This window comes from Rhodnius prolixus, unplaced genomic scaffold (genome assembly GCF_049639745.1).
Source record: "Rhodnius prolixus isolate KJV_2025 unplaced genomic scaffold, Rpr scaffold_35, whole genome shotgun sequence".
Lineage (NCBI taxonomy): Eukaryota > Metazoa > Arthropoda > Insecta > Hemiptera > Reduviidae > Rhodnius > Rhodnius prolixus.
This window is the reverse complement of record NW_027411629.1, coordinates 698,146-955,095: the sequence shown is the minus strand read 5'-3', so window position 1 is coordinate 955,095 and position 256,950 is coordinate 698,146. Positions and strand designations below refer to the sequence as shown.

Below are 256,950 nucleotides of genomic sequence, written 5' to 3'. Positions count from 1 at the left end.
GGATTCCCACGCGGAGGTCCCGGGTTCGTATCCAGCTGCTGACACTTAGATTTTCCCTTCCTAGGAGCTCCGGGCGCCGATAACCTCAGATGTTGACGCACCTTAAATCATTAAAAAATAATAATAATTTTCATGAATAAATTATCATTCTAGTCGAAATTTTATGTAGATGTGGTTGTTTAGTTTAATACCTTTTATTACAATCAATAAGTTAAATGGCTCCTACATTTTACTAAACAAATATTTTGTATATGTAAATTGTATTATGTAATTTTTTTTTAAAAGTATTGATGAAGGAATAATTATAAGAAAGTAAGTGTTATTTTATGAACACTTTTAATTGTACATATTCATTGTATATAGCTGGCAAAATAGGACATTTTGAAAATTAAGATTTGTTTATTTATTTTTTTTATCCAGGATGGCGAAAGTTTTGGACAGTGGGGTGCATAGCATGATCCTGACCAGCGGTACGCTGGCCCCACTGGCAGCCACCATCCGCGAATTAAATATTGGTAACCCAATAATTCTGGAATCTCCACATATCATCAGTCCTGATCAGGTCTCTATTTCAAGTGTTTTGTTGTTTAGTAATTCAGTTGAGTCCTTTCTATACGTTGAATCAGTAATCATTACTAATCTCTATGCGGGTCGACAGCACTCCGTAAAATTTTACCACTTTATTCTTGTTGTTAAAAATGTGTATAATTTTTAAATAATGTCTAGTTGAAAATTGAAAGCCTTCTATTTCAGCCTTGAAAAGTTATATTTTATTTTCTTCTTTCTCAAGACATTTCAACTCTTCAAAACTTATGTTCATCTACATTAGGGGTAGTCAACCTTTTTATACCTACCGCCTACTTTTGTATATCTCTGGTAGTACTAAAATTTTCTAACCTCCCCGGTTTCACAGTAAAAGTGAGTTATAAAGTAGAAAAACTTTACTTTATAAAATTTATAAAGCAGAGTTGCAGCAAGTTAAGACATATAATAATAATTACTTAAATACTTTATGTTGGACTTCCGCGAAGTTTGGCAGAATAAATTTTTATAAAACAACTTACTGTAGTTAAATCTATCTTTTTATTTACACTATGCACACATAAAAGCATGAAGACTGATGAAAATATATTTAGTTGTTTTAATTATTAATGAGATCCCTAACGCTGTGGCTGCGGAACAATGGATATCTGGCTCAATTTACGGAGGAAGGTCCCCTCTTTCGGAAATATTCAGAAGGTTACTTTTTTTTGTTATAATGTGATTAACAGCACTTAAATCTGATTCCACAAGATATGCGTTAAGGAAAGGCGTCAATAAACTATCACTTTCCACATATTTGATATAAGATAGGCATTTTTTATTTTGGTTTTCATATCCAATTTATGATTACTTTCTTCCTCATATTTAATTTCCAACAGTTCTTCTTGACTATTTGTATCAGCCTGTTCAAAGGATTTTTCATTCAGTCATACACTTCAATTTCAAAATATTTTCAAATTGTTTTTCATTCTATTGATGTCTCCTTTCTATTCTATTCATGTCCAATTTAAGTTAGTTGAGGTGGCTACTGAATCTGCCAATATCCTCTCGAGTTAAATTTTTTATGGATGGTAATTCAAGAAACTGATGAAATCCTCTCTTCAATAGATTATAACGAAGTAGTTCAAGTTTATCAATAAATTGTGATACAATACTTTGTCAACTTATAAGAGTTTTTTTAGCTGCAAATTGACTTATAAAATCTGTTGAAAATATCTGCCAAATAAAAGACATCATTCTTTACTGTTCTTAACTGTTGACACAGATCGGTCTCATTATTACTTTCAAAAATTTGTATGACATCAGCATGTAATTCATTACAAAGCCAAAGATGTATCCTTTGGCACCCACCGAACTTCTGTGTTCAAAAGTAACGTATTAATAATCTTCTAATAATAACTAAAAGTAATAATCTTCATTATTGCCCTGTCACAGCTGTAATAGAACATACTATTCTTCTTTGTGATGGATTTAATCTTGTTTACGGTTCGAATTATTATTATAGTTAATGATGAATGGAGACTTATTCTTCGTTGTTTTGCTACAAGATTAAGCAACAAATCTTCGATAACGACTTACCGTTGATGGTGCTGCAATTGTAGCGCAAGCAACAATATTATTCAAAGGAATATTGTTTTTTTGTTAAGTATGATTTCAAAGTATTAAATACTTCCAATTACAAGGAAAATTAAAGAGTGTGGGACATTACTTGTAAGTTTTTTTTCCCCCCAACATTAACTGCCATTTCTACAATTCGTCGCTTTATTGTGGTATCGCTTAGGGGCAACGTTTTTAAAATTTGAGGTATTTCTTGATGTATGAGATGTTTCCTGATAAGATAAATTCTTCTATAGAGGCTTATTTATGTTGGAGGATTATTTAAAAGCTTTAATATTTTAAAGCTTTTATACTTTTTTGCAATTAATTGTGAAATGCGATAAGCAGCAATTAATCTATCTTCGTTCGCTGCATGTTAAAATGATGCAATGATTGTTGAACGATTTTGAAATTTTTTATATATTTCCTGAAAATATTCAATGGGCTTGCACTTATCATTTGGATGCTTTTAGAAAGATGTTCTCGCAATCGTCTTTGTTTCATTGCTTCATCGGATAATGTTTTATGATGTAATAAACGCATTGGTTGTAGTTTATTTACAACAGATTCTATGAAACCCATCTTTAAATACTCAGGCAAATATTTCTTTGTTTGAGACATGGGCTCACATATTTTGTTTGAAGCTGTAGGCAAGTGCCTTCAGATTTAACTACATATTGACCAGAGATAAATTACCGACTATGGCCAGTCTAATGTTAAGCGGTGGTAGCGCCATTTAGTTTCATTTACATAACGTGAACTAAACTTTGCGCGGGCGTTACAAATAGTATATTTTCAGAAATTTAAATATAAACTGTAAATAATGTTATAAAAACCTAATGGAAATGTTTTTAAATAATGCTATGAAAATTTTTTAAGCAATACTTTTAAAAGAAACCATTTCAATGTTTTTTAAAAGTCAATTATATTTTAATAAAAAAGGAATACGGATAAAACCCCTTGCGTCCACCATGAAAGCTGGAACTCTAGTGGGTGGTAGAGACCAGGTTGACTGCCACTGACTACATCCTACAAATTTTTTAGACTCACATTATTATATATTATCTTCTAAAAAATTTTAATTGGGATATTTTGCTCATCATTATGAATGGGTTGAATATAAAACCATTATAAGATTCTTTAAGTATAACATTCTTCCCAAACATTTGTTTTAAGCAATTTTTTAAATATAATTTGTACTAATTATCTAGTTTGTCCAAATTATTTTATAATATGGAATTTCTTTCTAATTCCACGACACTATCATAAGTGAGATTTGTGACCACGCTTTCTGCTTTAATCAAAAATATCTTGGTAACTTTCATTTGATGGCATTCTCTTCTTAAAACACGTTTCGTCCATAATTTTTCTCAGTTCCCATAATCAAGAACTCCGCTTTTATGTTTCGTGAACAAACATTTTCACGCTCATTTTGCTAATCAAAAAAAATAAATTTACTAGCTTAGGAAACTTACATGTAAAACAAAATCCGTACGTAATAAACATGGGATTAAAAATCGATCGCATGTGAAAAATTTCTGTTTTAAGTAACTTTAGGTAATATTATCTGTTGATATAAATTTTTCAGGTTAGAATTATTAAGGTGCCAGAACAGTAACGCAAGCGCAGTAAAAAAAATGTGTTTGGATTGGACCTCAACTTCAACTTTGTGGGTATAAATTAATAAAAATTTGGTTACCTGTCAGAATAAGAATAAAATGAAGCGGCTGGAGGAGTAGGATTAACAGGCGACCATGAGCTCTGTAATACTCCGGTTAGACCCAGTGGGCTCATATGTTTCCTAAGTCCACAGTGTTCAGCAATCCTTCTCTGACGAAGGACCTCACTGCCTGATTTGTTTCATGATTCAAAAATTTGAGTTTAAAATGAGTTTCGTTTCTAGGTGCTAGTGAATGTCGTTTGCAAAGGGCCAACCGGAGTGGAACTTAGGTCCTGCTACATGAACCGGTATATCTTCAGTTTGCAATACTTGTGCTACTTAGTTCCTTATAATATCTCACTAATAATTTGTTTGCTAACTGTTTTTAGAGACAATGATCAATACTGGAAAGAGATAGGATTATGTTTACAAAATTATTTGCGGATTATACCAGATGGTGTGTTAGCATTTTTTCCTTCGTATAGCGCTTTAAATAAGGCTGTGGAACATTGGAAATCGACAGGCTTGTGGGCCAAGCTACTCAATATTAAGGTAATTTTTACCGGGTGCAGTTAAGCCGGCCAGTTTGCTAGGAATTAGAAAATACATCTTTTATTGAAATTAGGTATTTCTTTCTGATCGGTTAGTTTCTTTTTTGGCATTGCAGTCCATCTACGTAGAGCCCACTCGCAAGCATGAGTTCAATGAAGTAATGGCCGACTACTGCCGTGCAGTGTCCGAGCGAAACGGACGTGGCGCTGTGCTCCTAGGCGTTTGTCGCGGCAAAGTGTCGGAAGGGCTTGACTTCATTAATGAGTATGGAAGAGCAGTATTGATATGCGGCCTGCCGTATCCGCCGTTGCTTGATCCCAAAGTCAAACTAAAGAAAATTTATCTTGATCAGACGAACAGAACCATAAAGGTTTGCACTATTTACTCACTGCAAGTGAACAATACAAACATGGAGAAAGTAACCCATGCATTCACGTCAGATTGTTGCTTTTGAAAGTTTTGCTGAACTTAATTTTGCTTTTCAGCTGATGTCCGGAGATTTGTGGTACCAACTGGAAGCTACAAGAGCTGTCAATCAGGCGATTGGCCGAGTAATCAGGCATGCCAAAGACTTCGGTGTCATCTTGCTTTGTGATGTTAAGTTTAATCAGAAATCAATATTAGATAATTTATCTAAGTGGCTGCAACCATTGATAACTAACAAATCGTTTGGTGCATCAGTAGCTAGTATTAAAAAATTTTTCAACGAAAACAATGACAGGGTAAGTAGTCTTGCTGTCCGAATATGCGTAATATTTAACAAACGATTGTTATATAATCGCTCTTGCCATATACTACGAGGCGGCTTGCTCACTGCCGCACTATTCAATATATCATACATCAACAATATAAGTCATATATCTTGAACTAAACATATACAAAGATGTAAATGATCCGAAAGAAAGTTACCTGCCATTTTACCGAAATTAAATTGGTATTAAATTAAATTAATTAAATTAAATTGTGACAAAAATTATAAAAATTTCTTGTCGAACTCTTACAACCTATCACCTAATGATTAGGCTATAAGTCGATTAAAGGTCATATTTGGATATGATTGAGAACGTATGAAAACATCAGGCCGTAACACTAAATTTATTCTATATTTTTTTAAACATGAAAAAATTGTAGGCTTACTATATATTTAAAAAAATATTGATAATTATAAAAGCAATTAAAACATCAAATCAATATCAAAACTAAAAATAATAAGCATAAATATAAATTTTATCGTAAATTATCACAAATAAAGTTTTATTGTAAATTTAGAAAACCGTAAAAAATGTTACGTATTAAAATCGTTTAATTATTTTTAATGAGAAGTATGTGCTTGTTTACCTTCACACAATAAATTAAATCTGGGATAAATATTTGTTTTTATTGACGTTAAAGTTGAAGATGATGATTCTCATATGTGGTGCAACTGTCAAAAAAACATTCAATGCTTCGTCAGAGATTATTGGATATTATTTTTTAACTCTATTATTTAATATGATAAAAACATTACTTCATTTTTCAAATCAACCAATCGTTTTAAAGTTCGCCCTCTTGAGTGCCATCTTACTTCTGTGTGATATAATAAACCTTTCATAATCAGATCCCATATTATGGCATAAGTTTGCAAAAAGACGACTATTATTATTTAAATTAATTGATTATTGATTGAATCGCATTTTGTAATACTGAGTTTAGGTCTACTGAGATTTGTTTTATTGCAAGAGTTCTCTATGAATAATACAATGGGTGAATGCAATTTGGTTATTACCTTCTGCTTTAAGTCTCCCTACAAATGCAACATTTTTTCCTGTCATGGCTGCACCACCATCAGTACAAACACCAACGCAGTTACCCCATCCCAATCCCCCTGGTTTAAAAAACTTATCCACTTTTAGGAATATGTCTTTCCCAGTTGTATGACCTTCCAATGCCCAGCAAAGTAGCAAGTCTTCATATACATTATCATCGTGACAATATCCTACAAATACTGACAATTGAGCTGAATCTTGAATGTCTTTGGACTCATCAAGCTGTATGGCAAATTTTGAGCCTTGTTTAATCCTTTCCATTAAATGTTGAAACAAGTCCTCAGCAATTTCTGTAATCCGTTTACAAACTGTATCATTTGATAATGGAATTTTACGTAGTTCATCTGCACACTTTTTTCCATGAATCAACTCAGTAACTTTAACTGCTACGGGCAATACAAGTTCCTCACCAATTGTAAAAGGTTTTTTCGCTTTCGTTGTTAAAAACGATACTTCATAGGATGCTAATAAGTACTGGACCGTTTTTTTTTTTTGGATCTCTCAAAAGCCTTTCAAAATATTCGGCTGTTTTATTGAGTGGGTAGGATGCTTCGTTTTAAAATGCCTTTTTAATTTTGTGGGCTTCATGCTGTCATCAGCCAAAGTTTTGTTGCAGATTAAACTAAGCGGTTGCTGTTTATTGTGATAATTATTAAAAGTAAACCCGTATCGCAGAAATAATTCATTGTATGTTCTTTTTTATTATAATCTGGCTCTTTTCTTTTATTTTCGACTTATTTTTCGATGTACTCGAAGTCGCTTTGGTTTCTTCTTTTTCAGATTCAGTTTCTTAGCTTGATTTAGCCACTTATCCATTTTAGAGTACAAATTCAAACTAAAATAAATCGTGAATAAGTAAGGATGTTTTTAATTTGTATGAAACGTAGAACTTTATAGCCATTAACATTTACCGTGTATTTAAAAGAGTAATGGACACTGTGCAATTGGGCTAAACCTAAACTTCATTAAAAAGTGTACAGTCACAGAACAACAAACTTATACTTCATTTGCACGGTATCTTTGAAAGGATCACTACAACATATATCCCCACTACTTCGTGAACGTTCGTGACTTAATAAAGTAAACCAAATAAACTTGTTTTTTCTATTTACTTGTTATTAAAATGTTAATAATTGAATTAATTTATCAGTTCACAATGTAACCCAGCGAACTGCTGTTTCCGCTTTCTCGCTTTCGCAGCGCGTCTGCATTCTCCGTGATTTCTCCCTAAAGCTAGGCTATTGTTCTCTCGCTCTCGCACACTCACACATGCACACTTTCTCTCTTTCACCCAAACCAGGAAGGGCATGGTTAAATAATAAATGGAGACAATTAATAGATAAAATGAACAAAACTTTATTCCGTAACTAAAAGATTACCAAATATAACAGAAACGCATTATCTTCTCTTTTGTCAACCTACCAGTACTATTAACGAACTATTTACAATAACATCAACCTATAAGACAGTAGCATTAATATACCTAGAGGTAACCCCACTAACCAGATCGTGTGAATGAGGTACTGACACACAGACATGCAAGCTCACCTTTACTTGACAATTTAGCTCTCTGCTTGCGACTGCACTAGACTATGGCTGCCCTACGTCTGTCCAGTCCGTCACTCACAGGCCAGCACCTCCACTACCACTCTTATTTTTTTTTTATTATTATTTATTATTTATGGGACATACCCCATACAAATGAAGACTGGTCAAATATAGTGAACAACATGGTAAGAAAAAAGAGACCAGAATATATAAATAATACAATAACAGTAAAACATAAAATCTAGAGTAATAACAGTAAATATACAGCACACTGCATTGTATCCATATTTTAAGTAGCAGATGTATAAATTATGAATACAAGAATATAAACGGACAAAAAGTGGCGATATAAGTATGTAATCAATCTCTCACACTGTAAACTATTCATTTAGTATAAATGATCGTGTTTTGAGGCAATTAATTGTAAAGAGGTATAATTGTTTAATTTCATTTTTCGCACCTAAAAACAAACACATTGTGGAACTGCTCCATTGATACATTCTTAACCTGCAGTATGTACTGATTACGAAGAGATTCGTAAACCGGACAAACTACTATTAAGTGGTACAAATCTTCCGCATCATTACGCCCGCATATTGTGCATATTTCCTTAGGTTTTATTAGGTGTGTGACATTTTTCACTGACAATTTGATCTGGTAATTGCCCGAAAGCCTCAATTGTGTGACTAGTTTCACTATACCAAATGGCAAATTCAATTCGCTAGAATATTGGCAGACCGAACTTGTGGCAAGTATATCGTTGTAAATAGGGCTGTACTTTGCTGAGTGCATTAGATCTAGGTCTTTTGACTTTTGGAATTCCTTATATCTATTTAATGTTCCAGCGATAGAGTTTTTAAAGGCTGTGGGGTCTCTTTCAAGAAGGATGTCATTTGAGCCAATCAGACTCAATAAATAATTCATCTGCGAAAACCAGTTGTACTTTATCGAGGGTTTATGACTAAAATGGATATGTTTTAGCTTCAAAAAGCACAACTTAGGAAGTCTATGGTCTTGCATCTCAAGGAGCTTGCAGATCCAGAACAGCGCTGATTTGACCACATTATAACTGGAGTTAAGCAGATCAAACTCAGTTCGGATAAGCCAGGCAGGAGTACTTTTATTCAATGAAAAAAGCTTTTTGTAGAACTCCAGGTGCGCTTTTTCTATTTCAGATAGATATCTCAACCCCCAGATTTCAACCCCGTAAAAGAGAGTACTCATGGAGATAGCATCATTGACCCTACTTCTACATTCCATTGATCTAAATTTACCCTTGCGGCATACTTCTAACACTGAGCCAACAGCAGATGAGGCCCTAGATGCGGCTAATTTGGAAGCGAGGTGGAACAAACCAGAATTTGAGAATCTAATTCCCAAGTAGTCGAAAGCTGATACAACTTCCACCACCTCACCCAAATAATACAATTTTTTTATCTTTTTTGGTCGGCCTTTATGGAAGTGTATAATTTTTGTCTTAGCTGTATTTACTTCCAGATGATTAATACTGGCATAGCAGGCAAGGATTTCAAGCTTTTTCACTAAGTCAGGCATCGAATCAGCAAAAAACACGCTATCGTCCGCATATAGCGAAAGAAGTATATCTTTACCTGGGGAAATTGGGATGCCAGAGGCACCTCTCGCTCTAAAGAATTCCTCTATATCACTTGTAAAGAGGCTAAACAAGTACCCAGACAGGACTTCGCCCTGCAGCACCCCTTTAGTGACAGGTACCTCATCGGATACAATCCCACCACTTTTAACTCGTAATGTTGCATTATCATAGATACTTTTAAGTATCCTTATTAACTTTCCACTTATGCCCATTTGACTCAACTTGTGCCATAGTCTGCTATGGTTCACAGAATCGAATGCCTTCCTATAATCTACAAAGATGACGAATAGATCAGATTTTCTGTAGTCCAATTTGAGTTGAATCATGGTATTTAAAACAAACAGGTTGTCTACACATGAGCGCCCTTTTCTAAAGCCACACTGGCTTTCAGGCAAAGCAAACACACTCTCATCCCATACAATCAATCTTTCCAATATTATCTGGGTGAATATTTTTAATATAACACACAGCAAAGAAATCGGTCTATAGTTATCCGGCATTGTTTTATCACCTTTCTTATATATCATAGAAACTATAGATTTCGCCCAAATATCAGGAACTTTTTCCTGTTCGAGAACTTTGTTAAAGAGGTGGACCAGATATAATTGCCAATTCTGAGGAAGGTTTTTAAAATATTCATTAGGTAGTCTGTCCTGGCCAGGCATCTTGCCACCCTTCAGTTTAAATAGTGAACGTTGTAATTCCTCTAATGAAATGGGTCCGTCAAGGACTGGACAGGACACACTAAAAACCAATTCATCACCTATGTTTGCCTCTCCATAATAATTCCCAAAGTAGATCATCCATTGTTCCAAACTAACGTAATTCGAATAGATTTTCTTAGATCTGAATTTGTTTACATTACTCCAAAATAATTTGCTATTTCTACAGTTACTAAGATTTATCATCAATTCTTTTTCATAGTTATCTTTTTTCATTTTAACTAAGTTTTTATATTGCTTTTTGGAACTCATGTAATCCACTTTAAGAACATCATCATAGCCACTCTTTTTAAATAATTTAAAGTTGATTTTCATAACAATTTTAGCATTTTTACACTCCAAATCATACCAGGGATGGTAATTATTATAAGTTTTATTTAAACTGATTTTCTTCTTCAATGAAAGGTTTAGAGAGTTCGCAGTTTCGTTAAATGCAGAAACTAAATTAGTGTATAAATCATTTATATTTTGGTTAATGTTGCCTACTTTAGGGGAATGCTTTAAACTGTCTGTGAATAGCGTGGCCCTCGCAGGATCCCACAGGAGTACATCCTTAGTTATTATTTCATTCGATTTATCTCTTTTGGCTTTTCTTAAACAATAGTTAAGGAATACAGTTACAGGAACACTACCACTCTTATGAACCTCTGTTTATGTTTACTGTCACTCCTCAGTTCACCTTTAAACCCCCTCATACTTCGCTATATTTTTTCCCTCTATTTTTAACCCTTTACAACAATATATTTCCGCGACCCCTCAAGGGGCCGCGACCCATAATTTAAGAAGCAATTAAGCAATTAATTCAATTAAGGGCACTTTTGGGGAGGGGTGATTGAACTTCCCTATAAAATGCCATTTTTGGTCCAGAAACTTATATTGCCAAAATTCCGACTATTTTTTGGTGATTTTCTTGAAAATTTTGTTTGCTTTTATTGTTGATGTAACAGTGCAGTGTAAATAGTTGCTATGTTTATGTTTGCAGCTGTGTATTTTATTTGTAAATGGATTTTGTTTATTATTTTGTCATTCTGAGTTGGGACTTGCTGGAAGTGAGACAAGGTTTAACTATTTTGAAAAGCTTGTGTTGCCTCTTGCTGACCTGCGAGTTTTCTCGTCTGCGGCCCTGCCGTAACTTATGTTTGGTAATACATTAAACAATTTATTAAAGAATTTGTATGGTGAATCTCTTCTGATTAATGGTAAGATTGGCTAGCGTTACTTTAGCTTAGTTCAAATAGTTTATTGGTCTTATCCCGCTGTGAGTGTGTGTGTGCGTGCGTGTATGATCATTGCTACAAGTAAGTGAGAATTAGGAAGAGTCAGCGGCTGGCCTACATTAACATAAATACTTACATACAAATAGATGTATAACCTTTACTTAATTAATTTTTCTAGGAAAATTCGTTTCAGTTCTCGGAGTTAGGTTAGGCTTCCCTTTGCAGTTGTTTTTTCAGTATAGTAATATAGTTTACAAACTGTACATTAAAACTGTCCGGTAGGACAGTTGTATAAGGGTTGATCATCAAAAACTGCAGGAAAAAGCGTAACGTTGAAAAACACCCAACTTTGACAATTTTTTTCTCTTTTTCTATAAAAGATAAAATTCCCAAATTTTCTTTATAATGTAGGGCAAATCCTCCTTTATAACTGTAATTTTTTTGCAACAATCTAGATCTGATAGATTTTGAGAAAAAAGTTGCCGAAAATGTGCAAAAACGGCATTTTCAAAAATTGTTGTTGTTCTTGTTCTTGTTGTTGTTGTTGTTGTTGTTACCTTTTTTGTAAACTGCGTAGCGCCTAAACGCGTGAACCGATTTTCATGAATGAGGTGTCATTCGATTCGGAATTTTATGTAGATGTGCCTTTTGGGGGTCTCGACTCTGTACATCGAATGGGAGAGGAGCTAGCCCCCTTTATGTAAGGCCCCCTCCAAAATTATTATTACTAATTACTCTGTAAATCTTGGCCCGATTTTGATAAAATTTAGTAGGATGATAGGGTTAGGGCTCCCCTACATAACATTAAAGCGACGATCTAATCTTACACTTGTTAAGGGGAAGTATAGCAGTCGTTTCAAATTATCGACACGTGAACTGATTTTCATGAATAAAGTGTCATTCGAATCGAAATTTTGTACAGATTTGCATTTTAAAAGTCTCGACGCTACGCCTCATAAGGAGGGGAGTTTGCCCCACCCAAGTAAAGCCCTTTCTAAAACTATTATTACCAATATTTCCATAACGCTTAGTCCGATTTTGATAAAATTTAGCACGAAGAAGTGATTAAAGGTCCTCTACGTGGCAGTGAAGTGCCATCATGCTCTTACACCTACTAAGAGGAAGTCTTGCAACTGTTAAAATTATCAATGGGTGAACCGATTTACATCAATGAATTGTCGTTCGATTCAAAATCTTTGCCTCTTTGCCTTTTTGGGAGAAGTACTGTATTCGCAGTTTGTTTTTCTTACTCCTCTTAAAAGGAAGTACTGAAATCGCAGTTTAATTTTGCTAGTTACGTACAAATACCTTCCTATTTTATTCAAAACGCTTTCTCAAAAAAATTGTTATTGAGGATGGCAACTATAATCATTCTTTATAAAGATCTCTCCAGTGGTAGTTACGGTTCCGACTTAACAACTTTTCAGGTTATAATGATAGAATTGCTTATTCCAAATTTTAAACAAATCTGTAAAGCAGATATGTAACTTCGCAAAATAGACAAAAATGAAAATCTATCCAAAAGGTACAAAAATCTCCTTAACAAAAACTTACAGTTTTAAAAGTTAAGTATAAGGGTTGATTAAACGCCAAAAGGTACACAAATCAGCTAGTACCCAACATTTCATTCATGCTTAGTTCATATAATTTAAGTAATTTTGCTGCATTAACTTTTCCTTCACATTTTTTAGAATTTATTAGATGTCACAGACCCTTATGCTGGCCAGTTCATTCATAATATTATTTTGTTATAATTATGATAAAATGTATATTATATCCGTTTTTAAATAGGTACTTTATTTTAACTCTATTCCGAATTATTCTTCGGATTTAGCTTTAATTTGCCCTTTATTCTGAGATGTCACATATATACGATATATGCAAAAGTAGAAAAAGACAAAGTTAGAGTCGGCTACTGTTTAAATTTGAATCACGGATTTAAAAGAATATTTCAGTGTTGAATTCGTTTTACCGAAATATTCGTGAGCACAAATAACACACAGTTAATAACAAGTAGATTATTCAACAATAATGATTCATTTCTCAATTGTAATTTAATTTAGACCCCCTAATTTTACTTATAGTAAAATACTGGAACAATTAGATGTCCTAAACGTATGCATATCTCATTTATTTCATATTACATGTATACAACATTGTGAGAAGAACAGCTCCATTTAGAATGTAATTGAAGAAAACCATATTATTTGCGATAAAGCCAGATAATTATTACCTTTAATTATAAACGTTTGGCTACTACATAAAATAACAATTACTTTAATCGAAGAATGAACTTAAACAGACGATTTAAAAAAATAAATAAAATAAAATAAATAAATAAAATAAACAAAATCATTGATGTATGTTGATGTAAGCATTTTTTCAAAAAGTTTTTGAATTTTTTAACCTGTAATTAAAAGTTTGATTATTATAGATTAATAGATATTAAAGTCAATCTACAGTGCTACTTGAACAAATATTTTGTAGATAAATATGGCCAGCATAAGGGTCTGTGACATCTAATAAATTCTAAAAAATGTGAAGGAAAAGTTAATGCAGCAAAATTACTTAAATTATATGAACTAAGCATGAATGAAATGTTGGGTACTAGCTGATTTGTGTACCTTTTGGCGTTTAATCAACCCTTATACTTAACTTTTAAAACTGTAAGTTTTTGTTAAGGAGATTATTAGTAAGAATTAAACATTATTCAATTATTCGGAGTTTGATAAAAATGTATGAGTTAGAATCTTGCTAAAAGAAATTCGTGTGAGTGTTCCCACCAGATTTATTTGTTTATATGTTTCTAATTTAATAACCATTTATTTTTTCCCTTTATATCTTTTGATTATTTAAAATTTAGTTTAAAAATTTGATACTTTCCTGGTACACCCACATTGAGCAAAGTTTTGGTCAACCGCAAATTTTACTTCTCTGCATCCTATTTGTATTAATATTACCACTGTATATAAATTTTAGAATCAGTATTGTTGAATTTAACTTGTGTTCTCTTACCGTTGAAGAAGTATCACTAATATAAGGGGAAGGGTAAAAAACAAGGATTTGAAACTTCCGAATTTTGAAATATTGATTGTTCTTGTCCTGAGTAATAACCAATGCAGCATTGTCATACTTATTCAATACATTCCGCAGTGTTTTTTCATATTTCATTCAATTTTTCACCAAATCAAAACCTAGTTCGTAAAGTAAAAAGAGAAAAAAACTTCCTACTTTTTTGGTCTTAAGCGGACATCTAAAGAGAACGCATTACCTTTCCAACTCCTTACTTTTCGGGAGAGCGTTCTCTCTGCAGTATCCTTTTAATTTTAGATCACTATAACATTAATAATTCCAATTTCGAAGATTGTAAGGTGAGGTGTAGTTAAAGAAAACAGCCTGAGTGTGTACTCACATTATTAAGTTTGCTTATGTACTAGTTGTTTTTATCAGTTAGCTAAAAAGTGAAAGTAAAAATTTCTTCTAAATCTAATGACCCTAAAATGTGTTAACCAGGTTCAAATGCCTTACTCTGGCCCAGATTTGGAAGAAGATAATTCGGCTTCGAGCTTGTGTCAGCCGTCTACCTCTAAACTAAAAGATGTAGAGATTGAAAGCGCCGAACCAGAACGCTTTCAGTCCCCGCGACCTCATGTTTCGTGCTTTACTTTTTTAGATGATGATGAAGATTGTGAGGTAAATATGGCCAAATAGAGTGAGATTATGCTGTATCTGCCCGAAATTGGTCATCATTCAGGCAGTGGTTCGTTTTAATCTGATTCTAGTTTGATCAGAATGTCGTGGCTGCTTGCAGTCAGTTCTTTTCTGCATTTTCATTAAGTTTTCTTATCAAAGTCATTTTTCATTTTAATTAGATGTGGCATCTTGTATTTGCTATTTGAAGTTACTATATTATTTCAGCGAGAAGAACCCACTGTGAATAAGGCTCGACATTGCTCCCTGCTGTCACAGCTAGCTGAACAGCCAATCATCCAGCCAGCAAAAAGGCGCAAATTAAAAATGAAACCTTTGGTATTCGAGGACTATTGCAGCGGCAGCGAAGATGCCATAGATATAGCACATGATAAAAGACTTAATGAAGCAAAAAATTTCTTATGTGAGGTATGATATTGTTATGTAAAGTCAAATGGTTAGTTTTTTTAATAGTGTAATAATTGATAATAATATTACCAAGAAAAAAAATATATATATAGTAACTTAGCTTTAATAAACATAAAAATAACTAACAATTACAGTGTGTGGTAAAAATGCTGTAAATCTAAAGCTTCCGTGCGCTCTTAACTGTGCTTTCACCACTTATGATTTGAATCAGGCCTGAGCAATCCTAGAACCTGAGCCCCAACACCTATTTCGTTTTTTCGAACATTCTTTGTTAAAGTAATGATGCAAAATCACCCGAATTTCTAGAGTCTACACGTGTAAACTACTAGACAGCCGTCATGTCAAGGGAGCTTTGGGAATGGATCCCCCCCATTCTCCAATCTAATCTATATTAAATCCACATAAAATTTACTCTTGTTATTGAAGTGAACTCAATTAAAATAGAGATCCATTTTGTTTGCAGATGAAAACAACTTTGGACGAGGAGAGTTATGGAATGTTTGCTAAAATCATGAGGACCTTTCACAAGGATTCTAACTTCGACGTGATGCTAAGCAAATTGACCACGCTGTTTCCCGTCACTGATACTTCATTCCGTAACGCTTTCCTTGGTGAGTACTTCGCAAAATTCTCTGTCAGTCTTTCTCGTAACGCTAAACTTACAGCAGGTTTTTGCCTGCAATTTTTTTAGAATGTGAATAAAATGATCGGGTTACAATCCTGCTAATATTGTGCCAGAGCAAAGGGCTGTTATGACAGAGTTCATACGCTGCCTCCACATTTTGTCCTGGAGCTTCTTATTAGGTTTCTTAGTATAGTTAAATAGGCAGGACTAAAAGAAGTGCTTTAACTAGGATGTCATATTAGTCTCTGGGAAGCAGTGGAATAGGCTTGTCAGTCAACACTCACGGTTGATTGGGTTCAGAATATTGGCTTCGCTTAGCAAAAAAAAAGGTCAAAATTTTAAACTTCCCATTGTTTTTAACATTCTTAATAAAAACTTTATTTCATTTGTCATATGTACAATTATTGTTTAAATATACAACGTTGTGCTGTGCTGGGCGTGCAGTAAGAGCGCTGGAGTAGAGCTTCTCTTCGTGTCCAACAGACCGCTCCTTATTCGCATTTCTGGCATTTTGAAAGCTGCTCTTCTCGCAGTTCATCTGATTGTTACGTTTATTCTGTAAGAACAGGAAATAATAATTATATAATTCAACGCCAATTGTCATTGGTCTCCTAACTGCAATTACATTTCTAATCTCTAAATTGTCAGTTGCAGTAACGTTAACTGTAATGACGTATACTCATACCGGGCAATGAGCCCAGGTGGTCCTACTACAGCTGCTCCATCTGAGGCTACCACTCAGCCTACTCATCACTAGCCCCTCAAAGATTTTGCTAAGAACTCACTTATTGGTACTAAGGATCTTCTCCAGAGATTTTAGAGAAGCAGTCTACTAATTTTATTTATCCTAATAATCACTATTGCATTGTAGTAATATTTACCAGCGAGTGGATAATTTGTAAATTTTTGCATGACTAAAATACCGAGTTTAAAGGAAATAGCGCGACTGGAAATGGGAATTTTCCGATGAGTTCTTTCATTTTCGGCGACTTTCTTGAAAATACATTATCTTGACTTTTTGATCTAAGGTACTAACAAATTACTTTAAAGGCTGCTACTATTTTGAAATAACTTCCAGGAATTCATTTTTTGGCAATTTCAGTGGAGAGGAAGAGTAACTTATCTCTAAAGACCATTTCACTGACCTCTAGGGTATTATCACCTGCTCCGTATTAGAATTAATTTAATTTTTTTTTTTAGAGGCAGTCCCCGAAACAGAACCCCACGGTATAGGGTACTCACTGCCCTCCTTTTCAATCCCCACTCCCTTTTTGTTACCGACCTCAACTGCCCGGCAAAAGAATTGACCTTCCTTCTTAGATCCCTGACAAGTGGCACAAAGATTAATTTCGCGCCCAAATCCACCCCCAAGTATATAATCTGTGACACCCAACACAGCCTATCGCCGCAGTATCTGACTACTGGCTGACGAGGAGGGGCAAGCGACCCCCTCACAACATTGCCACCGTCTTATTCGGAGCAACCCTTGCTTTATTGTGCTTACACCATGTGCGAACATAATTTAAGGCTGACGTCGCATTAGCCTCTATTGCGCCCTAATATTACCCCCTACCACGAGAACTAAATCGTCCGCGAACGCGACCTTACCCTGCAATCCCGGGACGTCACCAGCCAACAGATCGTCGAAAACGATATTCCACAGGATTGGTCCTGAAATAGAGCTCTGCGGACAACCCTGCGTATCGTTCCGAGAGACATTTTAATACTCCGATCGCACAAAAACTTCCCTATCCTGCAAAAATGAGATGTGTTATTTTCCTTCCTGACAAAATCTTTCCAACATCCAACCTTAGCACCATTCACCGCGGCGGTATACTTACTCCTTATCTGTCTATAGGTCTCCCAGACCAATCCTGAGGCCTCACACCGACACAGCCGACGCCGCAAACTCTGAAACCTTTTCCTCGCCCGAACAACCTTCCGACGGAGGGCAGTTATCTCAGTAGACCACCAGAGACCCCCCCCCCCGACGCCTATGCCCACTTGGCATCGAAACACTCGTTTGTAACCCTCAAAAGTAGTCCTACCCTAAAAAGCGGCCCTATTCTCAACCCCCAAGGACTCATCAGCCATTATTTAAATCCCAGAACCAAAGCTCTCCTCAAACCTATCCCAATTTGCACGTTTAAACTGGAAACGTTCAACGTCCTCATATTAGAATTAGAATTAAATTCTGAGTTTAAAGAGAATCGCTTGACTGGATGTGTGAATTTCTTGATCGATTACTTCTTAACTTTCGTAAACAGGCAGTAAATACTATAAATACTTACCGCTTTTGTATGAAATTATTTTCAATTAATTTTCTGATACTTCTTACATTTTGCAAAATATTTTATATTGTTGCCCATATTATAGGCAACTAACATTTAGAAAAAATTAAAATTTTGAAATAACTTGAAAATTCTAATTAATTTGTTCTTTGTTACAGATTGCAAAAAATTGTTGTCCGGTCCGCATTTGAAGAAGTTCGAAGAGTATTGCAGTATGATGAGCCTTGACTATACCTAATCGATGATCTTTGAATTATAGAGTTGCTAGATAATATATTTGTATATATATATATATATTTGTTGTTCAAAGCTTTAACGGTTTATTATTGTTTTAAGTTGGTAACATTGAAAGTCTATTGTTCCTATGATGCTGGCGTTTGTAAATAGAAAGAAATGGTGTTGTACCCACCACAGCACATGTGATGTTAATTTTTTTTATACCTTAATAAATAAAACATTTCAGATTTAGATTTCTCTCCTGTTCTTTGTAGTTTTTCCGTTGGCATTAGTAGTTGTTACAGACTCAGACATCTTGTTCGCGGGAGCTGAAGACCTCAGATGATGCGTCCACTCATATAGGAATCCAATGGAAGAGCCGAGTTTACTCTTCTCCAGGTGATTTTTACAGCTTAACACCTGCTCCCCTTCCACTTTATCAAACTCCACCTGCTGAGTGTGCAGCAGCTCTAGTTTCTTGCTCGTATGGCTGAAGGTTCGGTTTTTTAAAATTCGTTGGGCAACAAAAGTTTGCATAAAAAAAAATTTGTAATAGAAATTCCTACATTTTTTTAATTCTTTTGCAATCATATTCACGATGTAAAGCCTCCCGCAGGACGTCCGATCCTGCCTGGGCTTCTTTTTTTAATGATGTTACTTATTCTCCAAGGCAGAATTATTAGAAAAAAAGCTATGCTATTATTATATATTATTGTACTATATATTATTTGATAATATATCAAGTAAAGTGATCCCTATTTTGTCAGCCGGAACTTAACTACCAACTTCGAATTAGATATCGTGGACGGGGGCGGAAGCACATATTTGTTATTAACATACTTGTTCGTAAATATATATATATATATATATATAAGTTATGGACAGGATCCTGCTGACATCGGACTTCACACGCGATAGCCGTGAGAGGATCAATGTTATCACAGGCCGCACACAACAACAAAAGTATATAAGACTTGGCAGCCACACCCCGCTGCTCCACTTTGATTCTGCATCTCAATTAGGTCGCTTCCGGCAGTTCTCTGTCACATTTAGTACCCTTAAGTTGTATGTACTGTTTTGATACTTAACGTAGACCGATATATTCTTGTAATTCAATAAAGTTGCAATTTTTAAAAACGGTTTTTCCCCAAAGAAAAACATAACTGGCGCAGTCGGTAGGACTAGGCAAACGTCCTTAGGATACACATCAGTAGTACCTAGGACCAGGCAACCGTACTTAGGATACACAGTAGTAGTACCTAGTACAAACCATCGTAGTACATCGAGAAGGCATCAGCTTTTCCTGTACGTGAGTTTCAACTCTTTGACGACAAAGGAAGATCCTGTGGACCCCGAGCTGAGTACATCCGTACTAGTATCGATCGAGAGAAGGCGAGGGCAACCCACAACTTCAAAAGGCCTACATCCTGAAAGAGCAACCGAAGAACAAGGAGGCACTCTCAAAGCAGTCTACAACAAGGAAACCAACATCATAAGAAGCAAGACAACCAACATCTAGAGCCGTTTGGTCTTCGCCGAATGAAGTCCATCCTAGTAATTACGTGAGTTACTTAAAATTATATAATTGTAATAGTAACCAAACATTTATTTTTTACTCCTTAATTGTGCATGAGATACTAACCACGTATCCAAATTAAAATTAAAATTTAATCAAAGGTCCATCCTTATTCGTACAAATCAATCTTAAACAACTATAATAAAAAAATTAAATAAATAAAATGCCTAACCCACCAGCAACGTCAAACCCTCCAACCCAAGGAGCCAATTTGCCCAAAATTGACAAATTACATATCAATATAATCCCCGAGTTTAACGGAGATCCCCGAATGCTAAAAGAATTCATAGAAGTATGTGAAGAGATAATATCTCTATTCGCTACATCTACCCAACCAAATCACCCTCAAAATAAACTCTTAATGAGAATTATTTTAAACAAAATAAAATCCCCTGCAAAAGAGCAAATCAGTTCTTCAATTATACAGAACTGGGAAGAATTAAAATTAACACTAACAAACACCTTTACAACTGGTAAAGATGACTTAACTATCACCAGAGAATTATGTAATCTCAACCAAAATCATTTAACCCACCTAGAATTCTACTCTGCTATTAAAGAATTAACTAATCAATACTCTAGCCAAATCGTAGGATCGGTAATAGAAACTCCAAAAAGACAAATTTTAATCGAAAATTTCGAGAAATTGGCATTAAGACAATTTCTTTTAGGCATTAAGGAACCAATAGGCACTTCTATAAGAGCGCGAACCCCGCGTAATCTAAACGAAGCGTACCAGATATTAATAAATGAATACAATATAGAAAACAATAAACCACCAATTGTCACTCAACGCAAGTTAAATACACCCCAATTTAATCGAAATCAATTTTCAAAATTCATTCCTAACCAACAACCAAAATTTATTCCTAAACAATATACTCCTACAAGAACATTTAAGACAATTCACCCAAAAAATTATCACACCCAAGTTGTGCCCATGTCTATATCCACAGACAACACGGTCAAACCCCAGATCACTAAACAAACAAAATTTGTTAAAACAAAACCTAATCCATTACACAACATAGAACACGATACAGACACCTCTGAAAATAATTTTTTAGAGAATCCGTCGCCTCAACCATCTTCGAGCTGACTAACATAAATAACACTTCCAGTCGATTACCATATATAATTGATCGGGAAAATAAATTAAAATTATTAATAGACACAGGCAGCACGAAATCATTTATTAACCCCGATGTAGCAACTAAAATTTATAATAATTTAATTACTAAAGACAATTTCCAGGTTACCACCGCGCATGGTACCTCAACAGGAAATTCCAGCATTAATATTCCCCTAAACAAAATTTTTAATACGCCTATAAAGTCAAAATTCTATTTATTCAAATTTCATAACAGTTTCGACATCTTACTAGGACTAGAAACTCTTAAACAGTTAAACGCAACAATAGACTTAAGCAAACACATTTTAACTACACCTTCTATAAAATTAAAATTAAATTATAATGACTCTGAAGAAACTGAAACAGAGAAACCCTACTTTAACTTCTTAATAAAAAGTAGAACAATTCAAACAGTTAAAGTCCCAATAAAAAACATCGCTAATGGTGATGCTATTATTCCTTACAGGAAATTTAAAACATTGGAAATCCCCGAATCGTTAATTCATATTAAAAACCATGAAGCGTACTGTAAAATTTTAAATCCCAATGACATAGACATAGAATTAACCCTTAAAGAACCCCTTGTCGCGGAAAACTTAGAAATTATAGAACCCGAAAGTCTAAATTTAAATAATTTCAACTATAAAAAATTAAAATTCGACTCAACTAAACTCAGAACCGAACACATGAACTCAGAAGAGGAGAAAGCAATAAAATCCTTAGTGGAAGAATACTCCGACATCTTTCATATTGACGGAGACTTAACCTTTACAAATCAAATCAAACACAAAATCCGAACCACTGACGAAATACCAGTGTACACTAAAACATATCGTTATCCACAAACAGGAAGTACAAACCCAAGTTAGCGACATGCTAAAACAAAAAATTATTAAACATTCAATATCCCCATGGAACTCCCCCATATGGGTAGTCCCGAAAAAATTAGATGCATCCGGCAAACAAAAATGGCGAGTAGTCATCGACTATCGCAAACTAAATGAAAAGACTATTGACGACCGGTACCCATTACCTAATATTACTGACATACTAGACAAACTGGGAAAATGTCAATACTTCACAACCCTTGACCTAGCGTCCGGTTTCCACCAAATCGAAATGGAAACTTCCAGCACAGAAAAGACCGCATTCAGTGTAGACAACGGACATTACGAATTTTTACGTATGCCGTTTGGCCTGAAAAATTTCCCTTCAACATTCCAGCGCGTAATGGATAATATATTACGTGGACTCCAGAATGAATTGTGTTTAGTCTATTTGGACGACATTATTGTGTTTAGCACAAGCCTCCAAGAGCACATAGCCAGACTTAGACAAGTGTTCGACAGACTGAGACAGTCCAGATTTAAAATCCAACTAGATAAAACTGAATTCCTTAGGAAAGAAGTAAGTTATCTAGGCCATTCTATTACTCCTGAAGGCATTAAGCCCAAATCGGACAAAATTAATGCCATACAAAATTTTCCTCTGCCAACCTCCACCAAGCAAATCAAGTCCTTCCTTGGATTAATCGGTTATTACCGCAAATTTATCAAGGATTTCGCGAAAATTACAAAACCCATGACCAGCAAGCTTAAAAAAGGAGCATCTATAAATATAAAAGACCCAGAATATATAGAATGCTTTGAAACTTGCAAGACCCTACTGACTAACGAACCAGTCCTCCAATACCCAGATTTCACTAAACCTTTCATGTCGCACCCCTCTTGGGGCGGAGGAAGGATCCGGGGTAAGAACCAACGGCGTGTTGTGTTAACGTATATTTCGACTAATATATATATATATATATATGGGATTACAGATTATACATAAGCAATAATAGAATAATAATCTTAAATGGCTAGTTGGAGACAAACAACGTTTCCATGATACCAAATAATAACCGATTCGTATAAAAGCAAACCATTACCACAGGCATCATCAACGCATAAAAGCTTAACTTACGAGTACAATACATAAGACAAAAATGATTAGTGTAAAGTAAGTAAGTAAAGTAATCGCCTATTTTTTCAGACGGGGCTTAACGTCCAACTACCAATTAGGTGTCGTGGACGGAGGCGTCTAGCAAACATACTTTACTATTTCTCATTTTTAAACATTAAATAAAATCCAAGGCCTACGACCGGGAATCGAACCCAGTACCACAATACATATTAGCTTCGCAGGTCTCACCTCTAACCGCTCGGCTACCGTGGCGCCTTAAAAATGATTAGTGCTACGAATACCAAGGGAGAAATAGCAGTAAATTAGCTCGATAAAATAATACACTTGATAGAGAAGGATAATTAAGAATACGGTCAAGTAATTAAACAAAAAGGTAAATGCCACAATAACCTACACTAATCTACATGTATCTGATGATTAATTAAAGATCAATAAAAGCTTAAAATATAATCTAACTATGAAATACTACGTTCAACAAAAGTAAATGATATGAATATTCCTAGACGCTATCTAATTTATATAATATTATACACGGTAACAAGACCAGTAGGCCTGTTTGCTATCTCGACCGTAGCAACTAGCAACAGATAAGCCCGGCGCCCCGGCGGGAGTGAATCACACAAACATACATGTACTACTTACTCAGTGCAGAGATGACCAGCCACATACACCTCATAGCCGTACCATAGACATCCATACTCTGACTACCTTCTTTTCTCCACTCGCTATCTCGCTCTTACTTATCACTCTCCCCACCAGACCCTGCCGGGCTCACTCACACAGCAGCTCGTCCCCCGTCACACTCACCACCGATGCTAGTAACGTAGCCCTTGGTGCTGTATTAAGTCAGAAAACTGACAAAAACCTCGACCTCCCAATAGCCTATGCAAGTCGCACACTCTGTACATCAGAGACGAATCTCTCTACAATAGAGAAAGAATTACTAGCTACTGTCTGGGCGACTAAATATTTCCGTCCCTATCTTTTTGGAAGAAAATTCACCATTCACTGTGACCACAAGCCCCTTCAATGGCTCATGTCCCTTAAAGAGCCTAGCTCAAAACTCCTCCGATGGAGACTGAAGTTGGAAGAGTTTAACTTTGAGATCATTTATAAAAAGGGAAAGGATAACACCGTTGCAGACGCGTTATCCAGAATAGAACTACATACGAAAGACACACAAGTTGCCCCCTCAACAGAAATGGAAGTAGACGAAATAGTTCGACAAACAATACAAGACATGGAAATTCAATCAATAGTTAACGAAATCGAAGAACATCATGAACAAAATAATCCAATAACGGAATCAATCATAGCAAATCTAGATAATAGTGGCAGCAACAATACGGTACACACTAACCAGGAAGGTAATACATGTATTACAATCCCAATTATTCCAGGACCCGTAAATCATGGGAACCATCAAATAATAATTTCGAAAACTGAACACAGCCCCTCTGAACTCATTAATTTAAAACTCTTTAATTCTAAACAGCGATTAATCGTGCAATTCTCTGAAGACAATTTCGAAAACGAACTAATCAAATTTGTAAAAGAAAATATAATCCCAAAAATAAAATACTCCCTATATTTTGAAACAGACTGTTACGAAAAATTCTGTCAACTTCTATTCAAAAATTTCCGAAACTCTGAAATTGACTTCACCCGGTAACTAAAAAATTGTTAGACGTCACAGAACCAACAGAAATAAAAGACATAATAGAAAAATATCATATTAGTAAATCAAATCACCGCGGAACAAATGAAACTTACACCAGAATTAAAAGCATTTATTATTGGCCTAATCTAAAACAATCCATTTTACAATACATAAACCAATGCGAAATATGTCTCACCACAAAATACGAAAGAAGACCACTCAAACTACAATATAACATAACCCCTACACCAACAAAACCATTAGAAATTCTTCACATTGACACTATAACATTAGATAACACAAAATTTCTAACTCTTATTTGTCCCTTCAGTAAATACGCCCAAGCTTACAAACTAAAATCTAGCCAAGCTTTAGAAATAGTTAACAATCTCATAAAATATTTCAGTCATCATAATACTCCAGAACAAATCATTTCAGATAACGGTCTCGAGTTCAATAACTCACTAGTTAAAGAATTACTCAATTTACACAAAATTAAAATACACTTTACCTCGACACAACACCCCGAATCAAACGGACCCATAGAAAGATTTCATTCCACTCTCATTGAGCACATAAGATTGTTTAATAACCAAATCGAATATCAAAAAGAATCTATAGAAAATAAAGTTAAATACGCGATAATTGCATATAACAACACTATACACACAGTAACCAAATTAACACCATTTAACATACTACATGGAACATTAAGCGAAACGTCCCCATTCAATATAAATTTAGAGACACAATTAGTCAATAACTATATAGAATCTCATAAAGATAAACTAAAACTCCTCTATAAGACAGTAAATGAAAGTAACGCCAAACAAAAGGAAAAAATAATAACTAATAAAAATAAAAATAGACAAGATAAACCTATTACTAGCTCAGAATTACCAAAAAAAGTATATGTTAAAATTAAACAAAAACAAGGCAAATTAAAAAATAAATATAAACCGGAAACATTAACAAAAGTTAATGAAAATTTAAAAACAGGCAAAATAAATCCCCAACATTATAATACGAAGGAAAAAATCCACCTATCCAATATTAGGAAACCCGGTAAAATATACCATCCATTCGATCCAGGACCTACAGGATCTAAAGATTAGGATTGAATCTAAAAATATAATAAACGGACCGGATAAGGAATAAATAAACGGATAAAGAATAAATAATCGAATAAGGAATAATAATTAAAACTCGCTGATTACGAGTAAATTAATAAAATAAAATAAATTAATAAGACTCGCGGAATACGAGTAAATCAATAAAGATGGTTTAAAACTCGCTGAATACGAGTAAATTAATAAAATAAAATAAAAATCATAATCTCTCAAGGAAACGAGTATAAATATAAAATTCTTAAATGATTACACTTGCTGATCACAAGTGAATCGATATAAATAAATAATTACCCATAAGGTAAAAATAAGAATAATAATAATATAAAAATAAAAGAAATTATAATAATAATTATATATAAAATGAATTAATAATTATATTAATAACAAATATGTTAATTAAACAAGTAAATAAAGATATACAAATATTATGAATAATCAAATTATTCTATTATATTGTCATAATAAGTAGTAAATAAGAAATTGTAAAATAACAAGAATATAACCAATTATTAGCCCTAAAGGCAGAACAAAAAACCCAAAAACCCTAACAAAAAAAAATCCTAAAAAACATAACAAAAGCAAAATCCTATTAAAAAACCCTTAACTTATATAACAAGTAAGTTAATACACAAATGTATTATAAAACATTTAAATATATTTTCAGATTGCTACTATTGCAACTGAGTTTGCAAATAGAAGAAATCAGTAAAACTAGCGGAACACATGTCCTTAAATTAGGCAAAGCTAAAACCCAAATATCTAACTACCAAGCATATTATTATTACCCACTTGAGGAATTAAAAATCGAATATGTAAAGCTAAAGAATAATAAAGAACAATTAATAAAAAACGGAAACTTAACAAACCCCTCAATCAGATCCATAAGTAACCTATTAAAACTAATAGAGTATAACTCAATTAAACTAGAAAACAAATATAAATTGTTATTCCCAACTAGAACCAAAAGAGGACTGATAAATGGCCTGGGTTCTATTTTAAAACAAATCACTGGAAATCTTGGCTCCAATGATGGTGAAAGATTTGACAATCTATTCCACCAAATTGAGAATAACCAGAAAATCCTTAACGCCCAAAATAAAAATAATATCATTTTCATAGAAAAGTTTACTCAATAATTTAATAAACAAATATCCAATATTAAATCTAATGAACAAGTAATAAAAAGCGAAATTCTAAAATTCCAGCAATTCATAAATACGGAATTAGAAAAAGATTCGTATTATCAAACCACCATTTTATTGCAAACAATAATACAGAATATTCTGGCAATAACGTCCCTACTCGAGGAAATAGAAACCTCACTAACTTTCTGTAGCATAAACACGCTACACACATCTATTGTACACCCAGAAACCTTGTCTCATTTAATAAGTAAAGTAAATAAAGAATCTAACGTAAACTTGGAAAATGTTTGGAATCTAAACAAACTTATAAAACCTCATTGTAAACTTACTCCTAAGAAAATCATTTTTGTATTAGATATACCAATTTTTGAAAATGTTAATTATGACCTATTTCCAATATCTTTTGTACCAATCTTTAACCATAATCAATTCCTAATGGTAAATAAAAATCAAGAAAAAATTATAAGGATAAATAATAAAAATTATAAACTATTAAATTGTATCAACACAAAAGGTCAATATTACTGTAAAAATAAAATCGAGCTTGAAGACAAATGTCTAGATGATATCATTAATAACAAAGGTACACTAAATTGCGAGTACCATATAACTAATTTAAATTTTATGACATATCAAATAGAAAACAGTAATACTATTATTATTGTAAATACCGATGGAAGAAACGTAATAATTAAATGTAATAATGAAAATATTAATATAAAAAGTAAGGGTATATTTAAATTATATAACGATAATTGTTCTATTAACAATCAATTGTATGAAAGCAAATTATTGGGTAAAGAAATTGTAATGGAATATGATTACAATATTGAGAACATTAAAATCAATAACCGTAGTGAAATTCATTTAAATGAATTACAAAAAAATAAATGTTCTTCCAGCCAAATTTCAGAATATTGAAGACTTATCTTACACTTCATATAATAATAACTATTTAATAATAATACTGTATATTGTATTAATTATTATTGCAATTAAGTTGTGTTACTCCTCTAAATATGTTAAAAACTTATTATCCTATTGTAAATTAAAAAAGATAGATAATGATAAATCTAATCTAGAAACTCAGGAAGTAGATCCCCGAGTTTCATCTGAAGAAGGGAGGAGTTATGGACAGGATCCTGCTGACATCGGACTTCACACGCGATAGCCGTGAGAGGATCAATGTTATCACAGGCCGCACACAACAACAAAAGTATATAAGACTTGGCAGCCACACCCCGCTGCTCCACTTTGATTCTGCATCTCAATTAGGTCGCTTCCGGCAGTTCTCTGTCACATTTAGTACCCTTAAGTTGTATGTACTGTTTTGATACTTAACGTAGACCGATATATTCTTGTAATTCAATAAAGTTGCAATTTTTAAAAACGGTTTTTCCCCAAAGAAAAACATAACTTATATATATATTTTTCTTAGTAAAATTTAAGGCCCGTTTACATCTGAGATTATTAGCGGCCCGGGCGTTTTTTCAGTGCGTTGCCGGCCTCAGGGCAGTGATCTCTCGTTATAAACAACGCTGTCCACCACCAGACAGCGAGCTGTAAGATGCCCCTAGGAAGAGAAAATCTAAGGGCCAGCATCTGGATTCGAACCCGGTATCTCCGCTTAGGGATTATATATTTTTGGTATATTATATATTATTATTTTTATTTATTGTAATTGCTTAAGTGACCGGAATTGTTGCCGGCGCATATTTACCTTATAGTTCTCAATAAGTGTCATAGTTAGGGTGTTTGAGGAGGAACAGCTGGACAGTACTGAAGCAGCTGGTCAGCAAGTAGAGATCCTTGCCCGCGAACACCTTTTCACACACCTGCATACAATATTTCTTCAATAACATAAACGTGTTAAAGACACTGAATTATGATAGCCACACTGACCTGTTTGGCCTTGGTTTCAGCATGCACACCAGAGTATAGGAATCCAATGGAAGAGCCGAGTTTACTCTTCTCCAGGTGATTTTTACAGCTGAACACCTGCTCTCCTTCCACTTTATCAAACTCCACCTGCTGAGTGTGCAGCAGTCGCATTGGATGTACCTATTAGTGAGGCAAGACAATCTCGCTTGAACACTCCACTCTAGTTCTCTGCGCTCAATACCAATATTTTATAGTTAAACCGTAATAAAATGTCATTGTTGAGAGAATAGCCCAGAACTCACTAAAATCAAAATTTGGGCAACACATTTGATTCTTACACTCTGATGGAAAACATATTATCGGTCGTTTAACTTTTACTAATCTCCTTTCGTACATTCAGGTCTAGAATCACATTTCCGCAAAATCTGGTTTATTGTGGAAGGAGAAAAGAGATGATAAACTATTGAAAAAGTGTATTTAGCTCTTGAAAAATCCTTTTACATCAGAATTGCAAATCATGATTTGCTCTTATTCAGTGCGTTGACGGTGCAGTCCAAGTGATAGGCAAAACGACCCTGCATTTGGATCCATTGGATTTAAATCAATTCCGGTTCGAAATCGATTCCAAAAAGCTTTTTCACTGTTTCCAGTTTCGGAACCGTGCTAATGTCATGCAATTCATTTAAGTGTATTATTAGTAGTTAACTTATTCAGTTAGTAACAAAACTATATTTCTATCTTTAACAAAAACTTACAGTATATAAAGTCAAGTATAAGGGTTGATTAAACGCTAAAAGGTACCCAAATTAGCAGGTACCTAACATTTCTTAAATACATCATTGATATCATTTGAGTAATTTTACTGTATTAACTTTTCATTAATATTTTTTAGAATTTATTAGACGACACAGACCCTAATGCTGGCTATTTTCATATTCAAAAGCTTTGTTCAAGTAGCACACTATTTAACTTAATAACAACAAGAACAACAACAACAAGAAGAACAAGAACAAGAACATTTTTTGAAAAAGCCGTTTTTGCTCATTTTCGGCAACTTTTTTCTCGAAACCTATTAGATCTGGGTGGTTGCAAAAAAATTACAGTTATAAAGGAGGGTTTGGAGTAAGATTTAAAGAAAATTTGGGAATTTTATCTTTTATAGAAAAAGAGAAAAAAATTGTCAAAGTTGGGTGTTTTTCAACGTTACGCTTTTTCGTGCAGTTTTTGATGGTCAACCCTTATACAACTGTCCTACCGGACAGTTTTAATTTTACAAGTAGACATAATTTTTTTGATTATTATAGATTAACAGAGGCTCAAAAATTCAACAACTTTTTTAAACAAATGCCCTACACCAACATACATCAATGATTTTGTTTTATTTATTTATTCTTTAAATAAAAATCGTCGGTTAAGTTCATTCTTAGATTAAATTGATTGTTACTTAACTTTATGTAGTCGTCAAGCTTTAATAATAATAGGCAATAATTAATCTGGGTTAATATTAAATAATATAGTTTTCTTCAACTACATTCTTAACCTAGGTGTTTTTCCCACAATGTCGCATATTTATGTAATACTAAGTAAATAAAGATATGCATATTTTTAGGACAACCAATAATTTATTAAAGTATTTTTCTACAAGTACTCAATTAAAGGGACTGCAGCAAATTACAATAGAAAAATCAATAATTATTGTCGAATAATTTACTTGTTATTAACTATGTGTTATTTGTGCTCTTGAATTCTTCTGTTAAGACGAATTGAAGATTCAAATCTTGTTTTAATTCCATGATTCAAATTTAAATAGTAACCAACTCTAACTTTGTCTTTTCTTATTTTAACGTGCGTGTATACACAGAATAAAGGGCATAAAAGAGATCAATCAGAAAAATAATTTGGAATAGAGTTAAAATATATAGTTAAAATATATAGTACCTATTTATTTATGAAGATGTAATGTACGTTTCATTATTATCTTAACAAAAAATTATTATAAATGAAATGGCCAGCAAAAGGGTCTGCCACATATAATACATTCTAAAAAATATTAATGAAAAGTTAATACAGTAAAATTACTCAATGATATCAATAAACTATTAATGAAAAGTTAATACAGTAAAATTACTCAAATGATATCAATAAACTATTAATGAAATGTTAAATACGTGCTGATTTGTGTACCTTTTAGCGTTTAATCAACCCTTATACTTAACTTTATAAACTAGTAAGTTTTTGTTTAAGAGATTTTTGTACCTGTTGGATAGATTTTCCTTTTTGTCTTAATTGCAAAGTTACATATCTGCTTTAGAGATTTTTTTATTATTTAGAATAAGCAATACTTCCATTATATCCTGATATGGTTTTAAGTTGGAACCGTAACTACCACGAGTGAGATCTTCTAAAAGAATACTTGTAACTGCAGTTCTCCAAGAATCCACAAAAACAATTTTCTAGGGAAAATGTTTCAAACAAAATAGTAAGGTATTCGTACGGGAATAGCAAATTTAATCTGCGATTTCGGTGCTTCCTTTTAAGAGGAAAAAGAAAAACCAAACTTCGATTACAGTACTTCTTACTAAAAGGGCAAAAAGGAAACGAAATACAAACGATCGCAGTACTTCCCTTTAATAGCTGCAAAGGTAGGACTGCATTTTAATGTCACGCAGTAAAGCTCGATCCACTTCTAATCCTGCCAAATTTAATCAAAATCAGGCTTAGATTATTGATAAAAGTTTAAAAGTGGCCTTACTTAAGTGGGACAAACTAAATGTAGTTTGAAATGTCAAATGTTGTAAACATCAAGAAAAACAAAAGCTATATCCACATAGAATTCGAACCGAATATCAATTCATACATGCAAATCAATAATAAATTTGTAAGAAAATGATAATTTTAACGATTGCAGTACTTCACTTAGTAGGTAATATAGCAAGAAAACATTTCAATGCCACTCCGAGACGACTTAACTTCCACTCACACTTTATCAAAATCGGGAAAAGATTTACAGACTACTTAGTACTAATACTATTAAAAGCGGCCATACATACGTAAGGCAAACAACTTTCCATAACTGTGTTCAGCGTAGAAAACCGACAACCTCAAAACTTTTATTTAAAATTGAATCACATATATTACATTCCTATTATAACTAGAAAACTGATATTTCTATCAGTTCTACAGCTAACACTTCTCTACAACTGAGTAAAGAATTCATTAAAATCTGAACAATACGAAAAGAGATATAGAGGTTTGAAGGATTTACAAAACCTCCAAAATAAACCTTCCATAAATCATTAACTATTATTACTAAAACATTGCAACTTATACCTGTTATAGAGTTCGCTATACTTTACATTTCGGTACAGAATTCATTAAAATCGGTACTATACGAAAAGAGATATAGAGGATTGAAGTTTGAAATCTTTACAAAACCTCCAAAATTAAACCTCATTAACTGTGATCAGTAAAACATTGCAATTTATACCTGTTATAGAGTTCACTATTCTTTATATTTCGGTACAGAATTCATTAAAATCGGTACTATACGAAAAGAGATATAGACGTTTGAAGTTTGAAAGCTTTACAAAACCTCCAAAATAAACCTTCTATAAATCATTAACTATTATTACTAAAACATTGCAACTTATACCTGTTATAGAGTTCAATATTCTTTACATTTCGGTACAGAATTCATTAAAATCGTAACAATACGAAAAGAGATATAGACGTTTGAAATTTGAACGAATTGCAAAACCTCTAAAATTAAACCTTCCATAAATCATTAACTATTATTACTAAAACATTGCAACTTATACCTGTTATAGAGTTCGCTATACTTTACATTTGGGTACAGAATTCATTAAAATCGGTACTATACGAAAAGAGATATAGACGTTTGAAATTTGAACGATTTACAAAACCTTTAAAATTAAACCTTCCATAAATCACTAACTATTATTACTAAAACATTGCAACTTATACCTGTCATAGAGTTCACTATTCTTTACATTTCGGTACAGAATTCATTAAAATTGGAACAATACGAAAAGAGATGTAGAAGTTTGAAACTTGAACGATTTACAAAACCTCTAAAATTGAACCTTCCATAAATCATTACCTATTATTACTAAAACGTTGCAATCTATCCCTGTTATAGAATAAACTATTCTTTACATTTCGGTACAGAATTGATTAAAATCGGTACTATACGAAAAGAGATATAGAGGATTAAGTTTTGAAGGATTTACAATACCTCCAAAATTAAACCTTCTATATCTCATGAACTATTAACACTAAAACCTTGAAATTTACACCTGTTATAGAGTTAACTTTTCTCTACTTTTGGGTACAGAATTCATTAAAAACGGAACAATACGAAAAGAGATGTAGAAGTTTGAAATTTGAACGATTTACAAAACCTTTAAAATTAAACCTTCCATAAATCATTAACTATTATTACTAAAACATTGCAACTTATACCTGTCATAGAGTTCACTATTCTTTACATTTCGGTACAGAATTCATTAAAATCGGAACAATACCTAAAGAGATGTAGAAGTTTGAAATTTGAAAGATTTACAAAACCTCTAAAATTGAACCTTCCATAAATCATTACCTATTATTACTAAAACATTGCAATCTATACCTGTTATAGAATAAACTATTCTTTACATTTCGGTACAGAATTCATGGAAATCGGAACAATACGAAAAGAGATATAGACGTTTGAAGTTTGAAATCTTTACAAAACCTCCAAAATAAACCTTCTATAAATCATTAACTATTATTACTAAAATATTGCAATTTATACGTGTTATAGAGTTCACTACATTTCGGTACAGAATTCATTAAAATCGGAACAATACGAAAAGAGATGTAGAAGTTTGAAATTTCAACGGTTTACAAAACCTCCAAAATAAACCTTCTATAAATCATTAACTATTATTACTAAAATATTGCAATTTATACGTGTTATAGAGTTCACTATTCTTTATATTTAGGTACAGAATTCATTAAAATCGGTACTATACGAAAAGAGATATAGAGGATTAAGGTTTGAAGGATTTACAATACCTCCAAAATTAAACCTTCTATATCTCATGAACTATTAACACTAAAACCTTGAAATTTACATCTGTTATAGAGTTAACTTTTCTCTACATTTGGGTACAGAATTCATTAAAATCGGAACAATACGAAAAGAGATGTAGAAGTTTGAAGTTTGAACGAATTGCAAAACCTCTAAAATTAAACCTTCCATAAATCATTAACTATTATTACTAAAACATTGCAATTTATACGTGTTATAGAGTTCACTATTCTTTACATTTCGGTACAGAATTCATTAAAATCGGAACAATACGAAAAGAGATGTAGAAGTTTGAAATTTGAACGATTTACAAAACCTCTAAAATTAAACCTTCCATAAATCATTAACTATTATTTCTAAAACAATGCAATCTATACCTGTTATAGAGTAAACTATTCTTTACATTTCGGTACAGAATTCATGGAAATCAGAAGTATACGAAAAGAGATATAGACGTTTGAAGTTTGAAAGCTTTACAAAACCTCCAAAATAAACCTTCCATCAATCATTAACTTTTATTACTATAACATTGCAATTAATACCTGTTATAGAGTTAACTATTCTCTACATTTCGGTATAGAATTCATTAAAATCGGAACATTACTATAAGAGATATAGAGGTTTGAAATTTGGATGATTTACAAAAGAATTTAGCCCGAAGGAGTAACTAACTAAAGCTTCCTATTTAGATAAAAATCTAAATCGGACTATGCGTTATGGAAATGTTAGTACTAATAATTTTAAAAAGGGCTTTACTTGCGTGGGGCAAACTCCCCTCCTTAAGGGGCACAGTGTCCAGACCTCTAAAATGCAAATCTACACAAAATTTCTATTGGAATGACACTTCTTTCATTAAAATCGGTAAACGCGTCAATAATTTGAAACGATTGCCTCTCCCCTTAATCGGTTAAGAACAGAATGTCGCTTTTATGTTACGTAGGGAAGTCCTAATCCCTTCATTCTGCCAAGATGTATCCATATTGGGCTGAGATTTACAGAGTTATAAAGTTATAAGTTAAGCAATAATAATTTTCGAAAGGGCCTTACGTACATGAGGCTAACTGCTTTCTCATTCAATGTACAGCTTCGAGTCCCCGAAAATGCACATGCAAATGAAATTCCGAATCGAATGACACCTCATTCATGAAAATCGGTTCAGGCTTATACAGGGTGACCAGAGTTATATGCTCCACCCACTTTTTTTTTAAACGGCGGGAAATTTCGAAAAAATAAAAAACGGATTTAATCATTTTTAGTCTAGTTTATTTTTAGTGATTGACCCATTTTTTTAAACCTCTGTATCTCGAGATGCAGCATCCAACTTTTGTTTTTCAAATGGAACGTTATATTTTTTGTTGCGTATTTTTATAGTATTTGAGCTTCTAAAAAAAAAAAAAAAATTTTTGAAATCGGTTGGGTTTTTCAAAAGTTATGGTAATTTAAAATATGAAAAACAAATTTCAGTTTACTGTCAAAATTACGTTATTTTTTTAAAATAATCTGTTCAAACTTGGCACAATCAACGGATAGGCAAGCCCAAACTATGGACTCCCACGCTTTGCTTGTAGCAGCACTTATGGTGGCGAAGTCAAGATCTAGAAAGGCTAGAGTTATTCGACGTTCAGGTAGTTTTTTCTACAAACGTTTGGTGTGGAGTTTTACATTAATCAACTAATCGGCCCATACTTCTACAGAGAGAACTTAACTGGTGCAAGGTATCTAACTTTTTTTTAAGAGACATTTTGCCAGTTCTGCTTGAAGATGTTGCTCTATAACGTCGGCTAGATATGTATTTTCAACAAGATGGTTGCCCGGCACATAATGCGAGAGTGCTTCGAGGTTACCTGGACAGAAATTTCCATGAAAAGTGCTTAGGGTCTCATTGTCCCATCCAATGGCCACCTCGATCTCCGGAATTAACCCAAATGGACTATTTTTTGTGGGGATATCTAAAAAATAAAGTGTACAGTATCCTTAATCCCGTGGCTTCTGTCGATGATCTGAAACGTCGAATAACTCTAGCCTGCCCAGATCTTGACTTCGCCACCGTAAGTGCTGCTACAAGCAAAGCGTGGGAGTCCAGAGTTTTGGCTTGCCTATTCGTTGATGGTGCCCAGTTTGAATAGATTCTTTAAAAAACGTAATTTTGACAGTAAACTGAAATTTGTTTTTCATATTTTAAATTACCATAACTTTTGAAAAACCTAACCGATTTCAAATTTTTGTTTTTGTTTTTTTTAGGAGCTCAAATACTATAAAAATATGCAAGAAAAAATATAACGTTCCATTTGAAAAACAAAAGTTGGATGCTGTATCTCGAGATACAGGGGTTTAAAAAAATGGGTCAATCACTGAAAATAAACTAGACTAAAAATGATTAAATATGTGTTTTTTAATTTTTTCGAAATTTCCCGCCGTTAAAAAAAAAAAAGTGGGTGGAGCATATAACTTTGGTCACCCTGTATACGCTTCATTGTCTACTAAAAAAGGTAACAAGAACATTTTCTGAAAATGCCGTTTTTTTTTTGCCATTTTCGGCAACCTATTTCTCGAAATCAATAAGATCTGGGTTGTTGCAAAAAATTAGTTATAAAGGTAGATTTGCCTTATATTTTGAAGAAAACTTGGGAATTTTATCTTTTTTAGAAAAATGAAAATTTGTCAAAGTTGGTTGTTTTTCGATGTTACGCTTTTTCGTGCACATTTTGATGATCAAAACCCTTATACAACTGTCCTACCGGACAGTTTTGATTACTTAAAGAAATTAAAATCCTTAATTTGCAATTACTCTGTAATGGGAAGTAATCGCTATTTTTTCAAGTGGGGCTTAACGTCCATGTCCAGAATTAGGTATTGTGGACGGGGTGGAAGCACATACGTTGGATTAATATTTTTTTAACAAATAAAATGTTACACACAAGATCGAACTGAGAATCACCCACTTACAAATCCACGCTTCAAACTACTAATTATTCATTTGTACATATATACAGGGTGGACCAGTAAGTATTGTCCATAGGCCTACTGTGTGCAGTACATCTAAAGTGGAGTTCAATGACGTATTGGCCAACTTCATATTTTCCACTGTTCTTGAGTGACGTCACTTTTAATTTTTTTAAAAAAAACATTACTTTTTTGCAATAAAAATGTTATTACTACGAAAGTTTTAGTCCGAATTCGATTCTGATGACACGGTTAGAAAGACAGATAAATTTCCTAATAATTGACACCATTTTGAAGCATAAATTATTCTCCAAACAGCCTCAATCTTCCTCCGGAAGCTGGGAAAATAAAATTAATCGAAATTTTTAAGAAAACTCATTAGGCCCTTACATGAACTTTATCAGACCTAGGTGCTGGCACTTTTTATGAAAGTTTCCTTGTTTAATGGGCTTTCAAACGGTATATCATTTTCCAGGATTCCTTTTATCTTCGTATGAGAAATTACGTTTGTTTTGCAAGAAAACGTGTTGACGAGCACTCAAGAGTGTTAGTTATCAAGTTGTTTAATTCATTGATGTAAGGGTCCAGCTTTTCATAACATTTTGTAAAAAGTCATTGGGATACTTAGTTTTTAAACAAGAAAATAAATTTTATTTAATTTAGATAGTTACTCTCTGAATTGTTTTGTAATCGGGGTTATAAGAATTAGGACAAGGAGGAAAATCACTAATTAAATTACGAAAGGTGTAGGAACCGCTGAGTCGACACCGTATCATATATAAAAACTGGGCTACTGGCTGGCCAGGCTCTCACACACTTTCCGGAGGGGCCAGTTGTCCAGCGGAGGAGCCAGTTGTCCAGCGGAGGAGCCAGCCGCCTTGCGGAAGAGCCAGTGGTCTTGCTGTGGAAGAGGTTCGTCGGCTGGCTTGTGGCTGGTGAGTGTAGCCCAGTAGTAATTTAATAGCGGTATTTGTTTAGCCCCAGTATGGTCGACTCAGTGGTTGCAAAGATTGAATAGGTTACTTGTGATGTTGGGGATACGTATTAGAAGCGAGGTTTTGATAGATAATTGTATAGTATATTAGGTTACTTGTAGGTGAATGAATGAATTACTTAACTTATTGATGTGTGGGGATACGTATTAGAGTGTATTAGAAGCGAGGTTAGATAGAGAATTGTATAAGATATTCAATTGGGTGGGTTTATGTAAGGGATGAAGCGTAGGATCCGATTTACTTTGGGGTATTTGTTGATAATTTGTTTGTCCTTTTTATTTGTTATTGTAAATAAATTATTTTCAATTATTGTAAATAAATACTATGGCCGAAATCTGTAATTATATTGAATTGTGGTTGGAGTGACCAGTTCCCGTTTCCTCACCGTGCGGGTTGGCAAGCGCCCCTTACAATGATTAAACCCCTTTTAGTATTGTTCAGATTTTAATGTATTCTTTACGGTATTGTACAAACTGCAGTATTCTAGTGATAATAGGTAATGAGATATGGAAGGTAAAATTTTAGATGTTTTCGATGTAGTTTCAAATTCGTTCGAAATTCAAACGTTTATATCTCCTTTCGTATTAGCCAGATAGAGTTAAAATATAGTGCCTATTTATTTATGAAGATGTAATGTTCATTTTATCATTATTATAACAAAATGTTATAATGAATCTGGGTCTGTGACATCTAATAAATACTAAAAAATTATTAATGCACAGTAAAATTACTCAAATGATTAAATAAAGAAGAATGTAATTAAAGTGGCCAGCGCCCCTTACAATTGAAAACTCTTTTAGATGGACCAGTAGTCAATTTTTAGATTGTCTTAAAATAAGGAAGTCAAGGGTTACAAATTGCTCATAAAAACAAAAAAAAAAAAGGGTTGTTAAGGTTTATTCACCTTCTTTTCTTTTTCAACAGTGTAGTTGTGTGTGAAATTGTAATTTGGAGTAAATACAAACTATATGAATTTTCGTTTATAAAAATAGTACTTGTTTAAAATATTTCATAACATTTTCTCAAATATTTCAGAGATCAGATTTTTTTTTTTTTTTTTTTTTTTTTAATTTTTGTCCTTAGGTTTCTTTTAAATAAATCTACTTACCTCATCGTCAGTCGTTTTCTGCATTTCCACATAGACTTGTCGTGCCTGTTTGCTTTGGTTTTCATTGAACAGTACCAAGATAAGTAGGTAGTGTTCCTCTCTCGAGAGCAGAAAGTATGCCGAAGTCACGGGCACCACACTACCGACGGCTTCATATGAGAAAGACAGTCTGTAAGGAGTCAGTAACTTTAAGTTAGCCATCGGATTTCACCGCGCTAGACATTTTTCTACCTCCAGCAAGCCGACATGAATTGGCAAACTAAATGATCACTAAATAAACTAAATGTTGCTAACAGTCATCTTTTATTTCGAATGTAAGGCTGCTCTCTATTTATGTTTCAAAAAATTAAGGGGTGCAAAGGGGAAAGAAGATTAACCATATCTTCAGGAACGTAGCGTTTCTTCTGGCATCCCAGCCTAACTATTCACAATATCGCCCACCCCCTCACATTCTCACAATTTTCATAGGGTTTGCAGAAATAAGTGCAACTATTTGTGTTAAGCGAACCCATAACAAACTCTAGCTCAGCCAGATTCAAGGAGTCATGTGTTCTATGCTGAAGAATAGATGGCACAGAGGTGATAATATCAAAGTCCCCACAGAGAGTAAGTGGTCTTTCTTGATTAATGCATGGGATGACATTGACTGACTTCTTTAGGCTAATGGTAGAGGAGGATATACTCTCTCTTGGGAAGAGGCAGTTTATACACCAGGAACGGTTATCCCCAATTTGCCACCTCCCCTTTTTTCTTAGAGCTTTCCTAAAGTGTCCGCATAGTTACTAGGTGATGGAAGAAAATTTTCCTTACCTAGAATTCTCAGTTTTAAATTTGGGAGAGTTTTTTTAGGAATATTTAAGGAGGGCGTTGAAAAGAAGAGTGAGTTGGCAGCAGTTGTTCAAACTAGTTATTGATAACTGCCGGGTTCCATTTCTTTCTTTAGTACTTTGCCTTAGAGAACTTTGGGTTTTTAACCCCTAAGGGTGCTTAAGGGTGAAAGAGTGGTCTCACGCGGCACCCGGAAGGGGCACAATAGATTTATCTATTTGGTCGCAGTAAGGGATAACCCCGCCCATAAAAAATATTAGTTTACCTCAGCAGATCTTTTCCAGGAGAAGGGAAGAACTCATTGATTGAGGTGCTTGCAAGAATGTAGTTGCTATCACCTGCTACTGGAGTGAAGTCGTGCACCTTACTCCACTGGTTGTTGTAGATAGGCAGCTCCGCTTTTAAAAATTGTTCTGAAACAATTTTTATGCAAACTTATTTTTTCCTTTTCAAAGAATATTGTTGTCGCAAATTTTTTATTTGCATTTTTCACCGGAAATACATGTTTTTAGGTCATCTGAATGGACACAAGAGTACTTTTATAAATTAATCAATGCATGTGTGTGATCAGCCTTACTCAAAAATGTTTAAATTAATATTACTCAAAAAAACTCATGTTTAATGCAGTGAATAGAGCTATCATGTTTGGGGCACAGGTAACAGCGGAAACAGCTAGTATCAAGGCAAGAAATTATTTATTTAGTGTGACTTACAAGTTATTAAATTATAATTTAAAAGATGAAGCAGCTTATTTAATGACAATTTAATACAAATTATAAGTAGTAGTAATAAAGTTTATTTAAATGAAAAAAACAAAATAAAGGTACAATATTTTTGAAACAGAACAAAAAAACTTAACGGCATGGTTTCTACCGTCTGCCGGAGTTTGAAACATATATTATTTACACAATTAGGAAAAAAAAGTTGAAATTAATTATTTTACGTAAGTAGAAACATTTTAAATGCAGATTTGACTAAGAAAAACAGGAAAAGAGAGAAAATACATGAATTTTCAAAAGTTCATTCACTTTCATGAATGTACAAAAGCTCCTCTCAGATGATTACAAAATCAAGAAACAGGTTCATTGAAGAATTTCCCTCTAAACTTCCAAGAATGAGTTGCGCAATGGATGAGTTGAGGCCAATCTATACCATTCATCACGTTTAAAAATCTTTCTAGAGAGAGATATCTCTCTCCAAAAAGTGCCAAACGAATAGGTGACAGGGCAGTGCAGGTAGCAACAAAGTGGAAAGTATCCTCCTTCTCCTCAAGATTACATAGAGGGCATTCTACTCCAGGCTGTTGTTGGTCATAGGGCTTATAATTAAGTTTCATCAGTTCTCCTCTCAGCTTGAGAGCCCAACGAACAGAAGATAAACTATTGAGAGTGTCAATGAGTAAATTAGCACATCCCACGTCATGATCTAACAATTTATAAATTGTAAATCTATGAGTAGAGCTTGCTCTTTCTTTAAATTTATTTTTTGCGTTCTCCCTCACTTGGTTAATACAAATTATATAAACCTAATTATAAAGATGAGAGCCGAGCTATTAAATTTTTAAGTTATAAAAGATACAATAATGAGATTTCTCAAATGTGCTCAATGTGTAATATAAATGAATTGGAGTCTATATTTCATTTTATGGCGGACGTGCCCCATATAAAAAGAATTCAGAAGTTTTTATTTTAATAAGAATTTTTTGACAGTGACCCAATTAGTAGAATTCTTAAACGGTAAGAAGTGGGATTTAATACTGAAATATTGCTGGATGGCTCTTAAGTATAGGCAACAACTTGTTCTGTATTTAATTTTATTTGGGTTTTATTTAGTTTTTGCATTATTACAGTATAATTTTCACATTAGACCCGAAAATGATGTTCAGTTATTTTATGGGAAAAATTATATTTATATTTTTTCTATTTTCTAACTAATATCTTTATAAAAATACCCCTCACCCATGATGGTTTTGTACCAAGGGCACCTGTCTTTATTTTATATTTTTTATTATTATTACTAAAAAATGTGAAATGGCAGTTCGAATATATTTGAGAATGGTGCCATCGGTTAGATGAGATAAGGTAATCGTCAAAATCCGTCACTTAGAAATGCCATTTTCCTCAAATAATTTTTAATTTTATGCGCTTCGCTCTGGCTTCAACGATTTGCTTCTAACTTCTTGTACACACGGCGTGAACCACGGGGTGAAATATTTTTCCTCGAAAATTCCGACCCAATACAATGAAGTCAATAAGAGTTTAATTGATTTCTAGAATTCTATGTTTAAAGTGCTAAATTAACTTCTTTTTTTTTTCATCTGATCTTCTTGCCACCGTTGAAATAACTTTCAAACTATTTTAGAGTGCTCTGGGGCGACTGGTGCGACAGTAATACTGAAACTGTACGTCACCTAAACATTCTAAGTTTGGAAATAGGAACCTCAGCCCTGAAAAACAGCACAACATGGTTGTTGCGTTTGTGTCTACGATCTATCAATTTTAACAAAGTTATTAACGGAAAACAATGGCTAATAGAACTCGTTCAGATAATAACTTGTAAGTTAGACTTCACTCTTTTTGGTAAATAACTTTGTTAGCTTTGCTCAAAAATGCAACTAAAATGATAGGTAAAAAAACAATATCAAACAATCTGATTCAAATGGTTGGTCTGATTTGACAAGGACTGGCTACTTATTTTCTTAATAAATTTGGTCTATTTCATGGTACAAACGCTGAAATTTTCACAGAACATCGGCCTAGTGATATGAAAATAATCTAAAGATTTTGCACCACAAATGCAGAAATTTATGCCGGTATAAAACGCCGCACTAACCATCGCGAAAATAATAAATAAATGTACATACGAGGCGTGTTATTTTTAAAGTACCGATTTAAAATTCGGCCGCTGCGGTCGGCATTGGGAGCATGCACGCTGTGTACCTACATATTTCACGAAGAAATCAGACATTCAGGCGGCAGACGTCTGAGAAAATGGGATTCAAAAGCTAGCTGGTTGTACGATATGATGTGCCTTAATATAGTGGCAATGATGTAGAAAAGTAGATTAAGGTACAGGCTTTCATGTAAAAATAAAATTGTTAATAAAAGTATACTTGTTTTTATTTTATTTTAAAACGGTACTTACTTAAAAAACACAACCCGTATGTACATACATAAATTAATCAAATTTTTAATAGAAGTCAAGTTGTACTGGCCACTTTCTTTTTTAAAAACTTTGTTAATTTAACAATGTGGGCTAGCTCAATTTGTCGGAAGTATTTACAAGATACATACTAAAATAAGAGGTTCATAATAATTTTAAAAATATTTACCTTCAAGATTGAAATAATTTAACTGAAAACAGTTTAAGTAAATGCTAGCAGAGGATTCTAAAATTGGTGAGGTGGCCGTATAAATAAACAGATTCAGGTTCCTGCAGTCTCGCAATCTGAACTGGCCAGATGCTGACAGTATCACAGAGTTATGACAACTTCTCATGAAAATGCTGCCAAAAACAGTACACTGTATCATATCAAAGCGTAACCAACCAGTCTGTAACAAAAATCTGCATTTTTTCTTTTAGTCCCTCACTCACTTTCTCACTGAATGTTCTGTAACAAACTTATAAAGTTTACTTACACTTTGTACGGTTTACCAAGATTCTTTGTTAGCTACCCCATTTACTTCCAGTTCATCTTTTTGTATCAGCTTATAATAATAATAATACCCTTATTGATTGAACAAAAATATACTTAGAATAAAGGATTTAAGTGATCACGACATGGTTAAACTGTTTGCCAAAAAGTTTTTAAAATAAAAAAGGTCATGCTTGTAAAACAATTATGAATGAATAATGACAAGATTAATTTAATTAATACACGCCATAAATTGTTTCCACAATAAAATAATAACAACAATAAAAAAAGTACTCTTTACAGAAATGAGGAGGAGAAAAAGGTAGAAAACAAAACCAAAAGGTAAAGAAGAAGAACTGAATGGAAAAAGTAACAAGGGGAAAATAACTATACTACTCAAAAGTTGCTAAGGAATTTATAAATAACATCGAAAATAATTTACTTGCACAATGTTTTGATGTTTATCTCGTTATTTTGGCATTCAATATTTGTATACATTAAGGAATTAATGCACTTCTTAGTCGTACAAATTCATTTTGATAAACAACAAAAACAAACACTGCTAATTTTGTCTGATAAAATGATTCAGTATTCTAATGCATTTGAATTAAAATGATTCAGTATTCTAATCCATTTGAATTAAAATGATTCAGTATTCTAATGCATTTGAATTAAAATGATTCAGTATTCTAATGCATTTGAAGTAAAATGATTCAGTATTCTAATGCATTTGAAAGTGAATGAACATTTTTTTCTTCTCAATTCTTATTTTTTATCATACAAAGAAGACCTCTAAGTGATGAAAGGGCAAATTTAATTGTTCAGTTTCATTTCCAGGGCCTTTCTCAGCTTGAAATTGCTAATGCTTTGAACATTGCACCAAGAATTATTTGCCGAGCATTACAAAGAAACCGCGAGTTTGGAACTGTACAAAGACATGTTTATCAGGCGTAGTTGAGTCCTCTTGAATTCACCACCGAAGGCGCATTGAGGATAGCACCAAGGTCGTAAAAAAGTATCGTGGAAGCGCTCACAATAGCTTTTTAAAGGCGGAAAGACTACCACAAAATGGTAAATATTCCCCTTTACTGTTTCATGACAAAGCGAACAGTACATATGCACCCAAACATATCAGAGAGTATAATTCGAGAAGAGAAGTTTACATCTGATTATGAACAACCATCTCAGCATTCCCACAATGAGATCCAAATTATACCCATCCACTAAGGTAAGATCCGCCCAGCATGTATCTATATCAAATAGCTTTTAGATTCCAAACTCCTTCGCCAGCACCGCTCCCTGTGGTGCGAAACATCAACTGTTTCCCGAAACACTAACAGCATTGCCCAAAGAACTGTCAAATTAAAGAATATATTTCACATACTCGTAAATGTTACTAATGACTAAAGCTGAAACCACTTTTAACGCAACAATTATTGGTAGGTGGTGAAAGATCAACAACCTTAAACAGTATTTGAATGAAGATGGAAGATGAAGGGAATAAACCAGCAAGAGGTTAGTACAATTCTCAATGTAACTCAGTAATTAAACATGGAAAAAGGCAAACCGAATAACTTTATTATAACAAATGCTATAACCTTTCCAGTAATTATTATATCTGATGGCCACAAACCTGCGCAGCGCAGCTCACCACATAGCGAAAAAAGCTTCTAGTATCAGCTTATGAAAAATTAACCGAGGTAACTCTAAGAATTCGGATGATTTTGTGCCATTACTTTCAAAAAGGAGGTAATCCACAATCGCGGTTTCTTAACTTAATAAAGTATAGGGTGAGGTAACTCAGGTCTGGCTATAATATTGAAAGAAAGAGATATGAGCGAGGGAGCTAGTTCCGTTTAGAAAGTCCTTTATCCTTATAAACTTGCAAAGAACCTATAAACTTTCAGATGACTTAGGCATGACAACCTAAGCCATAAGACGCCACCTGCGAGCAACCAGTATGTTCCTAGAAGCAGCCCAAGCATTCCACAACAATTTCTGCCCCAGCAATGGATGTAAATACATATGCTGAGTATTTTTTTTTTTTAACATTTACCTTCCTTTTGTAGGTCCTACAGTGATCTTGCAGTGGCCACAATCCTCCAAGATGATAGAGTCGATGACATCAAGTAGGTAGATAATGCAATGGGAGCAGTCCCTGATGAGGAACTGCTCGCCGTCGATCTGTCCGGTTTCTCTGATTACCAGTTGTCCCTGCAAACCCTCCAACATGTATTTTCCGCGGTCCACAGCTTCCCTAGCGTCCCTGTCCCGAATTACACATTTACTCTATTACCGTCCAAAATATACCTTTGGATCCTACGATTAGTAAAGTATTATAATAAACAGGTATAGTAGGAATTATTTTAGCGGTGGGAAGTAGCTACTTTCTCCATGCTCTGTTTTGATCCGTTGATCTGTTTTGGTACTATCAGATCTGTTAATTTAAATTTTATTGTAAGTGTAATTCCTATTTCATTTTTGCTTCCTAATGTTGGGACACCAACCTAAACGTTTTTAATAAACCACAATGTTTATATTTCCGCCAGTCGGTTCTACCTTCGTCCCCGCTATAAATACAGCACCGAGCACTGGCCTGATATTGCAAGTTTAACTATAGGGTTCGCCTGAGATACTGGAACCATTGCTTCGCATAGAAGCTAGCAACAAAATATAATCACTTACTCTTAAAACACGACGAAGTTAAAGAAACGCTTCACTATTGTTATTGCCTATAGAGGTCTACTAGCCGTACAAAGATAGAAGAATAGCAAGCACGATGATTTTATTCTCCAAGGAGCTGCTTGCTGTTGACTTTCCGGTTATGGTCAGTATTGCCTAAAACCAGAGGACATTATGACCAGGAGCCGGTACTGAAACTTGCTCAGGGTGCCAATGACCTGAGATATTAACGCGTCTTAAATTAAAAAAATAATACATTCTAAAATTAGTAAAGGTACATACAGCTAGTTTATTGAGCTCCTTGATTATTCACCATCTTGCAAAGAGCGTACCTTGTGAGCATTATTATATTTTATTAATTTTCGCTGAAGTTAGTTCATATTCTTCTTCAAAAATTTTTAAACAATCTATTTCAGAACGTTTTTCTTCAAAAATATTCTCCACCTTAAAAATGCTCTGAATAATGAAGAAAGCTCGTGCGAGAAAATAAGCTGAATGACCACATTTCCATATTTAGTGCAGCAATAATTATTCTGGTGATAGCAGCAATAATGCAGCCGGTTACTTGTTTACCTCGTTCAAAATTAAGAATTAGTGGGTTTTCAAGACATTTTGTAGATTTTAAGAAAGTATTCCAATTGAATGGAAGTACTCGATTATCTCCTTTTGAATTACGTTTTCTCTGATCTTAGAGTGTTAATATGTGAATTGATGTAGTTTAGTTGGAGCATTATTTTCCAATATGGTGGTTTATTGGCACTTATTTTATTGCAATTGAACAGATTTGTAACAGCAATCAAGTCTGACTGTAAGAACATCCCTATCGCTATCGCTGTAACAGACAGCGGATTATTCCGAGGATAACACTAATCTACGAGGCATTTATGTCTCAAAATATACTTCACACATATGATCATATGAAACAAGTGACAGTGAGAATTTTAAGGAAATATCCTATAATTCGATAAGAACAGTTCTGTATAATTCGGTTTTTCTCTATTCTTCTTAAAATTTATTTTTATTTTATTGCTCTTAAGAGTAAATCTCTCTTAGCAGGGAGTGGACTTAATACAATTATTTTTACAAACATTGTGCATACTGTATTTGTACAAATTAAACTTCTATAGATAATAAAATAAGAAAGTAAAGTAATCTGTTCTTAAAATGTTGGGAGTGAATCAATTAAACTTTACATGTAGGTCACTGCTTTATTCCTTAATTGGAAATTATGGATTGAATATTAGTTACAATCAAAAATTTATTTGAGAAAAGTTTCCATACTGGTTTACATTTCCAAATATGTACCTTAGATGGAAACTACATCTGATGCAAAATAGATCGTTAATGACAAATTTTAATTCAGGTGGTTACTAGGTAGTAGATGGATTTGCATTTTACTTGTCTGTAGCTTAGGACGCTAGCTAAGTAGTTTTTCAGGTTAAGAAGAGCACAGTCAGGAAAATACATACATATATAAATGCATTAAATCCTAGGCATCTAATTGATGTAGTGAAAAACTGAGGAAGAGCTAGCTAGAACTTTGTAATCAAAACGTTTTCAAGAATATATGATTGAAAGTGCACTCTTGAGTAGAAACAATCAGGACTTGCCACCTTTGCAGGCTTTTAACAAATCGATTCTTAAGAGATTACAAGAGAAACTCTTAAAAACCTTAAGTGTTTAGGTAAGGTTGATTGGGGCCATGTGAACTGTTGTCTTAAACGATGCAGATTAATTGAATTGGCCATTAATCCAAATTCATCTGTTGTTTTTATGTTGTGTCTTAAGTGTACATTGAAATACAAGTGTTGATTATTGAAAGGAGAGCTTACCAGCTGTAGGCAGCAACGGTTTGCGGCCGTTCAGTGTCTGCGTTGGCAGCTTTATTCCAACAACATCCCATTGTTAAGGTTGATTCGATAGTTTGTTTAGTGAAGTGCGTTTTCATGGCAACGCTTACAACCTGTCAACCGCTTTTTACTTTTTTCTTATTCGTGATTAGACTTCGTTGAGGGAAGTGGTCTAGCTACTTCTTCAGGGATGTTGTCATAAATCTGGCTTGAAGTTCCTCCTAACTTTCTATCTTGATTATTTGACGTATGGTTTGTGAGATTGGATTTTACCTTGGACCAGTCAGATATATAATGAATGCAAGGAATAATCAAGTATAATTAATATCTTGGTTATATTTTTAAAATTTCATTCCAAAGGATTTGCCCTCTACACCACAAGGTAGATGAAGAGAAGTCTAAGTAAGATTTGCCACATCTCAAAAATATCGTATTATACATATATGATAAATGTTCGTTAAAACTTAACTTCTTTGTTAATTATACCACCATCTCTTCCACTATTCTCATAGTCTTCATCTTTACTACTTCTCTGCTGTGATGTATAAATAAATTATACTTCTTCGCAAGTGACAGGTTGTTAGTTTCTAATTTCTAATTCCTTGGTTATCATTGAACATTACAAATAAAAGGAGAGTGTTGGAGATAAAATTTATTTGGTATATGTGCATTCTTTATTAATAGCTTGCGTCCATTAGACATGCCTGCTCTACCATCTTTACTGTGGTTACGCTTTCCGATTAACTTGATTTAATATTTTGTTCTACTTGGTATCTTTGCCTAACACAACTGTTACAAGATAGAATAGAACATGGAGAACCGTCCGGAATCGCCTGTAGTATTCCTGAGAACAGGGAAAAACTCATAAATTGCGGGGCCCCCACCATTATTCCTGATTACTATCTCGAAAAAGAACCATGATTCTTTGGTTGCTAGTACAATAGTAGAAGATTACTGCCCACAAATCAGAAGTATTTTGTTACCAAAAATATTTTATCGTTTCCAGTGATTTTTGGTTCGATTTGGATCTATCGGATCGATTAAACGAAAATATATTTATAACCTTTGCAAGTAACATTTGTTGTCAACAGTAGTTGTTTTGATTACGAAATTTTTAATCGGTAAAAAGTAGTATTGCCGGCTGCAATTGTAAAATGATGAGGTGTCTAGAAATATTTAAATCGTGTAGTACCGTTGCTTTCTTGTCAACGTCATGTGGAACTGCATTCTCTTCAAAGAATTTAATTAAGCAGTCTGTTATTATGAATAAATTTTTTAACAGACAAAAAAAGCAAAAGTAAGTTTGTTATATTTTCACGTTAGTTGACTAGTGGAAGACAGTGGCGGAATTAGTTGGTTCCGTTCAAGCCGTTGATGGAATGCAACCTTTGGTTGAGATGTGTATGTACATGTAAATAAGTAAATGCCGTTTTATCATACACAATTTTTATACTGCTTGATAATATTTATGGTAGTTGTTCTTCTATGCACTGTCTTCTGCCAGTAGTTCGCAAAGTTGAATTCTAAGAGATAGTGGCGAAACCAGTTATTTGGTCTTTTTTTTTTTTGTGGCCCTCCTAGAAAAGCCATAGGCGAGAGTCCAAACCGTTGCTACAACCTGTTGTAGCCAATTTCATTCGTTGTTTTGTTTTAACTCATTGTTGGATAATATATACTGACTTACCCAAAATTAGATGATGCGTGTTAATAATGTGTATTTTTGTATCTTTTGGAACTTCCAACTGCCCTAAATAAAGAATAGATGGAATAATTTATTCAGATCAAATTTTTAATGTGGAGTTTTCATCGGAAAGAAGAGTTTTGAGAGCCACTTAAGAAATGTATACATATAAAATGTTATATACGTACATTTGTATTCTAAGTTGATTTGTTTTGGACACATCTTCAGTTCGTTGAGAGCTATAATTGACAAATCTGATATAAACAGTTACCCTATATTTTCTTATCCCACATTATATCACAATACTTTCACTTAAGGAGAAAAAAATCTCTTGCACCAAAATTTGAGATATTTCCTAATCTATCACTATCTTAGTGCTGTTTTAAGCAGTAACCTATCAAATCACTTAAAATATTAATGCGATTAATCCGTTTGAACGTTGTCCTTATTTTCAAAGGGTTGACTGAAGCAAGTGCAACTTTAATGTTTTGTGAAAATGAAGTGGTAACAGTTCTATTAATTTATGAAGAATAATACATTTTAATTTCTCCTAGCTGCCCAACATAAAAAATGAATCTTAACCGTACCATCACCACTGATGTTTTATACAGCGTCAAGCACTTCACTTGACCTAAGTAACCCTTCGGAAGAATGGAAATCTGAACGTTTCACTCTCCTAGTTTAGGAGGAAACTAAGTAAACTGCACCGATCAACACTACAAGAACCTACAAAACACAAGCCACCAGTGACCCACCACTTGGAATGGATCCAAGGTACTTGACACTAGAGCTACCCTTAATTTTCTCGCCGCCGTCTAACACCAAACTAGGTGTATGTGGGTGGCCTATCACAAGATATTCGCATTTATTTATTTCTAGGCCCCATTTTGGACATTCTTCCATAAGCTTGCTAGTCATATAACTGGCATCCTTCTCGTAAAATTCTTAAATAAAGAAATAATTACAAAATCTCGTTTCTCTTTATATCTTCAACTTTCTTTTTATATCATGATCTCGGTTAAGCAAATCTACCTAAAGCATCTCTTTCTGTGACTAGCGGTCGAAATAAAAAAAAATTAAAGCACATAAATTTTCGGAACAATATGGTAGAACGTTATAAGAACTTTGTAGGGCTTCTTATAAAAGAGCATAGTTTATGTCTTAAAAAAGAGATAGTGAGGGAGAAGTTACTTCATTTTTATGCTCCAAAATTATGCTATTTATTTTAATTATTGGTGAAAAAAATCATGGGAAATTTAATATTCTTACGATTAGTGTACTTAAATTTATTTTAGATGGTTTTAAAGTTTACCTTCTTCTGTTAAGACCGTTTTTAATAGGTATAAGTCGAGAAATATTAAAATTATGATCAATTGTCCAATTTCGGAAAAGTGATGACTGGAACCATGGTCCTTAATTTTAAATAAAAATTAGGAATTTCATCTTTTGTTGAAAATGATAAAACAAAAAATCAAGGTTGGGTGATTTTCCTTGTTCCTGTATTTTTTTGACGGTCGAACGTTATACAACTTTCCTACTGGACAGTTTTAATAAACATCTTCTTGATCAATATTAAAATTCAAAAAATGTGTATTATTTTTTTGTTTTTCTTTCAAAATTACCCACTGTTTTTTTGTTTTCTAAATTGTTAACATGTTTTAATAGGAAATTTACTCCAGGAAGCTGTAATGGTACAGTATCAGTAGACCTGGCTGGCACTGAGAGACCTACTAATCACGTATTAAAACGGAGGATCCACGTTCTAAATAAACTCTTTATGGAGCATATAACTGACATAATGGCCTCGAGCAGTGCATCCACCGACCTCTTAAATCTAAACATCGAAGTTACACAGGTGAATTTGTATATAGTTAACGAACTTAAAACGAATGATTTATTCACTGCGTCTAAACAAACCTCTTTATAGTTTAGCTTTGAAGCCAAGAACTGACTCTAGTCTTTCAACATATCACCTGTTCACTATATTCAATTACAGGTTCATAAAAACAATTTCCGAATTTTTATTAAATTAAAAAAATCCATTTTTTATTAAAGTTGGATTATCTGAGGTCAGGCTGTGGGATCATTCGGATCAATCAAAAAACTGATGCAACCCAGTTTTAGTTACAGTGAAGCATAAATTTATCTTCCGCAAAGTAAGTGACCTCAGACCAACACAAACGTCAGGTGCCAATAGGGTGTAATTATGTCTGGAATGTAATTGGGTTTAAAAGAAGTTTAACGCCTTAAAGTTCTTCAACTTATTATTTTTTTTAATGTGGTTCTACACCGACTGGAGATGTTTGGCTTACCATAAAAATTCTTTTAGCATTTTCTTGCTGTAAAACAGTATTCGGTTGATTAAAACACGTCCGTCAAGTTGGACTATTTCTAAGTTCATTTTATTTAGTTATTAGTGGTAAAGATAGGGGATTCATGAGAAATCTCTGGAGAACCAAGAGAAGTAGTGAAGTACGCCTTCATAACTCCAGATAGCTCGCAAAATTGATTTTTCTCCGTCATACCAACCTGAAATTCCTTTTGACTGCTATTTCCAACCATTTTTTTTTGCAACTCGCACTTTTATAATGCATGAGCATTAACACATCAATAATCATAAGTAGGGTATAACCAACGAATTTATTGTATTTTATAATAAATATTATAAACCAAAGTCATTCTAAACTATCAACTTTAAAATAAAATTTATGACTATTTGTTCTATTTACAATCTATCCTATTATTATTTATTTTATATCTGGCACTTTTGTTACAGGTTAAAAAAAGAAAATATTTCAAGATCGAAATATTAATTCGATATATAATCTTTGGTTTTTTAGTAATTTATTTAAATCAGTACATAGCTCATGGAATGGGCTAATATCAAAAGAATTCATATACTTAGGTCTGTTAATTTATATTTGGGAGGGAGGGCTCGTTCTAGCCTGTGAATAGAAAAAGAATCATGAGGAGATCATACTATTGAACCGTATAATTTAACGGCACGGGCAAATGTAGTATATGTACAGAGGCACCCAATTATGTCAACCTGATGGAAGTATTTGGAAATCCTAAATATGAAGCCTATCAACTTAGTTGCTCTGTTGCAAACTGAGTGAAGTGAGACCATAGGTTACAATGTCTCCAAAGTGTCTTTCCTTTTACAAAACATCATAGTTTTACTTTAATGTAGGAGAGAACTGACTGACTGGTTTCATGGGAGGTAACTAGATAGCATTTATTAATATTTAGTGCCATTTTATTTAGCACGCCCTTCGAGTAAAGTTCTTAGGATACCGTTGTAGCACTAAGCAACCAAATAAGGAGTCTATTCTCTCCGAAGGCCGATCTAGCACTGAAAAAGGCTCCGGTCGCCTATCACCTCGGATGTTGACGCGCCTTAAGAAAAAATCCGAGAATGGAGCTTAAAAATTCCTATAGTAATTTAGATAGGATTAAATATTTAATATTTTAATGATGTTCTAATCCTAACATGCTGAATACGTCCTGAAAAGTATCTAACAAACAATTCTGAAAAAGAATTATATGGTACTCAATATTACTTTAATGCTTTAATTTTGCTACTTGGTGAATGTAGGTGGCGTTGAAGAAGTGAATAAGAAAAATGTATAAATAGTGTCATCTTGAGTACAGATTCAAAGACTACAAAGATTTTCGGAAGTAGTCCTACATAAGGGTAAAGTGGTACAAAGTGGCAAAATTTTTATTCACGACTAATATTTTAAGTCATGATTGATATTATGATAAAAAACTTAATCGCGTTTTAATAGTTATGACTGATTCAAATGTCAGATTTAATCATGAACAACCATTAAATAAAAGAAAATAATAAAATAAATATGTAAATAATCATGATTAACATGATTAGTCGTGAGTTACGACTAATTTATCAGTCATTAGTCGTAATTAACTTTTTAATCTCAAATCTTTAGTCGTAACCTCAAAGATTATTTTTACAGCGAGCAGATTATATTTACTTTTAACCATCAAAAAATATCTTTGGACGTACGTTGGACAACATTTCACTCGCATTTAATAAAGTTGGTTCCCGATTACACATATGTAGGACTACTTTTAACCAACGTTTAACTAACGCGGTACGTCATTAACCTTATTTAGGACCATCTTACACTTACACTTTTAACCATGTTGGTATCTCTCTAGACCTGTCAGACAGGCGATATTATGAAGAGCCAACCGCTTAGGTGGCCTAATCTTAGACCCGGGCATGCTCTTTATACGCCTAAAAAGTCAAAGCTAAATTAATTTGTACTTTAGGTGGCCATGAGTAACGATTACAAAACACTTCGAGTGTTCTGGTTAAGTCATGAAATACCATCCATTGATGAACAGAAATTACTTGAAAATGCCAAAATACTGAGGCATGAACTTTCACAGCTGCGGATCATATCCAGCATTCCTCAGATATTATTTGTTAAAGGTTTGTAATTATGATAAAAAGAATAGATGGTTTGACATTAGAGAGTTAGCCTTTTTCTCTCAACCATAATAAATTCTTAGCTATTGACATTTCTGTTTTGAAGACAAGCGGCAGTTGTTAATGAATGAGGTGGAAGAGATTCTGAAAACTGCGGACATGGGCGTGGCAGATTGCGACCCACAAGCCGAACCGGAAGATGAGGTAGAGGCACTTTGTATGCTGTTGCTTGCAGCAGATATGTTACTGTAAGATTCTTTTTAACCCCGGTACTTCGAACTTTGGTCCGACCTGACTACCAGGCCCAAAATGAAACTACATTAAACGAGGTCATCTTTATGTTATCTTATATGTGTAGTAAAATAAGGCCATGAATAAATCATAAAGACCATTTTTACTCTTGCTTTTGGCAATAAAAAGTATTGTGATTGTGTCCAATTTTTGAAATTGAGTTTTACAGAAATTCTTGTTTTGATGTTCTCTGCACATGAAAAAATCCATTTGGCGATTAGTCCGTGTATATGTTCAAACTTGGTATTCGGTAACGGTTCTATTATCGCTTCCGATATAAAGACTTCGACGGAAATCCTTCTACCAAATGTGTGACTAAAATGTGCGATTTTTCAGCCTTTCGTAATTACTAAACTTTGTTTACTGTATCTCTACCTAGGGTGAAGGGACCAGTAATTGACTGCTTAAGAAAAAATTCGAGTTTAAGATAGAATAACTTCCGTTATTTTGGCTCCAGGTGTAGGCTGTAAAGTTGTACCGCTCCAGTAGGATGTATTCTATTTTATTAATATTTTAAAGGCAGTAAATTCGATCTTTATGTCAACCAAAAATGATTTTTTTTGGAAGTATGTCAATGACCCAGTAATTGACATACCGAATTTTCGGTGGAACCAGTGTTTGACATGTGGTGGGACCAGTAATTGACATACAAATATGTTCATGAAACGACATAAGATATGCATTCAAAATCACTTTTAAATCTAAATAAATCACCTAAATCACTTTTTCAATTGGATTTATAACAAAAATTAGTCTTATTCATAATTAATTACAATCAGTTTTTAAATAGGCAAACCTAAATAATCTAATATTTTTTCAACTTTACCCTTTTTTATGCAGTTTTTGACGATCAACCCTTACACAACTGTCCTACCAAGACAGGTAATTTGAAGAACAGCCCTTACTTTCAATAGTACCAAGGAGATATTAGCTAACATGCTTGTTAGATCGTACACAATGTCTGTCGGCTCGCTATTATCTCTTTCTCTTAACTCTTCCGCTCTCTTATCCTTTCAAGTTACCGCTAAATATTTTGTTACTTAAACCTTTTTTTGGGAACTTTTTTGGTTCTCACTTTACCAAACTACCCTCTCTACTTCCGATTAAACTATGTGGCCACATCCTTGTTTCATTCAATCCGCCTATAACGCTGCTACCGATGGCATCTACGCGTCTTTGGGTTCGAGTTGGTGCTTTCTAGTGAACCAAATTTCTCCTACACTTCCTTTCTTTTGGAGCGCTTCGCTAATATTTTCCACAATCTGTGCTGCCAGTGTCATTTGCTTCGAAACCAAACTATCTGAATGTAATTCATTCTTACTTTCTGCATCTATTCAGTATTTTATTGTTTATTATAACTGAGTTACCTCTTGGGCACATGTATATATACATTGTGTGCACGTTCATCGCGTACCGCCACAGGTTGTAAGCATTCGCACTTATAACCGTAATAAATAAATGAAACGTCAATGAAAAAAAAACTAGATTAAAAAATATATATCTGTTATTGACTCTTTAACTTGGAAAAGATAGGTATTAATATACACATACCTACAAATAAACCACTGATATTCACATAACTAGGTAACCAATTGACAAAAATATGTGTTATTAAAATAGGCACACCATAAAAGAAAAAATGAATGAAAAAACAAAATATTCTTTCGGAATACATAGGAAATGAACATCATAATATATCTTATGTAATTGATAATTAGCCACTTGAAATCACTAGCCATTTGAAAACCTCACACATCAACGGTTTTTTTAAATTGGTAACGTTCTCCATAAAGTAGTATAGGCGATCCAACCTTCACGTCTTTGGGAATTAAAAATGGTTTTCATACCGATTTCTTTTTTTTTAAATACAGATTAGCTTATTTAGCCTATGGGATGCTATATAATCGTCTTCCGTCAACATGTCTGTCAATTGGTAAATACAATAGATCTTACAATCTTTTTTATGTTATTAATGTGTAACATCACTAAGTCACCAACTCTCCACGTATGTTTGATTTCGCACCTTGTACTTCTCTTGAGGGAGCTTCATTTTTCCCCTGGCCGTTTTATTTGATGGAATTCTATGGTTCAGCCATTTCCTCCCTTTCTTCTTTGTCATGTGGCTAGGACCCAAAACTGAGGGAGAAAGAGAGATTTTCCAACTCCGATAAGTGGGCGTCGTTTTTATCAATCACGTAGGCCTCGGAAGCTGTTCGGCGATCACGATTATTCCAGTTTGTTGTTCATACATTGTTGTTCTGTACAAAATAATCATTCTGCATGCCCTCTTGAAATAAGGCGTACATTTGCTAATTCATTAATTTAAACATATTTTGTTGGAAGTTTTACTATTTATTTTATGTTGCCGATTTTTATCAATGATTTTATTTTACAATGTATTGATTTTTTAATTATAATAAAATTTATCAATCTATCTTATCATTTTCCCAGGAAGTCAATCACTGGTCTCAAACAAAAAAGCTGTAGGACTAGTAATTGACATACATGTCAATTACTGGGCAAATTGCCGTTTCAAGGACCAGTGATTGACAGCCCCATTTTAATCCTCAATGTTTCTTATAATTAAAACAAAAACTACATAAATGAAATCTACAAGTAATACTAATTATAACAGAACATTGATAACCACACGAATATATGAACAAATAAACGAAAAATAAGAAAAAAGAAAAATTATTTTCTTATCAATCCTCCTTAGCAACGGCTTGTTTTTTCCTTGATTTTGAACTTTTAACACAAATAACCTTCCACTGATACCAAGGAACCTTCCAATAATTAATATTTTTCTGGAACTGCTGCCCAAAGGCTTCTCAATAACGAAATTGAAAGAATCACCACTAAAAACGGCTCATATCCCTTATAATACCAGTTTATTTCTGGTATGTCAATTACTGGTGCCCAGTCAATTACTGGTCCCTTCACCCTAAATGCCTTTCTCTTTTTTTTGAAAGCAATTTTTTTTTCAAGTAACCATTGACTTTTATGCGCCCCTCTAAACTTCAAAATAATGTACGGTTTAAAACTATTAAGGGGAGGTAGAAACTCTGCTAAAATTTTAAATTTAAAAAAATCCGTTTATTGAATGTGCAGTATTGGTTTCTGGCTTTTTACTTTCTCATATTTGCATTTGCTTCAGGAATCCGAGCTACCGCCCAAGTCAACAAGTGTCTTCGGCTTACATCGAGCTAAAATTATGGAAAAGGTAATTACAACATGAAATTTCATTTTATACAAACTTATTTGTATTGAAACTAGTTACCTACATACATAAATGGACCTAAATTACTGTGGACCTGATTTTCGCAATTTGAAGGGTTTGTTTAATGTCAACATCTCCCCCCCCCCCAAAGTAAGGTTAGAACGATTATTTTGATTGTATCTCCATTAGTCTAAATTAGCTGTACATCGCAAACAGATGATGTGGGATCCAAAAAAATCCATGTGTTGGTGAGAGGTTTTAAAGCAAACAGCAGAGACTTGACCAAGTGCAGGCATGTATGCATGCTGTGTATTCTCTAATGATTTTTACTGTTGCAGGTCCGGCGTGACATGAGAAAGCACTGCTCCAGAAAGACTGATTGCCAGCCTAAAGATACCAGTCTCGTTCAATCGCACGCCAAGTACAAGCACTTAATAAAGAAGTTTGTAAATAAAGCTAGTTAAGAATACAGATGTCTGTAGCCATTTCAGCCTTAAACCATTCCTGCACCTACATACTTGGTTCGCTAAATCTCCGTTCTAACGACTTGGGTTATAGCAGAACTAGTTAAAAGAAGTTAAAAAGAAGTTCTTTTAGTTAAAAGAAGAAATATACAGAAATTAAAACTGGTTATGCGGTGGTTGGTGTTTTCATGTATGCCAAGAAAATATCGCTTGCCCTGTTGCAGTCCAGAGACTTCTACGCTTTCTCTAGCTCATTTGTAAAGGCACGGCACTATTTTATACAGAAGAATCATTACTCTAGAGTGAACTTTCTCTTACTTGCAATTTTTTCAAACAACAAACTTACACATTTCTTCAGTTTATTTGCGGTTGCATCGATTATCTTTGGACCACGTGTACTATTTATCTACCTAAATACTTTTAATAATAATATATAAGTTATATGCACGTAAATAGATGACGTCCGACCTACTTAGGACTGCTGAATACAGCAGCCTTCTTTAATTATAAAAGAGGTCAGGAAATCAGCACGGGCAGTTCCGTATCTCCAGTGTCAAGATCAATTACTCTAAACAGTGCTAGTGAGTGTCGCCGTGATCGCCCTAGCCTCGTATTCTGTCAAGGTATTGTGTTGTAAATTGTACTCTTAAGAATTTTAGACTTTTATTGACTTTTGCATTTTATATTATAGTTTGTCAGATATAGTCCGGTTTTTTGAGGGCGCTAACGTAAAAGGTGTAAATATTAGCTCAGTTAAAGATCTAATTATGATACTCTACGCGGACGACATTGTGATGCTATCTTCGACCTGGATAGACGCACAGAACAGTTTAAGAGCGTTAAATAATTATTGTTCCCGAAATTCATTAACTGTAAACGCCGAAAAATCCTTTGTGGTTGTTTTTCAAAAAGGTGGCCGTCGTTTGAATAAAAAATTGTATTATGATGGTAAAATTATTAAATTCGCTAATAAATTTAATTATTTGGGTTTACCCTTTAGTACGTCGGCAAAATTTTATCCCGCTACTGAGCACTTTTTGTCCAAATTCGTTGCTGCTAAATCGACCGTTTTAAATGTACTCAGAAGCTCTAAGTCGGACAATTGGAAGTCGAAGTGTTATCTTTATGAGTCTCTGGCTGAGTCGGTGCTTTTGTATTTATCTGAGGTCTGGGGTGGTCCATACACTGAACAAATTGAGAGAGGTCAGTTGTTGTTCTTCAAAAATCTCTTAAAATTGCCAAAAAATACGCCTAGTGCCTATGTTCGGATGGAGGTAGGTCGGATCCATTCAAGATTTACAGTATTTAAAAGGATGATTGGCTGGTGGCTGTCTCTGTTGGCGATGCCAGAGGACAGATTACCAAGAATGTGTTTATCGCGTCTTGTACAGGTTGAAAACAATTTCAATTTACCATTTAATTGGTACTCATACTTAAAATACAATTTATGTCTAACTGGACATCAGTATTTATTAATTGAGGATGTTGATACTATTAAAAATAACAAATTTAATGTCTTGTTTTCTTTCAGAAATTATTTATTCAGTAAAGATGTTGAGTTTATCTTAAATTCTTCATTTAACCCTCATTTTAGATGTTTATCTAGTTTTGACCCTCAAGGTGAGCTCTATTTGCATTTTAATTCTAATATCGAAAAAATACGAATTTTTTGTCAACTGCGTTTATGTAATTATAAAAAGAATTTTAGGATAATTCACGGTCATGACAGATATCAATTTTTTCCTTTAGCTTTTTGTAAATTGTGCAATAACGATAAAAAAGATGATCTTTTACATTTCCTATATGATTGTAAAGTTTTGGATAATTTAAGAGCTAAATTCTTGAGTAAATATTTATTAACTGCTTATCCACAAACAGACTTACTGATGTCTAATGATAATAAACAAATAAACGATATATTTTGTTATCTATCTGCAGGTTTAAAGTTACGTAGAAATTTGTATGATTGAGAGACATCACTTCTTTTTGTTTTATTTTTATTCTTCCTTTCTATCATTGTCGTTCTGTTTATTTACAAAAAGAAGAAAATAGGGAGGAAAGGGAGAAAAAAGGAATGTATTTACAAAAAGTTTATTTACAAAGAATAAGAAAAAGAGAGAGAAGGGAGGAAGAAAGGAGAAATTCTTCTCTCTCGTTATTAATCAATTTATTATTATTATTTTTTTTTTTATTTTTCTCAGCTGATTTTGTTTTCACCCACTTAATTGTCTTTAAGAGTATATATAGATATAAGAGCTCTTTTACTCAGTTTCACTCTTATTTTCACAGATGTTGTTTTGTTTGTTCTTAACTTTATGATCTTATTTTTATTTATATAATTATTTTGATTTTTGTAACCAACTCCTGCTACAGAATGTATTTTCTAAAGCAATAAAAATATTATTATTATTATAGTTTGTAAGTCCCATTGCATGTACGCAATAATTTTTATAACCTTTGATTACTCTATTGAATTCTTGTGCGAATAACTTGTAATTCTTTATTGTATTTCAAATAAAGTCATTTTTAAAAAGGCTCTCGGCGCTACACGTATTGTAACTGGCGCAGTCGGTAAGACTCTCTCCAGGGTAAAGCGCATATTTACTCGATTTGTATCTACAATTTGGGAGAGAGATCACAGCCATGTGTTTCCTTATTTTGTAAGTATAACTATAGTAATTACATGCTACTTCCAGTATTTTCTAATTAAATTGAATTAAAATATTCTAGTGCTAAACATAAATAGATTATTGAAGTATTAAATAAACGGAGTTATTAGAAGAGAATTAAAGTAACTAATAAGTGAATTATTAAAAATAAACGCTATAGAATTATTGAATTATTAAATAAGAATTATTAAACGGTATAGTTAATTTAAATAAATAAAATGGCACTACTCGCAGTACCCCAAGTACCCGTCCTTAAAAAGGAATATGTAGAAATGGTACCTGAATTTCATGGAGAACCCGAATTATTGGCACGATTCCTAGAAATAAGTGAGAAATTAGTAACTAAATTCTTAAATGTCGCAGACCCTAACGATTTTCAGAATGAGTATTTACAATCATCTATCCTTGCGAAAATAAAGGGCCCAGCAGCCACAATTGTACATAATGCACAATTCAGTACTTTTAATGACCTCAAGACGATACTGCTAAACGCTTATTCCGATAAAAGAGATGAGTTTACCCTCACTGCTGAACTCGTTAATTTAAAACAGGAGACACTGCTATAGACTATTACCAAAAAATACAAAAGATTTTAAATTTACTACTCAGTTATTACCGGAATTATAAAACACAGGTTGAATACGATGTACTTAGTGACCATGCTAGAGGCTTAGCCCTAAGAACATTACTTAAAGGACTACATGAACCAATAGGATCAATTTTAAAAGCAAAGAACCCAAGAGATTTGAATACAGCCCTATCAATGCTCACAAATGACTTTCAATACAACATAACGAACAAACAGTCGATATTCCAACCATGTAACCATACACAGAGACCAAAGACTTTCCAGTCCCAGCGACCAAGATTCCCTAACCAGCAATCATTCACACCAAAGCCAACCTATGTCAACCAGAGACCATTTACACCAAGGTTGCCACAAATTGAGGCGCCAAAAACAAGAATACAACAACAGATACCCCAATCAGCACAGTACACTGGTACACAGCTGAGGCAACAGTATGTCCCATACAGACAACCAGCATGTACACCAGTGACTTTCACGCTTAACCACCCGCTAACGGTAACACCCTTAGAACAATATGAAGTAAATTTAATTAACAAATACGAAAAATTTAAAAGGCTCAAAAGAAATACCGAACATTAGATGCGAGCATATGAACAACGAAGAAGCACAAGCAATAAAAAAGTTAGTAGCGGAATTTGCAGATGTATTCCATTCAACCACGGAACCACTAACGTTTACGAATAGAATAAAACATTCAATAAGAACAACGGACAATAATCCAGTATATACTAAGATATATAGGTATCCTGAAATACATACTGACGAGATTAACCGACAGGTAAAAGACATGTTGGACCCCTTGATCCCTTGATCATTAAACATTCACATTCACCATGGAACTCACCAGTTTGGATTGTGCCAAAGAAAATGGACGCCTCTGGAAAGAAGAAATGGAGAATTGTAATTGACTATCGAAAGGTGAACGAAAAAACCATCGACGATCCTTACCCAATACCAAACATCACCGAATTATTAGATAGATTAGGAAGATGTCAGTACTTTTCATTGATAGATCTAGCTTCAGGATTTCATCAAGTAGAGATGGAACAAGACAGCACGAAGAAAACCGCTTTTAGCACAGACCACGCACATTTTGAGTTTCTACGGATGCCATTCGGATTGAAAAACAGCCTACGCACATTCCAGCGTGTAATGGACAACGTCCTGATAGGCCTGAGAAACTGTCGCGTATATTTAGATGATATAATTATCTTTAGTACAAGTCTAGCTGAACATACAGCAGATTTGAGAGCATAGTTTAACAGACTGCGAGAAGCTAATTTAAAAATTCAAGCGGACAAAACCGAGTTTATAAAAAGAGAAATAGGCTACCTCGGACATAAGGTAACACCCAATGGAGTCACCCCAGATCCTAAGAAAATAGAAGCAATTCAAAAATTTCCACTACCTACAACTACGAAACAGATCAAAAGCTTCTTAGGTTTGCTAGGATACTATAGACGATTTATACCAAATTTCGCAGACCTTACAAAACCCTTAACAAAAAGATTAAAAAAAAGGCTCTATACTTAACACACAAGACGAAGACTACATAACAAGTTTTAATGCGAGTAAGGAAGTATTAACCAATGAACCCATATTCCAGCATCCTGACTTCACCAAAGAATTCACGCTAACCACTGACGCTAGCAGTGTAACATTAGGAGCTATTTTGAGTCAACAAACGAACAACGCAGACTTACCTGTAGCGTATGCGAGTCGTACCCTAAATGAGACCGAAACACGGTTATCAACCATTGAAAGAGAACTTTTAGCTATCGTCTGGGCGACGAAATATTTCAGACCATATCTCTATGGCCGGAAATTTAAGATTCAGTGTGATCATAAACCAATACAATGGCTAATGACACTAAAGGAGCCCAATTCATAACTCATGAGATGGCGTTTGAAGTTGGAAGAATACGACTACGAGATTGTATATAAGAAAGGTAAAGACAACAAAGTAGCGGATGCCCATTGAATTACATATAAAGGAAACAACAACCACAGAGACTGACGAGCTAATAGACGAATTAATCAAGAAAGCCCTGATCGAGCAAGGCTGCTCGACACCTGAAACTTCTCAGCAACCTGAAGATACCGAGTCTATAGCAGTGAATGTAGACACGACAGAAGATCCAGTTGATCCAGATCCGGAAGTACCAATTTTAGAAGACGTAGACAATACAATACATACAAATTATGACGGAAACACATCCTTAACAATTCCCATAATGGACGCACCCATTAATTTTAGTAATCACCAACTAATAGTAACCCTAGTAAAAACCAATCCAAACCCTCCGAAAGTAACTAAATTATTCGGAACGAAAACCCGCATTTATGCGGAATTTGCTGAACAAAACTTAGGGGCAGATATCATAAACTTTATCAAAGAATATTTACCACTCCGAACAAAATATGGCCTATACTTTGAGACAGATTTTTACAACCAGTTCGCGGCAATTGTAGCCACCCATTTTACTGATGACACAGTATCACGATCGACGGACAAAAGTTCTTAACAATCATAGATTCTTTCTCAAAATTTGCACAGGTATACCACCTAAAGACTGTACAAGCAACAGAAATTGTTAACAATCTAATCACATTTTTCTCACAATTCGACAACCGGGACAGATAATCTCGGACAATGGTCTCGAATTTAATAACTCCATAGTTAAAGAAATATTAGAACTACATAAAATCAAACTTCACCTAATCAGTACACAGCACCCCGAATCCAACGGCTTAGCTGAAAGATTTCACTCGACACTCATAGAACACATAAGAATTCTAAAGAACCGAGAAGAATTTAATAAAGACGACACAACCATGAAAATAGTTTATGCTGTTTAAGCATATAACAATAGTATTCACTCTGTAAATAAGCTAACTCCTGTTGAAGTACTCACCGGACACATCACGTCTAACCCCATTCTAGACATAAACTTGGAAACACAAATCACTAACAATTACACGATTAAGCACAAAGATAAAACCAAAATTCTGTACACGCACATAAGGGACATGAATGAAAAAGCTAAAATTAAAACACTTAAAACCCGCAACAAAACCCGAGAAGAACCCCCGGAAATACCCAAAGACGTATACATACGAAACAGACAGAAAATCAGTAAGACAAAAGACAAGTACAAAAGGGAAACAATATAAAGCACTGACCCCCAACGTAAAACCGCTAATATCATACCCCAACGCGCGAATACACAAACGAAAGTACATATAGCAAATTCAAACGACCCAGAAAACCACCTAAACATATAAAACGAAGTGTGCCTGTTGCAGGTCACTTGCAGCCACCGTCTACGGACTAATTATCCAAGACATCTCACAAAATCCAGGGATTCTACCCATTTACCTGGGAACAGCTAGATTACAAACTACAACCCATACGTTATTTCATTTTTATAATTTAGACAGTTTAATTGAACAGTTAAAGTTAGCTGACAACCTATACACCGCCACTTTACAAACCATGGAAAGTAATAACATTAGTACCCTACGGGCAGAGAATCTAGTAGGAGGTAATGCTTATAGAGTAAGAACCGTAGTAAACCATTGCAAATTTATAAACTTCACTAAGAATATTATTTACGAGAAGTTGGAAGTAGTAGGTGTAGATTATAGTAATTACACGAGAATAAAAAGAGGAATTGTAAACGGTTTAGGAACCATAATTAAAGGAATAACAGGCAATCTAGACGCTACCGACGGCGAAAGAATAAACGCCGTTATAGAAGAACTGAAGTTAGAATATAAAGCCCTAAGGAGGCAGATAAACGCACAAGTTAGTGTAAATAGGAATTTAATTAATGAATATAATAAAATAATTAATGTAATTATTGGTCCGCCAAACCAATATTGAGGTTGCGGACAATTTAAATAAGTTTAATAATCAACTAAATAATTTTCAAGAGTTATACCATTTATTGGATACATTAAACCAAATACGCATTTTATATGATATGATACTAAATACAGTAACGGAAATTGAGAACGCAATAGCTTTTTGCCAAGCCCAAGTACTACATCCTAGTACAATATCAATTGTACATGGAGCTAAGGCACATCGCTAATCAATATAATTATAGGACAATTTCCTTTAGAAATATCCAAGCTATATATGTTAAATATAATAAAGTTAGTAAGCGTATCTTGTAAATTTAGTAATAAGAATGAAATTGTGTATATACTAGATATACCTATAGTAACGAAAGCCAATTTTTCTTGGTATTATCTGAATCCAATCCCTAGTAAAACCCAGACAGAATATATTAGGGTTATACCCAAGGTTAAATACTTATTAAAAGAAAAGGAAACAAAAGGCCTACTGAGACCCTGCAGGCAAGTAACGGATACTCTACTTTTATGTAAAGCTGAGGACAGAGATCATCAAAACTTGGATTGTGAACGAGAGATTCTAATCAACGAAACCACGACGAAGTGCGAATACACCAAGCTTGAGATCCCAGCAAATCAAATCAAAGGTCTGTTAGACTCACTATTCTTAAAAGACTGGCAAACAATTTGCGAAATTTATAATATGAATCTAACAAATTTGTTAAACAAGGATATCAAAATTTACAACATTTTGGATAAAATACAAGCTAAATTATTAAATAATTTCCGAAATAAAGCAATAGATAGTATCCATCATTTGTTATATAAGAGACTAAATAATAACGATTATTTTAAAAACACGAAGTTTGGTTCCATAGTAATTTCATGGATTTTAAAAATGAGAAAAGAATTAAACTATTTAAACCACTATGATTATTCTAAACTATCAACACTTTGCTTTTTAGCACTAATTCATTTAAACTTACTAATAGCACTTTGTGTAATTGGAACGAAAATGAAAATACATTACATTTTATTGCCAGGTGCCTAATACTGAAGGAATTTAGGTTAAGATTTTTTAAAAAAGCCATTTTAAGTTTGAATGAATTGTATTTAGATGCTAAAACCGGATTAGATTGACAAACTATTGTCAACAGATATGGCAGTATAAATACTGGCTAGTCTAGCTGTTTAATTTGGTTCAAAATACGCCCTGATTATTTTAGTTGCACTAAAAAGTTGAATTTTCAGTTAATAGCAATCAGAATTTTTTATTTCATTTTATTATATATATATATATATATATACAGTGACTCCCATTAATATTGGGACACCTATTACAAAATGATTTAAAAGGAAAATGAAAACTACTTTTATTTTAAGCATTTCTCCAAAAAAACGTGATTTTAAGTGGTTTTTTGGATTTTTTTAAAATGTTGAAAATCTAATGTCTTTGAGAAGTGCTAAAGTACTGTAATCTTACGGCTGAAATGAAGAGCGACTCATATCTTTTCCTTTATACCTAGAAGGAACAATTAGCACTCCCTCCACGGACATATTTATTTGAGAGAAGCTGAACGCTTGAAAACAATTGGTCATTTATAATTGCATACATTTTAAGAGGAAGTCCTATAAGTATTCATACAATTTTTTTCTTTGCCAAAAAATGTTAATTGAAAGTACGTGCTTCCGTCCCGCCCTTGACACCAAATTTGGTAGGTGGTCATTGAGCCCGCCCGAAAAATATGCATTACTTTCCCTTTTTTTTGTACTTATTCGGTGCTGTGAATTTATGAGTGAACTGGACACTGAGCTATTAATCTTCCCGTGCTACATCTTTAAGCTGGGTTTAATTGTTAGTCCGATGTAGAAAGGAGAATCATTTAGGTTTGATCTGAACGATCTGTTATGGACACAACTTATATCTGGAGAACAAACTGTTATCTCCAACCCTGGAGAAATTTCCTTAGGACTAGCATGCGGCAAATCTATCCTATTAGCCTTTCCTGAGCAAGGCAAAGGAGTGGTTAGATCCAGTGGAAAATATATCGCAAGATAAGGATGGAAAAAACAAAGTCCTCAAGAGATAGAGTGGACGTGAAGAAAGAGACTTTTGGTTGATGTGCCTGAGAACAGGTCCCTCCCTATTCTGAATCTAATCCAAATTCCTATTTATATTTTAATTGTAGAAATTTGGAGTGGAAATTTATCTGATCCATTGAAGTTTCATCTCAAAACTTAGGGAGCCGAAGCAAAAGTAACCCTGGTACTTTTAATTGTCTTATTCCGGAACTTAGTAAACAATAATTTGTATTATTTTATTTTTTTGAAAGGCCCCCAAAAAAGTTTGTATCATTGGGCTTCGATGGTTTGATGTATAATGAAACAGTCCTGAATGATTACGGTAATAAGTTTATTTATTATTTGTTTGCAGCAATACTCAAGAGCGCTCTAGCGGGCAGTTACTCTGGATAAAGCTAATACCTTATTTATATTTATTGCTCCAAGAACCATCAAATCTTCAAAAATTTGCCATTTGATGGGTAAGGAAGTATGTGAAGAGTGTTCACACTAGATTTCAAATTCAGCGGTAAAATGGAGAAGTATGACAAAGCCGTTTTGCGGCGGGCCGCTAGGTGGCAACAAAGGTCAGGGTGTGTACAGCTTAGGCTGTCTTGTTTGTTTTCCCTTTGACATGCGTTAGTCGCTCGTATTTTCAGTTTTTTAATTTTATTTTGAAATTTATTTCTCAGTTTCTGTAACGTCATCTCCATGTACAAAGTGATAGGAGAGCCAGTAAATGTGCAGTGATCGAGTGCAATTTGCTTGCTTACATAAAACATGCTTCCTATCAGGTTAGTGAAGGGCGTAACTTCCATTATTTATCTACATAACTTTTTTAGTCATTCACTAAAATAACATATTTTTGTTTACTAGTTGTTTGGTTTAAACATGTAAATAAAACTAAATCGTAGTATTTCTAAATTTTGTAACTCTTGTTCCTAGAATTTGGTTTGTTTAGACGTTTAAGTAGCTTTTTTTTTTTAAAGAAATCCTACTTTAATAATGTCACCTAAGAAAATGTTAATATTTATTCTTTTTTTGTATGACATATTATATTACAATGGTTTTAACAAATAAAATCTAATGTTGCGGCTGCACCCAATTTGTTAAAAAAACTACTAGTAATTGATACCTCTTTTCAACAATTAAAAGAGTTAGTTTTTATAAACAGGTTCTATGGAAGGTGGCTTGTAGTAGGTTGAAGCCAATTCGTTAGTTTTCTGCTATCCGGGTACCCTTAGCTGTTTTTACAAACCAAAATTAGCTTTGGCGTCTTTGTTTTGCACTATCCGCCACAATCTGCTTGATAGTTTTCTCTCATTTAAAGGTTGGAAAAATAGCTAGATTAGTGGCCGAATTTAGAGCTAGAGTTTACAATTCGAAATCAGAACTGCTACCTCTTGCCGTAATGCAAACTTACATCTTTCCTGCCCCTAGGTTGATAGCTACTGTGGTTCCTGACTCCTCTTTATAACTCATTTACATTCTGAATTACATCTAAAACGAAATTAGTTTCGGTCATCTTAACGCAATAAATCTTAATTGAATCATATATGGCCAATATTATAAGCGATATTTTTTGATATTGACTAAAATATTGAAGTGAAATAAGATGTTTTTTAGGTTTATACAATTTTTTCAATAGTACATAGTGAAAAACTGCCGAAGCGACAACGGCTGATTGGAGGGGTGGGTGATCTGCTTGGTACTGAGTTTCCGGGGTACGGTAAGCGGACTGTGCATAATCTATATTATTCCAATTTGTCAGTATCCTCTGGTAATTGTCAGAATATTTATGAGTTTATATTAGTTTTAGAAATATTACTGAGTGAAAACCTAGTTTTCGTAACCATCAATAATGTTGATAGTAAGTTTGATATAGCCTGGTTGGGTACATAAGTATATATATTAGCGATTTTATTATTTTATTGTTTATTCAACCATGTTATATTATCGATTATTGCATGTTTTTCCTTTTTCTGGCCGGCTTCTAATTTTCATCCATAATCAAAGATTTATTCATCAACGATTAGAGAATTTGACTTCAACTTATATTGTTTTTGCACTTGTAATCGCAATTCCTGCTGAATTTCCAAAATTACTGTGCCATTTTTTAAATTAAATAGATCTCTTTATTAGCTAAGCATAATCTGAAAGTGAAAGGTGTAGCTAATAGTAAGTGTTGGTAATCAAGAAAAAAATGCACAGACTTGTAGTCTATTAATTTAACCAATTATCTGGAAAAATTAAGTTTAACAGAAAAGGGTGGTTTTTCATATATGGAGACCCGACTCCTTTTTGTTTTCTGTTTCAGATTTTGGTCATGGTTTGTGATTGGGATGTTGGAGGTAGTTAGCAGTCAAGACCCGAACGCGGGCGACGAGCCGAACAGGGTGTGGGTGAACCCGAAGCAGCAGACTTCCTCATGGACTATCAACTCATTAGAGAACAATGTGATTATAAACGAAGCGTAAGTAATGTTTTAGTTCTTCTTTTAGAAGTGGGTAGAGTTAAAATGCTGTATTCCTCCTTTAGCTAACCCCCGTTAATCCTGTTTTCTCCTTTATTTTTACTTCTTTTTTTTCGTGGAGTAGAGATTCAATTTTTCAGAAATCTGTCCAATCTCTCTCTGTCATGTGCATACATCTTCCTGCGACACCTAGCCCTGAAAACGTCCCTGATGAATTCCTTTCCTCCTGCTTTTAGCCCCGGCTTTTTAGCTTCACATGCGCTACCTCACAAGTATGTGTCGTGGTATGCAACAATCTTGTTTATACCATAGTACTTTGCAAACTCACCTAAACAATTCACCCTCTCTCATCCAAACACATACGCACCCCTCAAACATACAAAAAAAAGTTGTTCAACATTAAGGCATAACGAGGTCGTTGGTTTGTGGTGGTAGAGTTGGGGTTACAAAGTGTATGCGCTGCTAGAGTAATGTCTGGACTGTTGCAGGAGCTACTTTATTGTGGCTAGTCGTATGGTGCGACCCGGCCAGGTCTACAAAGTGGCCGTTACAGTGCTGCAGAGTAAGTACCCACTTACTGTACGGGCGTCAATCCAAAGAAATGGCGTTGAAGTTGGAGCTGCTTCACAACCTGTCAAAAATGGACTTACCGAGTCACTTATGATTCGGGTAATCACTTAAAGTTCTTTAGCACGCAATAGTTTTATATGTAATTGAAATAACGACTTATTTTTAAACGTTTAGGTGCCAACAACCAGTGTTAAGGGTGACTACAAATTACGCGTTGAAGGCATGCACTTCGCTACATTCGGCGGTTCAGCATTTGTCAACGAAACAAAGCTAACGTTCAGCCAAAGATCTATGACAATCTTCATCCAGACGGACAAACCTATTTACATTCAGGGTGAAACAGGTAAGTTGGCTTGTTACACATTTGTTTTTAAGTGGAGCTGCTATAATGTTTCATTGCAACCTGAACGTTTTCTCCAGATAATGGGCCGATATTGGAAACCAAGAAACGCCATTATATATAGTATCTTGGTTTGAAAAGTGTAGGTCTTAAAAAAAGTTTTTATATAATTTCCAAACGTCTTCATTAGTGGGTTTGTTTTGATATGGTGATCTATACCTGGTGACTTAAAACTGTACATGTATTCGTATAACAGCCGCAGATTCCTCACAAATTTATGCTGTGACGTTTGATGTTTACATAAAAACGCTTCTGTCTTAAAGAAAACAGAAATTTTCCTTTGTCAGGAACACATCTCTCTACCCCCCTCTACCACTCTAGTTCCTAATAGAGGAAGGTTACAGCACTGTTACCTAGTGGCAAATTATTCTATGCCACTTTTTTTATCTTTTTTGCATGCTGGGTTTTTGTATTATATTTTTAAATATGTAATGAAATAAATAAAGACACTTACTTTTTTCTGGCAACATCGTCTTATTCGTATTGATGAAAATTTCACCATTCCCAACACATTTGAGTTCATTTAAATCAAATGTAATTATTTTTTGTAGTGAATTTCCGAGCCATTCCTATTAATACGGAACTGAAAGCGTTTGACAACACAGTGGACATCTTTATGTTGGACCCCAACAGGTACATCATGAGACGCTGGCTCTCCAAGCAGGTAAGAGGCTTTCTAGGGGTTCTGTCAGTTCGAAGGGCTGTAAAACTGGCTGTGAATGACATACTTATCTCATCTGTCTCCTCCAGATCTCGCCCTGATGAAGAAAATTGCCAGCTTTTTCTGTGTTAGCATGAAAAGCACTAAAATAAGTTAGAGATGTGGGAGCTTTCAGATTACAAGGGTTTGATTTGTTGAGGCAAGGTGCTAGTCTTTCAGCCTGCCCCTGCAGACAGGGTTGTAGCTTTTGCTCTTTGTTGCAGTCTAATCTAGGCACGGTAAGTCAAAATTATCAACTGTCTGATCAACCCAAATTTGGTGAGTGGACTATACAAGTGATTGCACAAGGTCAGATTGAAGAATATTCCTTTGTTGTGGAGGAGTACTACCAGACCAGATTTGAGGTAAATAGCTGTAATGATTGACTATTACTGTAGTTATTAATTACAGGATGTTGTATCTAAAGTATTTGTGGCGTAGGTCAACGTCACCATGCCGGCTTTCTTCTTCACCAACGAGAAGTACCTCACTGGCGTAGTAATGGCGAACTACACAAGCGGCGCTCCCGTCCACGGTAATCTCACGCTACGAGCCTCTATTAAACCTATCAATCGTTACCAGCCCGATGACCGCTACCGGGAAACTACTCTCGTTGAGAAATATTTCAACTTTGTAAGTCTATATTTCATGAATCATAATTCTTTTGTTTAATACCCAGTGAGTCAAGTAAAGAAAAGGCTTGTATTATACTCCAGTGCAGGTCCTAGAGTCTGAAATTTATCCTGAATGTATGGTTTTACCTTGTTTCTGTTTAACTTTTTTAACTTTTTTTTTGTTTGTATAGTTTTAAGTCTGTTTTTTTGATTATAGGTCTTGAAATAGTTGTGTTTGTCAATATGTCTAAAGTTGAACGTTCTATTTCAAATGAAAGAAGAAAAGCAGCTGTTACTTTATTTAACAAATGGATTTCAACCTTTTTATTAATGATTTCTATCCCAATATCTATCTACTCACGAAATATAGGTTTTTGAAAAAAGAATTATAAATATAAACTGGGAGGTAAAAGTTACATAAAAAAGGTATTTTTTAAGTAGTTAAAATTGCTTACTCAGTTGTTCTTTTTAATCAGAATTATGTTTCAACAAGTAAATGGCTTTTACAGCTAGCATTCTACAGGTTTTAGTTTTTACAGTTTAAAGTACATAAAGTTATTGAATGACTAAGTATTTTAAAAATTTCATTAAATTGCTTGTTAGTGCAAAATTATCCCGATTACTACTGAAGTAAATAATCAGTTCTCCCACCTTTTAATGTGTTTACTCTACATATAAGTAAATGGCCAATTTAACGCGGTTGCAGATAAAATTTATCATTTAATTTTTGAGTAAAGTACTTTTTATATTCACGTTCAATGACACACTCGTTGCACTCAAATCAATAAGATCTTGACTATATATAAAAAAAAAACGCTACCTCACGTATTTAGCAAATGAATAACATTATGTATCTATTTAAATAAAAATAGATTTTCATGTATTAAAAAGTTGGTATATCCTTGTCCTATAAATATTATTACTCAGTTAATTTTAGAACCGATATAATTAACTTGCAACCAAATGTACTACATCTTCATCTAAACTTCAACATAACATATTTCATATTTTAACAGAGCCTCTGAAAAAGGCATACAACTTAACTGTTTGCTAAGAACATAAGGCCAAAATGAATAAAAAATAATCAGTTAAGAAAAGAACAACAAAATTCGAATAAATCTCAATGTTTTACTAGACAAAGCAAGTAGAAGTACTTTTTATTTAATAACTGCCACATTACTACAATTCTGCAAAAGAAATATAATAATATAATTTGATTGAAAATAATCAATTAAACTTCAAGCATATTTTGAAATTTCTGTGTAGGACGAGGCATTTCCGTTTTGGCTGCCAACTTCAGAGTACTACAGTACCAACTCAATCCCACATTTGAGATTTGTAAGTTGAATTGATGTTAATATGTGTAGATATATCAAATAGATTGTGCTATAATATCCCATGCCATTAAAATGACTCTTTGTGGCAGACCCACGCAATCCAGAATCCTGGATTATGAATCATTCAACTTCAACTTCAGAAAAATGCGGTGTCGTGGATAATAGGGCCAAATGTGAACTGAAAATCTTCTTTCATGGATCTTGAGTCATGAAAAATGGTGCAAAAGCAGCAGTGGATAATTAATTGAAGGTTCGTTCAATGCTGGATAATGCCGCTGATTTTTGTCAGCTTCAGGATTTTGATCCATCTTCAAGCATTTGATTTTTCATACTTGTGTTGAGAATTTAATTTGAAAAAATCTCGAACCAATTGCTGCCTTTGTACTGTTGACCAACACTCAGGAACCCTTAGAATTACTAGATGTATTAAAAGATTTATTACTTTTTATACTTATTGTTTATTAAGAGCTGTAAATGAAAACTCGATCAATACTCGAGCTAAAGAAGAGACACATTTCTAGAATACCCGTCGTAGCAGAAACTTCTGATATATATACATTGATTATATCCAAAACATATGTATATATATTTGTCTGTTTTATACAGTTTAATGGAGTCTATGAATTTCGATATCCAATTCAAGAACTTGAGAGATATGTGCCAAGTTTGGAAGGTATGGAGGTGCAGGTGACTGCCACAGTTGGTGAGAGATTTCTAGATGAAGTGATTGAAGCGTACTCAACTGCAAGAGTGTTCAATTCTTCGGTTAGGATTAATTTCTTAGGAGGGTCGCCGCAGATCTTCAAGCCAGCAATGCCGTTCACCGTTTATGTAAGTGTTGCTGTTAATAGTTTGAGAGACGTGCCTCCCGTGCGTGTTATCAGTACTAGAGGCCTCACCAGTACTCACTGTCCCTACCGGTCTACCACCACAATTCTAATTAGACTTACAGAAAGTTCAGCTTTTCTTGCAGCCTTGAAGTCGCGAACAACTGAGAAGAATAACAATTTTTAAAGGCTACATTTATGCTCGTTTTTTTTTTTACCGACACCGATTTTAATGGCGTCAGATTTTTTTTTGCTACCGTCCAATTGATAACCATTTTGACATTATCTGCTAAGTTTGGAAGCCTAAATCATCGTGGTCTGTTTCAGAAATAACCTGCAAACTGAATAAAGGGCCTACTTATCTATAAGTATTTCCAATTCGATTCAGGCGATCTGTAATATTGGTGGCCTGCCATTAACCGAACACTAGTCACGATTGCACTGCACTTTTCAAACCTCATTTCTTACTGTTCATTTGTTTTCATAATCTTTTTGCGTTGGAAGCAGTGTGGCTCAGATTAAGGAACATGTCCCGCTTGCTTTTTGGTTTTATTAATTGTGGGCGGAATTAGCTAGCTCGTCGGCTTTCAAGTCATTTCGCAGTCACTGAACACTGTAATTTCAGCAACTCCTGATAGATTATGCCAAAAAAGTAATGTTTTTGATTCACGATTTCTTTAGTGTGGTACTAGCAATAACAGTTAATTCTTCTAGAATGGCAACATTCAGACCGTAATGTCTTCAAGTGCAGTTGTTGCTCTGTCTGTGCAGATTCTTATCTTCTAGTTGACAATGCGATACACAAGAAAAAACGCTGCACCAGAGTGATACGATTAGCTTGCAATGATCCATCCGTGAATAAATTTATCAGAACGCGCTCTTAGCTCTTCTTTCTTGTAAGGTATATTTGATTTCATAAGGAAACAATATTAGACCCGGTTTATATTTATGTAATTACAAAAACATACATAATAGACTCATTTCTGAGTGCTCTTCTTGTTCTGACCTCAGTGGGTTAAAGTATTGATTTGATGTTCTTAGTACTGGCACTTTCATATTTGTTTTATAAAATATTGAATTTTTGTTTATTAAAAAACAGAACAATTTTTGATCAGATAGCAGCTTCTTATCATGACGGTTCTCCGCTACCTCGCAACTTGCTACAACAAGGGACGATGGAAGTTCTGGCCGATGTTGGTATGAGATCGAGAGGCCATCGTTCACTCGACTGGAGCACCTTGAGAATGTCCGCGGAATATGAGGGCATTTGGGAACTGAAGATAGATCTTCGCGAAGCTCTAGGTAATCAGTACTTTTTTAGTTGGTTCTTCTATTGGGATAGATAGACGGTTTGAGCGTTCGTGTTAGAGATTGCCATGGTTTTCGTTTATGGGTTGCACTTATGACCCAAAACTGGGCGGACAATCATTGAAGAAAGGGAAGGATTCACGCAATACTAAATAAAATGTGAAAATATTAGCGCTTTAAAAGCAGAGCAGTAAAGAATAGTATTAAAACTAAATATTTTTTAGAATTTATTAGATGTCACAGACCCTTATGCTGGCCACTTCATTTATAATATTTTTTTGTTATAATTATGATAAATCACATATACGTACATGCATGTTAAAGTAGAAAAAGACAAAGTTAGAGTCGGGAGTTCCATGCTGGTCACAGCAGAGTACAGATGTGTTTCAAGTCGCTCTAGGTTTGTGGATTATTTTTAGTGATTTCCATAAAAGTTTATTAAAAATTAATTGTGTAATATTGTGGGCTATTGTCTAGTGTCCATTATACCTAAATTTGGTGAATTTTTGTGCACCGAAACTATTATAAAAATATAAAAATTCAATTTTATTTCACTTATCAAAGTTTATAAGTGAAGGTAGATAGATACATGAACAGTGTGGTGGGGATATAAGTGTATCGACGGTTTGGCTAACTGCTACATGCACGGATTACAATAATAGGGTACGTAATATACGATTTATCAAATTTCAGCAATCAGCCTATTAGTTTATTATTTAATGAGTCAATGCACTCTTGACGAATTCCTATCTAATACGAGAACTCCAAAGAGAAGGCGAAGTTCTCCTGAAGCTGAAAGCAACAAAATTTCACGTGCCGATAATAGTAAAATGGAAGGTTTAGGTGAGAACATTTTGCCAAGCTGGTTAAATGAAATGAAAACGATGATGAAATCCATGAAAGACCAGATGGATAGAGTAGCTACAAAAGAAGATCTTAATAAACTCGATGAAAAGGTAGAGAAAGCACTTTCAGCCATGTCGAGTATGGAAGAAGAAATCAAGGAATTAAAAGAAGAGAATAGGCAGCTAAAACAGAAATTGGAAGATTTGGACAATAGGACGAGACGAAATAATTTGATTTTTAGAGGAGTGCCGACTAGCAGTGACTACGAGAAGAATGTCAAAGATATTTGTAAGAATATTTTAGAGTTAAAAGACGAAATAAATATAGTGCGAGCTTTTCCAATTGGAAGAGGCAAGTCTGAGATAGAACAGAATGTAGTTTTTGTGGAATGTGCATCCAACAAGGAAGTATCACTGATTATGTCGAAGATTAGGAAAACTAAAGATACAGGTATAAATATTTAACAAGATTTTGGGTTCCAAACCAGAGAGAGAAGAAAGAAATTGCTGTCGTACAGGAGAGAAATTATACAAACTCTACCCGATGTGCGTATACGTCTGAATTCCGATATTATGACTGTAATGTGTAACGGCAAATCGGAAAAGTTTAAATGGAGCGATGGAACTGGGTTGTTAACAACTGACGGCAAGAATGGTTTATTAGCGCTGAAACAGTTAACTGGGCATGATTTCGCCGATGAGGCTAAAAGTAGTAGCAATATTAATAACTCCATGGGCCCACAAAGCTCATCACAAGGCAATCATAATAATTCTTGATGGTGTCGAACAGGCGAGGAGCATTGGACCACGACAAGGACTTCAACATCGGACTCAACGAATGCAAATAAAATATTAAACAGTAAAGTACAGATTAAAATTTTATATTACAATGTGAAAGGGTTAAACAGGAAAAAATATGATAAAGATCTTTTGTATTTAATTAACAGTTACGATATATTTTGTTTGAGTGAAACGTTTATAGTGGAGGGTGATTTAAGTGTGTATGATAGTATTTTTCCGAATTATAAATTATTTTGGGTTAAAGCAAAAAAAGAAAATAGTAAATTTGGCCGTGCAAAGGGTGGAATGTTGATAGCGTATCATATAAAATTAGCTAATTTTGTTCAAATTGAAATGTTAAATGATAAACTTTGTCTAAAAATAAATAAAGGCAAACAAATGATCTGTCTATTGCCAGTCTACCTTAGTTGCACTTCCTGGTCAAGAGAGTTTGCTGGATTGTGTGATTTCTTTGTACAAAATAACATGCGCAATTGTATTGTGATAGGTGATTGTAACGCTCGAATTTCCGATCTACAAGTAACGCCTGATGAAATTGAGATTACAGAAATTAGTGCAGTAAGGAAATCGAGAGATAGAGTGTCAAATCATGAGGGTAAACAATTTCTGAATTTCTGTGATGATAATAATTTATGTATCATAAATGGTAGAACTGGAGAGGATAGCGAGGGCGAATTTACATTTGTTGGTCCAATGGGCACCTCAGTCATTGATCTGTGTTGTGTACCTTATCATCTGCTCAATTGTATAAACAGTTTCAAAGTTTTAACTGAGACATATTCTGATCACATGCCCATAGTATTAACTTTAATTTTCGATGAGAAGCCAGATATTATTAATAATTACATAATACCGTTGCTACCCAAATTAATTTTTACTAATAGAGACAAAAAATATTATAAAGAGAGGTTAAAACTTGCAATAGCCCACAAAAATTACTCTTCCGGTAACCCACAGAAATTGGTAAATGAAATAATATTAGATGTTAAAAGAGCAGCCGAATTAGGATATCATAAAGTTAGTAATACAAAATATAAATATAAAAGTGTCTGGTTTGATTTTAAATGTCATAAATTAAGAAAAAGAGCGTTTAAATTATTAAATCTGTTTCGTAAATCTAATTCAACTTTCATAAAAGAACTTTATCTAAAGGCGAACAGATTGTACAAACATACATGCGAGCTGAAGCGCAAAGTGCACTATGACAATACAATACTTTCTTTAAAACATGCCAATAATAGTAAACAGTTCTGGTCTTTACTCAATACGCTTAAACATAAAAACAAATTTCTTGCTCCTAACTGCAATTCTTCTGAATCAATAGAATATTTTCAGTCATTATTAAACCCGTTAACGAGCAATTCTGTCTTATCTTACGCTGAACCGCTTATAAATAATTTTGAATTAGATAAGAAAATTACGCTTGACGAATTAAATAAAGTAATAATAAAAGCCAAATCAAATAAAGCTCCCGGAAAAGACAGGGTTCCGTTTGAATTTTACAAGTACGCTCCGGCAGAATTTCTGTTAAAAATTTTGAACGTTTTTAACGTTATATATGAGAGTGGAGTTATTCCAAGAAGTTTTGGCTATGCAATTATATTCCCTATCCACAAGAAAGGAGACTCTCATTCATTACAGAATTATAGAGGTTTATCCTTTATCGACACTATCGCTAAACTATTCTCTGGCATTCTCCAAAATAGACTCGTGGATTGGATTAACTCAGAGGGTGTTTTGCATGAATTCCAAGCGGGTTTTCGCGCCGGATATTCCACCACAGATCAAATTTTTACACTTTACAATATTATACAATTGGTTTGGGCTAGAGGCGGCACTAGTAAAAAAGTTTATGTTTTTTTTGTTGACATCCAAGCCGCATTCGATTGCGTGAGCAGACGTTCACTCTTCTACAAGCTGTGCAATTATGGAATTTCTACTAAAATGTTAACTAATGAAGGGTTTATATAATGATACATCCGCTTCTGTGTGGACACATAATGGTATAACGAGTGAGTTCGGGGTTTCCATGGGGCTTAAACAGGGTTGTTCGATTAGCCCAATATTGTTTTGTCTATACTTGAACGATCTTTACGATGAACTTGATGGGGGTATTAACCTTGATGGAAAGAAAATTAAATTATTAGCCTTTGCGGATGACGTCGTCATTTTATCAGATAATATAATTACCATGAGACGAATGATTCATAACTTGGAGGGCTATTGTACCAAGTGATGTCTCAACATCAATTTGAAAAAGTCAAAAATGGTAATTTTTAAGCCAAATGCTGGGAAACTGTCCAACAAGGAAAAGTGGTACTTCCGTGGTCAATTGATTGAAAACGTTAACGAGTATGAGTATCTTGGCGTGAAGTTCACTTCGACCTTAAATATAAACAGGTATATAATCTGGAAAGCCAGCAAAGCGAAATTAGCTCTGAACTCGGTAGGTAGTGTTCTCTTTTCCGACAAAGACATTAGCTTCTCCACTAAACTGAAATTATTCCATGCAACATCGCGAGCCATTTTATGCTATGGTGCGCAAAGCTGGGGATGGCAACAATACGAAGAGTTGGAAAAAGTGCAATATTTTTTCCTTAAAAAGGTGTTTGGCCTTCCACAAAATACCCCGGGTTATTTTCTGTTGTTGGAGTCTGGTCTGCAAAGCATGTACTTATATACGCTTCGGTTACACCTCAGGTACATCAAAAAGGTTTTGTGTGATATGGGTGAGGATAGACTGCCGAAATTTGTGGCGAATAAAATATTAAATAAAAGAATTAGTTGGGCTGGGACATGGTTCGAAACAACAAGAAAGTATGATTTGCTATGGAGATTCGACATGGACAAAAGTCAGGGGCGAAAATTTCTGATGAATTATTTAAAAAGATGGCGGAAAATGAAATGAGCCGGTTACTGTCTAGAGCCACAAACAGCACATACCACCCCCTCTATAATTTTCTAAATTTCAGTTTGAAAAATCGTTATTTGAATACACAAAGTTTCCAAAATTGCACATGGATAATCAAAGTTAGGTCGGACATGTTAAATTTAAGTTATAAACCTTGGGTTTCCGAATCGTCCGTTTACTGCCCATTGTGCTATATGTGTACCACTGAGGAGCTACACCATTTTTTAACAGAATGCGCTGGGTTGGCGGAGTATAGGCAGCAATACTTTGGGGATGTGATCATTTCAAACGAACAATGTTTAGAATTAGTCAATGGTAAAAACTGGTCTGTGCTCGCATCATTTATAAAGCACGCATATAAATTTAGACAAGGGAAGATCAGTGAAATTACCCTCTAGAAAGAATTGTATTGCCCGCTATTAATTCTAGGATCACTTTCTAACAATAGTTGTCCGGAGGAAATGCAATGAAATTATTTGTTCACAAGTATATTTATGCATGTAATGGAGGAGTTTGTTTATTAAGTTTCTTTGATTGTTTTTTTTTGGGTTGTAAAAGCCTGTGTGGGCATAATATAATATAATTACCAAACAATTAATAAAGTGAAAATAATTGATTTTGTATGTTTATGGAAATAATTGTTTAATTTGAATTATATAAAGTATGGAACTCGCCTGACGGTCATTTGATCAAGGCGCCAAATGTATGAAGAAAAAAAAAACAAAACATGTAAACATTATTTTCCAATAAAACATTTATAATAATAAAGTTAGAGTCGGCTACTGTCTTGAATTCGTCTTACCGAAATATTCGTGAGCACAAATAACAAACAGTTATAACAAGTAGATTATTCAACAATTATTGATTTCTCAATTGTAATTTAATTTAGTCACCCTAATTTTACTTATAGTAAAATACTGGAATAATTAGCTGTCCTAAAAATATGCATATCTTATTTATTTTATATTACATATATACAACATTGTGGGATGAATTACCTAGATTGAGAATGTAATTGAATAAAACTATATTATTTGCGATAAAGCCAGATAATTATTACCTGTAATTTTAACCTGTAATTAACAGTTTGATTATTATAAATAACTAGATATTACAGTCAATCTACAGTGCTACTTGAACATATATTTTGTAGTCGCCAGCATAAGGGTCTGTGACATCTAATAAATTCTAAACAATATTAATTAATATTAATGCAGTAAAATTACTTAAATATTAATGAAGAATTAATGAAATGTTGGGTGCTTGCTGATTTGTGTACCTTTTGGCGTTTAATCAACCCTTATACTTAACATTTTAAACTGTAAGTTTTTGTTAAGGAGTTCAGGTGTTGGGTTGGACGCAGAGTTCTAGATAATATTCATAATTTTATCCGTTTTAACAATTTTTTTCCCTTTAAATCTTACCGATTAAAAGTTTTCACCCACCTTCAGAGATTTCGTGAAGAGACATGGCCTCATGAGAGATGTGTGAAATGTTTCAGCGCTGCAAGAAGAGAACGCTAATGACGTATTGAATGATATTGACACAATGAAAATTTCGGCCAGTTTTCGTGACAGTATCGGGGACCGAGCGCAGACAGAGCTGACGTTGCACGCGCACTACTCGCCTAGCCACAAACACATTAAAGTGAGCACCTCAACTAAAGACTCAATGGTAAGTGCAACTTTATTTGTTTGTAAAGACAGCTTGTCTTCCCATGTATTGTTTGGGCAAAATTGTATAACAAATGTTATTTAAGGATTTTACTTAGTAGATAGTACAATTAGTATGAGCCTGATTGAACCTATGCCAGTTGACATGGTTTGCTGCTAGATTTACTATCGCTCGATTCAGTGACGAAATACTTAGGAATTGTAAACAATGTTACAGGTGGGCGAGTATATTATACTGCACGTGCAGAGCAATTTCTTCATGGAATCCTTCAACTACATCGTCATGTCCAAGGGTATTATTCTGCACACTGCACAGGAGATCATGAAAAACAACATACGCACGTTCGCAGTTACACTGTCAGCAGAAATGGCTCCGGCTGCCACCATTCTTGTATACAATGTAGGCCGCTATGGCGATATTGTTGCGGACAGTCTTACATTTCCGGTCAATGGCATTTCAAGGAACAATGTGAGTGAACTTTAGCTAGGTTCATGGGTATTTATTTTGAAGTTTGGCTTATTACTACACTCTTTAAAGGTTTACTTTAAATTACTGGGAGCTACCTGATAGCGCCAGAATCAGGTAGATTGTTGAGGTGCACTTTTTGCTTAGTGCAAAGAAGATCAAGGTCACAGTCCAGCTCTCAAAACCGTAAATGAGCACGGTTAAACATGACTTTAGCCCTAAACCCATCAAGTGGTAGCTTGCTTTAAAACATTGGTCATGTTGGACCATAGCACACTTCTATCAGATCCCAAAATCACAAGATCCGAAGGTTTGCAAATTGCTAGTGATAGCTTCTCTAATGGTATGTTTTTACTTGTTCCAGTTCACATTATTCATCAACAATTGGAAAGCTCGCACCGGCAAGAAAGTGGAAATCGCTATTTATGGAGAGCCTGGTGCGTACGTTGGTATTTCTGGGATAGACAAAGCATTTTATACAATGCAGGCGGGCAATGAGCTCACATACGCCAAGGTAGGCAAACTACTGGCACTCGATTGTAAGTTTTTTATTTCGTTGAACTCAACTTTAATTCTTTTGCCCAGGTCTTACAAAAAATGGCAACTTTCGATGAAGAAACTAATGGTACATACACACATATTTGGGAGTCGCATGCCGGCGATCCAGAGACATTAGTTTATTTCCCGTCACCTACATTTGGAATTGATGCTAACAGAACGTTTGCGTAAGTAAAATTATGTTTGTACGTAAGTGATCGTGGCAGTTTAACATGAAGATAAGGATGTTGGATGTACTGTCTACTCTTGTGAAGTCATCTCAACTTTTGTTAGAAACTAATTCATGTATTAATCGATTTTAGGGCGTTAATAAGTGTTGTTTTTGCGTTCATCTCAATTTAAAAATTAATAATATAGCAGTAATAGTAAGATTTTTTTCTCTTCCCAGGAGCTTCTTGCAGCTCACTATCAGGTGATGGATAGAGTTGTCTTTAACGAGAGAACACTATGCGGCGGCCAACAGAGCACCGAGAAAAGCTCCGGGTGCCAACGATCTTAAATAATGTTGCGCGCCCTAAAATGAAAATACGAACAAAAAATAAAAATAAAAATAATGAGAGACACTTAAATGAATAGATATGTAAAAGTCGATGCGCAAAAAAAAAAAAGATGAGCTTAGCGGTAGAAATGCAACAGGTGTAAGCCTTTTCTTTCATTCTTATCAAGTTATTAGTGAGATCGATTAATAGGGACCATTGCTGTAAGTACAGCTATAGAATATAGCGAGAAAAAGGCAGTCTATGAAATGTGTTTGGCAGGTTGAAGAAATTCTTTAAAACAGTTCTGCACCCCGAAACCAATTATAGTTCTGTGACAGCTTTGAAACTTTTCAGTTTGGTTAGAAAATTCTGTACTTTTATTATCCAAAATTTGACTATCATTACATACCACTAACAAACATTGCTGTACGTTCTTACAGCAAACTTTGATTTTTTTTGTTTCAACTCTTTCTTAAAAATTTTTTAAAAGGACAAATTATGTAAAGGTTAAACCGAGGGCTTGAAACTATTTGTGACTTCAGCTCCTCAAAATACCAAATTACTCCTAACCCGGGCTGTCCTCCATTTCGAACTAATACTTCCTTCGATTTCTTTAAATTGGTCCAAAACTCTTTATCTATCTGTTCCTTAAGATGAACGATTTTTTTGTTCAGAGCAGGATAGTCCGTAGAAAAATCATCTGCGTAGTGTAAAACTTTGATTTCCCTACTCACTCACCCTACACATCCCTACATGCAGTCATTGATATTGTTAAAAAAGTTAAAAAGCGAGAATAGGATTTTTTAAGTCTTGGTTTTGATTGAATAGAATATTAAAAGCATCACACACTAGCGAGAGTAACGGATTTGAAATTATTTAGTATATTTATCGTTTCGATGAAAAACCCAAGAAGGAGATTCCATAAGATGAATAGGAATCAGTCCGAACTATCATAAAAAACAAGCCTTCTTCAGTTTCTTCTTAATTTGTCAGAATCGTGAAAATTATATTTTGAATGTCTTCTAATATTGCATCATTTTTAGTATTTTTCTCGAATTATTAACGCATGGACTACTATTTAGTATATAACCAGGATTTTTTTGGCACATGTCATAAAGAAAATTCCTGAAACTGGGGAAGTAGTACGAATTGAGATTCAACCTTAACCGTCAATACCGTAGCTTTTCTAATGAAGAAGGATTTGCAGATTTGCCGGACTGGTTGTGTTTACGGACGTGGAAGTGACTAGGAGGCCGGATGCATGCAATAGAAGTCTCGGTGTGGGTGAGTGTCTAAATGGTCGCTGCTACAGGCTGGATAAGAAATGTGACGGCCGTTTTGATTGCGATGACGGGACAGATGAAGCCGGATGTAAGTTTAACCCTTGAAGTCGGGCTCTACAGTTGTATAACAGCGAGCTCAAGTTGTGCATTCTAGCTGTTGAAATTTATATTACTTTAAAATGTATTACAAATTCTAGGTGTATGGCATAATGCTACTGATCTGGCCCAGTTTCGTAAAACTAGATTCAGCCGAACACAACGTCACTACGAGAATGTGTGGTTATGGAGGGACATTAACATTGGGCCACATGGTAGATATATTTTTGAAGTTGATGTACCGCGCAGACCTGTGCACTGGATGGTTTCTGCTTTCGGAATGAGCCCAACCATGGGTTTTGGCATGTTACAGCGGCCCATTGATGTAAGTATTGGCTCCTTTTTGTTGTATCAATCAAGTAGGCCATCGTGCAAAAAAATGAATAGGATGGAAAGGTTAAGTAAGAATGGTTGGCTATTCAAGAATTCGGGCTAGCAGGCTCGAAATCACAATCATTTTTCCAACTTCTTCTTGTCATTTGCTGCTTATTTTTTGTTAAATTAAACTTAGCGGTCACTTTTTTCATCTGTTCGAAATTGTACTAAAATTTGTAGGTGGGGAGTTACATTCTCAATTCTCTAACCTTGATGACACTTTAAACCTCCTAGGCCAGTTTCCCATAGAATTACCATAATCAACCACCTAGCGGGGGTGAATTATCATAATGATCAGCTACCTACTTCTCCTTTCAAAGGCTTTGTACTGTTACTCCATGTAATCTCTTCTTTCGTCTACTTCCTTCACACTATTCTCCCATTTTTTCCGCGACCCGGCTTTCCTTCTCTGCCCATCAACGTAAGTTTCATGCGGGATCCATGCGTAACATATGCTCAAATAGGCGTTACCAATTCTGTTTTATAGTTTCTTCTGCTGATTTTCCCCTTTTGAGGTTTTTATTATGATTGTCTTTATTTATAAATAACAATAAATAAAATTCAATTTTTGAATCAATATCAAGAATCAATTTCATTGTCGACGTTTGCCTCCCATCTTCTCATCTTGTATTCCTCTCAACCTTTTTTAAATATCTGAATTCAATTTTATTTTATTTTTTTTACACTCATTGCTGAGGAAATTTTTTTTTAGGATGCGTTTAACATCTTGTCTGCAGCACCAATTTTTCCTCTGCCCCCTTACGTCCACAAAGCAACTATCACTCTGGTGATCTTGTGGGTTTCTAACACTTAAGAACTGATTAATGGATTTACGGTAGAATTTCCAATGAAATATGGTCAGCTAGCCGCATCGGCTGTTCAGTCTAGAGTGCCATCTGTGACAATCCATTCTCTCAATGTGATCAAATATTGTAGTACAGCGTAGAAATGAGCTCAATAACATTACACCGATTGATAATAAACTCACCAACATCATCTTGGCCTCACTTGCTGTACCTCGTTTTTGTTGTCAGCTGCTAAAACACTTTTGAGAGAATTGAAAAAAAAAGCTTTGGATTATGAAGTATTAATTACAATTATCTTGAAATGCACAAGGGTTGTAAGAATGCACCTATAAATACGTGACGATTGATTAATTCACGGCTGATATCCCCAAAATAAAATTTTAGACTTTTTGCATCAGTATTTTTATAAAGCCTAAGTGAACGAACTTGCATAGGGTACATGAGTTGGCACACCTGTGCGTTCGTTCACATGAGATACTCCAAAATCTTGTAATGTCAGTGGCACAATTGGTCATCGAAAAGTTGAAACTATTTCTTTGTTTTGTAAATTTCTAAAATATTTCTTATAAATAAAACAAATGGAATTGAAAGTACTTTGTTTGCAGTACATAGGCATTCTGCCGTTCTACATCAATGTGGAAATGCCCTCGGTGTGCCACCAGGGCGAACAGATCGGCGTGCGAGTGACCATCTTCAATTACATGACCAACGACCTGGAAGCTGTGGTGGTTCTCGGCTCGTCGACCCATTACAAGTTCGTCCATGTGGAGATGAACGGAATAGTAAGTGTTTGCTTGTCTAGCAAAGTTGATATTGTTGAAAGTTCTACAGTTACAGCCTATATGGATGAATCATCTGTAACCTAAAGAATTAAAACTTCAGTTAAATTTCATATTTTATTTTTCTAGGTCCGTTCATACAATCCCAGGACGTCGTTTGGTGAACACCAATTCTTTGTTTACATTAAAGCGCAAGATGCTGCGGTTGTTTATCTACCAATTGTACCAACAATTCTTGGTGATATCAAAGTGAAGATAATGGCCAGCACGTTGATTGGAAAAGATGTTGTGTACAAAAATTTACACGTGCTTGTGAGTATTGTGCTTTTGTTCATTTCGGGGCAAGATTGGTATTGTAGTCAGTCTTGCGTGACTTATTCAAATACTCATTCAAAACAAAAAAATATTACAATTAGTTTTCAAGTCTCCCTTGAACTTAAGTGATGTAAACTGAGTTTCATTAATTAGAAACAAGTATTTGTGACAATCCACTGCACCCTCTGTAATCTCAGAAAATGAAGTCCTAGCAATTGCTTTGGGGAATACCTGTAACCATCTAGAATAAGTGTCTAATATCACCAGGAACTCTTTGCCCAAATAAGATCCTGCATAATCTAAATACAGTCTTGTTTGCTTTTGGGCTATTGTTCCGCAGTAGATCGCAACGTCTGCGTATTCTGGCCACTCATTTAATATCCTCATCTATTATATTTTCGGTAACTTCTTGCTAGCGCCTTCTTTTCGGTATTCCTAAGTGAGCTACATGAAATTTCTTCGGAATTTGTTGGTGTTGCCACTTTCTATCTGTATCTTTTATGTCTTTCTACCTTATTTATGCTTAATATGACTTAATTTCTTTGCCTGACCTTAGGCTTTCAAAATAAAATTTAATCGTTCATTTTCCTTTGCCGTTTCATGATGTGCTTTTTAAGTAAATGTGATTGCCTTACGGCCGATATTTGCACCAGATGAAACGCGGAACACGCAATATTGGCCTTCATATTCTTGGGCTGACCGGTAGAGAATGTGGAAACAAACTTTACAAACTGTGTTCATTGTTTTTCTCTCAGACTTCAACGTATTCTGTAATTCCAAGATGAGGTCCCCACTTTCTTAAAAGTGTAGCCGTGGGATTAAGATCAGGGTGCCAAGTAGGCCAATTTTGGTAAGCAGAACTGGCACATTTGGATAAAAAAGTAGAGTTAGTACTTAAATTGACGCTCACTTTCATGGGATTTAACCCCACAGACCTACAGTTGATGCAACTTTCTCCTCAAACATCAGTCTCTAAATTGTATTACAATATTCATTCCCCGTTCAAAGTTGTCCAACTCTTAACAGGGCCTTGCTCTTTGCCTCTTCCCGATTCAAAAAATTTTGACAAGGTCTGCTTACTAGAAAACAGAAACATTTAATTAATTTCCTTGCATACTTGGTTTCTTGAAAGCTTGTGCTTCACTAATAACTGTTTCTTATCCTGCTTTTTTTTCCACTTCTTTTTTTTCTTTGTTTTTTTTTTTTGGAATTTTGATTTGTCCACCATTATGTGAGTATGCTCTAACATTCGTGCCTTCTTTCGTTATCTACTAAAGGATGTGTTTTTCTACTTTTCTGGCCCATTCTTATTTATGTATTTCTTAACTTTTGTCATCTGGAATTAAGGGTTGATCTCAAATCTATTTTTGTAGCCAGCAGTTTTTACCTCTCTTAGCATCTAGAAGTTCATGTTTCACTACCGTACAGCATAATACTTCCATGTGAAGGTAATTAAATTTTTAGCTGATAAGAACTGATACAGTAAATTTTTTTTAAAAACATCCTTTCTCGATCCCATTTTAATTCCAGTAATAGTGGTGCCTAATTTCTAAATTAAGGAAGAAAAATTACAAAATCTAGTAATGTTCTGGGAAACCTAGACTTAGGTGAACCAGTGCAGCCAAACCAGAACTAGTGTGTGATGGCAGAAACGTGTTACTATCCCAACCAATATTTATCCTATGGTATTCAGTTTTAAACTGGTATTTACGCTTTTAAAGCGATGTGGTTGTTTCAGGCGGACGGGTTACCACAGTATCGCCATCAGTCTATTTTGCTGGATCTGAGCAGTCGTGCCTATGTGTTCCAATACATGCACGTGAACGTGACGGACACGCCCATCATTCCGTATGAAGAGGACAGGTATTACGTGTTCGGCTCAAACAAGGCGACAGTGTCTGTGGTGGGCGACGTGGTCGGCCCCATCTTCCCAACTATGCCTGTCAACGCCACCTCTCTCATCGGCTTGCCAATGGTACAAAACTTATCAATACCTAATTTTGTTTTAATGTCTCGCTTAAAAAACAAACAAAAAAATGTATGTATTTCCTGATTATGGTAATAACCTTAATGATAAGTAATAAATGATTAATAATTTTCCAATTATTAATTCCAAAAATATTTTAAATTATATTTTCCAAAAATAAAATGTGATGTATTTGCAGGATTGTGCGGAGCAGACAATGTTCAGTTTTGCTGCGAATATGTACACAACTTGGTTTATGAGACTGATCAACCAGAGAAACCGGACTCAGGAAAAACACTCCTTCTACCACATGAATATCGGATACCAGAGGGCTCTTTCATTCATGAACCCAGACGGCTCGTTTAGCTTGTTCAGGAGTGACTGGTGTGTATGAGCCAGTATGTTGCATTCTCTCCGCTCACACAACTTCTCAAATGTGTTTTCACTTTCACACTAATGTTAGAATGTTCTAGAAATCAGGAAGAGTTGGCTTCTGTTTCTGGACTAGGTGTTGGGATATTTAGGGGTTTCCAGTAACGAAGCGGTGAACAGGCTAGCTCTGTGGGGTTTGTGAGACGAAGAAGAAAACACCCATTCATCTTGTAACGGATTGTCTAGGGTGTGAGAAGGTCAAAGTTAGGCTTTGAAAGGAATAGGTTGACGGTGGAGGAGCTTAAGCTGTTTACCTTTGTAGTAGTTGCTCGATTTATTCGGAGAGTTAGCATTCGATTATTAGGTGTCACTAGCCTGAGACAGGATTTTCATCCTAGGTCGGTTCTTATTGTTTTTCTTTGGATTAGCTTTGTGGGTCCTTATGGGCCTTGAATAGCACTGACAAATAATCAAAATGTTTAAATGAGTTTCCGAAATTCCGAATTTACGAAAATATTAAACCACAGGAAGTAAGATTGTAGCCATTTCAGTCATATTTTTTTATTTATTTTGTGCCAAGCTTTTGACTAAGGACTAGGTCATCTTCAGGGCTGTGGTACATATTTTACAGTTACAGATTATAATGTATATTGATTTGTATATATAAAACACAGTTAACAGACAAAAAAAAAAGTTTTCCTTATGATTAACAATTGTGTTTTTAAATTTTTAACATCAAAGGTTGGTGTGTCTTCTGTCCTGACACACTGAGTGTAGTCAGCTTTAAAATGTTCACGTTTGTGAACAGGTCAGTGTTGCAAATTGCCAGAAAGATGTTAGTTATTTTTCATTAGTTTTATTTTTCTTAGTCATTTTTGTGTTTAGGAAATCAAAAGTGTCATTATTTTGTGTGCTGTGTAAGGAAAGTGCTGTAGTGATTTATTAGTTTTGTGTCACACGAGTATTGGTACAATCTTTTTTTAAATACTAGGATGTTTCTGCCACATATTGTTTGTAACAGTAATGCATTCTATTTCTCAAATTAGATTTGATTATGTGCCGTTTTAAGTAAGTCCAGTCCGGTACTTCATGTTCAAGAAACATTTTCTTTTGGGGTTGTTTTTTTTTTGCAGCGATTATTGTGTTTGTTGAGTTTTGTAGTAATGTATTTAATTTGTTTGTGACAGGTTGTACATATGGTAAAGAGGTATAAAGTTTTTTTTTTTTTTTTTTTTTTTTTAAAAAAAAGGTTTTTGTTCGTTATTTTGGTTCTGTAGGCGGGTTGGTGTCGTGCGATTGTTTGTGTTGATTTGATGTTCTTGAGGAGAGTGATTTGTTGGCATTGTTGATTGTTTGAGAGGGAAGTTATTAAATTGGAGCAAAGTTTTAGTAGTTTCTATGATATAATGATAATGGGTGGAGGTAAGTTTTACGTTTAATGAATTGTGGGCAGTTTGTTTTCTGGATTAGAGGTTGGTTGAGAAAAAATTAAGTTGACGACCACAGTAGTTAGGTTTTACAATGTCTACAGTTTGTTCTTATGAGAAAGAGAATTTGGTTGTTTGATCTTCGTTTATTGTGAATAGTATGGAGGGGTGTTAATTGTTGTGTTTTTGTAGTGTTTATGCATAACACTGTGTGGTAATACGTATTTTTTTGGCGAAGAAAAAGTGTGAATTGAAGGGCAGTGATTTTGTTAAACAGATCGTCTAAAACAATGTCGGCATTAGCCGGGGATAAGGGGTTTTCTATTGGTAGACCTTTTCTCTGTTCATAAAATTGTTTCTGAGAGAAATATGATCTGTTGATGCAAAATTGTAGGGTGTCCGTAAAATTTGATTTGTCAATTTTTGTATATTATATTATTGAGCTTTAGTGCGAATATTCTAAAAATATTCATTTCACTTGTCCGTATTTTCTCGACAACCAATTGTCAAGCTAATCTTGATAACCTTCATAAACTAAGGACTCTGACTGAATCTGTAGTTAGTGAATGACGGTAACAGTGGAAGTCAAATTGCCCTTCACCAAACTGATGAGTCATCTCACATCCTTGTGAATATTTCTAAAATAAAGAGTGAAAATGATAGAATGCTCATACTTGGCTTCTTATTTTGGCGCTATTTAGTCGCTTCGTTACTAAAGTATTGGCTAACATCCGGAAATGAGAATAATATGAGGCGATTTTTCAGTTTTTCGATATTTTCTCGAAAATATTTCTTACGAATTTTGTTATACCTAGTAAATTGCAGAAATGCAAAAAGGTGAACTTTTTTAATTTGAAACTTACCCCAGGAAGATTAGAATCGTGGGGGGGGGGGGTCACAGGAAAGCATTCTTCTAAGGTGCCACTCAGAACAATATGCAGTATTATTATTTTTCTTTTCCTCTTACTACAAGAAATTTCGAGATTGGGATTTCATGTTTTGGGGTTGAAACAATAGCAGTATGTAATGTCGAAAGAATAAGGGGCATTACTGGACTCCCACGCGGAGGTCCCGGGTTCGAATCCAGCAGCTGACCCTTAGATTTTCTCTTCCTAGGAGCTTCTTACAGCTCACTGTCCGATGATGGACAGTGTTGTCTGTAGCGAGAGAACACTGTCCGGAGGCCGGCAGTGCACTGGAAAAAGCTCCGGGCGCTAATGACCTCAGCTGTTGATGCGCCAAAAAAAAAAAGGGGCATTAAACTTAGGAGGGGCGTTCATTAAAGATTTCACATGACTCAATTCTATTTATCACTGGGCGCTGAAACTGCACATGTGTAATGATATAAGTCTATTGGTTACGTGCCAATTTGCAACTGATAACGGTCTTGATTTTACATGTGCTGAAGTGGTGTGAGGTTTGATAATGGACCCATTTTGATAAAACCGCACACCAAAGAGGTTAATGGTGATAATTCCTTATCACATGGTGTAGTCAAGAACTGGCATCGTCAAATCAAATGTGGTCGGACTTCGGTGCAAACAGCCCAATTCCAAGTGACCCCATTCTGCTCTTGATAAACACATCATCCAGCATGTGGAGGTCGCTATTTGGGAAAATCGCCGCGTAACCATTCGCCACCTAGCCCAAAATTTCAAGATTAATGTGGGGTCCGTGGCATACTCTCCAAAGGTCCGCCTTCTGCAAGGCAATGTACCAGTTCACTACACAGATGTTGCCCAAATAGAAGCATGCTGTGTCTTTGAAATTCTACCGCATCACCCTTACTTATCCGACCAAGTATCATTGGATTTCCATCTCTTTCCAATAATGAAGTTATTTTTAAAGGGCAAGCATTTTCCAGATGATGATACTCTGGTTTCCGAAGTCACAACTGGCTTTTGGAACTACGTGTCAATCCTACAAGCGAGGTTTTTACAGCTGCTTAAAGAGATAAGAGAAGTGTCCCTAGATGGCACCTATGTAGAGGACTAATAATAACTATGACAAGTTTCATTGCTGTCAGTGGGTCAGGGGAAATCTTTAATGAACTCCCTTCGTACAGCTCGTATAGAATTTAAAGTTTTAATAACGTCAGTTAATCGGAACAGCGGATAGGTTAAAGAATAGGTTCTGAGTTTCTTCGAATATGACTCCAATGAGATTTATTTAACTTTAAATGCTATTTTGTCTCTTTAATATACAGTCAATCACTTTTGTAATGTTTTTGCGGAATAATGTGTTCAAGGAAAGTTCTCAAAGAACAAATAACTCTAAAAATGAAATCACATCCACTTATCATCTGAAAGTGATAAGGTGGCAGGTTTCACCATCTAATCAGTTAAAAAAAAACGAAACTTCATTATTGTTCAGTGTTATAACAAAATTTGTTAATTTAATTATAATAGAATTCGAGCTAATCGTTTGAAGGTTCACAAAAGATTTTTTATTCTTCAGGAACCATTCGTCACCGAGTGTATGGCTGACTGCGTTTTGTGCCCGTGTGTTCCAGGAAGCCACATTCTACGAGTGGGAGAACTACATCTATATCGACCCACAGGTTTTGCTTTTCAAATAATTAATACCACAACAAGATCTTTTTACTCAAGTAGATACCGATGACAAACTGACTGATACCGTATTTAAGCACGAATTAAAATAACTGGAAGCTTTTAGAAACGACTAAGATATGATGTAGATGGCTTATATTTGGTTGCGCAACGGTATGTTAAAACTGAACTGTGTTATTAGGTAATATCCAAAGCTGTTTGGTGGGTGCTCGAGCACCAGACGTCTCAAGGCTCCTTCTACGAAGTGTCCTGGCTAGTAGACCGCAAGGCGAATAGCTCACTATCCTGGCCGGACGACCCTGTCAAGGATCGCAACATCACTCTGACGGCCCATGTGCTCATCATGCTGGACACAGTGAAAGACCTGCCTGGGGTCAGTTCTTAGTACCGTACCTCAGTCTTAATTTGTTCCTATTCTCTATCATTATTAATATTATTTTTAAATGTTTATTCAGGGTTTGGGAACCAAAGTAGCGTTTGCACAAGGTCGTGCTGTAAACTGGCTTGAAAAGAATTTGAACTTGCTCGAAACTTACGGTCAAGTGTACGAAGTTGCATTGGTTGCATACGCACTGATGCTAAGCAACGCTGGAACAGCGGAGACCGCATTTAGAATACTAATCAGGCACGCGCATAGAGAAGGTAATGTTTGTGTTGACCCTACTTAAGTACTAAAGGCTTTACTTGTTGAGGAACTCGCACTGTCAGAAAAGTTTCTTGCTCTCCTTGCCTTCAATGAGCCATTTTACCCGTAAACACGGCTCTTTGAGCAAGTAAGTAGCATTTATGTTGTATGCAGACGCGAAAAAATGTTTGTATGTTCGTCTAAAATTCGTTCTTGCTTCCTAAGTCACGTATTAACAAAATAAACCCACTATTTTGAAACAAAGTGCTAAAAAGCATCTTGTTAAAAATAGTTCGTCTAAACATAAATCGAAGGCTTTTAAATTAAACACATCTAAAGCTCTTGGCGCCCAGGACCAGATCCGTGAAGTAAGCCAGCTAATATTTAGATGCCGGAAATGAGAACCGTTGTGAAATAATATCCATCAAAAATAGCCTCAGTGGCTTACGTAATAAACTTTGCTATTTAAAGAAAACATTTTAGACTCTAAACTTCTACATAATGTATATTTTTATAAATGCTCTAGTGAAAGGTTATGAGGTTTTGTTTGTAACAGATTGGTAGAAAGAAATCTGATGGTATGTTGCAGGTGGCTATATGTATTGGGGCAAGGAACAAGTGCCATTACCTCCGTTTAAAATGGAAAATCAAAAACAATTCTCGTTGCCACGATTGCCATATAAATATGATGCATCTAACATAGAGACTACGGCTCTGGCACTGCTTGTGTACGTGGCTAGACAGGAGCTGATGACGGAGTCTATTGTTAAGTGGCTGAACGCACAGAGGCTCACTGACGGCGGCTGGGCTTCCACTCAGGTGACTCCATCTACACTTCTATCTCCCCTACCACCCATACACTTGTTCGATATTGATTAATCACAGAAACTACTTATTTGGGACTTAAGTATGCGGAACAACTTATTTTTTGCATCTTAATCCTTAATTTTCGGCTGAATGCTGATTGGCACTTAGTGGCTTATCCAAATGTAGTAGCTGCCTCCACTAGGACTAGACTAAAGAGGTAGCGGCAGTCCACTTTTCGGGGAAGATGTAAGAGAAATTTCCGAAAAAAAAAATTGATTGGTGATTCAAATACACGTAAGATAGGGATAATCAATATTCAGTCTTAAAGAAATATTTATAAACCACAACTGCTGGTCATGTTTGTTCCGCACCTGTTTGTTTCTGTTGTTTAGTTAGAGGGAGACTAAACCAGAGCTTACCCTTGGGTATAATATTTCGTAGGTCTGTAATTCATAGCGTGTTTTTGCAGGATACAGCATGGGCCATGAAGGCGCTCACTGAGTATACCAACAGAAACCGACTGCGCGACGTCTCGGGGTTGACTGTCACTGTGGAGGCCACTTCCTTGCCTGGACAAACCAAAATTCTACACGTCAATCCCAACAATATTGCTCACCTACAGAAAATTGAGGTAAATGTTTAAATTTGTTAATGACTTCAGAGTTGGAAATTCAGATTTGTGTAGTGAGGGTACTATTAAGACGTTATATTTTTAGATCCCGTCAGCTTGGGGCACAGTCAAGGTACAAGCGAAAGGAGCCGGTTTTGCTATTTTGCAGATGACTGTTCAGTACAATGTAGACATTGCCAGGTTCCAAACTCAACCTCCTGTCAGGTCGTTCGATCTCAGAACCAAGGCGACTTTCCACGGCAGAAATCAGTCTCATATAACTTACAATACTTGTCAGAGGCACGGTACCCTTTCTGTACAGATTTTTGGTTTTAGTAAATTTTAAATAGATTTTAGGTAATGTAAACTGAATGTTGAATGAACTATATTGACTGTGTATTAAAAACAATGCATGTTGGGGGGGGGGGAGCAGATGGCTTAACGTGGAGGAGTCGGAGCGGTCGGGTATGGCCGTGCTGGACGTCACTATTCCCACGGGCTACATCATTCAGCAACAGAAACTCGACCAGTACATACTCCAGAGGAATGTTCGGAATTTGTTAAGAGCACGCTTCGACGGCCACAAAGTGTTATTTTACTTTCACTATGTAAGTATAAATTTGTTCTTTATAGCGTCAGATTTGCATAAAACAGCTTTTTTTCTCGTTATTTCAAGTAGGGACTGTTCAACAAGTTTTTGTATCGTTTTAATTCAAAATTTGGACAGGGCTGAGTTCTGTATTTTGGACCGTATAGGTCAGTGAAGCCAAGAGAAGCCTACAATCCTAATGAGGATGTCTACTGTTCTATTATCTGGTATGTTGCCAGGCTTTTGGACCTGCTGTTGTTAATGAAGGCAGTCTAGACCGTACCTCCTGATTCTACCCTGTCCTTAATAAAAATAGCATTGTCAGATATTTTTGCAGATTGAGCATGCTGCAGTTCTTTTCGATCGTATCTGTCCAGAGAAGCCTTTTTCAAGAAGCAGTGCCCTCCGGACTCGTTTGAGGATTGAAGGCCTTGTAGTGTGTCGTTCCTTATCCCTTAGCCACCACTATGCCATTGAAAATGGAAAACTAAATTATTCTTGCCAAAAACATTGAGTTTGCTGAGTTCATGTCTTGACCATCGAATACTCCCATAGTTTTCTATTCAGTTCCTCATTGACCATGTTGAACTGAAAACTTTCAAATGTGTGACGAAAGTACCCTGCTAGAATGTTGCTTTCTACAAACCTTAAAACCCGGAAATAAATCGTATCATTGTGGGATAATTGTCTAGAGTGTCTTTAAGTCCAGCGAGTAAGATACAGAAAACTATTCACTGATTTTATTTTTCAACAAGACAATTGTTAACTTTTTATTGTAATACTATTATGTTTGTCCAGCTTGATGATGCGGATACATGTGTCAATTTCACCATTGAGAGGTGGTACCCAGTTGCAAATATGACGCGCTATTTACCCATCCGAGTTTACGACTACTACGCGCCAGGTAAGAGTAATCTGTAGCTACAGCTAGCCTTCTAACTGGCGCGCACTCTCTAGCTGTTGTGGTTATGGCCTTGACAGCTACTTCTACTGTTAGAAACATTTCGCGTTGCATAGTGCTTATTTAAGTTTTTTACGTAATGGCTTTGTTGCAAGAAATCCTCAAGTTTTGTTTTAAATATTGTATGGAGCTTGCTTAGTCTAAAGCTACAGTTGCAACAAGTTTAGAAAAAACTCCAATTGAGTTCTAAATAGACTAGTAACATGCAGTTTTACAAATGTTGCATAATTAATAAATTCGCAGAAGTCTAAACTCAACCTAGCAAATACACACTTTCAATCTAATAAATTCACATTTATAACACATACAAAAGGTTATCATTCATTTAAATTTATACATTGATCCAATAACATCTGCCTATACTCCTTAAAATAAATTTTATATAATAATACTATACAAAATAAAATCTCTAAATAATAAGTGGAATATAATTTTTTTATATGTACATACCTCTAACTACTGGGGTGGAATATTCATTGTTCTTCGCACCTCATTCAGTCTAAATCTACGTGTGTATTTTTTTTTCTTCTAATCACCGGGCCTTAGCTGTGACGGGTATAACCTTGATCCCTTGAGTTGCTGCATCTGCTAACTTGAATAATGCCATTACTTTTTTTCAAGGGTCATAGTAGCTGCAGCTACATCTATTATTTATCTTGGACCCGCTGTTAACAGAAGATATTTATCTTGCCATTTAGTGTGTATTTCCTCCCAGAATGTATTTTCAATGAGTTGGAACTCGTGTTTTAAGGTCTGTCAGCTCCTGTATATCTTTAGGTGTTGCGAGGTGTAAATTGCAATACTGCTTTTTATTCATTTATTAATTTTTTTATTTTTAGTTAATGTGAGGATTAACCATTTGCACCTGAGCATCCTGTCTCCTGTATGTAAAGGGTGGTTCTCCGCTTTCATAACCTAAATTAGGTCTTATAGATTTATTTTGAAGCACATCAAGCTAACGCAAGGTGCTTTTGCTGGCTATTCCGTAGAACATATAGCCAAGCCATAATCTGCTTTTGCTCGAACACATGAGCGATAAAATAGCAGTGCTATATTTGGGTTGGCTCCTCAATTATTGTTGGTTACGTTGCGGAAAATATTTGAATAATTTTCAACTCTAGATGCTTCATAGCTAATGTGCGTTCTCCAGATTAACTTCCTATCTAACTGCGATCCTCGAAATTTTATTCGCTTCACTAGTTGGCACCTATTTCTTCCCAAGGTTTTGGTAAGGATATGGTTCTCTTTTGCGTAAATAGGATACACAAATTTTTTTGGAAGATACGAGTCGTGTTTTTTAAGTGAGCACCATTTTGAAATTCGGACGCTGAAGTTGGTATTTGGCGCTTGCGAGTCAATTATTTCTCATTATTTTTAGCGACATCAGGGTGACCAATAAATATTAATGTACCAGTTGCCATTGAATGTAATTGACTGATACCAGCCTTCGTAATGTTTTCGCTTTTTATGTGCGTGAGGAATAGGTCGGGGTCTTCGGCTCAATTTACCAGTAATTTTAGTCTTACTTTTTGAACTATTTGAAACACAAACACTTAGTGGTATCGACGTAACGCTGTCCACTGTTTTCCCGCATTTTTATTCAAGGTGGGTATCTGCAATCCTCGAAATTTTATTCGGTTCACTAGTTGGTGTCTATTTCTTCCCAGCACTATTGACAATTACAAAACAAATTGACAAATCAAAGGTATGAAGTGCTATTAAAAAAAAATCAATTTTTGTCCTTTCCCGAAGAATTTACTAATAATTAAATATATATTTACGATATATACATCTCGTATACAAATGAGTAACCTTTAGGGTAATAAAATTAAAAGAAACTCAATTAAAATCCTAGGCTGTAGAAAATTAAAAATCATGTTTAAAGTAAGGAATAAAATATAGTTTTGCTTAATAAATGCCTGTATGTGGTATGCTTGCGAGTTGATTCTAACCTTAAACATGCCCCCTCGCTAACACAGATCAACACAGACTGTATGCCAAGGTGTCCAGTATTTTCATACACATTTTTAATTTTGATTGTAATGAACAAAAATCTTGAGTTGGGCTGCAGTGGAGAGCTAGCGAGCTGTTTGGTTTATAGAATGATTTGTTTACTAATACTTCTCCGTTGTTTCAGAACGTTTCAACGAGACTATTTTCGATGCGCTGCCAACATACATTTTGAATATCTGCGAAGTTTGTGGAAGCAGCCAGTGTCCATATTGTCCAATTTACAACATAGGCGCTATATTGACAGTTTCCAACTTGATCATTTATTTATCAGTATCCCTAACATTCTACTTGTACTGGTTACACTCTAATTCTGATCGGTTACATACAAGAATGTGCTAACATTCATCTATCAGTTTGCCTTCAGTGTACTAGTCTTATAATTTCATTTTTATTTTATACTTTGTTTCAAGATTTTGTATTGTAGTTCTGAAAAACAATAGATCTGTTTAACGCTCTAAGCAAATAAGCTTGCCACTGTTGTAGTAACCCACCTGAACGAGTCAAGTAAGTCGGCTTAGCTTAACTGTGTGGCTGCACTGATTCGTCAGTTTCATTAGCTGAATTATACAATTCTAAATAATCAGCCACCCTTGTTTTACTTTGTCAACATCTTTACGGCTGTGTGTAATTTAATGTGATGCTTTCAATCACCATTAGTACCTTCTCATGGTAGTCCGCTCAGCTGTGGATGAGCCGCTGCTTCGGTCGTTACTTACTTCCGTATCTAGCTACGACTAGTTCATGCTGCCTAGTTCTGGTAGTTACAAGTGTAGCTTGATTATTCTATCTGGATAGCTTTAGCCGAGATGTTCTCTAAAATAGTAAAATTTTAAGACCTCTCAATAGCGGATTGTGTGAATAACATTTCCAGCTAGAAATAAATGGGATTAATAAAAATAAAGACTCTGTTTCATGTAATTACATAAAGCGTATCATATATACAATTTTACATTAAGCTGCGATATTGTGTATAATTATGTTGTAAAAGATGCTTCTATTTGTAGAGACTAGAAAAACCATAAACCGTTTCTGTGTAGGAAACTAACTCTTGGCTGCTTAAGTTTCACTTTGTAAATGATTAGATATGCAATTTTGAGTGTTTAAGTTTCAGGCATCAAAACCAGAATATCAATGCTGGGCCAACCAAATTCACTAGTATTACATGGTGTGCTGATATTCTGCTCACTTATTCTTTTTGCCCAACTAGTTTTTTAATAGCTAGACCTAGGTCTCCATATTGATATCCGATCGCGCCTTAAAATCTGAGCGTTACATTATTTTGACTTGGGAATAGTCAATATTTTGTGAGTTACAAAAAAAAGATTTATATTTAAATAGAAAGGTAAGCATTATTTAATATATTTCCCAGCTCTTCCAATTTGTGTTTTGGTTAAAGTATTTTAGAATCGTTAAGAATTTGATTTTGAATGCCCATTTCAAGATACAATTTGTGTTAGAATTGATTTTGCAATTTTTGATTGTCTATGTTAATTAGTTCCGACAAGAGTACAGAAATGTGGATAGAAATGTAGCACAAATTCAAAAGTCAGTGTGATTTATATTTACATTGCGACTGTCATACTGAAATGGTTCTGGTCGGAAAATCAACTTACATGTAAATGTTATTGTGTCAGCTGTAGATTTAATAAGTTCCTTTTTTCATCAAATATTTGATCGACATAAAAAAAAGCGCACATTTGACTTTTTGTTCGGTTTTTAGATCACTTCGTATTTTACTGGTAGAGTTTTTTTTGTAGTAAGTTTCCGTGAGACAATCATAGTACAAATAATTTACTGATACCACAGACTAGAAGGAACCTATAAAATCTACAATTTCAAGTCAAACATGGACATTCACTTGCTTAGTTATATCTTTTGGAATAATTACGAGTTTGCTTTTTTCTTTTCTTTTTTTAAATTAAATATATATATCTCAAATATTGTGAAAATAATAATAATAATAAAATACCTTAAATAAAAGTCTGAAAGGATGTTCTCGTCAAAAGAGAAGATCTTGTGTAGCAATAATCTGTGTGTATTGTAAGATTACTTGAAAGGATCTACCATAAACAAATATTTTAGATTTTTGTAATGAACAGAGTGAAGTTTACAGTGATTTTTTGTATTCAATTTTATACTTGGGTGTAAGTTGATAGAGGGCGTTGTGTATTTCATCGGGTGATCTGAGACTTTTAAGATCTAGCAAGTGTAGTGTAATAGAATTTCAGACTAGAAGAGTTTTGCAATTAAAAATAAGCGACACTTTAATTTATCCTAATCTTTAAAAAAAATTATCAAGTAGAACGTCTTACTCCAATTTGAGCTCTCAGGTCACCCAGTGAACTATTCACAAATTTCAATAATTTATATATAGTATATCAGTTACTAGCAAGTGTCCTTTTGCATTTTTTAGTCACTGTTATCCGTCCAATATAGCAAGAATAGATATGACATAGAATTTTTAAAATACGTGCATAAGGTAAATTGTAATTTATTTGAAAATTCTCCTTAGACTAGATGTAAACACACTGTTGAAGATTTTAAGTTGTCTCCAAAGTGTGCTCCAAATACAGGGTTTAATTAAGAGATATGTCTGGTATTATTCCGATTAGAAAGCGTTTATTGTGGCATATTTCCTCTTTGGCAAGCCCTTTTTTTGAAAAAGTACATAATCCAACCTTCTTTTTGTGACCCAGGGGCATTACTGCTTTCTTGCTGAATGCCAGCTGTCCACACCAGGCTTGATGATGACTTGTTTTTCTTGCTTACATAAGTTTTCTAACACTGTTCCTGACTCCTCTCTTTCTTGATTAGAACTCTTCTGTTGCTGGGAGTTGCCTCTTGTTTTTTAAGTATTCATGTTTTTGGCTCTTATAAGAAATTAACAAGAACGATGTACTTACATAGTTATTTAAATGTTCGTCTTCAATGTAACACTGCTTGAGCTTTAGGCATTATACTTGTTTTTCCCATATTCATGCTGAGACTCTTTTCTTTCCATATTCTTCCAGTAACTTAATGCGCATCAATCACATGTTGAGACACAACCACTAGTTCGTCCAATTTAATGTCGATAAGAATACTCATTATTTGGAACCATTCTCCTAAACATACATCGTAAGTTTTTTTAAAAAGTTTAAAACGACATGCAGCAAACCTTGCAATACTAGTGTTAAGTAATGGATCCTTGAGAATCTCCTAGGGGTTAATTTTAATTTGTTGTTGATCTTCAACTTTCTTATTCTTATTTTTGTCTCTTAACGTATATGAAATTAACAAGAACACTGTTCTTGTATAATTATTTGAATCTTGTGTTCAATAGTACACTGTTTGCCTGGACTTTAATCATTATACTTATTTTACCATATTAATACTGAGACTCTTCTTTCTGTTTTCGTCCAGTAATTTTGGCACATTTAATGCGCATCAGAGTGTTGCAAATCAAAGAATAAACTGTGTATCTTCCATTTCTTCGGTTGGTGCTTTATTTGTATGAGAGGAGGGCAGTGTAGGTTTTTTATCAATGATTACATCCGTCAGCAGTGGCGGATCCAGAACACCTGTTTCAGGGAGTTTCATTTCATTTTCAACAAAAAAAGCGTCAAGTATTTTGAAAAAAGGCTCCTTTCAGTATTTGTTCTTATCCGTCATAGTACGCTTATTTCCGATTAAGCTGTCATTTCAGATTTTCTCCATCTTCATAGGTGAACAAAATGTTGACCACAAAAATCTAATGAACCAGTCTATCGAGAAAATCCGAAACCAATCAGAATTAAAGAAAACAACCTTGCTATGACGGATGAATTGAAGTTGTGCAGAATTGAGGATCAAGAGTTCAACTTGTTTCTTTTTTTCTTCGGACGTTTGAATTTTTAAATTAATGCAGGCGATTTCGTTCAGCTTGCTAGCCCCCTGTTGTGTGTCATCAGAAAGGAGGTTGAAATATACCAGTCACGTCTCTGAGAATTTTTAAGTTCACTAGTTAGGAGCACGAACTGGTTTGCCTTAATATATTTAAGAATATTGGTACAAAAAAAGAGACAAGCCGTGTTTAATTAAAATGTAATACGTATTTTAGGAGAGTAAAGTATTGATATTTATTTAGTAACCATTTTTTTTATTTATATTTTTATATTTCGTGAGAGAAGTTACTAATTGAATTGTTAATAATATAATATATTGTTTGAACATTGCGAGTGTTTATATTTTATTTTATTATTTTTTTTTTTTTATAACTATGGAAGCTCAAGAATGAGGTTTTTTTTGTAATGAAGATTTTTGTAGAATCATTTTCAGCATTTAGTAAAGATTTTGTTTTGTACTCAATAAATTTATTGTTTCCCTTGTCATGTGATCTGGAGGAAGCACGATGGGGCAGCATAGCTTCAAGAAAAATGTCACAGTGTCATACATGTCTGCCAAATTTTCCAATTAGACTTTTTGCCGGTAATATTTATTTTAATTAAAGTGACCTAAGTTTTCGATAAAATTATGCAAATTAGAAGTGCCAATTTATTGTTTTAATTTTTCGTGCTTCTAATAAGAGGAAGAATTGTAATTGTGTGTTATTTTTTGGAGTACGACTTTACAGTGCCCCACTTTCTGGTGCCAGTCTAATTCCTATAGCACCTTCCAGATGACGAATAAATCTCACAATTTAAGAGAGTTCTAAGTAGGTATGTTCTTTCCAGTACACATTAATAACCCAGGTTTGTGAATCTTCTTAGAATAATAGCGTCGCAGTCAGTTAGGTGTGTTGAAATTTCCAACATCTCCCCAAAGAATCTGCAAATACTATCGTGTTCTAGACCGAACTTCCTTGGTGCCCCTTCAGAAAACCTGTCAGTTTGCGGAATTTATCTTTATTTAGGCCGGGGTACGCCTCAGATCTGATACGGTTATAATTCCGTAAACAGATCAGATCTGGAAGACTTGTCCAAGTTTTATCTGTGCAGGTCTCTTCCTCTATTTTCAACTTCTCGCGTATATAATGTACCCTACCCACAAAAGGGTTCAGGGCCCATGAATAGAGGTTTAGCGCCTTGCCTTAACAGGGCGGTGGCCGTGTCATATCCTTCCTATTATATCTTTCCCTAGTTCATTAGGCATTCCAAAATTAATTTTGAACTGATAGCACATTAATTCAGTACGCTGATGGCAGCCTTATCAAAAAGGTTGGTAGTTTTCCGATCCCGATAGCCCCTTTTGAGGTTAAAACGAACGCTACCTCAATTTCGTGTTCTTCCGCCAGCAAGATGCTTAGAAACTTCAAATAGCTTCAAACTTCAATAGCTAATTTAACCCTGCCTACCCTGGACATTGCACCGTAGGTACTATAGGTTTCGCCATCATGGTGTACATCCATCTTAGGACAGATGGAGAGCGGCCCCAAGACTTTCCTGCCATACTTCTGCGCACCATGAAGGTACGAGTGGCGTTACGAGCAATTATTTCCATATTTTTATTCCAAATACTTCCTCGATTCCAGTTCTTCGCCAGCCAGTCGGCTACTCTGCAATTGTGGGAGGAATCTTTCCTGGTCAACAGTATGATCATGGTTTTAGATGGATTAACCTTCACTCCTTCGGTGTACCATTTACTGGTCTTATTTAGCCCATGCTGAATTAACATATTTCGCAGAGGGTTCTTTCGAACTTCCCACTAGCAATAATGACAATATCATCATTGGTAAAGGGGTACGTCATTTACCAGCTTCCACATTAGAGGGAACAAACTTCCTCCCACGAGGGCAAGCCTTTATTTTACTGTGCCTGATAGTTCGTCGGCCCACTGAGTTCTTAATAGTCCTGGTGGGACAGCAATGCATTCATTCACCTGGATGTCGTGCTATTACTCCCGTTTTTACTAGGGCCCTACATAGAAAGTATTGTTAAAGGCCCCTTTTTTGTCCAGAAAGGCGCAAATGACTTATTTCGTTGACGTCTAGAGTTCTCTGGACGGTATCCATCAACTGATGTAGGGAGGGTTCCATAAATTTTTAGTTCTATTGGCGTGGGTACAGAGGCCCCTTTTTCATTATTTTTAGATTAGATGAAAGTCTATTTTGGCCAATATTAAAAAAAAAAATCCGTACTCAATGAAGTAAATGTATAGGAAAGAAAGAAAAATTAATGATAATGCTTTTTTATATCGAATAAAATTAAAGACAGATACTTTCAACAGCCAAAGACCATTAGTGGGCTCGTTGTTTAAATCTTCTCATTTAACAAAATCCAATATACATTTTATTAGAGACAAAAATTAAGGAAAAATAGAAAGTTTATTTTTATAAATCAATAAAAATTAAAGAATATTATTATTTATTTTTAAATAACTTTATTTTTTTGTAAAGTTAACATATTTTGTATATTATCAATTCTAAAAGTTAAATTTCCTGATCAACTCATATCTAAATTTCTAGGAAGCCTCACAATAACTGTTAAGAAGAGTCTAGTTTTTACATCCATTCAAATATTCTTTACTTTCTTCAATTGAAAGTTCGCCTTTACTCAAAAACAACTTGATTTTTTCAAGCGCCAAGTTAATGCAGACGCTATCAGTCGATCATTAATTAGCAATATCTCAGCCATTAGTGTGAATTAAAAATTTCTTTTTTGTGGAGCTTGTTGGCTAACTTTTATTAGTCCCGTGTCAAAATTCAAAGTTGGCGGCAAATTCCTTTGATCATTAATTGCTTATATCTCATTATCCTGAGTGGCGCTAGCTTTTTTATTAGTGGTGCATAAGAGCGCAAGGTATTTCGAGCTTGGCGCAATAATTAATTTTTTCCTCTAAAATTCTACCAAAGTGCCGCCAAGTTAATGCTTTTTTTAAGCAATTTTTTTCCTTCTATTTCTGAATGTATGCAAATTTTATTATATTTTTTTTGTGGTTCTAGCTGTTGCTGATATCTTAAACTTTTATACTCATTCCCTTGTCAAAATTGAAAGTTGGCGGCAAATTCCTTTGATCTTTCAAATAGCCATAGCTCCGTAATTGTTGAAGTTACAGAATTCTTTTAAGTGGCGCAATGGGGCGCTAGATGTACTTGACATGATGAAATGTTACAATGAAACAATGGCACTTCCGGTCAAATTTTATTTGGCGGGAAAAAACTTAAATTGAATATTGTAGCTTTTCCTTTGTGGCGGTAGCTTTATTATTGGTGGCACATAAAATCACAAGGTATTTCGAGCTTGATGCAATAATTTTTTCCCCAAAATTCAACTAAAGTACCACCAAGTTAATGATAAAAAATGATTTGGTGTATCGCATGCTAATTTCGTCTTTGTTAAGTCTTTCTTCAAAATGTTTTTTTAACGAAAGGTTAATGGTGAGCGTTACTCTCAAATATTTAAAGTTAAGATTTTTATCTGCTCATATCTCAGATTCACTTTTCATTTCTTGCTTGTCTACTTCCATTTTTATAACTCATTACCTTGGAGTTTTGTAAGTAAATTTTGAGGTTCCATAAATTACAATAATTTTCAAAGGAACTATTTTTTGCAGTGAATAAGGGGTCAATGAGATAATAACTATTATCATAATATACTAGACTTCTGTTATTAACAACTTTAAGTCCGCCTTCCTCAATACATTTTTCCAAATCGTTTGTGACAAATAAAAAAAGTAAAAGGCTAAATAGTCAGCCCTGCCAGCCCTCATGTTTATGTCAAATGCATTAGTCAGACTTCCTTTGCCTTAACTCACCTTTCCGTTCAATAGATCCTTTATAGCTTCAACATACTTAGTCGAGGTGCCCAGAGTGCAATTTAAAAATATGAGCCAAAGATCAGTCAGAAACAAAGGCCGCCGAGAAATCTATAAATAAAGCTAACATTTCACCTCTTTTGTGCTAAGTTATCTCCGCCAAATTCATTTAAGTCCATCATTCCTTTCAATTTTAAAGATATTGATAGCATTAAATGGAGCAGAATTTAATTATTAATTTTAATAGCTTAGTGATACTTGAAACTTGAGGGTGATGTGAGGTTGCCGACCGGTGATCTAGAATCTAGAATGTTAATGTATACAAACCAATTTTTAAAACCATTTCTTTGGAATTGAGGAACTTGAAAACACAATCATTTACATATATCTAATCAAAACACAGTATAGAAAGAGAACGCAAAGTATTCTATCACTTATAACCCAAGAATTTGATCGGGGAGAGGTTTCAAAGTTTGTTATGTTTAGAAGTTTCGTCGTAAATAAAGGATATCTTTTTCCAGTTAGAAAACGCAGTTGAATATAAGGTAAGGTAAGTGATTTTTCACTTACCAGTCGCCAGCAGTCACTCACACAGTTACATAATCTTACATAAGCTGACGGTGACCAGGGAGTGTGTTGGTATTCCTGACTTCACTTTGTCAGTGGATTGTTACTGGAAGGTTAGATGCTTGTTTTCCTATTGACTTTGATGTGCACTATTACAGATTTCTAAATATTATTTTTAGTTACACTTAGTTAAATATGTTTCCATCGCCGCATTCCAATCCAAATGTACCAGCTTTTATTGCTAAATTATGGCACATGGTGTCAAATGCCAAATCTGACGATCTAATATGCTGGAACAAAGTAAGTGTTTTTATGCTTAACATTAAAATGATCCAAAGTTTTGATGTTTACTTCTCATATTAGTGAATAATTTATAGATTGAATTGAAAGTAAATAGTTGAACTGAAAAGGAAGTTGTTAGTATCCTTATACTAGGTTAAACTTTTGTGCGATCCTGATTATATGTTTGAAATCTTTTGTTTCTGGCTTCTCTCGCATAACGACATCATCTGCATAATTTCATGCGAATAAGCACTGCAGATAGCATGGTTGGATTTAAATCTGTTTGTAGTTGTCAAATATATATGTACAATCAGGGCTTGTTGCCACATAAACCATGCCAGGTTGCTTTATCTAAACTTTTGTATTCAGCTTGCTTTGACGCTTTAAAAGACATTTCATATACCCTGAAGAGATGTTTATTACTGATGTTTTCTCAAATTGGTACATCATTATTATAAAATGTATCTTGATCAGAGTGCCCATCATTAACCCCACAAAAAGTATTGTACCTCTGGCAATGTGATTCCAGAAGTTAGTCTTGAGCATATGTCTCTTTGTTATTGTACCCTTTAACAAAAACTTAAATTTTAAAAAGATAAATATGAGGGTCTTGACATCTAATAAATTCTAAAAATATTAAAGAATATTTAATACAGTAAGATTACTTGAATAATATCAATTGTTATAAAATTTCTGGTCTGTCTTATATTATATTCAAGCTTTGTTTAAAGCGGTTGTAACATTGATTAGTATCATGCTGACAGTTTGGCGAAAATAGAGAATAATTAAAACCAAATCCACTACTACCTTAAATATCTGAGTTTCCTAAAGATTTCTTGCATATGTTGTCTATTAAATGTTTAAAGTTAACGTATTGCTAGAATTGTTCTGAAGAGTTTGTCTGAGGTGCGGTAATCCCAAATGTTAGCACACTACCCAACTGTTGTGCAGGAGTGTTTTAGTCAGTTTAAGTATTTTTTATGATGATGGATGGAATTCCTGGAAAGACCTCTGAAGAAATTGCAGAACACCATTGCTAAAATAGATAGGCACCAATGTTTTCGGAAAACGTTCGAGAATTTACTTTTCTAGAATACATTGTAACGGCAGATAATCAGGTTCGTTCGCAGTCTAAATAGTACTTCTAGAATGTATTGTAGCTTTTTACATTACAGCATGTCATTAAATACAGCCGTCTGCTTCTCGGTGTTAATGAATGATTCTACGGCCTGAATAAGCACTTGAAGAGCAAATACCAGGGTATTAGATTTAGGTAATACAAACTCCTTAATGTATCACTTGGATGCCTTCTAAGGCAGATTAATAACGGCTGGAAGTGAAAAAAAATTATCACTTTGGTCGAACATGAGTTTTATCTGGTTAGTTGATGTTGGAAATATCCATTTAATTGTTACTTACACATATTTCTGCAAATCAAATAAGTGTCCTTCATTTTACGGATCTGTAAATGTATCCGATACTAGTTGTGCCTACAGTTACGCTTTAGTCCATCTGTATTCTCTCCGGTTACGTACTCGTATGTAAAGCAATCTGAGCATTATTCTAAGAAATGGTACTTGTATTTTTTTAGACGATAGATAAATAAAAGCAACCAACACATCATTTTAATGTGCCCTGTATGCAAGACTTCATGATCTATAATTGCGGTAAGAATATCTTGCCAAGGAGGGGCGGGTGTTGGTCTAGTGGTCAAGAGCGTGGTTTTGTAAGTGGGAGATCCCCAGTTCGAATCCCTCGTATGACTACATTTAATTAAAAAAAGTATTATGATGTATCAAGTATTATGAATAACTCCATACACAGGATTCGAACTGGTGATCTTTCACTTACAAAGCCACGCTCTTGATCATTAGACCAGCGACCTGGCAAGATATTCTTACCGTAATCACAGTTCAAGAAGTCTTGCATACGGAGCACAATAAAATTATGTGATGGTTGCTTTTATTTGATGATAAAACAAATTTATCCTAATTCACCCACAACCATTTCATATTTTAAAATCTTCAATTATTATTATTTTTGTTCTTTGCGTCGCAAATAACATTTTTTGCAGTCAGAGGACCTCCCAAAACGTGTATTTCTGGTGGAAAATTAATATCGAAAACCGTTCACGAATAGATAAAATTGTAATTTTGATCTTAAATATCTCGACTAATATTAGAGATATCGAAACGGGATCAACGTCATTTTCCATAGTTTCTTATTTAGTTTTCATAATCATTGTCAAAACCAGTGGTCCTTGTGAAACCCCAATCGGGTTTTTAGGCGTAACTCCGCCAAAAATGATGATACAGCATCGGGGGTAAAAAATTTGGAAACTAGACCAAAATAAACATATAGTTTACTTCGTGGGTTTTTTCGGAATTGCGCTTTCCTTAAACGTTATTAGCGATTGGTGCGTTTTAAATGGATCACCCTGTATATGTATTTGCGTTGCAGCTGCATGCGTAAAAAAAGCACATTTAATTAGTTCAGTTAATTGATATCGTTTTCTGGAGTATCTTAGTGATTATTATTAAGTTTGTAATTATAAAGAACTAGTAATAGTAAGCAGGAAATGTTACACAGTATTTGAATCACACTAACAGTGATTAACAAAACTTTTAGCCCCAAAATTAAATGAAAGAACGATAATATATTTAATTCCTAATATTATTCAGCGTGAGAAGTTCACTTTGGAGGGTGGCAGTGTTTAGCCAGACATCACTATCGGATGTTAAGTAATAGTTGAAGGGTTAAACTAACAGTTTTTGTGGTTTACAGGCTGGCACGAGCTTCATCATTAAGAACCATGCCCGATTCTCCTCGGAGTTGCTGCCAATGTACTATAAGCACAACAACATGGCGAGCTTCATCCGACAGCTGAACAAATGTAAAGTAGCCTTTGTATAGATAACTGCATACTCTAAATACAGCATAGTCTAGTGTTCCTTCCTTGGGCAGATTTAAATATATATTTGGATGCGAAACTTGTACACTTTCACTTACTTGCAATAATACACAATTCCGTTTTTATCAATAGTTATGGACGTTTGCTTTTATAGTCAAAATAGATTGAGTACAAAAGAAATTCTAGTTATTATTGAAATTTTATTATTTTCTAAAAATTAACAAGTATACTAATATTCAAAATGCAGCCCCATCATATTCTAAAGTGGTTACTTGTTTTTGACAAGTCTCGCATTCCTTGCCCGATAAAAGAATCTATCTATTGTTCGGTATAAATCATAATCTGTGTTTATATGCTTGGGCGTCTAAAACCTCAAGGAATTAATAAAAAATTTGTATCCCCTATTCCTGGCGTAAATCAGCCTAATTATTAGAGATATCCAAATATTTACTTATCAAAAGTAAAAATCTATCCAAGAAGTACAAAAATCTTCTTAACAAAAACTTACAGTTTAAAAATTTAGGCATAAGGATAGATTAAACCACGAAAGAAGCACAAATCAGCAAGTACCCAAGATTTCATTCATACTTCAACTCGTAATTTCAGCCTATTAGGAATGTTTGGAAAAGCATATGTGTTTTTAAATTGTAATTTAGGAATAAAGGATTATTTCAAAAGAATTAACTGTATGCATTTTTGCACTCGTATTCTGCTGTAAGATGAATTCAAAGCTGAAATTTCGTTTTAACTTCATGATTCAAATTACGACAGTAATCGAACTCGAACTTTCTCTTTTCTGTCTTGATGTGCGTGTGTATGTGATGATTATTCAGAATAAAGATAAATACGAAAGTACTGTAAGTTTTTGTTAAGGAGATTTTTATAGGCAAGAAGTTGATTTTCAAACTTAAGCTTTTTCGGGCAGCTTTTATGATCAACCCTTCTACAACTACCCTACCGGGCAGAATTAATATTTAAGTTGAAGGAAAAAAGAAGGCAAATGGCGCAGACAGACAAAACAAATCCTACCTTAGCTTAAAACGTGAACCAAACGACCATCGCATTGATTTTTATACGGTTTCAATTTATGTTTTTAGCTTCAAGGTTAATTTGCTAATCTGATAAATGCAATAAGTAAATATGGTGTTTCATGCGCGACTACTTGTTTATAAGTGAATGTGCTATCACAGCCCAATATTCTAGACCTTGTGGTAGATTGTTTAATGTTTGACACGGTCCTGGTGCTCTAATTCTAATTCTACTTTGGTACTTTCAGATGGATTTCACAAAGTGATGACCGTAGATTCTACCAACAGTGACAAAGGGGACTTCGAGTTCGTGCACCCTGATTTTATTAAAGACTGCCCTGCACTGTTGGTGCAGATAAAACGTAAGGTGAGTCAAACAGTTCACATTCACGATTCTTATTTAGAGCAGCTTCTTAATTGACATCTTTCACTGATTTAAATTATTTGGTTATAACAAACTTTTTTAAATCTACATTCATGTTTAAAATGTGCTCTAAATGAATTTTTGCACACTGTGGATTTTCCTACCCATTGAACCATTAATAATAAAAGGGTATTTGAAAACGTAAGAACATTTTTAGTACAAAATTTAGAATTTATTGTGTTATTAATTCTAAGAGGTTGCAGTTAGGCATATAATCTAAGCACCATTATGAGTTTCTATCATACTTTCTGCCAGTTGTAGGTTGTATCCATTCGTAGGGTTTTGAATAAAAAACTTGTCCCCAGTTCCAACTTCTCTAAAAGTGAAGTATATTTATACCCCCAAACATTTGAAGTGGACCATATAAATGTTTTCGTTTATTCTTTTAGGAATTTTTTTTTTTTTTTTTTTTTTTTTTTTTTTTTTTTTTTTTTTTGGCGCATCAACAGCTGAGGTCATTAGCGCCCGGAGCTTTTTCCAGTGCACTGCCGGCCTCCGGACAGTGTTCTCTCGTTACAGACAACACTGTCCATCACCGGACAGTGAGCTGTAAGAAGCTCCTAGGAAGAGAAAATCTAAGGGTCAGCAGCTGGATTCGAACCCGGGACCTCCGCGTGGGAGTCCAGTATGCTAACCTCATAGCTAATCCCTTCCCTCTTTTAGGAATTAATGTTATTAAAAATACCTCTTACTTTCGTAAAAATAATTTAATTTGGAATAGAAATCAAGTAAATTAATTTATTGATGACTACAATGAAGCAGAGAACTTAATTTGAATAATCGAGGTTTTTTTTTTTGGTTTTTTTACCGCAGCAATTTTTGCATTTCACTTGTTATTTACATGAGATTTCCATGTAAATTTAGAATCAAATATAACAACAAAGTTTAATTTAGATGGATGACGAGACGAGACCACTTCAGATTACGAAAAGCGTTCTGCTTTCTGAAGGAGGAGCAAGAAACCTCTATGAACTGGCTAGCTTTTCCGTAGACGTAATCCTATTGAATATGCTAGAATAATCTTCGTCATTTAGAAGTGCATATGCGGCTTCCTAAATACCTGCATGACGCTCTTCCAGGAGTTCAATGGTAATGGCTTGAAGATTCGTATTTAGAGTGAGCTGTCTGCTGGGGATATTTTTCCGTACACAGACAAACTCCGCCCTCTACCTGTGACAGGCTGCATCTCCTTAGATTAGGAGACAGGGATCCGTATAGAATGTTCCGGACGTAATTTAGTTTCCTGAAGGCACACGCCATGGGGTCGGGATCCAATCACTATACAACGTAATTCTATGTTGATCCTGTGTTCTTGGTGAGGGTCCGAGATGTTTCCGCCCTCCAATTCGGAAGTTTCTAAATCTGTTCCCAAGAGCTCATATTGTTGGAGTGGAGAACAGGTGCTATCGAAGACCTCCCTTAATCTTCTTCGATCTAAAGATTCAACCAACGATATGTGAACGGAGTAGAGCTATTACTTTTTCCAACTGTTTCTTCCAAGGAGACCGGCGTGGCGTATTCACCACCTGCCAAAAATTTTGTGAGAGAGCTCTTTATTGATTCAAAGATTGGCGCTGGTGTCTTCAGTTTTTGTGAGAATGTAACATCTTAATGAACGTAGACTTACTTTCAACTATTGCTCTTACTTCCTGATAACGCAATTGTCGAATAGTTTTAATCTTTTGAATTTATATTTATTTTTTCAAAATGGGGCATCAGTTGCATGAGCGTTGTGTTCCCATCCACAATTAATTGGTAGGATGCACTCCGTCCCTTCATTGTTAGGGTTTCCGCACACTCAGATCGGTTCTAAAACGCTGCTGCATTGGACAGTTTCACCATATTTCTGACTCTTGAACAACGCATTTGCAAAGGTATAGTTATATACAGGGTGTTCAGCATAAGACTACGGTAACTTCGGGAGGCGATTCTGGGCATCATTTGCAACAAAAAATTCCATATAAACTATGGCTCGATTCGGCTCCGTTTTATAGATATTTTTAATTTTATGTTTTTTCAAGGTGTTACTACTTTTTAGAAAAAAGTTGTCTATATTTCTCAAACTATTAAAGCTACAGTTATTTTAATAAGCTCATTAGAAAGAAGGTTAAATTTCCTTTTAAATAAGCTAATTTGTATTCCAAAAAAATAATATCAAGTATTTTACTTTGTGGCCCAAACATAAGAAATAGCAAGTTTCTAATTTATTCCAAAAACTTTGACTTCATTTTTCTCAAAAACTTTTTATATGAAAAAACCGTGCACTATTCAGGAAAAACATCTACATACGATCACCTTTCGAACGGTATACAATAATTGGGGTTATGTTAAAAATTGATGCAGAAATCTGTGATTAATTGCAAAAAAGTAGGCCTCAAAACAACGACGGCATTATGAAAGGAATTCACCTACCATAAGAATACGAGAACTGAACAGAATCATCAAATCCAGTACGATTTTTTGCAAACGTGTAATTTAATAATTTATTTATTTAAGAACTATATTCAAAAATATAAAACTTACATTAAAAATAATAAAATAAAATAAGAAGAATAAAAATGAAAATGATGTTAAATGAGTGTTAGGTACCAATTTCGAAAGAAAGGATTTTCGTTTAACGAGTTTAGATCTGTGTGTTATTCTTTAGTTAATTAAAGAAATATTCCAAATAATGTGAATAAACCATCATTTTGAACTACTCAATAAACTTTTGAAATTGGTACCTAACACTCATTTAACATCATTTTCATTTTTATTCTTCTTATTTTATTTTATTATTTTTAATGTAAGTTTTATATTTTTGAATATAGTTCTTAAATAAATAAATTATTAAATTACACGTTTGCAAAAAATCGTACTGGATTTGATGATTCTGTTCAGTTCTCGTATTCTTATGGTAGGTGAATTCCTTTCATAATGCCGTCGTTGTTTTGAGGCCTACTTTTTTGCAATTAATCACAGATTTCTGCATCAATTATTAACATAACCTCAATTATTGTATACCGTTCGAAAGGTGATCGTATGTAGATGTTTTTCCTGAATAGTGCACGGTTTTTTCATATAAAAAGTTTTTGAGAAAAATGAAGTCAAAGTTTTTGGAATAAATTAGAAACTTGCTATTTCTTATGTTTGGGCCACAAAGTAAAATACTTGATATTATTTTTTTGGAATACAAATTAGCTTATTTAAAAGGAAATTTAACCTTCTTTCTAATGAGCTTATTAAAATAACTGTAGCTTTAATAGTTTGAGAAATATAGACAACTTTTTTCTAAAAAGTAGTAACACCTTGAAAAAACATAAAATTAAAAATATCTATAAAACGGAGCCGAATCGAGCCATAGTTTATGTGGAATTTTTTGTTGCAAATGATGCCCAGAATCGCCTCCCGAAGTTACCGTAGTCTTATGCTGAACACCCTGTAGGGCCTCGCCTCACATTTAATTTGTAAAAAGCAGCATGATTTTTGTGGGTCGGTAATGTCGGCCTTCTCTACTCTTCTTCTGACTTCCAAAACACCCTCATGTGCTAAATTTTTTTTTGTACCATCTAACTTGCTATTGACTAAAATAGAAGCTGTGAAAATATTCGTGTTCAGTTTACCCCCATAACAGGCTGGGCTTGTAGAAACAGTTGACCTCCCTAAGTAGCGCTAGGCACTCCCCCCATATCCTGTTAGTCGACATACCGGATAAAGGAGCAGGCCTATTCTGTCCCCGGACCTGCAGGGGCATCACCTAGATATTGTGACAAAAATTGGGTAAGAGGAAGAACTAGAAATTATTGAAGGGAAGATGTGAGCACCAGAACAGTTTGATCTAGCATTTTCAGTGAACTTACCATTCGCTAAGTTTACATCAACTCTCTTGTTTGCAGTTGTCAATGACTAAAGAAACTGAATACAAAGGTGACTCGAGTTTAGTGAAGAAGTTACTGCAAGATGTGCAGCAGTTACAAGCAAAACAAGAGCTATTTGAATCCAAATTGGCGGTGATGAAAAATGAGAACGATGCCTTGTGGAGAGAACAATCAATATTGAGACAGCGACATCAGAAACAGCAGAAAATTGTGAACAAGGTAGTACAAAACAATTTTTTGCCACTTGAGAAGTATGAACCCAAGTGTCAGGTAAATACACGTTCTGAGGCCCCCCACGAAGAAATGTTTTTAGAATATTGTCTATTTGTTGCTGAAAGTTTAGTTGGTATTCGTATTTTATAATAAATAATTTGTACAATTAAGGCAAAAAGACGAGTTGTTGTTTTTATTTGACCGATTCTTGAATCCTTAGTTCAATAATTTACGGTCACTAAACCTAGATATTCAAATTTGTACAATACTCGCTTCAACCTTGATTAGCGTATGCTATTTGCTCACCTAACCACATTTGTATATTATTTGAAAAATTGTTAAAGGACATTTTTATTAAGAAGGGTTTTCAGAGAACTGCAATTTTAAACACTGCTAGAATGCGACTTCAGTACATTCTACGGTTTTACTTCCTATATAACATTAAGCGCGGCCACAGTGCCACATTAAAATCACTGTTAGAAAGACAAAAAATGAAAAATTGGAAGTACAACTTAGCAGTGCACTTTTATAATTTATTTGAAATTTCCCTAAAAAAGCGCTAACATTTTTCAAAAAACCGGCTTATTACTGGTTGTTTAATAAAAATCACTTTTATATGAACAAATGTTCAAAAAAAAAAAAAAAAAAAAATAGCTGATTCTGTGGCGATCTTGGTTTACGGGTAAGTACAATAGTTTTCCTGCATTTACTTTAGTGCAGGTATAATTTATGGCAGGTACACGCCATGTACCTAGATAAAGATAATATCTATCTGTCCTAAGCATACGAGTGGGCATATTCAGCTGCTCAGCTGAATCTCTCAAAAAAAGTTTTGGTTGAGACTAATTCTTGCATTGCAATGAATTTGTAGGGTCTGGGGAAGCGTTGCATCACACTGTCCACAACAGTGTATTTTGCTGCAATGAATCTGGGCAACATTCTAGCACTAACCTTAAAACTACGTAAATTCACTTGAGTTTCACGTCATACTTTTCTTTTTCGTTACAGTTGATCCAGTTTTTGGTGACCCTAGTGCAGCAGACGCGAGGTTTAAATCTGAAGCGACGATTGCCGCTGATGCTGAAGGACGGCACTCGACCAACTGAGTATTTCATGGCTATTAAGGTTTTGGCCAAGTTATTCACATCTGTAAATGTTAAGATTTCATTTTCGTTTATAAATAGCAATGTCTTTTTTTGGTGGTTGTAGGATTCCGGCAGAAACAATACTCCGTTGATTTGTGAAGTAGACCCGTATGAAGTGTATGTGGACGCGGAGACAGGCATTATTCGAACTGTAGAACATGTCCCAGCCCAAGAGCTGAGCAGTATCAGGTTAGTTTTTTGCTGGTAAAATAAAATAAGAATTGGTAATGCCAATTTTTTTAGTTGGTTTACGTCTAATTTCCGATTAGGGGTTGTTGACAGAGGCAGATAGCAACCATAATTTACTGTAAATTTCTTTGAATAACCATTAAATTAATCCAGACCTAGACTAGGAATCTAATCCAGTACCTCAATACATGTTAGCTTTGCGGGCTCGTCTCTAACCGCTCAGCTACTGTGGCGCTTCTGACTCTCACTGTTTAGGATAATGGTCCTACGCTCTAGTTTATCGGCCTTCTTCAAATTGTTTTCCATTAGAGTGCATCTCAAAAACTTCTCGCCTTCGGAAAACAGCTTGCAGTATTTCCCAAGATCAGGATATTTTTTGTGTGATTTTTTGTTTTAGTTTTAACATCCGGCTTAAAGAGAGTGAGTTTGTAACAAAGCTGCCTTTCCTATATTTTTCCGACCTATAGCGCGATGAGCGTTGCTCGGTATGTAATCAAGAATGTAGCAAAGCTTTGATTGAATATCATCCCAAATCGTCTTTTGAAAAGTCTGCATAGTTTTCTTTGCCAGCTTTTTGTCTTTGGCTGTTGTAACATGTCTTATGTTGTACTCAACACTGTATAAACACTTGACGTGATCTAATCCGTGGAATCACAATTTAGCCTTTCCATAAGTGTTTGTGTTCATAAGAAAGTTCTTCTTTCTTATTACAAATTTTAGAAAAATTGGTCCTAGCTTCTTTATGTTATATAATCTCGTTTAATTTATGCTACTATTTGTGCAAGTGTATTGTGAGATGAAGTCGCCTTTGTAGTTGTATTAAGTAACGGCGAGGTCATCCAGTCTCATTTGCAACATTCTCTTGCCAAAATAATAAGTTTTGTTTGCTGTATTTGTTTTAATACAAATTTAATGCCTTTAATGTTATTGTTGACAAGATATTCGCAGGTGCATTATTTTTACATTTTCAGTATATCGAGTGGGATAAGTTCAGGCTGTCTGAAGTTAGTTTTTGGAACTTCGTTATGTTTCCAAACAATTGAATTGAATCAATGGTTTTTGGTCCGTCTTAGTTTGAAGTTTAGTTCGTAGAAGTATTGATAGAAGTTTGTCACAGCAAACTACAATCCCAGTTCTTATAACAATGACCAGTTCAACAACAGAATGACAGACCAAAACTTCTCGAAGCTTAAGTCACAGATTTAAGGTCTCTGTTGGAAAATAAGTGGCTCAACACTGCTCAGAAACCTTTCTCTCTAGTGTCAAAGTCTAATGTCTAAGGAAATTCCCGATTAAGTGTACTAAGGGGTGAGAAGAGGTTAATATGTCCTTCAGTTGGATTTCTGTCACGGATCATTGTCAGTCAGTAAAGGGCCTGCGGATATCCTTTTTCAGCAGTCTATGTACCGATGAATAAATAATTAAAAATACATACTTTACTATAAACAATTTTTTTCTAACAAATAAAAAGTAGTCATACGCGGGATTCGACCTGGGGAACTCCCACTTACAAAGCCATGCTCTTGACCACTAGACCAATACCCGCCCCATACTTCTATTTTTCTCCGTCGGTAAATTCCATCCTCGCCTGTTTTATGCTCCAAATATTCCACAGTTTTATCTTAAAATTTACATATTTATTTATGTTTATTATGAATCACAAGTTTCAATAGTATGATTTGAATAAACCTAAGAAAAAAATATCTTTTGTAGTTTACTGCAGATTCCTGATATTCATTTGTTTTACTTAACCGAAAGTGTTTTAACGCGCCTTGTGCTTAGTTCATCCTGAATACTTTTTCGGTTCTATTTTTGATATATTTGGTGGATTACTAAAACACCAGTGATAATTGCGTTGAGAGAAATTCATATGAATCACAATTTTATTTTTCAGTAGTACGACAGAAGTATGCAAAGATAAACTAGACACGTTAGCAACACCAGCGATTAAAGAAGAACAGTTAATAGTAGCGGTGCCTTGTACGACCGCAGTGGACGACCTGCTTCTGGAGGGTCAAACGGCCACCACCCCCAGTTTGGCAGTGCCACTGCATGAGGTGAGCCCAGCCATCGTGCAGACCTCCAACAGGCAGATTAGCGTGCTGCCGTCAGCGACTGTTAGGAGCAGCTCTCAGACCGCTAGCGAAAACCTGCCACCTACCACCAAGAAATCACTCAAGAGAAAGTATCCTTCCAAGTAAGTTCTTTTTACATATTTCCGTCATATCAACGTTCGACAGATCATATCTTTGGATACTGCTACTTCAGGAGTAGGCTGGGCCCGATCGGACAATTAAGGAATTCTCTCAGACAACACATCTTTGTTGGAAGTTCCTTCTGTTTGAAGGAGAGGAGTCTTTTTTTCAATGAATTACAAAATAAACTTTTGACACTCACAAGAAAAAGGAATATAATATTAAAATGCGCCCCTGCAGGTTTGGAGGCAGAATAGGCCTGCTACAGTCCAGCATGTCGTAGGTGGCGATTAAAGGACTGCGCAGGGAAGGCTGGTTTACAGCCGTATGGGCGTAGCAAACCCACAGAACCCAAGTTCAAATCACGTCACAACAGTCGGTTTTGCTTATTCTCTGGTCATCAAGTGTCATTGGCCTAACATCGCGAATTATCGATTGTATCGTTATTGTATATGACACCTCAGACCGTTTCTTTTCTTCCTGCAACCATCTGCAAAGGGGCTGACCACTCACTATGGCATGGCAGTGATGGCGAATCTTTTGAGCTTAGCGAGTTTAAATTTTGAAAAACTTAACTCTGGTGCCGTGTTACATTTATAATTTTTTGATATTTGCAACCATAGTAAAAAATAAAAATAAATTTATATATATAAAAATGAATGTGTGTCTGTTTGTTTGTTTGTACTCGATAGATTCAAAAACCATACATCCAATCGCCGTGAAAATTTGGGAAATTATTAGGTATATCCCCGGGAAGGTTTTTGCAAAGTTTTTTTAAAATCAGAGTTGGGGTTCTAGGTGCACTCGAATAAATATCCCAAAAATATCAAAATAACATTAAATTAGTAATATTTGTTAAAAGTGTAACCATGAAAACCAGTTTTTTGCAATAATTAATACGAGAATAAATTATACCGAAGATGGTGTAAAATCCATTAAACTAAAAGAACTCAACAATACCATTGATGTTGATAATCGTTGGGTAGTACCATATTCTCCATTACTACTAAAAACGTATAACGCACACATAAATACTGAGTACTGCAATTCAGTGAAAGCGATAATATATTTGCAAATATGTGAACAAAGGAAGCGATATGGCAGTGTTTGGAGTGGAAAATACAACTGCATCTAACGATGAAGTCACCCAATATCAACTGGGACGCTACATAAGTAGCAATGAGGCCGTATGGCGTATTTTATCATTTTCCATTCATGAGCGATATCCAACGGTTGTTCATTTAGCAGAAAATGGACATCGTGTGTACTTTACATCAGAAAATGTACCTACCTGCAAGAGCAATGTCACCACCTCCAACAACATTAACTGAATTTTTCACATTATGTAGAAATGCTACCTTTGCAAGGACACTACTGTACTCTGAAGTAGGGATAATTTTATTGTTAATTTTCATTTCGATGTATTGTATACATTTGATCATTAATAAATTATGTTTGAGGTATCAAAACTGCCTTTTTGTTAAACACAGCAACGTGTGAACGGGTACAGCTAGTTAATAAATAAATTAAGATTTATTAAATGACCCACTTATGGTAATTGATCTGAGGAAAGTTTGCCAGATCCTTATTTTCAGTAAATACCATAATTTCTTCAATGTACTCCACAAATCTCTATATTTAAAATTTAATTTAATTTTTGTCTCTGTCGATGAGTGTTACACAAAATGGGTTCGTGTGTCATAGGTTAGCCATCGCGGTCATAATCTAACTGACTGAACCATTAAAAATGTTTGTGAATAATAAGAACCTTTATACGTTTGTTTTATTTATTATTATATTTATTATGTTATTTGTTAAATCTCCACTACTCAGACTAAAATAAAAAAATGTGCTGTTTGCATAAAAATCACATAATCAGCCTATGAAAAACATTTTTTTACCTTCTTATATTTTTTAATATGTTGGAAAAGTTGGTAGTGGCCAGCATGACTTTTTATTCAGATAGTGGCACTCTTTCCAAAAAGGTTGGCCACCCCTGTTATAAATTAAGTTCTAGTTAATTAAATGAATTTAATTAATTAATTCGAGTTTAACATTCAATTACTATTTTTCTCAAATCAGAGTTATATTTATGCGCCATTTTTTGCCTTGGTCAGATGTGTCTCACTTAGTTCCACAAGATCTGCTTGCCTTCCGGCGATTTATTGATGCAATATCCATTTGGTACAAAGCCTAAAACCTGTCGTTTATTCAGTAACTCACTGGCTTAATTGTTTTGCATTTCGAATTAACCTGTACCTTCAAACATCTAGTTTCCTCACCAGAAGTGATTCCTTTCAAGAGCCACGAGCTTCATTGCACTGATTTTTCACTTGCTATAAATACAAGAAATCTTGAATTTTAAATTTGTGTACTTTGATTAAATCATTAACTGTGTTTTATTTCCTGGTATGAGTTTCTTGATGTGATATCAGAATTAATGTTTTAGACTTTTGGTATCTCATTTGAAAAAATCATTTTTTTGTTAATGTTTTATTTTATTTTTAATAAGAACACAATTCTGTTTGAAAAATTCGATAATTTGTTTTTCTGTAGATTGTTAGAAAAGCCGTGTACAATATTGTATAATACGAGGGTCGTTTGAAAAGTCCGTGCAAAGTCAGTGAGATAGCACCACTGGCGCGTATCGAGGTTATGTTTAGTTAGTAGCATCTCTTGGAAGAACACACACCAAGTTTCAGCCAGATTGGTCTATTTCTTTGTGTTTGGCATTCGTTTGAATCGAGGAAGTCGAGTGATTTTCAAAAAATGGACGAAAAAGAATTTCGTGTGTTGATTAAACACTACTTTATGAAAGGCAAAACGCCTGAGGAGACTAAAGAGAAGCTTGATAAACATTATGGTGACTCTGCACCTTCGATTAGAACAGTTTATAAGTGGTTTCAAAATTTTCGGAGTGGCCGTATGGGCACAAGTGACGCTGAACGTTCTGGACGCCCTGTTGAGGTTACTACTCCAGAAATCATTGATAAAATCCATGATATGGTGATGGATGACAGAAGAGTGAAGGTGCGTGAGATTGCTAGTGCTGTGGGCATCTCGAATGAACGGGTACATAATATTTTGCATCAACATTTGGACATGACAAAGCTATCCGCAAGATGGGTGCCGCGATTGCTCACGCTTGACCAAAAACGAAATCGTGTGAAGTGTTGCAAGGACGGTTTGCAGCTGTTCCAGAAGAATCCGCAGGACTTTAAGCGTCGTTTCGTCACTGTGGATGAAACATGGATACATCACTACACTCCTGAGACCAAAGAACAATCTAAACAATGGGTTACCAAGGGGGAATCTGCGCCAAAAAAGGCGAAGACCGTTCCTTCGGCCGGAAAGATTATGGCGACTGTCTTTTGGGATTCGCAAGGAATAATCCTCATCGACTATCTGGAAAAGGGTAAAACTATTACAGGTGCATATTATTCATCGTTAAAACCGAGCTGCAAGAAAAACGCCCACGATTGGCCCACAAAAAAGTCCTTTTCCATCACGACAACGCACCAGCTCACACCTCAGCAGTTGTGGTCGCAAAATTAATGGAAATAGGGTTCCAACTCGTTTCACATCCCCCCTATTCTCCAGACTTGGCTCCCTCGGACTACTATTTGTTCCCCAATATGAAGAAATGGCTGGCGGGAAAAAGATTTTATTCAAACGAGGAGGTGATTGCAGAAACGAATGGCTATTTTTCAGACTTGGACAAATCCTATTATTCGGAAGGGATCAACAAACTAGAGCAGCGTTGGACGAAGTGTATAAGCCTAAAAGGAGACTATGTTGAAAATTAAAAAAGGTTTACCCCAAAAAATTAAGTAGTTTTTATTTTTGCACGGACTTTTCAAACGACCCTCGTATATACATATATAAAAAAAAATCCTGAAGTTACGTCGGATTTTTAACAAATTAAATGCCGTTGTTATATTTTTAACAAGTGTCTTTTATCTTGCCGTCCATGCTACGTACCAACCTAACAATACAAAAAACACTTATACCGACGATCTCTACATTTAAACAATGGATTCAGAGCTAGATATTGATGTGTGCAACTTTAGATTTAGCAAACTATAGTCCATTACCTCTTACCCACATTGTTGATACCCTCACTTAAGAGAGCCATTAAGACGTTTAGGACGCAGTGTACTTGGCTTATAAACACACCCTAAACAAAACTGAATCTAAAATCTCCTACCAGATTTAAAGCATTCCTCTCTTTAATGATTTCATTTTTGCAGAACAAACAAGAATGATTGTTTACTGTTGGTACCAGACATGTCTAGCGATGCTAAAGTTGGCGAAGATGCAGAACTGCACGAGGATCTTCTGCTGGCCAAAGCGTGCGACAGTGACGCCGCCGAGTAAGTTGCATATCAGAGTTTTTGTTGCGGTTGCACAATTTCGGATTTGTACAGAATATTTGTTTTGGGTTATTTAGTGTGAACTGGGACTGTAGCGATGTATGCGTGTCGCTGCCCACGGTAACGTCGCCCAGCGGCTCTGAACTGATGTGCCCCACTAGTTCGACAGAAGCTGTGCAGCCATTACAGGACGAGAACCAAGGGGGCAAGTGCTCAACTGAGAATAGCATTTCCAATTCGGACCTCTCGCTAGCTAACCACGACACCTCGCTAGTAGTATCTGACTTAGCGCCCGTGATGAACAAGTCAGTATCAGATAAGTCAGTACCTCCATCTCTATCACTAGATAGTTCACGGACGTCAAGTTAAATCAGACGCATGCTCCTAGATAGCTTATGTTAGGTCAGTGAGTCTGTGTGTTAGTTTTTAAGTGTGACAGAATATTTTCGAATGGGAAAGTTTGCAAGTTGTTCAAAACGGGATCCGACACGAATTAACCGCAGTTATTAAATTAACTGCAATTATGTTCTCGGTAAACGTGGTATCTGTTGTTGTCGAATAGTTTTATAGGTAAGTTTGAAGAATAATGCTGTTATTTTACTAAAACAGTCGTACACACTTTCTCTAACACTAATAATGTTTTTATTGAAAAACTAATTTGGAATCATTTAACCACTTGCCTTTTTAGTAAACGCTTTTTTCTTTTTTTCTTTTTTGGAATAAATACATTTTTTGAAATAGTAATTAAATTCAAGCAATGCATTGCGCTAAGAAATGTTAGTTGGTTGTAATCAAGTTGAATAAATTTAGTCTTAGAGGTCCGAATATCGAATACAAGTTTATCAGTTATTTTTAATTGAACAGTGTTCAACGCTGATGATTAAGAGCTCTCTTCGAGTCTTCAGTTCAATCTAGCACTGCTCCACTGTTATTGTAATAACCGTGGAATGAATAGTGAGAATGCCATGTTTAAAGTTTTTTAGAAACTCTGAGAGAAAGTGAGAGAGAGAAGTAAAGGTAATGAGCTTATCATAATCTCGCTTTTGCAGGGAAGACATAGATGACCATTTGAACATGGTGCAATCTGACCTGGACGTGCTAAAGGACATCCTTCATAGCGAGGGCCTCAGCCTGGACGCAAGTACGCTCATGGGGGTAAGTAATTAGATAAACTGTGGATCTTGTCTACTCCTTTCAAAGCACTCATTTACACATTCCCACAGCTCTTCAGTGCGGAGGATCCATTGTCACTGAACTTTCCAGAAGTGGCCAGGAATTCTAACGAAGACGAAATTGGTAAGTGTCCTAATCCACAAACTAATGAAGTGTGTAAAAAATACCAAAAAATCTTTTCTATCTTCAACTTCTGCGTTGTAGTTCCAACATCGGTGAAGTTATTAATTTTTTTTCGCGCAAAAAATGTGATTACTAGATCCAAACAAATTTTAGTCAGGACTTATAATACCATCAGTTCTTCAGTTCATTAGTCTGACGGAAAATACGAATATATGAGTCAACTTGCAGAACCTAAATTTGTTGGCGGTTGACCCAATTAATAACGCTGAGCTATTTCTGGGTTCGAATTTGTGATAAATTATTTCTTCGTAATAATTGAAAACGCATATCCTTTTTTTTCAAATTACTCTCTTGCAGCACGAGAAATCCTGTTTGAGCGTAATGCAACTATTGTCCACCTGTCTTATGATTTCGCCAGTGTTAATTATCTTAATATATACACTATTAATCATCTTAATATACACACAGTAAAAAAATTAAAGGGCCATTGGAAGAAGCCCACAGTACAACCTGTTTAGAAGAATAAGGCTGACAAAACTTTGTTATTAGTGCAGAGAGGAGTGATAATAGTGATGGGGAAAAGAAGTTTTGCCAATTTATCAGACAATTTTTACACAAGACAAAATTTATTAAAATTGTGCAAAAATTTAAAAAAAGTTACAAAAAAATTTGAAATTCTTTTTGATTACGTGTTCAGTACCTCGTATTGCCACCGTGAGCTTGAATAACAGCATGCATACGTCTTGACATGCTCATTATAAGGCGCTTGAGTTTTGAGGGCGGGTTCCATCATGCATGAAAATGAATTGATCTCCTCCAGTTTCTTTGAACGTATCATAAATGTACAAATACCAGCTGTTATACCGGTTTTATACACCCTATTATGTAGAAATAAACTGACATTTTTGCCTTGTAAACTTCTTGAGAAGAACCACTGAGACTTGTGTTGCAGGTGGCAGCGAATTGGTGGCATACTCGCCGTCGATGCTGGACATGCCAGAGACTCTGAATTGCCCGGAGGAGGAGCCTATTTCCCAACTTAACACTCCGTTTATTCAATTCCAGAATTCGCCACCTTCCTTCCCAACAAGTCCCTCCTCTAGTAAACGTCCAAAAAAGTAATATTCCTTTTTTTATCCTTTTTCGTTCTTATATACGTTATATTCACACACAAAAAAAAAATTAAAAAAAATAGTCCAAACTAAGTTATAGTGCCACTGTCTAGGGCATGTTGTGCTTCACTTGAGTTCAGCACATTAAAAAATTGTCACCAATATAAAACAAATTATGGAAAATAATTTCTTGCAGTATTGTAAATTAAGCAGAAAAATTGTCGAAATGCGCTTCTATATTGTTACTAAAAAATCAGGTGAAGCTGGTGTCCAGTATAATTCTAGCTGAGACATGGTCAATTTAGAATTGAAATCGACAACTAGTGAACCACCTGGAGAATTACAACATTAACTGACTTTCTCTAACTGCACTTCTCGAATTTCTTTAATATTCATCATTTGTAACTTTCGTCATTATTCGATTTTAGAGTCTTACTGAAATGCTGTTAAGTCAACTACTAATTCTTTGTTATGTTTCAGGCCATTATTAATCATTTTTCCGAAAGACGGAAATGGACTGTTTACATCCCCAGACTACCCTGTAGTTATTCTAGCCTAACAACTATTAGTACAACCCCAAAATTCATACGATATACACAGTACTATGCAAAATTAGTTGATATTATAATTATTTGGTCTAACGTACTCACATGCGAACGCTAGCTTCCCACTTCACTCACACATATTATATATCTTACAATTGTCTACTATATTGAGATCTTTCAGCACTGGCTGATTTTTTTTTTTTTTTTTTTTATCACTTGGAGTTTTTCGGGAGTAAAAAAATACAGTTTAAGTTTCGAGATAAAAAAAAAAAAATTATCAATAATAGGTAATATTCAAAACAAAACTATAGATTTGCAGATACTTATTTGGACCTGTTCGTTCGAAATTTCACATTTAAATCATGTGAAAGAGAATATTAATTATATTATAAAATGTATTTGTAGTAGGCGTGTAAAAAATAATTCTTTATTCGAGTGGCCTCGAATAATGCCTGTCACTGACTGTCACTTAGTTCAATGAGCCTGTTTTGATTAATAACTATTTCATAACTGTTCTTATCCCTCAGTTCAGAAAGTTAACTAGCTTTTCAAGATAGCATTTCTAGTCTGTTAAGATCGCTTGCTAGGTTACCGTCATTGATTTATGAATTTACTAATTTTTTCGATGGTTTGCATTAGGTTATATACGAGTTTAGGTTTATGCAACAGCGTTTCGAAATTTACTCATAGCTGAGAATCATTTTAGGATGTAATAAACTTGAGGACAACTCACATTACAAAAAATAAATAAATAAAAACTGTATATTCATGTTGTTAGATAGGAGAGTGGCTAATATTTTGCATCGAACGTTGTTTTAATTTATTTTTGTAGTTTGTAGTTATTCCCTGAAGAAGACAGACGTGTTGTTTTGCTGAAAAAGAACATAAAAACACATGGGACACTTTTATTTTTGTTTTTGCGTTAGCCAAGTTTAATTTTGATGTGAAAGAAAATATTAATCATTTTTAAAAAATGTATTCGTATTAGGGCGAACAAAAAATGATTTTGTATTCGAGTTTCTTGGAATCACTGGCTGTCTCTTAATGTTTTTAGGAGAATTTAAAATGGTTTGAGTAGTTGAAAATGTCTATAAATTTAATTTTTCATGGAATTTAAGGTTTGTGCTGAGTCTCAATTTGCTGAAGTGGAGGTGTAAGTGACTGAGCTATGTTTCTCCGATAAGCAGCCGTTTCTAGGTTGGTGTAAAAGTCTAGTCTGCGCATAAATCTCTTGGAAATCTTTTTTTGTGTGACATATTGTTTTGCTGAGAGTGAAGCAAATAATGTTTTTGCCAGCCGGCTCCATGTTTACGCAAACCCTTACATCTGAATGAACTTAGTTGCGCGATTAGAAATCATAATACAAGACAATTTTGATAGGAGCTGCATAGAGGCCTCTGACCTGTGAAAAGCTAAAAACTGTGCCCAGCTCACCTATAAAATGTATATCTTTAACTTTGTACTGTATCTGAACACAGACAAACCTAGAAAAGCACTTTCTAATGATCTTACGAAATTGCCGGCGCTGAGAGCAGCATTGTCATCTAGTTGTGTTGTAATGTAAACCTTTGAATTTGGAGAGCAAGCAATTAGTTGTATGTAAGTATTTAATATATCTGCTATGTTTTTACGTATAGTAGACTGATCTTGACCCTAAGTAACTTAGGTAGCAAAATTCTGTCTTTTTTTTTTTTTTTTTTTGTGGGCCTGTGCCTGTGGCCATTAGCCAACTGTCTTAAATTTCTCTTATTTTTTTATTTTATTTTATTTATTTTTTATAAAAGGTGTTTCGGACCGCCCAGGGTCCACAATTTTTAACAAAAATTCTATAAGATAGACCGATGGTGCTGGATAATGTAAAAACATTTCTTATCACTCGCTACTATTTGACATTCTAAAACAACATTTAGCATTCTAAAATAATAAAACAATTATCATTATTTATTTCTAATACAAAAATATAAATATTATAAATATGGTAGCAGTGAGGCTATCCGTTGATTTCAGTTGAACTTTGACTTAAAATACAAAATGTGTGCTCTTAGTTGAAATAATTACCAAGTAATTGATTTAGATGTGTCACACACATTTTTATGTTTACGCCCATATTTTTATGAGTAATAAGAAATGTTTTTACATTCACTAATCCAATCTCTCTGTCGTGCAGAAACGTTTGTAAACTGACGATGGATCATGGACAGTTCGTAACGTCTTTTAGAGTAATCTAAAAGAATATATTAAAAAAGAAGTTCGGAGCATACCTGGTTACTTATTAGTATTTAATATAGTTATTTATTATGATTATTACTACTTTTTTTAAAATGGATATCACTCAGTTACAAAAAATACATATGTAAATGTATTTGACAATAAATGCATTTGTCAGCCAAGTTGTGTTAAATGTTTTTTGGATCCTTGTTATTACATTCTGGTAGTATCTTAAAACAGAGAACAGAGAACTGATGTGCACCGGACATAGTATTGGAAAAAGTGAATTATAAAAATAATACAGACAAAAATTAAATATGTTTATTTTAAAGTAAGAGACTTCTTCTTCTTAGTCTATTCGTCTTTTACCACTATAGCGGCGTCGAGGCCTTGCAGAGCTTTCTGCAACCGTCTCTACCCGTTCCATCTCTTTCCTTCTTCTCCAGTCTCAATCTCTTTCCTGGAAACTCTGTTGAACATCCTGTTGCCAAATTCTTTTTGGTCTTTCCTCTCATCCTGGAACTCTCGTTTCATGTACACTCTTTGCTAGACTTCCCTCCTCCATTCTCATAACTTGGCCAAATCAACGCAGCTAGCTTGTTGCTACAGTCTCTGCTGCGGGCTTTACTTTTAACACGTTCCGTGCCAAGCCATTTTTGCCTGACTTGTCGTTCAGGCCATTTGATATTTTGACTAAAGGTTGATATATTATCATACAATCTTTCATTACATCTTCAATCGATAAGTTGTTCTCTTGTTTAGAGTAGCTATCACATCGTATACCACTTGTGGTATGTAAATAACTTGAGGACGAAATTAGTTTGTCGGTCCACAACTATATTACATACAACTCTTTAGGATGTACCCAACATTTGCATAATAACTAATAATTCATTTCTAACATTAATAAGGCAAATTGGGGTAAATTCGCAAACGAATTAAGGAAGAGAATTATCTTGGAATTCAAAATAAATGAACCATCAAATGCTCGCAATTCAATTGATGAGCTCCTTAAAATTGACTTTGTGCAATATAAAGCAAATTTTATAGCGGAAGAACTTGCTAAAATTATAAAGAAATCAACAAATTATTTAAATCCAAAATGGAGCCATACAAGATCAAGTGGGAATCGTAAGAATTCAGTATGCTGGTGATCTGCGAAACAGTGAATTGAGAAAAATTATAGGGAAAAGGGAAGATTGTATCAACGAACTCAAGAATTATAGACACTATAAAGGGAACTCACTTAGATTTTGGTCAATATTGATCAACCAAAAGTACCGGTTTACTGAATAGATAGTTACAACTTACTCTAGAAGCAATCAATTTTGTGCTTGATTTACAAAACTTTGTTTTAAAAAAATGTATGTAGGATGATTCATTTTATTTGAAACATTTTTCCGTGATGATTAACGTTAATGGTTTCTGGGTGAGGATTTCCCCAAAAGTGCTATTGCAGACTACTAGTACACAGTGTCATTTATAATAAAGATCATCAACTTTGTGGTATTAATCAAATACCGAGTTTCAAGAAAACCGACTAAGGTACGTTTTTATTGAACATTTTTCCAAGTCCCCCCCCCTGATTCGACTACACCTAAAACCATTTTATTTTAACTTAATGCAGGACTATAATTTTTATCTGGTGTTTTGGTGCAGGAGTGATATTTATCTTGACAGTTTCAATAAGAAAAAGTAGTGTTTCAGACAGATTATCTTTTTTTCCAAATTAAACCTTCATCCACGGAATTTATACAAAAAATGGGTTTAGTTTAGCTGGAAAAAAAGGTTAATTTTGTCTGATAGAAAAAAGGCGGTTTGAAGCAGTGATATTTGTTAGCTTGATAAGTGCCGTCGGATTTTTTACTTTCAAATTAAACCTTCTTCCATTAAATATGAATAAAACTAAGGTTTTATTTTGTTAACAAAGTTAATCTGATTTAAAACAAAACAACTAAAAAATGTTATAATCCTATTTGTGGTAACGTCAAATGCTGATTACTATGCATGACTTTTAAATCACTGCTAAACCAAACCAAAAATAAAATACAAATGGATTAAGAAGATTTTCTTTGACATTTAAAAGTAAGTAATCATAACAATTTTACCTAGAATTAAAAAATTAAATTTCTGGTCAGAATCAATCAGAGTCTTGAACCAAAACACTTTTTGTTAACAAGAGGCTTATTTACGTCTTCACAGAGTGGTTTTCTAGCATGAAGGAAATAGAAAATAAACGGAACACCACTGACAAGATTTCATTTTTTCACCACTAGATATGAGTTTGTTTCATATTTTCACATAAGCAAAGTGCTTTATAAATTATTGTATTTTTTAAAATATTTTTTTTATTCAATGAGATGCGGGCTTGACACCAAGAACACTTTTATTTTGCTGCAAATCTACAATACCCTCGCTGCATTTATAATTAATTTTTAATGTATGTAATTAATTAAAATTAAGGTATTCCGAAAAATAAAATTAATTAACATGCTTTAATGTGAAACACAATTGAATACGTGATTTTTTCCATTTATAATTAAACGTTGGTACACCTTATTAAAGTAGAAATAACTCCACTGCATGACAAGGGAGGAGATAGATAGTCTCTCTCATCCACATCTGGCCTAGCGACAGTTGTCCTTTAACGTTACAAAGCCGTAACTTCATGAGTTCGAACAAAATGATGGAACTTTGATCATCTCACTGACCACACTACTGTTCAAATTTTTCAATAAAATAATTACTTTATAGTTAATTACGCCGAAACTAATAATCATAAAAACACACAAATTTCATAGAATTATAAACACAGTTTAAACAAAACGTCTGTAAAGGTTCATCGAAAAATTCACGAAAAAAGTTAACAAAAGCACACAAAAATACAGAGCAACGAAAAAGATGTGTTTTTATAGAATCTTCGCTAGTCACTCCGTAAAATTTAAATTGTTAATATAACGAAACGAATATTACTCGTTAGTTTTTTGAAATTTAAACACTATAAAGATGACTAAATGCCCAGTCACACCAAAAATTATACTGAAACTCTCGATACAAACCAAGAAAAAAGTCAAATATTGCAGAGCGATGTGACCTTTAGTGAACAGTACCAAAACCCAAAACTTCTTATTGTTCACATGTTGATCCTATATCTTTGATTTGAATTATTTTTCAAGCAACATTTATTTATTATTAATTCTGTAGGACAGTAAGGGTTAGCCTTTAGTCAAAGTGCTATTTGAGCATGATAATATTGATCTTCAATCTGCATAATACTACAGTACAAAGAAAATATAAAAATTAACTAATAATTCAGACAAATTATATTAAAAATAATGAAATAAAATAATTGTTAATATACAATAATAATAAAAAGTTTATTGCATCATCATAAATAGTAATAATTAGGCGCTTTGACTGCATTCCAAATTATTTTTCCAATTTATCTTTATTATGTTTTTTATTCTGAATAATCATCATTCGGTCACGCCCATTAAAATAGAGAGAAAAAAAATAGAGTTGCCCTATTAGTGTCGAAATTTGAATCGCAGAGTTTTAAACGAAATATCCGTCTTTAATTCCAGCAGAATACGAAAGCGCAAATTACACACAGTTAATAACAAATAAATAACTACTCGTAATAATAATTCATTTCTAAATTATAATCAAATGTATCTCTTTAATTGAGTATTTGTAAAGAAGTTGTATAATCAAATAATTAGTAAAGTATTTTAGCAACACTTAGCTTTTAGCTATCCTAAAAATATGCATATCTTTATCTATTTTATATTTAAATTAAGAATGTAATAGAAGAAAACTACATTAAAATGTAATATTAATAAACTAGAATTATTATTAATTACTTATTATTTTTAACGCTTAAGAACTAGATGAAGTATAGATGCTATCAATATAATCGCAGGATGAACTGAATCCGATGTTAATCTTCTACTGCGTATTAAATTTGCACTTAAATCTGATGTCAACAATTAATTCGTTGCATTTTTTAAAAAACGTTTTTAGAATTTTTTAGCGACATAATCTTTTTAATTGTTTATTAACTTAATTGTAAATTAATAGTGTGATATCTCCTATTACAATCAAAGTCAAAATGGAGTACTACTCTTTACTGAATAAATATTTTATAGATGAAATTAAAGTACTTAGAAGCTCCAACAGTAGTAAGGAAAATCACTAGTCAAATTTTCTTCAAATTTATAACATGAAAAAGTTATGCATAAAACACGATTTTTTTTTTTTTTATGAGAACAATAATATTTAATAAGAAACTCTAGATTGATGGTAAAACACCAAGTCGAAAGTCTTTTTGTTCAACTGTTGTGTTTTTGGTATAATAAGTCTCTAATCTTATCTTTACGGATTAAGTGCTGGTGATGTCAATAAAAATTATCAATTTTATTCTATTCTTCAAATAAATGCGAATTTGTGGGAATAGGTACTCCCTTGCAGGTACCAATTTTGCAGGTCTAGCAGCACTTGATCCAGCATGCAAGACAACGGGCCTCTTAACCCTTCAAATAATAGATTTGATAACTATATCGTAGATACTTCAGAGTATAATAATAAGAACTTATAATAATTTTTTATGAAAAACGAATTACATACCTAAAAGTTATAGATATTAAAGTCAATAAATAATATACAATGTTTAAGTAAAACGATGTTGCCGCTATCGAGAAATAAAAACGCCAAAAAAACTCAAAAATCTATTGCGTGAAATAATAGCATTTCTAGTTAATTGATTTTCCAAAAACTTTGAATTCTAGCAGTGCTTTTAATGTTCACTTATATTACGTAAGCGACAAAACGGAATTATGAGTATTTATGTTTCTTCTACATTCTGTTTGCCTCCAGTAAGGTCTTTACAATTTTTGGGTGCCCTTCTAGCTTGGAAGCTGGCGATACCTCTAATTAGATAGTTCAAGACTAAGCCTGGATTTTTGTCCTCGTGTTGCTGTTGAGTTGTTTTCCTTTAGCGCAGGTACGGGCACGGAGAAGCGTTGGATAGTATAGGCCTCTATTACAGCACTGGAATTATTGATATTATACTCAAATATAGAGATAAACCATTGGGCAAATGCAGTTCGTGGCTGTAGAAACCCCAATATCAAGATACAAAGTATTGGAGCTTGTGAAAGAACTAATAAAGAGAAAACTTCAACCTGATATATCTTCTATACTATAGCACTGGAATTATTGATGTTATACTCAAATATAGATGGTATCTAGTCACTTGGATTGGGCAAAATTTGTAACTCCTATAGCAGTGCAGGCCAACCCGTATGTGGTTCGCCTTGAATAATTTTATGGCCTGCGAGATTCATCCTAATTTTACAAAATTCGTTTAGTTTGTGCAATATTTTGATTTGTACAATAGTTTTGTGTTTTGTGACAAATAAACCTTATACTGTTTTTGTTGCATTACGTTGCTTCTGTTTGTATACATATTTAGAAGTAGGCAGGGCCGGATTTAGATGAAAAGAGGCCCTAGGCTATTCCACTTATGAAGCCCTTTCACCTCCCATTTTTAAGTTTGTAAATTACATGAGAGATAATAAAATACATCACTACATTGATACATCACTAAAACAGTGTTTTAGTGTTCTCTGTTTTTAGAATAGTGTAATTTTAATTTTGCTAACAATTTGAATATAGGCCCCTCTTGATCTTGAGGCCCTAGGCTGAAGCCTAATTAGCCTATAGGAAAATCTGGCCCTGGAAGTAGGCAGTGTTGTAGCAGGTCACATTCTATTCCTGCAATTTTATATCACACAGACTATTGCTATAGTTATTTTTACAATTGAAACTCAAGGATTTTGAAAATGTGCCCAAGTATTTTCGATGAATCATATAATATCATATAAGTTTATAAGCGGTCCTCAGGCTTATAATGAATTTCCAATGTGGCCCACAAGATGATTTGGATTGGCCACTCCTGGTACAAGGCATTGTTCCATCTTCAGACAAGTCATAAAAAGAATCCAAGGAAGTACATAACTTAGTTTGAGTTTCCAAAACGTTTAGTTTTTAAGATACTTCGTGCTCACTTATGAAAACAAAGTAACCACTCTTAAATTCTATAATCAAGCCTTTCTAGCTCAGCGTCCACAAAACATGCACTTCGAACAAAATCATTTGAAGACTACACGGGTAGAAAGGGTTAAGTCCATTTTATATATTTTTCAGGAGAGCAACTTTAAAGTTCGAAACGTCACAGTTTCAGGTTTATTGAAATATGCTTTTGTAATTTGTACAGTGCATTGAATGGACCATTCTTTAGTATTCCTTAAAAGTGTCAAACAAATATTTTATAAACATTGAGGCCTCTGTGTCTGTTTGTCTGTATGTCTATATTCCAGTTTCTTAGTATAACCCTCGAATCAGATTGTGAAAGTAAGAATATAATGTAATTTAGAGATCATATTTCACTATATAAACTCCACGCCACTCCCACGACAAAATTCTATTCATCTGCGAGTATAGTCACCTATCATACAGGGTGTTCATGACTAATTGAGTTTCAGAAAATAATAATATTGTTTACAAATTTTCCAGTTTTATTTTGAATGAACTTACGAAAATTATAATTACCTTTCATAAATAACTTTCATAAAACCAGACAAAAAATTTAATACATCTTAGAAATCCACACCTGCAGGACATCACTCTTTCTGTCCGTGTTTTGGATGGAATTCACCCGTTTTCTCAGTGTTTACCATACATTCATCTGGCTATAGCTCTGAGACTAAAACCATTACATTCAACCTAAGTTGACCCATCTGAAAGTTTGTGTGATGAACTACATAATGATGCCAAAAAACTCATTTTCGTCAAAGTTGAACCCCTTTTTACCGTCTAGTCTTCAGATCGAATATTTGTAGTGATCGCATTCATTACGTTCTTGAACTCAAAACTGATTATCACTGTACGCTGTACAAATACGGTGTCGTCAACTGGTCTACCTCTGAAGCGTCTAACCAATAAACAAAAATTAAAGGCGCGGGAATGTGGGCAGCATTTAAGCAAATATCAATACCGCATACAGGACATAATAGCTCATATTACGGATAATAAGTCTTCGAAAGATTGTTGCCATAGTGCAGCTAAAAATCTGTGGAATCTGCTGTTTTTCGTGCAAAAAAAAGTAGACAACCGGTGCCATTTGAAATATTAGTAAGCGAAAAGTTTGTAAAGAATTTAATCGCATGCCGTTGCGACGAGAACAAAATCTTAACTAAACTTCCTTCAGCGGTTGGACGAAAAAAATATGTGAAAACCTGGCCGACAAGCTGATCGAAATTTAGATTTTTACTCCAGTTTTAGAATGGAGCTTTTACTGTCAGTTATAATTACGAAGTTCTGTGTATTTCCTGGGTTCTGAAGCACACTTAGCTGCAGAAATAGCATACATTTTGTTTTTGTTTTTAGCAGTGAATAGCGAATAAACTTGAGGTAATTAATAAATTTCTGCACGATCTTTCTATTTTCATTTAAAATAAAAAAAACAGTCGATGGTTGCAGCAGTGGATCTCTTGAAGGCCGTGGTGAACATGTGCTTCGTGGTATCGATCGGCCGTAGTATCACTGCAGACTGCACCAGTCTCTCCGACACCTGCCCACTCGCAAACTAACCTTAACTCACTTCTTTGACGAACATAGAATATATATCAAGTATATAAACTATCGAGAAGTATTAATTGTTTTCCCTTTAAGTGAAGGCAATAGAGTGTAATCTCCTAAGATTGTCAAAACTTTTAAGTTCATTTTTTATGTTTAGAGTCTAACTTGACATATCTTTAAATGACAGTTCAGAGGTCGTGAATTCGCTGGATTGCGTTACTTTTACTTTGATCAGTTCTTGATAGAATATCTCCATGGAGTAGTGTAACTAGTAAACATTACGGGTTAATTCTTTTTCTAATAACTCAACGACAAAAAGATCTTCTTTTTTTTCCTCTTTCATTTTTTTTACAAAACATTTTATATTTAAGTTTGGAAAAGGGGCCTGCTGTAAAGATCTTTTTTAAGGTTTGCAGCTCCAACTAACAAGGTTCTGGGCAATTCTATGTCGACAACAGCTGGTCGTTGATAAGTTGGACGGCTTGGAAGAGTGCTGACACGTTCGCACAATAGACCGCGACATTTCCACTCGAACCATCATCAACAAATTACTGGTTACCCATGATTGGAACATTCTGGAATCTGTGCCGTGCCTGTCCATCAATGCCGGTAGATAAGGTAAGTGTTCTTAATGTGCGATAGTTTGTGGTAATAGTCGCGCCAGTATCTGCAATAGTATCTCTTTGCTCCATATTTATTGACTTTTTCTCTTTCCTTTAACTTGGCAAATTATTTTTTTGATGCCCTTTAAAGTTGGTTCATTGAGACGACAAACTAGCGTAATACGCCAATTCCCCTAAAATTAAAAAGAAAAAAAAAGTAGATTTACCAAATCCACAAAAACGTTTCCTATTTCTTCTTTCTAGAAAGTCGCACCAACTCAATTTAAGTGATGCCGCAATCGTAAAAAACATTTTTGTTTTTTATGCTCGAAAATTTTTGCAACAAGCTTTAATTCGTTTAATTAATTGTAATGTCCAGGTGTAGTCAACCAGAGGCAATATATACTCGTACTTCAGTGGGTCGTGTCACTGCCCTTATGCCGAACCTAAGATTAGCAAGCATGCTACGAGAAATTTTTGATAGCAGGCGGACAATTTTAAAATTTAAACAATTATTCCATATAAATTTATTTCGACCTGCTATAATGATAATTGAATTTCAAAAAGATTGGCCCATTTATACCAAGAACCGTTCATGATTAATGAAGTATCTGATGCCCATAAAGTTTAAATATGAATATTTATAGTTTTAATTTCTCTTGCTCATAAATTTTTAAAATTGTTGAGTTCCTTTTGAATTCCTCTATAACGAAAAAGTTTTTTTAGCGCGAGATCTTGTACGCCTGCTTATCTGAAAGAATATTACTTATAACTAAATATTGCAGAATTATCAAACTTTGTATTTTGTTCTGGTTCGACTATCTTTTCTGACTCTTAAGATTTTGGCTGAAATCCATCATCTGGTCCTACATGTTTTACTGCTTTCAATATACTTCTTGTATTTTATAAAAAAAAAACATAAAAGAAACCATTTGAACCTTTTTCTGGTATTTCTATTTTTGTGCTTTCTCAGGTAAGTATCATGCTAAGCATCCCTCTTAAAATGCCCTGAAGAAGTACGTAAGTTACTATGCCAGATAATACAATACTAGATAACATTAAGTATTAAGTGTGCTGGAATTCTAAATTTCAAGAAAATAGGTTAAGCGAAAGTGCGATTTTGCGTAATAAAATTGACACTTTTTTAAAATGCATTTTCTCGAAACAGACTCGCAACTATTTGCATTAAATTCAGATGTGTTACTACTTATATTACAATCAATCACTTTTGCTTGTTTAATTATTTTTGAAGTAGTCCAAGCGAAATTCTAAACGATGCTATGTTGGTTGCAATCAACTTACCAGTTATATACTTTACTTTATACTTTCCCGGGTTGATATTGCTGCTGCCATGTGTTGGGCACAATAAGTAATATGCTCGGTTAGTTAAACCTGACTCGATCTATGTAAGGTTTACTACATCGTCTAGTTAAGAAGGCCAGCAATGTTGAAAGAGAGTTGGTAAATTAATGGTATTACAGGGTGATCCATTTAAAACGCACCAATCGCTAATAACTTTTTAGGAAAACGGAATTTCGAAAAACCTACCAAGTAAACTGCAAATGTTTTTTTTAGTTTTCAAATTTTCCATCCCCGATGCTGTATCTTCATTTTTGGCGGAGCTACTGTCAAAAAACTGATCGGGTTTTCATAAGGACCACTGGTTTTGACAATGATTATTAAAACTTCATAAAAAATTGTGAAAATGACGTTGACCCCGTTTCGATATCCCTAATGTTAGTCGAGATATTTAAGATCATAGTTACAATTTTCTCAATTCGTGATTCAATATTAATTTTCCACCAGAAATACACGTTTTGGGGAGGTCCTCTGTCTGCTGAAAATGTTAAAGAACAAAAATAATAATAATTGAAGATTTTAAAGAATGTAGTGTAATGTAATGGTTGTGGGTGAATCAGGATAAATTTGTTTTATCATCAAATAAAAGCAACCATCACATCATTTTAATGTACCTCGTATGCAAGACTTCTTGACCTATGATTACGGTAAGAATATCTTGCCGGGTGCATTAAAATGATGTGATCGTTGCTTTTATTTGATGGCAAAACAAATTTATCCTTATTCTCAACCATTACATTACACTACAAATTTTTGTAAAATCTTCAATTATTGTTATTTTTGTTCTTTGCGTCATAAATAACATTTTTTGTAGTCAGAGGACCTCCCAAAACGTGTATTTCTGGTGGAAAATTAATATCGAAAACTGATCACGAATGAATGAAATTGTAACTTTGATCTTAAATATCTCCACAAATATTAGAGATATCGAAACGAGGTCAACGTCATTTTTCACAAATTTTTATGCAGTTTACATGATCATTGTCAAAACCAGTGGTCCTTATGAAACCTTGATCAGTTTTTTTTTTTTTTGCTGTAACTCCGCCAAAAATGAAGATACAACATCAGGGGTGGAAAATTTGAAAACTAGTCCAAAAAAAGCATATAGTTTAATAAATGGGTTTTTCCGGATTTCCGCTTTCCTTAAAAGTTATTGGTGCAAAGTTAAAAGATTGGAGCGTTTTAAATGGATCACCCTGTATATAAAACAGAAAGGATCTCATTTGTTTCACAGTTTTTGTCTCCTAAATAATACAAAAAAGTTTTGCGTATTATTACGCTAGCTAAATTTAGCAAATCATAGTTAGCCAATGGCGTGCAATGGCATTGATTAGTGTGGATGCGGTTGAATAAGAAGTACTCTTCTCATGGGATGAATGGATTACAAACATATATAAAACTATTTATCAACGAAAGAAGCTTTGTGTAAATTAAGCAATTTGATGTTCTTCACATGGCTAATAAGGTGGAAATGCTATTTTGTGTGATTTAAGGCTCGACACTAGTTTTGCACGCATAGTTCACTTCGTAATTTCTCACACTATTTTTGATTTCAATGTATAAATTAAATTATTTTAAAAATTTATTAATATTTTGCAATTTCAAATTATAACAATAAATGCAAAATATTCCCTAATTTAGACGTTTCAGTAACCAAAATTATTTGTTTTTTAAATTCTTTACGAAACACATAAAAAATAAAGTGATTTTAACGTTAATTAATCGAAATTTTTCAAAAATGTATATTTTTCTTAATATATATTTTTTTTTTTTAATACAGCTTCTTTAATTATTCATAACTTTGAAAATAAAAAGGCCATCAAAATGATTCCAACTGCATTGTCTTTATAGCAAATTATATTTAAATAAACTTTGTTCAATTAAATTTTTATCCATCACTTTTATTTTAAACTCAAAAACATAAATTAATTGGGTTTAAGGTTCTGGGAATTTATGGTATCGATGTCAAATGTGGGGTCAAATGTTTCTTTGTGGGGTTCTAGAACCGTAAGACATTAAAAAACTTTCCCTTTAGTAAAAAAATTAATAAATTTTAAGCATACCCATCGTAAATTAGCCAAATAACTCAATTCCCAATACCCGAATATTTTATATATCATTAAAGGTAAATATTATTAACAAACAGTTCTCAAAAATGTGTAGTCCATTTCATTTTTAAATACAGCGCAACTTCTTTTTTGTTTTTTGTTCTGTTTAATGGTTTATTTAGAAAAATACAATAGTATCAGTTTCCAACGTGAGTGTAATCAGGCACGACAATTGTTTGATAGTCAAAAAGTGCACGAAAAAGCGAAACGTTGAAAAAACACCCAACTTTGACAATTTTTTTTCTTTACTTTTTCTATAAAAGATAAATTTTCTAAATAATATAGGGCATATCACTCGTTTAAAAGAGAAATTTTGTGCAACTACGTAGATCTCATAGATTTCGAGAAAAAAAAAGTTGCAAAAAATGTGCAAAAATGGTATTTTCAAAAATTTTTCTTGTTCTTGTGGTTGTTTTTGTAAACAACGTAACGCCTAAACGCGAGAACCAATTTTCATGAACGAAAGTTGTCATTTGACTCGGAATTTCATGTAGAATGTGGTTTTTAGGGGGGACTTGATGCTGTACTTCTTGTGAGAAAGTAGTTAGCCCCGTTTATGTATGACCCTCCTCTTAAACTTTTATTGCTAATAACCCTGTAAATCTTATCCCAATTTTGATGAAATATGGCAGGATGATAAGGGTTAGGGCTCCCCTACGTAACATCAAAGTGCCGTTTTGCTCTTACACTTACTACTGTGAGGAAGTACTATAATCGTTCAAGTTATCGATGCGTGAACTGATTTTTATGAATGAATTGTCATTCAATTCGAAATTTTATATAGATACATACATAATCTTTTAAGATCATAAATACATAATCTTTAAAGTTCTTTTAGCAGCAAATCATGTGAAGTAAACATGTGTTAGTGAATCTAATTTAGTGAGTGAATAGGAAAACTAAAAAAAAAAACAATTTTAGTATTTAATTTTGGTTACTGTTACTCCAATTTATCATTTTTGTGGATGTGTTTTATTCGCAAAATGAATAAAATGATTCGCAAAATAAATAAAATGTACCCTAAGGAGAGAAAGCTCTAATTGACCATCTAAGAGCTAATCATAGCCAGAATCTGTTATACAATAATTACCTTTACAATTACGAAGTGTTCATTTTGCAGTTACCTTGTAATTCCTAGTTGCAATGGATGGACGATTTTTTCCGATTTTCCTGCATTTTATAAAACGTCACCAAATGATGTCATTTGAACTTGGAAAAACAATATTTATTTAATGGTTCACGGATAAAACTCCTGTTATAATTTATTATATTAGTGGAAGTATACAGGGTGAACCAGTAAGTATTGTCCATAGGCCTACTGTGTGTAGTACATCTAAAGTGGAGTTCAATGACGTATTGGCCAACTACATATTTTCCACTGTTCTTGAGTGACGTCACTTTAATTCTTTTTCTAAAATCATTACTTTTTTGCAATAAAAATGTTATTACTCAGAAAGTTTTAGTCCGAATTCGATTCTGATAACACGGTTAGAAAGGCAGATAAATTTTATAATAAATTGACACCATTTCGAAGCATAAGTTATTGTCAAAACTGCCTCAATCTTCCTCCGAATGCTGGAAAAATAAAAGAAATTGCGTTTGTTTTGCAAGAAAACGTGTTCACGAGCACTCTCAACAGTGTTAGTTTATCAAGTTGGTTTAATTCATTGAAAACTCTTTTAGATGGACCAATAGTCAGTTTTTGAAATAAATTGGCCCAAAATAAGGAAGTCAAAGGTTACAAATTGCACTTTAAACATTTACTTCTGATCAATCTGAAATATTTGAAAAAATGTTAAGAAATATTTTAAACAAGTGCTATTTTTATAATCGAAGGTTAATTTGCTTAGTTTCAAATAGGGTATAATAGAAAACTTTGAAAGACCAAGTCTAACACATAAGTGAAGTTTAAGAACAGTGGAAAATATGAAGTTGGCCAATACGTCATAGAACTCCACTTTAGATGTACTACACACAGTAGGCCCTTGGACAATACTTACTGGTTCACCCTGTATACAAGTATAACAAGCAAAAATTATGTTTAAAATTTGAAGAAATACTTACAAAGTTCTAATAATAAAAGAAATATTAAGTAAAAAATCTTTAGAAAATAATAAATCAAATAAAATAGAAAATATACAATAATCATTTTAAAAACATATGAGCCTTTTACTTAGATTTCAAACATTTTTGCGGAGAATATTGATTTTGACGGAGTTCTTAGCGTGATGTGATTCAAATTTCATAACTGTTTATTAAATTAACAAAGTTTAAGTGAACATTTATAAAATTATATTAAAGATTTTTTTAAAAAGTAAAATAATGTAATTTTGAATAAGAACTTGATATTTTTTTTATTTTTTTTTAATCAATCCTTTAAACGGGGTAAAAGTAAGGGGTGGAGCGAATTGAACTGTGTGACTGCGCCGAATGTCGTGGATAGGTCATCGACCTGCTGCAAGATACCCCACCTCTACCACACTTTAACACCAACTCTCTCATGGCAACACGAAATCAACCTTACTCTCCGTCTTATTGCGGGTATTGCCATTTTGCCAAATTTTTCCTTGAGTCGATAAGAATCTAAATCGCAATCCTCGAAAGTTCTAATTTATGAATTTTGCTTTAAACTTAAAAGTTTTATCACTTGTTAGTTGCCTTCAATGATAATGAAAAATCTGATGTAAAAATCTAATTTCTCTTACTGCATTTTACTTAATTAGAAATTTGGAATTAGTTCTTAAAAAAAAATAGTTGGCTTAAATATTGTACATATTCAGTGCAATAAAATGTCTCTGGTAAAGAAACCGTAACGTCACAGATTGCCTAGAACCCTACTAAAACCATTGTTGCCAGAAAGAACTTTCAAACAAAAGAGGGGTGGCTTATGACTAAGGAACGGATTTTTATGTATTTAAAAATGCCAAATATTTAACTAAAATATGCATTTATTTTCGTCAATTATGTGGAAAATATGTGATTTTCTTAAAATATTTTCTGGAATATTTAAGTAAAATAGACATTTTTTTTTATGAAAATGGCATTTTTTGGGGGGGGGGGCAAGTTATAATTATTTATACAAGAAAAGAACATTTTTACAATTTATAATAATTTATTAGGAACAAAATAATTTGTTTTTACAAGTTATAATGATTTATACAACAAAGAACATTTTTACTATTTATAAAAAGATGTGTTAAATTTTCAATTTTGAAAACTTCACTCTTCGAAATTGTTTGCAACCACATGAAATTTCAAATGTTGGAACGTAAAGTGACGACGATCTGGGCGTAAGATGGACTTGTAACGACTAAAAGATCGTTCAACATCTACAGATGTTATAGGTGCCTTGCTGAAAGAAGTTATCTCGTTGGTTGTAAAGGGTAACGATGTTCTGAGGTGACTTCTGTTCCACTGATAATATCAGAAATCTGGCAGATGGTCTCCCACCCTTTGTTCTTGCTCAGTACTTCTACCAGTTTTGATCTGATCAGATCTCCCTTACTCCCAGGTATTCCTTCCACCTTTTCGATGACTTTTTTAACGTTGGACACGTTTTCTGTCAGTCGAACATTTTGGGACTCAAGTTGGGTAATGGCTTGTGCAAGAAATACGCAATTGTCAGAAATGAATGCAAGGTCGTTCCTTAAATTAGGTTTCTCGAATAAAGACTTGGCTGTATTTATCGCTACTGCTTCGTCTTCGTTTTCATAGTAATATTGAGCTGCCTCCAGCCAAGTACCCCATCTTGTCAATATTGGTTCTGGTGGAAGGCACAAGTCTAGATAGAGATCTTTTAGCATTTTAATGCGACTTGGTGCTTTTAAGAACACTTTTTTAACCACTGTGATTCACAGCCCTACAGTCTGTGGTTCACAGTTCCTGTCAACCACCTCCCAATTATGAAAATATGCCCAAAATGAAAAATATGTACATATTTTGATTAAATATGTAGAAATATTTATTTATTTTAATCAAATATGTATAAATATGCGATAACATCCAAATATGTGGAAATATGTGAAATAAAAGTAGGCTCAAACGGCTTAAAGAGTGTCAGTATGAATACTTCTAGTTGAAAAACGTCTGTAAATTGCCTAGAAAAAAATATGTAAATACATACGAATCCGTTCCCTACTTATGACCTAAGCACAACAAAGATCTAGGTGTCACTAGTAATTCAAAATGTTATTTAATTTATCGAAATTAAAAAAAAAAAGTATTGTAGAAAATAATGTTATTTTTTTTTAATAATATTGTAAAGTTTTTCTTGTCCTTTTACTAAGAAAACTTCACTCATACAACTAGTGCCTGCCACTAGTTATTTTAATAATATGTGGGTTTGATAAATAATAAAACTCGCTAAAGTTGTAAGTAATAACCTGATTTATTAACACATTACCTTTACTCACATTAACATTTACTAGCAACTAACGCTATTCATTACAGTTACCATTTACAACAGTCACAACAGTTTTCTGTTACTTACTCACTACGTAACGCCACAAAACTGTTCCCCGACTGACCACTGGTCCGCACTGCACCGAATTGCACTAGTCTCTGCTACACAAACAAAGCTCTACTCACTAACTGACTAACCGCCTGACTAGCTAACTTTGAAGCACTCCGCAACACTGACTCTCTCAAAACTAACTCATAAACTTGGCTAATAACTCTAAACTCTAATAACTCGTTAAGAACTCTAAAAACTGACTTCTCCAGCTGTGTCTGCCTCCTTTTAACTGCGTGCCTCCCTCCAACTGGGACTGCCCTCCTCCAACTCGCTGAGCATAAGTTTCCACGCCCTTCTGACGTTCATTGGCTGGAGAAAACATACTGCCACCACCTCAGCTGGGGCCGCCCTTCTCCTACTCTCTGTCTCGCTCCTACCTGTCAATCACTGGCTGGGAAAACACATATGCCACCACCCCAACTGAGGCCTTTCTCTTAGCTGGCTTTTACACAGGTCACTAACTCCTTGAACAATCTAGCCCTTTCCTTTCTAGTTCAGATAGAGACCGGCCCTTTTGTCTACACAGTGGTGGCCTGATACCGACTTTGGTCGCTTAACCCCTAGAACAATCTAGGCCTTTCTTCTCTGCCACCGGTAGATACCGCCCTTTTGTTAATGCAGTGGCGGCCTGTTACTGACTTTGGTCGTTCAACCTCTAGAACAATCTAGGCCTTTCTTCTCCGCCCAGGTCAACTTCGTTACACTGCCCCCCTCTTAGAACTGTTCGTCCCGAACAGAAGTCTCCTTCGTGATGTAGGGCAGCAATCGGTCCAAGTGTACCACCTTCATCTTGGATCTGGGCGTACGTTGGAACTCGAACACAAGGTCGTTGAGCCGTGAGACAATGGTGTAAGATCCTTCCCAGCAACTTAGGAGGTTTTCTCTTTTTGCGGACACGTTTATACGACCACACTTTCTCACTTCTCTGGAAAGTTCTTCCAATAAACTGCCTGTCATAGAATGTCCTCGTCCGGTCTCTGTCCTGTTTCATCCTGTCGCGTACCTTTCCTCGTGCAGCTCTCCATTTCCGGCGAAGTTCCACAGCATAGCTACTCACGCCCGACTCTTCAGCTTCCAGGCTGCCAAATGGAAGATCGTTGGTTAGTCGAAGCTCTCTGCCAAGCATTCGCTCTGTGGTCTCTTGAGCTGCTGATCGGTAATCCATCCTTAAGGGAGGTGTATGTTCATCCCAGTCCTCCTGATTTTCATTTTCCAAAGCCCTCTGATGCCCTTCTAGGGTCCTGTTAATTTGCTTCACCATGCCGTCAGAGTGAGGGGGTAGCGGCGTTGTCCTTGTTCTCCTGACGCCGGGGAACTGGTAGACAGTCGATGCTGCAGCTGCCGTCGACGCGTCCTGATCTGTTGAGACGTGGGCCTCTGCCCACTTGCTGGAGTGGTCCGTCGCAACCGGCATATAGCGCATTTCTCTTCTGGAATCTGGAGAGCGTCCTGCCATATCGTTGGCTATCCTCTTGCACGGAGTTCCTACCTTGTCCCGCCTCAGGGCGCCATTGGTTCCACGGCTGGTTCTCTTCATTGCTACCCACTCGGCGCACCGACTAGCCCAGTCTACACCGTCCTCGTGGTAGCCTACCAAAGAGAACCGCTGCCTCCGCTTGGCCAATGCCCTCTTTACTGCAAGATGGATCCCGGTGTTACCTCCTTGGATGTCCGATAGCCCTTCTTCCGTTTTCGATTCTGACAGGAGTACTTCATCTCCCGCTTCTTTCCGGTCCACGCTTCTTCGGTCTCGCGACAAAATGCCCATTTCAATGGCGAGCGAATTCCGCTGGGCACAGTAGCTCGGTACGTCCCGACTGCTGGGTGCAATCTCGTTCCGGACCGCTTCCTCCTGACACTTGAGCACAGACCCCGTGTCCTCGCCCAGAAGTTGTTCCTCCCTGGTCGCTTCAGGGCTCCATTCCACTCCTGGTTGAACAATAATGGTACTCTTACCTCGGTCTTGCTCTTCCTGTCCGCTGCAGTTTTCCAGCGCTCCTATGCTTTCTTTTGACCACGCAGATTCTTGAACTTCTACAAGGCTATTTCTTCCTTTAACCTGGTCACGTACACCTCTAAAGTCTGACCTGTCATCTCTACTACCTGCATCATCCTTGCTGCCTTCGTCTTCTTCTCGGATGTTGTCGGCTTCTTGGACCTTGTCTGCCTCGTTCTTCATTCCTTCTGATATCTGGTTTAATTTCTTTTCCATTTCTCCATTTATTTCGTCTTGGATCTTACTTATTTCCCTGGTTACTCTCCTTGTTATTTCTTCTCTCATCTTTTCCTGGCCCTTATTCACCTCATCTAGGCGCTTGTTCATCTCATCTTGACCCTGTTTCATCTCCTTCATCAGTGCTATTAACTCTTCCATGTTCTGCTTCCTGGCACTCACGGGCATATAACACTCGTCAGTTCTCCACAACTTTCGGCAATTTACCCGAACTAATAAAATCAAAACTTACTCGTCTAGCGGTTTTATCATATCCCACTTCTGACACCAATGTAAAGTTTTTCTTGTCCTTTTACTAAGAAAACTTCACTTATACAACTAGTGCCTGCCACTAGTTATTTTAATAATATGTGGGTTTGATAAATAATAAAACTCGCTAAAGTTGTAAGTAATAACCTGATTTATTAACACATTACCTTTACTCACATTAACATTTACTAGCAACTAACGCTATTCATTACAGTTACCATTTACAACAGTCACAACAGTTTTCTGTTACTCACTACGTAACGCCACAAAACTGTTCCCCGACTGACCACTGGTCCGCACTGCACCGAATTGCACTAGTCTCTGCTACACAAACAAAGCTCTACTCACTAACTGACTAACCGCCTGACTAGCTAACTTTGAAGCACTCCGTAACACTGACTCTCTCAAAACTAACTCATAAACTTGGCTAATAACTCTAAACTCTAATAACTCGTTAAGAACTCTAAAAACTGACTTCTCCAGCTGTGCCTCCCTCCAACTGGGACTGCCCTCCTCCAACTCGCTGAGCATAAGTTTCCACGCCCTTCTGACGTTCATTGGCTGGAGAAAACAAACTGCCACCACCTCAGCTGGGGCCGCCCTCCTCCTACTCTCTGTCTCGCTCCTACCTGTCAATCACTGGCTGGGAAAACACATATGCCACCACCCCAACTGAGGCCTTTCTCTTAGCTGGCTTTTACACAGGTCACTAACTCCTTGAACAATCTAGCCCTTTCCTTTCTAGTTCAGATAGAGACCGGCCCTTTTGTCTACACAGTGGTGGCCTGATACCGACTTTGGTCGCTTAACCCCTAGAACAATCTAGGCCTTTCTTCTCTGCCACAGGTAGATACCGCCCTTTTGTTAATGCAGTGGCGGCCTGTTACTGACTTTGGTCGTTCAACCTCTAGAACAATCTAGGCCTTTCTTCTCCGCCCAGGTCAACTTCGTTACAATATGTTTGTATACAGGGTGACCAGAGTTATATGCTCCACACACTTTTTTTTTTAACGGAGGGAAATTTCGAAAAAATGAAAAACACGTATTTAATCATTTTTGGTCTAGTTTATTTTCAGTGATTGACCCATTTTTTTAAACCCCTGAATCTCGAGATACAGCATCCAACTTTTGTTTTTCAAATGGAACGTTATATTTTTTTTTCATATTGTTATAGTATTTGAGCTCCTAAAAAATTGTTGGAAATCGGTTAGGTTTTTCAAAAGTTATGGTAATTTAAAATATGAAAAACAAATTTCAGTTTATTGTCAAAATTACGTTATTTTTCTTAAAGAAGCTGTTCAAACTGGACACAATCAACGGATAGGCATGCCAAAACTCTGGACTCCCACGCTTTGCTTGTAGCAGCACTTATGGTGGCGTAGTCAAGATCTAGGCAGGCTAGAGTTATTCGACGTTCAGGTTGTTTTTTCTACAAACGTTTGATGTGGAGTTTTAGGAAATCGAACTAATCGGCCCATACTTCTACAGAGAGAACTTAACTGGTGCAAGGTATCTAACTTTTTTTAAGAGTCATTTTGCCATTCTGCTTGAAGATGTTCCTTTACAACGTCGGCTAAATATGTCTTTTCAACAAGATGGTTGCCCGGCACATAATGCGAGAGTTGTTCGAGGTTACCTGGACAGAAATTTCCATGAAAAGTGCTTAGGGACTCATTGTCCCATCCAATGGCCACCTCGATCTCTGGAATTAACTCCAATGGACTATTTTTTGTGGGGATATCTAAAAAAATAAAGTGTACACTAACCTTAATCCCGTGGCTTCAGTCGATGATCTGAAACGTCGAAAAGTGGGTGGAGCATATAACTCTGGTCACCCTGTATAGTTTTAATTTTTTTTAAATGGGACAAAGTATTTTATCAGATGCCCAAAACTAACCTTAACTAACTCCATATTCTTCTATGCTTATGAGAGATAAGGGCATGCATTGTTGCGTTGTTTGTTGCATTGTTTTTATAAAAGGAGTGTTATGAATTTTATTGAATTACAACCAAGAAAATTAACACTGCTGAGGATTTTATGAGTCTACATTTAGGAAAGAAAGGCTTCTTAAAATTGTTTACTAAATTATTTTATAAAGTTCAGCAAGACAATCTAAAGTTTAGCTCGCACTTAAATCTTCCTTCTTCCCTATGAATCTACACACTTGATACTAGCAAAAAGCACACATAAATTAAATTCTAAATTATAAATGAATTTTAAATTCGAATCATTCCTTCGTACATTTTTAGTGTTAACAAAAAGCGCCAAAACAACTAGAAGAAGAAGATTAAATGTCAATTTTCAGAAATTTCGAAACTACAAATATTTTACCTATATAAATTTCTATTGTTTTACACTAAATTTATCTTGGCTAATTTAACTTTTTAGTACAATTTTCAAATATTGTTCTAGTTCTTGTCGTCGTCGTCATTGTTGTTGTTACATATTTTGTAAACAACGTAGCGCCTAAACGCGTGAACCGATTTTCATGAATGAGATGTCATTTGACTCAGAATTTCATGTAGAATGTGCCTTTTAGGAGGGGTCTTGATGCTGTTCTTCTTATGAGAAAGCAGTTAACCCCGTGAACCTCCTCTTAATCTTTTATTAATAATAACTCTGTAAATCTTCGCCATATTTTTAATAAAATTTGGCAGGAAGAAGTGGCTGGGGAATTATTTGCAATCTGACCGTATTCACAGTTGATTTCTCATTGCCTTTTTAGGGTTTTCTTTTCGTGAGCTCCTCATTTTTCGTAATTTTTTTTTTTACCTAATGGCGACGCCATATATTTCATTTTAAATCTGAAGCTGTAAAGATATAATTGCAAACAAACTTGACTTATTGTCAATATCAATCTCTATGGCCAGTTTTGTCTTAGATGCAAAAAATAAATTTCTACGTTTTAAAATAAGTTCTATTATTTGTCAGTTACATAAAGACAAGGTATTTTTACAAAAACAAGTAATTTTTTTCAATTCATAAAGAAGTGTAGTTCTAAATGAAGAAGGAAAACTGATTAAGGGCTCCTGATTCTTGAAAGTTAAGAATTTTTGTATTTACATGAGCAAGTATTCCTAAATTTCAGGAATGAGAAGCTCTTAAACTCTTTAGGCTTATCTTATTGTTTGTGTTGTTGTTGAGAACACTGTCCGAAGCTCTGGGCACCAATAACCACAGATGTTGACAAAATTAATTAAAAAAAAAAACAGATATCGTTGAAGTTTTTCTCACCGCTATCGGATTTACATTCGTCATCAGATGTTAATTTATCTGTAGTAGATGTGACTATAACTACTTATAAAATGAATATATTGGTTTCGTGACCGTAAATTGTTAAACTTAGGATGGATGATTTGCGAGGAATCGGTCAAATAAAACAACTCGTCTCTTTGCCAACGTTTCGACAAATATATTGTCCTCTTCAGGGCCTGGATATTACAAATACAAAACAATTTACAGAGTCAGTAACATAGAAAAAACAGTAAAAATCAGTAATACAAAAATAAACAGTAAAATACAATAAATTCTTTATAATTATTGAAACTTACGTGGCTCTGCGGGTTGGTTGAGTTACAGAAAACTAAGAGCCAGAAATGGAGAAGCAGGTATATATATTGTAAAGTTTTTGCCCTTTTTCTAAAAACTTTACTTACACAACTAGTGCCTGCCACTAGTTATTAAATAGTATGTGGGTTTGATTAAATAATAAAACTCGCTAAATTTGTAAGTAATAACCTGATTTATTAACACATTACCTTTACTAACATTAACATTTACTAGCAACTAACGCTATTCATTACAGTCACCATTTACAACAGTCACAATAGTTTACTGTTACTTACTCACTACGTAACGCCACAAAACTGTTCCACGACTGACTGACTGGTCCGCACTGCACCGAATTGCGCTAGACTCAACCGCACTAACAAAGCACTACTCACTAACTGACTAACCGCCTAACTGGCTAACTCTGAAGCACTCCGCTTTCACTGACTCTCTCAAAACTGTCACTTCCAAAGTGTCTCTCCAAACTAACTTTCCAAGACTAACTCAAAAACTAACTCAGAACTTGACTAAAAACTGACTTCTCCAGCTGTGTCAGCCTCCCTTTAACTGCGACTGCCCCACTCCGTCTCTCTCACGCCCACCTGCCGCTCACTGGCTGAGGAAAACACATACTGCCACCACCCCAACTGGGGCCGCCCTCTTCCAGCTCTCTGTCTCACTCCAACTCCGTCTGTCTCACTCCAACCTGCCGCTCATTGGCTGGAAAACACGTACTGCCACCACCTCAGCTGGGGCCGCCCTCCTCCAACTCTCTGTCTCACTCCAACTCCGTCCGTCTCACTCCTACCTGTCAGTCACTGGCTGGGAAAACACATATGCCACCACCCCAACTGAGGCCTTTCTCTTGGCTGGCTTTTACACAGCGGTGGACCGTTACAGGCTACGGTCACTAAACTCCTTGAACAATCTAGCCCTTTCTTTTCCAGCTCAGTAGAGACCGGCCCTTTTGTTTACACAGTGGTGGCCTGTTACCGACTTTGGTCGCTCAACCCCTAGAACAATCTAGGCCTTTCTTTTTTCCCCAGGTCAACTTCGTTACAATATATACAGATATAGCGGGACTTACACGGGAATTTTGGTAATTACAATTGGACAGATACAATAGACTAATTACAACTAAAGAGTAAATACAATAAATATTGGGAAATTTCTTTAAACAACAAAAACCGTTAAACTCAAAACACAGGAGAAACCAAATAATCTTTATGCACCAAATAACAAATAACCAAAAGATTAGAAGTAAATTTAAAAAACCCAGCAATAATTATGTACAAAATTTGGATATCTATTTATTTTTTAATGATAATTAGGACAGACACGTCAAATTTAGCCAACTGCTACAATTTTAATAAATAAATAAATGAGTAAAAATCAGAAATAATTGTAAAAACTGAAAAATAATATCTTCTAATTAGAAGGAAGGAAAGGAAATAAATAAAGTAAATGAGGAAAAATAGAAATATAGCGTACAAAGTGTCAAATGAGAGGTAATATCCAAAATTATAATACAAAATCATTGTAACTAAATTATAATACAAAATTATTGTAACCAAATTATAATACAAATCTGTGATTACAAATAAATTAGTAATTCTCTAAATAAAACAATAAAGATTTATTTGTTTAATAGGAAACTACGCAACTTCAAGGCTTTTATTACAAAGTTATAAGTATCGTAAATTTGAGCTACATTATTAGACAAAAGTATATGGTCCAAAGAAGCGTCTGAATATCTGGTTAAATATTTGTCTCTATGTAATTTGTAATAAGGGTACTCAAAAAAATATAAGTTTAAGAGATTCTTCGATCTTTTTATACAACTTACGGTTTTCTGACAATTTAACCTTTACTTTACTTTACTAAAATAGCTCTACAGCTCTGATCGAGCCTTGGCCTCCCCGACAACCTCGAAGAACCACCTCTCTCTGTCCAGCGCCTTCCTCTTCCAATCAGTCACACCCAGCTTCCGCAAGTCAGCCTCCACATCCTGCATCCAACGCCTTCTTGGCCGCCCTCTACCTCTTGTACCCTCCATTTTGGAGAAAAGTAGTTTTTTTTTTCATCTGATTGTCTGGCATTCGCACCACATGGCCCAACCATTCAATTCTTCTCGCCTTAATGAATTGCACTATGTCATTATCCTGATTCATCTCATAAAGCTCATGGTTTGTTCCTATTTTCCACTCTCCCATCACCAATGTGGCACCGTATATCTTTCTTAAAATCTTCCTTTCAAATATTCTTAACTGATTCACCCAAAGGGTCCAAGTTTCCGCGGAATATGTCACAATTGGCCTTATCAATGTTTTATATAAATTAATTTTTGTTTTGCGTGACAATAGAGAAGAACGGAATAGCTTAATATTGGCGAAATAGGCACGGTATCTGGCCATGATCCTGCAATTCACCTCGGGTGCAATTCTGTTCTCGCTGTTCAGCTCAGCTCCTAAGTACATGAATGATTTCACCTTCTCGAAAGTGAATCCCTCTGCTTCCAGTTTTTGGGCTACTTCACAGTTGCCATTTGGGCTTAAGTTCATATAAATAGTTTTCTTTCCATTCACCGCGAGACCTATTTAATCGCCTTCAGATTTCAGTGTATGAAAAACCTCCTTCAATGACCGAGTGCTTCTTGCTATTATGCATAAATCGTCAGCATAAGCACATATTTGATTCATCGAGTAAATCAAACTTCCTGTGACATTGAGCTTATTTACCACATCATGGAACGCGATATTAAATAATGTTGCGGATAGTGCGTCCCGCTGTGACAATTCAACCTTACAGGCTATTTTTCTGCTAGACAAGGAGCGGGAGTGTACGGGGTGAAGCCGAAATGTAGCTTTTCGGTTAGCCTAGGGAAACTAGCTACAGTTTTTCAGGCTGAGCTAGCTGCAATTAGGCTCTGCGCTACCGAGATTAAAGGGCGAGGAATTATTAATTCTAAGGTCGTAATTTTCTCGTATAGTCAGGATGCTCTACGGGCAATTAGTTCCTACCAGGTCAACAAGCCTGGTTTGGGACTGTCTGGGTGCCCTGAAGGAAATTAGTGACCAAAGTAGTCTTTTTAGTCTGGGTACCTGGTCATTCAGGACATAAGGGAAACGAAGCGGCAGATTTATTGGCCCGGGAAGGCTCTGCGGGACACTTCGTTGGCCCGGAGCCCTGTTTTGGGGTGCCGAAGTGTGTACAGTCTGCGGCCATTAACTTATGGGTGCAGAGTAGGTCTCAGGAGTGGTGGCAAGCCACCACTAGGCAGAGACAGGCGAAGGAGTTCATTAAAGGCTATTCACCGAGGCTGACTGCAGAATTAATCCGTCAAGGCCGTGGGGCTATAAGGATGATTGTAGGCCTATTAACCAGGCCACAGCAGGCTCAGGAAACACATGCATCACATGGGCCAGGCAGATGATAGCCTCTGTAGGTTCTGTCAGGAAGAGGAGGAAGAAACGGCACTGCACGTGTTGTGTCAGTGTGAGAGGCTCGTGTGGCTAAGGATGTTACTTCTCGGGGAGGAAAAACCAAGGCCTGTGAGCTTTACTCAAGAGTCCCTTTCCAGCATTAAGAGTCTGATTAAAAGGACATGTCTGGAGGGTGAGCTTTAGAGTGAGGGGAGCCACAATAGATCCAAAAGGGGCGCAGTGGCGTAGGGCTTGAGGCCGCCCTAGTCTAATCTAATCTAATCTAATCAGCTAGACAAAGTACACATTTTATCGGAACTAGTCCTAAGCTGACTGATTATTCTAACAACTTCTAAGGTAATGTTATAGAATAGGCCAGTAATAGGTAACAGAATAGGTGCATGTAGACCAGTAAAATAAGGTTATATGACTATGTAACCTGAACATCTTTAATCTATTTCTCATTGTTTGCCTATTTAACATCCCTTACCTCTCTTCTTACACAATCAACAATTGTAGTCCGTGTTAGATGCTTTTTAAGTGGAATTCAAATGCTCTATAAATACTGATAAATCAGACCTGCGAAGCTAATATGTATTGCGGTACTGGGTTCGATTCCCGATCTATAGGTCTTGGATTTTATTTAATGGTTAATAAAAAGGAATTTACAGTAAAGTATGTTTGCTAGTCGTCTCCGTCCACGACACCTAATTAGATAGTTGGACGTTAAGCCCCGCCCGAAAAAATAGGCGATTACTACTACTGATAAATCAAACCCTGATGATAGATGATAATCCGAACCAGGAAGTAAGAAAATCAAGAGTGCCATGAAAGATATAATCAACCACATTATCCGGCACTGCGGAGCCTACCTCTTTTTCAACTAGAAATTAATTATAAGTTTGACACTTGTACCAGATTATATGGTGTATCTTCTTTCTACTTGAAACTTCAAAGAAAACTTTTTATGGAAGTGTTTTGTTTTTTCATTTGCAGCTGACAGAAAAATTTCGACTCCAAAGACTATGAATTTGCATCTAAAGAAGGGTTATGTAGAAAAAAAAGGGAAAGGTTGTAACCTTTCACTTTAATCATATTCCTAAATTTTAAAAGAAATTTCAGTTTTTCTTTAAACATGCAGAAGCATAATTATATTAAAACTGTCCGGTAGGACAGTTGTATAAGGGTTGATCGCCAAAAACTGCACGAAAAAGCGTAACGTTGAAAAACACCCAACTTTTTTCTCTTTTTCCATAAAAGATAAAAAATTCCCAAATTTTCTTTAAAATATAAGGTAAATCTTCCTTTATATCTGTATTTTTTTTTGCAACAACATAGATTAAATAGATTTCGAGAAATAAGTTGCTGAAAATGGGCAAAAACGGCATTTTCAGAAAATCTTCTTGTTGTTGTTACCTTTCTTGTAAACAACGTAGCATCTAAACGCGCTAACCGATTTCCATGAATGAGATGTCATTCGATCGGAATAAGTGATTGTATTCAGGTCCTTCAAATTCTTAGATTAGTTTCGCCAACGAATAAAAGTGACAGACATTTGTATATGTACTTCAAGGATTTCTTTTCTGAAAGATGAACCCTTAATTTGAAATTACTGTTTGCATTTCTGTTACAGTTGCATTCGGAGTACAGAAGTACTTACCGTTGGCACGAATACACGGGACCTCGACAGGATGTGGTGCGCAAGGCTCCGCAACCAATTTGCGGTCAGTATTGCTTGTAGATTTAGTATGGCATTAGACTCCTATTACTGTTAGGCTTTTAAAATAAGTTAAGCACTTAATCGATTGAGGAAGAGTTTAGCACTTAATCGATAGAGTAAGGGTTTAGCACTTAATCGATAAAAGAAGAGTTTAGCACTTAATCGATAGAGTAAGGGTTTAGCACTTAATCGGTAAAAGAAGAGTTTAGCACTTAATCGATAGAGGAAGAGTTTAGCAGCTAATTTCCATTAAGTTTGTTTAATTTATTCGGACTACGTTGAATCTTGGATGATTGAATCGCGGGCCAGGATATTTGTTTCATATTTAACTTTTGTTTATGTAATCTATCATGTACGAGATAATTATCTGGAATTATATTAAGAGTAGATAGAAAAAAAACATCTAACCACTACAGCATGAAATGTTGGCCTGATTAAGATGATTTGACCTGCTAGTTATTAGCTTTTAAAAGCAATCCATTTTTCTAGGCACTGTTCATTGCTTGTTTATACAATGAACTAACAAATTCATACGTTTGCGTTTGAAGCTAAGCTAAGACCGTGTACATATACACAATATCCAGAGTAGTACTTGAATTTTTCTTACAGTATTTGTAGTGGTGGTTGTAGTTATAGTGGTGAGTGGTTGTATGATCGATACAATAACACAACTTTTTGTTTTAGGGAATCGAGAAGAGGATGAAAACAAGTATTTGGACAATACGATGGTGCCTTCTTCCGGTAAGTGTTGTACTTGTATGTACTGCTGCCTATACATATTTAGTTCTACCACTTAGTCCGAGCGACGACGTCTGACATAGTGCAATGTGATGTGACATTGGCCATTGGATCACCTTTGGCATATTATCAGGTCTTAGATTAAAAACAAGAAGATTAAAGATTAAAAGACCTATATTGCGGTGACTTTTTTAGGAAAGTATGGCCAATAGTAATCCTGCTTTTTACAATTTACTTCTCTGGCAAAAAGATCTAGTGTTGGGGGCCATGCAGAAATCCCTCTGCGTTTACGAACTCTGCCTCTGCAACAGTACAAGGTTTTTGTTGCTTTACAGCCTCTCATGGTCAATTCTATACGACTTGCCGCAGAAACGTTAAGGACCAATAAGCGATCTTGCCAATCTGACAGTCTATTCCCCTTGCTTTGATTGGCTCTTTGCTGAGTCACCAAACTCTCTTTCTCTCTATGTCTCTTTAATTTTATTTATGCATGCAACTAACTATAGTTGATAATAATTAAGGAGAATACTGTGGGACGGCTGGGTATGTCTTGTTGCAGGTGGGAACATCGAACCGGCGTTGCCGCGTAGGAAGAAGAACCCAACACTGGCCTACCGTACTAACGAGCTGCTGCCATCTAAGAAGGACTTACACCACACGTCTACCTCACTGGATCGAGCCAGGGTAACTATCAACATAAACATGAGAGAAATCATGGCACTCTGTCTACGTTTACACAATTTTAGTTCTCTTTCTTACTTTCTGTAAGAAAATTTTAATACAAGTTTGATTACTTATTTTCAATGTGTTCAAAGCGAATCCGGTCCATTCTCCCTACATGTAACAACTCATGTGCATTCATTTAATATATCATGTGAGGCGAACTCAAGTTCATGTTCCAAAGAGAGCTAACTGCCAATTGGTTCTCTTCATTCATTTATTAAATTTGAGGCTGAGAGGCGCCATCCTAGCCGCCAAAATAAGTATCCGTAAGTGAATCAATCTGGTTCTATAGTTTCTCTAAGAGAACTATTTTTTTTTTTTTTTTAATTTAAGGGGCATCAACATCTGAGGTTATTGGCACCTGCAGCTTTTTCCAGTGCACTGTCGGCCTCCGAACAGTGTTCTCTCGTTACATTTAATACTGTCCACCACCAGAGCTACTTCTAGGAAGAGAAAATCTAAAGGCTGGCAGTTGGATTCGAATCCGGAATCACCGCGTGGGAACTTAAACTAGAGGCCTCTAGTCCCTCTTCAGAACTCATAAATCATTTGCCTGTTAAGAAATCTCTTGTGTCATGATATTGTACAATAATATAAAGAAAATTTGTCTTCTCTAGCCACTAGCTTTCTGGATATTGGGAGAAATGAGAAGGTAAAGATTTGGTAAGAGCATAAGGAAAGCCCTGTTCCTCAGGCAATACAGCCAAAAAAAGCATATTGAGCAGATCCCTTGTAGTTCTGGTGGGCAAAACCTCTTTTTCTTCAGGGTCCATAATATTCCCACAGTCGGTTTTGCTTATTCTCTGGTCATCAAGTGTCAGTGGCCTCACAAACTGTCGATTGTATCGTTATTGTATAGGACACCACAGACCGTTTCTTTTCCTCCTACAACAATCTGCAAACGGGCTGACCACTCACTATGGCGAATCTTTTGAGCTTTGCGTGTCAGATTTATTAAATGATCCACTTATGGTCATTGATCTGAGGAAAGTTTGCCAGATCGCTTATTCTCAATAAATACCATAATTTCTTCAAAGCACTCCACAAATCGCTATATTATTTAAAATTATATAATTTTTTGTCTCTATTGATGCGGGTCACCCAAAATGAGTTCGCGTGACATAGGTTCGCCATAACGGCACTATGGAATACTCTAGAAATGTTTTTGTGATCCTGCCAGTTCTATTTTTAATTTTTCGCCCCTGTTATTTAGTTTACAACTGCTTATTGGCTACAAGTAGGTGAGATTACCTTATACTATATCAAGCAACATGACGTGAAAGATTTGAATGAGGGTTACCTAACGATGACAACCATGAATCGCTTAACGCAGATTAACAATGAATTGAATTTGAAGGATGCCCTGTTCTATCAAGCGATCACTTGATCCCGAGGCCATCGACACTTCAGTCTTCCAGTAGAATGCTGGGAAAGAGTAGTTTGAGGTTGTTGTTAATACATTAGGGTTGAAAAGTAATGCATGTAAATAGTTGGTCCTGGATGACTTCGTGAGGGAGAATACTGATAAAAATGTAGAGCCACCAGTACTGGGTGTGCTCAAAAACCACCCAAATTTAATTCTAAAAAGTGCCTGCTACTTCTTCGTGACACCGCCTTGGTCACGGACATGAAAGGAGAACTTGGGTATGGAGAGTTCTTCGTTTCAGGAGTAGTAGGAAACAAGATGGTGCCTAATTAACCTCACGTCCTATGTGTCACTCGAACGTCAATTGTATTGCTTGTGTTGGCTCTTAATTTATTAAACACTGTAAACTCTAGTTACTTGAAGATACAAAAATTTGGCGGACAAGGATGTTAAGACCCTCAATTAATCGCCTCTAGGTAGGGCTTGGTTTGGACTCACCAATACGCGTTGGTCTCAAGTAATCTGTACAAGCAAGTAAGCTGTTGAGGAGGTAGATAAATTTAAGAGCAACTGACTGCAACTTCTTTTAGAACCAAAGCCAGTGAAGTTGGCCTTAGTTCTGCTTGCATTCTTCGCGGTTGTGTGAGTCGAGTGAAGGCAACTCTCACTTGTGCTTTGTGTTCATTTAAGGGACTCAACTGTTCGACTATCTTTCAGTTAAATAGTGCAGCTTCATCAGAGGGTCTAGCTATATTTCTGTTAAGGACAAGAACACTCTGTTAATTCCGATAGCATAAGACGATTGCCTGGTAAGCACATGACTGTGCGAGAAGGTGATTAGGACACTTTGCCATCAGCTATTAGAAGCAGTATGGATTTCCTGGTGCATCCTATTCGTTTAACTTAATGAACTAAGAATTACCTACTTAAACTTGTGCTAAGAAATTCATGTTACCTTCATTTACAACTTTACTTATGCAATGACTGTAATCTCTGGGAATAATATGCTAGACTCAAGCTACCCATAATCTTCTTGCACTATCTAACTGAAAGCTTTATTAAGAACAGATTGGTGGTAGTTGCAGACAGTGGACTCAAAATGACTGGTGACCTTGATGGTGCCGGAAAAATCCTCTCTTATTTCGCTACCAACTTATAGATAAATGAGAAGATTTGTATTAGTCGAAGGGTAACCTTTTACAAGATCTAAGTATTTTGTGCCAATTTAAATCCTTCATATCATACAACCTTCAAATCTCATTACAGTTTCGAAAACAGGTTCAGCTACTTTGAAAAAAGTAATCGCATTGCAAATTTCAAAAATATATGGACTCCACTGATGCCATCAAGATTTGAGATTCTCCAGATTGAGTGAGCAGCCGCTAACTTACATAACATTTGAGTAGATGTGTGCCTGAGGTTTGAGGTTCTACCTGTTTGAATGAGGACCGTGACTATTTTTTTTTTTCGACAAAGCTGCATTTCCAGGTTGATGGAAATTGTATCCCCTACTACAAGAAATCTATACAACGCACATCATATTTTTTACAGTCTATTTGCGGTCCTTCTTGAATCAAATGAGCAAAATATAACTTAGGAAATATGTTGGCTTTGAGATCTGCCAGAGCTTTCAGTATGTATCTCGATTGCTCCTTTACTCCATTCAACCAAAACAAGCAAACTTTCAGTACCAACTGAATTAATGCCAAATTTCAAATGGAAAAACCAAATGGATTTAGTAGTATCCTATTCTACCAGCTTCGGGTCTGCAATCTTATGCAGCTGTTTCACCTTCTCTATTGTGAAACTGAATGCAATTCTGTTTCGCACGAGCAAAATGAAAGGTTCAACTAATTTTATCCTGACTGTTCATCTTAGCTATGATTTCATTAGATCGTTCTTAAGATTTATCTGCAACACGTGAACTTTGGAGAAGATCAGACAATCGACTGAGGACGTCTTTCAACGTCCAGAACTGTCTCGAAGCGCTGGCACATAACACAACACTATCCTATTATTGCAGACAATGCAAATTGGATCCTTTTCACTAGCTTGTAGTTGCCCTTAAGTTTCCGTGGTGAGTTGCCATAATTTGCTAGGTTTACAGTGGCGTAGGCTTCCTGGCCAGCCCTTTAGAATTTATTTACGATGGTGGGGGGGGGCACTTTTTTTAGCAGCCACTTGATGGTTTTAATTGACACTGCAGTTCAGCGGACCAAATTATAACTAGAAATTTAACCACTTTATTGTACCACATATCATACGCTACAGATATATCTTTACACTGCACATTATAACTCAAAAACTGAAAATCTCAGAAAGTCCAAATTTGAAATTAGGATTGTGTCCTCCTCCATCAACCCTACAAATTTTAGACAAAGAAATGAATCTACTAGCGATCATATAATGTCATAGGTGACTAACTCAATTAATTAAAGAACAGACACAAATAACAAAACCAAATATACAATAAAATCAAAATGGCCGCCAAAACAAGCCGCAATGCAGTCAGCTGAGTATAATTTTTTTTTATAAAAATAAGTTAAACAGTGAATCAAAGAAACAATTTTACAACGTATCGTATAGTTGATCTAGCAGTTTTTATTTAAGCTGTACCGGTTTCGAGATTTCCAGTCTCCTGTATTATCACTTGTTTTTAGATGGAAGAAGTAACTAAAGAGATGTCTGAAATTTCAAAAACCAGTATAGTTTAATAATTTAACTGTAGTATGTACTTTTTCCTGATGAATTCTAGCTCTTTTTTTTAGTTTTCAAATACATCTAATATATGTATCTATAAAATAGCTTTGCTATTCTCTTAATTTTGTTTAAACCTTAATGGGTTTCATAAAGCAGACTAAGAATTCGATGTCTAAAGGATGAACAATGCGCCGAACTTCTTATTATATTATTCCAGGCTGAACAGTAATGCCATGTCTTAATTAATAATCTCCTTAACAAAAACTTTCAGTTTAAAAGGTAACGGAAAAAGGTGCAAAAATCAATACCTAACTTTTCATTTAGTCAGTTAGATTTGGTCGAAAAAAAAGAAGATGTTTATTCAACTAAGGGTTTGTGTATTCACAGACATTTTAAATTAGGTACTTGGTTTAGATACCAACATAGAACCAGTAGATGATGTATACTTCTGAGAAGAAGGCTTATTAAACCTATAAAATATCTCTTTAACAAAAACTTACAGCTTTAAAAAGTCAAATGTAAGGGGTGATTAAACAACAAAAGGTTCACAACTCATCAAGTACCCAACATACTTTAGCTTATAATTTCAGCCGTTTAGAAGCGGTCCGAAAAAGCTTAAGTATTTTATTAAAAATTTGCTTTACTTTTTTCTCCATCCTTCTGAACTGATTTTCATTGATTGTGGCTTGCTTTAATTCTTTCATCATTGTAGATTGTTTTACATGTCCACGGCCCACCAATCCTACCAATTCTCACGGACGGTTCCTGGACATTTTCAATGTTCACTATCGTACTTCCCAATTTTCTTTCCATTACTTTATTGGCTATTTGTTACGTTATCCTGGTATTAAGAAAATGTTGCATCCAAATATGATCTTCAACAAAAAGTACCAGGTACAGAACATACTCGTATTTAAATTCATTTATTGGATTCAATAAACAATAAATGATTAAACCAAAACATATGTAAGTCTGGATCGACGGCCAACATACAAAGGCTTTGTTTTTAATGGAGTTAATGACATACCACAGTTGTTTTGAATCATTAACAGATTTAAATTGTTGTTTTAAAGATTCATAAAATTGTTTGGTTGTATCTTTATATACACTTAAATTTTCTATTAGTTATTAGATACAAGTTGCGAACATAATTTTAGTTAGTTTTGCGGAAGAGATTTAATAATTTGAAAGAACGTGTGCGAAGCAGATTACATTCACTACTCCTTAACAAAAACATACAGTTAAAAGTATAACCCTTATACTTAACTTTTTAAAATGTAAGTTTTTGTAAAGGAGTTTATTAATTAGAACTATATGCAAAATCTATATTTCTGTATGCAAGCAAGTGGGCGTGGCCAAAGCACAAGGCACACTAACTGCGCTCCTTATATGATATTATTCTGATACGTCCCACAACATATAAACATTAAAAAAGATTATTATCTACTCACAACTCAAAATCTAAAATTAACTTTTTAAATCCGAATATTTTTACAATAACATTTTCAGTTTTTGCACTTTGAAAAACAAATATCACCATTAACATTCCAATGAAAAAACTGAACAAAATAAATATAAACTCAGCCTCTAAAAAATAAATTAAACCAGGGAAAATAAATGATTTTTACAGAGCGCGCAATAGTCAAAGTCTAAAGACTAACTTGATAAATAATAAGAATAATTTTGAATAACTTTTAAAATATTCCTCTTTTTTACTAGTTACGAAGCTGCAATGTACATTTTATTGCTATTTTAACGCAAAATATGTGGTTCTGTGTCATTTATTAAATTCTATCTTGAAACCTATTTGATCTGGGTTGTTGCAAAAAAAATTACAGTTACAAAGGAAGATTTTCCCTATATTTTAAAGAAAATTTGGGAATTTAATCTTTTATAGAAAAAGAGAAAAAAATTGTCAAAGTTGGGTGTTTTTCAGCGTTACGCTTTTTCGTGCATTTTTTTGCGATCAATCCTTATACAACTGTCCTACCTTCCCTTTACACAGATCCTGACCTTGGCTATCGCTGCCTTCAATCACATATGGAATCTCTGGTTTTAACCAGAGTGAAATGGATAATTAAAATAAATGAAAACAAGTGTACATTACATTCTCCCTAAAGCCAACTATCCTACCGCCCCATTTACCTAAACCACTAAGTACCTAGGACTCTTGATCTGGAATCTCACATACTAGACTTCATCAGAAAGAACAAAACTGACGATTCAAACTTCTTTTTAGACTTCTGGACGAATGATCTAAACTTTTATTAAGCAACAAACGACTTATCCTATACTATGATACTGAAACCTGCCTGGACTTACGGAATGGAACTTTGGGGCTCAGTCAAAGCTTCCAATATCTACAGAATCCAATTCTTTCAAAAACACTCCGTGGAACCGCTAATGCTCCTTACTTTGTATCAAACTCTACTTTGCACCGAGATCTCCTTGTTTCCTATGTTTTCTGTAGCCTACAAAAGCCAAGTTTCACGCCTCAGTTTCCTTAATCTTAATCTAAGCTTAATAATTACTTATTTGGTAATTTTGGGAGAGTTGCGTTTTATCACCAAAAAAATTGGAAACCACCGGCCACATATTTAAGAGATCAATATCTTTCATGTAAAGGATCAAACTTATTCCTTAATTTATCAAATAATGCACTTTACTCGACTTGTGAAGCTGTGCTGTGCCTTCAAAGGTACCTCCTCAGATACAGAGAGTAGTTGATAACCTCCTGGCTAACCTGGCTTGCGAACCAGAGAAGACACCTTTGAAGGCACAGTACATGCTTCACAAGTCGAGTAAAGTGCATTATTTGATAAATTAAGGAATAAGTTTGATCCTTTACATGAAAGATATTGATCTCTTAAATATGTGGCCGGTGGTTTCCAATTTTTTTGGTAATTAAACGCAACTCTCCCAAAATTACCAAATAATTATTAAACCTTCTTGTTTGTAACAGATGTAAAATTATTTTTTAGCCATTTTGTGTATGCTTGATAGCATCTAAAGCTCTTAACATTTGATTTTTCTTAGAAAAATCACTCGGAAAACGACTTATTTCCCGATATTAAGAAAAATACTAGCTTTACTGCCTTGGCAATATTTTAGAAGAAAGGGGATGAAAAAATGCATAAAAATGACCTATTGCGTGCTCTTCTTTCTCTTTGATAATAAGTTAAAAAATTGAAATATGATTAATAAATACCAGATTTTGAAATGGCCTAGCACCTTTAATTTTGAAGATATCAAATTGCGGTTTCCGCTTTCTTTCATAACTTTTAATATTCTTTAAAACTGTGTATATGAAAATGGAGGTCAACTGCGAACCCTCTATTTTGGTCGCGCGTCAGCCGCGTATGCGGGCAGGAATCTAAAATCAAGTCACATATTCTAAAACTAGAGGTGACGGGCAACAAATTTTTCCTCTACCATTTTTTGCTCAGATCATCCGTTTAAGCATGAGCCGTCTTAAAATGAACACCCTGTAAAATTAATATAATTATAATACACAGGTACATGTACAATAGATTTTTGTGTTTTTAATACTTGCTTTAAGGATTTCTGAAAACATGTTTCAAAGGTGATTGTTAGAGTACTTTGAAAGCCTTAATAGTACTAGTAAGAAAAATCAATACCGAAGAATGGGGAAAAAAATTATCAACAAATTTAAATAAAATACATAAGTTTTTTTCTAACAGGCTGAAATTATTAGCCGTATGATTGATGGTTACTTGTGTTTTTACCTATTGTTGTTTAATCAACCCTTACACTTAATCGGTTCACGCGTCGATAATTTGAAATGATAGCCATACTTCCTCTTAACAGGTATAAGAACAGAATGTCGCTTTAATGTTACGTAGAGAAGCTCTAACCCTTTCATCCTGCCAAATTTGATCAAAATTGAGCCAAGATTTTACTGAATTATTAGTAATAATAATTTTGGAGGGGGCCTTACACACATAGGGCTAACTCCCTCTCCCATTCGAAGTACAGCGTTGAGACCCCCCCCCCCAAAAGCACATCTACATAAAATTCCAAATCGAATGACACCTCATTCATGAAAATCAGTTTTCGTGTTTAGGCGCTACGTAGTTTACAAAAAACGTAACGATTTTTGAAAAAGCCGTTTTCGCTCATTTTCAGCTACTTTTTTCTCGAAATCTATTTAATCTGTGTTGTTGCAAAAAAAAAATTACAGTTATAAAGGAGGATTTGCCCTATATTTTAAAGAAAATTTGGGAATTTTAGCTTTTATAGAAATAGAGGAAAAAATTGTTAAAGTTGGTTGTTTTTTCAACGTTACGCTTTATCGTGCAGTTTTTGACGATCAACCCTCATAAAACTGTCCTATAAACTGAACCTTTTTGTTTAGGAGATATATTCTAGCTTTTTTAGTAACCAATTTCATGTGTTTGAAATTCTTTTAATTAAAATTGATTCTAATTAGAGACTCAAGGACGGTCCGAATCCTTAGAAAATCTTGTTATTGCAATAAAAAATTATTGAAGACAAGTTTCTTATAGTAAAAATTCCTAATTGGAAGAAAAAAAATGGAAGTTAGATACTATATTCAGGTCACTAGGTTTTGGGTGTGTGAAAGATGAAACGCACATTACAAAGAAGTGGCTGGGTGGTTACCCAGTGTTATGCGCATTACCCGACTGGTGTTAGAGTCGGACAGATTGCCAGTACTTGTTGCGTGCCACTGGGGCGATGGTCATGGAGTCTAGTACAACCTGCTCCGGCTAGCGTATGTGTTTGTAAGCACCATTATTATTATTTTTTATTGAATTAATTCTAATTGCGATCAGACAGTTATTATTTTAAGCAAGAATCAAACTCTTGTTATCTTGAAATGAAATAAACGCATTGTAGGTTTAAAAAAAAAAAATAAATATTTTTAGACATTTTTCTATGGTTTATGGAGTGTATGGTCTGTATAACTCAAAAAACAAAACAATCGTTTTAAGTTCAAATGCGATATTTGTTTTTTTAAGGGTTTTTTAGGTTCCACCCGCTGCATGGTTAACCATTTAACTGAGATCAATATTTTACTCATAGTTTTGTAATTTTTCTTACAAAAAAAAGAAGAAAAAAATGGTTCTAACCGTTTCTTTAAGCTTCTTTATGGATTTCTCTTAGCTTCGAATGCGTACATTACAAATGTAGATCTCTGCTATTATCTTTATTTAAAATAATTTGTCAATTTAATTACTTTAGAAAAGTTCTAGAATAATTTAGTTAAACATTACTGTAAAATAATTTTGTACGATCTTTATAATAAAACCTTATGCGCTAAAATTTACGAATTGGAAGAAGTTGAAAGTAGGCTAAGAAATATTTTCTCAAAATTCCGAACCTGAATTAAATCAGTTGAAGGGGTTTTTTGTTCGCTGATTTCATGTTAAGAAAATAGGGCTTGGATTTCGCGTTTCAGTTAAAACAAAATTGGAAGTTATGCTAAAAATGCTTAGTTTTAAAAGCATTATGACTTTTCATAAAAAAAAAACCTCATATTTTTCTTGAAACTAAGTATTTGTACTAAATGCTTAATTGGGCTTTAATATTACTGTAATAAACTGATACAGCCATGTGCATCGGGCGTCGTGACGTTTCAGTTCCTCCCTCCAAGAACACCCCTAGAAAATCAATGGCTAGTGGAGAAAAGTTTCAAATGAAAATGTTGAGAGACCACATACGTGTTTCTTCAAGTTAAACGATTAATTTGATTGATTAATTTAGAATAAGTCCTTAATATGAAGTTAACCCAAGTAGATCTCATCTATGAACTTACCAATTTCAATTGAAAATAGGTTTTTACCGAAGTTACCAGGAGACTTCTCACTGTAAATTTTTGGAATAAGTTTTCTTAATCACCAATACATTGTTAGTTGGAATTAAATATGTTTGTTAAAATTCCGATTTACTGAAAATCCGAAAATCATATTCATTTAAAACCTAAGGTTGTGTGAGTTTCCATATTTTTAGAAAGTGTTTTAAGCCCCTAAATCTTAGGAGCCCGCATAAAGTAGACAAGATACAGACAACTTTACTCGATTCAAACTAATTTCAGTGCTAATGGGTTCTAACTCGGGCATAACATTAATATGAACGAAATTTGTTGCCAAAATTCCAAATTTAAAGAACATCGGGAGTGATTAAGCAATTTTTGCTTTCAAACTGTGATCTTGAAAGATAGACTAAATATACTTAGGCCTAGACCTGCTAAGCTAATATGTATTGTGGTACTGGGTTCGATTCCCCGGTCTTAGGCCTTGGATTTTATTTAATGGTTAATAAAAAGAAATTTACAGTAAAGTATGTTTGCTAGTCGTCTCGGTTCACGACACCTAATTGGTAGTTGGTCGTTAAGCCCCGCCTGAAAAAATAGGCAATTACTTTACTTTTTTTCGTTTTACGATGGTTCTGAAAGTATGTAAAGTTTCTTTCTTAAGTGAAGGTATTACAGGAACCAGCGCAATAGGTGACCATCATTATTAAAAGTTAGTTATTTAAAAAAAGTGCCAATATTTTGAGAATACTAGTGAAAGAGATAGAAATGTGAGTACATATTTACATCAAATTTTTGAAAGAATGTTCCTTAATTAGATATACTAATCTTATTTCCCGTCAGAAGTCTTATAATAAAAGACTGTTAAGCTAACCTCCCCTACCCATATACACAGTTTTAAGGAGCATAAAAAGTTATGAAAGAAACCGGAAACCGCAGTTTGATATCTTCAAAATTAAAGGTGCTAGGCCATTTCAAAAATATGATATTTATTAATCATATTTCAATTTTTTAACTTGTTATCAAAGAGAAAGAAGAGCACTTGATGGGTCATTTTTATGTATTTTTTCATCCCCTTTCTACTGAAAATATTGCCAAGGCAGTAAAGCTAGTATTTTTCTTAATTTCGGGAAATAAGTAGTTTTCCGCGTGATTTCCTAACCAATAATCAAATGTTAAGAGCTTTAGATGTTCTCAAGCAAAGGGCTAAAAAATAATTTTACTTCTGTTACAAACAAGAAGGTTTAATAATTATTTGGTAATTTTGGGAGAGTTGCGTTTCATTATCAAAAAAATTGGAAATCTGCAACATATTTAAATGTTCAATATCTTACTTTTAAAGGTCCAAACTTATACCTTAATTTATCAAATAATACGCAGCTTGTGCAGCATGGGCGCCACGTTGTTTTAAATAAATTTCTCGAGTACATAAGAAACGGAAAAAGAATATACTAGTAGCAAATGAAAACCTGGTTAACTGATTAACACGATAATTCTGGACCATTTCCAATAGAGCTTAAACCAGTAATAATAAATCAATAGACCGTCTGTCAAAAAAACAAAAACAAACCCTTGTTTAGGGAAAAAACAAACCAAAAACATGCGTTTAACTTTAAAACTTATTAAAATAATAAACTAAATAAATCTTAAGACAGTATGGAATGAAAATAAAACACAACTAAAATGAAGATGCTGTTCAAAAAGGAAACTTAATTAATAAAACAAATATACTAAAAAAAAAAAAAAATAATCTAGAAAGAAAACCGTGTTTCTGTAACTATATTTACTATAAGAAAATACTTATACACCGGAAGCTATTTAAGTGTTCAAAAATAAAAGTAAATGTACAACTTACCCCAGGCCTGGTTTTCTTTTTTTTTGGTTATTAATAGAGTAAAATTTCTCGAACCGTCGTCTCCTCTCTTCGGAGACCCTAAACGATTTTCTTGCGCTTTTCTTGCACAGTCCATCGTAGCACTTCCTTTTGCCCTCTCTATAGTTTATTTCGTAGAGTATAATCCCCTCACCGGGAAATATTACCATATCCTGCGTCACTGGTAATTTAACCATGTCTATGAAATTTCCCCAAACCGTCGTCTTCTTTCTTCGGAAACCCCAAACGATTGTCTTGCACAGTCCACCGTCGCACTTACTTCTGCTCTTTGTACAGTTTATTTCGTAGAGTATAATCCCCTCACCGGGAAATATTACCATATCCTGCGTCACTGATAATTTAACCACGTCTACGAAATTTCCCAAAACCGTCGTCTTCTCTCTTCGGAGACCCCAAACAATTGTCTCTAGCTCCTCTTACTCACATACGCGCCACTCTGTTTTCTTCTTTTGTTCGCGACTCCGAACTTCTTGCTTTGTTGTCAACAATCTGAAGTACAACAAAGAAGTATTTAAATTGGAATCTTTCACCTTGTTCTTTTTTAGTTACTTTATAAATGTCAAAGCTAGTCAGGAAATTTTCTGCAAAAACTTTTGCAATGCATAAAAGTCTACTCTCTTCCTTCCTCTTCGGCGCCACAGTCCTGAAAGGACCAGGGCCTCCTCAACCAAGGCTCTCCACTGAGCTAATCCCTTTCTTCTTCTTCCTCGGCGCCACAGTCTTGCAAGGACCAGGGCCTCCTCAATCAAGGCTCTCCACTGAGCTAATCCCTTTCTTCTTTTTCCTCGGCGCTACAGTCCTGAAAGGACCAGGGCCTCCTCAATCAAGGCTCTCCACTGAGCTAATCCCTTTCCTATTCTTTCTCGGTGCTACAATCCTGAAAGGACCAGGGCCTCCACAATCAAGGCTCTCCACTGAGCTAATCCCTTTCTTCTTCTTCCTCGGCGCCACAGTCCTGAAAGGACCAGGGCCTCCTCAACCAAGGCTCTCCACTGAGCTAATCCCTTTTTTCTTCTTCCTCGGCGCTACAGTCCTAAAAGGACCAGGGCCTCCTCAATCAAGGCTCTCCACTGAGCTAATTCCTTTCTTCTTCTTCCTCGGCGCTACAGTCCTGCAAGGACCAGGGCCTTCTCAATCAAGGCTCTCCACTGAGCTAATCCCTTTCTTCTTCTTCCTCGGCGCTACAGTCCTGCAAGGACCAGGGCCTCCTCAATCAAGGCTCTCCACTGAGCTAATCCCTTTCTTCTTCTTCTTCCTCGGCGCTACAGTCCTGAAAGGACCAGGGCCTTCTGAATCAAGGCTCTCCACTGAGCTAATCCCTTTCTTCTTTTTCCTCGGCGCTACAGTCCTGAAAGGACCAGGGCCTTCTCAATCAAGGCTCTCCACTGAGCTAATCCCTTTCTTCTTCTTCCTCGGTGCTACAGTCCTGAAAGGATCAGGACTTCCTTAATCAAGGCTCTTCACTGAGCTCTATCAAGAGCCTTCAGTCCACCTTCGCACACCCATTTTTTTCAATTCCCCCTCATCAAGCCATCTCATTCTTGGCCTACCTCTTATTCTGACGCTTCCGGGCCTTCCATATAAAAGGCGTTTAGGGATGTGGTTATCCACCCATTCTCTCCAAATGTCCTAACGAACTTAATCTTCCTTTTTTAATACATTGAACGATGTCTGCTTGTCCATAAAGAGTAAACAGTTCTATGTTGGTGCGGATTCTCCATCTTCCTCCCTCGTTCACAGGACCATATATTTTCCTCAATACTTTTCTTTCCCACACTCTCAAGGCTGTCTGGCTCTCTTGGGTCACAACCCAGTATTCGCTTCCATAAAGCATTACCGGTCTTATCAGTGTCTTAAATATGAGAAGATTTGCTTTTCTAGAACAGGATCTGAAACATAATATTTTCTTAAAAAATAAATAAATAAAATAAAATTCTACACATTTTATAAATTTTCTATTGATAAAAAGTAAATTATACTATTATACGTAAAATAGGTAGATCGTAAATATAGCGCCATGGTAGCCGAGAGGTTAGAGGGTGTTTATCTTTTAGTTTCAGTTTAGTAATATTTAAAATTTTTCTGACAGGGAGTGGAAGAGTAAAGGTCCATTCACAAAAACATTGTGAACGGCCAAACTAACTTTAACTCGTATATATTCTAAAGTCATTTCGTACCAAACACAATCACAGCTGAGCAAACCTCACCGAAAAGAAGGATGTATGAACTAGCATATTATACGTTCTTAACTATTTAAAGCTTTCTTTTTAAGAGTTGCATTTTTTCATTATTTATTAAGTAATAAAGTTCTGTGTTTATAACTATTTAATTCCACTATAATAGTTTCCCAGGGCAAATGTACTTAGTAAAAAGAAATGCTCATTTTATCAAGCGGGCTTTACGTCAACTACGATTTAGGTGCCGTGGACACGGAGGCGACTTACAGACATAATATTTTATAAATAAAACATATAATATAAAAATTTTTTTTTTTTGCTGTTTAAAAGTCACAGGGAACACTTAAAAATATTTGGAAACTAGTCTCATTTCTAGACAAAGACCTTTTCTTTCAGTTTTACTTCTTTTTTTCTAGGAGACGATGGACATTTTTTATTACAGAGGGCGCGCCATAGGTCAAACAAGGGATAATGCCTATTTTTGTAGACTATTGTTTTGAGAGAAAGAGGCCCATTGCTTTTAAAAATAAATTTTATTTTCCAGTACTTATCTCTAGTCCAGAGAAATTAGTCTATTGACTTCTGTGGAGGATTCTGTCTTCAAATTGTTTTGCCTAAAATAGATTACTTATATATTGTCCAATTTAATTTATTTGATTCGAAAAACAGGTCATTAGTTTGTCTATTCGTAATCAGGAATGTTCTATCTGAATTAAGGGGCAATAAAGTCCTCAGTGATGAAGATAGGAATTTGTGCTGCTGCAGATTTGGCGCCCTCTATTTACCATCTTTCATGTTTACTGCTGGACATATGGTTTTTTTTGCCCTTGGAAGTTGCTGCTGGCTTAGGGAGGGCATGGTATGATTGAATCACAGTTGAGTTCAAGTTATGCAAAATGATGGTGGCCGATATTTCCTACAGTAACAGGTAAGTAAACAATCCGCTTTTGAAATGTAAGGTGAATAATGTAAAGACATAGTTACCAGCAGTATATTTTTCCCCGGAAATTTAATTTGCTATAAATGAATTGGATGGAATTTGAGGCGATGCAAGATTTGGAGCGATAGGATAGTTGAGGGGTGACTCAGTGGGCAACCAGACGAGGTATTGATCCGCCAGCAATGGGCCGCGCTCTATATTGCAATTACATGCATCAACTTGGTCTGACGCTGCACGCATTGACACTTGTCGGTGCATCACTCACACTTCCACCCAGTGCGATCATCTCACACAGACACACATACGCTCACGGTCATAAAACGCCTTACCTCGCAACTAACATCAGCAAGTCTTTGTGAAATATCTGGTGCAAACTCTCGCAGGTGACTTTCGTTTTTCTCTATTACTATTTTAATTTAACAATATTTATTTCCCTCGCCTTTTGCGAACAAAATGATTGCTATTGAGATATTCTATTTTGAGTATTCAAGGAAATAAACGTTTTAAACTTTTCTAAAAACAAAATCAAAAATTGTTTTTCAGTCTGTGGTGGGTGTTGGATATCCAACGTACCACAAAACCGGAAAATTTCATTAGGTTCTTTGTTCGTTAGCTGATTTCTTTTAGGTGTTACTAAAGAATAGGTTTTAGGTCAAAAATTGGTTAACCGATTTTTAAATATATATTCTACAATTAGAGTATACTTATACTTACTTATAAGTAAACGTATACTAACCGGTAATTCAGTTTTGACTAACCTGATTGACGGGTCTTCCTTAAATCTAATGTCAAACTTGAAATTGCTGTGATTTTCCGCTGGTAATGCTGACCAAATAATAAAACAACAGAATTGGAAGAAGAGCGAAAATAGAAATAGTCGTGCTTTTTCCGAAAACGGTAATCTTGAAAAGAGTCTTTAAAACTAAAAACTAACCCTTGTAGACTGGAAGAAATTACGACGCAAGAAAATAAAATTTTAAACCAGTGGGCTCAGCACTTTGGGAAGCTGTGGAGAATGTATCTAAACAGACAGTTATTCCAACTAAGGAGGTAGAACTACCTGGTGATAAAGTGATATAAGTATAGGGGCAAAATGAATAATCATAAAGCCCCTAGCTCAGATAACATGCAAATGGAATTATTTCAATTTGGTAGAGAGAGAACCTCACCAAAGAATTTAAGAACTGTTTTTTGGACGTTGAGTGAAGCAATGCCTACATCCTGGACAAAAAAAAAAAACCATAAGCCCTACATTTAAATGAGGAGAATTGCTAAGTTGTAGTCATTATCTAGTCTTCTCGCATGACGTAAGAGGGAGATAAGTAATACCATTGAGGGTTCAGAAGAAATAAATCAACAACAAATCAAATATACATCCTTGGGATAATCTTGTAAAACGGGAGATAATACAACCTCAAAACTCACCACGTGTTTTTGGATTTTCAGGTCAGCATAATATTATATTCGAAGGGAAAAATTGTGTAATCGAAATTAATGCGCCTAATAATGAACATGCAGGAAGATCGCTGCGCAGTGCACGTACAGAGTAGCCTGTCCGATGAATCTGGTGCTAGCAAAGAGAGACTTACGTTGATCCTCAGGCGTATCTAAGGCCCAGTTAAGGAGGGCTTGACCTAGGAGGAAAAGAGCTTATGGATTAGTTTCAAGAGTCGTATACCATTAAAGTTATTAGTAGATTCAGCAGACTGAGCTGGGCAGAATATCTATCTTGAATAGCAAATGATGAGGTACCAAGAATTACAAGCGAAAAGTGAGTGGAAACAATGAGAAGAGTAGGAAATAATCCCAATTACGATGAACAGATGGGGTAGTTGGAAACTATAGGATCTCATTAAATGTTAGAATTCAGAAGAGTGAAAGCAAGAAACTGAAGGAACTGGAGAAAGCGGCTAGGTAGACTTACCAACAAAAATCACAAATTAACCAGTTTCGGCAAATTATATTTTCGTGCTTATGTTTAGTAAAATCGTCTATTGCCAGTGATACTCCAATTCAACAAATGAATAAAATGATTGATCTTTCAATTCGTCAGCGAAAGGCACCATTACTACTCATAATTCTTAAATTTTTGCCTAAGATCTTCAAGCTGAAGTGCCACTTTACTGAAGCGATTTTACAGATTTTCGGATAAAGTTTGTTTCATTCACGACCTATAGTCGCTTTGTTTTATTTATTTATTTGTTTTTAATTTTTGTTTTAATTTTTTGAAAGGGTTATTGATACTGGACTATTGTGCAATCAATTCTGACACTTCTATACTGTAAGATAAACAATTATAGCCTTACCTCCAAATATTCGGGCGTAAGAAAAGTATGTGCGTTTTTCTCCTTATAATTCAAAAGAGGATTGTTTATTTAACGGCTTAAATTTAAAGTTTGAATTTAAAAATTAGCCAATCCCGACTATCTGGCAGCCAAATTTCTCCAAAACATCCCGATTTCACCTTGTACGTATTTGATTTTTTTTTGATCTGGTAAGAAGAGGGACATGGTGTCAAAGAGAAGGTAATGAGAGAGTGCCATGGCTTGGCTGTTAGTTGGAACAGCGAGAAGCTCATTAAAATTATCCTTCTCCAAGACGCTTGCTCTTCTATAAGGCGTATTCTTTCTCTATTCATCAAGTTTTTCAGTGAAAACGGAGGGTACGCTTTCTAACTGATTAGAATTAAAATATTCTTACACGCACAGCAGCACTTATTTCTCAAATCTTGTTCTTCTATAGTATGGTACAGCTGGTCGGGCTAATCCATTGTTTTTGTTTGAACGGATTGTCAATATAAATCCATGTAATAATTTATTTGATTAAACAAATCTCTCGGGTTTTAAAGAAAACTCTATAGACGTCTGCTCGCCAGTGGCGTTTTAGGGTTAGTTTAGGATCCCCTGTAACATCTGAAAATTTCGGATGCCTGTTGGCAAGGATCCGCTTCAACAAGCGGTGTGAAAAACACTGGACTAAGGTCACTAGTCCGTGTCCCCCTCTCTAAAGTTTTTGAACTTGACCTAAGCAACTCTTAGCTTAAAGCTATGTCCACACTTGAATACAAAGTCGAGCGATTGTCTATAGACATGTAGGGGGACTGTCTATAGACATGTACCCAGACTATGTATATAGACAGTATAGAGACTTTGTCGCGTGTACGTACACACTTGAATGCAAAGTCGAGCGATTGTCTGTAGACATGTACGGGGACTGTCTATAGACATGTATCCAGACTATGTATATAGACAGTATAGAGACTTTGTCGCGTGTACGTACACACTTGAATGCAAAGTCGAGCGATTGTCTATAGACATGTATGGGGACTGTCTATAGACATGTATCCAGACTAAGTATATAGACAGTATAGAGACTTTGTCGCGTGTACGTACACACTTGAATGCAAAGTCGGTTGCAATTTACTTTCAACCCTAAAAATAGAAGACAGCATGGGTTTCCGAAACTTTACCCGTTTGACCCGTTTCACTGCTTCGTTCCTTATCAAAGTCGGTGCTTCTGCTACCTCTTGATTCAGATCCTTGCAGCAGAAATAGCAAGTGTTCATATGCGAACCAAGAAGTCTTGAGAGGAGATTATCGCTTTTCTTCGACTGAGTAATTTTTTTGTGTTCCCGCTGAAATGCTGTTTTCAAATTGTGGATTTTTTTTTTCCACATCCCCTACGGATACTTCAAATTTTGTGGCCAGCTCTTCAGTTACCTTTCTTTTTTTACTACGATTTTTATAATCGGGGTTAGTCACTTCCCACAAACAAGCAGCCGAGTGGAAATCTATCAACAATAATAATTTATCTGTAGGCCAATCTTGATAACTGAAAACCAAACTAAAACCAAATGGAAAGAGAAGCGTTCTCTACGGCTCGCAGAGAATAACTGGAAAAGTGGAGACGGTGTCTCGCAAAACGTCCACATTACCAAATATTGCGCAACATTGTCTAACAATTGTCTCGTGTCTCCCATTTCAAATGGGAGACAAATGTTCTGCGATTTCGTTGCAAAAACATGTCTTTAGATATGAATTTGTCTCTCGATTGTCTATAGATAATCGCTCGATTGTATCTAGACATTGCCTATATACAGAAATCGCTCGACTTTGTATCCAAGTGTGGACAAGGCATTAGAAACAGTCTGTTCTCCCTAATCCAGCAGTTTCACAAGAGGCGTTTTTTGGCTTATAATCTTTTTAAACAGCAAAAATGTTTTCATAAACTGATACAAGGATAAATTGATTATTAGAGAATGTCGTATGAGTGGTTACACCATATTTTTTATTTTTTTTTAGTGGAGCTTCGTCTGATTCAGGTTGCCTCTGTCTTAATGGCTAATACCAACCCTTCTTCCTTCAAAATTCTAGGAATTTAATTTGGCCAGCTTGTTAAAAACTACTGCTGCATTACGGTTACTACTGACTGACAGAACTTTAATAGGTGCAAAGTGCTGTGACATGTGTACTGCATGAATTTCCTTCTTTTTTTTTTGGAGTGACAGAACTTGGCGATGTGGAGAGTGCAGTGACATGTTTACAATGTGACAGAGTGACGCTATCATGTGATAGCACGGTGCTGAGGATGTTTGTCTTGTAGTGTGCAGAACGCGAGGGCGAGCGGTCTTCTCGGCGCAGCAAGTCGGAGGGACCGCCCGTGTCCCCCACCTTCGACTACCCGCCGCAAAAAGTCCTTCGCAGTGACTCGGACCCCTCAGAGTTCGCACAGCAGTTGGTACGCAAAGTTCCCAATAATTATTTATGATTATTATTATTTTTTTTAATTCTTCCAAGAAAATATTTCAAAGTAATGACAAGCTTAGATTTGCTCTTTCTTTTCATTTTAGTTTTTTTATTTTAAGTTTTGGTTTGTATGTTGTGAAAAGACTGCTGCTTATTGGTCCTCTTTGGGCGTGCATTTAGCTTTACTTACAAAATTCTTGTGGAGTCGTCGGTAGCATCTCGTTGTAAGTCTTTCAAGTGCACTCAACCCCAAGGGGAACTTTGTCCTCTACCGGAAATTGAAAGCGGCGCCCTCACTAGAACGTTCTACTTTTGAAGGCTTGGCCACCAAAAGAACCGAACTAAAAGAACCTTCTTCAGTGGATATAAGTATGCAAAGATCACGTGAACTCGTCCTCTGGAATAGTGGACCTTCAATTCCTTTGCCTTCTCTTCAAATCATGTCCCTCAAGCAACAACCCAATATTACTGAGCTGTCTTCCTAATGCATCGTTCAACCTTCCTATTTTATACATAGGAAAAACGACAAAATTGACAGCAACTTGAAGAAAATAGATGAATTCATTTTAGTTTTGTACAAGAATTAACGTTGAAATATTGAACCATGGAAATGCACCTTCAGTGCGCTCAACAATAACCTGTTTGTGACCAAAGCACTCAGTTCCCATACCTCAATCAAAGAGCTGAAGTTTGAGGTTATAAAAACACCGCATAGTAGACATAGTAAATTGAAGACCATTTTGAATTGTAGGCCGTGATCGCTTGAGATTGTATATTTGTGGTGCCAGCCCCAGAAACGTCACTCTACTTAGAGTGCCCCTAAACGAGCTACCAGCCTTTCTATTCCATTTATTTGCAGATAGGAATAACAATAATTTCTTTCAGGCGGTCAGTAGTTAATATGGCTTGCAAATACATATGTCATCTTGGATCCACATCCAGTAAAACACAGGCTAGCTATTTTCGCCTGAATTTCTGCCTGTGACAGACTTACGTTCCTTTAGAATAGGTCTTATGAATTGTGTCATAAGCGTAGTTTCTTCTGTCTTTCTAAATTTATAGCAAAATTTTTCTTTGTCTGAAGATATAAATATAGAAGGTGTGCACCCAGCGTAGCATGATGTTTTGCATGAAATTAAGCAAGTGGAGTCCTTAAAATAAAAATTGCCCTATTTAAAATGTACTCATATTGGAACAGAATTACGCAAGATAGTTTTAAAACGCCTGAAAGGCGGCTAATGTTCTGATGGGAGGTCGTAGCGGAGAACTCGCTAACATTTTATTTTTTGGAAAGAAGGGGTTGAAGCTGCGATCTTAATTGGTTGCAATGTTGGCACCGAGTTTAAACAAGCTAGCCTTACTCCTGATAAGCTGACTCTGCTTTGTGGTAAGCAAGAAGTAGCTTAGAACAAAATAGAAGTGACCGTAGTCACGGAAATACGAGGTCTGTCTAAAAAGTATCCGACCTTTATTTTTCCCTCGCAAAATAAAGACGATAGCGCGGCGCCACTGTACTCAATAAAGGAAGACTCCTTCATGCGCATGTGCGAATTTTGTCACCGCCTTCCAGCGCATCAGTCGCTGCCTGTGGGTCGCTGAGTGAGGTGCTACACAACGTGTTCGTCGCATTACCGATTCTGCGACTTCCGGATCCGATTCTCTCAAGATGACTGAACGTGATGAGCAAAGGCACTGCATCAAATTTTGTCAAAAGCTTCGTGGTGATTCTCAAAGCGAAACAATTCGTAAGATTCAGCAGATGTTTGGAGACGAAGCGATGGGTGAAACACAAATTAAGGAGTGGTTCAACCACTTCAAAATAACCGCACATCAGCGGAGAGTGACCAAGTTGTTGTCGCCGGAACAAAAGGACTTCCGTTTTGAAGTTGCACTTACTCCAACCTCTTGGGCAATCTCCCGCACAGTCTAAGCGACGATCTGCCATCACCAAATTTCGCACTCCGAGCAGTCTGGGGCCTGCCAGAACGCTGGTCACTCTCCGCTGATGGGCGGCCATTTTTGAAACGGCTGAACCACTCCTAAATTTGTGTTACACCCATCGCTTCGTCTTCAAACATCTGCTGAATCTTACGAATTGTTTCGCTTTGAGAATCACCAAGCTTTTAACAAAATTTGATGTTTCAGTCATCTTGAGAGAATCGGTAATGCGACGAACACGTTGTGTAGCACCTCACTCAGTGACCCACAGGCAGCGACTGAAGCGCTGGAAGGCGGTCACAAAATTCACACATGCGCATGAAGGTGTCTTCCTTTACTGAGTACAGTGGCGCCGCGCTATCTATCGTCTTTATTTTGCGAGGGAAAAATAAAGGTCGGATACTTTTTACACAGACCTCGTATTAAGATAATTAAACCAATAAATAAATGCTAACGGAACTCTGGTGAGTGGACTCACTAAGGCCAACTAGATATTCGTTTACCAGAAAAGTGGTCAAGAGTACAATGACGTGAGATCGTACAGAGCATTTTAGGAAACGCGACGATTCGTTGTCATAAAATAATACTTCTCCAGCTATTTTTCATCTAGTGTTTTTAATTTTAGATTGTCGCGTCAGGATTCCAATGTTAGTTGAGCTGAAACTTTTCTTGCTTCATTTTCACCGTAGCGAACCATTACAAACAGCCTACCGCCCGTTAATTTCGAGCCTCCTTACTGCGGAAAATTCAGCTAAATCGAAACGGTTGAGCTTGGAGTATCTTTGAAAAAATAGCATGCTTTTTTTTTTCTGTTTGCAACCTTCTCTTAGACAGAACTTACTGGCTAGCAAAGTAATGTATCTAGTGACTGTTCTACTCTCTCAGTTTGTGCATGCATTTTATTCATTTATTATGTTTGTTGAAAGTATGAACAGGTGTGGGATGCCGTGTGAGTGTCCAACCAACAGACCTTTCCCTGTGAGTAGAGGGCGCTTCCAGAACTTGAACTGGCTCTTGATGTTCGCCAACCTATATAAATTATAGATTTGGCATAAATTGGCAAATTTAGCATCTATTAAAAATACATATTTCCAAGAGAACAAGGAAATGATGTGAACTTCGAGTTGATTGAAAAATTTGGGACAATTTTAATATTTAGACGGTAAGATCAGAGTTAGTACGGGATGTAGTAAGACATGGGGATCAGGATTGCAGCGTACAACGAAATGGCGGTTCTGACTTTAATTAGCTTTGCCAGATGCACTGCTTTCCTCTAGAATGAGACTGCTATATCGTTATCAAAGGAATTTAACGGTATATGTGTGGTGGCTTTGAATTGCTCGGCAAAGAAGGCCAGAATGGCTGAGCCGTGTGAAAAGCAGTCCGGCTTAAAAGGTTGGTTTGCATCAACTTCATAAAGTGAATGAAATAAGAATTAAATATTTGTACCAAGTTTTTTTCCTAGTTCCGTAGAACAGAACGTAGTTAGTCAGTATGCGAATTGATGTTCTTCTGTGAGCACCAGCAGCCAAGAATTGCTAAACTAGCGCATCATTGTGCACAAGAAAGTTAAATGGAAAGCTAACGGTCACGTTCTTCGTTAAACTCGACTTTTCTGGTACAGAGACATCTAGCTCTACAGGCTTTTGGCAGCACTATGGCCGGCAAGCAGAAGAAATTTGCCAAGTGTAATGAGAGAGGTGCACCGAAATGCGGCAACGTTTGGTTAAACTTTTCAAAAGTAAGCAAACCACAGAAACTAAGAACGCCCTAGGTATTGGACGAATGTGTGAAGCTTTAGCTATAATTGTTGGGGCCTCAAACGGTCAAGCTAATTTTTGTACCGATTCGAACCAACATAAAAAGGCTATGTAGCCTAATCAGAAGGTAGCCATTGATTTTTTTGACAGCAAAATCACTCTGCACTTGTGGGAATTTCAGCTTGTTGCAAGAGCTGTCCCATTGTTAGCCCAACACTGAACTTCTGGATAGATTTACTTCTGGAAGTTTTAACAAAGTCAACCAACAGGCAGTGTAGCTCCTATAAGTTCTGCGCGACACTGCTCCTGATTCCCACCGTCAATTGCATCTTTTCACAGTCCAAAATGCACTTCTACGTCTCATTCTACATCTAGTGAGTAAATTACTACTAAGTCTGTGAATGGTTTTGCAGCATATTTACTACAGACATAAAATCATTTTTGATAAAATAATTCTTAACATTGTAGTTAGTACATTCAGATTCCTGGGCTCTAAAAATTGTCTTGTGACAATTGTTCACAACTTCCACTGAACAGTTTGCAAACTGAAATTAATTCATTTCATTTGTTCGCTGTTAATTTTGGCACATCAGCATGCGTGAACTGGGTCCTTTGCCGCTGCGTGGTGTCATAGATCGCTTATTTCAGAACTCGGGGTATACTAAGAAAAAACAAATAATCGGGTTTAAAAAAAAATTGTAAAACATGTATTTTTAATCATTGCGATTGAAGCATGCAACGGTCGGAGCGGCATTTGTCCAAGTCTCTGATGTCTGAGTTACAAATCTAAAATCCTTCAATATGCCCCTTGATCATATGAATATACCTTAACAAAAATGCTGATGGATGGATGAATGAATGGGGGGCCATAAATGCTATCTTCAACAAATGTGTGGTGATCAGTAATCAAGCATAATCCATAAAACGGAGCACACAAAAAGCTATCTCATGCTCTTAAGCATGTGAAACGAACTGCTGTTAGTGGACCAAAATTTGGATATAATGCACTGCTGATGGGGTACGCTAATTAATGAGACAAATATTTTTTTTTATTATTAATGTTTGAAAGCGTACAATAATTTTGTAATATTTTGTATTTGTTGGAATGAAAGTGAAGTTGTTAACCTTGCTCCAGCCAATCAACCAATTGCAATTGACTGCGCCCGCCCTTGTTTTTCAGTCAGTGCATGACATTTTCCAACTCTGGAGGGTATGAAGTACAATTTGAATTCAATGCCTGTAGCACATATTCAACGTGAGTTGGAGTTGTCTACTACTAAGGCTTTAGAATAAGTCTAACTGGACCTTAAGATTACTTAAGTAATTTGGAATGTGGCGAAGTGTAAAAGAAGGGTAAGAGAAATTCTGATCTTCTCTCTCTGCAACCCTCTAGCTAGTGTGAGTAAGTGAATGAAAGTGTGGGGTTGCCTCAGGCTGCCAGGATGTCTCGTAGTCGGCCAGTAAGAACAGCATGCTAAAGACGGACTAAGTCCCAGATTCAGTACTAGAATACCTTTATTTTACATTTTGTTGCTAAAACATGTTTTGATTATTGTTGATTAATATTTAATAAACACCACAGTTGTTTGTTTATTTGAGAATTTTTAAAAATCCATCTTCAAGACGATTGGAAAAATGATAGTTTAGTACAATGCAAACTGCTTCTACTTGCATACTATTTTCTTTACACCAGGACCAGTTAGATAGTAGGTACATAGCGGTAGGCAAAACTATGTGGACGTCGATCTTTTAGCTGCAAACATGCCAGGTCTGGTTAACATTGCCTTCTATTGTGACTTGTGCAGAACAAGTGACATGAAGTGCTGACCAAATTGCATTCATTCAATGATATTACTGTATGAAGACAAATGAGCTGAAACTGTTTGTTCCAAGCACTGCAAGAGAGAGATATCTGCCAGCCAGATCTGCCAACTCTTCAGCTTTTCCTCGACTCAAGAGTGCTGCTCTATCTCCGGGGCACCGACCCGGGGTCTCATCCAGCATTCTGTCCCCAACCCTTGAGTGATTCGGCTGAACATTCTCCTAATCCCTCTTCTCCGTCAGAGGGCTTTTTCTAACCGTCTTTAGACATGGTATTGCTGAGTGCCGGTCTTGTAAAAACCAGCGTCTCTGCCTTGCTTTATTTCCTAACTTTTCAACTTCTGCTTCTGCATAACACAATAATTTCCTTTCGACTTTCCTCGTTCGTCCACATTCCTTTACGGCGTTTCTGATGCTTCCTATGTCGTCGATGGTTCTCAAAATCCTCTTGGTATAATGCCGCCTTTATCCACCTTACCTTTCGCTCTTTCCTTCAAATTACTGAAGCCTTTTCAAACTATGAGCAAAACTAGCCTCTTTCATCTCGGGTGAAATATACTTACTTAAGACCCTTTGCCTAACACTTTACTTTTTATTGGAGTAATTAACCTTGCTCAAACGTACATGAACTATCATTCAGATTATGAATGATTTCAACAGTCATTCACTCCTAATTAGATTTCTGTAATATGCATTGATGTTCTTTCATATAAGATTATTTCTACCTGCTTGTAACAAAAGTCTGGGCATTTTTATTTTTCTGGGATGCTTAAGCGAATTTTGTACTGCTTGCTTACAGTTCCTTCTTTAAGTTATCCCTTTCACTTACGGCCTTTGCTTGTAACAGCTTATGCTAGATAAGTGCGATTTAAAAGTGTACCCGATACATGCAGGAAAAGATATAAAGAAAAAAGTGATGCTTTACGTTTTAGAGCTGGTTGCTATTAAAGGTTCCTTTTTGGAGGAGAAGTATTCTTCTTTTGGTGCTTGTAATGTGTATTAAACTAGAAATACATTGTTATTATTCTACTCAAATCTACATTATTTAATTATCAATGATGATGAAAAAACAAAAACGTAAATTAAAAGATAGAACAAAAAAGCAATAAACTCAAATAAATTCGATGAGAAACAGGAACCTTGGGTTAAATAGTTAAAAAATGAAGTTGAGTAACAAAGATTACCTCCTGGCTACCGAAAAATAACTGTAGAGCAGATAGAATTTATTCACAGTTCGAAAGGATATTATTAACACAATGTATTTGAATAATACATGCATTTTTGCAGAAAATAAAACATTTTTAGTTTAAGAACTCACTAAGAAAGCAAATTTGTTTTAAAACTTAGCAGTTCCTTAAAAGCACAAGCTGTCTTTTTTGAGTTTGCAGCATTCCCAGAGAAGTCACGGTTAAGGAACCATTCAGTGATTAGTATAAACTGCCCTCTTGGCAAGAAGAACTAATTTGGCTTTTTTTCTTTGAATTAGTAAATAATGGAGGTACCTATTTCTGCTATGGCAATAGATAGAGTCTCTCAACAATAGCGTAGTTTGCAGGGCTTAACGGATACATATCAAGACAAAAATTATAATACAGTTTAGATACACGAAATATTGGGTGTGCACAAAATAATGGTAAACACAAGCGACGTCTAACATAAAAGAAATAGACAAAAGAGATACCTTCTTAAGATCTGAATGTCTAGAGTCATAATCTAATGGAAAAAATGCCCTGCTGAAGGCAGAACGTTCAGATGCGAAAAAGTGGACCATTTCAAGAAAGTCTACATATATTAAAACTCGGAAAGTTTTTAAGGTAAAATTTGAAGGAAAAGCAGACGAACGCACTTTTTTCAATTAGTAGCTAGCCTAACAAGTGGTTTACCCCAAAACATTCAATGAACACTTCGCAGAACATACTCAGAAGAATAAGGTTTTGTTGAATGTTAAAAAATTAAATCAAACCTTATACTGCCCTACCATATAAATTTAATAAATGAATTAAATTAAAAAATTAATAAATGAATTTCATGCGCATACAGTTTTGAATAAATGTTTTTTTGGAAAAACTGGGATCGAAAAAGCTAAAACACAAAAAGGACTCTTCGTTTACTCTGAAATTCCAGAGTAGCAACGTTTCCTGGATTTCCAGAAAAAGCTAAGGTTTGCATGAAACATGTCGAATTTTAACAGAATCTGGATTTGTAGTTGTAGAAAAAGAAAATATACCAATATCCTTGGATGGGCTGTTTTTTTTTTCTATGCCGGCAAGAGCAAAGATTAAAGCCCCTTCCGCAATAGAAAAAATGTAGTCCCGACCAACGCCAAAATTACGAGCGTAACTGAATACCAAAAGGCACCACATCACCGGCGTACAAAGAACCTGTTTTTTTGAGGGCGAAGCGGGAAGAAGACATCGGCTATAGCTGGATGCTACACAGCATGAGAAATGATTGTCATTTAATTATTATTTCTAGAATGCAAATCAAATGAGTGACTTATGGAAGGGTAAATGAAAAACATTTAATGAGTATTGAAACTGTTATTCGAAGAATTAATTGTTATTATACACCCTGACTTTTGTTACATACAACCTAGTTACCTAAAAATCAATGCACTACAATGATCTAGAAATTTTATTGACATAATCACGGTTCGCCTAGAACGATTTTAATTGAAAAGTTCACCAACATGAAAAATTTTTCTTTCTCCTTATTATTTGGGTCAAAACTATCCAAAATCCACTGAAAACCAAATCGGTTTACGTTGCGGTTTTTTTTTTAATTTTTCAGGTCAAAAAACGGGAAAAACGACTTTTTTTTGCATTGTTAAGCCTAATGAATGGAATTGAGTAAGTTCTTTTCAACCACTGATGTCAATCACAATGTCTCCAATAGCAAAAACTTTAATTTTTTTAGATACTAAACCCTGCAATGCGATAAAAAATTATTTGGGCTCTTTTAATCCAAAAAGTTTCATTAAATGAATTTGAAAATTGAAAAATTTCACTTTTTCCAGTGTATAAATATTGTATTTTGCAGTAATTTTTCTCATTTTTGAAAAGTCCCATTCCCTTCCACAAAAAAAAAAAACGATGATTTATTTGTTAAGTAAGCTTTGAAATGCGAGAAACCCTTGTTTTTGCCTTATTTTGCTCAAAAATGTCTTTTTTATTGATTTTGAATGTCGCAATTTCATTTTTATCATTTATAAAATACATTAATCTGTCGGAAATTCCCTCAGCTTCAAAATGCATGCATTGGTTTTCCAAAAAACTGTATTGTTTTTCCATTTATTAGGCTTAACAATGAAAAAAAAGCCGTTTTTTCTGTTTTTTGACCTGAAAAATTTTAAAAAAAAAATCCGCACTAGATGCAACCAACGTAAACCGATTTGGTTTTCAGTGGATTTTGGTTAGTTTTGATCCAAATAATAAGGAGAAAGAAAAATTTTTCATGTTGGTGAACTTTTCAATTAAAATCGTTCCAGGCGAACCGTGTAATACAGACGTTTTTTTAAAGAGTCATGTGTAATCTGGTCTGAATAATTCACACTTAAGCCAAAGTTTATATATGCATAAGGCTGGGTCCCTCCAGGCGCTACCATAGCCGAACGGTTTGAGAAAGGAGAGGACATTTTAATTTGCAGTTTTTTGTTGTTTTTTTTAATTTTCATTTCTTTGAACCGTGGATTGGGGCCATTTTATAAGTTATTTTTAATTTATAAATATATTTATTTATATTACTGTTTTGTTTTATATATTTTTTTGTTTGTCTACCGTAAGTTCCAATTTTATGCAATACAGATAAATGTGTACAGAAACGTTGGCATAAGTACGTGGTAAATTGTTTAGATCAGATGTGTTAATTCTTCACAAAACAAACGAACTGGACAAAACTGGAACTAGGTAATGAAGACTTCTTCACGCTCATATTTAGGGTAAATAATTAAATACCTTTGCTAGAGGTGAGATTTGGTATGTTTTAACTTATGACTTGGAATCCTAAAATCATTTTAAATCAACTGCAATTCCATTAGACTTCACTTTGTTGAGCTGTACAAACACCATTGCAATGCAGGTAGAATGTTAGACGTTACCTTGCAGGAACATAGCAGAGCATGTCAAACTCCAAAAGATAACCGTGTCAGAGACTTGCAACTTTCTTCTGCAGCTACGAGATGGTCGCTTAGACCATGTTTCTTACTACCGAGACCTGCCTCTTTGCGCTACCCTCTTTAAGCCAGCCAAGGATTCAAATCTCGTCCAAATCTGTATTAAACCTCTTTTTTTTTAAATAAAGACATAAATTTCAATCTAAAATAGTGATTCAGCAAAATTGTTGACACGGTATAGCTATGCGGTAGGTTTATACCTTTACTGTTTTCATAATGTTTGGATGATTACAAAAAAGGCATCTCTAGCAGCCATCCAATTAGGTTAGATTAGATTCCAGTTGGGCGACCTTACAAGGCCTACGCCACCGCGACCCATTGGGTTTATTTAGGGCCCCACTACTCTAAATCTCATCCTCCAGGCGCCCGTCCGTTTAATCAGACTCTTAATACTGGAGAGTCGCTCCTGGGTAAAGCTCGCAGGCCTTGGGTTTTCCTCCCCGAAAAGTAACATCCTTAGCCCAGACAAGCCCTACGCACTGACACAACACGTGCAGTGCTGTTTCCACTTACTCCTGACAGAACCTACAAAGGCTATCATCTGCCAGGCCCATGCGATGCATGTGTATTTTGAGCCGGCTTAATAGGCTTAAAATTATCCTGATAACCTCACGGCCTTGACGGATTATTTCTGCAGTCAGCCTTGGCGAATCGCCCATAATGAACTGTTTCACCTGTCTCTGCCTATTGATGGCCAACCACCACTCTTGAGACCTACAAGTACCCAAAGTTTGATGGCCGCATTCCTAAGACACTTGGAGACCCTAAAATAGGGTTCAGGGCCAATGAAGTCTTCCGCAGCGCCTTCACGGGCCAATAGATCTACCGTTTCGTTTCCCTTATATCCTGAATGACCGGGTACCTACACGAGAAAGACCTTGTTTTGGTCACTAATTACTGTCAGGGCACCTAGGCAGTCCCATACTACCCTTGAATGAACCTGGTAAGGACCAATCGCTCGTAGAGCAGCCTGGCTGTCCGAGAAGATTACGATCCTGTAATTAGTTATTCTTCGTCTGACAATCTCGGCAACACAGAACCCAATTGCAGCTAGCTCAGCAGTTTTCCTTCGCTAACAGAAAAGCCATATGCGGATTGGCCCCGTACACTCCCGCTCCCACACCCTCTTCTGTTCTGGAGTCATTCGTGTGCCACAGAGTCCCCCGCAACTCGGGGTCCATGCCTCCAAGCCTCCCGGTCCCAAATACAGACTTTAAAAGGCTTGACGAAGCTATATTTGGGATTCATAACATCCGAAGGCAGACCCAAAATAGTGTCAGCCTCTAGCTCCTCATATAGCTCCTGAATCGCTCCTCCATGCCTAGTGCTAATAGGAGCTTGTCTTTTTTATATATTTTTATTACTTGTTTAGATCCACAGTGTCATCTTAGGGCTCATATTCCCAACTTTTCCCACATATCCTTTTACAGTACCCTAGGGTAACTTTAGCCTTGTGAGAAATTATATTTAGAAATTATAATTCCGTGTAAGGCTTTGATCGAAAGTAACTCCCAGATACTTGGCCTCCCCAGAAAAGGGATCCCCCCCAGAATGGGTTGTCCCAATCCACGCAAATTCCTTTTCCTTGTAAAAGGGACAACCTTGGTTTTTAAAACGGAGACCCTCCGTTTTACTCAATCTATCCATAATGTTTAGAGCCCTCTGAGTACGCTCCGAAACCGTATTCGCGAATCGTCCTTTAACAGGTCATCAGCAAAACCTAAGCAGTAGAAACTCGCAGCCGTCAGTTTGACTAAGAGGTCGTCGACCAGAATACCACCACAATAGCGTTGTGCTGTCAAAACCCTCTGCGGGCCACCCCTAACCAGTCAGCAATTGACCCTAATGTCAACGTAATGTGGCCGTTACAAATCGGCCTTATAAATTAGACTGGATATACTAACAAATTGTTGGCGCTATGTCTCTCCTTGACAGTCAATGTCGAGACATTATTAAAGACCTCTTCAATGTCCCAAAAGGCGGCCATTCCGTGCAAATTCCTTGACCTCTAGGGACTTTTGAAGAAACCTATTAAGATCATCATCCAAATAAGGTACTTGGAGATAGCGCTGCCCATCTACAGTCTTTTTTTGTACAGCGAATTCTCAACTTGAATTTTAGTATCTTACAACTAACCTTTTTCTTTGCGGCGTCTAAAAAGGTTGCCCCACAACACAACAAGGTTCATATTTCATAACCATTTAACCATAGAGTCGTTTATTCCTATTGGTTCTTGTACAATAACACTGCTCATCGCAACACACATCGAAGTAAGCGAAGAAAATAAAATTTTTTGAAGCCATTACTTCGTTTATCTTGTGCTGACCATGACTACTTTCCTAATAACATCTCGTCAAGTCCATCTATCTCTTAACAATAAGAACGCCCCATCACAAGAATGGCTTCAGTGATTGTACGGGAAATTATTTCCTTCCAAAGGATCGAATGTAAAGCCATTCGTTCACTTGTTACAAATGAGCGTATATGTAGTATTAATCTCCGTTGTACGTATCTCTATCTAGCTCAAAGACTGCGTCTGCTTTTGAACGTTCCAGATCCTGAAAATACATTGCCTATGTTTTAGAGAAAGACTTAGTTTTGGTTGAATTCCAGACTCAGCTTATAGTTGGAGAAATGCAAATGTTATTTATCTAAGTTGAGACTCAAATCTTGCCTGGAACAATTAAGTATTCACTCAGTCCTGGCTGAATGCAATCTCTCATTTTTTTTTAGATCAATGCAATACTATTTACATTGGATGTCAATAGGTACAACGTTACGGTAGATTACTTTTGATTTGAAAAGGCATGAAACCTTTCTTTGGTCTTCAACCTCAAATGGTCCTGACATTCTGAAAAACTAACTTCTATCTACTAAATGTTAAAAATTTCAAATGACCTCTTTCAGCGCCAGTTCAAATCCTTTATTAGGCACTGTGGCTTGAGGAGTCACTTCTAAGAAATGGTGGCTTATTACCTCTTTTATACACTTCCACTCATCTTAAGTTAGACTTTTTGGGCTGTGGGTGATTAGGTGCAGGATCATTGATTGACACAGGTTGTCCGTGGAAGAACTTACGACTGTTTCCCTTTAATATTTTCATCCGTTTCTTTGAGACTGCTGCGTTATATAGGAATAGATTCAGATAAACGAATAAGGAAATAGTTATCTTGATTTAGCAAGATTGCTTGAGATCCGAACCTGAAACTCAGTCAGTAACGTTTACTCTGAGCAGGTAAAAATAATTGAGCGTTAAGAGCGTAGATGGTGGCCAGTTTCTGTAGGATTTCTTGTCAAAATATTTTATGACAATTGAATTGCTATTTAGCGCTTGGAGGTCGTGTCACCTAGTGCGTACATGCATCTGCAGTCACCTCGCCTCACACTTCACATCTTAGATTAACTCAACCTTTTTCCGCACTCGCTCTCTCTAGGTTATTACTAATTTTTTAATTTTTTACATCATTTCTTGAGAGTCTGCCTGAAAATTATGTTAATTGCATGAATTGGAAGAGAAGTTGTGCGAGATGACGTACCTGCATGACTGCAAGCATGTCTCCTACGTCTCTTACTTCCTTCATAGCTCTTGTTTTTTTTTTTTTTGTTCAGTTTATAATTACTTCTTCACATTTACATTTCTAATAACAGTTGCGAACAATCTTTTTTCATGAAGTTATAGTTCTTAAAATTCTCTTATATATAATTTATGTGGAAAATAAAATTTAAAAGGCTTTACTCTTTGAATTACAGGCTATTCACCCTTAGAATAAAATATGAGGAGATCCAAAATCAGCGCCAACCTGAAAGATCTGCTTTGATTTTATCTGTTTGTGCCAGGCAGATTCCCATACTGCTTGAGCAGCTATTTAGCACTCGTCTGGAGGAATCTCCGTTTTTCGGCCTTCGCCCTCAGATCACGAGAGGTGTCTCGGCTCGTGTTAGCTCTGCAGTGAACTAGCTAGAACCAGTAGGCTCATATGTATTCTAGTCCCATCCCCGCTCTACTGCATCAAGTTCTGTACAACCGCAAATACTGCTTTTGAGAACTAAGAACTTGCCGCAGTGCCGGACAAAGGTTTATTTGAGCCAACTTCGTAGCGATCTGGTTAAAAAGAGCCAAGTACAGCTGCGCACCTCACTGTGGGACTAGCCAACATTTTGCACCGTCATAAATTTGACTAATGCTGTTAATTGCTACCAGAGTATCCCAGTAAATGAAACCCTTCTGTCGAGAAGATTCATTCGCACAATCTCCGAGTCACCATTAACTAATGGCCACAATTTCCACTTAGAAGACTGTGGCATACCTACCACAGTGTATATACCCTGCCTGTAGCTATGACTTCTGAACATTCCTGTGGCACTAAATAATTTGTCATCGCATAATTCTGCTGATCATCACTTTGGTTGTTTGCTGCTGCTGTGAGAACTGGTACTGTAGATTAGTATATTTGTGTGCGTCGAACAGACAGCCATACCATGAAGCGCAACATTCACACTCACTTCAAGTACTCAGTTAATTTTGTAAATTTCTCTTTTCTAGATGATATCAAATTTCCCTCTGGAGAACTGCCGTACGGGAGGCTTGAAGAGTGCCATCTCACGCATCAGCACCGAGTACAGACTGCAGTTTGCCTGGCCTAGGGGTACCAAGTCGAACAAGGATGAGGACAAAACAGCCTCCAACTTACCACGCAAATCGTTGAGTATGGGAGCGATTAGACCGAACACGGGCAATACCACTAACAATCACGCAGGAGGCAACATGCAAGAGCCGGCGCCCGTGCATAAGAAGCGACTGGCCCTGGCCGACAAGACTGACGGTACGAGTATGAGACCAAAACAGTAGTTCATTCACCTCTTCCCGCGTCCCATATTCTACTGGGACGGTCAAACAGTTCACTGTAACAGACTTGTACATTGCTTCCCAAACTATTGTCCGCCCAACAGGATTGCCGTGAACATGACCACTTTACTCGCTATAACACGTGAGCGGACATTAGCTTCCCAGGATCATTGAATTAACCAGGACGTTCTGTTTTTAACAAATAATGCAGCTCTTCTCCATTTCACCTCTACGATATACATTTATCAATTCCAACGTAACCGTAAAATAGAACAGAACATAAGGTGGGTCTGTTCTCCAGGCACTACATCAAAATGACGTCGTACGATGTCACTTTATACGTCATACATATGAGAGGGTGACTTTACTTAGGACATCCTGCTCCAAGAAGTTATTGCGTTCACTCCTTTTAGAGATAGATCTGTTTAGTCCTTTACCTCCCATCTTAGGGTCTGGTTTATCACGACCCTTTGTCTTAGATTGTCTTTGTGAAGACACCTCGGCGGTGCCTTCTCAGATTCCTATGAATGCTTGCCTAAAGCTGCGAGTGCAGTGGGTTCACATCCTCTCTGTATTTTTCACATATTTCCCATGGAAAGCTGGAAATTGGATTTAGTTACATGGATACCCATCTATCGTTAGGTTAGATTACACAACACCTTATATTGGATTCTACAATAAGCTGTGCAGTTGTGGATGCGATATTGCCGATATTTGGGTTCTTGTATCATTTACTGTATGTTTGTTTACAACACTGCATATGACTTTTAAACACGCAAAACCGCCATTCACTCTGAAAATGCAGCTCTGTTTCTCAACCCACAATCTAGAGTTAGAAATTTGGAAAAGAAAAGAATACGGAAAGACTGAAGAGTTGGGAAAGGAAAAGATCAGGTGGCCAATGAATGTTCTTACTTCGCTAGTCCGCCATTCACCTTTCATTCGGGCCCATAAATCAGAGGATCCGTTGTCCGGCAGCCTTTACAAAAACGTAGGGTTGACTAGCTGCTGTGACTAGACTTGCTAATTTGTTTCTGTAGAAGCCGAAATATCTGGACACCTTTTTAAAAAAACTTGCTGAATCCTTCTTTTATCAGGAAATTTAATTTAGGTAAGCATACTGAATTCAAAAGTTTGGCCGCTCACGATTTAGGATCTTTCGTGTCCGCAATAATTTAGAATTATTGTTACCATAGAGAGTATCATTAAAGATGTTTTACAATACTACGGGTAAATCAAATATAATCGGTAATTTTGCTATTCTTCTCAGAGTGCAGGTCCTACCTAGATAATGTTGTGTGGAGTAGATGTTTGGTTTATGAGGAGCGTTAACCGGTCTGGTTAGCGTTCAAGGTCGCCATTGCCGTCAGTACAGCCATGACCAAGCAAGAGGTCCCTTAGTCTGTTGCGCAGCGGATTATCATAAAGTTTTTAACCAATGAGAGCGTTAAACCGTCAGAAATTTTAACTCGTTTGCGGGCACAGTTTGGGGACAGTACACTGTCTCAAAATCGTGTGTTTGCGTGGGCGAGAGAATTTAAGGGCGGACGAGAACGGGTTGAAAACGAAAGTCATGATCGACGCCCAAGGACAAGCCTTACAGATCACAATATTCGTGCCGTTCAGGAGCTTATTGAACGAGATCGTCGGTTAACCGTGGAAAAAATTTCATCAGAAGTGCGTATCAGCTATGGAAGTGTTCAATCCATAATCACTGATCAACTCGGTTTCAGAAAAATCAGTGCTCGATGGGTTCCGAGGTTGTTGACTGAAAACCAAAAACAGGTCAGGTTGCCCATGCAAACACACGATTCTGAGATATTCTGACAGTGTACTGTCCCCAAACTGTGCCCGCAAACGAGTTGAAATTTCCGACGGTTTAACGCCTTCATTGATTAAAAACTTTATGATAATCCGCTGCACAACAGACGAAGGGTCCTCTTGCTCGGTTATGGCTTAACTGACGGCAATGGCGACCTTAAACGCTAACCAGACCGGTTAACGCTCCTCATAAACCAAACATCTACTCCACACAGCATTATCTAGGTAGGACCTGCACTCTGAGAAGAATAGCAAAATTACCGTTTATATTTGATTTACCGTAGTATATCCTCCCCTATGGTCAAGAGTCAAGGTTATGACCGTGATTTCTCAGGCGAAGTTCCCCAGTCCCTTGGGAGAGAGAAACTCGAAACTTTAAACTCCTGCTCCAGCATTTTTGTAGGCTGACGCAGCAGAATTGGCTGTGTAAATAAAATGATTTACGCGTCCCATATTAGTATTAAGTGATCAACAGTGTAGTAGTTTCATAACATTAAATTATTAAATTATGTTATAAAAAACATTACCTTAAAATACTTGAAACAGCTGTTAATTCTACAAATGTTTAGCTTTCACGAAGGATTTATACATGCCCCTGGTATTTTCGGCACTGACCACTTCAAAACTTTTTTTTTTAACATTTGAGGTCACTGCCGCCCTGAGTCTATGTCTGAAAACTGCCGCCCTCTGGATAGTTCTCTCGAACATACAAAACCGAAAAAAAAAAAAAAACAGCGGTATCCTAGGGTAAAATATTATGTGCAGGCAGGACTCGAACCAGAGATCTCTAGCCACTCTCCTTATCTTTTCCATCTTCTAAATAATTATTTACTTACAATATAGTCGAGTAGTTGAAGTGCAGAAGGCAAAGCTAACATGCATTGTGTACTGGGTTTGATTTCCGGTTTTCGCCTTGATTTTATTTAATGATATTTAAAGAAAAATTATAGAAAACCACTTTTCTTCTCCACGATACCTAATCGTTATTTAACTTTACGAGATACATTGATACACATTTTCTTCATGTTAAATTATTACAACTAATGTTTCCTAAAAAACCAGACAACCTTTTGATTTGTTAATGTGTACATTAAAATGAAAGTCAGTTCAGTACAGTCATTACATTTTATTTTTAAACTCCTTCCCCTCATACCTGGGCTTCATACCCTTTAACTCTTTGAGGCCCACGATTTTAAAGAAAATAAAAGCCCTAGTTGCACAGAATTTCTTTTATTATAAAAAAATGGAAATAAACATTCATTTCCATTATTTTACATATGTAATCATCCCTCTCAAATAATAATTACTCTTGAAATAAGAAAAAAAGAAAAGAAAAAATTAATACCATTTCAATAGTCCTTTTTTAGTGTGGTGCACTGGTATTGTATAATACCACTATGCAACTAATGCTTTATATGATGTTCATTCAAACACAACTTTTTACCAAAACAAAGCGGAACTTTGCAGACAGTACAGCACTGTCCTTCAGCTCACTGTTCCTTGAAATGTTTAAGTTCCATGTTTTGACCCAATTGTTTGTAAACAATATATGAATTAACAACAGCTGCATCCAAATAATAAAACAGTATGCGGTGCCACCATTTTTTACTAACGGTCAAGTTTATAATAAATATAAAAATTATTTCACATATTTTCGCATTTACCATTGGAGCACTGCCAACTGAATGAAAAACTTTAAATAACATATAAAAAGATAAATAAATAACTTTAAATAAACTTTAAAGAAGCTGTATGTATGAATAACTTCAACTCAAAAGGTGGGACAGTTTTTAACCCACCTAGCCGAAAAGAGTTAAGGGTTATAACTGGTAGCCATTAATGATCACAATCCATGATCCACAAACCTTCACACTCCTAAGGTTCAATTAGTTCAAATTACAACTTCCGTTCCCTGCATTATCCCACTTATTCTCTTTTTCTTTCATACTACCTGCTTTTTCTCCCACAGATTCAACGATTTATTTATTATTGAATCTTTTTCATATTTTTCAATATTATTTACACCCTTTTAGCCATCTCCGTCTTCTTTTATCTGTTCACATGTTATTACATCTCACCCCTTTATTACCTTCTTTAGTTATATTCTCATCCTTTTTACTTTTCGTTTAATCGTTTTCTACTTTTTCAAATTTCACTCTATTGCTTCCGTTTGTTGTTAATTCAGATTTGCTTTTTTTTTAATTTTCACTAGGTTCTGAACATTTTTCGTAACTCCTCTTAGTCAATTATACATACCTGTATCTTCTTCTTAGGCGGATTTATCTTGAACAAAATACTTAAAACACCAGATTAATTTCTTAAATCATCTACATTTCAATTTTTCAAATCTTCAGCTTTAGAATTTAAAAAAACTTTTCAGAATCAAAATGATTATCTACTACTATTTCATCTTCTATATGGCCGAGGTTAGAAGAAACGGGAAGGAGTGTATCAAGTTGGAAAACGGAATGACATTTTACTACAACGGAGAAGGAAGTATGGGAGGAATTGGGTTTTTGGTGAATTCACATATTTCAAGTCAAATAACCTCGTTCAAAGACTACTCTCATCGGGTATCAAAATTAATATGGAAACTAGGTAAAAAAGGAAGAGAGTAAAAATTATACAGGTGTACGCTCCTACAAGTGAGGCTTCAGAAGAAGAAATAGAGGAATTCTATAATCAAGTTCAGACTGCTATTAAGAAGACTTATGTAGATTCACTATTGTAATGGGGGACTGGAATGCAAAAGTCGGAAAATCAAACGGAGATATTGCAGTAGGAAACTTTGGATTGGGAGAAAGAAACGAAAGAGGTGATCAGATGATAAAGTTTGTAGAGGCAAATAATATGGTGATCATGAACACCTTCTTCAAGAAAGACTTACAGAGAAAATGGACATGGATCAGCCCAGATGGGAAAACCTTTAATGAGATAGATTATGTGGTGTCAAATAATAAAGAAATAATAATGGATGTTGATACCGAAGATAATATTAATATTGGCAGCGACCATAAAGTAATTAGAACAATGATTAAATTGAAATCTAGAAGGAAATATTTCAAACAGAATAAGAAGAGAGAAATTAATAAGAACCAACTTGAAGTAGATGATTATGAAAACAAACTATCTTTATACCTGAACAAGGAAAATGAAGTTACAGCAGACGTTGATATTCTAGAAGGCAGAATAGTAAAGGCCATTTCAGACTGTACTCAAGATATACTTAAGAATACTCCGAATAAGAGTAGAATCTCCAAATTTCCAAAAGAAATTCAAAAACTGATGCAAAAAAGAAGAAGGTTGAAGACACAAGGAAGAGGAAAAGTGGAATTTGTTGAAGTATCTAAGACTATTAGAAAAATGATGAGTGAATGGTCCTCAAAAAAGTACTTAGAAGAAATGGAGAAGTTATTCAAAAGGGAAGCAGCCTAAAGAAATGTATGAAATCCCAGAGAATGGGACAAAAAATTATCACATCGATGAAAGACAAGAATGGTTTTGTTCAAACGGATCAAGATGAGATACTCGATATTATTCATGATTTCTATTGCTGTTTATATAGTGCTCCAGAAGAAGAGAAAGAAGAAGTAGGATACAATCAATGATAGCTATGATATTCACGAACTGCCACAGATACTCCCGCAGGAAATTGAATTTGCTATAAATAAACTGAAAAGTGGTAAGGCAGGTGGCTTAGATGGTATAGTTAATGAACAAGTAAAAATGGGTGGCGAGAAATTGAAAAAAGAGTTATGCCATTTATTTAATGTCTGTTTGCAACAACAAAGAGTGCCCCTTTCTTGGCTTAAATCTAGATTTATAATATTGTTCAAGAAGGGTGATAAAAATGATATTAAAAACTATAGGCCGATTAACCTCCTGTCAGTGATCTATAAAATATTTATGGCTATTATAACGAGAAGGATAGAGGCCCAACTGAACATGGATTCTCCTGTGGACCAAGTAGGATTTAAACGCAATTTCTCCACTTGTGATGCAATTTTAGTAATTCGCAGTTTAATACGAAAAGCACAAGAGTATCAGAGTACGCTTCTTTTACTATTTGTTGATTTCGAAAAAGCTTTCGACAGCGTCTATACTGGAGTAATAATGAAGACCTTAAGAAAAAATGGTATTCCAGAAGAATGCATCAACATATTTGAGTACGTTTATAGGAAAGCTGAGATGCAGATAAACCTGGGAAACAAGAAGAGATTCGTTAAGATTAGAAGAGACCTAAGACAGGGAGATGTTCCCTCTGCGAAAATATTTGGAACTGTTCTGGAAGAAGTATTTAAAAACTGCCATTGGGAGAAATATGGTATAAACTTAAATGGCGAATGGTTAAATACGATGAAATTCGCAGATGACCTGGTTCTAATAGGAAAATCTAAAAATGAATTATCAAATATGTTGAATGACTTGGTCAAGAATTCAAAAGAATTAGGCTTGAAAATAAACCCGAAAAAATCGAAATTAATGAGGATAAACAGTAACGATGTTATGTCAATAAGAATAAATGAAGAAACAATTGATGAAGTGGAGGAGTTTATTTACTTAGGACAGTTAATAGATAAAGAGGATAAGTATGAAAAAGAAATAGCAAGAAGAGTGGGAATCAGCTGGGGAATATATAATAAATATAGAAAACTGTTCAGGTCAAATGTGAATATAGAAACTAAAAAGAAACTATGGAACAGTGTTGTGAGACCTACTTTGGTATACGCTAGTGAAACTTGGAGCCTGTCAAGAAAAGACATGAACAAACTGAGAAGAACTGTCAGAAGCATGGAGAGAAGTATGCTAAAAATTACTAGAAAAGAGAGGAAAAGTAATAGGTGGATCAGAAATCAGACTGGGATGGTGGATATAGTGAGGGTGATATCGGAGAGGAAATGGCACTGGGCTGGTCATATTGTACGGTCGGAGGATGGTAGATGGACTAAGAAGATTTTGGAGTGGTACCCCAGAGAACAGAAAAGAAAACGTGGGAGACCAAAAATCAGTTGGGACCAGGAGATGATGAAATGCTGTGGTGGTGTTACTTGGAAAAGAGTGGCCCTCGAAAGATCTGAGTGGAGAAGAATGTGCCAAGTGTATGCAGAGGCATGGCTACCACCAGAATGATCCCATAAATTAATTATTAATTAATGTCGTACAATAGTATCCAAAAAAAAGAAAAATAAATTATTTGTGTTTAAAGAGAAATCTCAGTTAAGTAAGTTTCATTTATTTTATTGTCTTCATTTTCAATTGAATTATTGTTTTTGCTGTTTATTTTTTTAAAAAAAGAAAAATACATTAATTTTGTGTGTGTTAGTTTTATAGAATAAAAATTTAAGGATAAAATTAAAATTTGGGAAATACGATTAAATAAGAAAATAAATACATAAATTAAAAAATAAAATTATAATTGTGTTTAAAGAGAGAGCTATTTCAGTAAGTAAGAATGTTATTTATTTTATTGTCTCTATTTTCAATTGGTTTTTCTGTTTAGTTTTTTTAAAAAAAGAAAAATACGTTAATTTTATGTGTAAATTTTAGAATGATAATATTATTAAAAACAAAATTAAAAATGTGTGAAATTCGATTAAATAAGAAAAAATAAATAAATTATTAAAAAAAAAAAAATGTAAAATCTGTGTCAAAGTCAAACAACTTCACCACCCATGGTGGCCACAGCTTCGGCTGACTTAAAGATTATGTATTTATATGTATAATTTTTAATAAATGGCAACTTTAACTTTAGCCATCTCCGTCTCCTTTTATCTGTTCATCCTTGCTTTCACATGTTATTACATCTCACCCCTTTATTACCTTCTTTAGTTATATTCTCATCCTTTTTACTTTTCGTTTAATCGTTTTCTACTTTTTCAAATTTCACTCTATTGCTTCCGTTTGTTGTTAATTCAGATTTGCTTTTTTTTTAATTTTCACTAGGTTCTGAACATTTTTCGTAACTCCTCTTAGTCAATTATACATACCTGTATCTTCTTCTTAGGCGGATTTATCTTGAACAAAATACTTAAAACACCAGATTAATTTCTTAAATCATCTACATTTCAATTTTTCAAATCTTCAGCTTTAGAATTTAAAAAAACTTTTCAGAATCAAAATGATTATCTACTACTATTTCATCTTCTTTGTTTCATTTTCTACTAATTTCTCATTTGAAACTGTTAGCTTCAGATTCATCATTTTAATCAACCTCTTCAGGCATAATATAACATAATTACATAATTCTTAACTGAATTTTAACTATCCACAAACATGTAGTTACAAAATTTCACCTTTTAGTAGTCGTTAAAAACTAGCTATAGGGTAAAGTCGGGTGAGATGGTCAATCGGGAGAGATGGCCAACAGCCGAAATTTAACCGAAATGTCGTCCGACGGGGCTGCGTGACCTCTCAAGTGATGAACGTTCATGTTTGACTACAGTGGGTATATTTTGGTCGTTATTAATTAACTCAGAGAATAAAAACATTATCGTCTCAACAAAAAATTTTATGATAGTTGCATATTTCGGGCTGCAGCGAATGTATGTGTCGAAATTTAGTGTGGTTTTCTACATATTAGGAAAGTATAGTTTACATTAATGAATCCTAACTTCTAAAACTGTCAAAAGTACGCGTTGAGTTTTGTTTATCATGTTGGCCATCTCTCTCTAGCATTCGGCCATCAAACAGTAGGGATAGATGGCCAATTATTTTTACTTTTTTTCTGTTATAGTTTGGCTCAGTTTCCAATTCACTGCAGAAAAATGCCAACTCTATATAAAAGACAGAACACTAACCGCGGAAATTATACTGAAGAAAATTTGAGATCGTATTAACTCACACCCAAGCTGTCGTCTCTGCGAGAAAACGAGCCAATTCTGTTGTCACTTTATTAACTTCACCCGAGCACATTGCTGTTGTGAAAAACAGAGTTGCAAGGAAATTCAAACCAACAAGAATACCATACCCAAAGAGACAATTCTGAAAGAAAGGATTGTCCGAAAAAAAAAATGCTCACCTTCCCCAGGTTCCGATGAAGAGGACGAAACTGGAATCGAATTTGAAGTGGAAAGTGATGCTATTTCAGAAATCGATAAAACTGAATGTACAGGATATGGGGAAAGCTACAACAAGACCAGAAAAAAAAGATTGGTTGGAATGCATAATATGCCGAAAGTGGTTTCACCCAAAATTGCTCTTCTTTTGAATACGCTTGCCAAAATTGTAGTAAAAGCGCATTTAAAAAGAAGAATAATAAGTAAATATTAAGTAACCATTCATTTTTTTCTGTTATTTTTACGTTTTACTAGTGCAATTTCATTTACAATATGTGGTCATCTCTCCCAAGTTATTGGCCAACTCACCCAGCCCAGTGGGGATAGATGGTCAATTGCTATTTTTTTTTTGTAAGAATAAAAAAATGTTTCCCTTAGCATTTTTTCTGAAATTTTTTCCTTACCTTATGTTTGTGAGCGTATGAGGTTACAAAAAATAACAATAAAGTAAGCCTAGCCCTTACCAAAATTTTGCAGGCCCCCTCCAAATAAAATGGTGGCCATCTCACCCTACTTTACCCTAATTGTTTCTGCAAGATTTTAATATTCTGTTATTAATTTCATTTCTTTAACAAAGGAAAAATCTCTTCTTGCGTGCCGCAAAAATATGAAGATCAGCGTCTGAAATTTCGTTTTTACGTAAATAGCAAATCGTCCATTCGCTTGTTTATTTCGTTAATGCTACTTCTTCTAACCCTTTTAACTACTTAGGAATAAAATACTCTAGACCAAGGATGAGCAACACGCGGCCCGCCAAGCATTTCTAAAATTGAATTTATTTTATCGACTTTCTCCCATCAATATATTGTTATAAAATTAATCATAATAAAATGGTAGTACATACTAAACCGAAATATTTTTTAATGGCGAGTTTCTTGTCGACGACGTTTTTAAACATGCAATACGAACGCGCTGCGTCTGCGCGATTTTTTTGTGACGAGATACACACTTGTCGGTGACTTGTTCAAACATGCAATACGAACGTTTCGTAAATTATTAATAAGAGTTAATCTATGTGCGGCCCGCCAAAAAAAATTAAAATTAAAATTGGCCCATTGATTAAAAAGGTTGCTCACCCCTGCTCTAGACAATAATTTCGCACTTCGTCAGGAGATAAATTGGATGTCTCCTCCATCTCCACACAGAATCCACAACTGTTTTCTCCTCCAAGACTCGTCTTTTCTAAATTTATAAAAAAAATTGGTTAGGGACTAGCTATTTTGCTGTAATCCTAAGGTGATTGAAATATTGCTAAATATATTAAATTGTGCTGTTGATGTTGTAGGAACAGGCGAATTGGAGCCGCTAGTAGCCGATACAGACTATGTGGGCGAGCACAAGATTCAGCAGGAGTGTTTTAGCAAAGAAGAGAAAATTAATATTAGGTAAATTATTATCCTTAATTTACTGACATCTCATACCATTTAACTGAACTTATATTCTGATATTTGTTGACCAAACTAGAATAACATGTCTGTGTCCAATCAATTCTGTCATAATCTCTGTCAGATAGTCATTTTTACAAAGTATTATCTTCTTTTGTTGTAAATCAGTACTTCCAATGTTTTCAAAATGTTATACAGTAGTAGTAGGTAGCGTAATTACATTGTGCTGCCATAAATATTCATTAAAGGATTACTTTGGTCTTAGCTAAGAGAATTAAAATAAAAATAGTCAGTATTTTCTCAACCCGTAATTAATTCCATGAAATTTTGATAGAAGTTAATAAGACTTAAATTTAATTAATTAATCTAAATGTGAATTGCATTGAATATAAATGCGATGTGTTTTTAAAAGAAGTATTTTCACACCTAATTGTGTTCATATTAGTTAAATTTTTACAAACAAATTTCACTACTGACTTCTAGTTTCAGATAATATTGTTCCAAATACTACTTTATGTTTTTAATAAAATAGATCTAAAACAGCCAAATTGTTTCGTGAAAAAACTGTCTTAATTGGGAAGGATACACGATAATTTTAATCAAAATAAAAGCCACCTTTTAAGAAATGCTTAATCTAAATTTTTAACTATAAGAAGTTTTACTAAAAATTATTTTGTGGGGGATCGTAAGCCTCGCTCAGAATGCCATCCAGCAATGGGCGTTAGAGTTCATTAACTTATTTATTTCCATTAACAACGGCAGCTGCCACTACTGTTGAAGTCATTATAACAAAAAATTATTACAACAAACGAGAGAAGTAACTGTCTTTTATTTTAAAATACTTTACAGATAGTATAATTAAAAGGATATATATACATACTTTATAATTGAATAATAAAGACATATTTCGGAGGAGGCTATATCAAATTTATTTATGTATGTTATAAAATTACTTGTAGAAGAAGCCTTTTTCAATTCAGTCACATTATACAAGTATACGAAAACTTCAGGTCGCCTAACATTTGTTGCGATAATTGCTATTTAACAGAGGGAAGAATGTCTATTGTTATCGATTCCTGATCTCACTTGAAGAAGAGTTAGAACGAATCTGAACGCGAAACGTTCTAAATTGGCCTTAACCTCTTAACATCAGTTTCAGTTCTGTTTTTCTTGCTTAGCGCTACTTTCTCCCTTCTTACTTCTCTTCGGTGGAGCTGAAGGTGGTTAATCTGAGAGCAACCAACGGTTATCTCGCAAACTGTGGCATCAATTTCCTACGTACTTCAAGCACCTGCTTGAAAACTGCGAGTCTTACAGATCCTTCTTTAATTCCAAGCGCAATTTTTTAAAAAGACCCACTAAATCGTTCATTTTAAATAAATGTATGCTTCACTAAGCTAATCTCACTAGTAAGATAAGTAATGAAACAGTAAAGTAAGTTTTGATAAAAATTCTGTTCTAATGCGAACACTTGCTAGTCGAGGTAGCGTTTGTAAATAGCCAGTTGACAAACAAATAGAGATGAATTTACGGAGAAGGTAGTTATGACAACAGCTGTCTCCTCCAGGTAATGCCTTATCTAATGTTCCTCAACTTCTCACCCCGTCAACAGTCTTCTACCTAATTACTACTTTAATTACTCAGCTATTATAAGTACTATAATTTTAAAAATTATATTTCATTAACAAATAGACACGGGAGTATTACCCTGAAAAATTGAAGCAATGCATAATCGACCAGTTTGTGCACAATTTTGCAAAACCTTTTTTTTTTTACAAAAACCACGCGTTGAATTTTGTTCAAAATCCAAATAATTAACAACAGCCTTAACGCTCCAAATAATGACAAACTCAATTTGTTTAATTATCAACTAATATAGAAGTTATACTGATATCAATTCAAAAAACAGAATTCAAAAAACTTTCAAAATTTCGTGCAAGCCTGAATTTTCTCCGGAAAATTTTAAAAATCAAAGTAGGATACAGTTTATAGCTCGGATTCTACCTGTCTCTACCGTTTTAAATTACAAGTAATTAAAATAGTAAAAAACAAATGTTTTTAGAAATCGACACTCACAATGTTTAGAAATAAATTTCCTCCATTTACCGCGAGAATAGGTTAAAATTTAGTGCATTGAAAGACCTCCGAATTTAATTTCGGTACACTAAGTTTCAACATTACCACTTTTATAGATTCTTAAAAAAAAAAAAAACTTAAATCTTTAAACAACAATGAGTTAACAGGCAACATGGAATGAAATTTTATTTTTTATATATATAATTTTAAGTTATATTTATATAACTTTTTTATAATGTAACACAGAATCAAAAGAAATTTCAATAAAAATGTTAAAAATTGTAACTAAATCTTCTTTTAACTAATAGCGTATTATTTAGATTAGCTAATTTACTTAAAACTTAATATTTTTCAACATTTCATGGAATTAACGATAGAAAAAGAAAAATAGGCTAGAGCAAATGCTCTTTGTTCTCACTGTAGACAACACTGCCTTGTAAAGTTGAGTATTTTACTCAGCATTTTGTTCAGTCCAACTTCTTGCTATTGCAAGTTTACTTGCTTCCAATCATTATCATTAAGGATTCCTACGAAAATATTTTATTGAACTTAGTGCTACACTCTGTAGAAGTGCTAATCGCGATTTTGGGCGTCTATTTGACATTTACTTTTCAATTATCTGAAACTAACATATCTGGATCTTTTTATCGATCTGTTATCGGCGAATAACCTAAATCAAGCCTTGGCCTCTACTAAGTAATCTCTAAGATAATATGTTTTTTATTCTTGCTCAGAGTCCACTTATGTAAAAGTACATCACTTTTACTTTTGGCTGATTCCAATTAATAATTGATACAGTTCGTACGGTTACAACGTACACATCTCTCCCCTCTAAAGAAGCTCCCGTCAGAAGGCGCCAATGCAACCGAAATAAAAAAGAAACTAGTCTCTAAAAAGACTTCTTCTGGCCATTGCCAGTAAAACCTTCTCATTATAATTTAAGGCCCGACGATTCCACTAACCAATTTGTAAGTAAAGCTAATTAATGTAGTTTAAAAATTATAATTCCCTTCCACAATTGCAATGACAAATAACATTAAATTGGAAGTATTCAATAATCGCCTAATTATTGTACTATAAGTGATTAAAACACAAAAAACAATAGAGTTAAAACTTTTGAAATTCTACAATATTTACAATGAGATGTTAGTGTAGGGTGGGGAGTATTTAGCCAGATAACCAATAAATATTAAAGTACTATTCAACAATTAAAGTTTTTTAAAAAAAGAAGCAAGGCTGACGTCATGATCACGCAATAGCCTATTCTCGAATAGTTGAGAAATAGTAAAAAAAGTGGTCAATGCAAGAACTCCTTTTCTACAGTTATTATTTCTTCAGTTTTTTCATAATCTATCAAATTTATAAAACTCAACCAAAAACCCTACGTGACTAGCCTCAGAGAGGTATATCAATGTGGTACTTATTAGTGTTTTGCACAAATGTACTTTGATATCGTTATCTTAATTTAAAGTGTTGTTACAATCCAAAATATCTTCTGGTTTCGCTATATATATAGCCTTCTATTTCTTTGGAAACATTACAGGAGTTAATATGGTGAATTAAGTATAGAAATTGTCAACTTTTTGAAAGACATAACGTGTAGAGCTGGGAGAATTGTTTCGTCATTTGTGATGTAATAATTCTGACTTAGTTCCAAAAAGCACTTAGAATTAAATCACAAAAACCAAGTTTTCTAATAGGCTGAGCTGATTTGCTCACTGTAAATAACCACGGATTTCAGTAAATTGGATTATGATATATTCACTTTTCAACACACGTAATAATCCGCCTGATAAAACGACCACCCCAATGGAATTTCAAGCAGCTTTGGCTAGTTTCTAAACTTCACTGAGCTGGAGCCAATTCGTGAACAACCTGCCAGACGTTCAATTTTACTTGGTCGGTATTGTCTTTTTGTGTACTAGGACAACTCCTGTTCAGATAATGGTAGTCAGTACTTTTTTTTGGTGCAGACTATCTCCCAGCCAATGAAGATCTTCCTGAACCTGTCTTTTTTTAACAAGCTGATGTCCCTATTTTTTAAATATTTTGGAACAGGTAAATCATCCAGCATCTTCTTCCCGTTTCAAATTTTCCGGTTACTTCGGCTGCTTAACCTATCTTTTTAATTTCTCGTACTAAGTACTAGTAAGTTAGAAAAATATTGTTTTCGTGCAAATCAGTATGTCTTAGAATCTCCTAAATTTCGTCTTTCACAGTCGTACAGAACAAATGAACAAGATAAAATTATGGTTGTAAAAAGTTCATCATAGGTAAAGGACATACATACCTCTTTCAGCTAGTAAATTGAGTCCAGAGATCAAATTGCCCTTTGATGGATATTTATTCATAAATTTATAAAACCATTCATAGTTTAAAAGAATGTTTCTTTTTCTCCGGCTTTTTATGCTTTTTACGTGTTTATCGTATTTAAATCATTCTTAAACTTCGTATATAAAAAAAAAACTTTAAAGTTTTAAACTTACATTGACTCAAATTGTGGACCGGAAATTGAGTAAAATATAGATTAGAAATTCAGTGCTCCAAAGAACTAGTTAGTTTTTAGGTTTTCTTAATTTAGAAGTTTACGTGTTCTTTTTTTAAGTATTTTTTTTTTTAAATTTAGGATTATTTATTTCTAAATTTCTTTTGTGATTAAAACTAGAAAGAGGACCCAATTTGTTAGGTTTTTTTCTTTGGTTGTAAGTATTAAATTATGGCATTTTGGAAACTGATTAAATTAAAACCTAAACCAAAAAGTTCTATTGGTTTAGGTTTCAATTTAATACCGCTAGGTAGCAGCACATTCATTAAATTCTTTAATTTATTTATTTCATTTTCTTTATTTTATTTTTATTTTTTATTAGTGTTCGCCATTTCCTGAAAATGAATGGCATGGCGCCCAACCATGGGCGTTAATTAATTATATAATTAATATAAATTAATTATATTTCCGCGTAATTAGGAAATTTTCCCCGTTTTCTGGGAACATTTAGCTTTCTATGAGATATTTTAATTAGCTGGATTAAAGTGAGTATAATTACGTATTTTGGGTAATTTTTGACTGCAGGTACATGTGCCAATTTAAGCCCGCCCGTCACCACTGAATCCTAGCCGCGGTACCCCTTCAAATGTGCACTAACATAATTTAGTGTAACAATAAAGAGCCAGAAATAAAAAAGAAAATATCTTTTTCTTTTTTCAATCTTTTATTATAATTTACCACTTCAACAGTTGCAACAAGCAAATATGGTAAAAGAAAAAAGAAATAGAAGAAAATCATGAGTGGAGAAGGCACCCAGTGGTACCACTCCAGTAACGTGCTTTGCTCTCACGATAAGAGAAGATCCCGAGGCCATCTTCTCTTCAATCTCCTTAGAGGATTACCTGGTAATGTGCAGGAAAATAGGTGTTCTATGAGAGGGTTAGGATGAGCTGCTGTAGAGGAATGAAATTTGAAGAAACGAGTGTTAGCAAGATCTGTAATGAAAGGGATTTTGAGGTCATTATGGATAGTGAGGTTAGATAGAACGGAGCGTTAAGAAGTTTTCGAAGTATTTTTTACTGTAATGCCTGGAGGCGTGTAGTGAGTTGGAACGCTTAGTCGATCCCTATACTTCGATGCCGTATGACCAAATGGGTCGCAGTAACAGTAGATATAAGTGTCTTTTGTTATGTAGGTTAAGTTTCGAACGTTTGTAAAGTAGTCTGGCGAGAAGTTTGTAGCGTTGGTTAGTTTCTTGTCTTTTCAGTCTAGTGTAGGGATTCCATGTCAACCGTTTGTCTAGGTTCAGTCCAAGGTAGCGTACTTTGTCCACAGTTGGTATAGGAATTTGGTTCAAGATGATAGGAGGTAGGATTTTCCGTCTGAGAGTAAATACTATAAACTTTGACTTCGTAACGTTGGTTTTGATTTTCCATTTGAAAAGCCAGTGCTGTAAGTGGTGGAAAAATATCTAAAATTATAAAAGTTTTTTTTTCAAGAATGATATAAATACTAATCAAAATTTATAAAATAAAAGTCTGGTTTAGCAAATATCAATTAACAAATTGATTGTATCCGGCAGAGAATTTATTAGAAGGTAGGCATCAAACCTAATAATTGTAAGATATTATCTTAGCTGACGATACTAAATCAAATACTAAGGAAGAAGAAAGTTAAAGTATTAAAATTAATATACAATAAGTATAAAGACAAAATATTACTTCATGGGAACATCACGCCTTTCTAGTGATAAAACAGAAATTAAGACAGAATATAAGAAAAAATTTCGACCTTTCTCACAATATGAGTACGTTGAGGGCAGGTTTAAACCAAAGAGAGAACCGGATGCACAAATTATTGACGAAATGCAGCCGGCCGCTGAGTCGTGGTTCGCAGAGGTGCTGGAACTGCGCAAGAAGGCTGGCGAATACAAGGTAGCTATCCACCTTCTCACTTTCTTAACTAACCTGCTTACCAGCTTGTTTGCACAGTGGGTCATTTAATGTTTGCTTCACTAACGTAGTATTATCCACAATCCAAAATTTAGAACATTATTAGAAAATAATAATTATAATGTAAGTGATGCACAGGCCAAGTGGCCCAAGGCAGCCAAGATCGATCCAGGCAACAAAAACGTTTCTTTTTTTCACGCTTCACATGAACTGTCCTAACAATCTGGTACTCAGATGTGCTTTTAAAGTCGGTGCTGTTGTCTTAAGTTTAGCAGCGCCAAGTTATTACTTTAATTTTTTGTTGATTTTCGTTAGTGCAGTAGACACTTTTTTTTTTATAAGAGACCCTTTTACAAAAATACTTGATATACACAATTTGTTAATTTGAGAATCACTTTCTGAATAATTATTCAATAGCAGTACTACTGACTGCTTTAAACTCTTCACTGCATCGTCTGATATGAAAACATTCAAACTGAATTGGACAGTAAACTTAATGGGAAACAGTCCATGCACTTCTACCATCAGCCTTTCCTGTGTTTAACCTTCCAACCAGTCAATACATTTAGAAATGTGTGGAAACAGTAGTCCATTGATCAGGAGACATTGCCGAGTGATCATCTGGCTGGATACATGTTTTCTCCTTTAATCTTGCCTAGTCTACTAAAGTAGCTTTGGCTTGGTATAAACAATTTAGTCTAGAAATGTCTCGCTCGAAAAACCGCAGCGACACTACCAGCCCTGCACAAGCTGTCCTCGCCTGCCAGCTAGGCGAGACATACCAATACCTTGCACCAAGAAGGAAAAAAAAGACAATTTGATGATACCAACTTATCCACCTTTTCATATTCTTAAATCATTATTTGCCCTTACACCCAAAATGAAAGAACATTCTTTCAGCATTCTAAATTATCTCACTTCTTATGGGACAGACGCCTATACAAACTAAAGCATAAACTTGCGGCGAGATATCGAGCCTCGTGAGTTCATAGAAGCCTCAAGAGAACCAACAAGAAGGGTCTAGAATGGATAGTTTTGGCCCAGGAATATTTCACGGTAAAAGCAGGCTGCAAGCTTAAGAGAAATACTCTTTATGTTCCGTGTAAAGATTCTGAACCTATTCCTTTGCACCCCAGACAACCCTTTATTACTAGCTTATTTTTTTCTTTCCCTGTCTCTCAGATCCTGCAAAAGGGGTTCGGCATAAACCTCATACTTAGAGATGTGTCTTTCTAAGACCATAATTTTCAGAGAGGGTCCTAATCTGGAGCCTAAGCAGATATGCTTCAAAAGATGCTGCCATGTGTTTACCTGCTTCAAAACATACCGCAGCTCCATATTACCATCTTTCTATTTACCTTCCTGCTCTAATTGTCAGGTATCGTAGTGGCCTGTCCCGAACTTGTACTGTTCAGCACGTTCCATCAGTTTGAGTGTTTTCTTTTAATTTTCCATTTTTTAAAAAATTCTTGTTATGATCTAAAATAATATAGCCGCAATAGATCTTATTTATATGACGTGCTTCTGAATGGCAGCATCGCGGCTGGGGACGAGAACTAGTGCCAGAGCACATCGCCGAGTTGTACAACAAGCAGATGGCGTTGTGGGAGCAGGTGTCACGCCGGAGCTCGCTGTCGGCGCTGTCGCTCGCCTCGTCCACTCATAGGTCTATCTCCAAGGAGGAGAAGGAACAGGAGAACAACAAAAAGTCTTCGCCCACCAAAGCGGTCTCGCACCATCAAACTAGACCCACCAGTCAAAAGGTATGCATGCATTTACCTTTTATCACTTCCTAAAACTGTATGGTTTGGCATTATTCCAAATCTTTTTAATAACAGATTGCTAATAAATTTTTATTATCAATTTTTTAAATGATTATACAAAATTAATTCATTATTGTTAACTCCTTCAAGTAATGAATAAAGAAGTTGGTGTCCTAAGGCATAGGACCTAGGTCCACAGCTGGGACCCTATCGTACCCGAATGAATAAATAAGTATTCATTATTTCAATTACTCGCTCAACTTGCGAAAAAATTTCTTCTTACATCTAAGTCACTCCTTTATGAATTGTTTAAACAATTTTGAATAATTTTTTTCTAAATTACTCTGTTTTTTGATTGGAAAAGATCGTGTGTGTGTAAAATTGTTTAAAATGGGTGCTTGCTTGCTTATAAGTTCCACATAATTTACCTTCTTCAAAGCCTAAAAATAGGTAGAAATAAATGATGTGTAATTCTACTCTGTAATGAACAGTATCTCGTACGGTTGTTGTTTTTGAGCAGACACACAATTAGACCAAAGACAAATCCTAAGAAAACATTTCTAAAATATGTTGTTTTGTCCGTCGTAGCAAGCATGTACGATATATTGTATCCCTCATCGGTTTCGAGCTTTCATCTATATCATATGTAATTAGTTCGGTTTAGAGATTTCGACTTTATTTATGTTTCCGTTTCGCACTTCACTTGCTGACTTAGCAAATGATTTAACGAAATAATGTGATTTGGAAATCTTAAAATTAAGATTTAATTCATCGGCTACAAAAAAAAAATAATAATAATTTAGCGAATACTGGATTCCAACGCGGAGATCCCGGTTTCGAATCCAGCTGCTGGCCCTTAGATTTTCTACTAAAAGGTTGCATCGGTTGTAGGATTAGGAAGATGAATTGAGGCGGATTGAGATTAGTTAGAGACGGAGAGTCTAATTAAAATTAGAGAAATTATTGCCAGAAAAGGAGGTCCTTTTCGACACTTATATCCGAGGGAAAGATGAAAAAATGGCATGGTTGCAAACTTGCAGTGAGAACAAGCGTAGCTTCTTGTTACAAGTGAATTCATTTACTTGCTTATTAAAAACTGAACTTTTCAGATCGAAAAAGTTGAAGAATTCAAGAAAGAGCCCCCGCCAAGATCTCGTATGGACAACTTCGTAAGACACCACTTGGAACGCACTACGGGAGTTGGTAAGCTTTATAGAAATATATAGTGTATTCGCTAGCGTGTACACTGTTGAGACAATGTTGTAGAGTCATCCTCAGCAAGTCTAGGCTCAAGTCTCTGTATTCTTTTCATAACACGATTAACACTAGACCAGGTGCTCTCTAATGTTATAGTTATAAGTTAAATACTATTCTACTGCCGCATATTACTGCAGCAAATACAGAATTCTTACAGCTAACTGCATGTCCGGCATACTTCTCTCATTGATGTGTTTAATAAACAGAAGTCTGTGCGTTTTTCTCCTTACAATTCAAAAATGCTTCGTAAACTCACCTGCTAAGCTTTCAACGAAAATATAGGCCATCTTTCATATAACCAATAGTTCTAAGCCCTTCTCAAGCCAGTAAGTAAAAATCACTCAAGTTTTGATCAAGTATACGTTCAGTAAATATTGTGCATATAATTTCTGAAACAAGAGGTACTCAGTTCATATATTCTGCTATGAACAATTCTTTCTAAATAAATTATCTGAAATTTGCCCCTCTACCCTGGTTTTGAACTACCCTTACCTTTTAGTGTTGTGAATATATTAACACTGTTAAGGCTTATTAGATAAAATTATCTTAAGTTTGTCTTATACATTTACTGCAGTTATAGACCTGCGAAGCTAATACGAAGGCATGTCCAGAAAGTAAGTGTACTGAGGCTCTCATGGCCGGAGGGATTTTTTTCTCGTATGTATTGTAGTACTGGGTTCGATTCCCGGTCTTAGGCTTTGGATTTTATTTAATGGTTAATAAAAGAAATTTACAGTAAAGTATGTTTGCTAGTCGCCTCCGTCCACGACACCTAATTGGTAGTTGGACGTTAAGCCCCGCCTGAAAAAATAGGCGATTACTTTACTTTTACTTTTTTACTGCAGTTATGCAGTGTGTAATCTTAAAGGTCTTTTTCTTTTGTTATTCCTCTCGACATTTGTCTATCTTCCACTTCGGCTAAAAATGAACGTAGTTAATGTGATTGATCATCTACGGAAAATAAGGTTTCACCCGTAAAATAAGGTTCCACAACTCGTTCTTGGGGTTGGCGAATGAATCTCGTTCAGGCGGCAGGGCAGAGAAATAAACGTAAATATGCAATATTTTGTTAATATTCTTTAACAAACTAACCACCAAGCGAACTAAACTTCGAATTAGTTGTTTACTAATCTTTTATTTAATAACTTTATTAAACATGGTAAATATTTGTGAGAAACGCCAAATTAAATAAAGATAAATTATTCTGCTAATAATCAACAGATATATGTTAACGATTTACTTTCGCCGTTTGTCTACAAGTTATTTTTTCAAGCAAGGGAACTAAAAAAGTGAGACTTATTATTTTCGGTTTGGCATCGTGACGGCTCTGTCTTCATTAAGAAAAATGTCGAGGGCGCACCGAAATTAATCAGTTCAGATGAAGATTTACCACCGCTGAGCGGCGGTACCTCTAATGTCTTTTCATGGGAAAAGATTAAGATGATATTGCTATAGTTACAGTTAGATACAGTTAAGTTAACAGGCACATTCTTCAACTAGGCAGGATTTTTTGTTCAAGAAACCGAAGGTTTTTTTTAAGTCATTCTACTTCAACAGGTATTTTAAAAAATGTTTCTGCTTGTCAGAATTAAGAGGTTTATAATTAGTTAAAGATAGGATTTTGGAATATTCCTGGTCTTAACTGTTTACTTAATTTATTAACTAGCAAAATAAAAATAGCTTGATAAAATTTTAGAGCTTCATATATTTTGTATCTGTGAGACTTCATTCATGGCTTCATTATGATGATTTTTTTCTTCCTTCGTTTTTGAGTAATTATGATTATTTTTTTCTCTATAGCATCTAAACTTCAAGGGTAGGGTATCTGGCGGTTTGAAGATAAAAAAAAAAAATCAGAAATTAAAATGGAAATCTGTACAGGCATTTTTTTGTGTTTACATTTTATTTTCGGGGATTCTGAAATTGTCTTGGGTGTTTTTTTTATTGGCCACCTTTTCTAGATGATCAAATATAAAAATAATTATTTTTATGAACACATATTATTTGTCACAACTTTACTCAGAAGCTAATATGATAATAGGGAGTGATTTTAACTCGCGGATAGGATTACTTAATGATTTTGAGGATATTTTCGAAAATACTTTTTTGTCAAATAGCAGAAATTAACAAGTCCTATTTGTAAATAACAGAGACAAACTCTTGTTGGATTTAATGAGTGAATCCGGTTTCTTTGTGTTCAATGGTAGAACACCAGGAGATCAGACTTTGACAGTTTTACGAAAATCAATCAACGAGGTTGTAGCGTTGTCAAACTGATTTAGTTCAATTTAAGCTATGTACATTTATTTGTAAATTTGACATAATAAATAATTCTTAATTCGCTGACCATAATTTATGTAGTTTGTCCTTCGTTAAAACTCAGTTCTTATAAAAATATTATTTCTAATTTTCCATTGCATTTTTTAATAGAGATAATTAAACCTTAAATAAGTTAAAGCCCAATTAAAGATTTTCAAGGCAAGCTTGTTTAATATTTCTTTAGCCGAGTAACATAAATTAAAAAAAGCTTATAAAAATACAATAATGTCCAATAAGAGAAAATATTTTGATAAAAGTTAATTTAAGAAATGTTAACAATGCTGCAGAGTTTTGGTCTGCAATAGCCAAGTTTAGGGTAAAATCTTTTAGTCCAGATATTCTTTCCTGTCAGGATTGGGAGAAATTTTGCAATTGTAATTTTCCTCCGAAAATTGTTGAAAGTTGTTATGTTAATGAGAAGCCAAAATATAAGAGAAGCCACCACATATATTTCACCAGCATACATCATCACACCCAACCCCTTATTAACCTCCCTACATACAGTGTTGCCCTATCACTACATCCTCCTTTCTTTATATATAAATAAAAAATAAAATAAAATAAAAAATGGCATTCTTATATGCGTATACATACATAAGATCCAAAACTACGAAAGAAAAGAATTAAAACTGTCCGGTAGGACAGTTGTATAAGGGTTGATCGTCAAAAAGTGCACGAAAAAGCGTAACGTTAAAAAACACCCAACTTTGACAATTTTTTTCTCTTTTTCTGTAAATGATAAAATTCCCAAATTTTCTCTACAATATAGGACAAATCCTCCTTTATAACAGTAATTTTTTTGCAACAACCTAGATCTAATAGATTTCGAGAAATACGTTGCTGAAAATGAGCAAAAACGGCATTTTCAGAAAATGTTCTTGTTCTTGTTGTTGTTCTTCTTCTTCTTCTTGTTTTTTTTTTTTTTTTTTTTTTGGCGCATCAACAGCTGAGTTCATTAGCGCCCGGAGCTTTTTCCAGTGCACTGCCGGCCTCCGGACAGTGTTCTCTCGTTACAGACAACACTGTCCATCACCGGACAGTGAGCTGTAAGAAGCTCCTAGGAAGAGAAAATCTAAGGGTAAGCTGCTGGATTCGAACCCGGGACCTCCGCGTGGGAGTCCAGTATGCTAACCTCATAGCTAATCCCTTCCCTCTTCTTCTTGTTGTTACCTTTTTTGTAAACCACGCAGCGCCTAAACGCTGGAACCGATTTTCATGAATGAGGTGTCATTCGATTCGGAATTTTATGTAGATGTGCCTTTTGGGGGTCTCGACGCTGTATATGCAATGGGAAAGGAGTTAGCCCCCTTTATGTAAGGCCCCCTCCAAAATTATCCTTAACAAAAACTTACAGTTTAAAAAGTTAAGTATAAGGGTTGATTAAACGCCAAAAGGTACACAAATCAGCAATTACCCATCATTTCATTAATACTTTATTGATATTATTTAAGGAATTTTACTGCATTAGTTTTCATTAATATTTTTTAAGAATTTATTAGATGACACAGACCCTTATGAAATTCCGAATCGAATGACACCTCATTCATGAAAATCGGTTCACGCGTTTAGGCGCTACGCAGTTTACAAAAAAGGTAAGAACAAGAACATCAACATTTTTTGAAAAAGCCGTTTTTGCTCATTTTCAGCAACGTATTTCTCGAAATCTATTAGATCTAGGTTGTTGCAAAAAAATTACTGTTATAAAGGAGGATTTGTCCTATATTGTAGAGAAAATTTGGGAATTTTATCATTTACAGAAAAAGAGAAAAAAATTGTCAAAATCTTTGCCTCTTTGCCTTTTAGGGAGAATTACTGTAATCGCAGTATATTTTTCTTGCTCCTCTTAAAAGGAAGTACTGAAATCGCAGTTTAATTTTGCTATTTACATACAAATACCTTCCTATTTTATTCAAAACGCTTTCTAAAAAAAATTTGTTATTGAGGATGGTTTGGGGACCGCAACTATAATCATTCTTTAAAAAGATCTCTCCAATGGTAGTTACGGTTCCGACTTAACACCTTATCAGGTTATAATAATAGAATTTCTTATTCTAAATTGTAAAAAAATCTGTAAAGCAGATATGTAACTTTGGAAAATAGACAAAAATGAAAATCTATCCAAAAGGTACAAAAATCTCCTTAACAAAAACTTACATTTTAAAATGTTAAGTATAAGGGTTGATTAAACGCCAACAGGTACACAAATCAGCAGTACCCAACATTTCATTAATACTTCAATGATATTATTTAAGTACCCAACATTTCATGAATACTTCATTGATATTATTTAAGTAATTTTACTGCATTAATTTTCATTAATATTTCTTAGAATTTATTAGATGTCACAGACCCTTATGCTGGCCAGTTCATTCATAATATTTTTTTGTTATAATTATGATAAAATGTATATTATATCTTCGTTATTAAATAGGTACTTTATTTTAACTCTATTCCAAATTATTCTTCTGATTTATCTTTAATATGCCCTTTTTTCTGAGTAGTCATATATGCATGCATGTTAAAGTGGAAAAAGACAAAGTTAGAGTCGACTATTGTTTAAATTTGAATCACGGAGGATATAAAACAATGTTTCAGTCTTGAATTCGTCTTACCGAAATATTCGTGAGCACAAATAACACACAGTTAATAACAAGTAGAGTATTCAACAATAATTATTCATTTCTCAATAATTTAATTTAGTCCCCCTAATTTTACTTATAGTAAAATACTGGAATAATTAGCTGTCCTAAAAAATGTGTATATCTTATTTATTTTATATTACATATATACAACATTGTGGGAAGAACACCTACATTGAGAATGTAATTGAAGAAAACTTTATTATTTGCGATAAAGCCAGATTAATTATTATCTATTATTATAAACGTTTGACTGCTACATAAAATAACAATTACTTTAATCGAAGAATGAACTTAAACCGACGATTTTTATTTAAAAATAAATAAATAAAATAAAATCATTGATTTATGTTGGTGTAAGCATTTTTTAAAAAAGTTTATGAATTTTTTAGCCTCATATTTTTTTTATTTCATTTTTTATAACGTTTTCTTTTTAACCTGTAATTAATAGTTTGATTATTATAGCTAAATAGATATTACAGTCAATTAATTTAAGTTAAATGGTGTGCTAGTTGAACAAATATTTGTAGATGAAAGTGGCCAGCATAAGGGTCTGTGACATCTAATAAATTCTAAAAAATATTAATGAAAATTAATGCAGTAAAATTACTTAAATAATATCAATGAAGTATTCATGAAATGTTGGGTACTGCTGATTTGTGTACCTTTTGGCGTTTAATCAACCCTTATACTTAACATTTTAAACTGTAAGTTTTTGTTAAGGAGTCTCTTAACAAGTGATAAAGCATCCCTCTTTTTACACTTTACTTTAATGACAATGTCTCTCTATACCCTATTTGGATTCTACTTCAAACAGGTACGACTGGTAGGGATGTTCAGAACACGATTTGCTAATTTTCTTAGTTAATTTAAAAAATCCGGCACATAGACGCGGAGATGTCTCTCACTAGAGCTTCTTTCGGACAATGCTGTCGCTCTCATCTCTTCCACCGGTCAGGTTACTCCGTTTTAAGATTAAAGTTGACCCTCTGGATTCATCTGCTGGCCATTAACATCTTTATGGCTTCAAAATAAATAAAATTGTTACTTTCTTTCTCCCTCTCTCTAATACAAATCTTTTAGCCTCTAACATTGAGCCCTATTGCATTATTTCAAATACAATAAATTTTTTTTTTTCAGTTCAATAAATTCCCTTTACTTATTTCCATTTTTCTTTAAATTAAATTTCTTTAACCTTGATCGGGTAATAGAGTGCAACTTATTTCCCATGCTCATATCATGCTTTTTTAAGTTTTTGAACTAGACCAGCGTAGCCCATGTAGAATTGGGGCCTTTGTACTTCAAGTTAAAAATGATTTTAACGGGAAAAGCTTCGAAGCTTCTAGATTCAACTCGGCCATCTTTTAAACTGCACAGAATTTATTATTATCGGATATTTGCATAAATGGAATTAAATAGAAGTATTAGCAAACGTACAAAGTACGCTATAGCATTGTCTAGAGGAGAAAAACACAGATTTTTGTTACTCTCTAAAAGTTTACGACAATGTTAGCGTTAGTTCATGCATGTACACCTGCCAGGTGTGAAGCAAGTGCATGTTGCAGGCGAAGAAGGCATATTGCACTCGCCAACCAGGGAGAAGCTAGAGCCGGTCATTCCACGCAGGAAGGATGCAGTTATTGAAATTAACAAAAGTCCGCAGAAAACTCATCATATAGGTCAGTTGCCCATGATGTTCTAACCGCTCAGGATGAGTATGTTTTTGTTGAAGGAAGACAAAGATTTTTGTCTGTGCAGGTCGCTCGCAATCGGCGGGGCCCAATACCGGCGCTCAAGAGAATAGGTCCCCTAAGCGAGCTGCTAGAATGGTGCAGGCCAAGTCTGGAGAGAAGCGAGCGCGCCCAAGTAAGTGACTCCATAGATATAACCTCTATATCTCCTAAACATAACCCTTGGTTTACATGTTTGATGTTTGTGCAGTGTGGGCGGCTTGTGTGAGTGTATGTCGAAATAGAGTTCACATTGGCCTTCGAGTGTATGAGTCAGAGCCGACTGAATGGCCGGGCCCTACTTTGGTACACATACACCACTTACTCTGACTGGAATTCTTAAACTTCTAACAAAAGTCCTGAACTCTGCTTTTTTGTGTGTATGTTTTTTATCTAATTGTCAAACGTTTCGACACGAATGTGTGTGCTTTTGTAATTTGTGGAAATCAGGGGTTGTGACTCATCAATAACTCTGATATGATATGCAGGTGTGCTTAGTGAAGAGATTATTCTCAATTGTTGTTACAGTCAGCTGCCTTCTTGATTACGTTTTGGTGATGTATTAACATGTTTGGTTTAAGTTACTATACTAAGAACGAATGCGTAAAACCTTAAAAAAGATGTGAGAAGCAGGGGCAGGACCTTCACAGTAAACAAACCAACTTAACATTCATTATATATTAACTGCAACGACTGCCCAGCTGTGTATACTGGACATATTTCGCAGAATTTTTAACGAAATAAAACAACAGGAGAGAATCATTCATTACAAAAAACGAAACACACTTTTAGCACAGTTCTGAGATTATTCTACACAATGCTGAGATTGTTCTACCTACTTCTTGCAGCGTTCTGTATAGCCCAGTCGAGGTTCCACCCCAAGTTCTCTCCTTTGTAAGTTACTCCAGTATGATTGTGATTTGAAACTGCTTATGCTTGAAATAAGTTCTGATAGAACACCAAGTCGACCCCCATTCGAGGCTCCACAATACTAGGAGAATGATCCAAATGAGAAGATTATTAGGTTAAAGCAAGTTTAAGCAGAAAACCAGGACAACCCTCTCAAGAATCCGCCCTAAGGCTTTTATATGCTATTAAGTTCAAAATGAGTATAATTAAATGCGCTAAAGATACACCATGTTCAACACTTGTACACCAGAACGACCCAAGTTGAGCTTCCGCTTCATATAGTAGAAAATAGCTTACTACGGTTGAACATAAGATGGTCACAATCGAAGCTCCCACTTCATGTTGACTCTTTTTCTAATTATGCCAAAAATTATGGTGATTATTCTACTGTGGTAAACCAAATGCTGTTAGAATATTAAGAACACCCCTACTTGAGGCTTCAAATTACCTTTTATTACCAAATAAACTCTTTTTTCAACAAATTTATTTTTGTTCAAATCAATTAAACCTAATTAGAGTGAACACATTATCATAATTTCAAATTATTGAAATGATTTTCTGTAACATGGAACTTTTTTAGAATCCTAATTCTGGCCTCTTAATGAGTAGCTAGGAATAATACCTTTCTTTTACTGAACCAACTTGCTTCTTCATTATAAGTAATTAGGAAACATTAATTTTACGTGAAAAATCTCATTATGAGTAATGGGGACAATATTTGAAGTTACCTTGAACCGCTTTGCTACCTCATTAGATGTCACTGAACTAAATTTCCCCTTTATAACAAGCGGGTTTAATGTTCAAGGAATCTTCCAATGTGGAAGCACCTGCCTTTCTCTAAAGTGCTCTTAATAGAGCTTTCATTAAAATGTTTCAAACAATAGTTATAGGCCTGAAAATTTTTAAATTGGGACACCAATTTTAAAACAAATGTTTAGAACGGTTTTCGAGAAAATCCATAGAAACTAATCAATTGATTCAGTAAATTCCGATTGACCAAAACTATCTTGACCAAAACCTTATCGTGGCGTCTTTATTGACATCTAAGCACCTCAGACGGTCATGGGCCAATGAGATATGTCTGATTAAATAAATAATGTATTTTTTGATTTGTATGAATGTTTAAATAAAGACAATTATTATTATTGACATCTAAGCAAAATATTAGATTTGAACTTCCTGGGTAAGAAAAAGCAATCATTAAATCTAATAATTTTAGTGACAAAATTCGTTTTATTAATGTAGGAAAAGATGCCCCGGTAGCCGAGTGGTTAGAGGCGAGGCCCGCAAAGCTAATATGTGTTGTGTAGTACTGGGTTCGATTACCGATCTTGGCCTTGGATTTTATTTAACGGTAAATGGTTAATAAAATGAATTTACAATACAGTACGTTTGCTAGTCATCTCCGTCTACGACACCTAAATTGTAGTTGGTAAAGCCCGTCTGAAAAAAAATAGGCAATACTTTACTTTTTATAGTGGAGCAAGGCAATACTTCTAACAGAGACAGTTTTGCTGTTCGAGATACGGTTGATTATGTATGTTCTATTTTAATTTGAATTCTACCATTGCTGCCTTTTTTTTTTTATTTTGTTTAATAGAATAAACTAAAACTTTTATACTGGCTTGAAGGAATACAGCTTAATAGTCATCCAAATCTGCAAATCTGTAGTTATTTAAAAAAACAAAAAAAAAACAGACCAATTTCTACAAACCACTTCTTCATACCCTCAGGAAAACTCAATTAAAAAAAAATTATAATAATTTGAGATGTCGCAGTATGTGGTGTTGGCAGCTGAAAGGGAAGGAAAGGGCTTTATGCAGAGCCTGTCCTGTCCTGTCCTGTTCTGCCCCACAGAACAATTATGCAGTAACCGTCCTTTGTCATTTAAATGTACTTAAGCAACATAGTGTCAGCAGTGGTTATAGTGTATTGTGTGTTTTTGCTCTAGCCACCCTCGATACCGCGCCTCCCCGAACCAAACCTCAGACAGGTTGTGTCAAAGTGGCGCCACCTAACGACTCGAGCCACCTCACGGGCCTTATACCTAACCAATCTACAATGACCGCACTCTCCAACCGTAAGTACAGGCTGTAGGATTTTTTTTTGTCTAATTCTCTACTTTTTTCCTCTTTGTAATGTATTTCTGTTTTATCATTTTCTTGAAAAACATTTCTAAAAGTGTAAATAGAAAGAACAAATTGTCCGCCTTCATTATTCAGTTCAAATTCAGTGAGGAATAAAACTACTTTAGAACGCGTCGGGGAATGGCCAGTAAAACTGCGACATCGGACCCCACGGTCCTGTCTATTTGATCCGACTCTGCATCAGAAGAGAGTCTCTGCTGAGTATTTGAAGGCATCTGAAGAGCCGAACAGTTATCCGTTCACGCCTTGCACACCGATGCTGTGGCGTTCACGCTCTTGCACAAACTAGGTTGGCCTCACTATAGGGCTTGCTAATTTGTTCGCCTGCCTCTTGTAGGGGATTTCTGTTCCCACCCTTCCTCGGGAACCAGTTTGCCTTTGATCTCTAGACGAGGGAAATTCTCGTCAACATTTTGCCCACCCATCTTGCACTGACGACAGAAACACCGATAGGGTTTCTTTGAATTGTATACGCTAACTGCGCTGGGAGAGCTAGCACATCATGCTGGCCTCTAAAGCACCGCTTTGCTTCGGTACTATATCGCTTTGTTTTGAGGGAATATTGAACCAAATGAAAATTGAATAAGAATTGCAACTTTGAAGGGCAAGTGTAAATTAGAACTTTGAGAAGTTGCAGATAGAGAAAGTGGTATGTTTAGAAATTGATTTGTAAAAATATTTGATGGTTTAAACGATTTTAAACCCTCAAAAAGCATGAAAGTTGTGCCAGACCGAACTGTGGATGAGCTGCTATTTTGTTTGTGTAGGGGAGAAGAGCGAGGATACGGAACCTGAGGCTAGCGAATCTGAGCGCATGGAGCCGGTGGTCAAGTCACCGCCCGAGCCGACGAGAGTCAAGAGTCCCGAGCAGATTTTGATGAGGTCTCCGGAGCCGGTTAACTGGACAGTACCGCTCGACACTGGCAAGACATTTACCGTCACCCAAAACGTCGTCCAGGGTTAGTTCTCTTAGCCAACATACCTTCTTCATATAGTCATTCAAACTAGCTCTGATACAGCTATATAGCTGCCTTCTAAATATTTAAGTTGCATGCTGCAAATTCCAAGCTTTAGCCAGTCAATTGGGCTAACACTAACTTCATTATAGCTTAAGCTATGAAATAGGATTCAGTCAAGCGACCTTTCTTTACTGCAGTAGGAGATTCTAATCAATGCTATTTCTTTCAGAAAACTGAAGGAATTTGAGACCAAGATCAGATCCTCTACTCGGGCGCTTAGTCAAACAGTGACAAAAAATTCAAAGACCGGTTTTGGGGGGAAATATTTATAATTGATGAAAAGTAGTCAGTCAGCAAAGCCGGCAGCTGTGAACTCTACAGCCTTTATGATGCAAAAGCTCTCTATGGCTGAACGTCTACAGGGGCAAAACTTTAAACTTTGACGCTACTTGTGAAACTCGTGAATTTGCAAGGGGGTAACAATCGCGGCATAAATTATATAAATTGAATGTAACAAAACAAAAGTTATTCCTTTTTTTGAGACAAAACTATATTCTTGTACGATCCACATCAGACAAGACGACAGAATATTTTTCAACGTCTTACATTCATTTTATTGTTAAGACCGTTGAATTGTGATTAGTGATTTAAAAAAATGTGTGAGGACGAATACAAGCAAGTTTATCTGTAATTTTCTAGTGTTACAAGTTACAATGGAGCGTATTTTTATCTTATATAAATAGCGGTGCGGTGCTAAATCTAATGGTACCCATACAGGGTCTGTATTTTAAGTAATGAGAATAAGTCCACAAAAAATAATTTATTAGAGATATCGCTACAAAACTTTAGTAGTCTTCAAAATATGCTCCTTGAGCATGAACACACTTCTGCAGGCGACGTTTCCACGCTTCGTACGCTCCCTGAAAGTCACCAACCGAAACATCCTTCAGAGCATGCGTGCGAGCCCTTTTGACATCATCCAGGGTCCCGTGGTGGCGCCCTTTGAGGGCGGTTTTCACTTTGGGGAAGAGGAAAAAGTCTGCTGGGGCAAGGTCGGGGCTGTAGGGAGGCTGTGGAATTGTTACGATGCCATTTTTTGTCAAGTGATCGGTAACCACGAAGCAGGTGTGAGATGGCGCATTGATGTGGTGGAGCTTCCAATTGGCGGAAATTCCTGGTCTCACTCGGTTGATCCGTCGCTTCAATCTTTTTAACACTTCCACGTAGAAGGCACCATTGACTGTCTGTCCTTCGGGCACAAATACCGAGTGGACAACACCGTTCTTGTCAAAGAAGACAATATTGCTTTCATTCTCGATTTGGACATGCGAGCTTTCTTCTGTCGAGGCGATTGCGGAGTGTGCCATTCGTTGCTCTGACGTTTTGTCTCGGGGTCGTACTGAAAGAACCAACTTTCATCCCCGGTAATGACGTCAAAAAAATGAGGGTCTTCTTCAATGCGTTCCAAAAGATCTTTTGAAACGGCCTCACGGTTTTGCTTTTGAACGTCCGTTAAAACTTTCGGCACGAGTTTGGCGCAAATCTTTCTCATCCCAAGATCCTCACTGATGATTTTGTGCACAACCATTTTATCCATTCCTAGCTGTTCTGCGATCATGCGAACACTTGAACTCCGGTCCGTGTTCAGCAAATGTCGCACACGTTGTACGTTTTCTGCGGTTCTTGATGTTGACGGGCGACCTGCACGGGGCTCGTCCTCCACGCTCTCCCGGCCTTCTTTAAACATTTTGTGCCATCTAAAAACTTGAGCTTGCGATAAGCTTTCCCTGCCGTACGCTTGCTGAATCATTTCCAGCGTTGATGCACCTGATTTTCCAAGGCGAACGCAAGATTTGATTGCGTAACGCTGTTCAATGCTTTGTTGCATTTTGAACTTGCACACACTTTTTTGAAGACGTCTACGCCACGCGTGATCCTGCCTCAACCAAAGCCAGCTGGCGACTGCGGAGTGAAGCGTTATTAAGGTCGAAGGCCCCACTACCGACTCCAACTGGTCGGAGCGTCAGGACAAAAATATTCTCATTACTTAAAATACAAACCCTGTATATTTTATTTATCATTCCTACATTCGATAAAAACCTTCACATATAAATTGAAGCTTTGTATAAATATTAAAAAACGGAAACTGCCAATAAAACAAGTATTGGGAGCAGAATGATGTGAAAGATGACATTGTATATTCCGAAACAAATGCACTACCCCTCTTCAACTATACCCTGAGACTGCATTACAACTAGATAAAGAAAGTTATGGCAATGCCGCAGCACCGTTTCCCAAGAATAGTAGCTCAAGAAATAATTAATAAGAAAATATATTGGTATAAGGATTGCCAAGAGTTATGTAATCAATATGGATTGTCAATGTTTAATTATAATATAAATTGTAATAATCTAGATTCATTTGAAAACTTTTTAGAACGAGTAAATCTAGAATTTAAACAAAACTTAATGTGCAACGCTAATTAGTCAAGATTTCATACTCTGTATAAACGTCTAGATACTAATTTACTTGAAAATCAATCAATCAGTAAACCTAGTATTTTTCTTAATATTGGGAAATAAGTCGTTTTCCGAGTGATTTTTCTAAGAAATATCAAATGTTAAGAGCTTTAGATGTTCTCAAGCATACACAAAATGGCTTAAAATTAATTTTACATCTGTTACAAACAAGAAGATTTAATAATTATTTGGTAATTTTGGGAGAGCTGCGTTTAATTACCAAAAAAATTGGAAACCTCTTGCCACATATTTAAGTGATCAATATCTTTTGTGTAAAGGATCAAACTTATTCCTTAATTTATCAAATAATGTACTTTACTCAACTTGTGAAGCATGTACTGTGCCTTCAAAGGTGCCTCCTGGCTCGCAAGCCAGGTTATCCAGGAGGCTATCGACTGCTCTCTGTATCTGATGAGGCACCTTGATGAAGCACTAGTGGCAGCCATTAGTTGTGTAAGTAAAGTTTTTTTTTTAGTAAAAGGACAAGAAAAACTTTACAATATGTTTTTTTTGGTTGCAATAAAACACTATTATTATTATTTTTTTTTTTTTGCGCATCAACAGCTGAGGTTATTAGCGCCCGGAGCTTTTTCCAGTGCACTGCCGGCCTCCGGACAGTGTTCTCTCGTTACAGACAACACTGTCCATCACCGGACAGGGAGCTGTAAGAAGCTTCTAGGAAGAGAAAATCTAAGGGTCAGCAGCTGGATTCGAACCCGGGACCTCCGCGTGGGAGTCCAGTACGCTAACCGCATAGCTAATCCCTTTCCTTATTATTATTATTATTATGTGAAAGATGTGTTGGGACTTTTTTTTTCTGTCTTGTAAAAAAAAAATTATTCCTTACGGATTAGTTAAGATTAGTGATTACCACCCAGTAAAATTTTAACTGTCTACCAGACAGTTTTAATAATTGATTTCAGCCATAAATTACTTAAAATGGTCGGGAAAATTGATGCCAATCTAACATCTTTACTCTCAAGATGTGTTTTTTTTTTTTGTGGATAAGGGGTTAGGCAGCGAAATAAACTACTGCATTGGGTGGTAAAGCTTCTCGGTCTGCTGTTGAGTAGAATTAGGGCCCTGGCACTGAGAAAATAGTGAGTTTATGAATTTCCTTCACCAAGCTGTTATTTGTTGCAGGTGACGTGCACTGTCGCGCCCAGAGCGAAAGCAAGATGCGCAGCGAAAGCAGAGTGGCGCCGCCAGCACCTCCCCAGTCCGCGCCGCCTCAGCTGCCTGATCCTCTAGGTACACTTACTGTTCTGCCGCTCTTTAAACTTTATTTTACACGATTTTACCTAGTGCTGTCATAAACTGTTTTTTATGTTAAAACCAGCAAGTAAATTTCAATCATTTCACCTGATTGAATTGAAAATAAACTTTTATTTGGCAACAATATAATGAAGGTAGCTTACAGAACTCTCTTCTAGTCATTTTGTGACCTAATTCTAGCAATATGTGGCCAAATTTAAGAGACACCTTCTTTGCATTCTGCTACTACAATGGTATAGCAAGAGAGAGGTTTCTCATAATAGAAGTTGAAACAGTCAAGGCGTTGAGATTTAAGTTCAACTGATCTCTTTTAAAGTAAGGTTAGCTTTCATTAGCTTTCTCAGTTTTTATGCCAGCACTAGAAATTTGGAGATTGTAGGTGTGGTTTTACCAAATTCTCACTAAGTTTGTTATTTAACTAGAGTATTTGAACGACTAGGAATAGAGGCGAGCACACTGGAGACGTCCACCTGCCTGGACGAGCCTTCGTTCTCATTTGACGCAGCTCCAACTCAAGATCAGAAACCACCTAACTGTTCAGACATTATGGAGAAGGCGCATAACCGATTCGACCAATTCTGGGGCACCACGGCACAGGATAATCAGGACAAGACAGAAAACGTTTAAAATTTAATTTTGATGGTTTGACCCCAAAAAGAATTTTACTAAATATCTAGTCTGCTATCTATTACTTTACAAGTTTGAACTGACCTCACAAGCTGCTGCATCTTTTAATTCCCGACGTTCCCTCATAAAATCCTCCTTGGCAAAGAACTGCTCTGCTAGTTTTTTTTTTTAATCAGTCACTTATTTACGAACCTACTTTCTCCTTAACAAAGTTTATTCATTCACAAACATTTTTCAATCGTTTACTTTCTCATGGCTATACAAGCTTCATCAACTTTCAATTAGATACAGAAATATTCAGTCACATTTGGCTTGCAGTTTATATACTTAATCGAAAAATTTATTTTAACAGTCTTTCTTCTCTGATAAGCAGAGTTATTTTCCCCATTGTCAATACTCTAACTATGTTGACTGTACAGTTCAGGTATTCAATGATGAATGAGCCAAGCAGGCTGGTCCCTGCTTTATCTCGGTTTTGTCTCCACTTTGCCGGATTGTGATTGGAAACGACTACACTGCTGGAAAATTTTAGAAAGTGGTCGGTGGCAGGTGACTCCTCGTGTATCCTAAGTACTGCAATCCTAAAAAAGCCTTATTACTGGTATCTTTTAGGTCAAAAGAAACCTCCACTTTTCATTCCAGGTTCAGCAGTCGTTTTTGTGTTATGGTTTCCTCTAGTCTCAAAGTGCAAAGGTCTTATATTGCAAACGATTGCACTGATCACCAATTCCCCGTCTCCTCATCCTATCGCAATTCGAGACTCTGCGGCCATTAACCGGCGGCACCCTTGGACATTCTATTGGCCTAGTCCGACATTCACTAGTTGGATGGACTTGTATTTATATGCTGGGACTAAGTAACTACTTCTCCTGCTCAAAAAGTCTTAAGTCCGTAGACAGCAGTGTATCTCCTGGAATACCTGCCGTGCCAGCCTCTTGGGATCGCCCAGAACATGCCTGACAACCGCCCGAGAAGCCCCCTTCCAACATCGGCCCCAATTCAGTTAACAAAAGATACAGACTAGAAACGAGCCTCAAAAGAGGAATTCCGCAATCGCCTGAGAATTGTATCTACTCCTTCCTGTCTCGGATTAAATCTCAGTCCGTCAGATATCGAAGGAGACATACAACTGTGCCGAAACTTTTACTGATCCAAGAACTTAAGAAATTGAATACAAAATAAACTGACATAATAAGCTAAAGTAGAAAGCACGAAAGCACATGTGTGATTGTGCAGTTTACTGTGATCTGAACTGTACGGTGTGGCAAACTTTAATGCAGCCAAACTTTGAGCTTACTTCTTTCCGAAATTTATGAGCAGCCAACAATAGCGTTATACTTAAAGATAAAAAATTAATACAGACCTCACGAACAAAGCCGACAGCTAAATAAAAAGAACTAATCGGTATAATGGAATTGTGTTTTATATAAAACCTTTTTAACATTGTCTAAGATCAAAATTTTGATTAATTATTGCTTTATAATTTGTAAGTTATTTGCTTTGTCTAGGGTGTCCGTGAGCCCATAACCTTACTACCAGTGTAGTTATAATTACTGCAAACTTAGGTATATACCGTAGTTAGGATTTAATGAATCAAATACTAAAAAATGAAATGTGTTTGGAGGCCTTCAACCTATTTGACGGTAGGTAGTACTTTCCTTGAGAATGGTGGGTACAATAATACTCGGTGCATGCCAGTTCGCTCCGCACGTGAGTAAGCAAGCCTAAAAATAAACTTTTTAGAATATTAAAAAAAAATAAAAATAAAAATCTTTAGACTGATCCTACAAATAAATGTTAAACAATTGGTCTGAAAGCAAATCTGTAAGAGTGAAAGTGTAAGATGCGCGGAGAGTTCATAGTGTTAGTTTTTCCCGCTAGTGTTTGCGCAGAGCAAAGCTCAGCTGTGTCCTTGTCTTATTCTAATCCCACTTTGGAATATTCTAAACCAAAATATATTTGCAAAATGCTAACCGACAGAGTTGGGTAGGACATGTGAGCCTCGTGTGCTCTAATGTACGTATATGTAGCCTGTCCCAGACTATATTCAACTCGGAACTATTGCCTCAACAAGTCGACTGCCAATTTGCTGGAACTAATCACGCTCAGTTCCATCTGATCAAATACATAATATAAATCAGTAGGGGCGTAGCTAGAAATTTATTTCTAGGAGAATTATGTGTATGAATGAACAGTTTATTTTTATTTATTTATTTTTTTGAAATTTATGTAACGAATAAGTATAACCCAATTTATTTTCAATCTAAAACATATTTTCACCACTTTTCTGCCAACTATTCATCTTTCCTCTTGTAAACATATCTTCCGATATGCCATGAGATTCATCAAGCGCCCATAAGATATAATTTTTTCAATTTCAGTTTGATAAAATGTTTGAAGGACCGGGAAAGATGATAATCCGGGACTAAAGCGGAAGGAAATGCGTGCCTTAGTGTTATGTTTTGGCGGGTAATATTACAAATGTTAGATTAATCGTTCTCATACTTATGAGAAGCTTGCACGATGTAGTAGCTGATTTCTTCACAGGTTTAACCAATTGCTCTCTTCTGTTTAGAGTGTAGAATATTCTGCGTGAATTATTTGACGCTTCACCATTAAATATCCTACCACTAAGTTTTCATTTTCTTCTTTCCATCAAGCTGGTTTGCAATGGAGAAGCCTGGTTGCTTAAAGGTGTGCTCATTTCCTAACCACCTTGCAGTATGACCAAGGGCTATTTGTTTATTAAAAATATATGTAATTTATTTATTGAAGAAATAAACAGAATTATAATAATGTTATCCATTTTTTGTTCTCAGTCACTATTTGCTCTAATAAGCAATGCCTAATAATTTTTGACAATATCAAAAAGAAGAATTTATGTTAGTATCAAATGTACGCAAATATTATTCTAACCCGGAATTTGAGTAACTTTAAACAAATACTCGGACGAATTGAGACGCTTCAGAGAAATTAGGGGTTTAATTGAATCTTCTAACATTTCGGTAGGTTATACATCTCCCTAACTTGCCTACGCCCCTGCATGATTGCATATACATTACATTTTATTATATACATATTTGTTAAATAAAACAGTCCAGATCACTGATATTATAATCGAATACGCACCTGCTTCTTTCGACGGTCACCCAGAAGTCACGGTTTAACACCACCAATCTCAGCTCTATAAGGATTCACCAAAAAGGGAGTCAGCAGACAACACAACGGACTTACAGTTACGAGTAGCTTAGAGGAGGGATTCACACACATGACCTTGAAAAATACACCTCTCAGCGCATTACGGGATTCAATTGGGCTACCTGATGACTGTACTCATTGTTTTTGGTACTTAAGCACTAATTGTGCCAGTACCGTTTTCTGATTATCTAGATGGGGTTTTGACTACATTATCTTCACTTTCCCTATTTTATATCCTCTGTTCGCATATCTATATATCTGGGCGCCTTTGAACCATAACGTTAGTGCTCCTGGAGAACCCTCTTAAAGAGTCCAGTCAACTCCATACTTGGATTCCTCTATACAACTATCACCCGGGTGAACGAACTACGTTATCTGCTTTAGTATTTGGCTTAAGAATTCAGTTCTTCAGTTCTCAATTATCCCATATCCTACACCTCTATCTTTAAGATATCTTCATCTTTTCTCAGTAAAAATGGCAATTTATGAGGCTCGTTCAGATTCAGTAAATACACTATTTTTCTTTGGCAGGCGGTAGGCCATCCGGATGATCCCCTTACAGGCCACTACAGACTAAGGAAACAAATGACATCGCATAGGCGAAAAATTGCCTTTGCAGGTTATACAGGAAGAAAAGAAGAAACGGCACTGCACGTATTGTCAGTGCGAAATGCCTGCATGACTTAAAGTTACCTCTACAGAGAAGAAAAACTCATGCCTTCATACATTGCCCATAAGGCTTCCATCAGACACTTAGGCTTGTACCACTCCAAATTCTCCATGTATGAAAGCGTTTCAGAACTATTGCCTGGCAAATTTCCTTAGCTCCATTGTTATTAAGGAACCCCACATTTCGTCGTTTTCCATCTTTTGTACTTCAATTCCTAATTCCTTCCCCTATCGACATCCTCTTGTTCTGTCAATAATTCCTGAAAGAACTGAATGTCTATTTGTTCAAAATCTTATTATGTTTATGCCACTTTTCCTTTTAGAAATTAGATTGAAGGCTCTTTCTGTCTTTACACTCTAAAGAATAACTTCTGTTAACTAATAACCAATTTTTTCCATAAAGTTACCAAATTCCTTCCTGGATTTTTTCTCTTCTTCTAATACCATTTTTTAACCAGCTTCCGTTTTGCTGCTGGACTACGATCATCCGAATGGCCGCCCGGCTTATTTCCTTAATAACCTTAGGCAAGTACTTACACATTTTTTATCTGCCTCTGGATAAACAAATTTAGACAAAGTAACAAAACAGATATCTCAAGTAACCCAAGGTGTTCTTATTTGCTCACGGGCATAATGTTTAAAGCAATTATAAGCCCCAGGTAACAAATTCTGAGAGGGGACTCCACTGTGGATGCTCTAAATAAAGTATCTGGAGACTAATGAATAGTTGACAAAACCCAGTAGAAACAAAGTACCATCAATAATCAGTCTATAAGAAAAACCTTATGAGTGAGTGGTAATCACATTACTTCGAGTAGACATATTTCCTAATATCCCGCCCAAAAAAGAAAAAGAGATTATCGAATCCGTCCACTGACACAATGTGTGACGTGTGGCCGACAGGTTACCACTCAGTAGAGAGACTAGGGTGGAAGTAACAGTCTCTAAAGTGCGGTGTGGCCGAGTTGGAGGCCGGAAGTCGTCCGGGGAGGGGCCTCTACCGCATCCTCCCGCCTCTCTTCAACCCCATCCGAAATAAGACTATGTAATTTCAAATACGATAAAATTTGATCTTTGAAAAATAAAAATTGTAATTAATGGAATTAAATTTAAGGGTTATATTATTAATAAAAAATATTTAAACATGTTTTGTTTTATGATTGTAAGAGAGCGCTGTAACCCTCATCAGTAACCAATGTTGCTTGTTCCCTGTTCAACGAAGATCCTTCATTTACAGCCTGAATTCAAGTTTACCAGCATGCGGATTTGTGGTGTTTTGCCTTCTTTTGTAAGTTTCAAATTATTATTCGCATAAGGGAAATGCCCCACTAGCATGAAGTTTCACCAAAGAATTATTACAGCAATATAGGCCGGGACTAGGACAAAATCCATTCCCGAAGAAATATCACAACACCCAAAGGCCTTGAACCTCCTAACTTACCAAATAATCACATACACATTCACACACTCCCTATTGTGAAATTTGATCCAACCAGAAGTTTGAGAGTTGTCCAAGAAAAAATTATCTTTCTTTTAGCCCTGTCACATCTTTCTATCGGATCTAATCAATATCTTAAACATCGGACTACCAATCAAGCTCAGATAAACATGGCGCTGTGAAGTCAACCTTCCTGAAAGCAAGACAGAAATCAGTCGAGGCATATAGAAGATATGAACCGATGAGGGAAAGATAGGCGCCTAATTTGGCCAATCTGTCAGCCTCCTTATTTCCCGAATAACCAAGTGTCTTGGGATCCTGACACTCTTGATTGTCATAAGAGATTCCTGACCACACAAATGGTCTTTTAAAAACGACTGAGGCTTAGTGGCGCTTCAGCCTTATACAAACTTGTTGCTCATCTCATAGTTGATGCTTCATGAAAATTATCTGTATAAGCTCTTATTTAACACCTTGATTTTTCAGTACCAATCCATAGCTTTGCCCACATTTCAACTCATGTCGTTGCGAGCAAATTTGGATTCTTTACAACAGAAAAGCTCTCTCGTTTCCAAAGAATGTTTATAGTTTCCTTCAATATGCGCTTTCTTCTTGGACAATCGTTAGCGACAGCCAACGCAAGTTGGACATCTGAAAAGCTTAAAAAAAGGGAGAGAGAGAGAGAATTGTGGACTGGGGAATTTACGAAAGTTGTAAGTTACGACAGTAAGTACGACAGTTGAGCTGACGACTGTTAGCGCAGCTGCTGAATCTGTAACTAGCCACATAGAGCCAATATCGACACTTTTACTAAACCTAAGCGATGTTTATCTCTTACACCTCAGCCAGCCTTTGATAAAGCTAGATTCTAAGAGGAAAAATGCAAACATTTTTACACTTATTAACAACCTCATTCCTCAAAATCTTCAATCTTCAATGTAAGAGGTATCAACCGGAAATGCCTCTAGGTTTTCACAGAATCGTCCACTAGATCACACCAAACGATTGTCCGAAATGCCCCGCCGCTTCGGTCCAAACTTAATTAATAAGCATTCTAGATGACAAACCCATCCCAAAACAGTTCCTGCTACGTCTTCTTAATATCACCATTATCGCGGAAATGAAAAGGAAAAATTTAGCCATAGAGGATTCGTGGCTATTCTTGCCTTAATTGAATTTAGTCAAGAGTGATTTTACAAACGTTCTGTGCCTGATCTGCGAACTGGTCTACAAAAGTTTACTCAAGAGGATTCTTAATTCATAAATGTGAAAATGCAAGTTTGTCAAATGAGAACACTTTAGTTTATACGTAGAAAGTAAATTCCGCGCGAAATTCGGCTAAAAAGATTTATTTCAGAATTTAAAGGACTATTGTACGACCTTGAATCTTCTGTACATTTCTCTCAACTAAACACATACAAATCCGCATTTTGGTAAATCTAAATTAGTTTTATTTATTTGATTGATTGTTCCTTTAAAAAGTTACTTTAATGCTTAGGTAAAAGAATATTTGTAAATTAGTGAACTAAAGCATTGTTACTCGAGTGTTAGCATTACAAGACTGTGCAGCTCTATATTAGGATGGAGAAGTTTAATAATACTTAGAAATTATTTGTATTATGAAAAATATTTATATAATTCATAAAATTAAATTAAGAGATTGAGATTGCAGGAGGAATTTTTACGTCAAGAGTGGTTAGTGTGAGTGTGTATGTGGTCAACTGTTGTAAACATAAACTTGTTTAAAATTTTTGTGTGTATTTGAAGGAAGCTTATAAAATATTTTAAAAGAATAAGTATAATGTTCCAAGAAGTTTTCTTTTCTTAAATTTGTTACAATTTAAAGTAAAATTATTGGTGAAAATTGTTTATATATAAATATATTTATATATATTAAATAAGGAATTTGTTGGGTGTAAAGAATTGAAGTTATGTTTTAAATAAGTTATTTGGGCACTCCTAGAGAAGTGGGCTTGTTGGTTACAGTTAGAGCTAGTTCTATTGCTTCCTGTTGTCCTAAATGCATAAATTCAAGGGCGTGACCCAGTAATAGAATAGAATAGCGAGAAAGGGAAGGGAACCAAAGAAATTTTGAAGATCTGTTGAAACATTGGGCAGTTAATCAGCATTAACACGCAAGCCCTAGCAGAAGACATGAAGCAGCTTCCTTTTCTCTGTCCATCAAAATCTGCAATGATCACAACTGCATCCTGTAGGCTCATATACGAGCCTAAATCCATAGTTACACGATAACTTTAACACTTATAGCCACTCATTTACAGTTGGCTTTGGCAAGGGGTGAATCAAATGAACTTTTTCGCTTCTCTTTCGCCGATGGTATTACGCTGAATATTCTGACTGACTGATTTCATCACAAAAGAGTTCCGCGCCGATAAAACGGATGTTTTACTGAACCTTCTCAGTATTCCCGCACGATTTGCATCCCGTGGCACCCGGCTAAAGTGAGCCAATGCTCACAATTTCATCCTAGCCTTGGTCAATTAGTTATTATTACCAGATTTCAATTTTTTGTTGTCTTTCTAAGCGTCGAACCCGTACAACAGTAAAATCAGAAAATCCATATTTTATTTTCTCGGAAAATACTGCTGCTCCTCAGGAGGGATTAGTTGGTTTTGTTATGAGTGCGGACTAGTAAATGGGAGATCCCAATCAGTGTCTTGCAATAGCTATTTTTTATTTGTAAAAAAATGTTAATTGTGAAGTGTGAGTCTAGCCCCTTTCAAGATACCTCTCTGATTTTTAAAACAAGGATCGGGCCCACACTCTAGCCTTATTGCGGCGGGTGTTGGTGTAGTGGTCACGAACTTGAATTTGTAAATGAGTGATCCTCAGATCGAATTCCCAGTGTAGCTACTTTTTATTTGTTAGCAAATGAATTAAGAGTAAAGTATGGGCTTCCACCCCGTCCACGACACCTAATTGGCTGTTGGACGTAAAGCCCAGCCTGCAAAATTAGGCAACTATTTTACTCTAGCCTTGATTCAGTCTCTTTCGACTAAGTTCAAGTGTTTTGTTTGACAAAATAGTGTTAACATAGTTCTGGGAGTCCTATATCCAACACCGCCTCACTCACTTGTAGATGTCCAAATTATAAACCAGATTACCTTGTGTTGTTAGTTTAAAGCAAGTGGCTAATTTATGATAGATTGATGATATACTATAATATTATTGAATGATTTTAAGACTTAAGTTCTGTTCACAAAGCATCAATAACCCCAAAACTCTTTGGAATCATGTTCCGTTTGCTTATAATACAAAATTGGAGTTCTAGTATGCTTGGAGGTGAGTGTTTTTAAGAGAGCAATTGTTAAAGAACGAGCAAATGGGAAAATGAATTCTACATGTTGGAATATGATCACGAATATTTCAGAATTTTGTGGTCCTTGTAATTTATATTTATAATGCGTAAGATCGTAAAACATGTTGTACAAGTGAGTGGGTGACAATGAAATGCAAAGTTATAAAAACGAAATGTTCATTCATGGCCCATTTAGTTCTTATTTCAGTCCTCACTTCAATTCAGATTTCATGAATACAATGTAATAACTAGAACTAAATATGCGAACTATGTACTTGGAAGAGTGGCCGAATATTATTTGAAATTAAGTTTTCCTACCAATGTTTGAAAAACATGTTATTTTTTATTTTCAAACTTGAATTTCTTCATGTAATTGTACGTAGATCCAAATAAGTATAAATACACGTTCAGATGGAGGGACAAGCTATCTGTAAGCAAATAAATGTATGCAGTCATAAGAGGGTGTATCAAAAACTACTGCAACTGTAGCTGATTTTCTAAAATTCTCATAATGAACTTATTGAATTAAAATAATTTATTAAATTAATTAGCCTAAAAAAAAAATTAAAACCTTTAGAATGGAGCATGTAAATTGCCTTTAGTGCAGCAATAAGTAACACATTAAAAGATTCAAAAATCCTTTTTCCTTAATCAAGGTTGAAAGCTATCCGGCCGCTCCTTTTGTAAAGGTTTCGCTCACTTCGTAAATTACGGTATTTTTCGTATCCTAGTCTATTTGCTTGTTTTGACCATATTTGAAATATTACTTTTAAAAAAACTCACATTTCAAAATGTTTATTTTTTATCTTTTAAAAAATCTCGCAGTAAAAATTTGTCATCACAATTCTAATCTAAAATTCCCTTCTAAAGGATATAGTTATTAATCTTGTACGAAACATTTTTATGAGAATGTTTATTGGGCAGTTACTGAACAACGTTCTACTAATTATTTGAAAACACCCTCGTTTAAACGAACTAAGTATTTGCTCATCTGCTATTTTCCAATATCTTGAATTTAATGTAAAGTTGGGAAAAACAATAAAAATAAAAGTAATAGATACTTTAAAAGTTAATCTAAATATGAATTCTGTTGATCTAAAACAATTTGCTGAAGTCTAAAATTTCTCAGGGACGTCAAGTAAGAACGCCAAGAAAAAAAACTAGCAAAAGTTAATAGAAAGAAGCATCTCATTTTGCTGAAATTTTTACATAGAGAGGGGATTTAGGTGTGAGGTTGTGTACTAAACTCTTACGCGGTGAGTTAGGGTTCAATTACAAACGTACCCTACGATTTCATTTATTAATTTTGAAAAGCAGATCCAACTGATACGACATAACTAGATGTGCAAATACTTCTTAACTACAAATTCTATTATTTTTAATTATTATATTTTTCATGCTAATGACCTATTTAAAAAAAAACAAATTATACAATCCGCATGGAATTCAAGATATTGCACACATATTAATGCGTGGATTATGTACAAAATACTTCTACAGGCTATGTACAAACAGTAATAACATCTAGTAAAAAGGAGTAATTTTCAAATATATTTTTTTAAGTATCAGATAATTATTTTATCAGGTTATTTAAAATAACTGCGATGAAATAAACTATTTGAAGTATTTTTTTTTTAAAATAGGCATTTAAATTAATTGCAACCTCTGTTATTCTAGCCCATTATCAACCAAATCGGCAACACATGATATCCAATGAATTTCTTTAAGTTGCACCCCTAAATATAGTTAATCTAAGCAAAACTGTCTAATGATGGCAATTGTGATATATTCAGTTTTATTATATAAATAAATATAAATGACTGACTGCGTTATATTAGATTTCTTTAGTTATGTATCTAGATGTACTTACAGATGCGCCTACAGGAGAGTTAGATACTTTTAATGAACCGGATTTGGTGGATTGTAAAATATTGCAAACTGCAATGATGCTGGAATAGTTCAGCTATCACCAATCCCACTTCAGTAATGTTTGCGAAGTTCGACAATTTAGCCAATCTATCGTATTCAAATACAAAGAAAACATTATATAGTTTGCGAATATTTAAACACATATATATAATGTTCCAATGGTTATGTATTAATTTAATTTCTTAATAAATGTTGAGGCAATTCACTTGTGTATTGTGGATTTATAGCAGAACCCATATAGAAAAGTGCTACAAGATGGTCCAACAAAACTACTTAAACTTAAGTCTTGTAAAACTATTCGCTCAAATGGTTTCTTATTACAAATAGCCATATCATACCTACTTTGAATTTAATGATATAACAGTTAAACGGCTTAGCTTGATTTCTCGGATTAGATTCATATCTTAACAGTATCGCGTGATAAATTAAATGACGCACTTATACGATACATGTCGCTTTTGTCCTGTAACAGTTTCGTTGAGCGAAAAAAGCGTGAAAGAATAATCACATGAAGTTTATTGCTACACTATTGCTCAGCGCTGATATCGTTAGATTCTTGTAAGGCTACCCCATCGCGACCCATTGGATTTATTTTGGCTCATGATATCGTTATGGAACATTCATGTGATGTGCTTGCTGAATATAAAATTAGTCTAGCAACTTAAATGATAAAAAAAACCTGAGAAATTACATAATTCTCTGATCATATCGTACTCAGATGAGGCCAAAATCTCATCTTCCATCATTCAGTGGAAGTGACACAAGACCAGTAATGCCTATCATCTTTAGATGAGTCCATCTTTAAGAGCAAATTTTCCATAATAAAATCATAATTAAACATTTTGAATATTTACTTTTACAATTTTAAAACTTTGTTTATCTCAGTTTTGGTAGTCGACCCAGAGGAAGGCTATAAAGGGGATAAATTATGTGCCTGGGGCAAAAAAGCAGTGTCTGTTCTAGTATGACTATCTTACTTGTGATAAAGATCGCTGGAACGGATAGTTAGGGGTACAATGATCTGGCTCAATGCTGAAAGACATGAGATTTGAAAACGAGGTTGAAGCACGCAGTAGTGTCCTAGTTTGTCTGACCCTCAAAGCACCTTTCAACATAATTTAGGCTTTCACTAGTCCGCCCAATAGTTCGGAACATTGTATATATGAGTTCCCTCAATGTTTGGATAGGTATTACTTCAGTGAAGGGTCAATCTAGACATTGTTAATGCGACATAAAATAATAAAAAGCGTAGGAATTTTGAAAAAGTCGTAAGCAAATGTGGAACTTATTATGCGAACAATTGCAACTGTTTAATCTTTAGACTTGGCAGTTGATTTTGCAAGATGTTTCAACAAAGATTAAATAAACTTAACATAGTACACAATACCAACGAAAGAAGTTTGTACTTCTCGAATGCCCGTGGTCGAGAGTTAACATCACAATTAACGCTCAAGCAAACTTTAACTTCAGTTGGTTCCCCAGTTGTCAACATCACAGAATGTGTAATTAGGACGAAACAAGCTAGATTGTCGAACTAAGAAAATAAAGTTTACGAAACAACTGAATATTCTATGAATTTTGTACATTTTTATATGAAATGATTTGGCACCCGAACTTCTTTCCTTACATTAGCAACCTTTTTTCACAAATATTTTTCAATTGTTAACGTTTTGCTTCATTCTCGAGTTGTTGGTCTTATTAAAATAGCTCAAGAAGATTTTAGAGAACAGTGAATTACGGAAACAACGAGTGTGTTTTGCGTGAAAATTGGGAAAACATTTACTAATACTTAAAATTTTGAATTACGTGGCAATGAACTGTTAGTGACAGGCAGTTGGCACTGCATTAATCACAACCTTCCGAATCAGAAGTTCGTAGCGTAACAATTTAACTGAAAAATTGATTAGTTTTTTACTGACTGCAGCAATAGATTACTTCTTGTTTGATGACCAAAGAAGGGAGTGGTCTTTTGCCAGGAACTTCTAGAACAAGCCAACAACGACGAATCATTTATACAAAGGATTATCACAGGGAAGAGTGTTGTCTCCCCAGATTCACTTAAAACTTTCATGTTATCACTCCTTGCACATTGTGTAAAATACATAACTAATAACTAATTGATAGAATATCAAAAAGAATTAAGCCAGGAAACCCATAAGGACATGTTGTAATGTCCTCAGTTATCAAATTAACCGAAGGCTTAGAGCACGTATGCAAGCCCAAGACTTATAAAACCGGATCAACCCACTTTCCAAAACTAAACTGCAAGATAATAAGCTGAGATGGAGAAACTTTTTTGCATAAATAGGCATTAGATGTAGCAAAATAACAAGCGATGAGTGGAAGCTAGTGGTCAGGTACGAGCTTAAAAATGGAACAAAATAACGTGGTAAAATAAAAATTTATTTCTTAGAAAAACGGTTCAAATAAAAATAGCTATAAATTAAATGTGCAACAATATAAAAGCCCTTTCTTGGAATAATCTCTTTCAACACCATGTGGATTGGTTTTTGGCAAGGCGTGTTTTAGCGATTAGTAGATACAAAGTCGGAGTGAACACTAACATTTGCTATTAACAATTGCTATTAACTGACAAATTTTAAATTTTACGACACTGCCATTCTTCTCATCTAACAATTGAGTGCTTACCTTAAATTACAAGTTAAAGTAATACTCACATCTAACAATTGAGTGCTTACCTTAAATTACAAGTTAAAGTAATATTCACATCTAACAATTGAGTGCTTACCTTAAATTACAAGTTAAGGTAATAAGTGAATGCATTAGTGGTTATATTACCCGCCACTTGCAGAGATACCAGATCACAAAAAACTATATCTAGCGGATATTTCTTTCTCTTATACCTTGTAAGACCAAGTACTACTATTATGCACATTTTCAACATTAAATTATCGTTGATAATACACAGTGGTCATCCCAGAATATGAAAAAGCCAATTTTCAGAATTTGTCTGGTTGAGTAAAATGATAAAAACAACAGCGGAAAATGATACTTTGTTGCCATCACCAGATTTTGGTGTCAATAAGATCTTGGTCAAAATCAGTCAATCGAAAAGACACTTGTAGGACAGATTTTTAAGTTTTTGAGTCTTTCTCTGAAACGTAAACAATTTCGTTTTTTAACTCAGTATTTTTACATTCAGTAAAATAAGAAACACTTTTCGTCATAAATTTCGAATTTCATGACTGTAGAGCAATTTTACTTATAAACTACTCCACCTGTTTTTCAGACTATTCACTAAATAAATGAAAGTTCATAATTTTATTAAAACGAAAAGTCATTTTGATTTAAGGCGCATCTACATCTGAGGTTATCACTCTCTTAAAAACCATTTAATTATTTGAAAATATATAATTAATACTGAATGCAATCCATAAAAATTCTAAGTTAGAAGAAAATTTTATATAATAATAATTATTATTATTGCAACGAAAAGTCACGAGTGTCCATACCAAATTTTTTTTTCTTGTTACTGATTTATTGTGCTAGAGCCATGAAATTTTCCGTTACTCTCACTACAAATCACATCATTTTCTTACGGCTAATAAAGAAATTTAAGAATATTATTCATAGTTTTGGTGACTGATTCATTAATCCAACAGTAAGAAATTACAAATACACATTAATAGGGCATAGATAACAAAAACATCTTTAACAAAAATGCTTAAATTACACCGAAAACATTTAAACTAAATACATAAATTGATTAATAATACATAATACGCAATACACTTGTAATCAAATTTCATAATCTTATTAATATTTAAAAAAATAAATAAATATAATCTGTGGCTTGGTGCAAGAAGTGCCAATGTCAGATTTTGGTAAAAATGAGTAAAAAATCTGTTTTGATATATTAACCATCAAAATTTTTCTTGCAAGGAGTGCCGAAGTCAATTTCAAAGTAGTAACTGAGTTACTAAAACTTACTAGTGCCTATGTCAAAATTTAGCATCAATATTTCCCCCCTCCAGGTAAACCAAAGAGGACGTGCACTCGTAATCCTTTTTTTGCACCAAGCCACAGAATATATATTTATATAAACTAACCAAAGAATTTAATTGCTCGTTAAAATCCATTCTCATACGTTATGATGTCTACAGACACAATAATATATTAATCTTTAGACTCTGCAGAGAGATTCTACAAGTCTTGTGATCAATTTCAACTATCTTGTTCCATTTGAAATCGAAAGGGAACGTATGTATCTTTGATCAGTTTATTGATCGACATTGTTTTCAGTAATTTATTATTGGTTAAACGATCTTTAAAATATATGCAAATACAGGAAGGCCATTTTTAGCGTAAACGAAGCTCTATAGAAGATGTCGAGGCTAATCCTCAACTTTCATCTCCGTAATTTGAAAAAAATTAAAAAGAAATTCAGGAGTGGTGCACCTAAACAAGGCCTCCAACAAAATTCAAACATGTCAATTTGTCTAAAAAATAAAAATCCAAAGCTTCTACAAAAAAAAGGGGGGGATATATTGTGTAATGAGTGAAAAATTGATATACTGGAAAAATCCTGTGACTGATGGTTGGATTTGCTTTTCATAATATTTTACTGCTAACCACCAAATTATCCAGCGTTAACTATTCCGTCAGTCGGTCAAACATCTTCCGAAAGATACGGAAAAAAAATTAAGAACTTGATGGTATTGAATTTACTTTACATCCATCTTTTAATTGAGCTCCTTCCGATAACAATCTGTTAAGTCTATGAAACACTGTCTTTATGAGAAAAACTTAAGTATTAACTTCGCCAAGTTTTTTTATTCCAAAGCTAAGGAATGGTATCAGCAAGGGACACAACTGGCAGAAAGATATTTGCAGCAGAAAATAGGGCTACAATAATAAATACAAAGAAAGTATCAAATGAATTTTAAGTGAACAACGGCATTATTTTTCTTTTTACTCCTTCCATCTTAAAATGCTTTGGAAAAAAAAATCTACAAATTGTAATATTACAGCGGCATTCTTAAAGAACCTTATCACAGAATTTATCATCATTGTCTTTAAGGCACTTGGGACAATCCGGTAGCTTGACTTGCTTTTAAATCTGTAATCAAAAAGTTATAATGTTCCTTAATTAACAAACGTCTTAACACTAGGTTCAAATAACTCGAGTTTGGTAATTGACCAAAGGAGAGCAGCGATTTTTTTTCGAGATTGCCAGTTCAGGAACATCTATGTACAGATTGATTAAAACCTCCTTGCCATGAGTTCTTGTCATGAAAATCACAGCTCACACGTTTGTAACTGCTCTAAAGCAAAATGGTCATAATAGCGTACATACAACACATGTAGAGAAGCGCAATGTGTGTTGGAAAAGTAACAAGGGAAAATCGGTCCGAGTTCTGCTATAGTTGCGTGACAAAACTTGAGCGAATCCCAACAAAAAATAAATAAATTTGGAAGTAGAATTTCTACCAGCACATTATAATGCTGCTTAACACAAGTGAAATTTGACATGGTAGTCAAATGACTAATCCCAAACTTGATCAATTTACACCTTTAATATTTTCAATATAAATATTTATTATTCAACAAATACTTTCAAGCATGAAAGTAATAGTTACTATGTACTAGTAGTGGGCAATATCAATCAAACTTACTCACACAAAGCAACGGGCCAACTTGTCAAAATCATTATGCTTGATATTTACGTAAACTGAATACAGATGGCTAGGGGTATAATTGTTACAAGACAGACCCATCAAACTCAAAGTATCAGCCTGTTGCCAGCAAACCGCCTACATTACACTTGTGATCTAACATTCAGAAATTTATTCTGAAAAGTAGCACTTCTGGTTGCTTTTTTAATTATTTATTTTTCTCTAGAAACATTGAATTCTAGCAGTGGTTAGCCATCTTAACTATTCAATAGAATAATAAATCTTTGTTAATCAATATATCTTCAAATTTGCACTAACGAGAAACTCTTAAGAGGTACGCCAATTTCGCAATGATTTTGTGATAAAGAAATAAAAATTAGAAAATATGAGAATATATGAGACTCTGAAAGGATACAGAAAACATTAGGCTAAAAGTTAGCGGTAAAGCATGATATATTTTTCCTCCGTGAGTAGAGTGCAATAAAAAGTTCTAATAAATGTACTAACTGGACACGCTTGGGCGGACATTCCCAATTTGCATAAGATGGGCGTAAGATACGATAGGTCAATCTTGAATGCAATAATTAAAATGAAGGAGTTAGCGAAACAGTGAACCACTACTAAGATCAGTGTGCCCGCTTTGTCAGAACTGTTATACATTTTAGAGAGTAATTTCTGATAAAATTTCAGAAAAAGGAGGTAAGTGTAGTGGTGCGAGCAAAGACATTATATTTTATATTAAGAATTAATAGTAGAGAGTAGATAGCGGTGTAACTAGGCCAGGGCAGTGTGGTTTGCTGCGTCAGCATTTTGCTTCTATTCATTCTCTCCGTGAGAAAGAATTGTTTGAAAATAAATTCAGTTTAGCTTGGAGAGCTCTAGAGTATGGAGACGCTCACAGGATTTTTGGGTGAGTACTTTTGGCAAATTTTCTAGCGTTTGGCGCCGAAGCGGCACACAAAAATTGCACTGGCCCTGGTTGGACGTAATTAATGGGGTATTATACTAATTAGACTGTTATTAGACCTGAGAGTAGAAATTGTTAGGGAACCGCGGGTTTAAGCTTATCTTTTTCTAATAAATACGAGGTGTTTGGTGGGGGCTTGTTAGGAGTAGAGTCTAAGTACAGTAAGGCTCTTTATGTAGAGTAAATAAGAATTTGTGATTAAAGACGTAGTAGAACCTTTTTAGTTAATTCTTAGAATTTATTAGAATACCCTGGGTTAGCTTTAGTGATTTCGTGGTGTACTCTTAATATCCAACATTATCGTTATTCATGAGAAACTTATTGCGCGGTATTTTATTTCAATTTATTTTATCTTATATCTGCTGAAAGTTGTGTGTAGCTTAGCCTATTATTTCATTGTAGTTCTTTAGCTCAGCCATTATAGTATACTCATTATAATTTCTTTTACTGCATTTTGTGTTTATTATCTTTTGTATTTTTCCTTCTCTTCCTTACCTGCCAAGTATAATTTAATTAGTTCCTTTATCCGCCTACCACCGGTATCCCGTTACATAAGTAATTATACTTTGCCTTTTAATACAAATACTGATACTTTAAACTTATACTAATAGTTTCCCTACTTCGAACATATATACGGAAATCTCATTTTTATCATTAAGAATGATCAGTCAGTTCGTACAGCTTCAGATAGTTATTTAAATTGAACATCTTAGTTATCTCTCTGAATGAAAATACAATATAAACAGTTACACACATATTTCTTGATTGTACGAAATACATTAAACACAGAAATAGACATTTAAACATTTTGTACCTTAAAGCCTTTTGTTTATTTTGAATTTTGTAAAGACATACCTTATTTTACTAGAAAGTAGCTAAGTTTAAAGTCATTTCTTCCGCTATGATGCGACGTGTAAGTTTTGTTTATTTGAGGCTTTCTTTTTATTTTATTTTCTTTTCTTGAAGTGTAATAATCCTTTTTATGTTATATGTATGCCATTAATTATTTCTTTATTTTATACATACGTATATATAATTTTATTTCTACATTTTGAAGTTAGATGTATACAGGGTGAACCAGTAAGTATTGTCAATAGGCCTACTGCGTGTAGTACATCTAAAGTGGAGTTCAATGACGTATTGGCCAACTTCATATTTTCCTCTGTTCTTCAGTGACGTCACTTTAAAGATTTTTTCTAAAATCATTACTTTTTTCCAATAAAAATGTTATTACTCAGAAAGTTTTAGTCCGAATTCGATTCAGATGACATGGTTAGAAAGAAAGATAAATTTCCTAAAAATTGACACCATTTTGAAGCATAAATTATTCTCCAAACTGCCTTAATCTTCCACCGGAACCTAAGAAAATAAAAGTAATCGAAATTTTTAAGAAAACTCATTAGGCTCTTATGTGATCATTTTCTGACCTAGGTGCTGGCACTTTTTAAAAACGTTTCCTTGTCTAATGGGCTTTCAAACGGTATATCATTTTCCAGGATTCCTTTTATCTTCGTATGAGAAATTGCGTTTGTTTTGCAAGATAATGTGCTCACGAGCGCTCAAGAGTGTTAGTTATCAAGTTGTTTAATTCATTGAAAACTCTTTTAGATGGACCAGTACTCAATTTTTAAAGTGGTTTGTCTTAAAATAAGGTAGTCTAAGGTTACTTATTGCACATAAAAAAAAAAAAAAAAAAAAAAAAAAAAAAAAAAAAAAACTGAAATATTTGACAAAATGTTAGATTTTGAAACTAAGCAAATTAGCCTTTGATTATAAAAATAGCACTTGAGTTATATCGCCAATGTTGCTGATAAGAATACTACCCACACACTTCCTGATCACAACCTATATAAATCCCATGCTCCCCCACCTTAGTTAGTTAGTTGCTACCCTGACATTGTCCTGTCAATATTTGTAACTGTTAACCAGCCTGATTAAGTGATTTAAAGTGTTGTGTAATTTTGCTCTCTTTGTAATACATGCTTGTAAGTTGGAAATAAAGAATTGTATTTTTAAAAAGGCAATTCTCACTTGCAAACATATAACTGGCGCCCGATTGCAGGAACCTCGAATATACCTAGTAACAGTGAGTGATTAGGAAAAGTGAACAAAGTGCATAAGTGAGCAGTACAACACCACTCGTCCATATAGTGGGTACATCAAATCACCGCACTACTCTTCCATCCAGAACTGTTGAAGGCAACATCATCCAGTACCTCTACAACAACACATCTCTGGCCGCGACCGACAGGACTCAGGTAGCACAACTCAATCTGACCTTTTTACAGCTAGACCTTTTTCTTTGAAAACACCTCAAGGTCCAACCAACATCTAAGGTTCAAAAATTACAACCAATCCAACCAGAGTAACTAGGAGGCAAAAGAAAACAACCACCATTTCCTTCAATTTAATTTTCAATTTAAATTTTCAATACAATTCAATTCACTTTAATTCAATTTTCAATTCAATTTAATTCAAATTACTAACATTGTATACAACTATATGTAATAACTTTGGCATTCTTGGGTGAATTCTTGGGTAACTCGTATAAATCCACCAAAGTACCCCCCAATAGATCAAACATTCCTCTCAAAAAGAAATCTACGAAAAGATTCCCCCCTCAAAACAACATGGTAATACCTGGGAACGAGGCACAAATACTCAACGCAGGAAACACCAACGCGGAAACACAAAACTTAATTGGGCAACCCCTAATGCCCTCCACATCCGGAGAAAATCCTCTACCACACAGACCGGAAATGCGTAATTATATCATGCAAAAGGACGACTACGATCATATCCCCACCTTTGACGGAAACCCCATAACTCTTCTAAAATTCACGCAATCAGTAACGAAAGTATATAACTATGTCTGTCAATACAATATAGTAGAAAGACAACTGAATCACGAAAAATTACTAGAAAAAATCAAGTATAGACTCACAGGCTCAGCTGAATCCTTAATACTAAACAAAGAAATAAACACCATTCCCGACCTGCTAGCAATTCTTAAACGAAATTTCTCAGATATAAGAACAGTTGAGATACTAAAACAGGAAATCTACAACACCAAACCCACATATAAAGAACACCCGGAGGAATATCTAAACCGTTTAGAAAATCTAAGACACCAAATATATACCAAACATCAATTAGATGACATGACCCCTGATTTCATTAATAACTCAATGCATTATCTCGAAAACGAAATCATACACCATATGTATCACAATTTACCAACTCATCTCACTAATCATATCATGACATTTTGTCCTAACTCCCTAGAAGAATTCCGCACCATCCTAAATACAAAGTGTACCTTTATCATTAACCAAATCTATCAAAAAACCAAACCCGCAAATACACCCCCAACTTTCCAGAAAAATCCTTATAAACCTTCAATAAAACCCTTCAACCCAGCACCCCGATATTATTCAGCATCACCCCCTAGGCTTTACCAACAACCAAGCCAACCTCCGTATAGATCCTCCTACGTCCCTTGATACATTTATCAACCTAACCCAAGAGACCCTTATTTCCAACCATCAACTTCCAGGATTCCCAATCATTACCAACAACGCCCTACTTACCAAAGATCACCCCCTCATAATGCACCCCCTTATAATACCTCTTACACTACTCCTCGAAAATCATCTCTACCTAGATACAACTCACCTAAACCTTTATTCAAACCCCATGACCTAGCTCTTATACAAGAACATAAGGATAACAAAGACGCCCAGATTCAAGCCCTCACCGAGCGACTAGAGCAAATGGAAACTTTTTTATCTTAAGGCAGCAGCTCTTGTGTAAGCCCAATCAACAACTCTCCCTTGATCTTAATAATAATCCCAAAACATTACCCCATTGCTACGATAAACTCGGACAAACCTGGCTCATAGATACAGGATCCGAAAAAATTACATAAACCCTAATGCAGTCCCACAAGGAAGTACCCTCTTAGAAGAAGATTTCACAGTGATAACCCCTGCAGGCTCTAAACAAGGACAAAAATTCATCATTCTTAACCTACAATCTCGTCTAGGCATCTTAGCACCCATCAAGCTATACATCTTCCCTTTCTCTAACAAATATGATATTCTTTTAGGAAATGAAACAATGAGGACGCTAAACTTTACTATAGATTTTAAAAACAATCTAATAAGGAACGACAAAAATCAATTACCCTTATACTACGATAACCCCCAAGAAGAATTGCCAAAACAAACGGAAACCAATAAAAAGAAAAAAGATTACGATAAAAGCCCCCACAATGCGGAAGCAACAAATGGAACAATAAGGAAGAATAAAAATTATAAAGGAAACAACAGAATCAGAACTGAGGACAAACAAGTCACTCTAACCGAGGACAATAATAGATATTTGATAACAAACAAAAGACATTTGATAACAAACAAAGGACATTTGATAACGAACGAAAATAATCAGCATCCACAAGGTGAAACTAAAATAGCAAACAGGAAAAAGGATAGCAACATCCACTACAGTAATAAACTCTTATCGACTAATCCTTCAGAAGAAGAAATATATACCCTTGTGCGCACTAGCCACATAAATAAAGAAGAAGAAGATAGAATCATTAATTTATTATACAAATATCCAGAAATCATAAAAAGAGAAAAAGATAAACTAAACTCAACTAATGTATTACAGCATACCATCCGTACTATTGATGAAACTCCCATATTTACGAAAAATTATTGATATCCCCAAATTTATAAAGAACAAATAAAAAGGTTACTTGAAGAAGACATAATACAACCATCCGAATCCCCCTAAAACTCACCCATTTGGGTAGTCGAAAAAAAACCAGATGCGTCTGAAAAGAAAAAAATTCGCATGGTCATTGATTATCGAAAGCTTAACGAAAAAACTATCGTTGACAAATATCCCTTACCCAACATAGAAGACCTTCTTATTAGCATCGGCAAATCCACATATTTCAGTGCCATAGACCTAGCATCCGGCTTCCACCAAATCCCCATGGACCCCCAATCGATTCCTAAAACGGCCTTCAGCACAGAAGACGGCCACTGGGAATTTAAAAGACTCCCCTTCGGTTTAAAGAATGCTCCCCCGGCCTTCCAAAGAGCCATGAATATTATCTTTTCCGAACTCCCTAATGTACTAGTCTACATGGATGATCTAATAATTTTCTCGCACACCCTAGATGATCACCTCCAACATTTAGCATCAGTATTTGAAAAATTAAAAACCCATAATTTACAAATACAATTAAACAAAACTGAATTTTTCAAGAAAGAATTATCATTCCTAGGCCACATAATCTCGAAAGACGGCATAAAACCTAACCCCCTTAAGCTCACTGCTATAAAAAATTTTCCCATTCCCAAGACCACCAAACAAATAAAGCAGTTTCTCGGCTTAACCGGCTACTATAGAAAGATGATAAAAAATTATGCTAAAATAGCAAAACCCATCACGAAATTGCTAAGGAATAACTCCAAAATAGACCCCACTAACCAGGAATATCTACTAGCTATAAAACAACTAAAAGAAATTTTACAAAACAATCCCATTCTTCAATATCCGGACTTCGATAAAACCTTCACCGTAACCACCGACGCTTCAAATTATGCTATAGGCGCCGCCCTATCCCAACAAACCAATGGTAAAGATTTACCAATATCATACGCTTCACGGACACTTACCGCTCAAGAGGAAAAATCCAGCACCATTGAAAAGGAATTATTAGCCATCATATGGGCATGCAAATACTTTAGACCTTACATTTACGGCAGAAAGTTCATAATTCAAACAGATCATAAACCGCTACAATACCTTCACAACATGCAAGAACCCAACGCAAAAATGCTACGTTGGAAATGCCAACTTTCTGACTACGACTTTACAATAAATTATGTCCAAGGAAAAACCAACCAAGTTGCGGACGCTTTATCTAGAAACCCACCACAAGAAATAACAGCTATTGAAAACATTAACGGCGAAGACGTTAACACTGATGATATAATCGATCAATTTCTAGGAGAAAACCCAGAGGAACCAGATACAGAGCAAATCATAAGACAACCAACCTCACCTACCCAAATAGATGAAATTATTAGGGAACTTACCCTCAATGAAAATGACACCCGGATCCAAGAACCAGAAGAACATCTAGACAGTGATAATCCAGAAGAAAGTAGCCCTGAAGAAACAGAGAGAATAATAGATATAGAAGACCCACTCAAATGTGTAAATACGGAAAAACACCAAATTATCATCAACAGAGGAAATTCCCATCTTAGCAAGCGAACTATTTTATTCGGAACAAAGAAACGTCTAACCTGGCTTACCGCCTGGCCATATACAGAAGACCTAGATACCTTATGTACAGAGTTCCTAGAACCAAATACCACTTATGGAGTCTACTGTTCAAATCAAGCCCCTACGGAAAATGAAGTCCCAAGTCAAATATACGATAAATTTAAAATCATCATACAGGAAAAATACCCCACTATAAGAATCAAAAGATATCACAAATTATGTATTGATGTTGAAAGCGAAGAGGACCAGAAAGAGCTCATCAACAATCAACATACAGGAAAAACCGCCCACCGAGGAATAAACACTATACTAGAAAATCTCAAAAAGAAATACTATTGGCCCAACATGACCAAAACCATTTCCAAAATCATAAATAATTGCGACATATGCAAGAAAGTAAAATATGAAAGAAACCCACCAAAGCAAAAATATTTCGTAACCCCTACACCCAATAAACCCTTTGAGAGAGTACAAGCCGACACTCTATTCTACAACAACAAATTAATTCTTACTTTCATAGATTGTTTCTCCAAGCGACTATTCGCCTACCCTATACAAACCCCTAACAGTATAGAAGTCATCAATAAACTAAAAGACTATCTAAGCAACTATCCTACCCCTATAACTCTGCAAACAGACAACGGGAAGGAATTCGCTAATAAAAACCTCGAAAACTTCCTCAAATATCACAATATTGAATTATACTTCACCACACCTCATCATCATGACTCACAAGGTCTTATTAACAAAGCCCACTCCACCTTTATTGAAATTCTAAATCTCATTAAAAACCAACACCACACAGCCGACCAAACCGATCTTATCAGAATGGCACTAATCGCGTACAATAATACCCCAAATAAAGAATTAAAATTAACCCCTAACGAAATAGCATTTGGAATAACCTACCCTACCGAAATAAATCAAACAGCCCTGTTAGAACAAAAAACCCAACAATATCACGAAGAACAACAAACTATTCATAAAACCATTAAAGATATGATACAAAGAGAAAAAGAAAAAAGAACTTCTAGTTTAAACAAAAACCGTGAAGAAATAAAAATCCCATCTGGAACAATACACATAAAAACAAACTCCAGAAACAAAACCAAACCCCGATACAAAAAAGTAACATTCAATCCTGAAACTAAAAGAATCAAAACAAGTACCAATAAACAATTAAAAATACATCCAAATCAACTCAAACAACCCCGCAAATATGAAACTAATGAAAGTATATGTCCACAGAATGATCAAGTGGATAACAATCCTCCTCCTAGCCACGATCACACTCAACCGGGAAGCAGCAACGTACAAGATAATGAACCTAGATAAAGGACCCGGCATAATTCCAGTCAAAATTCAAAATTCCTTAATTATTAAAGATTACTTTACTTATGTACATTCAATTAATCTAACTACCCTACAAAGAGAATTAAATGACCTTTACCTCTCCATCTCCCAACACAAACCCAAAAGAATCTCCCAAAATAATGCCAAGGTTAAGAAATTACTAACATTAGATAGTAACTTTGTAGAACTTAATCAATATTATATGATTTTATATTCAAATATAATGTTATTAATAAACAAAATAAATGATATCGCCTTATCACTAGAATTTTGTAAACTAAATACCATACACAATAGTATAATAACAAAAGAAGAATTGGCGAAATTAGGTCAAATCAATCCAGTTCAACTAATTTCCGATTCCCCTGAAATATTATGGAAAACCAGTCAATTACATTGCTCCATAACATCCACCCACCTACACTATCTCCTCAAACTACCCCTTGAAACTCCTGCCATGGAGACATTCTTCCTATTATCCTATCCTTATGACAAAGATGGAAAAACCCTAACCATATACGCCAATCCTCCTTTCATTATTAAAACATTCGACCTCCTCACCGGAGATTGCGAACTTATTTTAGAATACTATTATTGTAGAAAAACTACCAGAATAAGTAACAAATGTATAGAAAATATTATCAACAATAATAACAACAACGAATGTAAACAAATAGATATAAATGAACCTGAACTTTTTATAAACTATATTAGCAATATCAATCAATATTTAATTTATAAAAATGAAATTATTTCCATTAAGAGTAATAATTTAAGTAAAAGTATTAAAATAAAATCACCCTCTTTGTTACAACTAACTCCCTTAGAATCCTTAAACAATTTCAAAGCCCCATACCATTATACTGAATCCGAGTTCATACCCATTGAATCCATAACAGCAGAGAAATATAAACTCAATATAACCTTTAAAGATCTACATAATATGAATATCCAAATGAGACCTTTAGAACCTCTAGAAGAGTTATCTTATCCTCATCACACCCTTATCCTCTATGTAACCATAGCAATCATCGGTCTTATACTCGTTATCCACCTCCTCAACTCTTATAAAGCAGCCATCCGTAACTTATGCATAAAAAATCTCCTTCCAAAAGAAGAAACTTCCAACAACGACGAACCACCAGCAGAAGAAGAACCCATCGAACCTCTTCCACGACGCCAGTATCTTCAGCTTCATCCTATAACGACGTGAGGACACGCCGAAACTTAAGGAGGGAGGAGTTATATCGCCAATGTTGCTGATAAGAATACTACCCACACACTTCCTGATCACAACCTATATAAATCCCATGCTCCCCACCTTAGTTAGTTAGTTGCTACCCTGACATTGTCCTGTCAATATTTGTAACTGTTAACCAGCCTGATTAAGTGATTTAAAGTGTTGTGTAATTTTGCTCTCTTTGTAATACATGCTTGTAAGTTGGAAATAAAGAATTGTATTTTTAAAAAGGCAATTCTCACTTGCAAACATATAACTCTTGTTTAAAATATTTTCTAACATTTTGTCAAATATTTCAGTTGAGATTTTTTTTTTTTTTTTTTTATGTGCAATAAGTAACCTTAGACTACCTTATTTTTAGACAATCTACTTTAAAAATTGACTACAGCACCATCCACAAGAGTTTAATGAATTAAACAACACAATACAATATCACTGCTGTATGCTCGTGAACACGTTTTCTTGTAAAACAAACGTAATTTCTCGTACGAAGATAAAAGGAATCATGGAAAATGATATACCGTTTGAAAGCCCATTAGACAAGGGAACTTTTGTAAAAAGTGCCAGCACCTAGGTCTGAAAATGATCACATAAGAACCTAATGAGTTTTCTTAAAAATTTCGATTGCTTTTATTTTCCTAGGTTCCGGTGGAAGATTAAGGCAGTTTGGAGAATAATTTATGCTTCAAAATGGTGTCAATTTTTAGGAAATTTATCTGTCTTTCTAACCATGTCATCAGAATTGAATTCGGACTAAACCTTTTTGAGTAATAACATTTTTATTGGAAAAAAGTAATGATTTTAGAAAAAATCTTTAAAGTGACGTCACTGAAGAACAGAGGAAAATATGAAGTTGGCCAATACGTCATTGAACTCCAGTTTAGATGTACTACACGCAGTAGGCCTATTGACAATACTTACTGGTTCACCCTGTATACAGGGTGACCAAAGTTATATGCTCCACCAACTTTTTTTTTTAAACGGCGGGTAATTTCGAAAAAATAAAAAACACGTATTTAATCATTTTTAGCAGATCGGAGATTAGCACTCCGAGTAGCGGATCTGAGAAGACGGCGGCGCGAGAGAGCAAGAGGGTGAGATTCCCAGAAAAAGAACTCACAGGCTCCTTTAGGGATGCACTCTCTGCTCTCAAGATGGCCGTCGTTCTTGACTCCTACCCGAACGACCTGCTTAGCACGGAGTAAGCAGATTTGTTACAGGTGAAGCTAGCTGAACAAATCTGCAAAAACCCTGGCGGTATAAGACCCCAGTTTAGGGGCGGCTTCCTCTCCAGAGGTGCTCTCATTGTTAATTGCGTCAATGAGGTGTCACGACTCGGAGCTCCAGGTGGGAGAGGGAGCTAGGCTGAGGGTGGGCTTAGCCAGAATTATTATGAGGGCTGCTAAGGTTGCGGTGTGGATATCAGGAGCCCACAAAAACGCTTCTCCATCCGCGGTGCTGGAAAGTCTCAACGTACAGAACGAGGGACTTGAGACCGCGGATTAGAGAATAATTAATAGGAAGGTCGAGCCCAGGGGACAAACCCTTGTTTTCGACCTTTCGGAACAGGCCCTGAGCAAACTGAAGAGGTCCAATTTTGAACTATTTTTGGGCCTCGACATAATTAAGCTCAGGGTAGTTTCGAAGCCTATTAGAGGAGCTGCGGATAATGACCCCCCCAAACTGTTATAGGCTGCTGCAGGTGGACCTCCACCACAGTAGGGGGGCATCTGCAGCTCTAACACACTTCATCTGCGAAGAAGACATCGCCATAGTCCTCATTCAGGAACCCTGGCTAGTACGGGGGCGTGTGGCAGGACTTGGTGAGGCAAAAGGTAAGATAGTTTATGATCGAAGCCTGGATAATCCCAGGACGTGTATTTACGTTAGGGAAGATATTACGTCTTTACTGCTGATGGAATTTTGTTGCAGGGACCAGACCGCAGTGAAGATGAAACTACGTACGGAAGAAGAGGTCAAGGAAATCTCGGAGGAGATGCAACATCTGACTATCCAATCCAGGGAGAGAGGTCTGCAACTATTGATTGGGTGTGATGCTAACTCCCACAATGTGGTGTGGGGCAGTTCAGGAACCAATCAAAGAGGTAAGCAACTTCTTGACTTCATTCTTTCTAACAATTTATATGTCATAAATGAAGGAGAAGAACCCACCTTCCATAATTCTATACGCAGGGAGGTTATTGACTTAACTTTGGGGACTAATTTTGTATCGACCCTGGTTAGGAATTGGCATGTATCAGGGGTTCCCTCGCTCTCGGATCACATGTATATTCGGTTCGACATAGGGTTTGACTGCAAGGAGGTGATTACTTACAGAAACCCCAGGAGGACGGACTGGGACTCGTACAGACAGGATCTCGGGCAAAACATTAACACAGTCAGGAATAACTTTAGGACCCGGACGGACATTGATGACGCTGCTGAGAGGCTTCAGAGCGTTATCATGGAGGCTTTCCGGGCTAATTGTGCGGAGACGATTATGCATACGAAAAGGAAAGTAAGCTGGTGGAACAACCAGCTGATGGAGCTCCGCAGGAAAGTCCGAAAACTGTTTAATGCAGCAAAAAGAAGGGGTACATGGGAGGAGTACCGTGAGGCCCTCACTTCTTATAATTTAGCCATTCGTAAGGCTAAAAGAGATTCATGGAAAAAGCTTTGTGAAGAGGTAGAGATGACCTCGGAGGGAGCTAGACTCCATCGTATCATCTCCAAGAACCCAGGGAGTTCTCTGGGAACCATCAGGGATGAGGAAGGGGACTTCACAAAATCGGGGAGAGGCACCTTGGAATGTCTCATGAGGGTTCATTTTCCTGAATCGAGAGTGGTCGTGGCTGGGCAGCACGATGGCGAAACCTTAGTGCCTGACGGTGGTCGGGGCACTATGGAGAACTGGACTGCTGCCAAGGTTTGTATCACCATCAATAAGGTTGTGTGGGCGATGAACCACTTTAAGCCCTTTAAATCCCCTGGACCTAATGGTATTTTCCCTGTATTCTTGCAGCAGGGAAAAGATATTATTACTCCTATTCTATGCAGGCTAATGAGGGCAAGTTTGGCCCTCGGTTATGTCCCACGGGCTTGGAGGCCTGTAAAAGTTATCTTTATCCCCAAGCCTGGGAAGAGAACTCATACCCAGGCTAAGGATTTTAGACCAATTAGTCTATCATCTTTTTTTGTTGAAGGTGCTAGAAAAACTGATGGACTTTCATATAAGGGAGGTAGCTTTAAAGCTACGACCCCTGCATGTCAATCAGCATGCCTACCAGATAGGCAAATCCTGTGAAACAGCCCTCCATTGCTTAGTTAAGGAGCTGGAGGCCTCTGTGTTTTGCAAGGAGACAGCGTTGGGGGTGTTTCTGGATATTGAGGGAGCGTTCAGCAACACTTCCTACGGTTCTATTTCCTTGGCGATGGAAAAGCATGGTATAGACTCCACAATCACAAGGTGGATTGGTAGCATGCTAACGTCAAGGAGAATTACAGCGACTCTTTTTGGGGAATCACTGGTGATAACGACCGTTAGGGGATGTCCGCAGGGAGGAGTTTTATCTCCGCTCCTGTGGTGTATGGTCGTAAACGATCTAATTGAGATGCTAGACCTCCGTGGGTTCACGGTCCTTGGCTACGCGGATGATATTTCCGTGGTAGTCAGGGGTAGGCACGAGATTATCGTTGCTGAACTCATGCAGGAAGCACTCAAAATTATAGAAAGATGGTGCAGAAGAGTGGATCTCTCTGTGAACCCTTCTAAAACTACTCTGGTACCCTTTACTAGGAGAAGGGACAAGGAGAGCTACAGAAATCTTCGATTTTTTGATAAAATTCTGGATGTGTCAGGTGAAGTTAAGTATCTCGGCATTATCCTGGACTCTGGACTCACTTGGAAGGCACATCTGGATAAAGTTAC

General features: G+C 35.2%; 6 protein-coding genes across 37 annotated transcripts; 5 read left to right on the top strand and 1 right to left on the bottom strand.

Annotated features, from left to right (window-relative positions):
- The first annotated feature begins 400 nt into the window (after positions 1-400).
- Positions 401-18,763, top strand: LOC141459952 (regulator of telomere elongation helicase 1 homolog). The gene is made up of 9 exons (XM_074139514.1): positions 401-562; positions 4,043-4,107; positions 4,189-4,351; positions 4,467-4,721; positions 4,837-5,073; positions 14,772-14,951; positions 15,177-15,377; positions 15,841-15,988; positions 18,452-18,763. The coding sequence occupies exons 1-9, from the start codon at positions 422-424 to the stop codon at positions 18,529-18,531; spliced, it is 1,470 nt and encodes a 489-aa protein (XP_073995615.1). The 5' UTR covers positions 401-421; the 3' UTR covers positions 18,532-18,763.
- On the bottom strand, positions 16,353-48,453 carry LOC141459953 (protein XRP2-like). 2 transcript variants are annotated; one of them, XM_074139515.1, is made up of 8 exons: positions 48,113-48,453; positions 45,655-45,864; positions 43,296-43,528; positions 40,230-40,377; positions 39,137-39,305; positions 29,020-29,178; positions 28,838-28,952; positions 16,353-16,558 (listed from the first exon to the last, which is right to left on the bottom strand). In XM_074139515.1, exons 1-7 carry the CDS (start codon positions 48,226-48,228, stop codon positions 28,848-28,850), a joined length of 1,140 nt encoding a protein of 379 aa, XP_073995616.1. In that variant the 5' UTR covers positions 48,229-48,453; the 3' UTR covers positions 16,353-16,558; positions 28,838-28,847. The 2 variants fall into 2 exon arrangements, with proteins under 2 accessions (XP_073995616.1, XP_073995617.1); XM_074139516.1 differs by having other exon boundaries at positions 43,296-43,468; positions 48,113-48,448.
- LOC141459954 (putative ribosome-binding factor A, mitochondrial) lies at positions 37,602-58,250 on the top strand. 2 transcript variants are annotated; one of them, XM_074139518.1, is made up of 6 exons: positions 37,602-37,968; positions 51,477-51,666; positions 54,111-54,273; positions 54,377-54,474; positions 57,719-57,784; positions 58,120-58,250. In XM_074139518.1, exons 2-6 carry the CDS (start codon positions 51,589-51,591, stop codon positions 58,243-58,245), a joined length of 531 nt encoding a protein of 176 aa, XP_073995619.1. In that variant the 5' UTR covers positions 37,602-37,968; positions 51,477-51,588; the 3' UTR covers positions 58,246-58,250. The 2 variants fall into 2 exon arrangements, with proteins under 2 accessions (XP_073995619.1, XP_073995618.1); XM_074139517.1 differs by lacking the exon at positions 37,602-37,968 and adding an exon at positions 49,178-49,427.
- A 9,653-nt stretch (positions 58,251-67,903) lies between these two features.
- Mcr (macroglobulin complement-related) lies at positions 67,904-100,220 on the top strand. The gene is made up of 29 exons (XM_074139510.1): positions 67,904-68,219; positions 69,743-69,898; positions 70,387-70,567; positions 70,643-70,811; positions 71,420-71,532; positions 71,793-71,933; positions 72,010-72,201; positions 73,449-73,520; positions 74,126-74,350; positions 75,462-75,648; positions 81,713-81,885; positions 82,102-82,353; positions 82,715-82,864; positions 82,936-83,075; positions 84,595-84,758; positions 84,868-85,091; positions 86,553-86,729; positions 86,856-87,038; positions 88,780-89,016; positions 89,207-89,391; positions 93,264-93,366; positions 93,558-93,749; positions 93,832-94,018; positions 94,591-94,820; positions 95,278-95,439; positions 95,525-95,718; positions 95,852-96,026; positions 96,806-96,911; positions 99,106-100,220. The coding sequence occupies exons 1-29, from the start codon at positions 68,206-68,208 to the stop codon at positions 99,318-99,320; spliced, it is 4,899 nt and encodes a 1,632-aa protein (XP_073995611.1). The 5' UTR covers positions 67,904-68,205; the 3' UTR covers positions 99,321-100,220.
- A 7,130-nt stretch (positions 100,221-107,350) lies between these two features.
- Hsf (Heat shock factor) lies at positions 107,351-126,834 on the top strand. Of its 2 annotated transcripts, none has more exons than XM_074139512.1 (12): positions 107,351-107,558; positions 110,325-110,433; positions 111,728-111,846; positions 115,779-115,979; positions 116,982-117,098; positions 117,183-117,307; positions 119,202-119,504; positions 123,753-123,875; positions 123,953-124,180; positions 124,925-125,030; positions 125,099-125,171; positions 126,124-126,834. In XM_074139512.1, exons 1-12 carry the CDS (start codon positions 107,454-107,456, stop codon positions 126,291-126,293), a joined length of 1,779 nt encoding a protein of 592 aa, XP_073995613.1. In that variant the 5' UTR covers positions 107,351-107,453; the 3' UTR covers positions 126,294-126,834. The 2 variants fall into 2 exon arrangements, with proteins under 2 accessions (XP_073995613.1, XP_073995612.1); XM_074139511.1 differs by having other exon boundaries at positions 123,953-124,195.
- Positions 126,835-137,101: 10,267 nt separating this feature from the next.
- LOC141459968 (uncharacterized) lies at positions 137,102-229,030 on the top strand. Of its 29 annotated transcripts, none has more exons than XM_074139560.1 (16): positions 137,102-137,295; positions 156,347-156,437; positions 157,118-157,174; positions 157,731-157,855; positions 177,368-177,502; positions 191,744-192,023; positions 202,208-202,307; positions 208,691-208,802; positions 210,356-210,583; positions 211,693-211,786; positions 218,364-218,477; positions 218,557-218,664; positions 221,389-221,517; positions 222,352-222,543; positions 226,206-226,313; positions 226,777-229,030. In XM_074139560.1, exons 1-16 carry the CDS (start codon positions 137,239-137,241, stop codon positions 226,962-226,964), a joined length of 2,118 nt encoding a protein of 705 aa, XP_073995661.1. In that variant the 5' UTR covers positions 137,102-137,238; the 3' UTR covers positions 226,965-229,030. The 29 variants fall into 29 exon arrangements, with proteins under 29 accessions (XP_073995661.1, XP_073995660.1, XP_073995659.1 ...); XM_074139559.1 differs by having other exon boundaries at positions 218,340-218,477; XM_074139558.1 differs by having other exon boundaries at positions 208,616-208,802.
- The last annotated feature ends 27,920 nt before the right edge of the window (positions 229,031-256,950 follow it).

Bases quoted from the DNA above. Each gene is read 5' to 3' on its own strand.
- LOC141459952 (XM_074139514.1), top strand. From the start codon at position 422: ATGGCGAAAGTTTTGGACAGTGGGGTGCATAGCATGATCCTGACCAGC. The intron at 4,108-4,188 runs GTATATCTTCAG...AACTGTTTTTAG, and splicing joins AGGTCCTGCTACATGAACCG to AGACAATGATCAATACTGGA. The intron at 5,074-14,771 runs GTAAGTAGTCTT...TGTGTTAACCAG, and splicing joins TCAACGAAAACAATGACAGG to GTTCAAATGCCTTACTCTGG.
- LOC141459953 (XM_074139515.1), bottom strand. From the start codon at position 48,228: ATGAAAACGCACTTCACTAAACAAACTATCGAATCAACCTTAACAATG. The intron at 45,865-48,112 runs GTAAGCTCTCCT...AATTCGGGACAG, and splicing joins ACCGTTGCTGCCTACAGCTG to GGACGCTAGGGAAGCTGTGG. The intron at 40,378-43,295 runs GTAAATATTTTT...AAATTGTTTCAG, and splicing joins AAATTATTTCAATCTTGAAG to AACAATTTTTAAAAGCGGAG.
- LOC141459954 (XM_074139517.1), top strand. From the start codon at position 49,285: ATGATGAGGTGTCTAGAAATATTTAAATCGTGTAGTACCGTTGCTTTC. The intron at 49,428-51,476 runs GTAAGTTTGTTA...ATGTTTTAATAG, and splicing joins AACAGACAAAAAAAGCAAAA to GAAATTTACTCCAGGAAGCT. The intron at 57,785-58,119 runs GTAATTACAACA...TTACTGTTGCAG, and splicing joins GAGCTAAAATTATGGAAAAG to GTCCGGCGTGACATGAGAAA.
- Mcr (XM_074139510.1), top strand. The intron at 81,886-82,101 runs GTAAGTGCAACT...ACAATGTTACAG, and splicing joins CCTCAACTAAAGACTCAATG to GTGGGCGAGTATATTATACT. The intron at 93,750-93,831 runs GTCAGTTCTTAG...ATGTTTATTCAG, and splicing joins CAGTGAAAGACCTGCCTGGG to GGTTTGGGAACCAAAGTAGC.
- Hsf (XM_074139511.1), top strand. From the start codon at position 107,454: ATGTTTCCATCGCCGCATTCCAATCCAAATGTACCAGCTTTTATTGCT. The intron at 107,559-110,324 runs GTAAGTGTTTTT...TGTGGTTTACAG, and splicing joins ATCTAATATGCTGGAACAAA to GCTGGCACGAGCTTCATCAT. The intron at 125,172-126,123 runs GTAAGTGTCCTA...CTTGTGTTGCAG, and splicing joins TTCTAACGAAGACGAAATTG to GTGGCAGCGAATTGGTGGCA.
- LOC141459968 (XM_074139557.1), top strand. From the start codon at position 137,239: ATGATTGGAACATTCTGGAATCTGTGCCGTGCCTGTCCATCAATGCCG. The intron at 218,665-221,388 runs GTAAGTGACTCC...TTTTTGCTCTAG, and splicing joins AGAGAAGCGAGCGCGCCCAA to CCACCCTCGATACCGCGCCT. The intron at 222,544-226,205 runs GTTAGTTCTCTT...TATTTGTTGCAG, and splicing joins CACCCAAAACGTCGTCCAGG to GTGACGTGCACTGTCGCGCC.